The sequence below is a fragment of the Vipera berus genome (genome assembly GCF_964194415.1).
Source record: "Vipera berus genome assembly, chromosome: 2".
NCBI lineage: Eukaryota > Metazoa > Chordata > Lepidosauria > Squamata > Viperidae > Vipera > Vipera berus.
The window spans coordinates 57,958,438-58,184,385 of NC_138203.1; the positions used below are offsets into that span (position 1 = coordinate 57,958,438).

At 38.8% G+C, this 225,948-nt stretch overlaps 2 protein-coding genes across 2 annotated transcripts; both read left to right on the forward strand.

Moving 5' to 3' along the window:
* Positions 1-70,408: 70,408 nt before the first annotated feature.
* ADAMTS19 (ADAM metallopeptidase with thrombospondin type 1 motif 19) lies at positions 70,409-194,176 on the forward strand (the record flags this gene model as incomplete). The annotated part of the gene is made up of 23 exons (XM_081316933.1): positions 70,409-70,493; positions 72,508-73,100; positions 102,978-103,143; positions 107,713-107,885; positions 108,493-108,576; positions 110,155-110,312; positions 119,611-119,654; positions 144,068-144,173; positions 150,648-150,788; positions 151,736-151,886; positions 152,959-153,060; positions 157,100-157,230; positions 158,111-158,283; positions 160,051-160,178; positions 160,581-160,701; positions 165,242-165,322; positions 177,602-177,759; positions 179,272-179,425; positions 180,886-181,021; positions 182,105-182,309; positions 185,975-186,127; positions 192,143-192,320; positions 193,606-194,176. The coding sequence occupies 23 exons, from the start codon at positions 70,409-70,411 to the stop codon at positions 193,755-193,757; spliced, it is 3,573 nt and encodes a 1,190-aa protein (XP_081173059.1). The 3' UTR covers positions 193,758-194,176.
* Positions 194,177-199,009: 4,833 nt separating this feature from the next.
* MINAR2 (membrane integral NOTCH2 associated receptor 2) lies at positions 199,010-207,019 on the forward strand (the record flags this gene model as incomplete). Its single annotated transcript, XM_081318866.1, has 3 exons — positions 199,010-199,171; positions 203,453-203,695; positions 206,843-207,019. 3 exons carry the CDS (start codon positions 199,010-199,012, stop codon positions 207,017-207,019), a joined length of 582 nt encoding a protein of 193 aa, XP_081174992.1.
* Positions 207,020-225,948: the final 18,929 nt, after the last annotated feature.

The following is a 225,948-nucleotide window of genomic DNA, read 5'->3' on the forward strand; positions in this document are numbered from 1 at the left end:
ACTGAAGCTTCAGGTTTGGAGATTTACTGTACTAGCTCCTACTTAGCCATAGCCCTACTTTTTGCCACAGCATATTGAGAAGTATAGAGCTTATTTTATTTTATGAAGTGGTTCTCTTCTTTAAAATCTCTTCCTTACACTTTATGAAAGGAGTGCAGAACTTGCTTCACAAACTGAAAACTAAAGACACACATAATAGTTTCCACATGATATTGCATAAACGTCTTGCATATGTTTTCAATTTAAAGGATTATAAAACAGAAAACAAAACAAAAAAAACCTGTATATTTTCTTTTCAGAAACAGAAAATTTCAAAGGTTTTGGATGAAAATGATTTTGTGTTAATTAGATGTCCAAGTCTTGGAAGTGACTTTGATAAAGCAGCCTCTCATTCTTTTATCTTTCTGTCTTACCAGTTGTTTCCATTCTCTTGTCATCACTGTTTTTATTTCCCAGGACACTTTGGAAATATTATGTCAGCACTTCTTGACCTCATGGAGAGAAGCTGAAAAAATTTGAATTAAGAATGCTTTTCTACCAGGTAAGGCCCATGCATGGTGATAGACATTCTCGTGTTGCACCATCAACATAATTGGAAAATCTGTGATTTTCATAAGTTATTTACTTTTGCATTAAATGTAAACATTATATTTCATTGATTCTAAAAAAAACTGGCCAACCAACAAAGGGCAGTGGGTAAATGTACCTAAAATGTTGATCCTAAACATTTAACACAGTGATGTGCAACCTCAGTATAAGATCATAGGTAACTCTATTCTAGTGTAGTTTTATATCATTGTGTTGGTTAAATAACTGCCATTATTTCCACTCTTAAAGTTTTGTCTAATAGGATAGTTATTGTTCCAAGTAATTTTGACATTATGTTCCTGAATGCTGTCAGCTGTTGAGTACCTCAAAGTCACAAAGGTCCTGCTGTGTATAAAGGTAACCCTGGTGAAATTCTGTCTGTAAAACTGAACAATTACAATGGCACAGAATTGCTACAGTTTTTTTATTATTATTTTCATATAGAAAGCATTCTGTACTTCTATAGCAGTACAGAACCCTTTAGTGGGATTTTTTTTTCTTCAATAGCACTTTTTCTCTGGATCTGTTGTACAATATCACATAATAACATGGGAATTCCAGGCAGTGCTTTTTAGTCCTTTCCTTTCCTTTCCTGGAAATGAGAGAATTTTTTAAAAATATTCAAATTTCAAATTATCCTCTCTGTATTATATTTTTCAGAATGTTAAAAAAAATGCGTATGTTCTGCATTATGTGGCATTTGTAATTTTTGAAATGTATCAGTCATGACATTTGCAGTTTTTGTTTTCTTCTACTTATTATTTAGCTCAATTTTAGGTTATAAAGATAGCCAAAAGAATGTATAAAAAATCAGTATCAGGATATAATTCAATATCAGGCCCATTTTTTCTCCTTCAAAACTCAATTAAATAGAACATACTTAAGCATCCTCCCAGAAAAGAAGTGGCAACATATACTGGAGCCATCAAACAGTAAGAGTGCCATCACAAAGAGATCTAAAGTCTTGTTCTGTGAAAATAAGGAATTATCCCTTAACTGAATACATATAAGATATTAGGATAATATTAGATATTATCTAAACATGGATAATTATGTTTTATGTTAACAGCTTTGCTTTCAACTGATGGTGCAAACCCCCCCACACAACTAAAATTCCTTAAGTATAAATAGCATCTGGCTAAGCTGTTTCATGAATTTAACATTCTGATGTAGTTGAATTTTGTCCGTTGTTATTTTCAAAATCTTATACATTTAGATCACATTGCATTAATGACATGTGGAGTTATAAAATTGTCTATATTATTGTCTAAACAGGTGTAGAACTGGTTTACAGAAAAAAAGAATCTTTTTTTTCTATAGAAAAAAGAAAAAAGAGGGGGAAAATCAGACAAGGAAAACAGCAGAATGTATTCGAACTGGTTCACTGAGATTACAAGCTTTTAACAGTTGTGGAATTTAGGAAAGAAATGGATAAAAAGATTAAGAATGTATAAAAATAAGAAACTAGAACATAATGCCTAATAGGAAAATAAACCAAAGCAAGCAAATTTGTAACAAAAACAGTGTCCACTGTGAAATTAGTAAAATGGTACTAATTCACAGTTAGTAAAATGGTAGCCATTGGTGGGATAGATTTTATTGTGGAAAAAAGAACCAATTCTACTAAAATCATTTATCACCCTTTCACTTTGTTTTTTAAAAAAGTAGTGACCCAGGTTTAAATTGTGCCTAGGTGTGTTTAATGGAAGTTGGCTTGTTTTCTGTCTTTTACACATGTGAAAGTAGGTTTTGTGACAAAAGAGAAGTAATTTCTCAAGATACCACAGGTGAATGCATCTAAACTGAAACCAAAATGCTCAGATATTATAAGCTTGTAAGGCAATACAATAATCTTTAAATAATATCCATTTGAGTTGCAGCTTTAAAAAATTGTCATCTTAATTTTCATTTTTTTGTTAAACTATTTTCCTATAATCCATAATTTCCTACCTTATAAAGGTATTTCCATGATACTTGCAGCAGTTTCCATATATTATGTGAGTCTTTTACACTTAATTTTCATATTTATTCCATTGCTAATGAAAAACTAAAACAGTTACTCATAAGGTTGATGATTTTCAAATTCTGGGATTATAGTTGTTGTCTCAACTTGTTTTTGTCTTCATAAAATGAAGCACATGTCTTAGTATCTTTAACTATTGTAATCAATATTTTGCTTCCAAACATACGTTTTTACATTCAGTTCCCAGATATTGGTAGTACAACATTGATCAAGCTGAATTCCAGACTCTAACAAGTGTCAGTGGAAGGAAGATTTAGTTAAAGTATGCAATGTGCTAACGGAGCTGGTAGTAATAATGTATGAAGTATAATATATACATACTGCATGGCTTCCAGCTGTTTGTCTTCAGAGGCACTCTGTGTGCAATGAAAGGAGGAAAAGAGTGTTTGGATAACTAGCTAAAAGTGAAAGAATCCACTGGTCACTCTTTTGGAATTAGTGTGGAGAAATCACTTAAATGCAATCTGTCCTAAGTTCTGAAAACATAAATGAAGACGCTGTGAGTGAAGTTGAAAAACAATAAAATACTGTATCTTCATGCTCTGTGCTGGAAAAAAAAAGTTTCCCTAGCTGATATGAAAGAATGTCCAAGCATTTTTTTCAATTACAATGGCTTATTACCAAAAGCAATCAACAGCTACGCCAATAATGTTCTATTAGAATAAGAATTTACAAGGCTTCTAATGTTGATTTCAAAAATAATTATTTATATTACATTTTTTTGAGCAGAACAGTATTATATAATATACACAGAGGGGGTGGGGGGTGGGGGGAATAATTACATAATCTACATATAATTTCTTTACCAAGACCTTTTTTCAATCTGCTACCTGAATTTTTAACTTGAGACATCAAGGATTGATTATGAGATGTCTTTTGGGCACCTCTCCTGCCAATAGCAGCCAGAAGAAGGTGGCTTATTCCCCCACCCCATGTCATCTGGTCTGGATCCCATTGAAAAAATGCAGCATAAGTGTTTTAGGGTGCCCATTTATAATTCTATATTGGTTTTTTTAAAAAAAAGATTTTCAAAGCTGAAAACTCTTATTAGAGAAAGAGAGATCCAGGTGGCAACATCATGGGTACATAGATGGAGAAAGGAACTGACTTATGCAATTACAGTAAAATACAGCATCCCTTTAATCTCAATTCATTAAAACAGCTGTGTTTTGATCTTCAGGCTTAAATAGAAGCTTTAAAAAGATTATGATGATAATGATGATGATGACCGTGATAATTATGATAATCATTGTGATCATGATGATGATGATGATGCTTTAAAGAAATCCTGGGGTCACATTCCCACGTTTTCCAAATCTCTTACAAATCATTTTCAAAGTGTACACAGCCCAAACTGCTGATTGACCCTAGAAGGGAAAGAGACAGATAATATAAACCTGGTTGTTGTCTTTTCCTTGGTGTGAAGGAAATCCATGTATAGGGACAATAAAGGAAATTATTTATGTTAGAAGGCATTAGAATCAATAAAAAGGACAGGTTTGAAGCCTCCTTGGAAGAACCAAAATGTAGTGGTACTGCTAGGTCACCCCATAGTAAGGTGAACCAATGCTGTTATCAGATTCCACATTCCTTGTCTAAAGAAGAGTTATAATTTGCACTCTTTTGCAGTTCTTAGGTATCATTTCAGAAGGGATATAACCTGTAGCCTTGGGGACTTTGGGATCACTGAGGAATCCAGGGATCACTATAGCTGAGCATGCCAATAAAATGTACTTAGTTTCTTCTAACCCCAAACACATTGGTTCCTTACTTAAGTGGGCATTTTCCCCACAACAGTTCACTCAACAATAATCTGTGGCTGGCACATAAATATCACATTTTAAATGCCTCTAGAAAGTGTCAATGCGGCTTATGAAGAGAATTGGCTTAGCTGCTGTCATGGATGGGAAAAGACACCCTGAAGGCATAAGAAGCTGTCCTTGTATAATGTCTGAAACAGTAGCTTGAATTTTGAATACAAAGAAATAACAGGTTGTCTGTGGCCAGAGAAATATCTGAGAAGAATGCAAACAAATGCTGACATGACCAGTGGACAAAACAAAATGTTTGTATATCAAGACAAGAAGTTTACATTCTGGAATGTGGTTTAAATTGTCCTTGTTTCTCTTCTGAGAATTCATCAATGAAAAATGTAGTAATGTAAGTGGCAAAAATTAAATTCAAATTTAAATATGAAACAAGTCTTTGTGCTTTAAGACATGACTGTATCAAACAATTCACGACTTATTCAAAACAAGTGAAATCAAATTCCATTTCTGTCAAATAGATATACTACAGTTTTATAACCCAGATATGATGATAAAATTTAAAATTTAAATACAAATTTGATTCTGAAGTTTGAAGAGTAAATGCTAAATTCCAGTGTTGGCAAAAAAATAATAATTAGACTCCCCACCTACCCAAACTGAAAATCTTTTAAAATTCCATCTTTTTGGGGTGGGGGAATTAGCTATAAATACAACTAAGCAGGACTTTTTTTTGTCATAGAACGTTCAGAATGGAGTTCCGGCACCCTTTGTATGACATGTGTGAGTTCCGGCACCTTTTTCTTTTACAAAATAAGCACTGCATCTAAGAATGAAGTAGAAACTAGCTACATATGCCTGGAATCCATTTTATGATTTTCCTAGCTCTGTGGGACAAATGTGCTCTTCATTTTCAGGCTACACTGAATTCAAAATGGGAGGCTGCAAGATCTGGAACAGCCCTAAAGACATCATTCTGTAACAATAATTTATGTTTACCAAAGGAACTAAATAATGAAGCAATGAATTTTGTCTCTCTTTTCCCTCTTTTGTAAACGATGAAGCTAACTAGGCTTTTGTTGATTTGACAAGAGGACATTTATTTACTCTCTGTCTTAGAAAAAATCTTAAGTTTTATCTAAACTTGAATCTTGACTGAGAGGGAAAGAATGATGCATCAAAACAGGGTCAGCACATGTATGAACAACGGAGTAAAAACAGCTGTTCAGAAGGAAGCTCCATATGAACTTTTCTTGCTGGGGGAGTCAATTTAGGACCTGTGTTTCAACAGTTGGCTATACCTGTCTAAGAAAAATGCTTAGTGCAGTGGGAAAGAGTGTTTAATCAATTTGCAAATTGGTGGCTTAAATGTAGGTCCTTTGGCCGAAAAGAAGGTGAATGTCTGAAAAGATATTTGGCTCACCTACTTACAGAACTGACTGTATATTCCATTTCACTGATAATGCTTTGCTTACTTTTCTTTGTTCCTCATTTACAATGACTTGTTATCTTTTGAAATATTATTAGCAATGGGCCAAAGTATGCTGCTAAAACCTTGTTCTAAAGTGCTCCTGTTCCTCAGTATGTATAGTGGGAGGTACATTTCAAATGTAGTTGGTGTACAAGTATACAAATTACGTAGTTTTTTGGATTTTTTAAAAATTCCTGAACTATGCAATGTTTTGGTTAATGCATTAATAATGTTTGTTCCTTCTTTCACAGCAGCAGCAACTAGGTGCTTTAATTACTTCTTTACAAAAAAAGGTATTATAATGTTCTCCCTTGGTTTCAGTATGGATATACTATTTTCACACACAATTCTAATCAGCAGGAGTTCTTTTAGCATACTGAAAACATTCACTCGCTTTGCATTTAAAATGTCATGTTCTCCACATGATCACTGTTCTTAATGTTTTACTGTATATACCTTAATAACTTTTCATTACTTATACATACAGATAGCACTTTATATCATCTTATCTAAAGGACATACTAATACCTTACTGTATGCCACTGGGAGAAACCTGATGTGCAAGGCAATATTTATAAAATAAAGTAATACATATTCTTGCAGAGAACAGCAACAACAAAAAGAACAAAAATATGCTTCTCAGCTCCTTACTGTTTTAGTACAATCTCCTTAATTCCGTTCAATTCTGCCACAATGGCAACCATTTTGAGTTGGCATGTCTGGGCTAAATCTTCTCCACTTCACTATTTTGGAGTGTTCTGCAACAATTCCTATGTTCAAAAAAAGTATTTCAAAGAGCTTGATGAGTGCTTGTTGAGGATTTAGTATATATCTTCACTTGTATGCCATACTATTATAATAAATAATGGTCAGAAATCTGTTATGAAAGCAGCTCTAAATAGATAAATATTGTTAGGTTCTCTAAACAATAATATGAATAAGAACATGTGTCTGAAATAAGTGGTGTTTAAATACTTTTCTTTCCACAAAGCCCTATCAGTATGAAATATGTCACCAGTCATTTATAGTAACTGCAGATTTATCATTAAACTTGTTCCTTTTCACATTGTAGATTTATATTAAAAGTTCACAGAGACTTGACTTGAGAATAGAGATAACATTTGCAAATCATGTTCAGCTGTTAATTTACTACTGAAATTTTTGTATTCACAAACTTAATAACAGCTGGAGCTTGGCAACTAGTGGGCCTCAACCAAATGCCCTGGAAATTAATGGAATCTTTCTTTGATTTCACAAATAAAGCTTTCTGTGGAAGTTCAAACTAATGTGGTCAATTCATTTCATGGGAATACTGAGCGGGCTGTAGAAACTATGGAAATAAAGTGGAAATTTTGTGATTCAGATTGTCACATGGACTTCAGAAAAACACCATTTTTTAAATTCATCTTGAATAGCAAATGTGGGGGTACTGATGCTTTTAATTTCCATGGCATGTAATAAGTGGGAATGATATACAGTACTTTGTAAAATCTTTTCAGGATTTTGCTGCATAGTCTGCGTGGTTATTAAAAAAGACCTTTTTTTTCTCTTTATGGTGAAATTTTCTGAAACAATCTTCTACAACTTGCTCTGTTCTCACAGTTTTTATTCATACTCCCAAGACAATGAGGGATCTGGAAGTCAAACTGTGAGGAATAGTTAGCTTACAGCGCAGTTGCCTGTGGGATACATGATAGCAGTCTTCAAAATCAGATGGTCACAGAGGAGATGGAATTGACTTTTTTTTTATTGCCCCGGAAATCAGGACCAACCAATGGATTAGATATACAAAAGGATAGGTTCAGGTTACACAACAGAAGGGAATTCCTGATGGTAGAAGTGAACATGCCACCACATGAGACATTTGAGTTTTCCTTCAATTCTTCAAACAAAGATTGGATGATCATATGTCAGAGAAATAAAAGAAATACTGCATCATCAGCATACTCAAATATAAAAACCATAAAAAAATAATGTATTACATATAAAACTGGAATCTGAACATTCAAAACCAAAGCAATAACTCAGCATGAGAAGAATAAGCGCAACAACTCTGCTTCTAAGAGAAGGCTGGTGACTAGAAAAGTTCTCCAAAGGTGCTGAACCAAGTGATGGCTTTTTGAGTAGGAGGCATTCCACTCCCTCTATCAGATCTGGTTTTGTCACCCATTCTTTCAAGGATATATTTAATCACTGTCCTGACTGATCCTCTTGCTATCTCTTTGGAGGCTTTCACCAAGCAGGAAGGGCAAGGATCCAGATCACAAGTGGCAGGATTAAAAAGTGCAGAAAATTCTGTCCATTTTGGGAAGACTGACAACCTCATATTCATGCCAGATGACCTCATAAGTGAATAACCTATCAGTCATGTAAACAGGATCTCCCCTTATTTCAACCCTGAGCTACAAACAGGATCTGTGCAGCTGGCATCCAGTTCTGATTAGAACTGGGTGATTTTCTCTTCCAGGTCTTTTGCAAACTCATCACAGTGACCTTATAAAAAGAATGGGCGGTTTTAAAAAAGGCATGATAGTGATCTGCATGTACAATAATAGCTGAGAAATATTTTCATTTCACTACTCTTATTCCATAGTGCAGGATTGAACTACCTTTATCCTACCAGATCCACTGGCTATCTTTCACCAGCATCATTTAAAATCCTTTAATTTAATCTTTTGGAGCACCTTTATAAACCCAGGAGTTCCTCTGATAAGTATCTAAGACATAAGCGAGGGGATTAGGCCTCATCAGGAATGTTTCTCGGCGAAGGGAGGTTGAAGACACCAAGCACCATAGGCCTACCACCTTACCTCATCAATTAAATCCAGTGACTTGAAGGGGAATGCCACTATGAGAAAGGGATGGTACAGTAATTGCCACTTGTCCCTAGTACTCAACTTCAAGAACATATATACTGTATACACTTGATTATATATGAAATAGTATCATTAGTCACGTCCAGAGCTTTCCAGTTTCCCCTATTGTGGAGTCATGACTGAGGCTAACTTTGAAACACACAAGGGAACATTTTAGATCTGGTTCTCCAGTTCTTGATAATGTAAGTCTGGTTCATCTGCAATCAAATCATGGATGTGGAGATACTTATTACAGGCATAATGCTGTTTAGCAGGAGGAGGAGGCTAGGATCTCCAAGAATCTGACCTGTTTCCTGGAATAAGGACAGGTGGCCAGAATTGGTGAGGGAGTCTCAGGTACTATTGTCTCTCACCCCATCCCTCTGTCCATAAACAATCCAGATCTTCATCCCTTCCCCTCCCCTTTCCAAACTGCCCCGCCTATCATCACCTCTGAGGGAATCTTTTCTAACCATCTTCCCACCATACCTCCACAATTAGCCCACCAATCACAGACTGGAGCCCTGCACTTGCCCAAGCATTCAGCAACCGTCTTTCCACAGAACTGCAACTTCTTCCCGTACAGTTGCAACTTGAAAGACACAAGTAGTTAGTAATGGTAGTGAGATGGTTTCTATAAATTTAATAACAATCAGATGCAAATGGCTAGGCAAGACACCTTTGTCATAGACTGGTTTACAAAGATACTTATAAGAATCAATATTTTGGCCAGGGTTTCCTTCTGTTTTTTTTAAAAAAAACATTATGCTGTATTTGTTGTTGTTGTTTATATATTATTTCTTTATATAGAAAACTGTTAAAAAGTAAACATGCTGTACATTCTATCAGACCCATTGGATTCAAATGTAATTGCACAACTCTGCTTTGCAGCCATCCACAGTTCTCAAAGCACACTTTATTAATGTTTTTAGCAATTGTTTAGTGGGAATACTGGTCTGCCAATATTGGAAATGCTAATTACGAAGCAACATAATATTTTAAGAGATGTTAAGGAGAGGGTGGAACTTTGACACATTAGAAAGTTACATTCTGTTTTGGCTCATTTCATTTCATTTCAGTTTTGTGCAAAATGTTCAAGCCCATATTTCTTGCATGACATTTTCTCACATTAGTTTGTGAACTATCTGTCTGACTGGTCACCAGAAAGTTTAAGTGTCACCTTATGCTGTCCAACTGCTTATGTAATGTCTGAAATAAGACCAGTACATGGCCTTGGACAAATTAGTAGAACAGCTTTTGGCTTCAATTTCCATACAAGAACCTTTCAATCAGCTTTCTTTCATGAATCACCATTAAACATAGTGAATTTGTAGAACAAAGATTTTTTGCGTATGTGACCCCAATATGCTCAAGGAAAAGTAACCTACATTCCTCCAAAAACTTACCTTCAATTTCTAAGCAGCTTCAGCCTGCCACTTTGAAGTCTGGGAAGGTGTCATTAACATGCAGATTTTGAATGCAGATTTTGAATGACAGCATGTATTGGGGATTTGCATCCAGGTACAACTCAATATACTTTTTATGATCTGTAGAGCTCTAAATGGCACAGGATCTAAATATTTGAAGGATTGCCTATTTTATGTGATATTGGCCTTGCCAGTTCATTCTGATAAGATTGGAATTCTCTTGATTCCTTCAGTTGAACAATGCCATTTATTGGGGCCTTTAAAGTGGACTTTCTCTATCATGGTGCCTATCTTCGACAAAGTTCTCTCTGAGATCCAGGCAGCACCTACCCTGATGTCATTCTGAAAGACCTTAAAGATCTGGCTATTCTCCCAGGCTTGGGCTACAGTGGTTTTTTGTTTTTTTTAAAAAATCCCATTTATATCCCGCCCTTCTCCGAAGACTCAGGGCGGCTTACAATCTAAGCACAAATCAATGTGCTTAGCAATAGCCTTCATTCTATGTATATGCCTGCTTATTAGGGCTTTCACCCCCCCCCCCAAGCGGCATTATTACAAAGTCAGCTTATTGCCCCCAACAATCTGGGTCCTCATTTTACCTACCTCGGAAGGATGGAAGGCTGAGTCAACCTTGAGCCTGGTGGGATGTGAGCCTGCACTAATTGCAGGCAGCTGGTGTTACTTAAGGAGGCATGGTTGGAGCCTTTTGTCAAGTATGTGATATAATGTGTTAGATTAAATAGATATACCACTTGTTTATTGCCACATTATTAATCTTGGACTGTATAGTTGGTTTGGTTATTTAGTTTCTATGCAGGGAGCCATCCACAGTCGATTGGAGTTAAGCAGCATTTGACTCAAAATCAATCAATCAATCAATCAATCAATCAAATGATCGCTTGTTCTGCTGTTCTATATACAGCTCCTCTAAAAATCTGCAATGTTCTAAGAGAGAAAATTGCTGTGTTAGAATTAAAGGGATTAGCTGGATGAGAATAGAGGCAAAAGAAGAATTGCAGGGCGCCCTCTTCCCATGCTGTGATTCTTCAGTACTCTTTTGACAATTGCCTTGCAATGCAATTCAATTACTCAGATATACAGTAAGTGAACCATTTGGAGAATCAGTTCCTGATTCTATGAAAAACTATGAAGACATTTTAGGTTCTCTGCTTATCAGCAATGCGTACAGGAAGTCCTTGACTTACAACAGTTCGCTTAGCGATGGTTCAAAGTTACAATGGCACTGGAAAAAGTGTCTTATGACTGTTTTTCACACTTGCAACTATTGCACATTCCCATGGTCATAGGATCAAAATTCAGACACTTGGCAACTGACTCATATTTATGATGGTTGCAGTGTCCTGGAGTCATGTGATCAGCTTCTGAGACCTTCTGACAAGCAAAGTCAAAGGGGAAGCTAGATTCACTTAATGGCTGTGTTACTAACTTAACGGCAGTGATTCACTTAACAACTGAGGCAAGAAAAGTTGCAAAATGGGCAAAATTCACTTAACAACTGTCTCGCTTAGCAACAAAAATTTTGAGTTCAGTTGTGGTCTTAAGTCAAGGACTACATCAGAATTGTTTTGTTAATGGCACAAATGAAACAGAACCTTAAGTAATCAGAAGTTGATTCACTGTTTTTCTTTGTGGCTATTGCAAGCTGTTGGCAAATACTGCCTACTGTCAATTCGGTTTTTGAATAAGTATAATGATGGGGCTAGTGGTCATATACTATTGTATACACTTTTTCCAACCTAAGCCGAGTTAAGACTAAAAGAAAAGGAAAGAAACTCAAACTATTTCACAAATTTCTAGCTTTGCCAAAAATGTATCTTAAAATGTGTTAACCATTTGCCTATACTCTTTACAATGAATTGCTGTCTGGTTTTGGTTATGAACTATGTGAATACAGCCAGACATTTAAAGAACATGATTTATTATTTTGGTTTTATTGAATGAAATATCCACATTAACGAGAAAAAAAGAAAAGTTAAGAGAGAGTCTCCCTACAAGATGGTTTTGCGGAATGGATAGTGAATGCCCTCTAAAGAACGCCATACAATCAGGAAGTGACAAATATTACAGTAAGTTCAAAGGAGTCGTTTGGGCCTCAGGCGCTCCAAGAATGCTAGTACACATCCAGCTGGCATTTCAGGTAGTATGTCTGGCCACATCTGCCTGATGCATTTGGCTATGTGGCTTCTTTCTCCTGAACACTCCCAGCTTTCTCTCTCTTCATTAAAAATAAAAAAAAATCTAAATGTTAAGAAAAGTACCATTCATTTAGTTTAGCATTTCAAGGAATTAGTTGCTTACCACGTGGCAGTGAATTTTTGCCACCGAGCTGAGTCTGCTGTGCTTTACATAACTGCTCAATGCACACAGTTCTGTTTCTATTACAAGTCTATTATCTCTCCGTCGTCTAGAAAACTGGCAAGCAGCAGTATTTGCAAGCTGAGATTAAGAACTTTTCCTATAGGGTTCAGACACTCACTAACACTTTTATTCCAATGGTATCCTTAAGCTCCCCACTTCAGGTTGTGTGGCTGTAGGCTGAGGAAATGGGAATGGTGAGTTAGAAAAAGTAATGCATTGGAAGAACTATTCCCTACTTGGTTCACTTGAAAGGAACTTAGCCATCAATATACAGTAGTACAACTATATATTTTTTTTACTGGTCTGTTGTATTCATGGCTCCCCGCCCTTCAGCAGACACATGGGGCTAATGTAAATCAATATGCAGATCAAAGTGCAGGAGCAAAAAGGCTAAAGAGCAAGAGTGAAAGACTTCTGCTGTCAAACAATTGAAATTTCCAATGTTTCAGTTTTTTGTTTTTTGACATCACATTAGCATTTGTATACAATGTACTTTAGAAGTTTAGAGTTGAGGCAATTTTGTTCTGCAATATTATTATTGCTATTTACATGTACTCTATTATTTATAACCGGACTTGATACTTTTGTCTACCAGATCCCTCCCAAGGAACTAAGATAATTAGCAACACTGTCACAATATATCTGCTGTTCCAAGTAATACAACTCTTTGTAATTAATGAGCTGAGATTCTGACCATTTCTACTGGGTCAAAGTGCTTTTCTAGACCTTTTTGTATAGTGTCAAACACACCAACCACTACTGACACATTATATTGTCTTTCTCCACATTCACCCAATCTCTATTCAAAGATCTTTATATTTTCCTATTTTTTTTCTAGAAAAAAAATCTATTTTCAGTCACCTCATGCCAATTATCCATTTTTATTTCTTTGTAACTACATTACAGTCATATCTGGCTTATTACGGATCACATGTTTATTATTTTGTATTTGGAAGTCCTGGAAGATTGCAATGTCTTTGTTCTTGACCACTTTTTCAATATTGTGATTCCGATTCTTTGTTGCTGACAAGTTATAATTCTTTATTAAAATGCCTGTGAATCAAGGTGGCCACTTTATTGTGTCTTCTAAATGCTCAGCCTGAGCAATCCTCTTACATCTGCATACCAGGTGTTCAACAATCTGCTTCTGTTCCATACATTGCTGAAATTTACTACTAGGTGTTTTTTTTTTCTTTTTCAAATTTAGCTTTCACTACTATTGACTGTACTAACTGTTCTTAAGTCACTGAAACGAGCCCTCCCGTTCCTCTCTTTAATGTGTCTCTTTTAAATCATTTCTATGTTTTCTTTGTTATTAACCTTTTCCTAGATCTTGATAAAGAACTGGCTGTTAAATAGCCCTCCCCCCCAGTTTTGTTTCACATCATCAGCTGCTTGTTTTTAAATGCAATTGGTTTTTATTGCTTTTCAATACACTTTCCTTTATTACCTCATTTAGTATATCTTCTTGGCAAATCTTAGCATGTTTAGCCAAACTCTTTACTTCTTCAACTTTTTGTATTACTGTACTATTATTATCTTCATTCTGATCCTTATTAGTTTAATATTATAGATTTGAAAGTTGTAGAAAGATGGAACAGAATTTTTCTTTGGGTTACAACAGTGAAAGCAGAAAAGGGAACAAGGAGGCTGCAAGAAAAATATTACAGTATAACTAAGTTCCAGATAGGAAGGGATTAATTTTTATACCTGAGGTGAGTCCTTCTGTTTTACTTCTGAAGGTTGGCAGCACTTTGATTTTTAGTGTTTAATCGATTCATATTTATTGTGTGATTATATGAGTTTATTCTGTTCCCATAAAAATGTACATCCATAAAAATTCCAGAGGAGTCCTCAGCAGGCCCAAATGACTAACAGATTTTTCTTTCAAAAGAAGTGTGAAAAAAATCATCTGCAGAGAAGAGAAAAGGTGGAATTAGATTCCACCCTGCCCCAATCTTCAGAGGAGCTGCCTCTGTTGATTATTTTCTTCCAGATCTGTAAAAATCCACAGAGTCACAGATGAACCAAATTCTTCTTTGCCTTGCCTTAGTCTAAACCTAGAGTTTCTGAATATTGTTCAACTCCTGGTGCATTCATGTATACAAGTTTCATCTTTGATAACAAAATTATTACTTTCTTCTGGGATTTTTTCCCCAGCTTTCCAGTTTGTTCCACAGCTGTTGTTTTTCTTGAAGGTCTCCTTGCAAAGAACTAGCCCAGTCCAATTTGGGTTAGTCTTTTGAAATCTATCAAGGTCATCTCGGGCACAGCCACTTAGCTGACTTTGCTGTGGTATAATATTGAACTAAAGTGTGTTAAGGATTCAGGCCCTCTGAAATAACACACATTTTAAAAAAAAAGTTGAAGAAATATTTGTGAAACAACCAGTTTACACATAGGAAACTATAAAAAAAAATCTGATCAAGTTAAGTTTATGTACTTGTTTGTTACTTGAATAGCTGTAAAAAAGTGTACATTACTTTAAATCACTTCTCTGTGTTTTCCCAAGTGCCTGAAGAGCCTTACTGAGTGAAATATCTGGTTGTACAACAGCCAGACCTTCTGTGGAATTAGAGAGACTCCCTGAACATCTGCTTCTTTCTGGTCTTCCAGAACTTTGCTGTGCCTTTGTTTGTGCAGGGAGAGAGAGGGGGGGAGAGAGAAAGAGGGAGGAGAGAAAGAGAGAAAAAAAACAGAAAGAGAGAGAGAAAGAAAGAGAGAATGCTGGATAGTCAAGAGCTTTTGACCCACAGAACATGGTTCAATCAAGGTTTCCCATGTCTTTTAATCCAGCCCAACTACATATGTTGCATGAGATCACTTGGAGCGATATTGAGGTCTAAGGTATCAGTGAAAGGCTGCATAGGAACAGCGTGGGCTGCAAATGGGCATGTTGGAAAAACAGAGACAGCTTTGTTAGAGAAATATTTAAGACCAACTAAGGACAAGCAACTGTTGTTTAACAAGAAGACAAAGTAGATATGGGGGAAAAAGTTTGACTGGCAAAATATATAAAGTAAGAAGTAAGGCGGGTGGACATACAAACACATCTGATGCAATGGCTGCTTTTCTAAATGACGTGAACAAGAACAAGAATGTTATAAAGCTATAACTGTCTATCTTGAGGCCTGTGTAAGATCAAGAACACCACCAAATCTCAACAAAGAAATAACACACAAACACAACAGTGAGTGGAAGGAACAATCCCTCCAAAGAAAATCCAAGATAACAAAGCTTTTATTTTATGTACAAAGTGTACTAATGGAGAGCTATATTTCTTAAAACAGTATGAAATTAATTATGCAGCACATTGATCTAATCTTTGAAAGGATTAGATGAGATACTGCAGGATAATCTGCAGGACTGGAATGAGTCAAACGATGGTTCAAAGCAAATGAATGAACTAATGGTATCATCTCAATTTATTTGCTATTTTTTTAAAAAAAATACACCAAAATGATGGCTCCTAACCTAGCTCATTTAGGGCGGGTTCCAGTCTGTTCTGTGCAAACAACTTCGCTCTTGGGAAAATGTTTGAATATCCAATTAATATCTATTCCATTTATCTAAAACAGGTGCCTCAGAGAGAGGTCATAAAAGTCAGGATAGTGGCCAGGACAATGTGATTGAAGCCCCACCTCCCCTTTTTACATGAGCCTTGTGACAACACTTACCGTATTTTCCAGCGTATAAGACGACCCCCTACATTTCCTGTTAAATGATAGGGTTTGGGCTATACTCGCCGTATAAGACTACCCCTCTTCCAACGCACACCAAATAAAAATTAAAAAACATCAGATTTGATTTTAATATGGTAATTTTAATTCAAATGCTTATAACATGCAGGTACTTAGTAGGAAAACTGTCACTTATAAACATAAGGCTGTTTGTCATCAAACATGTAAACATAAAACAGTGCAAGTGGATTAAACTTAATAATAATAATAATAATAATAATAATAATAATAATAATAATAATAAGAAGAAGAAGAAGAAGAAGAAGAAGAAGAAGAAGAAGAAGAAGAAGAAGAAGAAGAAGAAGAAGAAGAAGAAGAAGAAGAAGAAGAAGAAGAAGTTGGAAGGGACCTTGGAGGTCATCTAGTCCAACCCCCTGCTAAGGCAGGAAACCCTATACCATTTCAGACAAATGGCTATCCAGTCTCTTCTTAAAAACTTCCAGTGTTGGAGCATTTACCACTTCTGGAGGCAGGTTGTTCCACTGGTTAATTGTTCTAACTGTCAGGAAGTTTCTCCTTAGTTCTAGGTTGCTTCTCTCCTTGACTAGTTTCCATCCGTTGCTTCTTGTCCTGCTTTCAGGTGCTTTGGAGAATAGCTTGGCTCCCTCTTCTTTGTGGCAGCCCCTGAGATATTGGATCACTGCTATCATGTCACCCCTCACCCTTCTCTTCGTTAAACTACACATACCCAATTCCAGCAACCATTTCCTATTTTCCTAATTCACTTTTTCACTTTTCCTAATTCACTCTAAAGCTTTCCCTGCGCAGATCCTTAAGTAACACCAGCTGCCTGCAATTAGTGCAGGTTCGCATCCCACCAGGCTCAAGGTTGACTCAGCCTTCCATCCTTCCAAGGTAGGTAAAATGAGGTAAAATGAGGACTCACAAGCATAATGCTGCTTGTGGTGGGGGGGTGAAAGCTCTAATAAGCAGGCATATACATAGAATGAAGGCTATTGCTAAGCACATTGATTTGTGCTTTAAATTGTAAGCCGCCCTGAGTCTTCGGAGAAGGGCGGGATATAAATGGGATTAAAAAAAAAAGACCAAATGGGAGATCCGCTCCAGGTTTTCCAGCCAGCCCGCCGAGTTCCTGAGTCAAATGTGTCCTTAGTCCTTAGACTGCTCTTCAACTTTAGAAGGAAAGATGCCCAGACCCCAGCCTGTAAAAAATCACAGACTGCAGCTTCTTCTCCAATTGGTCCCGCTTTCCCTGCGCAGACTAAATGGGAGATCCGCTCCAGGTTTTCCAGCCAGCCCTGTCCCTAAAGTTTCAGCACCCGGCATATAAGACGACCCCTGACTTTTGAGATTTTCATGGGTTAAAAAGTCGTCTTATACGCCGGAAACTACGGTATATCAAAGTCACTAGAGTTCAACCCGTGGTCGCAGCCGCCATGTTGACATTTTTAATCCCCTCCCATTCCCTCCTCCAGCAGATGCCCCTGGTCTGAAGGTTAGTTTTTTAAAAAAAATGGATTGTTTTTTAAATTGATGAACTAGTCCTACAAAGGATAAAGTTATATAGTAATATACTTAATTCTATGAGGATATTGTACAGGAGTGAATTTAGAAACTTTGTGCAGACAAAGGTTAATGCTATGTTTACAGTAAATTGTTTTCTATAATAATGATAGCTTTTTATCTTTATTCTTTTTTATTTCTATTTCTGTTTGTTGTTGTTTTTCCTTTTTTGGACCTGTTTCCTATTTATATTAAAGTACTTTTAAAAAAAATAGAAACAGGTTAAAGAATTCAAATTAATTCAGTTTAAAAATGCATGCTGCATTTTAAGTTAGGCTTTATAAAGTCTATGATGTATAATTTCACTGAACCCAATAAGATACATAACTGATAGTATCCCAATTGTTATCTGCAATTCTGGATCTTAATTTTGGTTCAGAAACAACAGACTTTCCACCATTTTTCATGATTAAAAATGCCTGAAGTTTTGGAAAGGACTCTTTGTAGTATACTGAAATATGAATGAATAACTTCCCATTGAATCATTAAAGCAGCTGCATCTTTTATGAAAGCACTATTGGAAGACCAGGTTAGGGACAGATTGCCATGGATAAAATCTCTCTGTATGGTTGATAAGAGATGACAACTTGATGGCAAATAATCCAATGCTCTTTTGCTCAGGAAAATGAAGTGATTGTGTATATGTATATAAATGAGAAGATAGCAAGAATATTTTTTTTAACTTCTGCATGTTTCAAAGTCCCACTTTTCAAATTATTTTCCCAACTTTCATTATTCACCTTAGGAACAATGTCGAAAGATCATTTAAATTCCCAAATACTGTGTTTGTCAACAATGTTTCTCCTACCAAATAAAAGTTGACAAAGTACATGTTCCTCATGCCTGGCTCTTATTTTTGTAAAATTAGCATAAACAGTTTTACTCAAAAGTAATTTTTTCTGATTTCAAGTAAACTAGTTTCTGAGGAAGATTCCTGGCAAAGGTTTAAGCCCAAAGGAAAGGATTTCAGAGGAATGATGGAAAAGGTCCCCATGGGCTGATTTCAGAAAATGAGCTTTTCAGGAGTTGGGAAGCCAACGGTGAACTCATTACATAGTTTGGCAAGCCCCTGTCACTTGTCTCTCTCCATTAGTTGGCTCTTTCTTCACTCTTTGGCAATGCAAAATTTCATTTGCTTGTAAGATAGTAGGAAAATAACAGAAGGACATGATTGATACTGAAAGTGAGTTACAGGCTTTGCCTTAATCTGGAGCGGCTTCATCCTGCCATCTGGATTCCTAACATCCTATCCTAATTACTGAACTCCACCTTCCCTTTGTCATCACAGCAATCCTTTAATCAGTCTATCCTTGCCTTTTGCCACTAGTGTGAAATGAAGCCAAGAATACATTGGTAGGTTTCACATATCACATTCAGCAATAGTTTGCTTAGCCACATTTTGGGGGAATAAATTAAATTGGCAGGATATATTTGTCATGCTAAACCATGGTTCACAAACTAGAATGGCCAAACTCGCAGGTTCCATTAAGTTAAAGTCAAACAAAATACATTATAGCTTAGCACGTTTTATGAACTCATCCTCTATTTTAACCAGAAAACTATTCATCAGAACTGAGTGTGATTCGTAGAGATTTGGTGGCTGTGAATGAAATTCGGTATTTTTTTTTTATTTTAATTCCATTTATATCCCGCCCTTCTCCGAAGACTCAGGGCGGCTTACAAGCTTAGCAGTAGCCTTCATTCTATGTATATGCCTGCTTATTAGGGCTTTCGCCCCCACCCCAAGTGGCATTATTACAAAGTCAGCTTAATTGCCCCCAACAATCTGGGTCCTCATTTTACCTACCTCGGAAGGATGGAAGGCTGAGTCAACCTTGAGCCTGGTGGGATGCGAACCTGCACTAATTGCAGGCAGCTGGTGTTACTTAAGGAGGCATTAGCCCACTGCTCCACCAAGGCTCTTGTATTGCAAAAGAGCGAAGCAAAAGCCAGCTAATGGATACAAGTGGTTACAGCCTTGCCAAATCGTGTAACGAGTTCACTGTTGGCTTTCCGTTCCTGAAAAGCTCACTTTCTGAAATTAATACTTGGGAAACTTATCCATCATTTCTCTGAAATTCTTTCCTTTTAGCTAAAAACTTTGCAATGAATCTTGCTCAGAAGCAAACCTATTTGAAATCATGAAGATTTACTTTTTAATAAGTGTGTTTATGCCACTTTCAGAGTCAGGCATTAGGAAAATGTCTTTTGTCTGGAATGAAAAGCCAGATAAAAGCAATACTTGGGGATTTATTATTCTAGTTCTCTCATCAATATTTTAAGATTATGTATTTGGCAGCATCTGGCAAAGTAGTATGCAACCAATCATTGAATATTTGAAATAAATTGGAAACCATATTTTGTTCTGAAATTTCCATCCCAAACCTCGTCCAGAGTAAATAACTAAAATGTAAAAATGGTGGTGTTGAATCAGACTCACAATCTCTTAAGAAAAAGATATCAGTTTTAGTGTCATGCTCATTCACAGCCTTCTCTGCAGCGTTCCAAAGTTTTTTCTTAATAAAGACAAGATGAAGTAATTCTGAAATTCCAAAATGGATTTGGTGGTTCCTCAAAGAATTATTTCAGTTGATTATCCACTTCAGCAAAACAATTTTCTGATCTGATTATTTTTTGTCCCTAAATATGTTTCTTTTTAAACAAATCTGGAAAAAGTTTTTTTCTGGCCAGATAACGAAAACAGGGTTTGGCCTTATCTTATTTAAAGGCCTGAGGTGGGCCTAGGGTAGGGTTTCCCAATCTTAGCAACTTTAAGACGTGTGGACCACAACTCCCAGAGTTTCCCAGCTGGAGAATTCTGAAAGTTGAAGTCCACACATCTTGAAGTTGCCGAGTTTGGGAATCCCTGGCCTAGAGGATTCCTCAAGCCTTGTTTAATCCTATAAAAGCCCAAGTTATTTGAAGCAGTACCAGGTTCTTTAGAGTTGGGACCAAATTACATACTAGAAGAAATGTACATGTTGAATTTCTACATGTTGCTAAACCAATTTGTTTATTTTAGCTTAGTAGAATATGTAAAACCAACTTTTATTGTTTAGCAAAGGTAAGCACACTTCAGAGAAAGAAATTATTCTTTCATTAAAGCAGTAAATGGTGTTTGGTGAAAATCTAATGTAGGTCTGGAAAATTTCAAAGCAAGATATCCTCACCTTTGCCATTTCACTTTTACTGTCATTTGGATCTAGGCTAAATTAGTTGCACTTAGGTTTCACTTAAATCAGTGGAGCAGATTAGTCATGACAATTCTTCAGTTGATTTAAGTGTAATCAAATTGGTTCCATCAAATCAATTGGTCATTATTAATTTGCCCCACTGATTTGTACAACTCTACAGCTATCTAATTTTCTTTCCATTGGGTTCAGTCCCAGAGGAGAAACTTTAATACTTCTATATGAATATATAAGACATATTTTTAAAGTTGCTATATTCAGGCAGTTCATGCTATACAGTATTAAAGAATATTAAGGCTGGTTCCAGTTTGAAAGTTCCAATTGTATTTGTAATTAGGAAAGTGTTGATTGAATGTCTGGAACAAAAAAAAACATTTGATACAAAATTATTTTTTTCCTTGTTGTATAAACATTGCTTTAACAGATTGGTCATAGCAGCAATTGGCTCCTTTTCTTACAAAGTACATTGCGTTTGTGTGTTTGGATGGAACTCTGCAATTTGTCCTGAAACAGAACAGAGATGGCTCCAAGTAATGAATTTCTCTTGATTTTTTTTGTTTTTGCATATTGTATCCTTTACAATGTTTAGCTGACAATTAATCCCACATACATTACGTGTAGCATTTATATTCTCAGCTTTTTCTGTACTTTTTTTTTACTGTAGATGAAATGACATGCTGTGGCTGAAAACCTCAAATGTTTATTATTAATTTTAATGATATCTGCTGATAATGAAATAAGAGCAAAAGCAAAGGAAGAATTGAAGCAGGATTATGCCTCTCTTCCCCCCCCAATAGTTGACTTATAGCATTAACCTTTGACAATTATTAAAGATTTTTGAATATGAAATTTATCCTGGTATAGACAGGTAGTGATGGGAAAGCCTCATTCACTTAATTCCTATCATGCAATTTATTCAATCGAGGAAAAGTGCCACAACCCCCCCCCCCCACAATTCTCAAAGGCTACTTTCAAAAAGACTTTTAAACAAATAAAGTGCAGCTTGAAGAGTATATCAGAGGCAGGAAACAACTGTTTTACTTAAGCATCATGGCATCTACAGTTTTATTTTATAAGAATTCTTTTAATGGCCTGTCGCTCCTTGCTCTTGTTCTAGTTTTTCTTCATAGTATCAGTAAAATGGAAATTTTTAAGTGGAGCAAAAGAATGCCTCTCTGATCTTGAGCCAAAAAAAAAAAAGCTTGCATGAACTTAAATGTGTTGTCAGACTTATCACATAACATGTATGACAAATCGGCTGATTGTGATTCTAGGTGGAAGTCAGCAGAAAAAGGCATGAAGAAGCATCAGCAATTTAAAAAAATATCTCAGGATTTCTCCATGAAGATTTGCACATATTTTATTCAGTAGAATATATTTTGGCTCCTTATTTATTTTTGTCCCTGTCGGGCTCGACACACCCGACACCCGGTGAGGCCGCGGAGGGACTCACCGGGCCCCGTGACCAGCTGCCGGCGTCTGTATGCAGCCCCCACGTTACTGCGGCCTTCCAGTGAGCCGGGGAAGAGCGCGGCCGCCGGGACGACCCAGCAGCCACCAGCGCCTCCCTCGATGGCTCAGCAGCCACCGGGGCCTTCCGGCAGGCCAGGGAACAGCCGTGGAAACGCGCAGCCGGCCGACATGACCTAGCGCCGACGCAGTGGGCCGAGGAAGAGCGCCAGGACGTCCCAGCGGCCAGCAGGGCCTACCGGCAGGACAAGTAGGAACCAGGGACGCGCACCAGCACAGCGTTCCCCTGGAAACCCTTCCTCGCAGACAGCTCGCTCTGAAGCCCTGCCGGCCTCTTTGCCTGCCGAGGAACTGCATGGCAGGCAACGACAGCGAATGGCCCAAGCAGCGCGGTTTGCAGTGGTCTGGGGACCTGTGGGGGGTGGCGAGGGTGTGCGGACCCGAGGGGAAAAGGGGGGTAGTCTGGGCTGGGGGGTGGCTTACTGGCTGCAATGGTGGTGGGATGGGGACGGGGAGGATACGTACCTGGGGGGCAGGTGCCAAAAGGCAGGGGCCAAGGGGGTGGTGGTTAAGTAGGGTGAGGGGTGATTAGGCAATTAAGGGCGTGGTGGTGGGTGTCGGCCTTGCCGGCTATTTAGCAGCGTTGATTGTGCTGTGAAATCAACGCTGACTTCATCCGTCTTCGAGTGACTGTTTATGAAGCAAATAAACGTGGCTCAGGAGAACCAGCTCTCATTCCGGGCTCATTCTTTCTTGTGATTCGACGAACGGGGGCTGAGAGTCCCTTTGAGTCAGTTTTGACTTCTAGCGACTGCTTGGACAAGGCCCTGCAGTTTTTTGGCAAGATTCCAGAAGTGGTTTGTCCTTGCCTCCTTCCTAGGGCTGAGAGAGAATGACTGGCCTAAGGCCACCCAGCTGGTTTTTATGCCTAAAGTGGGACCAGAACACATGGTCCCCTTGTTTTTAGCCTGGTGCCTTAACTGCTACAGCAAATTAGCTGTCTTATTTTGGGCCTTACCATCTGAATATTTAAAAAGTCATTGAGCAAACCATTCAATTCTAGATTAGGTGTAATTGTTTGAGATGCCAAATCCTGTTGCCATGTCCAGAGTGTGTTTGAGATCTGTTCCACAATCAGCAACTTTTTGTACCTTTCATTCTATTGACTATCTCAACAGCTGATAGTATCTGGTTTACCATTTCTGAATTTAGAAGCTAAGCAATGACAAACCTGGGTAGCAATCAGGTGGAATTTGACCTAAAAATTCCAGGACTGTAAGCTAGATTGGGAAATAGGAAAACATCCAGGAAATAAGCAATGGCAAACTATTTTCATGAAGTTGTTAAGAAAACTGCATGGGTGTGTAATAACCAGGGAGAAGCTTAGTCTGGAGAACATTTTTATCTTCACTTTCTTCTCAAGAACTTGAATAGAATCTAAATTTAGAAATATCAAGCAATGACCTTTTTTCCCCTCTTTTTCTGTCTCTGCTGTCTCTTTATTAAAAGATGGATATTTTTGGCTCTACTCTTCACTCTGTTTCTTACAGGAAGACACAGTACTTTCTCGTTTCCATTCTCCTGGATAGTAGGTTCAGAGATACAGGCTTTGTATTATAGTATGTCACATCTTTATTAATCCATGCTTGTTCCTTGGGACTTAAGCATCTGTCTCTAAATAGCTTTAATGCATTTGGTTCTACCACCATACTTATGCTCTGTTAAAAATACAGTAGACTATAGAGCTGTGTTTCTCAAACTTGACAACTGCAAGATGTGTAGACTTCAACTCCCAGAATTCCCTAGCCAGCATGGGGAATTAAAACCTTTCCATGCATAGTAGTGTCTTTTGAGACTATGATGAAGACTCTATGATGAAGAAAAAGATCCTATTTGCAAATAAGCAGCTGATTATATACCAAAGAGCCTATGACTATTCACTAATAGATAGGTATTCTCCACTGTAGAGATTTGTGCCAGAAACGTACACTGGAGCAAGCTCCACTTTTGATGAAGCCTTTGGCAGATCCAGTGTGTGAGTTCGCCGGAGGACAGCAGTGCAGAAGCTCCTTTCACAACTTGGAGAGCAAGAACAGAGATAGTGCTGTGCACTCTTCCTTCCCTTTATTGTGAGATGGAACTATAGCAAGAGCAATGAAGAAGCTGGACTAGTTGGCAAACACTACTGCCTTTGCTACCATTTTAATTCCCCACATTGCTCTGATGTTCATTACATGAGAATTAAAGGGGCAAGAGCAGTTCTCTGGGTTGTTAATAATAGCACTTAGCCCATAGAATTTGGTTTTGTTCTTCTGCTGTTGGAACATGCCTATCTTAAGATAAAAACAAGAGGGACAGAGTGAAAAGATGGAATCACAGAACATCATAACCATTTGTTGCAACCCCAGATGATGGGACCACACACACAGCAGCCTGACAATGGCTCAGTTACTGTGATTTCCTAGGCCTGATGAAATAACCTGGGGGAGAATTTATTTCACCTAATTGGAAGAAAGCAACAAGGAGAATATAAAATGCAGTGGAAAGTTATCATCTCACATGCCACCAATAGGATAAATTACAAATGCCTTTATCAGTTTGGAAAAAAAACATGTTTGCTGTTTACTTTAGAAGATAAAGTCTTGGCTTGAAAATAAAATGGAATATTTGGCATATGAGGTATTGTTATTGGCATGCTTGAACTTCCAAATGTACTCAGTTCAGAGTTGGTTGAGTGAAGCCCTAGATGTGTTCCTGGTGATGCAATCAGACTCTAGGCCAAACCAATGTACTTAGCTCTGACTTCCAAAACAGAGACGAGACAGCCTTTGGTTGAATCTGGCTCAGGAATGTCACTATGGTTACATAAGCAAGATTTTCAAAGATTACAAATGTTGATTTATTTTGTTATCAATTGTTCCTAGAATATAACGATGAAAGTATGGGTCACTACGATGCTGTCATAGTCAAACTATATTTTCATTGGATTGCAAAGCACACTTATGTATAAAATATGGTCTTAAATGTTATAAATGGATTCTAAATTATTGCTCACTTGTCCCTTAGCGCAGATGCTCTTCCTTTCCAGGGCCAATTCAAGCCATTTTACTGCAAAATGGAGCCTTCTTACCATGCTATATGCTACTTACTGAATCTTTTCGCTTCTCTTGTAACAGACTAGCTGGCAACATCTGCAACTCAACTTGAGACTGCAAGCACAGCAAGATGGGTGCTGAGGTGCATATCTCTGTTCAGATTTAATTGGAATAGCTGGGGAAGTAATTAGTATAGCAGGGAAAATGCTAACATCTGCTACCTGAGGCAGTTACCTCATTCTGTCTAATGGAGGTTGGCTAACCTGTATCTCCTGATCTAACATCAAAACTGAGTAACTGAAATGTAGTGGTAAATTCCCAAATTGTTTCATTTTAAAAAAATAAGTTAGTAAGGGTATTTAGTTTAGTTTAGTTTAGTTTATTAGACTTATATACCACCCTTCTCCCATAGGACTCAAGGCGGTTCACAAGGTTTTTTAAAAGAAAACAATACAATTACAAAAATTAAAACCAATTAAAATGATTACATTAACCTTGAATATAAAAATCCCAATTAAAATCCAATTAAAACCCCAATTAATGCCCTCAGTCCAGGCCAGAAAGCTCAAAGAGCCAGGTCTTCAGGTCCCGGCGGAATGAGCGGAGGTCAGGGGCAGTCCTAAGCTCTACAGGTAGCTGTTTCCAAAGGGCCGGCGCACCCACAGAGAAGGCCCTCCCCCTGGGTATTGTCCGCCGGCAATCTTTTACCGGCGGTACCCTGAGAAGACCCTCCCTGTGGGAGCGCACAGGATGAAGGGAGCTTGATGCCGGCAGCAGGTGCTCCCTCAAATATCCTGGACCCAAGCCATTTAGGGCTTTATAGGTCATCACCAGCACCTTGAATCTCACCCGGAGGGCAACTGGAAGCCAATGCAGCTCGCAGAGCAGAGGTGTTATGTGGGAGTATCGGGAAACCCCCATCACAACCCACGTGGCTGCATTCTGTGCCAGCTGAAGCCTCCGGGTGGTCCTCAAGGGCAGCCCCATGTAGAGAGCATTGCAGTAGTCCAATCGGGAGGTCACGAGCGCATGAGTGACTGTGCGTAGGGCATCTCGGTCCAGGTAGGGCCGCAACTGGCGCACCAGGCGAACTGCATTGGTTCCAATTTATAGCTGCTTTTGAAAATTAATTTGTCAATCACCCTTAACATTAAGACTATGTTTTTTTGTGTGGCTATAGCATGGAGTCATCATTTATATTGTTAAAATATCTATAATCTGATAACTGATGTATGTATAGTAGGAGAACAAATATTCCTGCTCAGGCAGGAAACCCTATACCATTTTAGGCAAATGGCTGTGCAGTCTCCTCTTAAAAACTTCCAGTGTTAGACCATTCACCACTTCTGGAGGCAGGTTGTTTCACTGGTTAATTGTTCTAACTGTCAGGAAGTTTCTCCTTAGTTCTAGGTTGCTTCTCTCCTTGAGTATGTAAAAAGAGTAACACCAGCTGCCTGCAATTAGTGCAGGTTCGAGTCCCACCAGGCTCAAGGTTGACTCAGCCTTCCATCCTTCCGAGGTAGGTAAAATGAGGACCCAGATTGTTGGGGGCAATAAGCTGACTTTGTAATAATGCCGTTTGGGGGGGGGGCGAAAGCCCTAATAAGCAGGCATATACATAGAATGAAGGCTATTGCTAAGCACATTGATTTGTGCTTTAGATTGTAAGCCGCCCTGAGTCTTCAGAGAAGGGCGGGATATAAATGGGATTAAAAAAAAAGAGTCCCCATAATTTCATTTATTCTTCTTTTGAATTCTGCATGCATCAGATATTGAAGTCTAATATAGAGAAAATTAACCAAAGTAGAGTTTTCATTGAGTTTATATAAGAACAGTCACTGACATTCACAATGAATATCATTCTTGACCCTGTATTGATTCTTCTGACAATATTCTCACAAATGCATCAATTATTCTTTTTTATTTACTCATCATATTTGGTAACATGACTTGGGACTGTTTACAGTAAAAAAAACCAAACTATAGAATAGGCAATATTACAAAACATTGTACAGTTAAAAACATTCACCAGCATTTACTATTAATAATTAGTAGAAATAATTTAATGTTATAGGTAATGCTGCCACCACACTAATTCATAATTACCTTGGGATAGACCATGTTTTGAGGGATTTCTAGAAGGATGTCAAGAATGGGACCAGTCTCACCTCATTGGGGGGGGGCTGAGATTCCACAGGGCAGATGCCATGGCAGAAAAAGCCTGTCTCCTGGGTCCTGCCAAATGTTAACTTCTTCACAGATGGGACTCACAAGAAACCCTTTCTGCTGGATCTGATGGGACAGGCATATATAATCAGGCAGAGGTGGTCCCTCAAATAACCTGGTCCTGTGCCATGAAGAGCTTTAAAAGTCAAAAACAGCAACTTGAATTGACTTGCAAGCAAACTGTGCATTAATTCTGCAGAGTAATTTGTAGTTATTTCATTTTTACTGTTCATAAAACCAACTTATCTTAATTTGATATATTCCAGAAAGCTGCACCCAAATGTTTTTCCCCATGTAAATATGGTCATATCAGCATGATCTTTCAGAACATTTTCTAGCTTCCCCCCCCCCCCTCTATTACACTTGAAATCCACTTCCAAATGGCCCTGCTGGCTTTAAAAATGTTCCATTAATTTAATCTAGTTCACTGCTTTGAACTTATTTTTAGTAATAATGTACCTGCTAGCTTGACTTTTATGACTTCCTCACATATGCAAAACCGTTATTTCTAGACAGTCTGTACTTCAGATTCTCCATTAAACTTACACCCACCAGATGAAATATTTTATCCTTAATTATACTACCTCCCATCTCTTCATATTAAGCAGAAAAAATGTTAGATAAACAGGGAAGTGTTGCATGGGTTTTAAGAAGTGAATGCAAAACATTTTGAGTGTCATTCAAGAACCTTATAGGCAGTTCATGTGTCAAAGCTGGCTTGAAAATTAAGGGGGATCAGGCTCAGTCAATTCTTAAGATAGGAAACCTACAGAGTGAACCAGGCCTGTATACTAGAATGGTAAAAAAAATCAGAAAAAAATCAATCCAAATAATACTGCCAAGAAAACTATAGAACATGTATGCATGTGAAGTTAGCAGGATTCAAGCTTGAACTGAAGAAGGTTTTCGTACCTTGCGATAATTTGAGATATGGTTATGTGGAGGCTAGTTTTGGGTTAAAACTGTTTGTCAGCAACTGATCTGCAGCAATTATTCTGAAGAAGGAAGCAAAGGGCAGGAAGGAGATACTGGCCGGGTCAGGCATCAGGAAGAAGCAATTGGCAGTGTTCTGTAAGTCTTGTTCTCTTTCTAACAGTGATTCTGTTTTATTCTGCTTGGTGGTTTTGATAGAGAGCCATGTACCATATTATTAAAGAAACTTAGTAATAAACATTATTATTATTAATAAAGGTAAAGGTAAAGGTTCCCCCGCACACGCGTGCTAGTCGTTTCCAACTCTAGGGGCCGGTGCTCATCTCCGTTTCAAAGCCGAAGAGCCAGCGCTTGTCCGAGGACGTCTCCGTGGTCATGTGGCCGGCATGACTAGACACCAAAGGCGCACGGAACGCTGTTACCTTCCCACCGTAGGGGTCCCTATTTTTCTACTTGCATTTTTATGTGCTTTTGAACTGCTAGGTTGTCAGAAGCTGGGACGAGTAACAGGCGCTCACTCTGTTACGTGGCACTCGGGATTCGACCCGCCAAACTGCCGACCTTCTGATCGACAGAATAATAAAGAATAATTAATAATAAAGAATATTAAATCTTTACCCAGGCACCATGGATATTATATACTGTATTTACTAAGCTGAATCTTCCTCTGCCACCTTCTTTTTGAACTTACTGTAGGCTAAGGGATTTCTTAACTTTGAGATGAACCATTTTTAGTGCATTTTTTAGCCCGAACGACCTGAGTATTTTGGCCAGCGGGGTCTAGGAGAAGGGCCTTCTCTGCCATTGCACTTGCCTTCTGGAACATCTTGCTCCCTGGAGTAAGGTGAGCTCCAACCTTCCTGACCTTTTGTAAGAACCTAAAGACCTGGCTCTGCCATTTAGTTTGTGCCTCCAATGGGGGAGCATCACCGTGGAAATGACTGACTGATTAACAATAGATTCAACCTCCACCCCATCCTGCTCCTGCCCTCTCCATCTTTAATTTGCTGGTGTATTAATTTATGTTTTTAGTTTATACAATTTTTATCTTTTATGATTGTAAGCTGTCCAGAGTTACCAATGTAAGATTATATATATGGCAGAAGCTTAAGAATTAAACAAACATGCATATAATCTCTCTCTCTCTCTCTCTCTCTCTCTCTCTCTCTCTCTCTCTCTCTCTCTCACACACACACACACACACACACACACACACACACACACACTAAAGGTCATGTTTTTCTAACCTGCCCCCTTTTTATAATTCATAATCAGGAAACTTTTTTAAGAAAATCATTTAACTTTAATCAGTTTAAGTTTTTAACCTACTTTTAAAATTAGTGAATGTTATGCAAACAAAAACAGTCAAGTCTGTAATTACAGATTCTTAAGCAGTAAGCAGGACCACCCAGTAAACCAATTTAATTAAAGCCTGCCTTTTTGTATGCAAACAAGTATTGGAGCAAAACATATGAGTTTGTATCTAAATGACACAACATAGTATTTTATAAATATACCCTGATTTATCCCTCAATTCAGTATAGTGCAAGATATACATAATGGTAAGAGAAATATATGTTACTGCCATTGCTGCAAAAATACTGTAACAAATTGTACAACCATTTGACAGTACAGGTAGGCAACTTCAGGCATATGGAATCTAGTCAGTTTTGGGCTGATCTCAAGAATGTTTTACAAGACCTTTGAGATCACCCACCTAGAGTCAGTTGCTGTGTAGTAATTGTGGGAGGAGGGATATAGCAGCAGTTTCTAGAAGGTAGCCATGTTTATTATTTGAATCAAAACCAAAGAATGTAACACATTTGTTATCACAGCAACATTTCCTATGTATTGTCCACATATTATCCTGAGAAATTAGCATTATACATTCCCACAGGTATTGTTGGAGAAGAAGGAAAAACGGTGAAAGGAAAGATGATTGACAGTAAGAATGACTCATTGAGACTTTTAATAGTTAGACTAACATGGACATTCCTGCACTGTTCAGTTATTTTGGTATGGTATGAAAACCCTTGATCTTTGTATAAATCCACAAGAAGTAGCATTGAATCTTGTGACTTCTAGCTCTGGTGTTTCAGACTGAGTTTGAGCTTTTTAGATATTGCCAGTGCAAAATTCCAAAACCAGCGAAGCTTCCTATGTAGCCAATTAAAGGTAAATTATTAATATGATATTCTACACAAGAAATGCACTGAGTTCTTCTATACGTTCTATAAGTCAGAGTGACATTTTCAGAATGTCAATCATGCCAAATATTTTTGCACCGTCAAATTTTTTGTGCTCTTCTTTTAATTATTAATAAATATCTGTTGCCAGTTTCTTAAAATTGCTCAGTGAATTCACTTGTAAATTGAGTTACATTTTCAAACTACCTTCTATTTATCTACACCAAGGTCTGAGTTACTGTATATATTTTCCTTATACATTACATTAAGAACTTGAAATAATAACAAACAGTAATTCGTTACTTTTAAATACAGTTTTTGGCCTATTCATTATGCTTATCCTTTAAAAAAAAGACTAGTTGGAAAGGATATTAGCATTTGAATATGAATTCTCATATTTAATTTAAAGAACCACACTGCAAAAAGCTAATTTATAGCATGCAAGATGCTATTGGTAGAAAATTCAGCTTATAAGCATCTAGGTTTTTCAGCAAGGTGTGAAGCATTATACTTTTTAAAAAGTTCTAGTAATGGAAAGGAGCCAAAACAGAAAACAGGGACAAGTCTGGAATATTTCAAAAAACTTAGCAAGTGACAGATGAATGCAGGAGGATGTATGTTTCTTCATTTCTTTTTCTTTTAAGAGAAAGAAAGTTTCTAGAGGACAAACTTCAAATCGATTCTGGATGACACTTTTAGCAATTGGCTGCACTCTTCCACATTGTTCAATCTCCTTTAAAATATAGCAAGGTCATCTTAACCCAGACCGCTCACATCAGACAACAGTATACCTAACACAGTTTCATGTTCTTTGATTGCTTGCTTCCAATTTATTCCTTCCTAAGGCCTGTTCTCTCCTAAAATATAATTAAGTACAGTAGACCTTCCTGGGGTGCTTCTATAAAGAGGCTTGCACATTATTTAGAACCGTTTCAATCTAAGTTTAGATCCAGTTTCGGCACACAGATAGCCTTGGTTGCTCTGATAGATGAATAGATATCTTGTTGATGTTTTGATTCTCTTAGTAGCTTTTGATTCTGGTGTCTTTTTGGATTGCTTGAATGGATTGACTATTGGAGGCACTTTGTGGAAGCTCTGCTCTTACTCTTTGGTACTGTAGGAGATGATATTGGGAAACACTGGGATCCACAAAGATCCATATTATCTTCCATCTTTATTTAACGTCTATATGAAATTGCTGGGAAGAGCATGTGAATTTGAAGCCATTTGCCACTCATATTCTAATGATACCCAGCTGTAGTTTTTCCCAAAGTACATCCAGAACTGGATGTTACTAAAGTCTTTGCACGTCTCCAGACTGTAAAGGCCTGGAGACGTGGGATATGGGAGAACAAACTGACGATGAACTTGGACAAGACAGAACTGTTGCTCATTTCAGGAACTGGAATTTAGGATTTTGGTGATAAATCTGTCCTGGATGAGCCTGCACTTCTGCAAAGGAACAGATTCACAGTTTAGGAGGCCTCCATAATCCATTACTGATGCTATATAACCATATAACAACTATGACAAGGTGAGCCCCTAACTGCAGAGAGAGATTATGGCATTGCTACCTTCCATATTGGAGAACTGAAATACCCTCTTCCTGGCAGGACTCTTGACGAATGCAGCAGCATGCGGAGTGAACAGCATCTTTGTCTCTCTCTTTTGCAGGCCAAGTTCCAAGCTCACTTTGGTACAGATGTTTCGTAACTTAAATCCAAGTTTCTAGTCAAACTGCTTCCTCCAATACAGTTTGCTCCACACTGTCAAGGATTCAACAGGGTGCCTTTTATTGGTTGAATCATGAATATATCAATATATCAATCGTATGTATCAATAGTAAAATTTGCTTTTTTGTATTATGAGGCTGTTATTGTAGAACACTGTGTGTGTAGGTGTGTATATGTAGAAATAATCAGAGGATACATTTATAAATAATGTATTGATTCAAACTTCAGTATCTATTAATATCTACTAATGTATTTATCATCTCAAAGCTATATAGAAATATGCATTTTGACAGAAAGTAAAATACAGTCCCAATTATCTGTATGGGTAGGCATTTTTAGAATGCAGGACTTCCTTTGGAACAGAGGTTTGCTAGTGCTAATATTTATGCTTATTTAAAACACAGATGGGCAATATACAAACTAAGCACAGGCATAAACATGAATTGTTCATTTCCCTACCCATCTGCCTATTTGAAATATTGACCTTGCCTTTCAGTCTATAGATTCAGATTTAGCATTAGATTTCAGTTTGATTCAAATATTTGAGGTGAGTTTGGCTGAATTTGAGACATAAGAGCCTGTTGCAATTGTCAAGATAGGATAAAAAGAAGCCAGCAATAACTATTGCCAGTCTATCCCAGAAAAGCCAGTTGGTACAAAAAAAAGAGGAAGATAATTTTCAAACACACTCTTTTTTTCTGGATTTAACTTCAATCTCTTTTCTCTTGTCTACCCTGTCACTGAACTTAGGCACATTACTGAACTTAATATCAGCTGCTTCCTTATACAATACAAATAAGAGCAACAACTGTACCTGAAAAGATGAGCAATAGAACTGGCTATCATCAACAAGCTGATGACATCTCACTGTAAAACTCCAGAAGTTTTAGTAAATGATAACCAAAATTAAGCACAACATAAAAGGACACATAGAAGGTGTTATAGGACAATCACTTAAATATGAGCCAGCAGTGTGCTGCAGCTGCCAAAAAAGCCAACACAGTGCTAGGTTGCATTAACAGAGGGATAGAATCAAGATCACATGAAGTATTAATACCACTTTACAATGCCTTGGTAAGGCCACACCTGGAATACTGCATTTAGTTTTGGTCACCACGATGTAAAAAAGATGTTGAGACTCTAGAAAGAGTACAGAGAAGAGCAATAAAGATGATTGGGGGACTGGAGGCTAAAACATATAGGGAACGGTTGCTGGAATTGGGTATGTGTACTTTAATGAAGAGAAGGGTGAGGGGTGACATGATAGCAGTGTTCCAATATCTCAGGGGCTGCCACAAAGAAGAGGGAGACAAGCTATTCTCCAAAGCACCTGAAAGCAGGATAAGACGCAACGGATGGAAACTAGTCAAGGAGAGAAGCAACCTAGAACTAAGGAGAAACTTCCTGACAGAACAATTAACCAGTGGAACAACCTGCCTTCTAGAAGCGGTGAATGCTCCAACACTGGAAATTTTTAAGAAGAGACTGGACAGCCATTTATCCAAAATAGTATAGGGTTTCCTGCCTGAGCAGGGGGTTGGACTAGATGACCTCCAAGGTCCCTTCCAACTTTATTATTATTATTATTAACATCAACCTTTGCTATTTATTTTATTTATTCATAACATTTACAGGGCTGCCCATCTTAAACCAAACTCTGGGGAGCTTATAACCCCAAACATGTCTGTGCCTATATACCGGTAACCTCCAATTTACAACTATTCAAAGATACAAGATACAATGGCGCTGAAAAAAAGTCTTACAACCAGTCCTCACCCTTATGACTGTTGCAGTGTCCCCATGGTCATCTGATGAATATTTGGTTGCTTTGCAACTGGCATATATTTATGATGATTGCAGCATCCCAAGGTCAAGTGATTGCCATTTATGACCTTCCCAGGGGGCTTCTGACAAGCAAAATCAATGGGGGAAACTGGACTCACTTTACAACCATGTGATTCACTCAATGACAATGGCAAAAAGCTCATAAAATTGGGTGTGACTCACTTAATGACTGCATTGCTAAGTGATAGAAGTTCCAGTTGTAATTGTAAGTTAAGGATCATCTGTGTATGTGTACACAGATGCATATAGATAATGAAATAAACAAAAACAAAAAAAAATACCTGACACCACTGCTAAATTTTCCTACGTTGTCCATAATGAGTTCATCCCATACCAATCTCACCTTCTCCCAGCATTTGGGGGGAAAGCCAGGTCTTCTGTGTTTTTTGTAAGGTTAAAAGACGATTTCTTGAAAGAAAGGACTGGGACCACTGTATAACAGTGACTCCAAGCTTCAATCTTGCTAGATAATCCAGAGTAATGTCATGATCCATGATATTAAAAGCTGGCAAGAGGTACAGCGTAAGTATCAGTGCCATGCTTTACCCATCCAGGATCTAACATAACTTATTTACCAAGAGCCAAAGCATTTCAGTATCATAGCCCTTCTAAACACTCAGTTCTACTGGATACAAAAGACTTGAATATTTTGTACTGGTTTATAATTGACCAGGTTCCCAGACCAAATCATTGGACAAGGGAAATATTTCTCAATCATAGAACAGTATATAATTTTCTCCACTGAGAGCAAATCCAAAGACAGGGGGGGAAAACATTTTTGCTTTGCAATATAAGTCAAAAAGGCCCAGTACTGGTGTATATTATGAATTAACCTATTTTCTTTATTTTTTGCAAAGAATATTTGGCAAATAAAAAGCAGTGGACAACAAAAACAGCAGAACAGATAAATATGAAAAGGCATTTGAAAACAAAATGTTCTGGAAGTCCATTCTGAAGCCATGGGAGCACCACAAAAGAAGCTGCATTTAACATTCAGTTGTAATTCTTGAAATAAAAGCAGAAGTAGGGAAAAGCAGGCTCAGCTTTAGATAATTAAATGTTCTTCTTTTGTAGATAAATCTGTATACTGACTAATACCATAAGAATGACTTCAGTTGGAAAGTGAAGTCCATTAGAAACAAATAAGACTTCTCAAAATGTCGGCTCAGAGTCTAAAAATTAAGTGCACAAACGAATTTGACTGCCAACATATCCAGACAGATTTGTAGACATTAATGCAGCTAATTTCTGCTGTTAAAATCCAACAAAGAAATTACATTTACTTTGCTTTCTGATATCATGAAAGATCTAACTTCTGGTTTAATTTTATGGTAATAGCTGTGGTAGGTTTCTGAAAGTTCATATCTTGGAGGGGTGAAAAATGTGCTTAGTCAACCACAAGAGAATGTTGTAAATTTTGAAGACATGGGCAGAAGGAAGCTAGAAAATGGCTAAAAATCAATCTCTTTGGAAATGTGGAGCTTCCTTTTTCATAAGGGAAAAATAGTGTCCAATATTTTTGCTTAGTAATATAACTTTTTACAGGTAGTCTTTGACTTACAACAATTTGTTTAGTGACTGTTCAAAGTTAAAAACTGCATTGAAAAAAGTGACTTAAGTTATGACCATTTTTCACACTTACAACTGTTGCAGTATCCCCTGGTCATGTGATCAAAATTCAGATGCTTGGCAACTAACTCATAGTTATGAGGGTTGCAGTGTCCCAGGATCATGTGATTACCTGTTGCAACCTTCTGACAAGCAAAGTCAATGGGGAAGCCAGATTCACTTAACTGTGCTACTAACTTAACAACTGCCGTGATTCACTTAACAAGTGTAGCAAGAAAGGTCATAAAATGGGGCAACATTTACTTAACAAATGTCTCGCTTACCAACAAAAAGTTCGGGCTCAATTGTGGTTGTAAGTCAAGCACTGCCTGTATTTTTGTTTTGGTTTATTGACTGCCCCATTTGGTTAATGTTAGTTTTTAGTCAGTCCAGTTTGATTCATGGCACAGCTATATCACAGTTAGCCTAAAAGTAATTTAACCCTTGAAAATTACCTTACTGGCCATTTTATTTTCTGTGTACAATAGATTTGACAAGTGCATCTGCTTTTGCAATGCTACAATTTTTCATAAATTGGTAAATAATAACAATCTACAAGTAAAAGATGATATTCTAACTGGCCTATTAACTTGGAGAATTCCAGGAAGCGGAAGTAATTTTAAGGATATGCAACATTTAAACGGGTTAAATAATTCTGGAAAATGCTTAAGACCTCTTTTTTATGGACCACACAGAGGTCCTGTTCCTAACAAAGTGAAGCTACTGTCAAATCTAATTTAATATTAATTTAATTTCCCTATTCACAGTCCTGCAAAGTAAAAACATGTGTATACACCACCTTAAATCAGACTACAATGAGCACTTGTTTGGCTTACTTAATTGTCTCCAATCCATAGATTAGAGAAAGTCTAGCTAATTTAAAGTATAGCATCATATGATGATAGCAAATGTTTTCCATTTGCTAGACTTCATGTTTGGTCTTCTCATGGTTATGGATACGAAATAGCTGCATTTGCTCATGATCTTTCCAATAGGAAAAGAGGGAGTTATTTCATTCTTAACTATTGTAAGTCTTTTCTTGCAATGTTCTAAGTTTCACTACTTGTGTACCTGCCAATCATCTACTTCTGTTAGCAACTACTGCCACTTTTTCCACAAAAATCCCAAATGAATGCAATTTCTGGAAAACTGTGGCAATTAAAACAAGGATAGTAAACCAGTTCCTCCCCTCCAAAAGGTAATTAGAAACTCTGAAACAAATTACATTGATACATAGAGTTATAAAAGAATTTAAAGGAGCAGGAGGAGGAAGAGGAAAAAGTGAGAAGAACTTTTCCCAATATAAAGCTGCTTTTCTAAATATCCACTGGAAAGTATAGAACAAAATAGGTGAAAATGAAGAAAAGCTGGAGAAATTGCAAAACCACATAACATACATGTCTTAGATCACAGTGATATAAATATAATGATATCTGTACTAATTCTTCACATTGAAAAACAAGAAAAGAATCCAAATAACAACTGGTTCTTCCATTTTGCTAAAAGAGAAAATTAGGTATTTGTAAGAGCAATTTCAACTGAATAGAATTAATGAAAAGCATTTGCAAGGACTAAGGCCCTGTAAATAGGAAAGATCAATATCTGGACATTGAAATGTTCAGGCTATTAGAAAGAAAATTTTGGTTGACAGAACAGTACTTTATCTAGATTTGTGTGGACTATCCAGGCTGAGTAAGCATGGAATATGGCGACTACCAACATAATAGCAATATATTCCTCTTTCCTTTTCTGGGCATAACCTGAGTATAAAATTACATGTTGCTATAGCTGTGGTTAAAATTAAGAAGCATGTTGGGGGGGAGAAGAAGGAGGGAGAGAAAATAGAGCAAGTTCTCTGCTGTCAAGCCTATTGAGTCCTTTGTTTATAATTGATCAAGTGGGTGTAATAGATTTGCTTGTACTAAATCACAAGAATGTTGTGGGTACGCATTTTGCTGCAGAAGACCAATGCATCGGCCTCTCTCATAACTGATATTAAATACATCTATCTACCTGCACCATCCTCATCCTCATTATGAAACAGATAAAATAACATTCATCAATTAAACTTACATAATAACTGTTGCAATTGAGCTATTAATTAGTGACTGCAATCAATCCACGTATTTCCAAAAAAAATCTCCCTATTTGCACTTGCTATAATCTCTGAGAGGAAATCTGTCCAAATTAAACTCTATGGACTCCACCCCCCCAATACAAGTTGTAGGACTGTAAGAAATATGCAAAGTCCTAATAGCTGCCTTATTTAAAAATTCTTTACATGTGAAAATCTACTATATCAGGTAAGAATCCTACTTTAGATGTTTTCACTCTGATATAACCATTGGTAATTGCACCTAAGGGACGCGGTGGCTCAGTGGGTTAGAACGCTGAGCTTGTCGATCAGAAGGTCGGCAGTTTGGCGGGTCGAATCCTGAGTGCTGCGTAGCAGAGTGAGCGCCTGTTACTTGTCCCAGCTTCTGCCAACCTAGCAGTTTGAAAGCACGTAAAAATGCAAGTAGAAAAATAGGGACCATTGCGGTGGGAAGGTAACAGCGTTCCGTGCGCCTTTGGCGTCTAGTCATGCCGGCCACATGACCACGGAGACGTCCTTGGACAAGTGCTGGCTCTTCGGCTTTGAAATGGAGATGAGCACCGGCCCCTAGAGTCGGAAACGACTAGCATGCATGTGCGGGGGAACCTTTACCTTTACCTTTTTTTAATTGCACCTAGTATTAATGTGTACATTTCAGACATATTCTGAATATATAGCTCTCTCAAATCATGATCATGCCTATATTCTGGATTGATAGTGTTTGGGTAATTAAGAATTTATATTGGCTTTGTGACAATAGCATTAGACCATTCTCTAAAGTAAATCTAGCTGTCTGATAGGACAGCCTATGGTTGAGATATGCATGATACAAGACAGACATGGTTTCATTTCAGTTTCTTATGTCTCTGGCACATATTACTTTTTGCCACAAATGCATGTTTTGTATCCAAAGTCCTCTACCATGTGCCCTAATCTTCTTGACAGTTTGCCCAACCTACTATGAACTGAAGCTATTATTTGAAAAAGCCAGTAATATAAATACACCAGACAATGAAAAGCACATCTTTTTCATCTGTATTATTAGTTGCCAGGTAGGAATTAAAAAAAGAGATTATCTATTTGAAGAGTACATTAGCTTCTTGGAAAAAAGAACATTAAAACAATACTAAAAAAACCCTTCAACTTTGAATGTCTTCTGAGATTTGAAAACAGCAATTTCATCTCATATTTTTGAGTGTTTCAAGTAATCTTGGCTATGAAAAAGACCCTGGGAGAGACTCTGCAACCCACAAGTTTAAGATGGTTACTGTTAATTTGAAGTATATATATTTGTATCCAAAGGGTGTTGGCTTGGAAAGCAAACTCATGAATTTCAGCTTGAGGAACTTATTAGATCATTCTTATCTCCTGTGCTTCCTTGCCATTTTAAATTGTGCATAAAGTTTGACAATTAAGAAACAATTTTAGCCAAGATGAATAACTTGCCTGCATTCCAAACTGAAAGTACAGTAAAAAGATGTTGTACATTGCTGCCAAAATGCTCTTCATTATAGATGCATAATCTGTAGTTCATAGGAGACTAGAGTTAAGGTTAGGGTGCTAGACCAGACCCATTATTGGAATCATTATCAATAATCAAAAGTCTGAATATTTTAAACAAACAATATAGAGGGGACAGGGAGATGATCTGATGCTTGGAAAAATAGAAAAGAATTGAAAAGGGGATCAACAAAAAATAAAATGGGTAGTTATTATAATTGATGATGTAGGCAAGAGCCTTGGTGGAGCAGTGGGCTAATGCCTCCTTAAGTAACACCAGCTGCCTGCAATTAGTGCAGGTTCGCATCCCACCAGGCTCAAGGTTGACTCAGCCTTCCATCCTTCTGAGGTAGGTAAAATGAGGACCCAGATTGTTGGGGGCAATAAGCTGACTTTGTAATAATGCCGCTTGGAGGGGGGGCGAAAGCCCTAATAAGCAGGCATATACATAGAATGAAGGCTATTGCTAAGCACATTGATTTGTGCTTAGATTGTAAGCCACCCTGAGTCTTCGGAGAAGTTGTTGTTGTTAGCTGCGAAGTTGTGTCCGACCCATCGCGACCCTATGGACAATGTTCCTCCAGGCCTTCCTGTCTTCTACCATCTTCTGGAGTCCATTTAAGCTCACGCCTACTGCTTCAGTGACTCCATCCAGCCACCTCATTCTCTGTCGTCCCCTTCTTCTCTTGCCCTCAATCTTTCCCAGCATTAGGCTCTTCTCCAGTGAGTCCTTCCTTCTCATTAGGTGGCCAAAGTATTTGAGTTTTAGCTTCAGGATCTGGCCTTCTAAAGAGAAGTCAGGGTTGATCTCCTCTAGGACTGACCGGTTTGATCGCCTTGCAGTCCAAGGGACTCGCAAGAGTCTTCTCCAGCACCATAGCTCAAAGGCCTCAATTCTTTGGCGCTCGGCCTTTCTTATGGTCCAACTTTCACTGCCATACATTGCAACTGGGAAGACCATAGCCTTGACTATACGCACTTTTGTTGACAGGGTGATGTCTCTGCTTTTTAGTGTGCTGTCTATATTTGTCATGGCTTTCCTCCCGAGGAGCAAGCGTCTTTTAATTTCTTGGCTACAGTCTCCATCTGCTGTGATCTTGGAGCCCAGGAAAATAAAATCTGTCACTACCTCCATTTCTTCCCCATCTATTTGCCAGGAATTGAGAGGGCCGGATGCCATGATCTTCGTTTTCTTAATGTTTAGTTTCAACCCAACTTTTGCACTCTCCTTCTTCACCCGCAACAAGAGGCTCTTTAGTTCTTCTTCACTTTCTGCCATTAGAGTGGTATCATCTGCATATCTTAGGTTGTTGATATTTCTTCCAGCAATCTTAATTCCAATTTTTGATTCATCTAGCCCTGCCTTTCTCATGATGTGCTCTGCATATAAGTTAAATAGGCAGGGCGACAGTATACAGCCTTGCCGGACTCCTTTCCCAATTTTGAACCAATCAGTGGTTCCGTGTCCAGTTCTCACTGTTGCTTCTTGGCCCACATATAGGTTTCTCAAGAGACAAATAAGATGGTCTGGTACGCCCATCTCTTTAAGAACTTGCCACAGTTTGTTATGATCCACACAATCAAAGGCTTTAGCATAATCAATGAAGCAGAAGTAGATGTTTTTCTGGAACTCTCTAGCTTTCTCCATGATCCAGCGTATGTTGGCAATTTGATCTCTGGTTCCTGTGCCTCTTCGAAATCCTCTTCGGAGAAGGGCGGGATATAAATGGGATTAAAAATAAAATAAACTTATAAGAAACTCAAAGAAACAGTAGCAGGCAAACCTGGCAAAATGATGTCCATCAAATCAGAACATTTTGGAAAGACTGAAGAACTGAAGAACAACAACATTGATCAATAGGGTAGTTGGGATGCATATAAAATTGAGCAGGGTTTTTGGAACGCTGACTTTTGGGATTCCTTGCAGATCCCCCTTAGGGCAGATCCTGTCCTCCCACAACAAACCTTTTGTTCTACTTTCCCCAGTGTGATATGAATCAAAAGAGGATTCTAAATATGTTCTCTCCTTGATGAAACTAATTCCTCCAACAACCATAAATATCATTTTTAAATATGGAACAACTATTGCAGTTGCAGTGTTTTTATTTTAGTTATGTGGCTTATATTGTTCAATAAAAAACTTGACTTGTTGATTTATGTATGTCATTTTACCACAATTAATTAGTAGTTGTCCCATTTGAAATGCTATACTAAAACAAAAATGATTTCAAAGCACATGAATAAAATATTAGAACTTATTTGTGTCTCTGTAGTCTCATGCTCTCTATAAATTACTGAATTTACACAGTGCATAATATTTGGGCAACAAAATGTACAACCTTAAAACTGCATTTCCAGGCAGGATTATTCCTCTTTTATTCAGTGGGCCTTACACCCTAGTTCTGTAACTATGGTTACAATTTACTCCCTAGTTTCTGATCTATAGGGAAGTCTGAGGGATAAATATTAAGCGAATTGAACTTGGAAACTGTTTAGGAACATTTAAGTTTATTTTGCTACATGAAAATAGTTTCTAGGGTTTTCAGCTATCTGTCACTGGTACTTAATTCTAATTAATCTTTTACATCATCTTCTTAAGGCAAAGAGTACTAAATAAATTTCTTTTCTTTTTACCTAAAAAAATGATTATCCATTCATAGGCAATGCTATGCTTTTTTAAGTTGCTAAAGCTTTTAAGAAATTAGGTGAGACATACTTAACTACCATCTCACTTTGCAATGGAAGTGCTGGTCCCAGTTGTGGTTTTAAGTTGAGGATTGCTTGTAATGCAGAATCTTCAATCTGTTTTTGATTTCTGGAGTTCATATGTTGTGATACTTTATTGATACTTCCAGTCTGCATTGTGCTGTATACACTTTTGTCTTCAATGCAGCCTTTCTCAACCAATTGGGAACTAAGGGGATAAGACCAACCTGACTTGAGGCAATCCTATTGGGAAAGTTTGTCCTCATGTAACGCTGTGTCACTTATAGTATGAGGAAAGAAACCACTAGTGCAAGAATATGGAATGGTTCCATTTTGCAAGCAATCAAGTTCCAACTTCTAGCTCTGTGATTTAGTTTTCCTTCAAATTTGACTTGGATACCTTTCTGAGGAATGCTTTGGAAAGAAATCAGGACTATCTGCAGATTTCAGGGAAGACCATACAAAATCTCCTTTGATGAGTCTGCTTCTATACCAGTGGACCTAAGAGGCTTATTTCACAGCAGAAGTGGGTAGCACCATTGATTCTCAGAACAGCATTCTGAGCAGAATTTAGATGTTTTTAAATTTAGTTTTAATGCTCCTGATTTGCCAACAATGCGAAAAACTAAAATGGTGACTTGGTTAAAGCAAATGAACAAAGGAAAAACAAAATAAAGAGAGAAGGAACTGTTGGTCTTAATGTTCAGTCCTCTTGGGGCTTTGGAGCTCTGAAAATTGCTCAAGGATGCTGATAGAGGTATTAACTGGATAATTTTCTGCTTTTTCTGAGAAGCAGCATTATTCTTAGTTTGTAAAGGAAACAATCTTATTTATGCAATGGGTATATAGCTTTATATAGCTGGCTGCTCTTCCTAGAGCAATTTCTTCTCATCTGTAACAAATTGCAGCAACTTGTCATCACTATAAGAAGATAGATACTATTTTTCCTCTTTTATTTGTTTTACAAAAATGAGCATTTGTTATCATAAGCATCAGGATTATTCAACAACCCTTTCCAGTACTGCCTATTTTGTTGGGCTTTTAAGAGCTTTTTCAAGTCTTCTGTAACTATAATAGTGTTTACTTCATTTACCAGAAACCAAAGTTTCTTCTGAGATACAATTTTGATTTACTTAAAACTTCCTGTTAGGTTATGTTCTTAACAAGTCTCTCTGAATCAATTCTTCCTAAGATTTTCACACAAAATAATCCAGCCTATAATTCCTGCTATTCAGGGCCTATGACAGACTAGCTCTTTTATTGCACGGTATTTTTACCTGTGTTTGTATTGTACCTGTAATACTACAATCATTACTTGTTCCAGGCAGGCCTATTAATTATGTTTGTAGTTCAGCAGAGGTCAGTTTGGGCCAAAGAAGCTGATATGAAATTCAAAGGATTGACTCGTGATCCCACCCAACATATTGGCTTTCTTCATCATTGTTTTTTTTTCTTTAATTTGGTTTTTCCGTGAGACCATTAAGCTGTGAATTATCTGGTTTTTTGCTCTAACCACCAATGGATGCAGAAAAAGAGGTTGTAGTTTAATGGTCAAGTTCCATCTGAAATTGACAGAACATGTAAGTATGATATGCTCCTTGGAGCCTGGAATGCCAAATGTGATCTGAAAACCTACTTATTTGAACAGGCCAGCCTGGTCTAAGGGTTTGGGGTATTTTTAACTATTTATTGTTAGGGCTTAATTAATTTAATCTTACTTTTAACTTTTATATGTAATGCTTTTATTGCCCTGTACACCGCCCCGAGTCCTTCGGGAGAAGGGCGGTATAGAAATTCAATTAAATAAATAAATAAAATAATTGGCCTAAGATAAATGTATGACTTGGAAAACAGAAATTAAGCAGGAGGATGACTTAATTTTTTTTGCCACTATAAAGTTTCTTGATTGCTAACACAGTTTTCACAGGAGTGAAATAGGAACTATGTACATGGGCATTGCCAGGTGTGAGAAATCAAATATTATATTATTATATTATACTATATTATTTGTACAAGGAAATAGAACATCTCAATTATAACATCCAAGAAATGGCAAAGGACTGATTGTGGAATAGATCACTGACTGTCCATGGATTTAAGATCCAAGACAAGCAGAAGCAGTAGAATAAGGCCATCTTGTATCCATATGTGATCTTAGGTGTATTCCATTCATGGTCAAAGAGAACATCAGGAATTGCTTTGAAGTCCTGAACCTCATTGATAGGGAACCAGAGGAACTGTGAAATGAAATCTAAGAAACTGTTAAGGATGAATGTGAAAAAAAACTACCAAAGTCCAAGAAACAGAACAAAGCAAACTAAGAAGTCAGAACAGACATGGAAATTGTCAAAGAAAGAAGTTAATGTCAAGGAATCCCATAAAGGAAATTAACAAAGAATTTTAGAGGGCCATCAGAAGAAGCAAGAATCAATTACATCTATAAAGACACTGAAGGCAGAAACAAGCCTGGAAAAACAAGGAAAGTTTTCCAAAAGATCTGTAGGCTCAGAAAAAAAGATTCCAACCTTGAATTAGTATGCTAATGAAAACAATAGTAACTGATTCCAAAAAGAATGAAAGGGGTATACTAAAATTCTAAACAGTAGAAAAGCCAAAATCCAAGGTGTCTTAAAAACTTACCAAAATACTTACCAAAGCTTCTAATGTTAGAGGATGAAATTAGATCAGCACTCCAATCATTAAAAGGTAAAGGTAAAGGTTCCCCCGCACATGCGTGCTAGTCGTTTCCGACTCTAGGGGCTGGTGCTCATCTCCGTTTCAAAGCCGAAGAGCCAGCGGTTGTCCGAGGACGTCTCTGTGGTCATGTGGCCGGCATGACTAGACGCCAAAAGCGCACGGAACGCTGTTACCTTCCCACCGTAGTGGTCCCTATTTTTCTACTTGCATTTTGACGTGCTTTCGAACTGCTAGGTTGGCAGAAGCTGGGACGAGTAACAGGCGCTCACTCTGTTACGCGGCACTCGGGATTCGACCCGCCAAACTGCCGACCTTCTGATTGACAAGCTCAGCGTCCTAACCCACTGAGCCACCACATCCCAATCATTACCAAACTCCAATCATTACCAAACTATAAAAAGCTATAGAAATTGATGGAATGTCTACAGAAATATGACAAGTAACAGAACAAGAATCTGTAAAAGTTCAACCAATATTTGCCAAAAAAATCTGGAGAACATAGTGGTCAGCAGTTTGAAACAGGTCAATTTGCATAAAATACCAAAAAAGGAGACCTAGTAGAACATGCAAACTATCATACAATATCCTTAATTTCATTTGCTAACAAAATCATTCTTAGGGTCACCCCAACACTGATTAGTGTCCTATATGAAAGGGGGGATAACAGATGAAGCTGGCTTTAGAAAAGGCTGAAGAACAAGAGAAACTATTGTTTATACACACCAGCTAATTAAGAGAGCCTTACCCTATACATGGATTAGGAAGTCATAGACTGGATTGAGCATATATTCATTGATAATGATCATTAATGGTTGGGTTCAGCTTCTCTTTGAAATATATTTGTATTTCTACTGGTTTACACAAACATATGTGTTAGTGCAGGAGTCCCCAAACTGTGGGCCATGGCCAACTACCGGGCTGTGGCTGCTTGGCCACCCAGCCATGTGAAGGGAGGGCAAGTGCATGTGAACACATGTGTGCACCACAACCCCCCCCATTTGTGCTAGGGGCGAGCATCCCGCCGGTGCTAGCACCACCCTGCCCCCAAGCATCCCGCCGGCGTTAGCGTCTCCCTGCCCCTGAGCAGGGCAGTACATGAAACCATGCCCCCTATGGTTCGCAGAAAAAATGCACTCCACAGAACCGGTCCCTGGTGCTCAAAAGGTTGGGGACCTCTGTGTTAGTGTAATTCCCTATTTCTATTCATTATTTTAAATTTCTAGCTTTTCAAAACAAAAGTGTTTCGTGAGTAGGAGGCAAAAGTTAGATGATCTAATGATCTACTATAGCTGTGTCCCCCAAACATTTGGGCACCAGGGACCGGTTTCTTGGGGAGAGGTTTTTCCTGCGTACCGGAGGGGATGTGGTTTTGCATGCTGCCTGCATCCCACAGATGGGGCTTTACTGGTTTGTGCTGCCTGGTTTATGGCATACTGCGGCCCAGGGGTTGGGGACCCCTGTACTATAGTCCTGACAAAAATAACCCTAAGTCAAGGAAATATTATGAAAATTCTGGTTTCAGAAGTATTTTTATTATGAAAAAAAAGCTTTAGAATTTTTTTTTTGTCAGAAACATTGTGTGCTGAGAGTATAAAGCCGAGAAAACTGAAACAACAACTGGAAATAAATCATGTCAAAAATGTGTGGGATTCTATTAGAGTTTTATGCGATGCCTAGACAAAAATGTAATTACTAAAAGAACGTGGCATATTTATTTCTTGAAACTATAATGCAAATGAGTTGATTAATTTTATTCATTAATAATTCTATAGAGCAACAGTATTTTTTGAAAGCTTCAGAATCCCTAGGAAAATCAGTGACAAAATTGTGTCATCCAAAAATGACTCTTCAACTGCCATTTTCATTTTCAGCTTCATTATAATTTAATTTTAATAAAATAACTAACATACATTTGTTTGTTAAGTCCATTCCCTCCTCATGTCATGGTTCATATATTATTTATTAAACAATTTACATTCTACATTTTAGGGCTTTTTTTAAAGAATGCTTTAATATTTCATTATGGCTCACTTGGTTGTTCTCAAAAAGTTAGGCATGGTCACACCCAGTTGGGAGCCCTTCAAGAAAGGCCATAAATATAGGCAAAATCATAAAGTCATGAAAACATACTAAAAGAAGGCAGTGGCAAACTAATTCTGCATTAATGCCAAGAAAATTGCACGGGTGTGTCTATGAACTCACCAGAAGTCAAGCTTGATTCAAAAGAAATGTTTAATTCCAATATGGATATGGCTGGCATATGTTTCGTTTATGAACCTTATTTTCAATTGCAGTTTTAATACATGAACAATTTAGACCTCCCATGTCTTCAGCTTGAATATTTCATTGTCCATATGATTGTTATAAAATCTCTCAATTATGCATACACCTAGTGTTTTCCAGGTTACTATCCTGTGGCCTTTTAGCAAACCACCTTTTATGGCTGAGCTCTTGGCATGGAATTGGTAATAAATGGGAGGTCATAACCTGCCTAACCATAATTTACAGTTGTTTTTAAATAACATTACAACTTATTTTAAAAGACACTGTACTATTGTTCTCAACAGTTATACATATATCTTAAGTACCGTAAAAAGAAGTTATTTCCAAAGAGACCATTTGCCTCAGAGCCTTATGTCTTACTGATTTTAGTCAGTTCATAAGCTGCCGTCATGTAAAAACTTGGCATTCTCTCTTTTTCTCCTTCTCCTAGGACTTCAGGAACACAACAAATTCTGGTCCTCTAAGGTTCAGTAGGAAGATGTCCAATAGAACAGATGAGTTTCTCCTCTACAAAACTTTATTACCTCTTTTTCCATCTTGATTATATAGCATCTAGGGATAAGATTATTCAATCAGAATGTTAAAACAAAATAAAATTCTAAATAAAAAAAATCAAGTGTACCCATTCCAGACAGAGAGGGAGAAAGAGAGAGAGAGAAAGTAAGTACTGGACACAATGAAGACTGCAGTCGTTCGTAATCTCCATTTACAACAGTTCTCAGTTCATCAGAAATAGAAAATACAAAAGCTATTGTGATGCAGACTCATATTTAAAGTGTGTATTCTTTATGAACGCCCCCCCCTTGAAACAAATCTCCACTCATATTCTCCATGGTCATTAATCATAACTCTGTGATCATGATGTGTATCCACAGGGAATATTATTCTTTCCTGGAAAACACAGCTTAATATCTCTCATATAAACAAAGCCAGATTGTGTTTGATTATTCCACTATGGCATATTTGCGTGTCTTGTTACAGTAACAAATTTGCATGAAAAATGGAGGATTGTAGTTATACTGTTAGTGCGAATAGATTGATGTTTTGACCATGTCTAAAAATAAAATAGATATATCAGTGATATAAATGGATGGATGGATGGATGGATGGATGGATGGATGGATAGATAGATAGATAGATAGATAGATAGATAGATAGATAGATAGATAGATAGATAGATAGATAGCCTTTCCTTTCTGTCGCTGAATAAACAAAGAAAGTCAGTTTACTGCTGTTTATATAGTAGTCTGCTGGTTTCATGTACTGTACACTGGATACTTAAAATTGAACACGCTTCAGACTTTACAAGTGCCTTCAGAAGTTTTTAATCTGAAAGGCAATTTCTCCTTACAATAAAGACCTGCAATAATAGTCTGATAGTCTCATTTAATTAAAATTAAAATGCTTGTTAAAAACAAAAACATTAGCATGGGATGGGATGGCTATGTCTACAGTCATTGTTGCTTCAAAGCAAGATATCCCTGGAGATTTGCCTGAAGATTATCCACAGTTTTTCAGGGGCTCATTGATTGGTGAACATACAGTCCATTCAGAAAGTATCCAGCCCCCGTTCACTTCTGTCAATTTTGTTTTTCTGCATCCTGATTCTACGGATATTGAAATTCCATCCTTCTGAGGTCAGTAAAATGAGGACCCAGATTGTTGGGGCAATATGTTTACTCTGTAAACTCCTTAGAGATGTATGCTGCCCTGCTCCCCCCTAACACACACATACAGAAAGGGTTCTACAGGTGTTTATTCAACCCCCCCCCCCATTGCTCAGGTCTGGATTCTGAGCTCAGCACAGCAAGAGTCACTGAGTCCTGAGTCCAACGGGCACACACAAAGTCAGCCCACAATTTGAATGGGTCAGGATACACAGCATGAAAACACAAGGCACAGAACTGGGCACATTGCTCCAGCAATACTCAAGTCCTCAGGGTGGGATTCAGTAGGCAATGCCAGTGCAGCCCTTCATGAGAGGCAAGGTTGCCTCCTCATGAGTAGTCTAGCTCAGGCCCTTTCAACCAGTGGTATGGATAGGACAGATGGTACTTTAGCACCTGGCAGGTGGTACGCAGCCCCAGGCTAAGTGTAGTGGGGGAGGGAACAAACTAAAGCAGCACCTCACACACCTGGAAGAGACCAGCTGGAGCTACAGGGCTCAGCAAAAGCCCCAGGATCTGTGTGCACAGCTGCATGCTGGTTGGAGCTTCTGGTGCACCTGGAAGAGAAAAGGAGGAGAAAGGCAGAGAGAGGAGAAGCTATAAAAGGAGCAGGTTTTGGTGGGAGAGGGAGAGAGAGAAAAAAACACAGAGAAGAGAAGAGAAGAGAAGAGAAGAGAAGAGAAGAGAAGAGAAGAGAAGAGAAGAGAAGAGAAGAGAAGAGAAGAGGCTTTTGTTAGTAAAAAATGGTGATGAGAGAGAGATGGGGTGGTCTTTACGAGTGAAGGGTGAGTGAGCAAGAGAGCGAGTGAATGAGGGGTGTTGCAAGCAACATGTGAGTGAGTGAAAGAGTGAGTGGGAGGCTTTGTGAGCAATGTGTGAGTGAGTGAAAGAGTGAGCGGGAGGCTTTGCAAGCAATGTGAATGAGTGGAAGAGTGAGAGAGAGGCTTTGCAAGCAACGTATGAGTGAGTGAAAGAGCGAGCAAGAGGCTTTTGTGAGCAAAGGGTAAGAGAAAAAGGGAAAAGTGAGGGGAAGAAGGGAAAAAGGGAAAAAGAAAAGGCATTGACTTCTGACCTCCCCTGTTGCAGTAGAAGGAAGCATTAACATTGAACCTCAACTATTTACTTTTCCATAATATTATAAACTAGCCATTTCTATAACAACAAATGAATCTAACCAGTAAAGCCCAAAATCCCCCCCTTTTTTTTAGTTTTTGACACCTTGCTAAGCACGGTACTCGAATATTGTCATGTCCTAAAACTGGTACAATCTGTGAAAAGGTTGAAAAGCCCTGATCTAGCTGACCAGCAATGTGCCTGTCTTCTCTCTGCTCTAAGTGTCCATGGATTAGAAGGAGGTGTGGACTCCACCTTCTCCTCATTGCTATTGCTAATTGGTGGCAACTGCTCCCAGTCCTCTCCTGGAGCCTCCTGGCCAACTTGCTGCAGCTGTGGCTTGCCTCCCTCAGCCTGAGCCTGAGCTTGTTGCTCCTCCAACTGACCCAGCTGAGGCTGCTCCATCAGGCTATCACTCTTTGAGCCCCAATCCTGACCAATACTCTGCTCCGCACTTTCCTCTGTAGATTCAAACTAACCCTCCTCCTCTGAACTTTCATCTGGAGAGGGGACAGGAGTGGGGGAATGCATGACAAGACTCTGTAAAGCACTGTGAAGTGGTGTATAAGTCTAAGTGCTATTGCTTTTTGCCTTTGTTTTGATTCTTTGTGATCTCATTCCATATTATTTGCTAGGGTCTTAAAAATAAAACCATTCAAATGTGATTGACTACAAATCCCATCAAATTCTGCCAAGACTAACTGAAATTGTTGTCTCATATACTTGAAAGATTCTATAAGAATGTTAATGCTGGCCTTCTGAATCCTAAATTCTTCCAAGGATGGGAACAAATTAAAACATACCGTATATACTTGAGTATAAGCCGACTCGAGTATAAGCCGAGACCCCCAATTTCACCCCCCAAAACTGAAAAAAGTTATTGACTCGAGTATAAGCCGATCCGCTGTTCTGCAAGCCTCCGCCGCCGGCGGAGGCTGGATCCGCGCTCTGCAAGCCTCTGCCGCCAGCAGAGGCTCGATCCGCCATTTTGCAAGCCTGAATACACAGGAATACCCTATGTGGCCGCGGCTCTCGGGGAAGCCCTGGCTGTCCGCTTCCTCGCTCCACGCTGCCATTCGGGGCCCGTGCGTTCCCCGGGCAAATCGCGGCGCCCAGCAGGCGAGGAAACACGCCCGCTCCAGTCGCCCCCCCTTCCCTCAGGAGACGCGAAGCAAGTGACCGCCCGGAGCTTACCGAGGACTTGCGCGCGGCCGAGGCTTTGGTGCTTCCAGGATCGCGCGCACCTCTCCCAAGCCGCCGCCGTCCGGAGACCTGCCGAAGTTTGGGGAGGTTTGGGGAGGTGCGCGCGCACCTCCCCAAACCTCCCCAAACTTCGGCAGGTCTCCAGACGGCGGTGGCTTGGGAGAGGTACGCGCGATCCTGGAAGCACCAAAGCCTCGGCCGCGCGCAAGTCCTCGGTAAGTTTTTTTGTTGACTGGAGTATAAGCCGAAGTGGAATTTTTCAGCCCAAAAAGTGGGCTGAAAAATTCGGCTTATACTCAAGTATATACGGTAATTTTTGAACTATCTTGGCATTCATTCCTTTGCACTACATATTTAAAAGTTATGCAGATTAAACAAGAACTACTCTTAATATGACAATGGGAGACCTTGTTGCAAACCATGGGTGTCGAACTCGCCACGTCACGTGACGTGCCGTGACGTATTGCAACTCTTTTTGCATTGCCAGCAATGGGGTAGACGTGGCTTCAGTATGATGAAACCGGCCCCTGGGCCGGCAGTTTAACACCCCTGTTGTAAAGCAAGTATTTGAAAACTGATTAATATTGTCAGCTGAAAATAGGTCTAACTTTGCTTTTCATTTTCAGCTAGTTTGGTGTTTTGTGATCATGATTCAAACTCTGAGTCAAGCACATTGACTTGTGCTTAGATTGTAAGCCGCCCTGAGTCTTCGGAGAAGGGCGGGATATAAATGGGATTAAAAAAAAAAAGCCAAGGACAGAGTCACATGATCAAATCACATCACCTGTCAAGGGAAAAAAAATAAATCTAAGACAGGACAGTGGGAAAAAAAGGCATCAGGATTATGAAGTGCTTCTATGTGATCATGGGCATATTTTGAAAACAACAAAAATAAGATTGATTAAAAAAATTAAAGTATATCTTCAGAAAGTATTCCTTCATATATGTTAGTAAAGTAGTATATATATTATGATATCATGGGTGGATGCAAACAACAATCTGTGTAAAGCAGTGTCTACAGGAACTTGACTTTTATCAGACTGATGGCAGTTGAATAGTGTCATCCCATAAGATCCACCTTGTGATTAGAATATTAATTTTGGAAAGCTATAAATAGACTAGGGGACCAGGAAGATTTGAAATAATATTTTGAAATTTTAAATTAATTATAAGAATCCTTCTTATGGGAAAATGTTGTAAATTCTTTTTTGGGGAAAAAACTTGATAGGATGGAATTTTGAAAGTTGGACATAGTGGGAACCAGAAGGAACTATAGATTACACTCAAAGGAGAATACTGACATTTGACTTACTAATATAGAATGGAGTAAAATACTTTAACATTGGGTGTATTCAAGGATGTTTTTGATCAATGGACCCAGAAGACTGATTTGAAAGTGGATTTTAAAATATGAGGCTGCAAGAATGAAATGGAAAAAGATGCTACCGTCAGGACCCACCCCAATCCACATCTTAGGAAAGAAAGAACTCTTGAACCAGGAATTGTCCAAAAGGAGATTTTACTAAAACATGATTGGTAATGGGAATACTAGACAGGATCTGAAACTGTGTTACAGTTTGGTACCTTTAAAAAGTCCCCGAGTCAAACCCCTCCTCTCAAACCATCTGGTCAGTCCCGGATCAATGAAACTTCAGGTGTCAAACCCTTCCATGGGAAAGAGGGATCTTCCCATGCCTTTATGACAATTACCTCCTTCCTTTCAGATTCTAATTGGAGATACAAACCAGATCTCTTCCCACCCTTCCTTTGTTGTTCTCAGTTCAAAGGTTCTTCCCCTGGTCTTTGAAGACAGCCTCCCGGCAGGCTGAATAAACAATCCTTGCTCTTATTAACATCTTCTCTTCTCCTCCTTGGAAAAATGGCAGAATCCAGGGAGAGGTATAAGATTTTAGAACATTCAGATAGAGTTTTATGAATGGGATATAAATGGATTCTGACAGCTACACTATATATATAAATAAAACCAGATGTCTTAATATATGGGTGTCAAACTTGACATATCGTGATGTATCGTGACTTTTTTGCCTTTGTGAAGTCAGGATGGGAATGACACATCCAGCCCGCTGGCTGCCATTTCACACCCGTCTTAATACTTACAAAGGATAGACAAATAACAAACCAAAAGAATGACTTGGATAATTTTTCTACATTGGAGTTACAAAAATAACCTATTAACTTTTTGAAGGATTTTATAAGAAGAGATAAAGAAAAAATGATAAGAAATGAAGTCTGAAGACATTATTTGAAAGGATTAAAAATCAAGATTGTTAAAAGTAAAAGGAAGAAATATAAAGTTGATTTATTTGATTAATGTTAAAATAGATATTTTATCTTTGATAATCCTTAATGGAATTTTGGTGATTTGAATGACAAGGCTTTCAAGATTTTCTAAAAGATAAGAAATGAGGTATGGATTGAAGAGTTCATATGTGTTATTTCAAGAGAAAATGTTGTCACTAACATTGTACATAGTGAAGAAGGGGGAAGTCATTTCTTTATATATTTTTTTCTTTTTCTTTACCAGATTATTTTTCCTTCTTTTTTATTTTTTCTTCTTTTCTGCCTTTCTATTTTTTCCTTTTTACTCTTCAATTTTTTTTAGTTTGTATTAGTTTTTATCTTTTTAATTGTAATCTTCAATAAAATTATTTTAAAGGCAGCTGGTTAGCTCTATTCTGTGTTACTGTTGCAATTCAAATCTGCAATCTTTCTTGTTATACCATAACAAACAAATCAATTAAATAGTATATAATCAATATATGCAACTGATTTTGTTATTATGGTTATGTTTCTGACATCAACATGATCATAATTGTTGTCATCAGTATTCTGATGGTATGAACTGCTCACTGCTTTAAGTGAAACTAGTGGGCCTTTTTTTAGTTCTCGGGAGACAGATGTTCACAGCCTAAAGCCACTAGTTCAGCTGGCAATGACTGAGATTCATATTGGCTGGCTCACTGCAGAAATATCAGAGAAAAACTGATGTTTCCCATATTTACTTCTTGATATGATTTTCTTTTTCTTTAGATCACTTGACATAAACTAATCTCTCTGCTTATGCTGTACCTGTTGTATAAGAAAAGCCCTAGATATTGATGGTTACAATGAAGTTGACTTCCTGATTCCTCCAGTCCTCAAATACCCTTCTAAGAACCAGGCACTGATACACTCAGTTGGAGAAAATTGAATTGCTATCATTTCAGCAAGAAAAAGCAATGCCAGCTGTCTTTTTCTTTCTCCCCCCCATCTGGGTTTGATCTAGGACAGGCTTCAAATGTAACAGTTCACAAAATCCAAAACAATGCTGCACGTTGAGTTTTTTGTCTTTCCTGGCATATATCCAGTAATTTGTTATGGTAATTGATTGAAAGGAAGAGCGGGCAGCTCTTTACAAACATCCATCTCCCCTTTAAAGCAGTGCAGCTGGATTGTTCTGGGTATCTTACAGCTGGAATTCTTTGCTCAAACTTTTAAATATGAAAAAGTAAACATCTGACTATAACTCAGTTTGGGAAACTACCAAATGCATTACATACACTTCTGCTGGGTATGCAATGTGTGGATATTCTTTCACCAATTTACCTAAATGTGAGTAATATCAGGTTTAACTACAATCAAAATTGAAAATAAAGCACCAGGGAAATATTTTTGAACAAGCAGGTTGGCCTTAATAGACAATAATATGAGAGAAAAGAGATAACATTTTTAATATACTGTAAGTGGTAGTTACAAAGGTTGTATTTTCTCTTTTCAGGCAATAGGATAGAAAGCTGTTTCCAGGGCATGGGAAATATTGGAAACTATCTTTAATTACTAACATAATATTGTGTAAAGACCAACTGGGTGTAAATTACAATTCCTTTCAGAATTCTCTTAATGAATGTTAATGTTTCAAAAACTAAGTGGGTTTATTGATTTCTGTCTTTTGCTTCATTCTGATGGCTGCTGTTCACATCTGTATCTGCCTTTCTTCTAAGGCTAAGCAATGAGGTGAAGAGAGAATCCATTCCTTCATAAAGTAAGATCACCTGCAACTCAGAATTATGCTCCAAGGGTATAGAGTTACAACTTAAACAAGCCCTACAGCTGACTTGGGATTTGGATCAGAGCTTTTCAAAATTAAAACCCTGCCATACAGCACTTGAGCAGTTGCAAGCAGACTTACCTTCTGGAAGCATGATAAATAATTTTATTAAGTCAGACTGCCTGAGGAAGAAGAGCAGTACTGCCACTTAACATGAATTAAAGGCTTTCAAATGTAAGTCTGAAAATACTTGATGTTCTTTCCCAGGTATATATTAAGTCTAAAATGAATACAGATAAGTGAGCTTCAAACTTCCTGAAACTGAACTGCTCACTTAGGTTATGTATCCTGAAATGCACAGATCAACATCAGCTATGCATTTATTTCATTTTGTAGCACGGTCTACATCTGCTGCATTTCAGCTGTTTATAGCTTAAAGCCTGAGCACTATTGCTAAGTGAGATACAACCAGGAACACATAACAACATAGCTACCCTAGAGAGTCCAAGCTAAATTCTTAAGAAGCATCTTCCAGCTTGCCTGCTGTGTCTCAAATGCTGTATTTTGGTGGGAAACAGGAGGCAGTAAACCTGAATCCAGTCCCTGGATAAATATTTATTTATTGCCTGAAATTGTTCCACAACCCTGCATGACTGGCAGTTAATTTCAAATCTTCCTGGGAAAAAGCAATCCAAGGAAAATTATGGATTTTCCAGTCTTGTTATTGTATAATTAGGGCCACATCAAGCTAAATTAGCCTTAATAAAGGGGATTTTAGAAACAGAAGGTTAAATAGAAACTGTTGCCCTCCCACAGGACATACTTATAAGCAATTAAACTTGAGCTCCCAAAACAGCTTCATATTTATACCAAATTTTGACTACTAAATTTAGGAGAGCTTTAATTTAATTATCCCATTTGAATGCGCTCCCCTCAGCTACTTTGGAAAGGAATAAAAGACATTCTTTTTGAAGCATGATATGGTCCCTAAGGTATGGTATAGTAGAAACCATGGCCATTGTCCTTCTTTATTGTCATTTGTCACTAGCTCAATAACCCTCTTATAACTAAATTTCCAGGACATTCTAATCATTTCTACTTACACTATTTGTTAACTTTCTCTTTAAAGCAGCAAAGAGAATGGGTGAAGAGTGCCAGTGGCGGTAGTAGCGCAATATTGGAAGAAGGAAGAACTGCCGACTATAGAAGAATGGACTTTAAAAGTCTCCAATCTGGCGGAAATGGCAAAGATCTCAGCGTACTTGAAAGACCAGTCGCAACAGAGATATATTGTGGAGTGGAGAAGATGGATTGATTATATCCAGAATAAATATGGGACTAAAAAGTTTCATCTAGCATTTGAATAAGTATTGATGTGATATTTAAATTGCTTGTAGTTATTTTATAAGAGTTAAAGTGCGATAGATTTAATATTTTATTGTTGTTTGCATAAGGTAGATTATGATTGTTTGTATTTTTATACCCTGTATTGAGCTCTGGGAAGTCGGGGAGGGGGGAGGGGGAGGGGAGGGAGGTGTTGGGGAGGGCTGGGGAGAGGGGAGGGGGTTGGGAGGGGTTTTGTCTTTTTAAAAAATGTATTGTAAAACTTTTCAATAAAAAAAAAGAGTGCCAGTGGCGGATGCCAAGAGTTTATATTCCCAGCAGGATCACCCAAGGCATGAAGGCAGCTCAGCTAAGCTGCTAAAGCAAGCGGGCACCTATACTGGACAACAGTGAAATAGCAAAATGCTAGAGGTTAGGGGTCATTTTAATGACAATGGTAAAGGCAATGATAAGCCACCTTCTGCTTGTCAAGAAAACCACATGCATCTATTTGTATCTTATATTAAGAAAAATACTTTTAATAATAGTATTTTTAATGTTATTATTCAAATGATTGATGATACAGTGTCAAATGATGAGCCAGCCCCTCAGGCTGGATGGCAGACTAGAAGACCTCCAGGGTCCCTTCCAACTCTGTTATTCTGTATTTTATAAAACTTCCCTTCCCCTTTTCTTTTCCTGGTTTGCAAGTGACACTTCCAGGAGTTTTTTTTCTTTCTTCCTATAGGTAGTAGGTAAATGGGCACAAGAAAATTCAGCAAGGCAGTTTTAACTTCTAAAATGTATGGCCTGCCTGGATCACAAGCCCTGCATTGCTTTTGTTATTTTAATTTTTAATAAATGCATTTTTTAACCCAGGCAAGAGAATTCAAATGCTTTATTTTTTTCCCCCAATTTGTTACTAGTTTTGTCTCCCTGAAACCACCACTTTGTATAACCAGATAATTCTTTGCGCAAGGGAGGAAGTGAGAGACAGAGTGAGGGGGACAAAAATTACCAATATCAAAGTCAGGGGGTGGTGTGGAATATTGACTGGCCCTTCACACAAACTTATAAAAGGGTAGTGGTGGTGGTCTCCTGATTCCTCCCAGCAGACTACAACATCTCAGTAAAAGGATTACTGTGGGGACATAAATTTTAAAAGTGACATACTTTCTTCTAATTTCAAGGGTGGAAAGAAAGACATCAATGAGGATGTGTGAATGAGCCCTCAGTCACCCAGTGAAGAAGAAGCCAACAAGAAATCATTCCCTTTTTTCCCCAGGTGAGAGGGCAGGGACGCAAAAGAATATGCTTCCTATCACCTTTCAGTCTATGATTCTGAGATCCTTTAGTCAAATTATTATTTTTCTCATAAATTGTACAGCTTAGTTCTTAACAACATCATCAACAGCAAATATCTTGTCAACACTGAAGTATCTTTTAGAAGTGTAATAGTTTAATGTGCATTATCTACTAAGATGTAAGATTCCTTTGATTTGTAATTTGAAGTGTACTGTTAATTATATTTATATATGCAGACTATTTTGCCCTCACTGGCTTTCATAGTCAGGATATAGGCATTGCAAATGATTTGAATATAACACATTACTATTTCAATTAAGATACTTAAAATAAAACATAGGAAAACTCTTGAGACTTTGGAAGAAAGCAAGTTAAGAAAAAAGTTGCTTAAAAACATGGCAAATATATTTACCGGTACTTCCTGAACTTCAACATCTTATTTCAATGTGATGCTCACTGGATTGGAATATTATTTCTCCCAAATCCTACCAAAACATGGAAATTGTATCAACATAGTATGACTATTCCAATCAATTGTGTCAATTGATGGCAAAATCTATACACTGGCAGATGTGCTTTGTCCAAGAAGAATAATTGTAATTGAACGGATTAGACCAGAACTGAGCTCACTCTGAAGTTAGCTTTATGTATACAAAAGAGTGGTCCACATTAAGAAAAACACAAACACAGACACATACAAAAATCAGTGGGAAGTATAAGGTGATTGCCTCCTAGCACAGCAGAAATTTCCTGCTAATTCTGAAGCCAATGATTATAGATGATGGTCAGGAAAAAATTATCACATTCATGAAGACTAGCCAGTGAATCCGTCTTCTCTTATTTCAGGACTCAAAACATTTAGTTTAGTAAGAACAATAATGGATTAAGAGTGCTTCAGCATCTGGCCAACCTACTCTGACCTAGGAAATTAAGCAGGGCTGGTCTTAGTATTTGAATGGAAAACCATCAGGAAAAAAATGCCTAGTCTGTAACACTGGAGAAGACGGCAATGCAATTTACCACCATAAAACAACCGAAAAATAATTTTGAATATCATAATAATCATCAGCATCGTAGCTAATGTACTTTCAGCATTTAGTTACAAAATTTTAGTGATGTAGCAGGGCAGGGCATTTTTTTCAGCCATTTTATTTTGCTTTGGTATAAGGAGGTTGGATAATATTCAAAGTGCAGAATATGAATGTTTAACTTGTTCTCTAGCTTTACAGAAAAAAACCCCTGTAGACAGAAAACTGTATTGCTGAAAACTGGCACTGAATACCACAATCTGGGATTGCTTTAAGGTATACAAAATTGACACTGACCTAGGCAAAGAGGTTATTCAGATTGGACCACTGGTATCAAACTTAGTTCATTTCTATAACTATCTTTTTTATTTAAAAACAAAAATGGAGTGAAGTCTTCTGTTTTCCCTCCCCTCTTCTCTCTTTTCCTCTAAAAGCAAGGGAAAGGAAGAAAGTGAAGAAGGATCAAGTGCCCAACTTGGCAGTTGTACAGGATTTCATGTAAGGATTGGATCAGACCAGATCACAACAGTCCAAAAGGCCACATTCCATAACAATCAGTGTCAAAACAGTCAGCAGGGCAGTATGGTGGAACACTGGAATTTGATTTCTAAAAACAGCAATTGGAGAAAGGGGCGAGCAGTTAAACACCAACTCAAAAGTTATAAAAATGGCAATGTAAACACTGGCTATAATGTTCATGAGCAAAACTTGAAGTAAAAACTTTTATATCATACTTTATAATTTTTTAAAAAATTTAAGCATTAATGCAAAATATTTTTTTATTATTCTGGGTATTATGTGTTTGTTCAGTATAGTTGTCAGGACCCACCCCAAACCACGTCTTAGGAAGACAAAACTCTTGGAGCCAAATCTAGTCCAAAAGGAATCTTTACTATGACATGCTTGGTTGTAGGAATACAAGACAGGACTTAATATTGTTCTACAAACTAAAACCTTATAAAGAGTTCCTGGTTCAACCCCCCCCTTAACCCCATTTGGTCAGTCCCCCATCATTTACCTTGTATCATCCCTCTCGTGGGAAAGAGGAACTTAGGACCTTTTATGTTTATTGCTCTCTTCCTTGACACAAGCCAGATGCTATCTACCCTAAACCCTCCCTTTTGTTCTCCCAGTTCAAAAGGCTTCTCTTTTCCTTTGAAATGCCTAATACAAGCTCAATACACATTCGTTCCCTCCTCCTCGGGAGATGGCAGAATCCAGGAACAACGTTTTAAACATTCATTTATGAATATGATATAAATGGATTCTGACAATAGTTATTGAAGTCTTGTTCTACTTGTTCAGTGTTCATGTTTTATGTATTAAATTTAAATCAAAAATTTATATTGAATTATATAAAATGTGTTATATTTTACAGGGGAAAAAAGATAATATAAAGTGGCCAGTTCTAACCTGAAGCAAACTACAACTTTTTACAGAAGCACTTTGAGACAACTAATACAAGTAGATTTTCCTTCAGGACAACCTTTTGAATTTTATATGATAATAATAATGGTACTTAGCATGTAAAATGTAATCTTCAAAAGCTCTTTGCTAACATTAACTAATTTATCTCGAGCACTAAATGCCTGTCATGAAGCTTTCAACTTACATTTCCTAGTTTTGGGATCTTGATAATTACAGAATACCTTCTCTATTTTAGGAGCCTGCAATTAAATGAAAGATCGTCCATCTCCTGTGTTTTCCCAGTAAAGCTGGAAGGCATGAATTTAAAGACAGAAGCAAAAACCTTCTAATGTACAGCCAGCAGATAAAATGGCTATTTTCATTTGCTTTAAATAAAGTAATAATGTCTCTTGGAGCAAATTAAGATAGATTTGCCTCTTCTTTTAGACATTTGAAAAATATTTTTTTTAAAAAAAAATTGATAGAAATGAAATTCTTCCAGGTTAGTGCTAGAGAATCCTGCAGAGGAGTCTGCTAATATGCAAAAAGCTTGTCTCATTAAATGTTGCAGGAAGCTGTTTTCTTTTTAAGATTCAATGTTTTCTTACTATCCCTTTTATATTTATGTGACTGATTTATGGATGTGAGCTTCATCTTATGGTGTCTTTTTTGTTTTGGGAGTGAGGAATTGTTAATTGTTTTGTGCTTTTATTTTTAATCACTGCCTAGAGTTCCTTTTGGTAGACAGGCAGTGACATAAATTTGTTTTTAAAAATTAAACAAAATATCCTTCTCCCTCCCCCCCACCTCCCAGAAAAGTGGAAGAAGGATGCCTTTGATGGATCTATCTGTATGAAAAGGCTTATTTACTCCCCTCCCCCCAGAAATAATTTACGGAAAAAGATGACCTATTCATCACCTTCATCAGACTATGTAACAGAGAGTATAAAACTAATGCTTAATAATCTTGTCCATGATGGTCACGGGTGTCAAACCCAATTTCATTACATGACGTATCGTGGTGTATCGTGATGGTTTTTGCCTTTGGCAGAGCCTGAGTGGGTGTGGCCTGCTTCCAGCCCAATGGTCGCCAGTTTCACACCCCTGAGGTGGTGAACACTTTCACTGTGATGTAAAAATCATGGTATAAAAACAGCATAATTGTTTCCATGTTCATTAGACATAAACTAGTTGCCATGCTATTTCCTTCTAGGAAAAGCAATTATTCAGAATGCACAACGAAGAAAACTAAAGACAGAAAATTAAAAAAAAGGACACTTGGATAAAATTAATTTACACCAACACCATTCCCTATGGTTCTCCAGTAGAGCATGCAGTATGGGGAAAATGTTTTGAATCTAGCATGGACATGTTTACTATATGTTGGCAGTATTTGAAAGAAGTCACTTCTATTAAAAAAAACAAAAAACAAAAGGTACAACGCACTCATCCCAGAATTTTTCTGAAAACTGTGTATCCCTATTTTTCCTCTCTTCTTACCTTTGCAAACCGTTCTTGCTTCTTCAGCATCTATATGAAACTTCATACTTAGCTTTATGTTTCTTCAAACATTTGATTACTGACTCTGCAGTCAGTGCACTGTACATTATTGGTCTATTAATTGATGGGCTGTAGACCTGTTAGGTAGAGTCTAAGCTCAATAGCCTGTTTTATTTGTCTATAACAGAATAGATTAAAATAGCAGAGTTGGGACCTTGGAAGTCTTCTAGTCCAACCACCTGCTCAGGCTGGAAACCCTATACCATTTCAGACAAATGGTTGTCCAATCTCGTCTTATGTGATGTGACTATGCTTAGGATAAAAGTGGCCTGTGGTTGCAACTGGCTAAAATCTGCCCCAATTCATTAGTACTCTTCTACTATAAGGAGGGTACCATAGATGTAATTAAGGCTGGGAATCTATTCTATATTTATCTTTTTAAAAAACAGTACACAGAAAGCCTCAATTACTGAAAGCCTTGATGGAAGGTAGATGTCAATGTTTATATTCCCATCTGGACCTTAAATAAGTATTTTACAGAACTAGACATTTGCTGTAATTAGCTAAAATATGCAGAAATATCTTAAAGACCAGCAAGAGGAACAGTCCAAAAGTCTGGCCAAGTTTAGCTAAGGAAGAGCTTTAAGGTTTTTAATATGAATAGCTTGGCTCATGGTATGAAGAGTCAAAAATCCATCACTCACAGATATTTGGCTATACAACAATTGGAACCTGAAAGTCTTCTAAAACAAAAAGTACACTGCATCTAAGTTCTACAGATATATTGTAAAAATGATGTACTTTTAGAACATGTGGGTTTTTGTAAAATGGGCATTTGCTACCCGCAAAGTCCTAGATTAACTTCACAGCATGACTTTCGTTATGTGTTATTTACAGTGTTATTTAAATTCTACTGCATAAGCCTTGAAGGCTTGTAAATAAGATCTCCAAGATTTTTAACACTACATATTTACTTATACAAGACTATCTAAGATTTGTATATGAAACATTATAACAGTTTTGATAGAAACTTTACTATTTCTGAATTTAGTTACTGTTTAGTAAACTTTAGGGACGCGGTGGCTCAGTGGGTTAGGACGCTGAGCTTGTCGATCAGAAGGTCGGCAGTTTGGCGGGTCGAATCCCGAGGGCCGCGTAGCAGAGTGAGCGCCTGCTACTCGTCCTAGCTTCTGCCAACCTAGCAGTTCGAAAGCACGTAAAAATGCAAGTAGAAAAATAGGCACCACTACGGTGGGAAGGTAACAGCGTTCCGTGCGCCTTTGGCGTCTAGTCATGCCGGCCACATGACCACGGAGACATCCTCGGATGAGCGCTGGCTCTTCGGCTTTGAAACGGAGATGAGCACCGGCCCCTAGAGTTGGAAATGAGTAGCACGCACGTGCGGGGGAACCTTTACCTTTACCTTAGTAAACTTTACTAAATAAAACATTCTGAAGCACAATTGAAAGATACATTTTGGATAAGTTCTTTGTTAGTACAGTAGAAGTGCAGCATTAGAGCCTTAAATGACGTAATTGATTATGATTTTTTCCTGAAGTAATATTTCTTTCAAAAGAGTAATGGATGTGCTCTATTTATGCAAGTTGAACTTCCTTAAAAAGTCCCACTTGAATTTTACATGGCCTATTTGTTTTCAAGGTTTTCTAGTAACTAGAAGTGCTTCTGTTTCTAATTTGAGTAGACATATGATATGCTTCCTAAAGTAGCAAGCAAAATTCAAGCAGACAAAATTTCTTTTGTTATTTTTCCATAAATCTTGATGTGTGATGTAAATGTACCTTAAATAGTAACTTGAAAGGTAAAGCTCAGCCTTTTATAGAACATTAGATAGAATAATTTTCTTCTGACCAACAGGAGAAAATATAAAATTATCTGTGCTTTTTAAAAGGAATCTTCTACACTCTGGCACTGTATTGCCACTGTTTAGAACCATGGATTGGTCCCTAGGAAATTATTGTTATTCATCATGCCTGGATTCACAATCATGCCAGGTTATAATCTGATCTAGTTTTGGCTTGGCCTGTGATATGTGAATTCAGTCACCATAGGTTGTCAAGCATGGTGTACGTGTATCAGGCAGACCAATGTAGCTTGTTCCATAAAACATGGTTAAAAGAAACCATAGTTTTGAGAGATATGGGAAACCATTGGCTGTGTGTGATTAATTCTCATGAATTTAGACATGAGGTATAGGTGAGACTAGTACATTTATAAGATCAAGTGTGCACCTCATCTTGCTTTCAACTTTATCTATGGGGAGATATATATTTACACAAATATGAGCTGTCACTACTGTGACCACTGCCTGTGGATGGCCTTGGGTTAGGCTGAAACAGGAAATAAGATTTGTCCCATGTTTGGGGCCTAGCAAGGTAATCTAAATAGTTAAGTATTTGATATATATATATATATTAGTAAAGGTAAAGGTTCCCCCGCACATGCGTGCTAGTCGTTTCCGACTCTAGGGGCCGGTGCTCATCTCCGTTTCAAAGCCGAAGAGCCAGCGCTTGTCCGAGGACATCTCCGTGGTCATGTGGCCGGCATGACTAGACGCCAAAGGCGCACGGAACGCTGTTACCTTCCCACCGGAGTGGTCCCTATTTTTCTACTTGCATTTTTACGTGCTTTCGAACTGCTAGGTTGGCAGAAGCTGGGACGAGTAACAGGCGCTCACTCTGTTACGCGGCACTCGGGATTCGACCCGCCAAACTGCCGACCTTCCGATCGACAAGCTCAGCGTCCTAACCCACTGAGCCACCGCGTCCATATATATATATATATATATATATATATATATATATACATACATACACACACACACACACACACACACATATATACCGTATATATATATATTTCTTTTGAATGTAAACAACCTGAAATGCTGTAAACTACCCAAACTGATACATATCCATTGGAAAAGGAACACAGGTATTGCTATACAGATAAAATAATTCCTACACCTGATTACTGTTTCACACTGTTTGTGACACTGGAGGGGGCTTGCTTGCAACTCAGTGTTGACTCCTGACAACTGTCTGGACGAGTCCCTGAAGTTTTCTTGGCAAGGATTTCAAAAGTGGTTTGTCATTACCTTCTTCCTATGGCTAAGAGAGAGTGACTGGGCCAAGATCACCCACCTGGCTTTGTGCTCAAGGCAGATCTTGAACTCACAGTGTCCACTCCCACTACTGCCTTTTTAAATGTTTTTTTTTCTTTTAGGATAATGATCAGAAATGGAAAACAAAAAGCCAAAACCCTAAAAAAAAGTATATACATTGTCAAAAACAAATCATGTAGAAAATTCTTTTAAAAAGTGTAAAAAGTACAATCAAGGAAAGAAAAAGATAAACTAATATATCGTTTTAGCAATTCTATATACAATTTGCACACACACCAATTCTACATAGTTATCTAATGCAATTATTATTCAAGTATGTATTGTAGAATAATAATAATACGAGTGTATTTTGTATAAATGAGTCCCATAGTTCATTAAACTTGTCCACATAAAATCTACACCTACTGTATAGGCATTATGCACATTGACAGCAAGTACAATCAGATCTTCAACCCCATGAATGAAAAGGGCCATACATTTATCATTCAATGTTGGAATAGAATATTATCATCTGAAAAATGTAGCTTTGGTTGCGTAATTATATTTATATAATCCAGTACTTTCTCTCAAAACTTACTAAGGCAAGATGTTTTCAAGTATCATTGTATAACCGAATGCCTTAACCACTATGCAAACTGGCTCTCTGTGCGTCACATTCAGTAGCTCATTAAAATTTTTGTGATCAAAATTTTGCTTGGTTTTCAAAGTTACCACAAATGTCACTGATTTGTAAATGCTTAAATGTGCAGCCAACAAAGTTTCTCTCTGCAAACCTATTTCACCCTAGCATCAGTGGTGGGATTCAAATATGTGAATAACCAGTTCTCTGTGTGGATGCCACTTCCAGAAGTCCATTCTGGGCCTGGGCCACAAAAAATTAGCTACCAGTTCTGCCAAAGTGATGCAAACTGGCTGAATCCCACCACTGCCTAGCATTCTATGGAAACAATCTGAGTTGAATATGGTATGAACATTTTACCTACCCTCCACAAGGGCCAACTGGACAATATTGCAATTATATTTAGACACAGTTTGTGATGTAAGGTGTATTTGGGGACAATACCGTGATCTGAAAGGTGGCTGCCAGAATTTCTTGAAGGAGCGCTGTGTGAAATCCATTTTCAATACCTTTAGTAGCTCTGGAAACAGCATGCAATAGTTTAAAATCACCAAAGAATAATTTCCTGTAGGACATGTATGAACCAGCCCAGATTCAAAGCTTGGCATTATCAACCACGCATTCTACCTTAGCTGCTTATTCAAAAGCACATTAAGGCACAGAAAGCAAGCAGCTTAGTTGATTAAACATCTAGCAAAGTTATGCATGATGTCATTATCATCTTTCAAAAGCTTTGAGCTGGAAATGTTGGAGCCAAGTCCCCTGCTCAGGTCACCCAAAGCGGGTAAAAAGCACTCCTGCTTTTGTTGTGAACTTCAGCTAGATTATCTCTCAGTGCAAGTTCTGTTTATATATGAAGCTTTTTAACAGAAGTGTTTGCAAGCTATGGTAAAAATGAAGATTGGGATCACAACCTTGGGACCATGTCTTATATCCATGCTTAAATATTGACAGAAGAGTGACTCTTTTTAATACAGGCTTATAGTGCAATTCTTCAGAAATATATTTACGGTAATTGATTTTAGTGGCTCTTAGTTTTTGGGAGGTAAAATCAGAACAAGAACTTTATGAAGATTAACAAAGGTGTCATATTCTTTCCAAATAGTTTTTTTTTACTTTTCTTTATCTCCATGCTCCCTGTTACTGTAAAACTTTAAAACTATTGCTCATCTTTTTCTAAAATTATGAACATGAGCATGCATTGAATTATCAGGTGTGATAACACAATTACTATTGTGTTACGGCTCTTAAGAAAGCAACATTCTTGTTTTAATCTCCCATGTTATTTGCAAAAGTATAGTTTGCTTGCTTTGGAAAGATCAGAGTTTGAATACTACCAGAGGAAATGTGTTATGGTAATTTGTCATTAATGATTGATTATTGTTAAGAATTGATGTACTTTGTATATTTTACGTGTTCACTGAAGTTAACTTTTAAGCAATATAGTTCCATACTGTGAATATACTTTTTAAATTAGAAAAAAAGTTCGCTTATTTAAACATTAACTTATTTATACTTATTGTTTTGATAACTATTAATTAACGAAATGCTTTTTTCTTTTAAATTTAATCACTTATGTTTGCTCGAGTTAGTTTTTTATATATTAAATTAACAAGAAAGAAGCTATTTCTTTCTTTCTTTCCTGATGTATAAAACTAATGGTTTCACTAAGGTCAAGTTTGGGCAAGAATTCAATATACCACCCAATTTTAATAATTAAGGGTTAATCTACGTGCCTCTGAGTTATCAAACTTTGCATGGGCAAAGCAAGACACCAAGGCCTAGAGTGAAGCTTGACAACAATCATGTTTTATCTATGCAAGCATTATTAGATTTGTAAAAAGAAAATGTTATGGCCTTCCACTTTTGTTTACAACCTCCCTTGCCCTGGTTCATGATCAATAATTTGAAAATCTGAATTGTTGGACTGAGGACATCCGGGTTATGATCTATCCAAAACCATGGGAATTCATGTGGTCCATTCACTCTCTCTCAACCTATTAGGCAGGTTTGTTTAAGGAAAAATATAGGAAGAAAGAGTGCAATGTATCTTGTTCTGGAAGAAAAAAATAAGATAGAAATTCACTCCAATAAAGAAACCTTAAATACTGTATTAAACCAGTGAGGACATGGTAAAAGCTTGCTTCTGAAATCTGACATTTTCCTGAATAAAACATCTTCAGTTGTTACAGTTTTGTTGCATTTCTAAATTTATATATTGAATGGTCGATGGGGTTTTATATTTCACTGAATCTAAATAGAGATGGTATAGGACTAGAGAAACTGGCCTAGTGAATAACATATGATATCTGAAAAGATATAAACTTATCAGACAAAAAAGGAGGGTCCATGTCCTGGCCAGCACAAAAACCTAATTATGTATTAGAACATGCATATTCACATGTACACTACAGTATTACAAATGTATCATTTTGTACAGGCCTAATGGGTTGGGATCTTACTGTTGTTTTTAATATATCTATTTATTGTTTTAGCTTGGGCATTGTGTTTAATTCTTTTTTAACTTTTGTATCTTTGTATTTTTATATGTTTGCCCTGTTCACCGCCCTGAGTCCTTCGGGAGAAGGGCGGTATATAAATAAAATTATTATTATTATTATTATTAATGGCAAATATATAAGATTTTCTGATATACATTTGTCAAAGGAACAAACGCATTCATGATATTATTAGAAGTTTAGTGCAGAGCAAGTTTGGTGTAGTAATTAAGGCACCAGGCTAGAAAGCAGGAGACTGGAAGTTCTAGTCCTTCCTTTGGCATGAAAGCCACCTGGGCCAGTCACGGTCTCTCAGCCCAACCAACTCACAGGATGTTTGTTGTAACGAAATAAGAGGAGGAAAAAAATATTAGGTATGTTTGCTGCCTTCAGTTATTTATAACATAAAGGTGGAAAAAAACACAAATATGTGTCAAGACCATGTACCAAAACACTAAGGAAGAATGATTGGGTTGAGATTACTCAGTTCTGTATGTTTAAAGTTTCTTTCATATTTATATTTATTCCACATTAACTTATGTAATCACGGGAAAATTTCATTTCTTGTAAGCAATATGTAATATAAACCTAACAACAATGCTGTTCTTTGCATATTGCCTATGTAAAGGAGTACACAGTTCAGAAGATATTGCTTATAGAAGACTCTGACTGGGCATCAACAGTTATGGTGAATTATTCTATTATTATATAAAAGGTATATGTTGCATTTATAAGTACAGGTAGTCCTCAACTTAGAACAGTTCACTTAGTGATCATTCAAAGTTACAACAGCACTGAAAAATTTGACTTATGACTATTTTTCACAGTTACAACCTTTGCAGCATCCGCAGGAAATTTAGATGGCAACTAACTTGGCAACTGGTTCATCTTTATGAGAATTATTGTGTTCCAAGGTCATGCGATCACCTTTTGCGACCTTCTGACAAGCCAAGTCAATGGAGAAGCCAGATTCACTTATCAACCAGGTTACTAACTAAACAACTGCAGTGGTTCACTTAACAAGTCTGGCAAGAAAGATCATAAAATGGGGCAAAAGTCAGGTAACAAAGGTCTCCCTTGACAGAAATTTTCGGCTCAGTCGTGGTTATTAAAAGTCAAGGACTACCTGCATCAGTCTGAGATGGAGAAAAAGATTCCCACCTTTCAAGAAAATTGAAAAAAATTGTGCAAACAAGTCAGGTAAAAGTAGGATGAGCAAGTATTTTTGCTTGATTCATCTTCCCTTCTTTCGGCCTCCTTGGATTTCTTGCGCTGGACCACCACCTCCCTCCCATTACTTACCTGCGCCTCAAGCCGGCTGACCGCCCCAGGGAAAGAGAAGCGGGGGGGGGGGGGGGAAGAGAGAGAGAGAGAGAGAGAGAGAGAGAGAGAGAGAGAGAGAAAAGAGAGGTATGCAAATAAGAAACGCCAGGGCAGCCAATCAGGAGCGAGCGGCAGGACTTTGGGGGAACCCGCTCGTTCTCTTTTAGTCCTCCTCCGCCCACTTCCCACCCAGGGAGAGCTCCTCGCCCTCGCCCACCGTCCACTGCCGGGATTGGGGGGGTGCGCGCGGGGTGCCACCACCTCTCCGTTGCTGCTGCTGCTGCCGCCGCTGCCGCTGCGCGTGGCCCTCCCTCCTCCTCCTCCTCCTCCTCCTCCTCTTCCTCCTCCTCTCTCTCTCTCTCACTCTCTCCGCTCCGCGCCCGGCTTTTCCACCAAAGCAAGTTGCGCCTTCTCTTGGCGCACGGTTCCTTGGGCTTCCTTCAGCCAGTCTGCCCTCTTCAGTTGACCTCTGCTGGCATGGCTGCCGCCTGACTCGGCCCCCTGAGGTGGCTTCCCTTGTCGGGGGCTTCAGCTTTCACTCTTCACCCGCGTCTCTCGGGTGCCGGAGCTAGAAGCTCGGGTTGGTGCCACTGCGGAGCTCTCTCTCTCTCTTGCTGCTGCTGCTAAGAGGCTACCGAGCCCGCTATTTGCTCTGCTCTCCTCCCACAAACGGAGGGAAAGGGGCGCCTTTGCAAGCTCGGCGTCTTGTGCGTGAGCAGCTTTTGCCTCGGTTTTGCAAAGTTCCTCGAGACATCATCGCCAGGAGAGAAGGGAGTGCTTTGCTCTCTCTCTCTCTCTCTCTCTCTCTCTCTCTCTCTCTCTCTCTCTCTCTCTCTCTCTCTCTCTCACACACACACACACACACACACAAACCCCACCTCCGCGGCGTGGATGGCGAAGAAAAGGGAAAGGCGGCTGAGCCACCTTTGCTGCATCTTCTATCAGTTGTGTTTCCTGTCAAATCGGATCACTTCAGGTAAGTCCAGTGCTTCGATTTGAATGATATTTGCTTAATAAAACAGAACCTCTTTCTGGCCCCTTTCTGATTGCCAGAGTCTTGCACAAGGTAAGGGACCACAGTGACACAAAGGGATTGTGTAGAGATGGATCGCGATTGGTAGATCGTAGGAATAGAGGGTCTTAAAGAAGCCTACGTTTCAGTTCAGTGCACTATTATTGAACGATGTCTACCTATCCATCTATCAAATACTTTTGGTGCCTGATGGTCCATAATTTTAAATACACACTGCTAGGTGAGGATATAATAGGACGCTCTGCAGACACTCAGAAATAATTTGCCAGCCACATTCAGAATGCTCCGATATTGAACAGTAAACTTATGTTTAACTTCTCCTCAAATGACTGCCAATGAATTCTCTAGGATCAAACAATATTCAGCAGCATCTTGGTAGGACATGCTTTACAAGGATATGTCTCCATTTCTCCAGAGTGTAATCAGGCTAAGTATTCCATTAGAATGAGCGACTTGTTTCACATCTGCATGAGAATGTCAGCAAGGAAATATTTTTTCTACTTCTGTATCGTCATGCAGTGTATATCTGTTTCATCAGATTTCAGAATGTTTTATTTCTTAGGCACTTCAAATAATTATGAAAATGCAAAGATTTTCATATAGAACAATTTTCTTTTTGTACACAAATCCACAATTTAGAGATGTTTTGGTTCACTATATTTTTGTTCAGAAGGTATAACAAATTAATGTTCTGAATTATACATTTATACCCTAATTTTATAACATAAAATTGCCATGTTCCACTGTATTTATTCCTATGATGCTTCAGAGTGTCTATTGTCATTTGTAGTCTTACTGAATTCTTATTGGATAGTCAGGGAAACACATTAATTTAGGAATGGGACATACAATAAAAGATTATAGTTTTTACCCAGTTTTTTTTTTACCTATAATCCTAATCTATGTAGGATGCTTGTTTTGGTAAAACAAATAAAAGTTTGAGTAAATCAATTTTCCCTTCCCTCTTACTCCTTTCCCTGCCATCAGGTGGCATCTTAACTTTTTATTAGCCCTAAAGCTCACATGGATGGTTTGCTAATATTTTTGTAGTCTCTGCCTTTTAATTTATAACTTTGTACAGCCCCTTGATAATGTAGAAACAATTCCTGGGAGTTCAGCCACTTAAAACGTATAACAACTATCCTTATGCTGGAGATGCTTAGAGTGAAAGAGAGGCTACTTATGATATTGCAGAGATTTGGACTGACTAGCTAGTTGGGACTTCTAACAGCCTTTCCCAGTCTAGCATGGATGGTGGCCTGTAAATCTCAGCCAGCAACATAGTTTAGGGGACATCACATTAGGAAAGGCACATTAGGCGACATCACATTATTAGACTAAAATTGTTCAAATGGGTAAGATGAGATGTCTACCTTTTAATTCAGTTAGAAGTTGTGGGTACTCTTCAAGCTGTATTTACAGATTTCTAAAAATATCCCTTTGTAGTGAAATAGGGACACATTGAATGAATGAATGAATAAATAAATAAATGCTTCAACACAATATTGAATTAAGGTATATATACATTTCATATATTTATATGGAAATAAACTAAGAGAAAAGTACATTACGTCTTCAGTAGGTATTTTGTACATATGTGTGCACACATATAGTTGTGTATCTATGCATCCATCCATGCATAACCGCTCATCTCACCAATTTGATTCTGGACAGCTAAAAAAACTAAAATATGAATACAACCTATATGTAAAAATAGCATTTCCAGCCAATTAGTACAAAGTGGCTCCCCAAAACACCAGATTATTTTTTTCTTGCAGTGAGTACATAGGAAAACTAATTTATACTAGTAATGGCAGTATGGATCAATGCTGTTATGTCATTTTGATGTATCAAAATTATGCTGATGGGTCCTAAATCTGGCAACTCATTTATGGCAACTCTTACAGTTGGGAACGATTTAGAGTGTGTAAATTTCAGTCTATGTGAATTTTTGCAGGTCTGCAGCCTCTGGAAGATTTTGAAGAGTGGGAGATTGTTTACCCAGCCCTGTGGAGTAGAAGCCAGCAGGAATCCACTGGAGGGAGTGGTGCAGGAGGCAGCTGCAGTCTTGATGGTAACTGTGGGAACAGCAGCAGCAGCAATATTAATGCTACCTCTGCATCCACTCAGGGAGTGGGCAGTTCCCGTGAGATCCGCTCAGTTTCCTCCTCATCTGACCACCAGCACCAGCAACCGCCAGTTCGGGAAACTTCAGAGGATGAATATGAATCTCAGGATTTCTATCACTGGTCTCCACTTCCTCAGGGATCTAATGGCACTTCTCAGCAACCATCTCATCCACCTGTGTCTCCTGCAGAAGATGAGGATGAGATGTTGCTGAGAATACCAGCTTTCGCTCAGGAGCTCTATCTGCTGCTTAAGAGGGACAGTCGCTTCTTAGCACCAGGTTTTGCAGTGGAAGAACGACTGTTGAATGAAAGGAGTGCCCCAAATTTGGTCCACACACGAACAGAGAGATCCTGTTACTATAGTGGGTCTGTGCTGCATTATCCTGGATCCTTTGCTTCCTTTAGCACTTGTGGTGGTTTGGTGAGTATTTTTCCCCCTTCACCTGTATTCTATCTGCTCTTTGCAGTAAAATTTACTTCCCATATTGTTATTGTTCTATCTCTGGTCATTTTCATAATACTTCCATGTTATCTCATTTATTATTTACTTTAATTTTTCTTTGCCATTTTCTTTTTCAGTGTTCAAACACTCTAACCACTAAAATAAGGAAATCACTTCCTCCTCATCTTAAATTTAAGACCTAGTTTGTAACTGTTAGTTTCATCTGAACTATTATGAGCATACAGAAGTTCTTGATTTGAGCCTCATCCATTTTAATGTTAAATCCATTTAATAAGTGATATTAAATAAATGTTTGTTTTGTGCCTTTGAGTTAATGTTGACTCCTGGTGACCACTTGGACAAGTTCCTGCAATTTTCTGGCCAATGTTTTCAGAAGTTGTTTGCCATTGCTAGCTTATTAGGGCTGAAAAAGAGTGACTGGCTCAAATTCACCCAGGTAGTTTTGTGCCTAAGGTGGGGCTAGAACCCATAATGTTCCAGTTTCTAGCCTTGTGCTTTAACTACTATACAAACTGCCTCTCATCAAGTAAACATAGATAGTAGTTATTCATATTAAACATCTGTAGGTGTTTATGTCCATATACTTTTTATGCTCAGGTTTGTCTGCACTTTAATGATATACATTAATCATTATTTAATGATATAATATGAATATCGTATTTGTTTTCCATTATTTCCATCACTGTGAAAGGGTTAAAGTGGACCTTTAGCCTGAACCTATGCTTAAGGATATTTTAAGTTTTCTGATCAAACTTTCTGGAACAACCTACTCCAATCTGCTTCTTTCCAGCTCTACAATTATCACAAACTGTATCACTCATAGGATGAGAAAGTCTATTCCAGCACATTACATTTCTAGGTTTCTTTTGAAGTACTCAATAAGGGCATAAAGCGGGATGAATAGTTCCTTTAGTTTGTATCTGGTATCTGATGTTCAAATACAGCCTCGTAGGTCTTCCAGTGACTTCCACAATATAGCATAGATTAGCATGTTTTCAACATGTTGGCATGGTTACAGTTGCTTAGAACTGTGTTGCAAGGAATTTACAAAAATGGCTTGCTGTCCTAGTAGTTGGATTTTAGGAAATTACATGCCCATTGTATTGCACTTCTAAAAGAGTTAGATCAATGCAGATATTATCTAAATGGATATAAATGTGCATATCAGAGTTCCCCAACTTGGTGCCTTTCGTTAAACTGCAGTAAAGCTATGGGGACTACAGGAGCTATGATTTAACACTTCTGGAGGACACTAGTCTTGGGGAAACTAATTTGTATGAATATGACTTGAAAACCCATTCTGAGAAATTATTTGCATGAGAACCAGTTAATATGGGTAATTCTGATTTTTTTCCCCTGAAGGCAGGGAAATACACTGCTTGAGCAATACACACATTAAGTTTCTTTTTATTTTTCCTTAGTTTTTAATTATATCCATTATTGAGAAGTGCTGACACTCTTTGTTTGTATAGCTCTTAAACTCAGCAGTCACAATGATCCAAGTGTTCTATTTCTCTTTGTCACTTTTCTTTAATTCCAGATTACCTTTTCAGTACATGTCATAAACTAATATAATGTAAAGACTCTGTATTGTATTAGGCAATTATTTATTAATATTCTTCTCCTTTAGATATAAATCCTGAATTAGATGTGATAACTAATGGGTACCATATTCTGCCAGCTCCTATTCTTTTAAGTCTAGGGATACTACATTTGAGGTTAGGAATACAGGCTGGGAATGTTTAACCTATCAGTGCCTGGTTTTCACATCTTATGTTATTAAGAAATTAAGGGGGGGATGGCTGAGAAGATAAGAGTTAACTGCTTTATTGAAACTTAAATTAAAAAGGATGGTTTTGATTCATTAACACTAAAGTTTCTGGTCTGGATATAATGAGAAACTGATATTAAAGCTTCCAGTATTATAATCAACTGGAATGGGAAGCTTATCAGTCTGAAGCTCTTGTACTTAACACCAAATTGTGGTTATATGTAAAGTAACTTACTGTGGGATTCTGTGACCATTTTCATGTGCTCCGGAGCTCTGGTTTTGTAAATCTTAAAAATAGACACTTTTAATATAATTTCAGCAAATTTAAAGGAAATCAGAATTAGATCCAAAGGCAATAGTACAGGTTCCTTGTTTGAATGAAGTGTAAAGGTAAGTAGATAGAATGGCTAAAATCTTAGGAACAGGACAGATGCAAAATTATGAATTGATTTAAAAGAAAGCAGTTACTGTTTCTATTTAAGCTTATTGATGTAAAGCCATATAGAATAAGGATGTTGCTGACAGTGGCTTTGAGCCTGAAGTGAGCCAATGGTATTTAAAATGAACATTTCCTGCTCCTTGTGGTTTGCTGGGTGTAATCTGTGGAATATAGCTACAGCTATGAAGACATCATTGGCTTGTATTTCAGAATTGGGTTTCTCCTGAAAGAACATTGAATATAGCTTGCCAATATTTTGTGGGAACTGAGTTATTTCAATTTATTCTTACTAAATCTTGTGGAATTGCCAGATTTGATAAAGTTTATAAAGAGAATCAGATAAAATGTAGACCTGTGGTTTAGTTTGGTTGTTTAGATTCATACTATTTAGTTTGGGGGAAAAGATATACTAATATCGTTTAAACCTGTGGAATGCAGTTTATAATTTGAATGCGTCTGAACATGGGCCCTTTTCTTGAGGTTTTCTACAGTATGGATACAGTGCTATACAAGACCAAAATACCTTATGCTTTGTTCTAGTTATGTACAAAAAATTATAAGTTTAAGTTTTCTCCCATTCAAATTGGATGAGCCCTTCTAGAATGGATAACAAATTCTTCATGGTCAGTTTCACTTGAGAAATTTTAAATGTAGGGAGGGTTGTGCTGGCTTCATAGAATCACTTCACTTACATTCCCCTTAAAAGTTTTCTTCAACATTAAGTGAAAATTACGCCATTGAGAAATTATCATTTTGTTGCTAAATTACATCAAGATGATTTTGAGTTGCTAAAGGAGCTGAAATTGAAATGCAAATGCACATGTCCCACAAATTGCAGTTTTCCAACATGTGTTAAAGAAGAAATAGATTGGAAGATTTTTATATGCTATTGTTTTTTTTGTTGTTGTTGCTTATGACAATAGAGATCCACATATGACGTTGGTGTATTTATAGAATGCTACAAAGTATTCCCTTATCTAATTTAATGTCTTGATTTTGCTTTTATCTGGATTTTTTTCTTCCTGCAATGAGATGGATAAATTCCAAGTTCTCTTAAATATGTTGAGGTATAGCACATGTTGTTAGATGGTGTCTATAGATGGTCTGAACATACCTTGACATTCTAATCTCACCTAGTTTATGAATACATTTTTTATTAAAATAAATAACATAAAATATAGTAAATTGATCAAAAGAACTGAACAAATACCATCTTTGGCTATAAAAGAGGATTACATAAACATGTAATATCCAGGGATTATTAAAAGATTATCCAGGGATAATCCATTAAAAGTATTATCCAGGGATTATAAAAAGATGAATTTGTTTCTTTGTCCAACGTTAGTAATTCTTTAAAGGAACTGCTTTTTCTTCGAATAGTAAATATTGACATATTAACTTTTATGAAAATGTTTGCAGTTGTAAAAATTCAAAGGCAAAACTTTGTTCATAAGGGCATGGAAATTGAATGAGCTATCTTTTTTACTGAAAGGCCACAGAGTTCAAAAGGCTTTTTCTTTGTTTAATTTATCACTTGTTTAAGCTCAGATAAATATGTTTAGACAGGCACTGCTAGATTTACCACAAGAAGGGTAGGTACATGGACTTCAATAGAAATATTAAATGGAAACAGAAATAGTTTTATCAAGCCTTTAAATTCGGGGAATAGCTTTGAGGATCTAAAGTGACAGAGATGTAAACTTTACTGCTTACTGAGAGTTGAATTGATTTAACATAACTGCTAGCATTATCATTAAATATATAAAACACACAAACTCACATTTCCATTTGTCATCATTAACTTCAGTTTATATACCAGTAATAATTGCATAGAACCAGTTTTTAAATACAGTGACTTAAGAAGTAGGCAATGATAAGTCAGTGATAACTGAAGGAGGAAAAGGAAAGACTTATCCAAAGCAAGATGTAAGGCAAGTAAAGCAAGAAGCAACATTCTAAATAGAAACAAGAGGTTGCACATTTGAACCATAAAAAATACAATAGAATAATTAAGATTAAATCTTATAGACAAACTAGGTGTTTGCAAGATGAGCAATGTTTTAAACAGTGTAGAAAAGGAATAAAAAGTTCACTTGGTGACTGTTTGAAGTTACAACAGCACTGAAAAAAGTGATATGACGGGTTTAACACAATCATTGCCGCATCTCCATGAACACGTGATCAAAATTTAGACACTTGGCAACTGACCCAAATTTATGAAGGTTGCTCTTCTGGAGTCATGTGATCACCTTTTCCCATCGTATGATAAGCAAAGTCAACGGGGAAGTCAGATTCGCTTAACAACCATGTTACTAGCTTAACAACTGCATTGATTCACTTAACTACTGTGGCAAAAAAGAACATAAGATGGACTGGAACTCATTTAACAACTGCCTCACTTAGCAGCAGAATTTTTGTGCTCAATTGTGTTTGTAAGCCAAGGACCACTTTGGTAGAACTGGTAGCTAATTTTTTGTTGCCCAGGCCCAGAATGGACTTCCAGAAGGGGCATCCACACAGAGAACTGGTTGTTCACATATTTGAATCCCACCACTGCCTATATTCCTAAGGTAAACTGTTAAATATGATTTGCATTTGAGGGAAATGTAAAATGGACAGGAACACATAATATATTTGGCTGAAGTTGGGTTTTTTTTTTGTATGGGTGTAGGGGTTTTTATTCACATTTATTTGTTAATTTAATTTCTTCTATTTAGTAGTAGTAGTAGCAGTAGTAGTAGTAGTAGTAGTAGACTTTATTGTCATTTCAACAATGTACAGTAGAGTACACAGTGAAACGAAACAACGTTTCCCCAGGACCAAGGTGCTACATCAAACGACACGAATAAAAAAAACAAACAGAACACAACTACACATAACTCTAAACTAAAAACTAAAAAAACCTTAGAAATACAACTATTTATAGTTCCAGTTTCTTCGTATTGAGAATTTTAATGGCTTGTAGGACGAAACTGTTACACAATCTGGATGTCCGAGCCCGAATGCTCCTGTACCTCTTTCCAGATGGCAAAAGAGTAAAAAGTGTGTATGAGGGGTGTGTGTAATCAGCCACAATGTTTCTGGCTTTACGGATGCAACATGTGATGTAAATATCCATGACCACAGGTCGGCAACCTGCGGCTCCGGAGCCGCATGCGGCTCTTTGAGCCGTCTCTTGCGGCTCCCAGCCGCCCGGTGCGCGCGCACCTCTTCCAACGGGCAGTGGTGCGCGCGCACCTCTCCAAATGGAGAGTGGCACCGCCCGTTTGGAGAGGTGCACGCGCACCTCCCCGAATGGGCGGAGGTGCGCGCGCACCTCACCAAACCTTTGGAGAGGTGCGCGCGTACCTCCGCGCGAATGGGCAGCGGTGCCGCTCTTTGAGGAAGCTGCTGCGGCCCGTCTACGAAGCTGCCGCGTTCGGCAGCTTCGCAGACGGGGCGCGGCAGCTTCCTCAAAGAGCGGCGCCCCTGCCCATTCCGAGAGGTGCGCGCGCACCTCTCCGAACGACCGGAGGTGCGCGCGTACCTCCGCGCGAATGGGCAGCGGTGCCGCTCTTTCAGGAAGCTGCCGCGGCCCGTCTGTGAAGCTGCCGAAAGCGGCACCTTAGCAGACGGGCCGCGGCAGCTTCCTCAAAGAGCGGCGCCCCTGCCCATTCCGAGAGGTGCGCGCGCACCTCTCCAAACGACCGGAGTTGCGCGCGCACCTCCCCAAACCTTTGGGGAGGTGCGCGCGTACCTCCGCGCGAACGGGCAGCGGTGCCGCTCTTTGAGGAAGCTGCCGCTTTCGGCAGCTTCCTCAAAGAGCGGCGCCGCTGCCCCTTCGCACGGAGGTACGCGCGCACCTCCCCAAAGGTTTGGGGAGGTGCGCGCGCACCTCCGTTCGTTCGGAGAGGTGCGCGCGCACCTCTCGGAATGGGCAGCGGTGCCGCTCTTTCAGGAAGCTGCCGCGGCCCGTCTGTGAAGCTGCCGAAAGCGGCAGCTTTGCAGACAGGCCGTCGCCGTCGGGCAACCGGGAACCGGTTCCATCTCATTTTTAAAAAAATGGCAGCCGCGTGCGTCCGCGCATGCGCAAAAAACCTTTTTGCGCATGCGCGTGCATGGACACACGCACGCGGCTCCCTCTTTTTTTAATTTGTGATGGAACCGGTTCCCAGTGGCTCTTTTTCTTTTTTAGGTTGCCGACCCCTGTCCATGACAGAGGGAAGAGCAACCCCGATGATCTTCTCTGCCATCCTCACTATTCGCTGTAGGGTTTTGCGATCCGAAACGGTGCAGTTTCCAAACCAGGCAGTAATGCAACTGCTCAGGGTGCAGATTGTGAGGATGTGTGGTGGAAGCTGTGACTTCCTCAGTTTCCTCAGACAGTAAAGACGCTGGTGGGCCTTCCTTGTTATGGAACAGGTGTTGAGGGACCAAGTGAGATTCTCCGCAAAGTGAACACCAAGAAATTTGGTGCTCCTTACAATCTCCATGAAGGAGCCATCGATGTTCAGCGGAGAGCGGTCATATTTTGTCCTCCTGAAGTCAACAACCATCTCTTTTGTTTTGTCTACATTCAGAGACAGGTTGTTGGCTTTGCACCAGTCTATTAGCTTCTCCACCTCCTCTCTATATGCTGAGTTCTTACTGATGAGACCCACCAACTTATGCTATACTTTTGTTGTGGCTCTTCAGGTTTTTGTCAATTATGTCATCAAATTTTGGCAATATAGAAAACAAGAGTTCCGGAGTTTATAAAAATGAGGTTTAGAAGCTTGTGATTGTTGACCATTATGAAAAGAGAGGCTTCTGTATTTGGGGGAAGAGAATCTTAACCTGCTTTTTCAAGATAATATAAATTATTCTATAAATTTTGCACTGTAGGACTAGATGACTCTGATTTCAGTATTAATTAACTTGTGTTGGACAAAATAACCAACAGTTAGAGATGATATATTTTTTATTCTAATATATTAAAATCATTTAGTACATTTGAAATAAATGCTACTCTACATTCTATATTATGTCTATTTTTCCACATTTATTTTAAAGTTTTATGAAGAAAATGCTATGCATTATTCCAACCACAATCATGTGGTGTGTGTAGAGGAGCAATAGGATATTGAATGTTTCCTACAGATGTCTGCATTTTAAGAAGATTAGTATGTATCTTCTATAGGTCCACTTCTATGTTCAAGCTGTATGTTGTTATTTGATATCTAATTTTTCAATATGCAGACTCTTTGTAGGAGAATAAATTGCCCTTTGATGCTGTAACTTGCTCCTGGATGTTCCTAGGAGGTATGAAGGAAGTCTGCTTTATCTGAGTCTGTCTGGATTTATTAAGATACCCTTAGTTTAGCAACACATTCTTCAAAGGAAGAGACCTCTATGGCAAATCTACCATGATTTCTTTTCTGCATAAATAGGTTGTGGCCTTATATTTATATTTTGGAGGAATGAAGATAATTAACTTGGCATAGTGCTTGTGAAAAAAAGGAATATGACGTTTAGAATTCATACTAATTTCTGGATTTTTTTATTTTAATTTTTTATATGTGTGCTCAGATGGTGGCAGCATTTCTCTAATATTTGGAAATGTTATTAAAATAGGTTAACATTTTATTTCTTTATATCATCGTATCCAAATTATACCTACATAAAGATGAAGTAATTTTTTATATAAATTGTTCTATTGTAATATTTTTTCTTTTTAAATAAATTATTGCCTGACTTATAAAAATCTAAGTCTTATTCCATAATTAATTTGTAAATCAAACTAATATTCAAGTTGTTAATCTAAGTGGTTTAAAATGTTTTGATAAATAAGAAAGCCATTTAATGAACAGAAGCACATTTTCAGAGATCTCAGAGTTGTATGTTGGGATTCGGCTCTTATAGCCCTACTTACCACCAAATTGCAATCAGTGAAGGATTGGTAAATTATTCCTTACATACCAGTATGTTATACAGTATATATCCATCTCATCCCAATGGGATAGGTCTTGTTAGTCAAGGATCTTGTCAGTCAAGGGATTTCAGTCCAGAAAATGTCCCTTTGGAACATCCCTCCCCAGGGTGAGATCTGCTGCCACCCCCCTGAACTTCTTTAAGGGCCTGAAAACCTGGCTCTGTCAGTTGGCTTGGGGGCCCTGTGGGGAACTGTCACGCTGGGTGTGTTGATGTACTAATCACAGATCTCACGCCCTGCACATCTTGTTCCTTCCTTTCCCCATCTTTTTGCTATAATTTATAATTTTATTACATGTGTGTGTGTGTGTGTGTGTGTACACATACACACACACACATACATATACATACACATATATACACATACATATTTGTATAGATTTATTATTTTTAGTCTTGTAAACTTCCCAGTCACCTTGTGGCTAGATGGATGGCAAATAAATTTAATAAACAAAATTTATATATATATATATATATATAAAAAGGGACGCGGTGGCTCAGTGGGTTAGGACGCTGAACTTGTCGATCGGAAGGTCGGCAGTTTGGCGGGTCGAATCCCGAGTGCCGCGTAGCAGAGTGAGCGCCTGTTACTTCTGCCAACCTAGCAGTTCGAAAGCATGTAAAAATGCAAGTAGAAAAATAGGGACCACTACGGTGGGAAGGTAACAGCGTTCCGTGTGCCTTTGGCATCTAGTCATGCCGGCCACATGACCACGGAGATGTCCTCGGACAAGCGCTGGCTCTTCGGCTTTGAAACGGAGATGAGCACCGGCCCCTAGAGTCGGAAACGACTAGCACGCATGTGCGGGGGAACCTTTACCTTATATATATATATATATATATATATATATATATATATATATATATATATATATATATATATATATATATATATATATATATATGTGTGTGTGTGTGTGTGTGTGTGTGTGTGTGTGTGTGTGTGTAAATTACTAACAAAGAATTTGAAGGGAAGATATGTTTCAAATGTTAACTATTTAGATGGCCTTCAAGATAGGCTGAAAACAGGAAATAAAGATTTGCTCCATGTTTCGGGCCTAGCAAGGTAATCTAAATAGTTAACATTTGAAACATATCTTCCCTTGCAGAAAAAAGCTAACAAAAGCGAGAGAGACCTTGTGGCTTAGAGGCAAATAACACTGCCTTGTATGCAATCAGCCCAGGTTCGAATCTCAGAAGGGTATAGCTGACTGATGAAGACTAAAGAGTCAGAAATGCATCTCAGTTTCCCTTCAAATTCTTTGTTAGTAATTTACACAAATATATGAACTGTCCAGTGTGACTACAGCCTGTTCGATGGCCTTCAAGATAGGCTGAAAACAGGAAATAAAGATTTGCTCCATGTTTGGGGCCTAGCAAGGTAATCTAAATAGTTAACATTTGAAACATATCTTCCCTTGCAGAAAAAAGCTAACAAAAGCGAGAGAGACCTTGTGGCTTAGAGGCAAATAACACTGCCTTGTATGCAATCAGCCCAGGTTCGAATCTCAGAAGGGTATAGCTGACTGATGAAGACTAAAGAGTCAGAAATGCATCTCAGTTTCCCTTCAAATTCTTTGTTAGTAATTTACACAAATATATGAACTGTCCAGTGTGACTACAGCCTGTTCGATGGCCTTCAAGATAGGCTGAAAACAGGAAATAAAGATTTGCTCCATGTTTGGGGCCTAGCAAGGTAATCTAAATAGTTAACATTTGAAACATATATATATATATATATATATATATATATATATATATATATATATATATATATATATATATATATATATATATATATATATATATATATATATATATATATATATATATATATATATATATATATATATATATATATATATATATATATATATATATATATATATATATATATATATATATAATTTAACTAAAATTAATTTTAAATTTAAATCAAGGTTTTGATTTAATTTTTATTAAGATTATCTTAATTTATCTCCCTGCTTTTTTTAAAATGTAGCCTGCAAGAGTCCACTCAAATACAAAATATATTACTCTGGAGGAAGTCTTGCATCTTTACATTTGATTATCTCACATTTTGCATGTCCACCTAGCAAATTCAGAGGTTGTTATGACTTTTCACTTCAAGTGTCTATAGCATGACACTTTTTATGTAGCATTTGTTCCGATGAAAACATATATAATATATATAATATATAATGATTAGCAACTAGGCCAGACATGTCAAACACAAGGCCCGCGGGCCAGATCCAGCCCGCGAAGTGGTTTCATGTGGCCCACGAAGCCATACTGGAAACAGTGAGGGAACGGCCCCTGCTGACTTGGCTCCGGCCCAGGCCCTCAGGAGCCAATCTACAATTTTGTGGTGGTCATCTATGCTGAAATACATTCGGTCTTAGCTCCACAAGGCCATCTGGAAACAGCGAGGGACCAGCCCCTGCCGCATTGGCCCCGCCCCCTGGGTGCACGCTAGGGAGATATCACCCTTTGTGAGGAATGAAGAAATGCACCATCGCCTGGAAGTGGCCAGCACATGGCCCTGCCTACTTCGGGCAGGCTAGGGGCTGGGCAGCATTGTGCTTCTCTTCAGATTTGTGCCACCCGGCTCAGCCTCTTGGTGCTTTGAGGAGAGGGCCATGTGCTGGCCACTTCCAGGCGATGGTGCATTTCTTCATTCCTCATGAAGGATGACACTTCCCCAGCTGCGTTTCTTGCCTGTTTTTCTCCCTCCCTCATCTCAAATATTTTCCCATCACTCTATTCTTAGGAAGGAAGGAAGGAAGGAAGGAAGGAAGGAAGGAAGGAAGGAAGGAAGGAAGGAAGGAAGGAAGGAGAGGGAGGGTCTGAGGAAAGTCCTGCCTTAGTCCTTCCCTGATGCCCTTTCACCATCCCCTTGCCCCCTCCTCCTGGCCTAACCTGGGTGGTCTCCCATCCTATTGCTAAGGAAGCTTTGGATACAAAGCCAGGTCTCCTCGCATGGAGAGGAAGTGGGCCTCCCTCTTGACGTTGCCCTTATACCCATCATGAGCAACCTGGCTAAGGAGAGCAAGCACAGCAGCTGGGCATCCCCTTGGGGAAGTGGGGGTGAGCTTAGTGCTGCAGGTGCTTGAGGGCTAGGCTGTGCATTTGACCTCCACACCACCGTGCAGCCTCCCCCCCGCATGGCCTGAGTGGAACAGTGAGGCTCCTCCATTGGACCATGCCTTGGCACTTGCCCCAGTCCCATCTCCTTCTTCCAGAGACCCTCAGATTTGTCCCACTCCTGCCCAGGCCCCCATAGGCATCATTGATGCGAACAATGTAGAGCTGGCCATGCCCACCCAGTAGGTCACACAGACTCCAGCCACGCCCACCCAGTAGGCCATGCCCACCCTGGCCACACCCACCCGACCCCTCAAGGGTAACCGCAATGCTGATGCGGCCCTCAATGAAATTGAGTTTGACACCCCTGAACTAGGCATTTCCAATTATAAAATAACTCTAGAAAATCAGTCTTTTTTTCACTTTACAAAATTGTTGGTTGAAGCTCTTTTCTGGAATAGCTATAGAATATATTTACGACACACATATTTCTTAGGCTTTAATTGGCTGATGCCTTGTCTCTAAATGTTGTTTGAAAGAAATAAATGTTTGGACACTTTTTGGGAGGTTCACCCAATCCTTAAATCACAATTTGTATTTTGAATGCATCTAATATTTAGAACATTAGATATGTGCCCTGAGCAACTTCAAAAGTGACTTCATGGTCTTCCAACAGTTTGCTTAATTACCTCAGCTGTGCTTCTTTGGATTCTTACCAGATCTTCAACCTAAAATTAGGTCAAGTCAGGCTAAGACTACTTGAGTGAAAGAAACCAAGAGCTGGACTACAGATAATCAGCAAATGGTTCTCTGTAAGTTTCAACAGAGGAACAAGTGTGCTTGTTTATAATGTTGAACATTCATTTGTTAATCATCCCTTGTTCTGCTTCTCATTTATTATTGCCATTGTTTGTGATAAGTTTATAATTTAACTGACTTTTGGAAAATTGGTGTAATCCCTACAGAACTGCCAGTTATCTGATTTTTTGCCTCAGGAAATTTTACAAGCAAGTGAAACAATTCCCTTGACAAAAACAATATATTCAGGCAGCTGTCTTCTTTATTTTGGTCTTGGCTTTTTGAGCTGTTTTCTGAACCTTTTTTTTTTGCTGTTCAGTCATGATATAGAATTTATTCCCACTAGTCAAAAGTTTGGATGGCTGTATATTCAGACCTGACAAATACATATTTTATCTCCTTTCCATTGAGGCAGAATTCTCTTCTTCTAAATGGGTTTTGGCTGAATTACTTTTAGTTCTGCTAGAATGCATCCCATTCATGTGAATGGAGCTGATCCCCAGTAGAACAATTATGTCGACATGTTGAGTTTGAAAATACATTATTTTATGAAAATACAGAGGCATATGTCAGAAAAATATTGTGTATACTAAAGATAACTTCCTTAGCCACATTTAGCTACCTCATCTCTTCTTTCTTTGCCAGTCTTGCTTTTGAGCAATTGGCATGAAAGGCAAGCAAAATTATTCTCTTATGAATTTTAAAGGCAAGAATGTCACTTTAAAGTTGCAAGTTGGTACGAGAAGTACTTGGCTGTATGGTAATTAATGTTATTACATGTTAATAATATATAATGCTTTAGAGGAAATTCATTGATTTTCATCAGTGTGTAAAAGTGAATTTGACCCCATTTGCATAGAGCAGAAGTCTATGGACTAGATCATTTTACAAGTAAGAAGTCATGTTTTTTTAAAAATAACAGTTTTTTAAAAAATCTGTGCTGGGTAATGGCTGCAGGAGGCAGGAATAATTAGAGACAGTTGTAATCCTTTGTTTCTTTTGTTTTGGGAGTACTTGTTTTTTGCCCCTGTAGTAAGAGTGAGAAATTCCACTATTGGGGGGGGGGAGATTCTGAAAGGGTTAAATTGGTAGTAGATAATTTTTTCTTGGAGTAAAGGGACTGGTAACATTATACTTGTTTCTCTCAAACCCCAAATGATCGTGAGAGGACAGTTTTGGAGACAACCTCATGGGAAGCTCATGGGGTAGTGGTAGAGGCAAAAACATTTCATCCCTTTTTCATATTTAATTTTATTAAATCATTTAAGTGAGGATAAAAGCTATCACAAATTAATAGAAAGTAAGAAAGAAAAAAAGAAAAAGTGCAAGAAAAGGAAAAATGTTAAGGAAAAATAGAAAAGAAAGGAAAAAAAAGTATAGAATATTGGCTTTTGATATTCACAGCAGTATAGTACAAATATATTTTAACTTCTGTTCCTAAAAGTAAAATATATTACTCTATTTTCTATAATCTATCCTGTACAGGTAGACCTCAACGTATGACCACAATTGAGCCCAAAATTTCTGTTGTTTAATGAGACATTTGTTAAGTGAATTTTGCCCCATTTTGTAACTTTATCACCAAGCGAACTGTTGTAAATTGAGGGCTACCTGTATAATCATCAAAATCATGTCACTAGTCCATTTTTTTCATTTTTACTCCAAAAGTTCATAAGAGGTTTCCAGTTGGCAATAAGTGTAAATATCTTTTCTCTAATCACAGAACTTAATTTATCCATTTCAGCAAAATTTGTCACCAGCCATTGCTCCATAGTGGTGAGTGTTAAATCTTTCCATCTCCATGCATACAGTAATCTCACTGTTGTTATCATATATTGAAATAATATTCCATGGCCTTTTTTTAACTGTTTATCCATTAATTCTAAGAGGAAATATTCTGGCTTCAGCTGAATATTAATCTTTAAGATTCTCTGTATCATGTATTTGGATCGAGAATTTTTGTTAGCTTTTTTACATATCCACCGAGGACAATTAAAGGTCCCTTCATGTTCAATATACATTTGAAGTTCTTTTATACATTCTAGATATTATGCTAGATTCTCTGGCATCATGTACCATGTACACATCATTGGATAAGCAAACCCACCTCAGCCTGTCTATTTGTGTGTTGTATAATGTTCCTCATTGCACATTATAAGGTTGCAATAAAGGTAAAGGTAAAGGTTCCCCCGCACATGCGTGCTAGTCGTTTCCGACTCTAGGGGCCGGTGCTCATCTCATTTCAAAGCCGAAGAGCCAGCGCTTGTCCGAGGACGTCTCCGTGGTCATGTGGCCGGCATGACTAGACACCAGAGGCGCACGGAACGCTGTTACCTTCCCACCGTAGTGGTCCCTATTTTTCTACTTGCATTTTTACGTGCTTTCGAACTGCTAGGTTGGCAGAAGCTGGGACGAGTAACAGGTGCTCACTCTGTTACGCGGCACTCGGGATTCGGCCCGCCAAACTGCCGACCTTCTGATCGACAGGCTCAGCGTCCTAACCCACTGAGCCACCGCGTCCCTAAGGTTGCAATAGTGGTTGAATTTTATTGTTGTGAGAAATAGGGATTTGGATATTAAAATGAAGCCCAAATGAATTATCGGGTCTTGTTGTTGTTTGCAGATTTCTTAGGTATTTGTTTACTTGAATCTGATCTTTGTGAAACTGATCTTTTTCCTTGCTTACCCCCAATTTAAAGGGAAGACAAAGGATCACAGATCTGTATCTCTTTAAAAAAATCTCTAACCCTCAAGAATGATGAAGAATCAGGGTAGAGCTAGGGCTATAAGAAATATAAATTGCTAAGTGGAAAGAAAATTACACAAAATTCCAACTCTACAGATGGGAACAGAGAGGTCAGAATGTTGCCTCCCATCCTCTGGTGGCAGTTGACTTCTCCCCTCCTCCCCCCCCCCCAGCTTCAGTTATAAATCTTTAATTGAAATAAAATGAAGTAACTTGCAAAAAACATTGGCATATGAGTTGAGTTTTCAAACCAAAAGATAATCACAAGTTCAGGAACATCTAAGAGTAGTCAGTTTCCACTCCAGTTCATTCAGAAAATCCAATATACTTACATAGTGATCAGACATGTTTTTTATAGCTCTGTCAGCACAACTCTATGCTGAGTCACACTTTTTTTTGAAGTTGACAGTTTGATTCATGTTGTTCTACTCTTCATAGTTTGTGATGCATAGAAATTCTCAGGGGCTTACTTAATTGAGTTTCTGGCTCAACTGATCCAGCTTGAACTTGTATTTACTCAAGTACCTTTTCTATCAAGGTATTTTCTTCTGTTCATTCCTCCAGGAGAGGTCTAAACTTTATTTGCCTGTGTGTTTAACTTCTGCATCTGAAACACTTAACTGAACTCTAAAACTTGCCAGGAAAAAGCACCAAGATCCACTTTCAATTACTGAGCAGATCGTAGTATAATAACTGACATGACATATACTCACCAAGACATAATTAGATAGTCCTTGACTTATGATTGTTCATTTAATGACCAGTCAGAGTTACAACTATGTTCACTCTTATAACCTGAGTGTCCTCATTGTGACTGTCACAGTGTCCCAAACAGTCATATGACCAACTGGTATCTATTTATGAGAGTTGTAATGTCCTGGGGTTGTGCAGTTGACATTTGCAAACTTCTGACAAAAAAAGGCAATCAAGGAAGCCGAATTTGTCTAATGATCATGTGATTTGCTTAATGACCCTAGAAAAAAGATTGTAAAATTGTGCATGACTCTCTTAATGACCACATTGCTTAGCAATAGAAAGTCCCTATTGTCATAAGTTGAGGAATACCTGTATACTTTAAAGGAGTTAATTAGTAACCAAGAGTTACTACTGAGACTCAATCATGGAATGATTTTTGTTTGGTCTTTCTGTTTTCTCCATTATTTCCATGATTTTGTAGCTGTTAAGGCTTGGGGCTACGGTGAGTCTTATTGAATGAAGTGGAGGTGTGATGGATTGTGCCCACAAAGGGAGAGATAGTATGATGTACTGTACTGAAGTGGCAATTTCCCAGGAAGACTGGTACACATGCCAAGAGGGGAACAAGACAAGAGACAATACAATCCAAAGCTTTATTAAAAACAGAAGAAAAATAGTTAGAATAGCCACTCCCTAGAAGCTCCCAGGTTATATGAATTGGGGTGAGAGTAGTATAGGTTTAATCTGGCAAGATTCTGTCTATTTGGTGTGAGCAAATAACTGAATTTTGATTGGACTGTCATTTTTTGTCGGCCTGGCAGGAAGTAAGCAAATGCTATCTCTCATTAGTCTTTTTAAAGGAAGACTAGAGTATTTCTTTCTCAAGGTAACAAATTTGTTCTTAAATAAATGGGTACTTACACCTTTATAAGAATCATGATGTAGTAGGAAGGAGTCAGCTTATTTTTGTTTTCCCTCCTTTATTTCTGCATTGTTGAACACTATATGAGGTATTCTTTTCTTTGGTAAGTCATTTCCCTCAGTAGCAAATTGCCTTGTTTAAAAAATAAGATTCACTGCAGTTTCTAGAAATTGCTTAATAGAACTAGAACCATGGTAAAGCTCTGCTTGCAGAAACTAATAGGATCTCCAGGTTTGTATCCTAATGCATTTCTGTAGAATTCAAATAAGGCTACCTGACCATTGAGGAAGGCCCTCCTTTGTGAAACAGGAAATCTCTAGAAAACACTCTATTGTTTCCATGACAAACCACCACACAACAGAGATGTGATTTTATTTTTTTGTGTTGCAATTATAATCTCATTTCTGAGCACCAAATAATTTTCTCCATCAAAAATGTCTCCCTACTACTGTATATGTCTGTACATTTATTCCTAGTATTATAGGCACAATTTGAGGAAGAACAAGGAATAACACTAAAATGCACACTAGAGTACATGGATATAATGTGAAGAAAGCTAAAAGTTCAATTTATTGAGAAGCAAATTATATTATAAATTATTTCACAAACAGTAAAAGTTTGATTCAGTGGATAGCCTTAGCCTCATACCCTAAACTTAATGAACAAAATTTTATATTGAACATTACCTGAAAAGAATAAACTTCATTGTTCCTGAAGTATTATGGACAATTAATTTTATGTATGTCATTTATGGCAATTTAGGTCATTTAAGTGATTGAATAATTTACTTTTTGGGTGATTTTCATCATTTATATAATTATAGAGCAGTAGCAATGACATAATTTGATATAGGCGATGTAATTTGATAGATGACATAAAAACATTAGTTGTGTAATTGCATGAATGACATAAATTAGGTAAATGAAATGCATTTGGATTAAATGGACATCCCTTTCTTCCAAATGGTTTTATGATCAATGTAATGTATAAGATTGAATAGCAGATATATCTGAATACTATTTTTTGATTAATTTTATCCATTTAGATTTCTGTTTCATGTGGAGTATAAAAGCCATCACTGAGCAAAAGCCAGCTTGAGAGAGAGAGAGAGAGAGAGAGAGAGAGAGAGGATACAACAGGAACAGGAAATGCATCATAAGAATAGAGATGAATCATAGAGTAGCAATGTGACACAGGAAACATACAATAGAGATAAATGATAGAGCTGCATATAAGGTAAACATAATACCCATAACATCTTTCCCCTTTTCATGTTAAGCAAAAAACTTTGTGAAATTTTGGATGAGAACTAGCAACACTTCCTATAGATTAAGTCTGTTGGGTGGTTGTGAACATCTGCCACTATGGGTGAAGACTGGCCCTCTTTGTACTAAGAGTTCCTCCAACCTCTCTGAGGTTGCTGGGCTCTTCTTACCACTTACTGGGACATTCTGTGTTTGACTGCTGTCAGGTATGCTGACTTGCTCAGGACTGTCATTAGCACTGGTCTGTGGCATCAAAACTCTGCATTCCCTATTGTCAGTGGGTAAGTGCAGCCCAGTAATACCAGGTGAGTCTGGCCTGTCCAATGGATATGGAGAATCAGGCTGCTCAGCCACACGCAGAGCCACATGATTGTGACAATTGTGAGTCCCATCAACATCTACTAGATCAGACATGTCAAACACAAGGCCCGGGGGCCGGATCCGGCCCGCGAAGTGGTTTCATGCGGCCCGCGAAGCCATCCTGGAAACAGTGAGGGAACAGCCCCCACTGCCTTGGCTCTGGCCCAGAGACCCTCCTTCTGACAGAGACCCTCAGATCTGTCCCACTCCTGCCCAGGCCCCCATAGGCACCCTTGATGCGTATGATGTAGAGTTGGCCACGCCCACCCAGTAGGCCATACGCAATCTGGCCACGCCCACCCAGTAGGCCACGCCCACCCTGGCCATACCCACCCAGCCCCCTGAGGGCAACGGCAATGCTGATGCGGCCCTCGATGAAATTGAGTTTGACACCCTTGTACTAGATAGTGTGGTGTCACCTGTTGTAAACAGATACCCATTTTCCAGTGACCTGTTCGATCTCCAGGCAGTGGCTTCAAATGGATTCATTCCCCAATATTCAATTCTGGCAAATCTCTGGCTGATTTGTCATATCTTGCCTTGAATACTTGTCTCTTAAGCTGTAACTTTTCTGGGCCACCTTGTATCACAGAGGGCTCAAGCAGATTATTTGCCACTGGTAAAGAGTTCTTTAGTCTTCTTGACATCAGTCTCTGCACGGGACTACTTTCCATGCCCTCGATTGGAGTATTTCTCCAATGTAGAATGGCCTTCCATAGGTCTTTATGATCATTTTGTGCTTTCTTGCATAAACTCCTAACAATCCTCACAGCTGATTCAGCTTTGCCATTAACTTGGGGATGATGTGGTGAGGAAGTCCCATGTTCAAACTCCCACTAACCAGCAAATTTCCTAAATTGTAGGCTTGCGAACTGAGGGCCATTATCAGAGAACACTTTATCTGGTTGGCCATGATGTGCAAACTGAGCTTTGCATCTCTTAAATGGTAGTTTCAGCAAACAAGTCAGGAAGAAGTTCAATTTCCTAAAAGTCCGAATAATGATCAACTAATATCAGGTATCTATCTGCATAGTTGAACAAATCTGTACTGACAATCTGCCAAGGACATGAGGGTGTCTCATGTGACATCATGGTTTCTTTTTGTTGCAAATGTACATACTCATTGCAGGTGGGACAATTGCTAACAAAGACCTTGATTTTGCCTTGCATATTAGATAGTAAAGAGTATCATGAGCTTGTCTATAGCATGTCTCACTCTCAATGTAGCTTGAGTATATGCGCAATAACATCTCTGCTCTCAGTGATTTTGGCACTATGACTCTTGGACCATTGTACAAGATAACATTTTGTATGTTGATCCCATCTCTGAAGGACCAATATTCCTTCACTTTTGCAGGAACTGCCTCCTTCTCATCTGCCACCCACTCAGAATGATAGCCTTCAGTGCCTGTAAAGCTGCATCAGCATCTGTGTGCTGCATGATCTGACGTAGCTGCTGACTTGTGATGTTAAGATAGTCTGCTTAACTTCAGCAAAGATGGTTTGTTCCTGTTGCAGCAAACCATATGATACTCGTGCTCTCCTCCAGGTGTCACCTGATCAGATGTAGCCCTGCTCAGGGTATCACTGATATACATTTCACTTCCTGGCTTGTAGACAATGTTGAGGTTGTAATGCTGCAACGTAAGCATCATGCTCTGCAAACTCTTGGGAGCACACAAAAGAGGCTTCTTGAATATGGCTATTAGCAGATTGTGATCAGTTTCAGCTGTGATTGTATCCCATCCATAAAGATAATGATGGAAACACTGGCAGGCAAATACAAGACTTAAATATTCCTTTTTGATTTGAGCGTAATTTAGCTCAGCAGATGAAAGAGCCCTGGATGCATATGCGACTGGCTGACCTTCATGCAATAAGCAACACCTAGGCCATTTTTACTTGAGTTATTTTGAATTGTAACAGGCTCTGACACATCATAGTATTTCAACATTGGGGCAGTGGTGACTAAGTGTTTTATCTCCTTTACTGCCTAGTCATGTTTGGGAAGCCAGTGCCAAACCGCATCTTTGTCCAGAAGACATCTCAATGGCTGACACACCTCAGACAGGTGTGGAAGGAATTTTGCTAAGTATGTGACAAAACCTATAAATCTCTGCACCAATTTGGCATTGGCAGGCAGTGTCCACAATGACTCTAATCTTTTCTGGGTCAGCTTTTAAGCCTTATGAGGGCAGGATATGTCTATGGAAATGGACTTCTTGCACATTGAACTGCAATTTCTTTGTGCTGAGCCTTAGCATCACCTGCCTACAATGGTCTAGTAGTGCTATTAGCTTCTCATCATGGTCATGCTCAGCTTCTTCATCTGTTTCACCACAGTTAACTATGAGAATGTTATCAACTATTGGCTCAGTTGTACCGAGCCCACTTAATTGTTCATGCTGCTTTTGTTGATACACCTCTGGTGCTATAAGAGGCTCCAAAGGGTAGTTTGAGCCATCTCTTTCTGCCTCAAGGGGTCTAGAATGTGGTCATGTAGCTACTCTTTTCATTCAGTTTGCACTGTAAAAAGGCATCTCTGGCATCACCAAACATAAAAACCTGTGGTTTGGGTGGTTTGTGCAAAACATCATCAAGTGTTGGCATTAGGTAGTATGACCATTGTGATGGGAGTGCCCACGATTTCTGGAGGCAAGCTGTTACACTGGTTAATTGTCCTCACTGTCAGGAAGTTTCTCCTTAATTCCAGATTTCGTCTCTCTTTGATCAGTTTCCAACCATTGTTTCTTGTCCTGCCCTCTCATGCTTTGGTGAATAACATGACCCCCTCTTCTTTGTGGCAGCCCCTCAAATACTGGAATACTGCTATCATGTCTCCCCTCTTTCTTCTTTTCTTTAGACTACCCAAACCCAAGTCACACAGCCATTCTTCATATGTTTTAGTCTCCAGGCCTTTGGTCATCTTAGTTGCTCTTTTCTGAATTTTACCCAAAGTCTCAACATCTTTTTCTGTAATACGGTGACCAAAATTGGCTGCAGTATTCCAAGTGTGTTATTGCTAGGGTTTTATAACGCAGTACTAATACCTTGCGTGATCTTGATTCTATGCCTGTGTTTATGCAACCCAGGATTGTATTAGCTTTTTTGGCTGCTGCTGCACACTGCTGCTCATAGTCAAGTGATCGTCCACTAGGACTCTAAGGTCCCTCTCACAGTTACTGTTTTTAAGCCAGGTCTTGCCCAGTCTGAACTCTAGAAGAACAGAAAAGGCACATTAAAAGCAAAAGTAAAATGGCTGTTGATTCTCAGTGGTCAGAGCATTGACATCCCCCCCTTTAACAGAAAGGAGTAGTCCTGCAATTTAAATAGAAGCAGGGCTTTTTTTCTAAAAAAAAAAAGGTGCCGGAACTCTCATCTTGGTGGGGACAGGAGGTGGGGGGCCGGGGGGATGGCGCTGCTGCAGTCACGGGTGCGAGGGGTGTTGGTGGTGGGCTTTCCCCCGGGGCCGGATACAGCGCGGCTGGTGCTGTGGGAGCAGCAGGGCCCGCTCTATATGGCGGGGCTGCGCGGGGTGTGCGCTGGAGGCAGTGCGGGCCAGACAATGCAGGGCGGCTACTTAGGCGTGCAGGGTGAGGCGATGGTGGCACAGGTCCAGCACTGGGTAAGCCACCAGCCTGGCTGTCAGGGGTGAGCACAAGGAAGGAGTGCACATGGACTCCACAGAATCCACTTCCCACTCCTTGTCCTCTCTTACCTAGTTGAGATGGTGTAGTTGGGCAGCAGGGAGGGATGCAAAGTTACTGCCAACTCGCCTTCGCTGCAGGCAACTTGCCGGTGCAACGTTTGCTGGCCAGATCTTTTGGCGTGCTCAGGAGCAATTCCTATTGGTTTTCGAAAGCCAATAGGCTTTCGAAAGCCAATAGAGGGAGTAGCATAGCTTGTGCAAAAGCTTTTTTGTGTGTGTGCAAAAAGGTGCTGGAACGCCATTCTGAGCGTTCTGTGAGAAAAAAAGCCCTGCTTTTATGTTTTAATCTTCTGATTTTAAAAATGCATTTTTTTCTATTGTAAGTTGCCCCAAACCTCACCATGCGGATTGCATACAAATATTATATAATCGGTAAATAAAGGTAGAACATATGTTAAATATACATCAAATGATAATATGCTTCCCTACAAAGTCAATTCTTGCTCAGTGACAGACCAAGGAGTTAACTCGGAAAGGCAAGAGGAAATTCTAGAAGAGATCTGTGCAACTTGTAGAAGGGAAAGGCCCACACTGATAAATTGCTGGTGCTGGTGCTGGTGATGACCTATAAAGCCCTAAATGGCTTGGGTCCGGACTATCTAAGGGAACACCTGCTGCCGGCATCAACTTCCCATCGTCCTGTGCGCTCCCATAGGGAGGGCCTCCTTAGGGTGCCGCCGGTCAGGGAATGCCGGTGGGTGATCCCCAGAGGGAGGGCATTCTCTGTGGGCGCGCCTGCCCTTTGGAATGATTTACCTGTGGAACTCCGGACTGCCCCCGACCTGCGCTCGTTTTGCCAGGACCTGAAAACCTGGCTTTTCGATTTATCCGGCCTGGACTGAGGGGGGGGGGTTAGTTTTAAATTTTAACATTGTTTTATTGTTGGGCTATTATTAATTTAATTCTTTTTAATTCTATTTTTATCTTAATTTATATTGTCTTTTAAATATTGCCCTGTAAACCGCCCTGAGTCCTTCGGGAATAGGGCGGTATAGAAAACTAATTAATTAAATAAATAAATAAATAAAATAAATTAAAAAGCTTTGTGGTCTGCAAAAGAATGCTGGTGGGCTAATCAATGATTTGGTGACTAGAGGAGCATCTACAGTGTTGGAGCTCGTGGTCATGGTAAGCTATGGAGGCACTAGGCAACATGACTTTCAGGGCAGTGGTGGTGATTTTATTATTATTATTTTTTTAAAAAAGTCTTTGCTCTGTCCAAGGATGCTTGGTAGGCTGCATGTACAGGCCTGGTCTAGAATTTATTTTGGAGCATTCAGCTATCTAGAGCAGGCATGTCAAACTCATTTTGTTTGAGGCAACTTCTTATAAAAGAATTGCCATTAATTTGTTTTAATAAAACAATTTAAATCAATTTTTCACTTGATTTCAAATTAAATGAATTATATTGGTTGACAATGAGATTTCTTTTTAGTACAATTGCCAAATGCAATAAACTGGTTTTAGGTATATGTTATTGGAAGGAAAAAGCAATCCCTGCTGCGTTACTGATCCCAGAGAAGCATTTGCATGTATGCAGGTATCCTTAGGGTGCCATAGTTATGGATAAGAAATATTGGTTGCAAAGTTGGCATTTCTGCATGTAATACAGATATTTTGGACTTATTTTTGTTTCTTTGCATGTTTGATATTTTTAAAAAGGCATATGCTACTGACCATGCTTATGCACATATGTAACATTTTTTGCTAGGATACATGACTACTGCTTGCCCAGAATGTGAAAAGTGAAAGATTGTGAATAAACAAAATTTTAATGTACAGATAATACCACCAGAAATTATTTTAGCCATTTTAATAAATGTTGTTATTGATGTTAAGCTCACCATGGAAAACATCATATATTGTTATGTATATACTAGGTTAATTATTTAAAGACTGAAGTGCAACATAACTAGATTCTACATAATCTATTTTTCAAAAGACACAACAGTCCAAACAGTAAAAGTAAAGTCCAAATTAAGAATATTTCATTCTTAAAAAATGTTTAATTTAAAGTAGTTTAGTTGTAATAGATGTTTATAGATTGAAAATAGTTTTCAAGAGTATTTATAAAAGATACTTTTTTTTCTAGCATCAGCTAAATTAGACATATTACATTGAGAAAAATGTTTCTCATTTCTTATTGATTTATTGATTTCATTGCAGAGATGTTAACATAGGAAATAGATTATTTTGTTATCTAATTTTACCTTCCAAAAGACAGAAGCAGATGAAAAATGTGAGGTTCTTTTCTGTTGGCTTTTTTGAATTAGCTGTTTTAGATTCTAAAAGTTTAGTTCCTAAAGAAGTAACCTTGTAAATAAGTTTAATGTCGTCTAGTGCAGGGTAGGCAAACTTGGCTCTTTTATGACTCAAGGACTTCAACTCCCAGAATTCCTGAGCCAGCATGGCTCAGCTTGGAAACCTCTCTCTTTCCCCTCAGCGTGGCTGGCTCAGGATTTCTGGGAGTTGAAGTCCATGAGTCATAAAAAAGAGCCAAGACTGCAATAGGCTTTCCAAAGCCAATAGAGGTAGCTTTTTTTTTTTTTTTTTGCAAAAAAAAGGTGCTGGAACGCCTTTCTGAGCGTTCTATGAGAAAAAAAGCCCTGAATAGAAGTATAGACTAAGGGCTGCCTCTCGGTTTGTTTGGGTGTTTGTTGTAAATTTATGGATGAGCCTATTAGCTTTCACATCATTAGATTTCATCCATGTGCCATCTGATAATGGATATCCCTTCCACTGTACTAAATACTGCATCTTTCCCTTGTAAAACCTAGAATCAAGCTTACATTTTACTTCATAATGTGTTTTTCCAGCTACCACTAGGGGACCAGGTGCTTTCTTGGGAGGAGGTCGTAAAGTGGATCCCCGGAATGGTTTTAATAAACTGCAATGAAATACAGGGTGAATCTTTCCTGGAAGTTGTAGGAGTTTCAACTCCACTGTAACTGGATTTATGATTCTGACAATGGGGCAGGGACCTAGGTATTTCGTTCCCAACTTCTTACTAGGCAATTTAAGTCGTAGATATTTTGTGGATAAATAAACTTTTTCCCCAACATGGAATGATCTCTGGGGAGACCTTTTTTATCAGCTTGCTTTTTATAAGTTTCCGAGGCTTTTTTCCGTGCGGTTTTAGTTTTGTCCCAAACTTCCCCCTATCCTGACATGGGAGGTAGAGGGCCCTTGAGGATACTCAGATATTGGGTTGAATTCTTTCCCTGTGAAAAAGGTGTGAAACTAGTGCTGCTATGAACGGTGTTGTTGTAAGCCACCTCAGCGAAAGGGAAGAAGTCAGTCCAATTCGTTTGTTGATAATCCACATAACACCTAAGGTACTGCTCCAGCTTCGAGTTCACTTTTTCAGCCGCCCCATTCGTAGACAGATGAAAAGCCGATGACAACCCCTGCAATGAGCCAATTATTTTCAGGAAACCCCTCCAAAACTTGGCTGTAAATTGCACCCCCCTGTCAGAGATTATTCATTTTGGCACACTGTGCAGACTGTAATGTGCTTAAGAAACATTTTGGTCAGTATCTGGGCTCGCGGGAGTCCCTTGCAGGTGAAGAAATGAGCCTGCTTTGAAAAAAGATCAATCATAGTCCATATTACCGTATTTCCTCTGCTTTCAGGTAACTCAACTATAAAATCCATAGCAATCTCTTCCCATGGCTGGGAAGGGTTTGCTACTGGCTGTAATAGTCCAGGGGGCTTCCCCGGAATTTTTTTCATGGTGGCACACATTGCACAGCTTTTGACATAGTTTTCCACATCCTTCTTCAAACCTGGCCACCAAAACTGCCAAAGTGTCCAGCTTGTTTCACATCATGGCTGTGTTGGAGTGCATGGAGGTGGGGGGTTTCAGGCAAATATAATTTTCCGCCCTTGTAAGCTAGTCCATCTCTACAGGTTAGGGTGGTTTGATGGTCTTTAAACCATTGATCATTGTTCAGATTTGTTGTAGACGGGGTCTTCTGCAATGTTAATTGAGAATCTGTGGCATAGGCATGATCAAATGATTGACTTGTTCATGCAGGCTTTTATACTGAGGCAATCTGGATAGAGCATCAGCCAAAATATTTTTTTCTCTTGGTATGTACTTTAGGGTGAAATTAAACCGGTTGAAGTATTGCACCCATTGTACATGTTTAGGGGAAAGTTTGCGAGGAGTTTTCAGTGCCTATAAGGTTTTGTGATCAGTTCATACTTTGAAAGGCACCTTGCTCCGTTCTAGGTAGTGCTGCCAGGTTAACAGAGCCCAACGAATTGTGAAGGCTTCATTCTCCCAAACTGCCTACCTCCTCTCGCAATCAGTGAACTTTTTTGAGGTGTAGGTGCAGGGTTGTAGGACCCCCTCATGATTCTTTTGCAAAAGTACTGCTCTGACTGCTACATCACTAGCATCAGCTTGAATCACAAATGGTTCCTCTGGGCAGAGGTGCTTTAAGATTGGCTCGACCGCAAAAAGTTTTTTTAAATTTTCAAAAGTGGTTTGACAGTTCATAGTCCATGTTAGCAGTTGACCCGGTTAAGGCTTTCTCCCATCTTTACCCATTTTTAATAAGTCTGTCAGAAGTAAAGCAATTTCAGCAAATGAAGGAATGAATTGATGGTAGAAGGTTGCAAACCCCAGAAAGCTTTGAAGCTGTTTTCGAGTCCTTGGAGGTTGCCATTCAGTTACTGCTTTCACTTTGCCAGGATCCATCTCAATGCCCTCACTGGAGATCCGGTAGCCCAAATAATCCAGTCAGGTTTGGTGGAACTCCCACTTCGATAATTTAATATACAATTTAGCATTCAGTAATTTCTTTAGCACCTCTCGCACTAAACTCACATGGTCAGCCATATTCTCACTATAGATTAAGATGTCATCAAGATAAACCAAAACCCCTTTGTATAGATGATCATGCAGCACCTAGTTAATCAGCTGCATGAAGACAGCTTGAGCTCCTTATAGTCCTAATGGCATAACTTTGAATTGATAGTTGCCCAAGGGACAGTTAAAAGCAGTTTTTCATTCATCTCCTTTTAATCTTACTCGGTAGTACACTTCTCGTAGATCTAATTTGGTGAAGATACAGCCTTTTGCTAGATAGGTTAGTAGGTCCTTCAGGAGGGAGAGGGGGTACTTATTCTCCACACTCACACAATTTAACCTCTTATAATCTACGCAGAGAACTCAGTGGGCCATCCTTTTTCTCTTTAAACAACACCGGAGCCCCCACTTGGGATTTTGCTGGTTCAATGAAGCCTCTGGCTAGATTTCTATTCACATACTGCTGTAGTTCCTCCATTTTGAGGGGGGACATAGCATACATTTTTGGTTTAGGAAGCTTGGCCCCTGGTAATATTTCAATGGCGCAGTCATTTGGCCGCGCAGTGGTAGGATGTCACATTCCTTCTCGCTAAACTCTTCCGCCCCTTGTCTATCAGGAGAGCATGCTCTTTGGGGAGCTGGCAGTGAGTATTCGGTCTTGGTTTCTTTCAAAGAATCCTTCTTTGGCTGGTTCGTTTCTGATCGCTTAGGGTCTCCACTAGGTAGGGTCCACTTGCTTTTGCCCCCGTCGCCGAAGCATCCAAGACCACGCTTTCAATCAGTGCAATGGCCTGTGCTTCATCCGTCGATGAAACAGCTGTGGCTGCGGTGCTGGTGACAGGTTTCTCCTTCTCCATCTTCCCTGAGTCTTTGTCAGCTTCCCTTCTACTTTGGGTAGGTGACTGGAGCTCAGGACCCCGTAATTTTAAAGAAAAAGTGAGTCGAGTTAATGTCATGGTTCTGATAGATGAAACCAATCAAAAGATCTTCAAGGTAAGGAATTCTTCCTTAAAGAACATTTTATTCAGGAAACAAAGTATCGGCACTTACATAGTTGAACCCAAGACTGAGATTCCCTCCCCCCAGATACAAAGTAACAAGTTGTATTTCCCACCCCACAAAAGCTGTCATAAATCACATCCCTCAATTAGCACAAAATGTGGCCTTTTCTCTCCGGCTCTTCAGCCTGCCAAAACTTTATCAGACAATGTCCTTGAGTTCCCACACTCCTGCATTTTTATGGCTAGCTAAACCCTCAAGCATTTACCCCATCCCCCCTTCTTCATCTGAACTCTAGAAGAACAGAAAAGGCACGTTAAAAGCAAAAGTAAAATGGCTGCTCATTCTCAGTGGTCAGAGCGTTGACATCCATTGTCACAGCAATGACAATTTGTTTTTAACAAACCTGTGCTGGCTACTAGTTATAACTTTGTTTGGTTCTAGTTGTTTGCAGATCTGTTTTTTTTAATTATTTTTTCTAGGATCTTCCCAGGTATTTATGTTAAACTGATTGGTCTGTAGTTTCCTGGGTCCGTTTTTTCCCCTTTCTTGAAGATGGGAACCCCATTTTCCCTTTTCCAATCCTCAGGAATATGGATGTTAAATGTGATTTTACTGGGTTTTTTTAAGAACATCTGCCATGGCTATACTAACACAATTAAATTTTACAGTTTAACTTTTTCTTTATTGATAGTTTGCCATGTGCAATGTTTCCTTAAGACAATAAAAGCATTTTTTCCCTTTAAGTAAAAAAAAGAAGACATCTTTTTCTCTATAACATGTATTATATCTTTGTTGTTTATAATGTTAAAGCATTCATTACTTTTCAGTGATTCCATCAGATACTGAGATCAAGTGATTTGTCAGAGGCCACCCAGTGAGTTTTGAGCAGGAATTTGAACCTGCTTGTGCAAACTCAGCTATATCAAATGCAATACCAGTTAGATTAGTAGACAGTGTCCAGATAAAAGAACTTAAAGCATTAATGGTCAGGAGAATCCTCCATAAATAGAAAGAGTGAAACATGCTAAGTTTCTTTTCATTTATAAAAAAATAAGACATAAACTATAACGTAGAGAAATGGATACAGAGCTTTATTTCCCCTTTTACATTGACTGAAAAGGGTCATCAAATAAATGATTAGTAGAAAATTCAAGACAAACAAAAGCATCTTCACATATGTAATTAACACATAGTATTTGTTACTACAAGAGTTGTTAATAGCGACTAGTTTACATAATTTTAAAAGAATTTTGTTTAAAATTCATAAAGTAGGTCTATACTCTGATCATCAAATATTGGGGAAGTGAAAAGGAAGTGACCTTACTGGGCCATTTGTCTGCTTGGTGTTGGTACTAAGGTACTAGAATGGGCTATATTTACATGTGATTCAGCAGTAAGGATTGCAATATTATAAGAATTATTAGTGGAATAGAATGGATCTCTCTCTCTTGTTAAGATTTCTGATTTTTATATAAAAATGTATTCTACAAGTGTAGAATGGAAATGGAATCTCTCTCTCTCTCTCTCTCTTAAAAACTAATAAGATACCCCCCACCATGATTTGGGTGGGTGGGTCAGTGCTATATTAGCAGAAACTTTATCAAATTCTATACACCATGAAATTATTTTGATATCAGGAGCTCAGTGTGTTTCAGTTACAAACTATGGTATTAGTACATTTTTACCATCAGTTTTCAAGTTTAGAACCCCATGTAAACAAATTAAAAGTAATTAAGGTTTCAAGAAACTTGCTTGCACTGATTTTCCTGATATAAAGATTATTTCTATATGGAAAATATCAACGGAAGCAGATTCTCTCTATCTCCCTCCATTCCTCTCTTCTTCCCTCCCTCCCCCGTGTGTGTGTGTGTGTGTGTGTGTGTGTGTGTGTGTATACACATGAATAGCTATGGACATCTAATCTAATCTAATCTAATCCAATCCAATCCAGAAATTTGAGGTGTGTTACTCTTTAGAAAAATGCTGGGCTGCTTTCTTAATTGATTTATTTATTAAACACGTTTAACACATAACACATTTCTTGAAAATAATTGAAACTCTTTAGTGATTTGAAATGAAGGAATTAATGTTTCCACATTTTCCTAAAGGCTATGGCACCTGATTTTTCTGGATCAGCTTGTAAAATAGAACAGTCGTAATAGTAGTGTCATTTGATAGTGTATTGCTACAATTCTTAAAACATACAATAATTTTAAATATTTTATTTTCTTTATAGCATGGTGAAATTTTAATCTGTTGCTTTTGTTTTCCCTGCAGATTGGTTTTTTGCAGATGAATGACGACTTCATATTTATTGAGCCATTCAATCATAGTTTGGCTGTGATAGGTCAAGCACATCGGGTGTGCAGACGTAAAAGATCTATACATGAAAGACCCCCTGAAAAATCCATCCCTCATAGTCAATACTGTGGTGTTTTTTCTGGTAATATAATTTCTATTAATATATTTTAATTTAATATGTACTTTATGTAAATCTTCATTTCTCACTGTTGTGTTTGTCTGATTCCTTTTACAGGGGTTTCCTATTACCTTCTCCTAAAATCAGTCTTCTCCAGCTTGGTGCTTTCCATAACTGATGGACTTCAACTTCCAAGTTTGCAAATAAGCATATTTATCATGAATTCTGGGAATATTTGATGAGTACCAGGCTGAGAATTCTGGTCTACTGGTAGAAAGTTAAATAAATCTTCATTTATTTCAGTAATTGTTATTTGGATCTGTTTTGTTAGGGTAAAATAAAGTTACCGAGATTTCCCCACTACAGTACATCATTTGCCTCCATTTATAAACAGCGGATTAAATACTTTTACTTGGAATTAAGGTTAACTGAAGATAGTAAGACAACCAAGCAGTGTTGTGCAAGGATTTTAATAGAACAGATAATCTATAACTCCCTTTTGGAATGGGACCACTCTCTTTTCTGATTTTACAACTTTCTTCTGCTCAAGATAATTTTTCTTGCGGTGTTCAAGTTGTATTTATCAGTTAAAATAAATATTCACAAACTGAATAAGAGTTGTGTTGTCTAATTCTAGTCCCCTTTGAAAGATAGCTTTACTAGTCTTATATTTTGCAATTTTTTTTAGAAATCAGTAATTTTTTTTTACAAATCAGCTATGATGATTACTTAACTCAGATATGTCCTGCAAGTAGGCTTTCTAAGTAGGTGGTTGTTTAGAATATACTGTAATTTGATATGAATGACTATTATATTAAATTTATGGTTTCTTTTTTTGTCATTATTTTCCTAACAGTTGGGATGTGAGGCAGGAAGGCAAGGTCTAAATTTTTATTTTATGGACACTCAGGGTGGGAGGGTAGAAATGATGAAATGAATATTGCAACAGCACAATGCTTGTTTTGTCATGCTGATGAAATTTTCAGGTCCTGTACAAGCCATTGATTTCTTATTTGGATTTTCCAAAGGGATAAATGTGGTCATAAACAAGTTACATTAACCTTTCTGTCAAGTAATTTATGTATCTTTTGTCATTATTTATAAAAAGTAATGGTAGCTTACTATTTTTGCCATCTTTTTAATTCATAATAGTATGTAGCAAAAGATATTTTTATTATTTTTAAGCTTCCGTTGTTCTTACCCCAACTAGTTTTTTCTTATATTTATGTGATCTATTGCACTTACTCCATATACATAGTTTGTATATGGAATACTACTGACAGACTAGTTTTAATCATAGAATATTGCCTGAGCCAGTAATACTTTGAAATTGAAAAAAAGGGTTTTAAATGTAACAATTGTATACAGGGGTATTGAATAGGTGTAATGAATTTTTTTACTAATATTTTATTCTGTTTTTATTATCTTTCTTAAATATTGGATTAAGGAAGAAAAAATGAAAACTATTTCATAATACCTTATTAACTTAATTTCTTCCTCTAGTAAACAATTTTGTTGTAAATCTGTACTTCCTTGGGAATAAGATTGCTTTAATATAATTACTCAAATGTTTGAATTATTATTTGTAAGACTGTAGTGTACTTCAAAGGGACGCGGTGGCTCAGTGGGTTAGGACGCTGAGCTTGTTGATCAGAAGGTCGGCAGTTTGGCGGGTCGAATCCCGAGTGCCGCGTAACAGAGTGAGCGCCTGTTACTCGTCCCAGCTTCTGCCAACCTAGCAGTTCGAAAGCACGTAAAAAGGCAAGTAGAAAAATAGGGACCACTACGGTGGGAAGGTAACAGCGTTCCGTGCGCCTTTGGCGTCTAGTCATGCCGGCCACATGACCACGGAGACGTCCTCGGACAAGCGCTGGCTCTTCGGCTTTGAAACGGAGATGAGCACCGGCCCCTAGAATCGGAAACGACTAGCACACATGTGCGGGGGAACCTTTACCTTTACCTTAGTGTACTTCAGTATATATAAATATTTGTTACTTGTTTTCAGGAACTAGCTTTCTACTACACTGTTTCATGATTAAAGGGGGAAAAATGAGCCTGGAATTATTTTTCTCATTGGATGTGGATTTGAGTTAGAATTTAGTACATGTTGATTCGCTATATATAGCTCAGCCATCCCGAACCAGATGACTTTCAAATATGCCATATTGTTACATTAATAATCTTCAACCAGTTATAAGACATTCTCTAATGCATACATGAGAACCATTGTTTTCTTCAATACATTTTGGGAAGCTGAAATTGCTATTAACTATTTTCATCATGTTTAGAAGGTAAAAGCACATAATGTTATATTTATCTGGATGAAGAATACCGAGAAATTAAGACTGTCTTCCTCCATCCAGTGAATATTTACAGAGCCTTGGTGGAGCAGTGGGCTGATGCCTCCTTAAGTAACACCAGCTGCCTGCAATTAGTGCAGGTTCGCATCCCACCAGGCTCAAGGTTGACTCAGCCTTCCATCCTTCCGAGGTAGGTAAAATGAGGACCCAGATTGTTGGGGGCAATTAAGCTGACTTTGTAATAATGCCGCTTGGGGTGTGTGTGAAAGCCCTAATAAGCAGGCATATACATAGAATGAAGGCTACTGCTAAGCTTGTAAGCCGCCCTGAGTCTTCGGAGAAGGGCGGGATATAAATGGAATAAAAATAAATAAAAATAAAATAAATAAAATAAATATTGAACAGATTCTCAGCTAATTTTAGATGATCTTTGCTGTTTTTAATGTAAATTACTTGGGTGAAGTCTAATCTTTTTTACAGTAAATACAATATTGACCATATTTTATATATATATATATATATATATATATATATATATATATATATATATATATATATATATATATATATATATATATATATATATATATATATATATATATATATGCATATACATATATATATATACATATATATACATATACATATATATATATATATATATACACACACACACACACACATATATATATATATATATATATATATTGCTTATAAATTATAAATCTGAATTGGATGATCAATTAATCCAAAAGTTCTTGTGGGCACCATCTAAATTTCCAGATGTTTGATACCAGTAGTCTTTTCAACTGCATTCTTTGACAGGAAGAAATGAAGACTGCACCACCTGTACTCTCAGTTCCTTCAACCTCTTACCAAATACTGATCAGTGTGCTTTCAGTATCCAAGATTATGAATAGCTATGCCATTTCTTCCCAGTGATACAATTGATCAATATCAAACTGACAGATTGCTACTTCGGTCTTTGTCAGCAGGAAGTCTTACGATTACCTCAACTTACGACCACAACTGAGCCTGAAATTTGTTAAGCGAGACATTTACTGAGTTTTGCCTCGTTTTCTTGCAGCAGTTGTTAAGTGAATCACTGCAGTTGATAAATTAGTAACCTGGTTGTTAAGTGAATCTGGCTTTCCCATTGACTTTGCTTGTCAGAAGGTCGCAAAAGGCAATCACATGACTTTGGGACACAACAATAGTCATAAGTATGAATCAGTTGTCAAGCATCTGAATTTTGATCAGATGCTGCTGCAAAGGTCGATAACTGTGAAAAAGGGTCATAAGTCACCTTTTTTCAGTGCCGTTGTAACTTTGAATGGTCACTAAATGAACTGTTAGTTGAAGATTACCCATATTGCCACTTATTGCTTCCTCCTCTTCAGGGCAGAAGCAGGAATTCTTTCTTTTGCAGACTTTCTTCCTTGTCCCTCAGACTTATAGCAGCGGCTCTTCATCCAGAGATGAACTCTCCTCAATGGAGAGACTCTGAAATCTATTCGAAAGCTTCCCCCCTTCCCCCCCCCAAAAAAAACTTGGTTCTTTGTAACAAATTCTTCCATCATTTTCCTGGTAGGCTTCTTCATATTTCTGTCCCACCATCTGATCCAATAATTCTTTCTTCCTCTGTAAGCTGGATAGATTTGTTTCTAGGCCCTTTACCTTCTCTTCCAGAAAGGCAGGCAGCTGCTTGCCTATTACTAGCTGATGGCTTCTATGAGGCTTTTCTTTTAAAAGCAAATTGACTGAAGTGAATTCACTTGCCAGTAACACAAAAGATTACATTTTTAAGTGTAGCAGGCTTAATGTACACACTGAGTTTAGCTCAGTGATACATCTTATGTTTGAATGCAAAAGGCTGTCGCTTCATTCCTACCACTACCAACAAAATGTCTGTAGAGATTCTCAGTCATCCAGCTCAGCTGAAGAAGCTTCTTGGATGAGAAGCCAAATATCTTGAAAGAATAACAAGAAAGTCCAAGTTGCCTCTTTAAAAAGTGCCTTTGGTACATTACCAGCAAAATTTGGGAAAACTTTTGATCCAAAATCGAGAAGAGTTATTACTAAATAATAAAGTAGTAATTAGCTCTATACTGCACTTTTCATTTGGAATTCAAGGTTGTTCCATTTTTAAAGCACTTTATTTGAGAATAATTGGTGCTAAGCTATAATAATTTAAAATAATATAATGTTCCATGCTTAAATGTAATTATAAATCAGGCCCTCCTTGAATTTTATACCACTATTCCAGCTACTACTTCTGTTGTTTCTATTGCAGAGAAAAGAAGAGTCAGGGGTCAAAAAGGCACAGAGACTGGACGAGGAAAGAGATATTCCTATAAATTACCTCAAGAATATAATGTGGAGACTGTAGTGATTGCAGATCCAGCAATGGTTTCCTATCATGGAGCAGATGCTGCTAGGAGATTTATTTTAACTATTTTAAATATGGTAAGAAAATATAGATCTTTTCAGCAATAGAATACATTAAAGTTAAATATAACTTACATAAAATAGAGAATATAGCCTTAATGAGCTAGTGGGATTGGAAAAGAAAAGGAATCATAGCTAGTACTTTTACACTGACACTAAGATATTGCCACCTCTCAAGATCCATCACAAAATTATCTCATAAAATCCACTATTAGCTTGGAATTTATAGAGCATTAAAAATAGCCAGTTTTTTTCTCCTACTATCCAGACTCATTATTATTGCCCTGTATATTGAGAAAAAATTGAGACTAGTATCTTGTTCTACTATTGCAAATATAAAATTCTATGTATTTGATAAGAATATAATGAAAGCAACAAAAACTGAACTGAAGGTGCAGATGATGTTAATGTCATTGCCAGCCAACTGAATACATGAAGAACCAATTACAAACATAAACATACATGTTTTGTGTAGAATCTACATCCTGAATAGATTGTCATACTGCAATTATTTGAGAAGACATTGAAAACACAGTATTCCACAGCATTTTGAGAAGATGCCTCAAATAATCCGTTATTTGTCCTATTATTAATTTTTCCATGACTATATTTCGTTTGTTTTCAGGTATTTAATCTTTTCCAGCACAAGAGCCTTGGAGTTCAAATGAACCTTCGGGTGACTAAGCTTGTTCTGCTTCATGAAACTCCGGTGAGAAAGTACTGCATTTATCTCTTACATGTACAGTAAAAAAAGGCAAACATTGATACAAGAACCTGCAATCGTCAGTGGCCTAAAATAAAAGTGAAGTCGAAGGGAACACCATAGATTGCTGACCTTTCTTAAAGAATAAAAACACTGCTTTGTCTTTAAGCAATTTGAGAGAGGGTCAAAAAGGGGGAAATTTCAGAGCACGGTTGCGTTTCCCGGTACCTGATATACAGTAGTATCGGTGTTGAACAGTAACCTTTACATCACTGTTTGACCCATCTTTCATTACAATAATTTAAACCAGTCAATTCTCATTTTGAGTTAGCTTTTTCTCATTGATGGAATAATATATCAATTGCAGTTGTGCAAAAACCATCCAATTTAGCTGAAACAGTCCATTCTTTCTTGGCTTGACGCCCTGCAGGGTTAGACTGTTATGATTTACTTGCAGCTCCAAAGTGTGATTTGAGAAAGGTGAATTCCATTCCTGTTGTCAATATATTTTTGTATATATATGTTTTAACATTTCCCTTCAGAGATATGGGCTTTTTTATTCTTGGGAGGCTTCCTTTTTATTTTCTGTATAGGGAAATTTTGTACAAGATAGGGTTAAGTGTAAGACTAATTCCCCTGCTTGACCATGCAGATGTGGTAGAGGTGGATGTAGGTGGGAAAGGTTTTTTGCATAAGGAGAAAAGAAGGAAATGATGGTCCTTTCTCAAAAACTTTATCTTGAGGCTTTGCAGGCCATCTTTTCAGGTGAAGCTGGATTGTGACCCTATTACGTTGCTAGGAGGAAAAATTAGAACTCATTAGAGTGAAAGCTCTGAAGAGATTTATTGCAGCTAGATTGAATAAAGTAAATGCAGAAAAAGAGGCTTGATTGTGAACCTTCGACCTTTTCAATCATTCAGAATGCCGTCAGAGCAATCTAATGCTTAAGTGTGTTCAACTGTTGTGTTTTATTTTTATATTACTAAATGGAAGTACTATTCCATTGGAAATGTATTTGAGCATTCTATTATGACATGACACGTTTATTTGGCTAGAGCATCCTCATAATTAGGGTGATATTATTACTTGCCTGTCTGCTGAAACAAACACAAATAACATTCTTTTGAACTTTGAACAAATGCACTTAAATCTTTAAAGTTGTTTGAAGTTATATAAAATATAATAATACAAAAGCCAGTTTGATATAGTGGTTAAGGTGCTCAACTAAAAATTAAGGTTAAACAGTCTTCTAAATAGCTTGATTCTGTTGATTAAGATATGCTCAGCAAATCAAAATATTTCAACAATAGAACATTTAGACATGTAGGATTTATATTTACCTAACTATATCAATAAATTCTTCAATCTTGGGTCTTCTTACTCCTGGAATTTTCTACCAGGATTCTGAGAATTCTCAGAACTCCCAAACATCTAAAGGACACTATGTAGTAAAAGACTACAGAAGAAAATAGTATTTTTGTAAATGTAATGCAGCAATATTCTTTCTGGAACTTTGTTCTAAAGCTTTTTGGAAGTTTTGTTGCAAAAAATATCTTCATTTAAAATATTTATTAAAATTTTCAGGCAGAGATGTATATTGGACATCATGGTGAAAAAATGCTAGAGAGCTTTTGCAAATGGCAACATGAAGAATTTGGTAAGAAAAATGACATACATTTAGAAATGTCAACAAGCTGGAGTGAAAATGTGTCACCAGTGGATGCAGCTGTATTAATCACCAGGTACATTTTCCTCTTGTATATTAGTGATTCTGAAGCTCATGCCGAGATTTTATGTACTCTGTTCCAATGAGCTCTTTCTGCAGACAAAACTGCTTCTGTCAATAGATTACAGAAGGATAATTCCTCCCTCTCTCCTCCTATAGTTTCACTGCATGGATTTGGTGAAAATCATTTTGGAGAGGAAATTTCATTACATCTAATTTGTCTGTTAGCCACTGTTTTCATTTACTTTTCCTGAGGAGGCAACTTTTTTTTGTCTGATTAACTGATTCCAGATGAGTATTCTGAATATCTTAGTTTGGTATACTTTATGTACTTTGCAGTACTTTCTTATTTACCTATTTTCTATTTATGTTATTTAATTATTTGCTTATTTATTTGCTTATTTATTTGCTCATTCATTCATTCATTCATTCATTCACGATGCTTATAACCTGCTCCTGTCTGGAGGACTCTAGGTATCATACAGCAAGACAGAAAATAGAAATACATAATAATAAACTCCAAAATTAATTATAGAGGGATGAACAGTCTCAGTCAGGAACACTGAGGTCCAAAGGCTTTCTGAAAACTATAACCTTGGCTTGCTTACAGAATATTAACCTGGGGGCTGAATCTACCTCAATGGGGAGAGAGTTCCATAAAATGTTAGAGTCTTGGCAGCTAACTCGATCAAAAATGATTCTGTCATGAAAAATTCACAGTCTTCCTTAAAATAATGTATTGAGATGAAAAGAATAGGATTACAAGAATTTCAGCAACTGAATTATTTCAGTTTAGAATTACCGTATATACTTGAGTATAAGCCGACTCGAGTATAAGCCGAGACCCCCAATTTCACCCCCAAAAACTGGAAAAAGTTGGTGACTTGAGTATAAGCCGATCCGCCGTTCTGCAAGCCTCCGCCGCCGGCTGCTTCGTTCCGCAGCGGAAAGAAGCAGGCAGGCTGCTTCGTTCCGCAGTGGAAAGAAGCAGCCTGCTTCGTTCAGGCTGCTTCGTTCCACAGCGGAAAGAAGCAGGCAGGCAGGGGGCGGAGGAACGGAGACCCGGCGACGTTTGGGGAGGTTTGGTCGCCTCTCCAAATATCCCCAAACGTCGCCGGGTCTCCGTTCCTCTGTGCCCTGCCTGCCTGCTTCTTTCCACAGCGGAAAGAAGCAGGCAGGCAGGGGGCGGAGGAACGGAGACCCGGCGACGTTTGGGGAGGTTTGGGCGCCTCTCCAAATATCCCCAAACGTCGCCGGGTCTCCGTTCCTCTGTGCCCTGCCTGCCTGCTTCTTTCCACAGCGGAAAGAAGCAGGCAGGCAGGGGGCGGAGGAACGGAGACCCGGCGACGTTTGGGGAGGTTTGGGCGCCTCTCCAAATATCCCCAAACGTCGCCGGGTCTCCGTTCCTCTGTGCCCTGCCTGCCTGCTTCTTTCCACAGCGGAAAGAAGCAGGCAGGCAGGGGGCGGAGGAACGGAGACCCGGCGACGTTTGGGGAGGTTTGGGTGCCTCTCCAAATATCCCCAAACGTCGCCGGGTCTCCGTTCCTCTGTGCCCTGCCTGCCTGCTTCTTTCCACAGCGGAAAGAAGCAGGCAGGCAGGGGGCGGAGGAACGGAGACCCGGCGACGTTTGGGGAGGTTTGGGCGCCTCTCCAAATATCCCCAAACGTCGCCGGGTCTCCGTTCCTCTGTGCCCTGCCTGCCTGCTTCTTTCCACAGCGGAAAGAAGCAGGCAGGCAGGGGGCGGAGGAACGGAGACCCGGCGACGTTTGGGGAGGTTTGGGCGCCTCTCCAAATATCCCCAAACGTCGCCGGGTCTCCGTTCCTCTGTGCCCTGCCTGCCTGCTTCTTTCCACAGCGGAAAGAAGCAGGCAGGCAGGGGGCGGAGGAACGGAGACCCGGCGACGTTTGGGGATATTTGGAGAGGCGCCCAAACCTCCCCAAACGTCGCCGGGTCTCCGTTCCTCCGCCCCCTGCCTGCCTGCTTCTTTCCGCTGTGGAAAGAAGCAGGCAGGCAGGGCACAGAGGAACGGAGACCCGGCGACGTTTGGGGATATTTGGAGAGGCGCCCAAACCTCCCCAAACGTCGCCGGGTCTCCGTTCCTCCGCCCCCTGCCTGCCTGCTTCTTTCCGCTGTGGAAAGAAGCAGGCAGGCAGGGCACAGAGGAACGGAGACCCGGCGACGTTTGGGGATATTTGGAGAGGCGCCCAAACCTCCCCAAACGTTGCCGGGTCTCCGTTCCTCCGCCCCCTGCCTGCCTGCTTCTTTCCGCTGTGGAAAGAAGCAGGCAGGCAGGGCACAGAGGAACGGAGACCCGGCGACGTTTGGGGATATTTGGAGAGGCGCCCAAACCTCCCCAAACGTCACCGGGTCTCCGTTCCTCCGCCCCCTGCCTGCCTGCTTCTTTCCGCTGTGGAAAGAAGCAGGCAGGCAGGGCACAGAGGAACGGAGACCCGGCGACGTTTGGGGATATTTGGAGAGGCGCCCAAACCTCCCCAAACGTCGCCGGGTCTCCGTTCCTCCGCCCCCTGCCTGCCTGCTTCTTTCCGCTGTGGAAAGAAGCAGGCAGGCAGGGCACAGAGGAACGGAGACCCGGCGACGTTTGGGGATATTTGGAGAGGCGCCCAAACCTCCCCAAACGTCGCCGGGTCTCCGTTCCTCCGCCCCCTGCCTGCCTGCTTCTTTCCGCTGTGGAAAGAAGCAGGCAGGCAGGGCACAGAGGAACGGAGACCCGGCGACGTTTGGGGATATTTGGAGAGGCGCCCAAACCTCCCCAAACGTCGCCGGGTCTCCGTTCCTCCGCCCCCTGCCTGCCTGCTTCTTTCTGCTGTGGAAAGAAGCAGGCAGGCAGGGCGCAGAGGAACGGAGACCCGGCTTCGTTTGGGGAGGTTTGGGGAGGTGCGCGCGCACCTCCCCAAACCTCCCCAAACTTCGGAAGGTCTCCGGACGGCGGTGGCTTGGGAGAGGTGAGCGCGATCCCGGAAGCTCCAAAGCCTCGGCCGCGCACAAGTCCTCGGTAATTTTTTTGTTGACTGGAGTATAAGCCGAAGTGGAATTTTTCAGCCCAAAAAGTGGGCTGAAAAATTCGGCTTATACTCAAGTATATACGGTAATGTATACCCCAATGTAGGGCATACTTTATTTCTTTGCAATATTTTTTTTCTGAACCAGCAGAAAGGCAGATTATTTTACACCAACTGCATTGACAAAATCACCATCAGTCAATTGGAAAAGGCAGCTTTCATCCTGAAACAATATCTTTAACACTCTCAAACAACATCTGCTTATCTCAAGTCCTTGAGGACACGATAGGTAGACAAAAATGCCAAATCCAATCTGAACATCTGGCTGTGTGACAAACGATAATATGCATAAATAAAAATATGCATGATGCCTGGATGATCATAAGTACAGTTTTAGTCATTGATAAATAATCTAACTGGCTCTAGGTCTCATAGACCTAAGGCTTTTACTAGTTAAGTTTAAATGTATTTACACATGCAAGCTTTTAAAATTTTCATTAAAGCATTATACCTGGCCTGATTTTAAGTTAGAAGGACAGATGATACTGGAATGTTTAAGACTAAGAATAACAGAGATTGATTTAAAAGTATTATTTTAAAGAATAATTAGTGTTTTAAATTTTATCTTAAATTGTAAATTTGTTATTTAATGACATGGTCTGCCCAGAATCCTTGTTAATTGGAGCAGGCTATAAATATAACAAATAAATGAGTAAATAAATACTAAAAATATTGTTATAAAAATAGAATTTAACCTTAATAACTAGCTGAGTTCAGTTTAACTGAAATTCATTGGAAAGTTTTCTTTTGCAATTTTCTTATGCTGTGTTATCTTGTCATAGGTTATGTATACCCCCATTCCCTTTTTATATATTTTTATGTATCTGATTGCCTTTTTACTTGTTTCTTTGAAGAGATTTTTATATAATTATAGGTTTTATCTTTAGGAGCTGAATATTCAGTTTTTGCATTGCCTAAAGGACCTCTTGAAGTGCTACATTTAATAAGTTTAAATCTTTATGAACAAGGTATAATTTATAGTAATGACTCAGTGTAGTTGCCCATTCTTGCCTGAAATACTTTTCTACCATTAGTTAAGCTTTAGAAATCTATCATAAATCTCTTAAAAGCTTTACTATATTCCCCTTGAATAAAGGTTTGTTCAATCTTTGGTAAGCTTGATAAACCACTTTCAAAAGAGACCAGCTTCTCTGATAGTATAAAAGATTTGAATAGTATTGTATCCTATGAGTGCTTCCAGATTTCATATATGAGATTATTCCACATATTAGTTATTTAATTTATACAATGGAGTACAATAATATGCAAATAGAATTGAAAGGTTTTTTTTAACCTTTTTTTATATTAAACTGACAGGATCAGAAAGAACTGGCTCAGAAGTTAGAAATTTAAGACAATCAGCCAGGAAACCCTATACCATTTCAGACAAATCGTTGCCAGTCTCTTCTTAAAAACTTCCAGTGTTGGAGCATTCACAACTTCTGGAGGAAGGTTGTTCCACTGGTTAATTGTTCTAACTGTCAGGAAGTTTCTCCTTAGTTCTAGGTTGCTTCTCTCTTTGATTAGTTTCCATCCATTGTTTCTTGTCCTGTCTTCAAGTGCATGATTCCCTCTTTGTGGCAGCCCCTGAGATATTGGAACACTGCTATCATGTCACCCCTTGTCCTTCTCTTAATTAAACCCAATTCCAGCAACCGTTCCTTATATGTTTTAGCCTCCAGTCCCCTAATCATCTTTGTTGCTCTTCTCTGTACTCTTTCTAGAGTCTCAACATCTTTTTTACATCATGGTGACCAAAACTGGATGCAATATTCCAAGTGTGGCCTTACCAAGGCATTGTAAAGTGGTATTAACACTTCATGTGATCTTTATTCTGTCCCCCTGCTAATGCAGCCTAGCACTGTGTTGGCTTTTTTGGCAGCTGCAGCACACTGCTGGCTCATATTTAAGTGATTGTCGACTAGGACTCTGAGATCCCTCTCACAGTTGCTACTATTGAGCAAGATACCACCTATACTGTACCTGTGCATTTGGTTTTTCTTGCCTAAATGGAGAACCTTACTTTATTCACCATTGAATTTCATTTTGTTAGATATGGTTCAGGTCTGTCAAGATCCTTCTGTATCCTAAGCCTATTTTCTGGAGTGTTGGCTATTCCTTCCAGCTTGGTGTCGTCTGCAGTTTTGATGAGTTCCCCATATATCCCCTCATCCAGATCATTGATGAAGACATGGAAGAACACTGGGCCCAGAACATAGCCCTGGAGCACCCCACTACACACTTCCCTCCATGTAGATGCAGTTCCATTGAGGCAACCTTCTGGTTGACAAGCCCAGTGTCTTAAACTGCTAAGCCACGACCCCTCTTAATAATGAGAAAAAGGGGTGGAGAATGTCTTGCTTCCAATTCTTGCACTCCGTTATTGAATTACTCTGTACATCATGTTGGCTTTACTGGGACAGCATGAAGGTGGTTCAGAATATTGGATAGTAGAAGTACCCTTCAGATGCTCTGAAGTGAAATACATTGTCTTAAACTAGAAGACATCCAAGGAACCTTCCAACTTCGGTGGAAAAGTAATAGCATTCATTGTACCTTGGCATATAGTCATGCTGCCCACATGATCACAGAAATATCTTCAAACAACGCTAGGAAACGAAGATGAGCACACCTCCTAGAGTCGGATATGACTGGACAGGGGAAATTTTTACCTTTTATGTTTCCTCATTGTTATATTGCTGCTCTATTTTGAGCAAAAGCAAAAAAATAAAGCAATATTGCAGAGGGCTTCAACAGAGATTCACAAGGAAATGGTAACAACACATAGCAAAACCCAAATCAGTGCATCCACAAGAATGGAGAAGTGCTCAATTAAGTTTGAACCTACAGTAATTAGAGGTGCATTTTTTGGTTACAAAGCCTAAAAGACAGGTTTTCCCAGATAATGTTTATTGTAGTCTAAAATTAAGAGTAGCATACCTAAATGTACAGTATTGCTATGGAAAAATTATTATTACAAAAAAAACTTAACAACAACAACTTTATTGTCACTTTGAATGTACACCAATCGGCATACATCAAAATGAAATTTCATTGCATACAGCTCTGAAAGGGTTACCACCTCCGATATATACTCCTTGTTTGTGGCCAGCTCAAGTTTCAGAACGTCCATTTTAGTCTCTAGGGAGTGAATGATGGCAAACAGGAGAGATGGAAATGGAGCTCCATGTGGATTAGCTTGTATTCCTGCACGACAACCTCGCCTCCTTTTCTTTTTCTGATCCTGTCTCTTCCACCTTTTCCTTAAAGGGGCCTCACTCCTTTTGGCCCCCGGAGCATGCTGCTGCCACCTCCAACTCCTCCAAAAGCCTCTCTCCATTCCTCTGGGCCTGCTGACAGCCTCATCCAGTTCCTTTGCTCCATAAGCCCCGGGACCTTTCCTCCTCTGCCTCCTATGGAAACAGTCCTAATTTGCAATAAAATCCATTGCTATGCCAGCAGTCAGATCTTGCTTCCAGCAGAACAATTTCAAACAGTGAAAACGGCCATCTTTGCTTAAAGATCTCATCAACAGTTCCGAAACAGCTAAAACCTCGCCATACTAGCAAAGATTGTCAGTCGTATCTTAGCTTAGTCCCACCACATTGCTCAAACACATTAAAACCTTCTCGATCATGTGGCCTATATTCCTTTTTTTGTGTAAATATTTTATTAGAATTTTTTAACATAACATAAATCATTATAAAACAGAATGTTGTCTGGGTGACATTTATAAAACAGTCCTTAACAATTAATTTCTATAATCTATATTCCATATGTTAATTGTTTGATTTCCCCTTTCCCCAACGTATCTTTCTTTGCAAAACATTACATTAAGACAGTTTTATTTGCTTAACAACAGTTCAATATATAGTTTCAATAATCCTGTATATCATTTTAGTTGCCTTATCATAAATCCTGTCACCATGTTTATTTCAGCTTATTTCTCCCCTTTTTAACACTTAACTATATTTACCTTGGTGGATTTCATTCTGTTTTTTCCGTACCCTCTCATATTTTTATATTTCCCAATCAATAAGTAAAAACAAAAAACAAAAAAGAAACAGAAAAAAGAAAGAAGAGCAGCTTATTTCTCCCTCCAAATTCTAAATGTTCTTACAAATAACAATCAGTTCAACATTTAACTATATTTACATTAGTGGATTTAAATACTAGACTACAAAAGATAACATATGAAAATATGTAATTCTCCTAATTTAATATATATTTATTCCCTCAATTTCTCATTCTTTTTAACCATAGCTAAGTATATTTCAAATTTTTCCCATTTCTTAGCCATATTCAAACGAATGTTTCTTTTTGAAGTATTCTTTCTGATATATTCCATCTTTTTCCTGATGTTTCATCATTTGTTTCCCTAAAGGGATTTTTTTCTCATTCTTTTCCTTATCTTCAAAGTTGTTTAGATGTATTAAAATATTTTCCAATTGAACTAAATCATAATTTTTTATTTTATATGATTCCATCTTCAAGTCTCTATCCTCAAAATTATATTTAATCATCTCTGCTATATTTTCCTGAGAGAGTTCTTGAAGTGAAATTAAGTTGAGAATAAGTTGATTCATACTCTCAAAGTTCTTCTACATTTCCTTGTAATTTAAGGTCATTGTCCTTTGAAATTTTTGCTGCTTATCATATACTTCCTTTTTTGAAATGAGCATTTTATAAGGTTCCTTCTTTGAGTCTCTGTCTTCAGAATCTTGTTCAGTCATTTCTACTGTATTTTCCTGAGGAATTTCTTCAAGTGAAATTAAGTTGAAAATGAGTTGATTCATACTCTCAAAGTTATTCTGGATTTCTATGTAGTTTAAAGCCATTGTCCTTTGAAATTGTTGTCACTCATCACATGTTTCCTTTTGTAAAGTATTCATTGCTTCAGCTGTGTTATCTTTGTTTAAAACAGGTGCATTTTCTGAAAGCTTAAAAGTTCAAAGGGGAAAAAAAAGGAAAAAAATCCTCATCCACCAGCAGGTGTCAGCATTTGCTCATTTTTCATGTCTTTCTAGTTTTCTTTCTCTAAAGGGTAAATGTCGCTGCCCAACTGAAAGGGATGGAGCGAAGTCCCCCTCCCCCTTTCCTTCTTCGGAGATCTCTTATTTTGGGGATTTTCTTCAGGAAAGTAGGTAGGATAGAGAAAATCAGTATTCTTACCCAGATTCAAGCATGCTGTTTATTATTTCGCCTAGTTTAATCGCTTATGACTTCCGTTGCTTCAGCTATGACTGGACATGGCGTTAGCCAGCCTTTTCTTCCGTTGGTTTCTGGGCGGCTTCTCCTGGACTGTTCGGAGAGACTGCAATCTCTCCTAAGTCCCTGGGATTTCCTTCCTTCATTCCACCCCTTCAGGGTGGATTCTGGCCCCTTAGGGTCCCCAACAAAAAGAAATTTCAGCCGGAGGATCCAACGTTTCGAATTCTCCAACTGCTCCGCTGAGAAACAGGAACCGGAAGTCCATGTGGCCTATATTCCTTATAGCCCTCCAAAAACTTTTCACCTTTGAGAGCCAATACAGCCCCAGCTGATCCAGGTGCCATCATCTTAATATAAAAACAAATGCTTATATTTATATAGAGTATTGTATATTGTATTGTGTTGTAGGATTGCAATCCTTTAACACTATTGGTGAAAAAATGTTATATAAATTTATTTATTTTTTATATCACATTTAGAAACTGTCCATCTCACTCACTGAGTAAATTAAAGTAATTGAATCAGCAAAGTGCTTACAATCCAGACTTTTATTATCATTTTATGATGCTATAAATTTTACTGTATATTATGTTTAATTGTTACAGTTGGAAATTTTTTTGCATCTACTGTATACTTTTATTTGGCTTTGATTTTTAATTACATATGTTGTTTACTCATCTTAATTAAATAATTGCATTTGAAACATTAAAAACAAACAACATGGCCAGTTCTATATTATAAGGTATATGGAGAGAAGAGTTTTTAAAAACAATGGATTTCCAAAGATGAGAGAAAGTAACAAATCTGACACTAAATACAATAGATTGGAAATTGCTTTTTATGTAATCCTAAGTAAAACTTTATGTTGTTAATATCATAATTACCATGAAAATGCTCTTTGCTTAGATATTTGCTATTCTAAAAATCATTTATTTAACTGTGCACAAATTAGTTAAACAATAATAAATGATCTGTCAGGAAAAAATAATAAGGGTTTGTCTCTTTTTTACCCCAATTTTAGGAAGGATTTCTGTGTGCATAAAGATGAGCCTTGTGATACTGTGGGTAAGTGAAATTTAAAAATAGCTCTTCAAAAGTGTCATTTTAAGACTTGGACATATAGTGAGGTAAAGAAATAAAGAATATTGCTTTGAACATGTGTGATTTAATGACACATTTAAAAACACAAACTGCTTCAATTCTTGAATTGAAAAAGATATTTTGAAAAAGATATATCTAGTGCTTGCTGACCAGGACCAACTACCCTGCTGGAAAGTCAAACATATACGAAATGTTTGGCTTTCCAGCAGGGTAGTTAGTATTGGTCAGCAAGCACTAGATATGGTCATTGAAATAATAATAATAATACTAAAGTCTTCTTATGGGAAACATCATTGTAAAAAGCATATATTTTATGAATTTACATTTACAGAAGACCTAAAATATATTCCCTATATTTGAAAATTGGTATAGCTGTCATTGTGAACCTTACTGCTCTAGAAGTAAAATTGTTTCTGCTTCTCCCAGAAAATAGTTTTTTTGAGGAGAGTTTTGAAATTGATTTCTAACAGTCAGTAAAATCTATTGTCATTTACCTCACTAGATTGCCCAAGTAAATAGATCTAGTCTATTAATGTGATCATATATATTGAGGCTTAGTCAAACAAACATTCAACAAACGTCAGACATTGTAAAGGATTTTTTTACTTTTCTTTTTGACCTTTTGACCAGAGGCCTTTTTAAAGGCAATGTTATGCATTCCACTAATAAACTCATCAAATATTAATAATCATGGTTTGTATCACATTCATTAATATTTATGACAGTTTTTCTTACTTGATGAATATGCATAATACTGTAAGTGTTCTACAGCAAGTGTTTTAAAAAGAACAGGGCAGCGTATGAATTTAACTTGTTAAAGATGTAATTATGTTAGAGTGCTTTCTTTTTCTTGTGATATAGTACCTGCATGTTGGGAAATTGCAGCTAGGCTGGAAGGAGGAGTCAAATGAAGACCTAGCTTGGAGTTGTTGCATAGCTATAAATACCTTAAGCATGACCTCCTCTGAAATCTGTCAAGCCTTATCTAGTCATTCCCAGGGGAAAGCAAGTAAACTGATGAGATTCTTGTAACATAGGTGATGAATGATAAAGTTACAACCTGAGGCTAATTCACAAATGATTCTCAATGCTTGAGCCTGACATTAATTTTATTAAACTCATTTCTCACACCCCTGGGTAAAAGAAAATACACCAGGATGGCTATTGACCCACAGGTAGCTGCTGGGTTGCCCCAGAAGATAATGGAAGCCTTGCTACAACATCAACAGAAGGCAGAGATGAGGAACTTGAAGGCAACAGTGCCAACAGCCAGTGACCCTACCTCCAGCAGTTCCAGTCATGCAGCCTACCTTGCTGCATTCCCATACAGGTTTGCCAAAGAACTTTGAGAGGTTATGCTTATGCTATGCACCAACTCCAAGCTAGTTCCTCGTTTGTCCCTTCCCCCTGGCTTAACTGGCAATTGCCCAACACTGCATGCTGCTAGTTTCTATACATCCAAAAATTATGGCCTACATCATTACATTATATCTAATGAAAATCTTAATGTAAAGTTGAATTTGATTTGGTTTAGCAAGCATTAGACAACAATTAAATACAAAGAAGATCAAACTAATGACAACTAATGAGCTGGAGTGCTGGCATATAATTAATTTAATTTTAGGGGTAATGATCATTTTATTCCTTTTTCCACTTTAATATTATTTATGGATTTGTCTGTCATATTGTAATTTTCTTTAATAATCTTTAACTGTAATCAAAACTTAGTTTCTTTGATTATTTTGGGGAACCTTTTTATGTGACAAGACTGCATGTAAGTATATGTGGGGAATTATATCTGTCTCAATAATGAGCACCTAGTAATTGTGAATTATCTTAGGGATACCTTATAAGGCCAAACAGCATTGTATGTGTGGGTGTTTGAGTGTATCAAACAATAAACAAAATCATAATGAATTATAAATTAGAGCCATGATTCTCAAGCTGATCACCATGGAGCCTTTGGGGCCCCACAGGATACTCACAGGTGTGTCACAGGATATTTAACTTTTTCAAGAGAAATACAGAAGGTTTTGACATCAGTTGAACATCACATGAACTAGGGGCACCATGAAAAAATTACTGAGACAATAAGGACACTGAACTGAGAAAATCTGAGAACTTCTGAAGTAGAGCATAACAAAGAAAAACTGAAATATTTACTGTAAGGTTTACTGTATTTAAGGTTTAACCACATAAGCATTATGTAGGAATAAACTTCATTACACAGCAAGAATTATTTCCAAGTATAAAATGTACAGGAGTATTCTAAGAAGCAAATGAAACATTGGATTTTTTTTTAAAACAACCCCACCGGATAGCAAAATTTTAGTATATAATGTATAGTATTTATACTTTTTAAGCAACAGATATGTAAAAAGATTTTATCCTCCCTTCTTTTTTCCCTAATGGAAAACATTTGGTATAAGGAAAGAAAATGAATATTAGTTCTTTTCAGAAAGAGAGCTGCAAGTCAAACTTAATTTTCCCCAAGTCATGCTTTGAAGTATGTATATCTGAGAAACACTTGTGTTTATTAAAAACAGAAAACACAACTCAGAAATATATGAGTATAATGTACATATTTGTATTTCAAATATGATATACATTATAATCATTTTTTATACATTATACTTAACTTTTACACACATTATACAACTTTTTCCAAATGCATTTGGGTGAAAATTATGAAAGTTAAAGACTTATAAATGTACCATTCAGATATGTTAGTATTTATTAGTGCTGCTTATCAGTTTTTTGCATGAACTCACAGTTCTAAAGAGTGATTGTTTGTATTTTAAATATGATAGGTATTTATCATTTAAACCGATTAATAAAAATATATGTCCAGATTGTATAAAATGCTGAATTTTGTATGGATTATTTCCAAAGTCTGTCATCTTTTTCTTTTTGCGCTGATATCTTGAGTTCAATTTCCCAAAGCTCAAGTCAGCATACTCAAAAGTCATGGATTATGAAAATCATAGTCCAAAGATTCTAGAGGTTGTATAACTTTGTACTTTAGTAGCCTTCTTTACTCTACCAAGTATCAGTTTCTGACCAGTAATTTTCATGACCAGTAAATATCTGCTTTTTCTTCATTCTTTTTACCTAGCATTGTCTATATCTTGTCTATTTTTTTTCTTTAATTGGTCCATAATATTAGCAGTAAGATGGCTGGCATATAAATTTAAAAAATAAATAACATTTTACTTTTGCTTGTGGCCCTTCATTTCTTCTTAAGGCTAGTTTCTTCTGATTCAGACAAAGGATCTCACTTTTTGGAACTGATTTCTTAGATATGGCCCACTGGATTTCATTTAAAACTGCCCCAGTGGATTTCATTTCTCCAGGACTGCGTATCAGTAATTGTATCTTTGTGTTGTTATAAGCTCATGTTGGAAGATCATATAGGAGCCGTGACCAGGGGGGCTTTTGCCCAGGTTCGCCTGGTGCACCAGTTGCGGCCCTATATGGACCAAGATGACCTCCCAGGTAGACTACTGCAATGCTCTCTACATGGGGCTGCCCTTGAGGGCCACTCGGAGGCTTCAGCTGGTGCAGAATGCGGCCGCGCGAGTTGTGATGGGATTGTCTCGATACTCCCATGTAACACCTCCGCGAGCTGCATTGGCTTCCGGTTGCCCTCCGGGTGAGATTCAAGGTGCTGGTAATGACCTATAAAGCCCTAAATGGCATGGGTCTGGGTTATCTTAGGGAGCACCTGATGCCAGCATCAATCTCCCATTGTCCTGTGCACTCCCACAGGGAGGGCTTCCTTAGGGTGCCGCTGGTCAGTGAGTGCCGGCGGGTGATCCCCAGGGGGAGGGTGTTCTTTGTGGGCGCACCTGCCCTGTGGAATGACCTGCCTGTGGAACTCCGGACCGCCCCCGACCTTCGTTCATTTCGCTGGGACCTAAAAACCTGGTTGTTTGATTTATCTAGCCTGGACTGAGGGGTTTTAAATTTTTAAATTTTTAAATTTTAAATTCAAATTTTAAATTTGGGCTATTTTTATTTAATCCTATTTTAATTTTAATGTTATCTTAATTTTTGTACTGTTTTAACTGTTTTTATTTTGCCCTGTAAACCGCCCTGAGTCCTTCGGGAATAGGGCGGTATAGAAATCTAATAAATAATAATAATAATAATGTTTGTAGCCAACAGTGATAGTATTTAGTCACCTTGCCTTTTCCTGCATCAGGATATTTTCCATTGATTTTTCCCTTAGCATTATGCATCCAAAACATTTAAGTTTTAGCTTCATTATGTGTAAGCTTGATTTTACTTTTCAAGGGCTATCGGCAATATGTTGTGATGGAAAGCAGTCAAAACCTTTAAGATACCAATAAAGCGAAAACAAACATATTTTGGAAGCTTACCTGTTTTATTACCTTTTAGATGTTAGCAGTGTGATCTCAGGTATCTGTGTATCTTTTGAATCTAGCTTGTACATTTGGCAGTTTTCATTTCATCTATGTGTAAAGTAGACAAAGAATGTTAGTTTTTGGATAACTGGACTCTTCTGTTTTTATGTAATCAAGAATTATTAAATGACATATGTACTATATTGTTGGAGAGAACTGTCCCAGTCGGGAGAAGGGCTCAAGCGAGGAATTATTTATTTATTTATTTATTTAGTTGCATTTGTATACCGCCCTTTCCCTGAGGACTCAGGGCGGTTTACAGGGAATTAAAAAATCCAACATACAAAAGTTAAAACCATATTAAAAAATATTAAATTGACCCTGTACACAATTAAAACCCCAATTAAAAATTTCTCCTCAGCCTGGGCCCGAGAGCTCAAAGAGCCAGGTCTTCAGGCCCCGGCGGAATGATCGAAGGTCGGGGGCAGTTCTCAGCTCCACCGGCAGCTGGTTCCAGAGGGCAGGCGCTCCCACTGAGAAGGCCCTATCCCTGGGTGTCACCCGCCGGCAATCTCTCACCGGCGGAACCCTGAGCAGACCCTCCCTGTGGGAGCGCACTGGGCGAAGGGCGTTTGATGCCGGCAGCAGGTGTTCCCTCAAATAACCCGGACCCAGGCCATGTAGGCCATGAATTAGTCTGGACTCCGTATGTAAATACAAGAGGACATGGACTGATTTCCTACTAAACCCTCACCCCCACCCCCTTGACTCTTATTTAGTCTTCCCAAGCAAAAGCTACCAGTCTGGGGAGATTCCTGTGAAATGGGTATAGAACTATAAAGTATCTAGTTTGAATTCTACACATGTGAGTTTCGGTTGTTCATGCCTGACATATATTGATCATGTGAAAAAGAATATATAAAAAAGACAAACAGTTATGAATTCCTAAATTTGTCTGTTTTATTGTTCTGTATATTTGTGCTTTTAAAAGTTTAATTGGGTGCAACTATCAACTATTTATTTTTGAAAATAGGATTCAACATGGAATTAGCAATTATGTGTACTTATTTGATCTTACTTGAATTTATTGGAATTCACTTTTGAATAGCTTTGTATGGGATCTTACATAACTCTTTTTTCATGTTCTGGCATGAAAATAGGTTCTTTAAACTTAATTGTTATAAAATTAGAATGTTCCTTCTGCTTTCAAGCAGTGATGCTTCAAAAGGAAAAGGTATCAATTTGCAGTTTTTAGGTAAGTTTTTAAACAATCCCTAAGATTGACTGGTAAAGACTTAACTATTACAGAAGATCAATTGTACTCTCTCTGTGGATTTTACCTTGGAACCATTCCAGCTGTGTTAATAAGAAGCGACAGGAAAAAGGAAAGAACTAACACTCTCTCTCTCTCTCTCTCTCTCTCTCTCTCTCTCTCTCTTACACACACACACACACACAAGTGGGGGGAGAGGGAGGGAGAGAGAGAGAGAGAAGGAGAGAGAAGGAAATCTTCCTTACCTAATGCTGTGATGGTTAAACAGGAGCAGCTGTTCCTTTCAATCTAGTTTTTGTTTTCTAATTAATAGCAAAAGGCAAGACCTGAAACTAGTTCGCAAAAAATAATTGATTTGAATTCAGTAGCTAATGTTTTATACAAGTTTCATGCTTAACTACAACATTGTCTAATAAGAAATAAAATGAATAAAATACTGATCTCGTTGCATCTAGATTCTAAAGTTAATTTATTTAAAAAAGCAAGGGCATTTTTACATTATCACAACTATTACAGGCATAGAATATTATCAGTCTTTGCAGTAGTGGGATTAAGGGGGAAAAAACTAACATGGGTAGTCCTCAACTTATGGCAATTGTTTAGTGACCACTTGAAGTTACAATGGTGCTGAAAAAATGGACCTGCCCCAGCAAGCGTCAGCAAGCATTCATTCACCCAGCTGCTTTATCTCCCGGTTTCCTGCACCAGCGTTGTCTCTTTTTCAGACCCAGCTTCTCCAGCAAATGTTTCCTACTTAACTGCTTTTTCCCTTCTTTCCGAAGATAGCACTTGAAACACTCTGCTGTCTTTCTAAAGTGGTTCTAAATTTGGAGCACCTTGTTCCAAAGACAGTGCAGCTTTCCAAGGAAAACTCGTCTTCTAAAAGGAATTCTAGACTGCTATATAATTTTAATGGGATGTAGAAAATGAATGGCAAAATAAAATTAAATGGGACAATTGTTTGGTGATATCTGTTTTGTCTGAAAAGAATGTTTTTCATCACTGCAATTTGTCAAAAATCAGAAAGCCACAATCACAAAATTCAGATAGGCTTATGACCACAATTGAGATTAGAAATTCGATTGCAAAGCAAGGCAGTTGTTAAGTGAATTGCATTCAATTTTGCAATCTTTTTTGTTATGGTTGTTAAGCCATTCATTGCAGTTAATTGAATTACACAGTTGTTAGGCTAATCCAGCTCTCCCTATTGATTTTACTAGTTAGAAGCCCAGTAGGAAAGTCACAGATGTGACCATGGTACATTGCAACTCTTGTAAATATATGTTATTTGCCAAGTGCCCAAATTTTGATCATGGGGGATTATGCGATGGTCATAAGCATGAGGTCATAGGTCACTTTTTCCAGTGCAATTGTAACTTCAATTGCACTGGAAACAACAGTCTTATAACCATAAACAAATAGTTATAAGTCAAATACTACTTAGAGTTTTTGGGGAAGAAATGGAGGTAGTGACAGATTTTATTTTCCTGGGCTCCAAGATCACCGCAGATGGGTACTGCAGCCAAGAAATTAAAAGATGCTTGCTCCTGGGGAGGAATGCTATGGCAAATCTGAACAGCACACTCAAAAGCAGAGACATCACCCTGCCAACAAAAGTGCATATAGTCAAGGCCATGGTTTTCCCAGTTGCAATGTATGGCTGTGAAAGTTGGACCATAAGAAAGGCTGAGCGTCAAAGAATTGAGGGGACGACAGAATGAGATGGCTGGATGGAGTCACTGAAGCAGTAGGTGTGAGCTTAAATGGACTCCAGAGGATGGTAGAGGACAGGAAGGCCTAGAGGAACATTGTCCATGGGGTCGCGATGGGTCAGACACGACTTCGCAACTAACAACAACAAACTTACAGTTTTAGCTTTTTTGCTCATGTCTATTGCTTTGTGTAAGATTTGAAAATCTCAGGATTTTTTTTTATCTCTACATGATTTATTATAATTCTGGTCACTGAAGTAGGTGCTCCACTCTTTTCTTTTTGATAGCTCTTTTAGTCAGCAGCACTGAAATGTTGTTATCCAATACTAGACACTAAAGTGCTATATGTAAAAGTATTCCAGGGAAAAAAAGTGCTGCTTGCATTTCCAATTCCTAATTTGTTTTGGCAGTAAGGAAAAATAGAGGCTCTCTGTTCACAAAAAGTAGAGAGAGGAGAGAAGCAGGGTAGGGAATATCTCCTTCGATACCAGTAAATGGCAGCAGAAGAACCATGGGTATTCTGCTTTCAATTTTTCAACCCTGTGAAATAATCGCCTCGATGCAATCGGAACCTGAATCAACCAATCTTTATTATGGTCACAGACCAGCACTCTACTGTTAAAAGAGATATTATCTGCTACTTCTCATACAGCAAGAGAAATTGGGATAGAGAAAAGACCTGGTCCCTCAATCTCTCTCCCTATTTCTTTTGCCAAGAAAGAAGGAGACAAACAGAGAAGGAATGGAAAATGGTTCTTCTGTTGATAGTTCTCCATCCTGGTTTCCCGGAAAACTGAAACCAGAGGTCATGGGCTTCGTTCTCCCACTCCCCCCAGTTTCTCTCCTCTCTACTTCTGCCACTAGAGGAGACAAATTGAAGTGACCCATTAGGTCCAATCTCTTTCCTTCTCTTGCCATGGATATCCTGCAGAGTAGGGAAAGAAGGAGGAAAAGTAGTTTATCTTCCCTTTATTGGGTTGCTGGCTGAAAAAAAGAAGAGAAAGCAAAGAAAGTGACTCTTCGGCTGCTGGTCAAGTGGAGAAGTAGGTCACTTTGCTAAGCTCCCCCTTCTGCTCTCCTACTTTGTCCTCCCAGTAGGAGGAGAACCCTGTCTCTCCCCTTGTTAAAAGACAAATAGTTGCCAAACACCAGGGGGAAGACCCATATCTAAAGCAACCTGGAGTAGTTAATAGAACTCTTATCTACTGTGAAAAGGAAAAAAAACCCACAAGTTCCAAAGGTATTGTAATGTAATGTATTGCACATCAATTTGCTGAGTTATCTTCAGTATACGATTAGCTTAGGCCAGGGGTAGGCTCGGCTCTTTTATGACTCATGGACTTCAACTCCCAGAATTCCTGAGTCATAGGTCACTTAGCTGACTCAGGAATTCTGGGAGTTGAAGTCCATGAGTCATAAAAGAGCTGAGGTTGCCTACCCCTGGCTTAGGCTGTGTAAAAAAGCTCTGAGTGATCAGGATAAAATAAGACGTCTGTTCATACACCACCCATTCTGCCACACAGTAATCTTATTTTCAGGAATCGGTCATAATAATATTGGGACTTATGCTGCTATCTTCCAACTTGGTGCATGGTAAGATTTCACCAGACAAACTGAGACTGTCCTGACATGAGTATTTCGCAATCTGTAAAAACAATGGATATCTGAGTTTGCTTATTCAATAAGGAACATTCTGGGTACAGTTATCTGCATGAAGTGAAATAACCATTTAGGAATGGAGAAGCTGATCCAATCTGGGTTTGTAACTGGGACCAGAAGTTTACTCTTCTGAGTTTTTGGATTCGTGCTGGAACCCATCTTCAGGGAACTGCTCTCTATTGTAATATGTGCTTTGGGCTATTCTTTGTTGAAGCTTTTTTGTTATTGGGATGGGATTATTTGTTGTAATTAAGATTTATTGGGATTAATCCTCTGCAGGGTAAGAAGACTAATTAAGATAGTCCACCATGCATTAGATGAACTGTTTCTTGGGAGGTGTTGGGAAATTTCCTGTTATCTTGGCAAATTCTCAGTTGCTTTCTGGTGTAAAGAAATCTTCTGTTACTTCCTCAAAATATTTCAGCACGGTAATGGGACTGACATTCGGAGCAACAGAATTTTGCTTTTTTTTGTGCGATACAGTTTACTTTAAAAAAAAAAAAGCCGACTTCCGGTGGCGGCGCGGCGCCGGAGACAGCCGTTTCGGGCTCCCCGCTGCTCAGCTGAGTTGTTTTCACCCGAAACAGCGCCGATCAGCTGTTCGGGTGGATTTGAAGCCCCCTCCTCAGGAGAAGAGGAGGGGGTGAGGCCCCAGGTAGGGGTTGAGTTCTCCGGGGCCGCCTGAGCTTAAAGCTTGGGCGGCTGAAGGATTGAACTCCCCCGTAGCCTGGGTTGCTCCCAGCTGTTCAGCGTCTCTGCTCCGGGATTTTTGGAGCAGAGCCAGGCGTTTGCGACCACCCCTGCCAGAAGGAAAGACCTTGGAATAAAAGGAGCAGGCAGAGCGGTACAGGAGGTCAAGGTGAAGAGGACTTTTATTTTTACTCTTTAGCTTAATGGACTTTATAAACTTAAAGTGAAAGTGCGCAACAAGTGAAAGTGAAAAGATGGCGGCTAAACCTCCCTCAAAAACTCTTCGGAGTGCGGGAACTTCCCCGGTGCAACAGACATCGTTGCAAGCTTTGCTTCCTCCTGCTGCACTGACATCGAAGGATTTAGAAGATGCTTTGGAAAAACAATCCCAGGTAATATCAGAAATGCTGGGTGACAAGCTGGCAAAGGTGGAGGAGAAATTGGAGAAATTGGAGGAGAGGATAGAAGAGAAGTTTAGTGCGATGAGGGTAGACATTTTGTCTATAGTGCAAAGCGTGGCTGAATGTGTGCAAAGTTTGGACGAAAAAGTGGAGGATCTGAGTCAAAAAAATGCTATATTAGAAGTAAAGGTACTGGAGAATGAAGATTTAAGGGATAGAATGGACGGAGAATTGAGTCTTATCCAGTATCACCAGATGCAGTATGCTATCAGAATCAGGGGCTTAAAAGAGAATCCTAAAGAAGACCTAAAGCAGCTGATTTCTGAGGCTTTGGAAGAAGTATTGGGTCAGCCAGCATCTGAAATAAAGGGATGCATGGATAAAGTCTTTCGTGTAAACTCATGGATTGCTAGACAGAGGAAGCTACCTAGAGATGTGGTGGTTTATTTTACTAAGAGAGAAACCAGAGATGAAGTTATTCAAGCCGCTTATGATACTAAAGTTGTGATTGCTGACCAAGAAGTTTTGGTTTTAAAAGAAGTTCCTCCAAAGATTTTAAGGAGAAGGAAGGATTTTGCATTTCTTGTGCAAGAACTTAAGCAACGTGAAATAAAGTTTAGATGGGAGATTCCTGTCGGATTGGTGGTGATGTATGAAGGAAAAAGATACCGTCTGGTTACTGTGACACAGGCACGTGACTTCTACAATGATGTTTTAAAAGCGACCCCACTATCACTTCTGGAAGCTGCAAAGGGATTTGGAGAAGGGAAATCCCAAGAGGCTGAAGGTGGACAGAAAGAGGAGAATGGTGCTGGAGGGGATCAAATTATAGCCTCGTTGGCTGTTGCTGGAGAGCAGAGGGTGACACGTGCCGCTATAAAACGAGCAAAACAAATAAAAGAGCAAGACCAACAGAAGTTTATGGAACTTTCAAAGCGTACTTACAGTGAAGCAGTGGGAGGAGCGCGGCCCAAAGAAGACAGAGGGGCTATTAAAGATGTGCTCCAACAGCTTCGGGATGCCACGCATGGCGACTAAATTTCTAACCTGGAATGTTAATGGACTAAATTCACCACAGAAGAGAAAGAAAGTTTTTCAATATTTAAAACAATTCAAGATTGATGTTATATGTTTGCAAGAAACGCATATTAGGGCTATGGACCAAAAGTATTTATCGAACTCAAGACTGGGCACGCAATTTGTTGCATCTGCGATGAATAAGAAAAATGGAGTGGTTGTTTATGTTAAAAGCGCTTTATAAGCGGAATTAATTGAAGCAGATAAGCATGGAAGATATGTTATGATAGATTTGCTGCTTGAAGGCAAAAAAACGCTTTTAGTTGGACTGTATGCTCCTAATCAACAGCAAGCTGATTTTTTTAGCTCACTTCATACAAAGCTTACTCAATTGGATTACAAATCGTTTATTTTTATGTGGGATTGGAATGGAGTTTTGGACGTACAGATGGATAAGGCTGGTTTTTTTAAGCGCTCTCCGAGTCATGCCAGATTGCCTAAATCTTTTTTTGAAATGAAGGATGATCTGGAACTGCGAGATATTTGGCGTGACACTCACCTGCATGAAAAGGATTATACTTTTTTTTCTGATAGACATCAATCTTTTTCCAGGATTGATTTTATTTTGCTGACTAATGATTTTTTTTCTAGGATTAAGAAGGTAAAGATCTGTGCAAGAGCTATTTCTGACCATAGTCCAGTTTGGTTAGAGATCAATAAGGACAATAGAGATAGGCGCTCGTGGCGCGTAAATGAGAACTTGTTTAGAAATCAGAGAAATGTGGAAGAATGTAAACAGCGGATGAAGGATTTTTTTGAAATTAATATGAATAAGGATACTTCTATGGATATGGTTTGGGATGCTAGCAAGGCCTATATGAGAGGGGTGTTGATATATATGAATAACAAGCACAGACGTACTTTGGAAGCCAGAAGGAAAGAATTGGAGAACGAAATTAGGGAAAAAGAAAAGGCCTTGATTTTGAACCCATTGGATGTGAAGGCTAAGGAGGTTATTAAGCTATTAAGAGGACAATTTGACAAATTAATGGCTGACCAAGTGGCAACCAATTTGCGGTTTGCTAGGCATAATACTTTTTGCAATGCTAATAAGCCAGGTAGATGGCTAGCTTATAGACTTAGGAAAAAGCAAAGGGCTTCTAATATAGACAAAATTGAACATAAGGGAAAGGTGGTGTTTCAACAGGATCTTATTAAGGAAGCCTTTCTGGACTTTTATTCTAAGTTATATGCTAAGGAGAAGATTAATGAAAAGGATATTGATGTATATTTGGAGAATGCTAGCATCCCGGTTCTTATACAAGCACAAAAAGAGGAGATTAACCAATTAATAACAGAAGAAGAAATTCTTACAGCAATTAAGGAATTGAAGTTGGATAAAGCACCAGGTACGGATGGTTTGACTGCGGTTTATTACAGAAATTTACAAATGGAGTTGATAAAGCCATTAAAGGAACTGTTTCAGATAATTCAGAGAGGGGGAAAGGTGCCTCCGTCTTGGAGAACTGCTTTTATTTCTTTGATACCGAAGGAAGATCAAGATGCTACTCAAGTAAAAAATTACAGACCGATATCACTTTTAAATACAGATTATAAGATATTTGCTAAGGTGTTGGCTAATAGACTGATGAGGGTTCTGCAACAGGTGATTCATGGGGATCAAACTGGGTTTATCAGTGGTAGGCAAATGAAAAATAATGTGAGGCATATAGTTGATGTGTTAGAGTTTTTGGAAAGGAATAACCAGATCCCTGCGGCGCTAATTTTTTTAGATGCGGAAAAAGCTTTTGATCAACTGAATTGGCAATTTTTGATGAAAGTTTTATATAAAATGAATTTTGGGGATAAATTTTTGCAACCAATTAGGGCATTATATCAAAAACAAACTGCCCGAATAATAGTTAACAATAGTTTGACTGAAGCTTGTAATATTGAGAAGGGCACAAGGCAAGGGTGTCCGTTATCACCTTTATTATTTGTTTTAACATTGGAGATATTATTGATAAAAATTCGGAACTCGGAAAAAATTAAGGGTATTCAAATTAGAGATCAGGATTATAGATTGAGGGCGTTCGCAGACGATCTGGTTGTTACAGTGACCCAGCCAGAGAACTCTGTTGTGGACCTGATGGAGATAATAATGCAATATGGGAAGGTTTCTGGATTTAAAGTTAATGCACAAAAAACTAAAATTCTGGCCAAAAATATGACAGTATCGCAAAAGGCTCTTTTAGAAGGACTAACTGGATTTGAGATTGTTAAAAGGGTCAAATATTTGGGGGTGTTTTTGTCACCCTCTAATACAAAGTTATATAAAAATAACTATGAAAGATTGTGGGGAAAAATCCAAAAAGAAATGGAGAGCTGGGAAAAATTGCAATTGTCTTTGTTGGGGCAAATCGCAGCAGTGAAAATGAATGTCCTGCCTAAATTTTTATTCTTATTTCAAATGATACCGGTTCTTAAGAAAGATTCTAATCTGGAGGAATGGCAGCGAGGTATCAATAAATTTGTTTGGGCAGGGAAAAAGCCACGAGTTAAACTTAAGATTATGCAGGATACTCGTGAAAGAGGTGGTCTTAAAATGCCCAATCTTAAATTATATTATGAAGCTGCTGCGTTAGCAGGAATAAGTGATTGGATTAATTTGACACAAGAGAGATTATTAAATCTTGAGGGCCATGACTTGTTGTTTGGCTGGCATGCATATTTGTTGTATGATAAAAAGGTAGATAATGTGTTTAAAGCGCATATTTTAAGACAAGCATTGTTGAGAGTTTGGAAGAAGTACAGACATAAGTTAGGTTGTAAGATACCATTGTGGGCAATCCCAAAACACGCAATAGAAAATATAAATGTTGGTTTCAAACATGATGTGACTACGTATAAGGAGATTTTAAGTTTGGAAAGAAATGTTTGGTGTCTGAAACCGTACAGTCTCTTGCGAGATGAGAAGATTGTTCAAACTTGGTTCCAATATATTCAGCTACGGGCCAGGTGGAAAGAAGATCAGAAAACTGGTTTTACAATGACTGATGAAAATCTGATAAAGCAAATTAGAAAGCAGGGTCCAGCACATATCAAACGGATATATCTTGCATTGATAGAAATTGACTCAGAAACAGAACTTGTTAAAGATTGTATGATAAAATGGGCCCAAAATATTCAAGAAGTTATTACAATGGACACGTGGGAAAAGATCTGGGTGAGGAACGTAAAATTTACACAAGCTCAAAATTTAAGAGAGAACTTTTATAAAATGTTTTATAGATGGCATCTAGATCCTAAAAAGCTTGCAAGTATGTATCCGAATTATCAGCCCAAGTGCTGGAGGTGTGGCGATGAAGATGCAACATATTTTCACATATGGTGGACTTGTAAAAAGGTTAAGGCCTTTTGGATAAAAATTTGGTGGAACATGCAGAAGATTTTCAAGCAAAGGATAAAGTTTTGCCCGCAATTTTTTTTTGTTAGGTATAATTACAGATGTTGCGGTTGTGGACATTAAGTTGATGTTGAATTTAACTACGGCAGCAAGACTCTTAATAGGTCAATATTGGAAGAAGGAGGAACTGCCGACTATAGAAGAATGGACTTTAAAGGTTTCTGACCTGGCAGAGATGGCAAAGATTTCGGCTTATTTGAAAGATCACTCGCAAGAACGTTACATTATGGAGTGGAGAAAATGGATTGAGTATATCCAGAACAAATATGGGACTAAAAAGTTTCATGTAGCATTTGAATAAGTCTTCCTTTCTTTTCTTTTTTCTTTTTTTATAGTTAATAGTAATAGTGTTTGTAGTTATCCTATATGAGCTAGAGAGTGATAGATTTTAGAGTTTATGGTTGTTAGCATTTGGATGTTTATGAGTGTTTTTTTTTATACCCTGTACTTAGCTCTGGGAAGTCGGGGGGGGGGGAGGGGGGGAGGGGTAGGGAGGGATGGGTGTGGGAGGGGGAGGGGGATTGTTAAAGATAAAATGTATGTTAAAACTTTTTAATAAAAAAAAATGCCCTGCTCACACATCTTATTCATATTAGTTTATTTTTCCCATCCGGGCTTGATTTTGAGACAGAATGCTTTGCTTGCCTATATAGGCTATCTCCATCAGAAAGAAGCAATATGATCCTTTCAGTTTTGCTGGTGGCTTTTGATACTAATGCATGATTTTTTTTCTTTTTTGAAGTTGTTTGTTGGATTTAGACTTGGAGGCACCATTTCATGCTGTTTTTCATCCTTCCTGGAGAGTGTTGCACATCCTATTGGCTCTTCATGTATTGCTTTTGAATAACATTAGCTGGTCCAAAATACCAAAACTAGGCTACTGACTTCAACCAGCATATAGCAAATAGGGTTGTGCAGCAGTTCTGATAAGTATGTTTCTGAAAAGTACCGTATATACTTGAGTATAAGCCGACTCGAGTATAAGCCGAGACCCCCAATTTCACCCCCAAAAACTGGAAAAAGTTATTGACTCGAGTATAAGCCGATCCGCCGTTCTGCAAGCCTCTGCCGCCAGCAGAGGCTCGATCCGCCATTTTGCAAGCCTGAATACACAGGAATACCCTGTGTGGCCGCGGCTCGTTGGCAGGTCTCCGTTCCTCCTGCCGACCTTTGGGGAGGTTTGGGCGCCTCCCCAAACCTCCCCAAACGTCGGCAGGTCTCCGTTCCTCCTGCCGACCTTTGGGGAGGTTTGGGCGCCTCCCCAAACCTCCCCAAACCTCGGCAGGTCTCCGTTCCTCCTGCCGACCTTTGGGGAGGTTTGGGCGCCTCCCCAAACCTCCCCAAACCTCGGCAGGTCTCCGTTCCTCCTGCCGACCTTTGGGGAGGTTTGGGCGCCTCCCCAAACCTCGGCAGGTCTCCGTTCCTCCTGCCGACCTTTGGGGAGGTTTGGGCGCCTCCCCAAACCTCCCCAAACCTCGGCAGGTCTCCGTTCCTCCTGCCGACCTTTGGGGAGGTTCGGGCGCCTCCCCAAACCTCGGCAGGTCTCCGTTCCTCCTGCCGACCTTTGGGGAGGTTTGGGCGCCTCCCCAAACCTCGGCAGGTCTCCGTTCCTCCTGCCGACCTTTGGGGAGGTTTGGGCGCCTCCCCAAACCTCGGCAGGTCTCCGTTCCTCCTGCCGACCTTTGGGGAGGTTTGGGCGCCTCCCCAAACCTCCCCAAACCTCGGCAGGTCTCCGTTCCTCCGCGCAGACCTGCCGACCTTTGGGGAGGTTTGGGCGCCTCCCCAAACCTCGGCAGGTCTCCGTTCCTCCTGCCGACCTTTGGGGAGGTTTGGGCGCCTCCCCAAACCTCCCCAAACCTCTGCAGGTCTCCGTTCCTCCGCGCAGACCTGCCGACCTTTGGGGAGGTTTGGGCGCCTCCCCAAACCTCCCCAAACCTCGGCAGGTCTCCGTTCCTCCTGCCGACCTTTGGGGAGGTTTGGGCGCCTCCCCAAACCTCCCCAAACCTCGGCAGGTCTCCGTTCCTCCTGCCGACCTTTGGGGAGGTTTGGGCGCCTCCCCAAACCTCCCCAAACCTCTGCAGGTCTCCGTTCCTCCGCGCAGACCTGCCGACCTTTGGGGAGGTTTGGGCGCCTCCCCAAACCTCCCCAAACCTCGGCAGGTCTCCGTTCCTCCTGCCGACCTTTGGGGAGGTTTGGGCGCCTCCCCAAACCTCCCCAAACCTCGGCAGGTCTCCGTTCCTCCTGCCGACCTTTGGGGAGGTTTGGGCGCCTCCCCAAACCTCCCCAAACCTCGGCAGGTCTCCGTTCCTCCTGCCGACCTTTGGGGAGGTTTGGGCGCCTCCCCAAACCTCGGCAGGTCTCCGTTCCTCCTGCCGACCTTTGGGGAGGTTTGGGCGCCTCCCCAAACCTCGGCAGGTCTCCGTTCCTCCTGCCGACCTTTGGGGAGGTTTGGGCGCCTCCCCAAACCTCCCCAAACCTCGGCAGGTCTCCGTTCCTCCTGCCGACCTTTGGGGAGGTTTGGGCGCCTCCCCAAACCTCCCCAAACCTCGGCAGGTCTCCGTTCCTCCGCGCAGACCTGCCGACCTTTGGGGAGGTTTGGGCGCCTCCCCAAACCTCGGCAGGTCTCCGTTCCTCCTGCCGACCTTTGGGGAGGTTTGGGCGCCTCCCCAAACCTCCCCAAACCTCGGCAGGTCTCCGTTCCTCCTGCCGACCTTTGGGGAGGTTTGGGCGCCTCCCCAAACCTCCCCAAACCTCTGCAGGTCTCCGTTCCTCCGCGCAGACCTGCCGACCTTTGGGGAGGTTTGGGCGCCTCCCCAAACCTCCCCAAACCTCGGCAGGTCTCCGTTCCTCCTGCCGACCTTTGGGGAGGTTTGGGCGCCTCCCCAAACCTCCCCAAACCTCGGCAGGTCTCCGTTCCTCCTGCCGACCTTTGGGGAGGTTTGGGCGCCTCCCCAAACCTCCCCAAACCTCGGCAGGTCTCCGTTCCTCCTGCCGACCTTTGGGGAGGTTTGGGCGCCTCCCCAAACCTCGGCAGGTCTCCGTTCCTCCTGCCGACCTTTGGGGAGGTTTGGGCGCCTCCCCAAACCTCCCCAAACCTCGGCAGGTCTCCGTTCCTCCGCTCAGACCTGCCGACGTTTGGGGAGGTTTGGGGAGGCGCCCAAACCTCCCCAAACGTCGGCAGGAAGAACGGAGACCTGCCGAGGTTTGGGGAGGCGCCCAAACCTCCCCAAAGGTCGGCAGGTCTGCGCGGAGGAACGGAGACCTGCCGAGGTTTGGGGAGGTTTGGGGAGGCGCCCAAACCTCCCCAAACAGGAACGGAGACCTGCCGAGGTTTGGGGAGGTTTGGGGAGGCGCCCAAACCTCCCCAAACGTTGGCAGGTCTGCGCGGAGGAACGGAGACCTGCCGAGGTTTGGGGAGGTTTGGGGAGGCGCCCAAACCTCCCCAAACAGGAACGGAGACCTGCCGAGGTTTGGGGACGTTTGGGGAGGCGCCCAAACCTCCCCAAAGGTCGGCAGGTCTGCGCGGAGGAACGGAGACCTGCCGAGGTTTGGGGAGGTTTGGGGAGGCGCCCAAACCTCCCCAAACAGGAACGGAGACCTGCCGAGGTTTGGGGACGTTTGGGGAGGCGCCCAAACCTCCCCAAAGGTCGGCAGGTCTGCGCGGAGGAACGGAGACCTGCCGAGGTTTGGGGAGGTTTGGGGAGGCGCCCAAACCTCCCCAAACAGGAACGGAGACCTGCCGAGGTTTGGGGACGTTTGGGGAGGCGCCCAAACCTCCCCAAAGGTCGGCAGGTCTGCGCGGAGGAACGGAGACCTGCCGAGGTTTGGGGAGGTTTGGGGAGGCGCCCAAACCTCCCCAAACAGGAACGGAGACCTGCCGAGGTTTGGGGAGGTTTGGGGAGGCGCCCAAACCTCCCCAAACGTCGGCAGGTCTGTGCGGAGGAACGGAGACCTGCCGAGGTTTGGGGAGGTTTGGGGAGGCGCCTAAACCTCCCCAAACAGGAACGGAGACCTGCCAAGGTTTGGGGACGTTTGGGGAGGCGCCCAAACCTCCCCAAAGGTCGGCAGGTCTGTGCGGAGGAACGGAGACCTGCCGAGGTTTGGGGAGGCGCCCAAACCTCCCCAAACAGGAACGGAGACCTGCCGAGGTTTGGGGAGGTTTGGGGAGGCGCCCAAACCTCCCCAAAGGTCGGCAGGTCTGCGCGGAGGAACGGAGACCTGCCGAGGTTTGGGGAGGTTTGGGGAGGCGCCCAAACCTCCCCAAACAGGAACGGAGACCTGCCGAGGTTTGGGGACGTTTGGGGAGGCGCCCAAACCTCCCCAAACAGGAACAGAGACCTGCCGAGGTTTGGGGAGGTTTGGGGAGGCGCCCAAACCTCCCCAAAGGTCGGCAGGAAGAACGGAGACCTGCCGAGGTTTGGGGAGGTTTGGGGAGGCGCCCAAACCTCCCCAAACAGGAACGGAGACCTGCCGAGGTTTGGGGAGGTTTGGGGAGGCGCCCAAACCTCCCCAAACGTCGGCAGGTCTGCGCGGAGGAACGGAGACCTGCCGAGGTTTGGGGAGGCGCCCAAACCTCCCCAAAGGTCGGCAGGAGGAACGGAGACCTGCCGAGGTTTGGGGATGTTTGGGGAGGCGCCCAAACCTCCCCAAAGGTCGGCAGGTCTGCGCGGAGGAACGGAGACCTGCCGAGGTTTGGGGAGGTTTGGGGAGGCGCCCAAACCTCCCCAAACAGGAACGGAGACCTGCCGAGGTTTGGGGAGGCGCCCAAACCTCCCCAAACAGGAACGGAGACCTGCCGAGGTTTGGGGAGGTTTGGGGAGGCGCCCAAACCTCCCCAAACGTCGGCAGGTCTGCGCGGAGGAACGGAGACCTGCTGAGGTTTGGGGAGGCGCCCAAACCTCCCCAAAGGTCGGCAGGAGGAACGGAGACCTGCCGAGGTTTGGGGACGTTTGGGGAGGCGCCCAAACCTCCCCAAAGGTCGGCAGGAGGAACGGAGACCTGCCGAGGTTTGGGGAGGTTTGGGGAGGCGCCCAAACCTCCCCAAAGGTCGGCAGGAGGAACGGAGACCTGCCGAGGTTTGGGGAGGTTTGGGGAGGCGCCCAAACCTCCCCAAACGTCGGCAGGTCTGCGCGGAGGAACGGAGACCTGCCGAGGTTTGGGGAGGCGCCCAAACCTCCCCAAACGTCGGCAAGTCTCCGTTCCTCCGCGCCCTGCCTGCCTGCTTCTTTCCGCTGCGGAAAGAAGCAGGCAGGCAAGGCGCGGAGTTTGGGGAGGTGCGCGCGCACCTCCCCAAACCTCCCCAAACTTCGGCAGGTCTCGGACGGCGGTGGCTTGGGAGAGGTGCGGGCGATCCCGGAAGCACCAAAGCCTCGGCCGCGCACAAGTCCTCGGTAAGTTTTTTTTTGTTGACTGGAGTATAAGCCGAAGTGGAATTTTTCAGCCCAAAAAGTGGGCTGAAAAATTCGGCTTATACTCAAGTATATACGGTATATTTCGGAATGCATGGGAAAACAAATGTAACATGTATTCTATATGTAACAAAGCAGTAATATTTCATGCAGTTGCCAGAAAAAGACATGGCTGCTTTGGCTTGACATAAACAAGTACTATAGTCCTATATACTCTGAAGTACCCTTTGGAAATGAAATCTGTACCACCTCACAGCTTCAACAGTGAACATTTGATAACTTTTAACATTTTTACACAGCCCAAATTCTGGTTGTTTTATTTATTTTTTACTTATTTCACTTATGACTTACCTTTCTACCCTATCAAGTATTCAAGGCAACTAATAAACTTTGGAAAACAAAAAACTGAATTTAAGAAGTTACTTAGCACTGAAGAAGTGCTGAAATTAATACAAAAGCTAATTCATTGTTAAACGTTTGGTGAAATATATCAATATTTATTTATATTTTCCTAAAATCTGAGAAAGCAGAGATCCAAAAGCAACTCTCAACTGGTATTTTACTGCTGGTGAAAATGAAGAGCCTTGACAGGAGTTACATCTTCAAAAAAAGTCTCACTTCCTGGTCTGTTTCATAGTGGGAAATGTAATTGTTAAGAAGTCAAGCCTTAAGCCGATTTGGGACTTTAAAGTTTATTATAAATGCTTTAAATTGTGGTCAGAAAGCAATTACTTACTAATGTTTTAATTAAGTAAAAATCACATAATTCCTGAATCTTGTGCCAATTAGTAGCCTACCTACAATATTTATACCTATTGCAACTTCTGGAAACTTTTCAAGGGTAATTAAAGGGTTTCCAAATCTGATCAGTTTATGAAGATTACCAGCTGGTGAATCTGATGCAATTGCGTTTATTGTGTATAAAGTCCTATCAGATCTGAGACAAGACTGTTTGAAAGATGGCATTCATTTTAGAATCTGTTTGTGTTTCCTTTAGAAACATTTTTTTGGCGTTACCACCATTTTAGGTATGTTTAGCAAGTAATATGAAAAATAGCCTTCTTGTAGCTGCTCTGAGACTAGAGATAGAATACTCAATCATTAAAAGGAAGAATATTTTTTTGAGGGAAGAAACTGTCTGAAAAAAATCCCTTTTCACACAGTTTTCGCTAATTGTAGATACTACAAACCAGAGAAATACCTTATCAAATTACTTCCCATCTTTTTCATCCATAATTCATTGTAAATTATTGAAAACATTTTACCTTCCTTATACTTCTATTTTTAGGTTTTGTATATGTCATATTAATTTATATTAAAGAAGCGATAGGGATTATTGATCTTTGACACAATAATTATTTTTAAGGTACGATTTAGCCTTGGCCCTCTGCCAATGATTTAAACTTGTTATAAAGCTTCTGAGGCATGCCAGCACAGGTCCCTGGAATGCATCACCCTCTGAAGGCTGATAATGTCTAAGGATTCATTTCACTTTGAACCAAGAATTTGAAGCCAATGTATACTGGATATTGCACAAGCACAGACACAAAGGGAGAAGAAGGGAAGTAGAGTTTTAGATATGGGTCAAGTAACAATAGAAATATGTTTGTCCAGAGAAATGTATATTTGCCTGTTCCAAACAGTATTACATTTCCTTCTGAATGAAAAATATTCAATTTATTCTGAGTGAAGGTGGGTTTGCTCCTAGATCTGACCTGCTTGCTGGGCTAAACCTGCCAGATTGTAATTGAAGTGGAGATATGTGTACTTTAAAGATTGCTTTAATAGTTTCTTCTCTTTTTCATTTATCCTCCCTCCCTCCTCCTGTTTCTTCTTTTGTAGATTTCATGTATAACTTGATAATCAAAGTTGCATTGAATCTAATAAATAAAAAAGCTGGCTTTTTATATATTTGAAATAAATCCTTTAGCATAGATGGAAAACCTAAAATAAAGTTCCTTTTTATTATTTATAGCTTGTGGGTTTTCTTATACAATTTATATGATTTTTCACTGAAAACCATGCTCAGTAAATTTATGCATATATCTACATTCAGTGGAATGTCAGCATTAAAAGGCAAGACCACTGTTAAGTAGCAAAATTTGAAGCACAAATGTAAACCAAATGTACATTCTTTTTGCCAATATATCATTTCATCCTGGTTGAGACAAACAATAGAGAATTTCTAGGAGAGACTTCAGTGAGTGCTGATCGACACACTAAAACATTTGGACCATATGGAGAGCTAAATGTTGCTATGTGTTCAGTCACCGAGTTGCTTACCTGAAATGATATGTGATATATTTTCTGCTTATCCATTGCAATCAAAGGAGGTAAGAAATAGTCAACCCAAACCTTTAATATCTGTTTGGTTACAGTTGGTCCTCACGTAACAACTCTAATTGGGACTGGTCTGCTAAGCAAAATGGTTATTAGATAAATTGTCATGTGACTGAACCACCTAGCAAAAACAGCTCCTGTAGTCGCAGTTGCAAGCCTTAGGCAAGGACAGTGCTGTCATTAGTCAAGGACTCCATGCTTCTCCTGCTCTGCCCTGCTGATCTCTTGCTTCACCTCCCTCCACGCGAGTAAGCAGTTGCCACATGTGCCTTGTCAGAGGAAGGAAGAAGACAACAAAGATCACCTGGGACAGTAAGGGTTGGCAGGTATAGCTGGGGGCACTGAGTGCAAGTGGGGGGCAAAGGGCAGAAATGGGGGGCAGATAGACTGGTGGGATAAACACACACTGTGGTCATAAATGTGGGAAGGTTGACCACCCAAATTTTGATCATGTGATCATAGGCTCTGCAATGTCCATAACTTTGAGGACCAACTGTAACTACCATTCATTCAGTGCCTTTGTAACTTCAAATAGTCACTGAATGAATGTTTGTTAAGAGAGGACTTCTTGCAGTGTTCTGGTGATAGCAGAAGTAGTTCATTGCTCTCTTTCAGAAATTGGGCTAATAGATTGATGATGCTCATTTCTTGTTTCAGGATATATATACGTGTCTTACAATCTCCTATAGTTTCCTCAGTATATTTACTCCCTATTTTATTTATCACCACTGTATCATTTTATTTTATTTTTCCATTGCCAGTCCATCTGTATATGTTTATGTTACTTCTCCAAGGTTGAGATTAATGCAGTGTGAAATGAATGTCTCAGGCTGTTGTGAAAGTTTTGCTCTCAGCTCTTAGATTAATTTCTAGTTACCTTTTATGATATTTCTACATTCCGTTGCATTGCTACTGTCTTGTTACTAAATAAATGTATAAGAAGCTCAGTTCAACAGGTTAGCTTAATTTTAGAATTTGTGTTAATGCCAAAACTAAGTCAGGGAATGCATTTGTAATAGAAAGTATGGTTTTACTAGTAAATTCTTGCCAGTCATAATATAGAAAGTATGGTCAGTTTGAAAAGGGTTTTCAAAATACATTTTGGGAACCTATGAAGTTATACATCACTATTGTATAATTGGATTGTTGATTAATAACACTCATTGCAAGTCCTCATTACTAACCCATTCCTTTTTAAAAGAATAATTTGTTCTGGATGAACTTATACTATGAGTGGGAAAAAGCCACTTTCTGCTAAGAATGCTCCATGATGTATTAATTTCAAAGTCACATTGAGATGAAATCCTTATTATTTCATCCAAAATAGCACATATCACAATTTGAATTTACATTGCGGCATGCATTAAAATCATGTTATTTTGTACACAGAGAAATTTGGCATGGAATATGTTAAAGATATGTTAAGACAGTATTTGTTAGACTGTTATTACACTAAATAGTAAACTAGGTCTAGGCTACTAGACTATTATTTTTATCCTTTTGTATTTTTTTTTCTTTGTATTTGATTCCTTCAGAGGAACTGCACTTGTTTGCCCTATGCCTATGGTATTACTAGAAAATGTCCACTGATTTAAAAAACATGGGTTGGGGAAAACAAAACCTTTTAGAAAGGACATAATCACAAACCAAAATATGCAATAAATCATTTAAATACTATCTAAATTTCTAGCACATATGTAGAAAAAAAAGCCAGTAGTAGCAAAGCATATATACCAACAGTATACTGATTTAGTCAATATGGGTAACTTCTTGTAACCTTGCATAATAAAACTCTTAATTAAACATCACACTTGAAATGTCCATTATTATGTATGTTTTTAGGGATGCATCCTAAGAAAGCAAGATATACTGTATCTATTTTAATTGTTATACTTTTTGTCAGAAATTAAAGAAACTTATCAGTATAATATTACTGGGGAGGGGTATTTTTGGTAAGCATATGCAAACATTAGTAATAACAGGAAATGAATTTACTCAGTTAATATCAAATATGGTAAATAATTATCATTCTTATATCTTTTAGGAATAGCATATTTGAATGGCATGTGTAGTGAAAAACGAAAATGTATAATTGCAGAGGACAACGGTCTGAATCTTGCATTTACTATTGCCCATGAAATGGGTCACAAGTAAGTAAATGAAATAAGCAATATCTATGTTTGCAATTATATACAGTGGCTTTTAGGGGAAAAAATAAGCCCCGAGTTGACACATTTGATATTTTTGCTTTTTGTATGCTGCTGGGTTTTTTAAATAGCATGTTTTATACATTCCACATATAAATAAAAATATTTCATATGATAGGTGATTTGGGAATATTGCAAATAATTAAATGATAGAAACAGAGACTCCAGGAGAAGAAGAGGCAGAGCCTAGGTGTGGAGTCAAGGGAAGACTCACTCTAGAATTGTTATGTGTCCACAAATGCTCCAAGTCCAGTTCTCCCTTGAATTCCTTTGACTCTTATCCAGTGCCAATTTAGTGCTGACTCTTAATTGAGCAGAGTCTTGTGTATAGGCTTGAGCAATAAATCTTCTTAATTGAACTTAATCGTCCTGATTCTTTGTGCTTGGCAAAGACTTATTTAGAAAGCAAGGAAAATTATTCTTTTTTTAAAAAAAAGGAATGAATTTTTGGATTTCCAGAAACTGGATGGAATATTTTCTGGATATGAAATTTCATATGAAAAAGAACAGAAAAATTCTGACATCAGAAGACATGAGATTAAAGAATTTTTTCCCAAGGCCATAGCCTACACCTGCTTTTACAATTGAGTCCAAGAGGATCTTTACACTGTGGTCCTCCTGTCCACAGGGAGGAAGTATCCTGCTGAAAGCCAAAATTAATGCAATCCCCACTCAATCAGCAGGTTTCTGGATAAATAAGCCATAAACTTGAGTCAGGTTTCCTCCAATTTATTTCCTGTTTAGCAGGACTGACTTCCTGTTTCAGAACTTGATTGAGAGACGTGGGAATCAAAATGTGGTTAGAAAAATATGCAGGTGAAACCTCAAAGATGGGAGAATTGAGCATCTTTTCTCATCATATGGCCTCAATATTTATATAGGTGCTGTGGGACAAACAAAGGAATAGGAATGGGAATATGTATTTGTCTATTTCTATCCTTTTATGCTCCGGTATTTATTACAGTGTTGTTTTGTTAGCTTCTCAGTTCAGATATGGAGTCTGTCAAGAGTATTGGCAGAATTATCTTATTCTTGTAACTGAAAGTAAAATTTACTTCTGAGAATTCTATTTTACAATTTAATAATAAGATTTGTTTGGAAAAAAAAACCCAAAACTTAAATAAAAACAGACTTGTAAAGTATTTATTCATAACATCAGTACATTATCAGAGGGATTTTTAAAGCCTGCCATTGTTTATGCAATCATACAAAAAATGTAGAAAAAATCATTTTCAGGTGGGATTTATAAGAAACACTTGCAATGGATAATTTATTTGAACCAAAACATATTTGGTAACATTTGATTTTTCAAAAAAGCAATTATAAATATGAAATTTAAATCCTGCAAGTTAGCTGGTGATTTGGATATATCAACTGCAGAAATTTTCAGCTCATTCTCAGGTTTTTTCTTAAGGGCTTATGGAACAGAAAGAAACAACTTACTGTCTCCCATTTTCAAATAAAATAAAGCTGTTAAAATGAACTTGTCTATGTCAATAAATGAAGCACAAGGAAATTTGGTATAAGGAATTGTTGTTCTTCAATTCATGTAGTCATTTCTGACTATTCATGACCCAGTGGACCTCATTTCACTAAGGGTCTTCCAGTAATTGCTTCTTTGAATTTTTCTGAGCATATACATGTCTCATCAATTAGAATTTTTTTTCCTAGTTTCTTTTTATTTATTTTTTTATGTATTTTAAAAAAAAATTTACAGTAACAATCTTTAGTATTTAATAAACAATACATTGTCTGGGTTTATATGTTTAACATTAATTGTAATACAATTTCCATCCCTACCCTTTATTCTGTTTTTCTAACCATTTATAAAAAATTTCCCATGTTTGAAAGTATTTTGAATCTTGCTTCTCCTTCATTTTCAATGTGAGCCTATCCATTTCTGCACAGTCCAAAATTTTCTTAATGATGTCTTCTTCAGATGGTATTTCTTCATTTTTCCAGTATTGAACAAATGTAATTCTCGCTGCTGTTAATGTATGTAATATTAAGTATACACATTTCTTATTATAATTTTCTGAAATTATGCCTAAAAGAAATAATTCTGGTTTATAGTCTACATGTGCTCCTATCATCTTTTCTAGTCACCTATGTATTTTTGACCAATAGTTCTTTGCTTTAGGGCATGTCCATCAAAGATGATAATATATGCCTGGATTTTCTCTGCATTTCCAACAATTGCTAGACATATTTTTAAACAGTCTTGCAGGTGGTAAATTCCATCAATAGAACATTTTATATAAATTTTCTTTATAAGTAGCTGCCCTTGTTATTTTGTAGTTTCTTTCCCATACGTTTTGCCATTTTTCTAACTCTACATTGTGCCCAAAGGTTTTTGCCCAAGTTATCATTGTTTCTTTAAGTTGTTCATCTTCCATCTTTAAATTTAACAGAAACCTGTACAGTTTCTTAATCAATTTGTCATCTGATGACAATAGCATCTGGTCTAATGTTGTGTGATCTTTGTAAAAACCATATATTTTTGCATCTTCCTCATATCTCATTTGAATTTGCAGATGTGGCCACCATGATAGCTCAATGCCCTGTTCTTCCAATTCTTGTTTAGTTTGTAGTTTCCCATCAGTATTCAAAATATCTTCATAAGTCACAAGTTTCTCATAATTAATTAAGTTTGGGTGTACGAACGCCTCCATTGTTGAAATCCATCTAATATTTTCATATAAGTTCTTGATTTTACCTTTTCCCATGTCAAAAGCAGAGCATTTCTTACATAGTGGTTTTGAAAGCATTTGTGAATTTTGCATGCCATCCAAGTTGTAGGTCATGCCCTTCTAGGCATAATAATCTTTTTTTCCTAAGAGTTATCCATTCTTTTAACCATGTTAGTGGGGTTGCTTGATAGTACAAGACCTAGTCTGGTAGCTCAAAGTCTCCATTTTCTTTTGCTTCTTGTAACATTTTCAGTTTGATTCTAGAGTAAAAAAATAAATGCATATCAGATATACTAGCTGGTTTAGAGGGGATGAATTGGCCTGATAAACCTAAGAAAAAGGCACTGGACCTTTTTATCAGTAGGTACCAAGCCTAACAGGAAGGTATTATCAGTGGTAATATAAAATTCCAAGTGGGCCTAATAAGACTGATGAGTCATCCTCTAAGGTCAAGGTAAAAGACAATATACCTAGGAATTCTTGGCCATTTAAGAGTGAAGCAAACAGAACTAACGCCCTGGAAAAGCTATTTATTTTACTTATTTGTTAAATTGATAATCTGCCCATTTCACTACTGTTACAGCTCTGGGCTGCAAAGTATAAACATTTCATTAAAAGTTACTCAAAAGCTTTAGAGACCATATACCAAGAAGCTGCTGAATTTGGTTTCCATTCCTCTCATTGCCTTTTCTCCTTCTGTGACCTTCAGGCTTCTGATTAAAGCCTGCAACAAATTGGTCCAATGTCTTTGTATTTACAAATACAAGAATAATTCCTGTGCAAAAGAATTTCTTAAGGATTTGCGCCTGGCTTCCTGTACACTTGGTTGCTTGTTGATTAATGAATAAAGCATTGGAGTCCATTTTGGATTTTTGTGGTTTTTCCCCTGCAGATCTCCAAAAGCCAGAGAAAAAGAATGTGCTGTAATGGGAGTATCTCTGAAACAAGCAGCTGCTAATTAAGGAAGTAAGTGAGAGTGTTTCTCAAAGATAGGAGAGTCATTAGTCTAGTCTACTCTACATATTAGTAAGAAGGGAGAGAGGAATGAGAATCCCAGCTCTGTCCTCCTCCTATTCTGTGAATGTTCGCAGGTTAAATACGGATCTCCTTTGCTTCTAGGGAAAGATGTAATTTTCCAACTCTCTCCCAGGACTTTGAATATAATTTATTTCTGGCCATTAGTTGTCATGGCTTGTTTTGTCTTGGCAGACTGAAAGGTGGTCCGATGATCTCTTTTCAATCCAAAATTTGTATTGGAAAGGAGTCCACATACGCAAACTGTTTTCAGTGTGTTAGCCCTCCCCTCAATACAATTGAAGAGAGCTTTCCTGCAGTGCACAACAAGGCATTCCCAGTAATGTACAGCTTCTTCATCCCTGTTTTGAAAGTGCAATAGGAAAAAAAGCTAGAAGCTTCTTTGAAGATTCACATTTAAAAGCAATTTGTAGTAATTATTTTTTTTTACTGTCAACTTTTTCCCCCTAATAAATCTCACTAATCAAATTGAGTTGTTTCTTGGTTTTCATTTCAGTCCTAATTGTTGCTGAAAGTTATGGACTGAAGTGTAGTATCTTCCTGGACTGATGAATTGGTTATTAATTATATTTTAATTTAGAAGAAGGAGCTTGTGATCTGAGTCACATTCAGCAACCGGTCTTGGTGTACTATAAATAGTGTAACATCTTTTTTCAAAATAAATATAGGGTTGGCAAGGTACTTCAGGTGGCTGTAGAACTGCTTCAAATATGTCAATAGTTGAAGCCTAAATTTGGGTTATGTTAATATTAATTGACTGACCTTGGACTCAAATTGAAATCATTCTGTCATTTTTGTGGTTGCATCTTCGTTAATGGCTGCTCCATTTCTCTGGTGATTTTTTTTTCTAGTCTCCAGTAGAAGATCTGATTCTTCTCTGATGTGAAGTGAATCATTTCAGTTCATGTCAATGTTCTGATTTCCAGAATATCAATGTTTAGCCTTGACTCTTCTGCTTGTCTTGGTTCTTCCTTATGATCACACCGGTGCTATAATATCATTTCAACATTGAATTTTCTTTTTGCCTCTTGACACACTGACAGGTAGACATCCTCTGAACATTAATACAGCTACTTCATAAGCTTCAGTGCTGTGATATTTTCCCCTGCTCTTTTTACCTTCCAATATTCAGGACTTGTCTTCCACTCTTGTGAATATCCTGCTAGTGAATGTCTGATTGGTTTGCTTGGTAGAATATTTGAATTGCTGCCATATCCTTTCAGTGGAGCTTATTTAGTCTAATCCTTCATCTATGAGTTGCCCATACCTTCTAAAAATATACATTGTCTGCTGTATGATATCATAACCTAAATGCACAAATTCCTTCACCACAAGACAGCCTACATCTTCACTATAAGATAATGATCCAGGACTGGAGACAGGAAAATAAGCTTCTTATAACATTTATTTTCCAGACTGGGCAGCTAAAAATATTTTATTATTAATTTGTTATTTATTGTGGTTATTTATTTGTTAATATTATTTCGGAGGTTATTTATTTTGCTTGTTTTAAATTTGTTTGCTTATACTGGGATAGTTAACTACTCATAGTTGGCCAACAATCAGAGTAGCATATAAAACAAATAAATTTACATATACCATAATTTTATTGATATATGACAGCCCTTAAAATATGTTGGATGTATAATTAGCTGAATATCACCTACTGAATTTCATGACTAAATGGAGATTTGAATCTGCATCTATTCCTACTTTTTAACCACTATACTGAGGGCTACATTTCTGTACCAAATGGATGATGGAAGTCTTTTATCTCTCTGTTTTGTTTTGTTGTGTTATAGTTATTTTCTTCTTCTTGCAAAGGAAATGGCAATACAGTACAGGGTAGTTCTCGACTTATAATAGTTTGTTTAGTGACCATTCAAAGTTACAACGGCACTGAAAAAAGTGACTTATGACTATTTTCCACACTTACAACTGTTGCAGCATCCCCGTGGTCTCGTGATCAGATGGTTGGCCACTGAGTCATATTTATGACAGTTGCAGTATCTCGGGGTCATTGGCCTTCTGACAAGCGAAATCAATGGGGAAACCGGATTCACTGTTAAGCGTATTACCAACTTAACAACTGCAGTGATTCACTTAACAACTGTGGCAAGAAAGGTTGTAAAATGGGACAAAGCTCACTTAACTGTCTCGTTTAGCAACAGAAATTTTGGGCTCAATTGTGGTCATAAGTTGAGGACTACCTGTAACCCAGGTTTTTTTTTCTGGTGGAAGCAAAACTTGTTGTAATGACAAACAACAATTATTAAGTACAAACCTAAGGCTGTTTATTTGAGTTATGATATACCTCAGATACTTTTCTGAAATAAGTCAGACCGCAACCAATAATGTATTATATTGCTTAGCAAAATGTAAACATATCTATCTAGTTAAACATGAATCTGAACCAAATGAATACATTCAAGTAATCATAGTCCTGTTTATCATGATTTGTTGAATAAGCCAATTTGGCTGGATTCATTGAATACACTAAGCCACAAATTAAGGATTATAAATAAGAATGGCTAAGAATATTGCAAGCATTTTAAGGTTCTGCTTTATATTGGAAATTTACATTCTTAATTCTATGTTGGAAATGTGAGTACAAACTTTTGGTTGAATATTTAAGATGCTGCTTTTATAGTGTTCTTCTCTTAAATTATACTGTTTTACAAACTTGTTTCAGCATGGGAATAAATCATGACAATGACCACCCATCTTGTGCAGATGGTCTTCACATCATGTCTGGAGAATGGATCAAAGGGCAAAACCTTGGGGATGTTTCATGGTCCCGCTGTAGCAGAGACGATCTAGAAAGATTTCTCAGGTAATTCATTCAAGAAGTGATGTAGTTACAATAACGCTTTTATTTTGTTCAGTTATTTTTTTCTGGTGATTATAAATTTCAGGTATGTCAAGCTTTCAGTACCTTATAACAGTTTCTATATCTGATTGAAAAGAACCATGTCTGAAAATTGCTTGCTATTCTTCAGAAATATTATTAGCCAGTGCTTACCCGAGGGAAAAGCCATTCTTACTAATGTATTTCTTTAGATTTAAGCATTATTGGAGTACTCAATAAACATTAGTATTGACTTAAAAATTAAAGCCCCATATCATGTACATAGTGGCAGTTGTAATATATATATATATATATATATATATATATATATATATATATATATATATATATATATATATATATATATATATGACTTTCAACAAAACAGAATTGTTTTAGTTAGATGGACACTGAGTTTAATTATTTAATAACATTCAATGTTACGAAGTAAGATGAATGTCCCAGATTGTGATAGAACTCTAGTTACTAATTTGCTTCCAGTCAATAATCTTTTGAATTTCTCATACTTTTGATATATACTTTTGGAGACAAAAAAGATGTTAGAATTCCTTAGCAAGGTGATAAAAGAGAGGAGAAGAGAAGCTATGAAATGCCATGATTGGAAGGACTATGCAGTGATTCCATCTGTATACCTACTTGTAAAAATGAGCACTTTAGTTCTTTCTTCTTTCCTTCCTTCTAGAGAGGCATATACTGTATCAGGAGAAAAGCAGATTACGAAGGAACTTGCCTTCCCAACTCCTTATCTATATACAACAGACCGAATCGAGGTTACAGCACTGGGTGTTTTCTTGTAATTAGAAAATCAAAATGGAAATCATTCTCAGTAGTTAGAAAGTTAGTATGTTTGAACTAAATATTAGTACAAAGTAGTCTCTGTTATTATTCACCAATCTCTTATGCATCGCCAGGTCAAAGGCCAGTAACTGCTTGCTGCATACAAATCCCCAGAGCCTCAATTTTGTGATTATTCCTTCAAAGCTCCCTGGGATAAAATACACTGCAGATGAACAATGTCAGATTCTTTTTGGACCATCTGCCTCTTTCTGCCAAGAAATGCAGGTATTTGGACAAGATGATCTCCAAGGTCCTTCCAACTAATTATTATTATTATTATTATTATTATTATTATTATTATTATTATTATTATTATTATTATTATTATTATTATTATTATTATTATTATTATTATTATTATTACTATTATCACTGGAAGTTTTTAAGAAGAGACTGGACAGCCATTTGTCTGAAATGGTATAGGGTTTCCTGCCTGAACAGGGGGTTGGACTAGATGACCAAATGAATTAGTCATCAAACAACAATTGTTGTTGTTGTTGTTGTTAATTCATTTTGTGTATTTTAGCAAACCAGTTTGGCCTAGTGGTTAAGGTGCTGGATTAGGAATTGGGAAAGCAGAGTTTCTAATTCTGCCTTAAGCTTGAAAGAGAACTGGGTGACTTTTGGGCCAGTTATTCTTTCTCAATCCTGAGATGAAGGCAGTGAGCAGTCACTTCCAAAACTGTTGCCTGAATAATTGCCTGGACTTGTCTATGTAGTTGCCAGGAATCAAGTTAGACATGAAAGGGTGGAAAAGGCAGTTTTACTTATAAACTATGTGAAGAATAAAATGGGATCACTGTCATTCTAGCCTTTTATTATTCTTTAAATTTAGTGTTTCTGTAATGTAGTGATTTTGAATTTATGTATTAAAAATATCCCAGTCAGATTCTTTTCCAGGGAATGTACAGACAGAAATTGTTTTCAGGAGACTCATTACAGTCCATTAAACTACATAAAGCTAAAACTTTACATTGGTTAAATAATTGCCTTTACAAAGTAAATTGAAGATGGAAGGAAAAATAGTACCAGAAAAGACAATCCCAATTTTGTATTTATGTAATAAATATATTTATGTAATCCCAATTTTATATTTATGTAATAAATATATTTATTTATATTTATATTTTTTATTTTGCAATCAGATTTGCAGTATTTCTGTTTTGAGTTCATGAAAAGAGAAGATATTCTATAGCAAAAGTAGAATTCATTTGCAGCTTCTTAAAATATATTTCTTGTGAAAGTTTTATAAACAACATTTATGTACTCTACTTTTCTATTGTTTATTTCTTTCCAGCATGTTATTTGCGCTGGGTTATGGTGTAAAGTTGAAGGTGAGAAAGAATGTAAAACTAAGTTGGATCCACCGATGGATGGAACAGATTGCGACATTGGAAAGGTGCATTATAACACCATTAATTTTTAATGTGAATTTGTTTACATGTGATCTTAAATCTATATTTCATTGAACCACTTTTATTTAAAAAGTGATTATTCCAAAGTGCCAACTAATTGATTTAAATATTATACCTCCATTAATATACAGAAGATATTTCCTCAGCAGTTGCTATTGTTTAATTGAAGGCACTTAATTATCCTATTTCTAGTGTTTTTTTAAATCTATGATTAGTTTCAAGTATTATTGCTAATTTATTATCCAGGATAATTTCAAATAATTTAGAATAATAATATCATACTAATTTAAAATCAAACTGGCACTTCATTTTCAATCCCAATAAAACTTGTGGATCTATCAGTAATAAGAGTTGAGACCCTTATTTTCAGAAGGGAAATATAGCTGAGTAAAATAAATAAGTCATTTAATTAAGTGAAATCCATAAATATTTAAATCAACGGAAGTCTCATACAATCAACCAACAACAGGAAAATCCTTATCCTAGATTATTGTAACTAATTCATAGCATTCTAGGCCCAAACCTCACCCAGACTATTAGGTTTCTGTCTAATGGATTTTGGACTTGTATGGATTTAATATAAAGATTGTAAAAATTTACAATAGTTAGTGAGTCTCAAGTGCATGTATCAAAACAACAGCTTATCCCAGGGAAATTAGTGACCTGGCTTATTTAAGGAAGCAAAATAACATTAAAAATAAATCTTTTAACAACAACAACAAAATCTTTTTGAGGGACCTAGTAATGCTTTTGGATCATGTGCAGTCATAAAATAATGGGGATGAAGATATAGGATGGGAAAACTAGAAACAGTTTCACTGAAAATAAAAGGGTCGGCAGGAAGCCATGTAACTCAAATTTGAAATAAACTTCTATTTTATCTGAATGCTTTTCTTTGCTAGAATAGATGCAATTGTTAAACCTCCATAAAAGGGAGACTAAGAGAATTTGGTAATTGAGATGGCTAAAAGTAACTATATAGTCAATGTAATTCTATTTCATTAGTTCCATGGATAATATGGTTGCTGCCAAAATTCTCAATTTTATAGCAGAAGCTTCAAATGATTATCATAAGATATCAGAGCAGGCAGAAAGCTTTTAGGATTTTTCTCTTCATAAGCCAAAATAAATTGGCCTTTCTTTTGTGTGGACATCAGTTGTTATTTGAGACATTATGCAAAGCTGAACCAGCTTTATTTGTGTGTGATAAGAGTTGATTCATGATGCACTGTGGTCTTTGTATGTCTCCCACAAATACTTTTGATTGCAGCTATATTGTCCTATACAATGTATTATGTGGATTGCAAATTCAAATTTTTATAGGCAGGCTAGATTATATGAAAATAATGTAATGAATATTGTCTCCTGTATGTAACTCCTTCCAAAATATTCTAGTTTTAAACAAAGACATGATTTGGAAGCTTCATTTCCAAAATCTAACTCTACAGTTTCAGGCATTTTGTGCCCTATCATTGATACAACAGGTAAAAAGACAAAATGTGCACTAGCGTAGACTACATAATTGTTTAGCAATAACTGTGCTTTAAGAACTAAGTAGTAACCATGTCTCTTTCATTCTAATTTTTCCCCTAAGTAGAGAAGTTATAATGTAAAAACTAACATTTCTCTGTTATGTACATATTGAATTTAATTAGAAATAGTTATACCTTTCAAGAAAATTTGTTTGAATAGCTAGAGCAATAGTGAATTTATCTGAAGGGAAGACTTTTCCCTCCAGCAAATAATCTCGCTTTTAAAAAAATGAGTTCTCCTGTATTTACCAAGAATGCATTAACTGAGGCAAAATTATACTTTTATTCTGTTGTTGTTGGAGATCCAGCCGGTCTGAGTCTGACCGATTGCGGTTAAGAACCTTTACGAGGTCTTATCTCGCAGCGATGAGGACAGCGAAGTCTAATTACTTCGCTGCCCTTATCGCGTCCGCAGATAATCACACGGCCGCCCTGTTTAGGGTGACTCGCTCCCTCCTTAATCAGGAGGTGAGGGAGGAGCCCTTGCAGGGGCAGGCCGAGGAGTTTAGCTATCATCTGACGGACAAAATCGCTCAGATTCAAGCTGGTTTGGATTCTGACTGGGCAGAGACTGACGGGGAGGAATCGAGCGGTCTAGAGAATGTTACCTGGAGTGAATTCGATCCTGTGACCCCAGATGAGGTGGACAGGATCATGAGGAGACTGAGTTCCGCCACGTGTTTATTGGACCTGTGCCCCTCCTGGCTGGTATATGCAGCCCAGGAGGAGACATGAGGCTGGTTCCAGGCAGTAATAACTGCTTCTTTGAGGGAGGGTACCTTCCCTGCCGCCTTGAAGGAGGCGGTGGTGAGGCCCCTCCTCAAGAAGCCACCCTGGACCCGGCTATTTTGAACAACTATCGTCCAGTCTCCAACCTTCGCTTTCTTGTGAAGGTGGTTGAGAGCGTGGTGGCACTTCAGCTCCCTCTGTTCCTGGAGGAAACTGATTATCTGGACCCGTACCAATCAGGTTTCAGGCCCGGGTACAGCACGGAGACGGCATTGGTTGCGCTGGTGAATGATCTTTGCCGGGCTCGGGACAGGGGTTGTTCCTCTGTCCTAGTCCTATTAGACCTCTCAGCAGCTTTTGATACCATCGACTATGGTATCCTACTGCGGCATCTCAGGGGGTTGGGAGTGGGGGGCACTGTTTTACAGTGGTTCTCCTCCTACCTCCTGAGCCGCTCGCAGTCGGTGTTGACGGGAGGGCAGAGGTCCGCCCCGAGGCCTCTCGTTTGTGGAGTTCCTCAGGGGTCGGTCCTCTCTCCCCTCTTGTTCAACATCTATATGAAGCCGCTGGGTGAGCTCATTCGTGGTTTCGGGGTGGGGTATCATCAGTATGCTGATGATACCCAGCTTTTTCTTTCCACCCCAAACCAACCCAGTGATGCCCTCGACGTGATGTCCCATTGTTTGGAGGCGGTCCGGGTTTGGATGGGGAGAAACAGGCTTCGTCTCAATCCTGCCAAGACTGAGTGGCTGTGCATACCGGCATCTCAGACTAACCAATCTTTTCCATCGTTAACTATGGGAGGGTGAGGTGTTACCCCCCATTGATAGGGCCCGCAACTTGGGCGTCCTCCTGGATTCACAGCTCAGTTTGGAAGATCATATAGGAGCCGTGGCCAGGGGGGCTTTTGTCCAGGTTCACCTGGTGCGCCAGTTACGGCCCTATCTGGACCGAGATGCCCTATGCACAATCACCCATGCGCTCGTGACCTCCCGGCTAGACTACTGCAATGCTCTCTACATCGGGCTGCCCCTGAGGACCACTCGGAGGCTTCAGCTGGTGCAGAATGCAGCCGCGCGAGTTGTGATGGGAGTCTCCCGATATTCCCATGTAACACCTCTTCTCCGTGAGCTGCATTGGCTTCCAGTTGCCCTCCGGGTGAGATTCAAGGTGCTGGTGATGACCTATAAAGCCCTAAATGGCATGGGCCTGGATTATCTGAGGGAGCACCTGCTGCCAGCGTCAATTTCCCATCGTCCTGTGCACTCCCACAGGGAGGGCCTCCTCAGGGTACCGCCAGTCAAGGATTGCCGACGAGCGATCCCCAGGGGGAGGGCATTCTCTGTGGGCGCGCCTGCCCTATGGAATCAACTGCCAACGGAACTCCGGACTGCCCCCGACCTTCGTTCATTTCGCCGGGACCTAAAAACCTGGCTCTTTGAGCTATCTGGTCTGGACTGAGGGGTTTAATGTTTTTAAATTGTGTTTTTAATTTTTTGCGGCTAGACTTAATTTAATTTTATTTTAATTTTATATTGTATTGTTTTTAAATTTTGCCTTGTAAACCGCCCTGAGTCCTTTGGGAGTAGGACGGTATATAAACCGAATTAATAAATAAATAATAAATAATAAATTCCTCTCTGCTTTGCCATTTTATCAGTTATTGTAGCATGTTCAGTGTGGACTTCCTCTTGAATTTATATAGTAAAATATTTTGAGTGTACTTCATATATTTTAAAATAAAAGCTGACTTTTGTAATAGTGGTGTAAAGTTGGAGAATGTACCAGTAAAACATCTTTCGCTGGACACATGGAAGCAGAATGGAGTACCTGGGGCTCTTGTAGCAGAACTTGTAACACTGGAATCAGCAGTCGACAACGTAGATGTGCTAGGTAAGCAACAGCTTATTTGTGTTCTGCTTGTTACATTATTTAATAAATTCCAAATTAGTTACGGACAGATGCACTGTCTACTAAATCAACAATGTAAAGAGGATATTACACAACTAGGTTTGTGATATTACATAAAATTGTACATTATCAATAAACTCAAATATTTCGAGCTGTGATAGGCACTCTCAAATATATTTCTTTATATACAATTCATTTTAAGAACAGAAAACTAAGTAAGTAGTATTTGGTTTGTATTTCAGGTTTTTAAATAAATGGTAGAATTGGGATCTTTATACAGATCATTACTCAACTCTGTGTATTTTGGGAGTATGGCGAAGAATTCACATACATTAAGGACAATTCATTTCAACCTTTCCTTTCCTGTTTTGTTATTTATCAAATATATTAGGATGCACCTTTTAGAATATCTGATCATGGTGGCCCCCAATCTATCAAAATTAGAAAAGGCTGAGGAAGGGAGAGTCAAATAATCATCATGGTTTAGCCTAATTCTAGTTTGGTACCATAATATTCATAGAGAAATTTTTTGTAACAGTTGCTGTTAGTTGAATACAATAGGTTCCAAATATTAAATTCTCTTTACCATTTAAAGACAGGCTGTACATAGGAAATCACTATTATTTTAATTGTTTGTAAATAGTATAGTGCTTATATATTGGACTGGGATTATGCATCCCAGTGTGTGATTTTGAAATGAAAGTGTTCTAGCTAAGGATAAAGTGATGTGATGTGATGTGAAACCACATACTCCTCCTTAATTCCACAGATACAAATGTGATGGCACTAATAACAGTGTAAACCATGCAAGCCATGTGCACACAACTAAATTTAATTTAATAATTATTTTTATTTTTCCTAGTCCAGGTCATGAAGAAGCAGAATGCCAGGGATCAAGAATTCAATACAAAATATGTGAGAATCCCTCTTGTACTCCTGGACTGCCTGCATTCAGGGATTGGCAGTGTCAGGTCTTCAGCATTAGGCTAGCGTATCAGAAACATGTACACCAATGGCAGGCTGTTGTAGATGAAGGTAAGAACAGCCTTATATTTAATCGCCACAAGCTTACTGTCAAAAGTACATTTGTGCAATACACATATACCCACACAAAGTACACATGCATATACCCACACAAAAATCTGCACATATGTATTAAAATAGATTTAACAGTTCATTGTACCCGATAATTATACTAGTTCAATAAACTAGTAGGAACCATATCAGTGACATTAACTAATCTAGTGAAAACAATGATAGAGTAATGCAGTTTTAAAACTTTATAGTAGATTACTTAAGAAATACTTTTGTGTGCTTTTTTAAAAAGGAAGAATGGTTTCTTGCATTTAAATAAATAATATAGCATGCAATGGATTTTGGCAGATATAAAATAAATACTAGAATTATATATTTTAATTAATCATGAAGCATTTTTTTAAATGTAATTTTATCCATACTACAGATTGGCAACAAAATCAAAGAAGTATGTTATGAACCTTATGACTAGTCATGTAATGCTGATATTGGCTTTTGTGCACTTCATCACATAAATATAGTGATAAAAGCTTGTGTTGGAATACATGTTTTAGCATTTAGAATACCACAGAATTGTTCAGTTTGAAATACAAAATGCAAACAATTCATAAAGTAAGAATTGTATGATCAAATTCCTAAAGGTTGATCACTAAAAAAGTGCAGATTTAGTCCTAAAATGTCTCAAAAAGTAAAATAATTTATCAGCATTTAATTCTCATATTACCTTGTTTCTTTCAAATATAATCAGAATGATGCCATTTACTATAAAGATAATGAAGTCATTCTTTGCAGTTTAGCGAGAAGCTGAGTACAAATAAATATATTTTCCTTGGCCATAATTACTGGAAAAAGTCAAGGTATTTATCATATTGTGTCTATTTTCAAATAACATTTTAAGTTAATACCAGTCTGCTTTGCTACTTCAATGAAGAAACAAACAAGTAAAGATGGATTTGAGCCTCATTTTTTTAGCCACATTTTTTGTTATTGTGAAAGGGGAGGAAAATTGCTCAGGAGTGCTATATTACATGTAGAATAATTCCATGACTGGATGTCTATGATTTGTAAACATTGATTTTTAAAAAATGGATTGTTACAAGAATTGTGTATTACTATTATATTTTTATAATATAACATATTGTTTATTTATAATGCAGTATATATAATAATAGAGGTGGAAGCTGGAACTGAAGTGGAGGAGGAGTTAAAAGAGTGGCTAGCCTGGAATCCTGGAAGGAGAGGAAACAAGGGAGATTAGGCCCCGCTCCTCAACCCTGAAATGTTTATCTGGTTGTTCTGTAGTGTGTACAGTTAGTCTGGTGAAATTATTGTAAATAGGGGAGTAGCAATACACTAACTGCTCTGATCAGTCTCTCAGTGTCATTTCTTGCACCTGACAATGATATAGCAAACCGAGAGCATGGCTGGCTCAGGAATTCTGGGAGTTGAAGTCCATGAGTCATAAAAGAGCCAAGATTGCCTACCCCTGGTCTAGGGATTAAGGCATCAGGCTAGAAACCAGGAGACTGCCAATCATTGTCTCTTAACCCAACCCATCGCACAGGATTGTTTTGGGAAAAATAGGAGGAGATTTTGGGCTGTCAATTAATAAATCAACACTATTCAACCATGAAAATCTTTAACGTTTTCCAATAATGTACTCATTAAGTCTCTTAAAATATATATATTATAACCAGTACTGGATTATTTGAATAGTTTAAAACTATTTTCAAATCACATTTTTTAAAAATGTATTTATTCACATAGAAAAACCATGTGCATTATTTTGTTCTCCAAATGGAAAAGAACAGCCAATACTGGTAACAGAGAAAGTGATGGATGGAACTTCCTGTGGCCCTCAAGATCTAGATGTATGTGCAAATGGAAAATGTCAGGTAAATCTTCCAAAACTAACTATTATGGTTTAATTATTTTGAAGTACTTTTCCCTTAATTCTTTTAGATTATGGATGTCATCTTTAAACCTAAATTAATCTGCAATTTAAATTTAGAGCACTGTAGAAGAAATTAATAATAATGCTATATTTTTGTATGTATGAAGTGGGAATTTTGAAGGAGGGTTTCTTAAAACCAATCTTTTAAGGAAAAAGTGATAAAATTTCTGATGTGAAAGAATAATTTTTTTAATTCCGTTTGCTGTCCAGATACCTCAAAATAGTTCAAAATAGGTTATCACATTTTATTATTAGTAAATAATATATTTCTTACTAATTATAGTCTAAATTGATCCTTTGGCCTGGAGTGGACAATGTGCTATTCTTTCTTTTTTTACTTCAGAAATTTGGCTGTGATGGCATATTGGGTTCTTTGGCATGGGAAGATCACTGTGGTGTCTGCAATGGAGATGGAAAATCATGTAGAGTTGTTAAAGGAGATTTTAATCATACTCGAGGAGCAGGTAAACATCTTTTAAAATGTATTAATTAAATTCTGCAAAATTTGTAAATGCGATGAGTATTCTGCAGGCTATAAATTGTGTAGTATCATCCTATTTTTATGTTATATAAATTAAAGCACATCATTTAGGAAAAGTGTTTTAGCTTAATTTTACCCAGTTTCAACCTTGTTGCTGAGGAAATTATGAACACATACAGTAAGAATAAGTGTGTTGTAAATCCAACTCCATTCTTTTGGATACACGATCTTATCTGGGATTATTTTGTGTACCTGAACAGTAAATATTGTTCTGGATTAGAATGTTATCAACACTAGAATTTTAAACAAAGGACAGAAACAAGATCATTTGCCCCCCCCAAAATTATTTCATTTATAGAAAAAATGAATAGGTTTTTTAATATTAAATTAACAAAATACAAATAAACTCATACAGCTACATTAAAGAATCAATCCAACCTCAAAGCTAACCAACATAGGAATAAGAAAGGGAAGAAAGGGCCTAGAAATGATGCTAGAAACACAATGACTCCTCAAACTTTATAATCATATTACTTAAAAGTCTTGTTCCTTTGTCAAAAAAAAGCTAATTCAAATATTAAAAAGATGCCAGCTGCAGATATCAAACTTCTTCTATTGTTCTATATAATTCTTGAGGGAAGGTATGCTCACATATCAAACAAATACAAAAATATCATCACAATGTTTATATCGGTTGCATAATTAAGTAATTACACAAATGATATAAATAGTAGCAGAAATTGTAAAAAAATAAATTTAATTGTGCCATCTGGAGTACATTGCATCCAGTGGCCTTGTCTGTTATTTTGGGTGGAAGTTGGGACAGAAATGTTATCCATTGCACCTGAAGTCCACTAAAGCAGAGGTCCCCAACCTTTTGGGTACCAGGGACCGGTTCCATGGGGAAAGGTTTTTCTGCGGACCAGAGAGTGTGTGGGTTTGTGTGCTGCCTGCATCCCGGTACCGGTCCATGGACCAGGGGTTGGTGACCCCTGCAATAAAAGGGAACTGAGGTTTCACTTTAATCGGAAGCAGAAAATATATTAATAATCAATTAACACATCAAATCAAACAATGTTTCACATTGAAAATTAGATTTAAATTGATGGAGTTAAATGAAAATTAGATGTTTTCATTGTTTGGGTGTTTCTATGTCCTGTAAAGAAATTGCATATAGGATAAAGAGTGCAAAAATATGAACTAGATGTTTGAAGTTTTTATAACTTGAATCTGTGCTTAAAATTGATGGAAAAACCTATATGCAACTTCACAGCTTCTGGACCAGCATTTAATGAAACATTAAAGTTTCCTTTTAATGATAAAATGAATGCTGCAATATCACAACATGAGCTCTGTCGCTCACATATGTGGATTCTACATCACAATGCAGATAAAAAAAGGTGGTGCTTGCATAACAACATTGTAATGCTTGTATCATAATTTTTCAGTCTGGGCCCCCAAGTAAGCCTACTCATGCCTAAACTTGAAGAGTCTAGATACTGAAATTATATTATTGAATATATTATTATATTGTATTAATTATATTACTTATATTATTGTTGTATTTTATATATTATATTATTGTATATTTATTGTAGTATATTATATTAATTATTTTAAGAGCTTAAATATTCTAAAATAGGGCAGAGGTAAAAAGAAATATTAAATAATTACTTAATAATATTACTTAATACATTTAAATTGAACAAATAAAAAATAAATTTAAGGTTCCTGTTCTTCATTTGTCAGTCTTGTAATTCTATAGAAATCTATTTAACCTTTTCAGAAATGCCAGGTAAGGTACACCATACCTTTTCTAGCAAGCTTATATATTTCTACAAAAAATGATTGCTTTACAATACAGGAACATTTTAGTATAGGTGAACTACTTATGAAATCGTCCCTTGTTTCTGATTTGTAGAAATAATTTGTTAAACATAATCATTTTCCTATCAGTCAATAAATTAAATTTAAAGGACTATAAAACATAGGCTATATTTCATGTCTAGTTATATGGATATAAATCCTGTTCATTTCTTCAAGAATTATGCATGTGAAGCTTTCTGGAGTTTGCAACCACAGTGCTTATCTGTGGTCTTAATGATTAAGTAGTATTTGTTTTTATTGAATCTGTATTGCTGCTGTGGTTTTTCCCATTCAAGTGTTTGAATGAATGTCTAGCTTTGTTATGATCAGAGTAACCGTAGACACTGTATTTGCGGATAGTACACATTTCTGTATATTTATTTTGGATATAGCTATTTAGAATTTGCCAAGTAATTTTTGCTGAGTTGGGAAGGAAATCTAGAAGTCCCATTTCCTTACCCCCTGCCCACAGTGGAGCAATGTAAATATGTTAAATTTACTTCTGATATTTTTTTATTAATTTAGGAATGTTAATATAAATATTTTACCTGATCCTATGGAACCAGCCCAAGTGAAAATTATAAAATTTGTGAATGAAATCAGTGAAAATGCCAGTAGTGAATCTCTTTGATATTAGCCATTCACATGGTAAATGTAAGAAATGTAAACAAATAAATGCAGTGATTATTCAGTATATATCCAGTTCAGTATCAGCAGATGATGATGCTATGCTGTTGCTGCTTCTTTGTTTTGTAGTGTCTTTTGGCTGTAACAAAAATGTTTGCTGACTAACAGAATTAATAGAGTAAAAGAGTTGAAAGAGAGCTTGCAGGTCTTCTAGTTCAACCCCCTGCTCAGGCAGGAGATCCTATACAATTTCAGAGAAATGGTTGTCCAATCTCTTCTACTATTCCCTTTCAGATTGCTGAAAGGGAATAATAAATTGAATTATATTAGGAATGATCTGACAAAACCTGCTAGGAATTTGGTAATTAATGATCTTTCAAAAAACACTTAGAAAGTTCAATTAAACTATTTCAGCTTTAAAACAACTAATTAAAGTAGTATTTCCAACAGAATTTCAATCATGGATATCTGAAGAGGAAGTTAAAATCTGCAAAATCTTAATATAAATGTTCAGCGATGCATGTATCAAGTGGTAGGGCTTTGTGCATAGCACAAGTGCTATCATCTTGTAGATTTGGAACATTGACCCCCCCCCATGCATATTACTTCTCATAATAAATGTTTGTACTGTGAGGGGGATTATAAGAACACATACAAGACTGGAATGGAATAGGGTCTCCTGCCTGAGCAAGGGGGTGGATTAGAACAGAGGTCCCCAATCCCTGGTCCGTGGACTGGCACCAGGCCGCAGCGTGCCAGAAACCTGGCTGTGCAAACAAGTGAAGCTCCATCTGTGGGATACAGGCAGCACATGAAACCATGTCCCCTCCAGTCTGCAGAAAAATCTTTCTCCATGGAACTGGTCCCTGGTGCCCAAAAGGTTGGGGGCTGCGGAAGAGATCTCTTCCAACTCTGTTATTCTGCATTCTGTGTTAAAACAGAGCAGGATTTTCTTTCTAGCTTTCAACATTCATGAACTTATTTAGAGGTGGCTAGCAATCCCATCCTAATATTGCTGACTAGTGGCAGCTGCTGAATGATCCAGTGAAGCATGGTTTAACAAAGCATTAGCACAAGAGATGGTTTGACCTGTTCAGCTGCCCACCGCCACTAGTTTAAGAATACTAGTCAGTGGATAATAGAGTATGTGAAATTTCTTATATCCCCATTTTTTTAATGCAGAGATCTCAAACTCGCGACGTCACGTGCCGGCAATGGTGTGGGCACAGCTTCCGCATGACACGTCCGGCCCATGGGCTGGCAGTTTGACACCCCTGGTTTAATGCTTCCAACAGAGTCTTACATATTAAGAAAAGACTAGAAGTTTATGTTTGACCCACCCTGGCTATCTTTTTGGTCCTAAGTAGGATGGTCGGAAAATAAAGTGCTTTGGTTAATAGCTGATCCATAGAACACTCCCCAAGTAGTTGACAGGACAGCTGACTTAACAGTTTAGCACTTCTTTATGTACTGTAGCTCAGAGATAAAAAATAGGGAGGACGTAGATTCATGACAAACCTTTTGGAAAATAAATAGCTTCTTTGAATAAAGAATAGTATAGGTCAGGGGTAGGCAACCTCGGCTGTTTTATGACTCATGGACTTCAACTCCCAGAATTCCTGAGTCAGAATAGCTGACTCAGGAATTCTGGGAGTTGAAGTCCACGAGTCATAAAAGAGCCGAGGTTGCCTACCCCTGGTATAGGTTCATTGATATTTTTCAGAAAAGATAAAAACTTTTCCTCCCTTTTATTGTCCATGGAATCTATAAAGGGGACAGGTTTGTAATCAACTCAGAATTGTTCAAGTGAGATACAGTAATACTTGATAATCGGGGTAGGGGGGGAGAGAACAAGAATTTGATGCACAAAATCAAAAATCTAGATTCCACAAATTTGACACAAAGAAAATAGGGCATCAAGAGCAAATATAATTTTAAAGATTTTTCAATAGATGGAAACAAATTCAATATAAATATTATTTTAATTTAAATAAACAGATAACAATATAAATGTCGGTATATATGCTCAGGTTATGTGGAAGCCTTAGTGATACCTGCAGGAGCAAGAAGAATCAAAGTTGTGGAAGAAAAACCAGCTCACAGCTACTTGGGTAAGTTGTGATCAAATCAAATCAAACATTGTGACTGTCAGGTTGGAGGGTCTGTCTAACCTGGATGAAACCAAAGCAATTAGATTCTTCCCTTTTTTATTATTTTATTTATTTATTTATTATTGGGACTTATATGCTGCCCTATCTCCCGAAGGACTCAGGGCGGCTAACAACAATAACATATAATAAATACAGAAGTTAAGATAAAATTAAAATTAAAGGCCTCTGTACAATAAATTAAAATTAAAATTAAAAGAAATTAAAATTAGAGTTAAAAATTAAAAACATAATTAAAATCCCTGTCAGTCCAGGTCAGCCAGGTGGAAAAGGAGTGTTTTGAGGCCACGGCGAAAGGACTGGAGATCTTGGGCCATCCGAAGCTCATGGGGGAGCTGGTTCCACAGGGCTGGTGCTCCCACAGAGAAGGCCCTCCTCCTGGGGGGTCGCCAGCCGACATTGTCTAGCCGACGGTACCCTGAGGAGGCCTTCTCTGTGTGAGCGTACTGGGCGATGGGAATTCGTTCCTGGCAGCAGATGGTCCTGCAAGTATCCCGGTCCTAAGCCATGTAGGGCTTTAAAGGTAAGTACCAGCATCTTAAATCTTAAATTTTAAGTAGCACAATGGAAGCATTCTAGTTCAGAATTTCAGAAAAAAAGTAATAAGGTTGTTATTGATCAGATTAAAACTGACCAACTGGAATGCTAGCAATTTATTAATATAGCCTACTGTTTCAAATAGTTTCTGTATGTATTGCATAGCTTTACTGTTTATATCAATTTTTTTCTTATTACCATAACCAATGCAGTAGAATTAGTTAATAGAATATAAACTGTTGTGAACCCTTTTGTGGTAGCTGTAGCTAACTGTAACATATTTTGAATGCAGTTCCCTAAAAAGTGAAAACAGTAAATTGATCAAAAATTTCAGTGATTTTTTTTTAACGAACTAGCTGATTTGGTGTTTTGCCAAGTGTTAGCACTTAGTTTGGCTGTTTTAGAACGATTGATTCAAAAGTTGCAAAATTCACAAATCTTTTCATGACTAGAGGTCTGTAAATAGTTTTTGTAAAACACAGAAACAAAGAAGTCTCTGTGGGACTTGCTGTCTCTTATAATTTACCACAGAATCAACTAAATACTGAAAGAGAAAAACTGGCAGAGCTAAGTTTCTAAGCACTCACAAAAAAAAGATAAAACTGACAGCAACCGAAAGCTCATTTTGGAAAATATCCAGAATTATGATTTCTAATGTTTGTCAGACTCAACTGATACTGCTTTTGCCTTGTGGAAATATTTAAAAGAATCTAAGTTTGCCAAAGCAGTAGATTGAAAAGTGAAAGGTGATATAAAGTAGTTACACACATATTAGTCCAGGAGTGGAAAACTATAGCAAGTTTACAACCTGCTGGCTCAGGAATTCTTTCCCTGATGTTGAAATCCAAAGGTTATAAAATTGTCATAATTGCGCACCCCTGTATTAGTTACAGTGTTACAATTTGTGGAAGGCTGTAGGGGGCTAACTCTTCTTGAAGTGGATGGGAATTACCTCTGAATATAAATACAAGTCTAAAAAATGATATCATATAATCTTACTGTGTAGTTAGCAGTATTGCCAAAGAAGGTACATGCAAGGTCCATTTTGAAAAAGAATGAATCAATGTATCCAAGAGCCTAATTAGATAGCTGTAATTCTTAGAATACATTTGTCTTCCCTCCCCCACCACCTTCCAATGCTAAGTGACTTGGGAGTAAGTTAGAGAGTGAGAACTGAATACTAATTTGAGTATGATTTGTAGTCTGTATTTAATTTTTAATACAGCAAAAATTAGTTTTCCAACACGTCATTTTTTCCAATGTTCACAAGCCATCAATAAATATTGCAAATATCACTATAAATGTCCTAATTAAAAATGAATAAAATGTAGCTGATACTTGACATGTCAGAGTTGGTTATAGTGAGGCATGCTTGTGTTACCTTTTTAATGGAGGGCCTTGCCAGGAAAGTGGAGGCTGAACAAACGCGCGAGTGAGGCAGAAGTGCTGCTCGGGGCTGGAGGGGAGGCCGGTCAGATTTCCTCCGCCTTGCTAGGCAAGCGGAGGCTGAACAAACGTGCAGGCGAGGCAGAAGTGCTGCTCGGGGCCGGAGGAGAGGCCGGGCAGATTGCCTCCACCTTGCCAGGCAAGCGGAGGCTGAACAAACACGCGGGCGAGGCAGAGATGCTGCTCGGGGCCGGAGGGGAAGCCAAGCAGATTTCCTCCACCTTGCCAGGCAAGTGGAGGCTGAACAAATGCACAGGCGAGGCAGAGATGCTGCTCGGGGCCGGAGGGGAGGACGAGCAGATTTCCTCTGCCTTGCCAGGAAAGTGGAGGCTGAACAAATGTGTGGGCAAGGCAGAAGTGCTGCTCGGGGCCGGAGGGGAGGCCAGGCAGATTTTTTCCACTTGCCAGACATGCGGGGAGGCTGGGCAGATTGCCCCCGCCCTGCCAGATTGCCCCCGCCCTGCCAGGCAAGCGGAGCCGCGACGTTCTTCAGCAGGCACAAGCAGCTCCGATCTCAGCACAGCCCCTCCCCATACTCCTCCCCTCAGAAGAGCTGCGGGGCTCAGGAGCCTCCCCCAATGGCCACCCCACCCGTGAGGGAAGAGATGCAGCAACCAGATTGACGGTGCCTCCTCCTCCTCCAAAGGGGCACCTCCTGGCTCCAAGGGACAGAGGCAAGCCGAGAAACTGAGCTCCGCTTTGCCTGATGCTTACTTTTGCTTTCCAAAGCAGCCTTGGCATCACCGGGCCAGCGTGCTTGCTCGCAAGGAGCTCAGCCTGGATCAGCTGGTGGACAGGTCGTGTGTCCTCCAGGCCTGGTCGCTCTCCTCGCTCCCATTCTTCTCCGGCCCAACCCGCTGCCCCAGTTGGTATGCTTGCAGATTCCCCCCCAATAAATAAATAATAATAAATAAATAAATAAATAAATAGAAAAGGCCAATTTTACAGGTTGTCCAGCTAAAAGGGAGGAAAGAAGCTGGGCTGGAGCGCCCTGGAAAGGCGAGAAGGCAGTGCTTCTGCACGGGCTAGTTGGGCTTTCGGCAGGTTTCACCTGCAATTAAGTCAGGGTGAGGTTTTTGGCTTAGGGGAGGCTGAGGGGGGGAGCTTCTTGTGGGGGCACATGTCTGCTCACATAAGTGCAAATATGTTTCTTTTGCATGGAAGCTGCTTTGCTGAAGGTTATATTTTCCTTCCTTTTCTTCCTGTTTTCTTTCTTTCTCTTTCTTCGGTGGCTTCCAAAATTCCAAGAGCCCTCCACATTCTTCACCGCTCTGCTTTGTTCCGCCTCTGGGGGTGGAGGGAGAAAGACGCATTCTCCAACCGGCTCTTCCTTCCCCTTCTCTGGGCTGGGCTGCAATCTTGCCCCTGCTTCTCTGCTTCCTCCTCTCCCCCCTTGCAGAAAAAAAGGAGAAGGCAGGCAGTGGGGCAGGGGGTTTCCCTTCCTTGCCCAATCCCAGTGTTTGCAAGAGAGGCAGAAGTGATCGCCCTTTTGCAAGCAGGAAATCTTGTATGGGAATTGCAGCCAGGGATTCCCACCACCACCAAATATATACACAGACATACTTTCCCTGGCTTGCCCCGTATCTGGGGTTTCCTTCCTCGTGAGGAGACCCACAAGATTTCCTGCTTGCAAAAGGGCAATCACTTCTGCCTCTCTTGCAAACACTAGGATTGGGCAAGGAAGGGAAACCCCCTGCCTTCTCCTTTTTTTCTGCAAGGGAGGGGAGGAGGAAGGAGGAGGCGGAGAAGCAGCGGGCGATATTGCAGCCCAGCCCAGAGGAGGGAAAGGAAGAGCGGTTGGAGAATGCATCTTTCTCCCTGCACCCCCAGAGGCCCACGGAAAGCTGCCAGCCAGACAACACACCCGGCTGCAGCGAGTCAAGCAGCAACCGTTTTCTTTCTTTTTCTTTATTTTTTCCTTCCTTCCTTCCCATATTCTTCCTTCCTTCTTCCTTTCTTGTCTTTCTTCCTTCCCTCCTTCCCTCCTTCTTTCTCTCTCTCTCTCTCTCTCTCTCTCTCTCTCTCAATAAGCAAACAATCTGGGCTCTGACTGGCTGCTCTGCACTTCCTCCTCTTCCTCCCCCGCCAAGTAAACTGCATGCAAAAATCCCACAACCCCCCCCAATCCCGCAGCAGGCTGAGATAGGCGAGCCCGAGTAGCAGCCTCGAAAGATTTGCCACAGCAGCTCCTTCTCCCCGTCGGCCTCCTCCTCTGCTCCCTTGAAGCAGTCTTTTCCGAGGAGAGGAGAAGTCAGCACGGCACAGCCATCCATACCAGAGCTGGACAGGGGGCAGGGCTGGTGCATATCTCGCCTTAGGTAGGCTCCACTCTTTAATCAAGCCCTGTTCTGCACATGTGCACATGCGCGCGCATGCACATGTACATTTTGCGGCTCCCAATTTTTTTTTTTTTGTGAGGGAACCGGTTCCAAGTGGCTCTTTCACCAAATCAGGTTGCCGACCCTGGCTTAGAATAATAATCAGTGTTGGGAACTATAGCACACAAAAGAAGTTCCCATGCTACCAAAGGGCTTTTTTGTGTAAAGTATATCATACATATAAACGCCGCTTGATTTTAATCTTGCAGTGTAGTCGTGCTTTAAAAATTCTCTCTCTCTCTCTCATTCTCTCTCTCTCTCTCTCTCTCTCTCTCTCTGTGTGTGTGTGTGGTGTGTGTGTGTGGTGTGTGTTTGGTATGTGTGTGAATGCATCTTGAGTGAACTAAAATTCTCAAGAGTATATGCAATGTGCCAGGTATAAAGTATTGCTTCTGGATTGGGTGAGTTTGTCACAGACAAGATCAGGAATGTTTTTTTTTAATGCACATAATATTTAATTATCTTTTGATGATATGCAAAACATTCAGAAGAGAAGAACAAGATTCCTGTTTAAATCTAGAGTTCTTTTCCTGACTTTGCAAATGGAATGCATTTTTTTAAACTCATTTTTCTCCAAAGCATATTTAATTATGTTTTTACAAGCTGAAGGGCCCAGGAAAGCTTCAAAAACATATTGCCCATTTTCCTCAAATGAAATTGTTTGCATGCATGTTGCATCTGTACAGATCAAAGGGGAAGACCTGAAAAATCATATCAATCCACATCTGGATCTGTTTATGTGAAGATAGTATTGATATGTTTTCTAAGAGGAAATATGAGAATGGCAATAACAGGAATGGAAGTGTTGCCACATTTAGAAGCATAAAAGGAGAAATGGATATGCCATATATGAAGAATATGTAATATAAAAAAGAGAAAACAGATACAATAATTAAAACATATAAGCTCAGGAATCTGCAGTATTCACACAATATCGCCACAATGTCATGCCAATCACAGAGGTGTCACCAGTAGCCAAATAATTTCTTCTCATATAATATATAATTCTAATATATATAATTTCATATGCCTGTAGTTTTCCAAACACATTTCCCTACAGTTATTTCCCTTGTACTTTTATATTCTAAATCACTTGCCACACAAGGCTGGTGATCTCTCTTATTTAACTACTATTTTCCTTTTCTCAGCTGGGTGCATTTTCTAGAATTTTTTGTTTTTGCATCTGTGGGGAGATGCACCACTCTTTGGCTTCTTCCAATCAAAAGGTAGCTATGTGGATTTCCTCTTTAGATTCATAACGGTGATAAATTTTACATCCATGCAATATCAGCTAGTTGAACTGTTCTGAGCAGTGTTTTTTTTTCTAAAAAAAAAAGGTACCGGAACTCTCATCTTGGTGGCCACAGGAGGCGGGGGGGCGGGGGGAGCATTGCTGCGGTCACGGGTGTGAGGGGTGTTGGTGGCGGGCTGCCCCCCAGGGCTGGAGCTGATGTGGCTGCCGCTGTGGGAGCAGCGGGGCCTGCTCTATATGGCGGGGCTGCGCGGGGCGGGCGGCGGAGGCGGTGCGGGCCACTTAGGCACACAGGGTGAGGCGACAGTGGCACAGGTCCAGCACCAGGTAGGCCACCAGCCTGGCTGACACAGGGGAGCACAAGGAAGGAGTGCACATGGACTCCGCAGAACCCACCTCCCACTCCTTGTCCTCTCTTACTTACCTAGTTGAGATAGTGTAGTTGGGCAGCAGGGAGGGATGCAAAGTTCCTGCCAAATCGCCTTCGCTGCAGACAACTTGCCGGTGCAACATTTGCCGGCCAGGTCTTTTGGCACACTCAGCAGCAATTCCTATTGGCTTTCAAAAGCCAATAGGCTTTTGAAAGCCAATAGAGGGAGTAGCATAGCTTGTGCAAAAGCTTTCTTCTTTTTGTGCAAAAAAGGGTGCCGGAACGCCATTCTGAGTGTTCTATGAGAAAAAAAGCCCTGCTTTTATGTTTTAATCTTATGATTTTAAAAATATTGTAAGTTGCCCCAAACTTCGCCAGGTGCATACAAATTGCATACAAATATTATATAATCGGTAAATAAAGGTAGAACATATGTTAAATATACATCAAACGATAATATGCTTCCCTACAAAGTCAATTCTTGCTCAATGACAGACCAAGAAAGGCAAGAGGAAAATCTAGAAGAGGTCTGTGCAACTTGTAGAAGGGAAAGGCCCACATTGATAAATTAAAAATCTTTGTGGTCTGCAAAGGAATGCTGGTGGGCTAATCAATGATTTGGTGACTAGAGGAACATCTACAGTGTTGGAGCTCATGGTCATGGTAAGCCGTGGAGGCACTAGGCAACATGACTTTCAGGGCAGTGGTGGTGATTTTATTACTTTTTTTAAAAAAAAAGTCTGTGCTCTGTCCAAGGGTACTTGGTAGGCTGCATGTACAGGCCTGGTCTAGAATTTATTTTGGAGCATTCAACTATCTAGAGCAGGCATGTCAAACTCATTTTGTTTGAGGCAACTTCTTATAAAAGAATTGCCATTAATTTGTTTTAATAAAATAATTTAAATCAATTTTTCACTTGATTTCAAGTTAAATGAATGATATTGTTTGACAACGAGATTTTTTTTAGTACAATTGCCAAATGCAATAAACTGGTTTTAGGTATATGTGTGCACTAATTATTTTAACACCAATACATTTTAACAACATATTCCATTTGTAAATGAATGCAAATGCAAATTATACAATTTTTGTGCAAAAATAAAACAAAATAACAGATTTAAGAGCTGTTATCATTAGTTATCCTTAGATAAAAAATAATTCCATCATCCAAAACTTTGTTATACTGTATTTAACGAACAGATGCATTGGGATTAAAAAAAAAGACTGACTACATTTGATTGTGTATCACCATGGCATTAAAACAAAATTCGAACAGTGTATGAAAAATAAAGGTTCCCTAAACGTCTGCTGGCTATATCTATACATTTTCCTTGATAGCATATCACATATAATTGAAGATTATAATTAGTTGCGTGTGCATGTTCAGCAAGTGTGATGTATTTGTGCTGGCATTTCTAGGCCTCTTTCCAACCACGTCCAGAAAATTTTGTAACAAACATTGGAATTCTTAAGGCCATGTTTTGTATTTCCCAGCAATCTGTTACTGGAAGGAAAAAGCAATCCCTGCTGTGTTACTGATCCCAGAGAAGCATTTGCATGTATGCAGGTATCCTTAGGGTGCCATAGTTATGGATGAGAAATATTGGTTGCAAAGTTGGCATTTCTGGATGTAATACAGATATTTTGGACTTATTTTTCTTTCTTTGCATGTCTGATACTTTTAAAATGGCATATGCTACTGACTACACTTATGCACATATGTAACATCTTTTGCTAGGATACATGACCACCACTTTCCAGAATGTGAAAAGTGAAAGATTGTGACTAAACAAAATTTTAATGTACAGATAATACTACCAGAAATTATTTTAGCCTTTTTAATAAATGTTGTTATTGATGTTAACCTCACCATGGAAAACATCATATGTTATGTATATACTAGATTAATTATTTAAAGACTGAAGTGCAACATAACTAGATTCTAAATAATCTATTTTTCAAAACACACAACAGTCCAAACAGTAAAAGTAAAGTCCAAATTAAGAACATTTGATTCTTAAGAATTGTTAAATTTAAAGTGGTTTAGTTGTAACAGAAGGTTAGATTCAAAATAGTTTTCAAGAGTCTGTACAAAAGATACTATTTTTTTTCTAAAAGGTAAAGGTAAAGGTTCCCCCGCACATGCGTGCTAGTCGTTTCCGACTCTAGGGGCCGGTGCTCATCTCCGTTTCAAAGCCGAAGAGCCAGCGCTTGTCCGAGGACGTCTCCGTGGTCATGTGGCCGGCATGACTAGATGCCAAAGGCGCACGGAACGCTGTTACCTTCCCACCGTAGTGGTCCCTATTTTTCTACTTGCACTTTTACGTGCTTTCGAACTGCTAGGTTGGCAGAAGCTGGGACGAGTAACAGGCGCTCACTCTGCTATGCGGCACTCGGGATTCGACCCGCCAAACTGCCGACCTTCAGATCGACAAGCTCAGCGTCAGCTAAATTAGACATATTACATTGAGAAAAATGTTTGAATTCATTGCAGAGATGTTAACAGAGGAAATAATTATTTTGTTATCTAATTTTACCTTCCAAAAGACAGAAGCAGATGAAAAATGTGAGGTTCTTTCCTGTTGGCTTTTTTTAATTAGCTGTTTTAGATTCTAAAAGTTTAGTTCCAAAAGAAGTAACCCTGTAAATAACTTTAATGTCCTCCTGTAGGGCAGGCTCTTTTATGACTCAAGGACTTCAACTCCCAGAATTCCTGAGCCAGCATGGCTCAGCTTGAAAACCTCTCCCTTTCCCCTCAGCATGGCTGGCTCAAGATTTCTGGGAGTTGAAGTCCATGAGTCATAAAAAAGGGCCAAGATTGCCTAGCCCTGCAATAGGCTTTTAGACGGAGCTTTTTTTTTTTTGCAAAAAAAAAGGTGCCGGAACACCGTTCTGAGCATTCTATGAGAAAAAAAGCCCTGGTTCTGAGTATTAACTATTCTGAGTAGTAATTGGCTATCATAAAGGCTATCTTAACTTGGGCCATGTCATACAAGATGACTCACTCAAAAAGTCAGTCATGCTGGGAGGGATCAGCAGAAAATGGAGAAAGGATCACCCTAGTACCTGTTGGCTGGATGCGGATAACATCAGGATGACCATGGCGGATCTGAAGGAAGTGGTACAAGACAGAGGGTCATGAAGAATGCTGATACATAGAGTGGCTGAGGGTTGGACATGATTGAATGATTAACAATGTGTTAATTGGACTTCTACAGACTTGTCCCAAGTAAACGTTTTACTAAGACTTATCCAGGAAGCGTTTTGTGGCTAAGACATTCATACTCCTGGACTTGAATTCTTCTTTGTTAGGGAGCTCTATATTAAAAAGGCCAATGTAAAAATCCAAATAGTCACTTGAATACAAATATTATTTAGTTCAGCTTTTGAATGAGTTGTGTAAATGAGATACATAGGCCTGGTGGATAATTTTTAACTAGAAAAGGATAAAGCACTTCAACTTATTTATTATTTATTTACAAAATGTCCTGACACTCCAATGCAGGATTCTGTACATACTGTAAATCGTATAATATGAAATTCCACAATTATTAAGACATTATGTAGAAATTACCATAAAAATTTCTAAAAGAATCTAACACTGGATGTAAGAACAAGAGCACCCTCAAACAGGAAACCATATGTTATGTAGAACATTATTATATCATAAATAGTAATGGGGTGGAGGCATCTTAATTTGGGAGAGACAAGATATTATTATAACATAGGGATAGCCACTGAGAAGTCCTGCTTTCATACTCTACCCTCTTCCCCCTCATTGGTGAGAATTTCACCATGCCTGCTCAACCTACGTGCACAGGGTAGGCAGATTCCAGTTAGAAAGGACTCATGCCATAAAGGGCTTTATAAGTCGTAATCAGAATTTTTAATTTTACACAGAAAGTTATTGGTTGCTCACAGTGTAAGTTTTGCCCACCGTAAAAAAACAAGCTGTCACCCTCCAACAATTGGACCGCAGCCTTTGGAATCGACTGCAGTTTCCAATTAGGCTTTAAGACAGCCTAAATAGAATATATTGCAGTAGTCAAACATGACTCAATGAAGGCATTATTAACTGTACAAAGGCACGTTGCTTCAAAGAAAGCTGCAACTGACATACCAACAGACTGTTTTGACTCATAACCTCCACATGAGGTTACTAGTTCTTACATACTTTTTTAAAAAAGAGTGTTTTTCTCAGCATGACATGTTGCAACTGTAATCCTTGTCTGGGAATGGCAGTTGCAATACATCTAGGCAGCAAAAAGCAGATGGCATGTAGAGGTTTTCTTATCCTGTGCTTTGGCTTCCATCACATAGTTTGGGGAAGATAGCTCCTTTGTCTTCTCTGGTGCAGTAGGCTTTCTTTTACCTTCATTTGTTGTGTGTGTGTGTGTGTGTGTGTGTGTGTGTGTGTGTGTGTGTTTGTAGTTGCTGCATGCGGTGGTACTTGAGATAACAGCCATAAATTAGGAAGGCAATATTGTGTACTGTGTATTGAGTACATATTGTGGATAGCTTAAACAAGCAGAAATCAGATTAAGATAATAACTAGAAATAGAATGATGGTATAGCATATTGTGGAAAAGTTCACATTTTCTTGAGAGATCATATTCACACCTTTAGGTAGTATCTGATTTTCCAATTATGTTTCTTTGAAAATAGCAGAATATTACATGATAAATGTATTACTTAAATGTGTTCTGTCTTGGGCAGAGGGTATTTCTCCACTAACAATTGTACTAGAAGTCATCAACAAGTTTGATGATATTATGGTTTCCACTGTATTCCAGTGTGGGCCTTTTCACTTTTATTTTATTAAATAAAATGTCATGACAGTAAAAGAGAAAAGCTTTTTAGCACTGCTGCATTATTGAATACTGCAAATATTACAGAACATTTCACACTATTTGTATTTTTTTCCTGTCCTTTGGTGGCCAAAATGATTCTTGGATAATTTAATTGTATTTTTGATGGTGTTATTGCCATTGTTTCCTATAGAAACAATACAAAACAGTCCAAATATGGATGGGAATTGATTGCCAGGAGTGACTCACACAAAGATAAAACTATGAAGAATTTGGGGGCAAGAGTTGAGTAACTGAATCACTTTCACATAATTAATGACAAATATGGAACTTCAGTGAGAAAGTACACATTAGAGCCACCATTTCTAGAGGACGTCAAGCCTATTTAATTCTGTATTTCTGAGTCTGAACTATCAAAATTCACATTACAGGAAGAACAGTGAAAGACTATGAATCAGTACTGACAGTTCCTAGTAATCTATATAAGTTGACATTAAATGTGTGGCTTGATTAAGCTGTAGAAAGGAAATAGCCAAAAAGCATTATTTCTGGCAGGATAGATCAAAGACAGGATAGGTTTCATTTCAAAAGTCAGTTACAAATATCCAGAATATATGCAAATCTATAGGAAGTTTAAGTCGAGAGTTTGCTTTATGTTATGTATTTGCAAACAATTGTCATCAATAGATTACATAGTCAAAGTAAAGTAAAATTAGTCAAAGTAAATTATTAATTTCTTTTATAAGCACTCAGATCCCACAAGCCATTCATCAAAGTGTTTGTGTGTTGTGTGTATGTGTGTGTGTGTGTGTGTGTGTGTGTGTGAGTGTGAGGGAGAGAGAGAGAGAGAGAGAGAGAGAGAGAGAGAGAGAGAGAGAGAGAGAGAAGGACGAAAAGAAGAAAGGAAGTTCAAGTTAGTAAATAGAAAACTACTTTGACTCTCATATCCCAGCAGTCTAAACCAGCATGGTCAGTAGTAAGATTATGGGATTTCTAATTCTAGAAAATTTGGAACCAACTTTCTTATCGCAGTTCTGTTCCATCCATAGAATTTTTAAGCTGTAAGAACAATGGTACAGTATGAATATCATATTTAAAGTACTATAATGTTACATATATATTCTTCTATTGTATCACTGTGTTTTAAAGTAAATGATTTCCAATTAATAATTTGGAGTATCCATATTATAGTGGTAGATTAATTATTATAGGCTTTTCATATAGTGATATCTGTATTGAATGTTAAGAGAATTCCGAAAGTACATATAACTTGTTATTCAGCAGAAGTACAGCTGTTTTCTTACTGGAATTTTATTATTATGTTTATTAATCTTAACTTGTTTTAATTTTTTATAAGATGGCTCTTTTAGCATAATAATCAGGTCTGACATGAAACACACTCTTTTGTACTGTTTTCTAATGTGTCCTCAGCACTTCGAGATGCCAGCAAACAGTCTATTAATAGTGATTGGAAGATAGAACATTCTGGAACATTCAACATTGCTGGTACCACTGTCCATTATGTTAGGAGAGGTCTGTGGGAAAAAATTTCTGCCAAAGGTCCAACTACATCACCTTTACATTTATTGGTATAGTAGCATGGATAATTATTTAAATGTATTCTACGCTACAGGGTGAAATGTTTATGTTTATATATAGTTATTGTTTTGCAAGCAGTATGGTAACCAACTTAGAATAACATAAGAACACAAAACAAGTTATGCCAGATCAGACAACAGGCTCATTTAGTCCAACACATTATGGTTCATATCAAGAAAGTGGCCAGCTATTTCCGAATGGGAATCTGCAACATAACACGATCCCATTAGTAACACATATCAGTATTAGAAGACCTACATTCTTCAGGACTGAAGATAGGGTTTGGCATCATTCTCTGTGAAAAGTATTTCCTTGATTAGGTAATATCTCAAGAATGTATATATTCTAAAAATCTAGGAGAAAAGGGGATGTATACATAATACAAACAATATGCTAAAGATAAATTAAACTATACTTAAAATTATTAAAATACTGGATCTTTAATTTCTCCATAATCTCAAATATGCTCAAACTCTTGAAGTGCTAACTCTGATTACTATTCAGAATATATGGGAAAGTTGTAGTTGTGCTCGGAGCATGGATATGTGAAAGTGCAGAACATCAAATTTTTAATTCATTTCAGTGGAAAGAACCAGTATAAACAAATAAGCTTTTATAAGTGAATGCAAATCAACACACCGAGATAGTTTTGTATTTGTACTTATGTATACATACATGAAGTATATGGAACAATCATGAATAGGATAATGGAGACAACAAAAATAAAGTCTGGCTTTGTTGAGTAGACTAATTATAGATCTACAATTGCAGGTAATCCTTAATTTACAACCACAATTGAGCCCAAAATTTCCATTGCTAAGCAAGACAGTGATTAAGTGACCATTGGCCCATTTTACAACTATATTTACCATAGTTAAGTGAATCACTGCAGTTGTTAAATTAGTAAAATAGTTGTTAAGTGAACCTGGCTTTCCCATTGACTTTGCTTGTCAGAAAGTCACAAAAGGTGATCACATGACCCCGGGACATTGAAACTTTCATAAATATAAGTCAGTTGCCAAGCATCTGAGTTTTGATCATCTGACCATAGGAATGCTGCAACAATTGTGTGAAAAATGGTCACAAGTCACTTTTTTCAGTGCTATTGTAACTTCATTCAGAAAACGAATACCGGTAGTTGTAAGTCAAGGATTACTTGTACCAGAATTCCTAGCTAACACAATTGTTGGATGGCTGGCAGAATTCTCAGGGTATGCTGACAGATTTTTCCTTCCTTCCTTCCTTCCTTCCTTCCTTCCTTCCTTCCTTCCTTCCTTCCTTCCTTCCTTCCTTCCTTCCTTCCTTCCTTCCTATAAATGAAGTCTCTTATATTGATTGAGACCAGACTTATTTTGCCTGCTGGAAGATAGTTTTAACTCTGAATGTTGGGCATTTATTATGGAATTTCTGTATGATTTTCTGTAGACTGATGTTTCTTTTTTATCATGTCTGCATTTTTGTCATATCTAGTCATACAAATATTAATTACTTATGTGTTACAGGTCCTGCTTTTTCAAGATCAGAATTATGGACTACATTATGAATATACTATTCCTTTAGATCCAGTTAACGAGAATCAGAGCACAAAGGTATCGGAGCCTCTATTTATGTGGACCCACTCAGGTTGGGAAGACTGTAATGCTGTATGTGGAGGAGGTAATGATTATACATTTGTGGGTATAGCTACATATGTATTGATGTAATTTGATGCTGCTTCCATTATATTAATTTTGTCATTAGGGCTACTAAGTCAGCCCAATTGCAGTGAAAAAGCAGAATTGTTCAAAATATTTATATAAGTGGGGTAAGATACAAAGACTAATACTTTTAACATAGAAAAAGTCAAACTTGGTTTTGTTTTGTTCTGGTAAACCTCTGGCAAAATGAAAAGGGATTCCAATTGGCCCTTCAATGTATGTTCATAAATGTTATTCACATAGAACATGAAATGATCTGTCTGATAGGACAATGAGTAAAAAACACCCCGTTCCTTTCCAGGTAATATAGGGAACGGTTGCTGGAATTGGGTATGTGTAGTTTAATGAAGAGAAGGGTGAGGGGTGACATGATAGCAGTGTTCCAATATCTCAGGGGCTGCCACAAAGAAGAGGGAGTCAAGCTATTCTCCAAAGCACCTGAAAGCAGGACAAGAAGCAACGGATGGAAACTAGTCAAGGAGAGAAGCAACCTAGAACTAAGGAGAAACTTCCTGACAGTTAGAACAATTAACCAGTGGAACAACTTCCCTCCAGAAGCTGTGAATGCTCCAACACTGGAGGTTTTTAAGAAGAGACTGGACAGCCATTTGCCTGAAATGGTATAGGGTTTCCTGCCTGAGCAGGGGGTTGGACTAGATGACCTCCAAGGTCCCTTCCAACTTCTTCTTCTTCTTCTTCTTCTTCTTCTTCTTCTTCTTCTTCTTATTATTATTATTATTATTATTATTATTATTATTATTATTATTATTATTATTATTATTATTATTATTATATCAGCTGATCACAGTGATTCTGTTTTAGTGTGATCACAATGCTGTGAAGTTTTCTTGCCATAATTATTTTGCTTTTTTCAGAACAACGTAACTGCTTTCAATCATTTTGGCAAACTACTGTTTGTCAAAAGATTTTAAAATTTCCATTGCCGCATTGAATGTGCTATTCTAGACTTATTCTAGGTGTTTCTAATATCTGCAATAGAACCCTTAACACTTTCTTTAATAAACTACATTGTTGCACAGATAAATATTTAGGAAAAGTATTCCTTTAGATTTAAAATTTTGACTAATATAAAACTTGTTGTTCCTATCTGTTAGAAAACTAGATTTTTTTCATTTCTGGGTTTGTTTGTTTTTTTTACAAAGTTTTAATGTAATATTTTTAAAACTATCTTAAAACTTTTATCTAAAAATATGACATCCTCGCTAATTTATTTTATCAGTTTCAGGATGGAGTTTGATATTTATCCCCAAGTGAAAATAAGAGTGAAAACATTAGATTTTTTTCCAAGTATAAATGGCTATCATATTTATTAATATTTCAGTAATTTTGAATAATTTTATTCAATGATAAAAACTGTTGTCATCAAATCTCTGCAAACTTTGTTTCCCTTTTTACCAGGTGAAAGAAAGACAACAGTATCCTGCACAAAAATTATGAATAAGCATATTAGTTTTGTGGATAGCAAGAAATGCAAACATTTAACAAAACCTGAACCACAAATTCGAAAGTGCAATGAGCAGCCATGCCATACAAGGTGAGTCTGAGACCCAAAATTCAGATTCATATAATGGACACTGAAATGGAATGAGAGGCTGTCCCTTGGGAAGTAACTCATAGTTGTGGGATATTCTCTTTGACATTGAATGGATAATGGATGCCTCTGTCTAAAAAATTAAGCAAGGAAGTGATACATAGGAAGCGAAAATGGGGAGGGGCTACTTGTAACATGTAAATTTCCAACCATAATTATCAGATCTTGACTATTAATTCTTCTTTCTGTGATTTTATGGAACAAAAAGTACTAGATATTATATATATATTATATATTATATATTTAGTTATGTATATTAGAACCTCAAGAATGATCATCTTATTTCCAAAAGGATGCAGTTAATCAGTTAAACTATATATTTATAATAGTGATAATTAACAAAATAGATACACTAAGATTTTTAAAGCAATTTGTTTCAGCTTTCAACTTCTCCATAAAAACATAATGTAGATTGTGAGAAATATAATTAGATAATTCAAATTATCTGCATCAGGAGAACAAAAAGATTAATAGTAATCAGTGATGGTTAACAATTGTGTCATTTCATATGTTAAAGGACTGTTATATTAGTGGTGCTCAACAAGGATCTACAAAAAAATGAATTAACCAAGATCAATTAGAATGCATTTTAAAATCAGGCAGAACTAGAAAATATTTTGAAGATTATTTTGGCTTGAAAATCTAGTTCAGGGGTGTCAAACTCAATTTCATTGAGGGCCTCATCAGCATTGCGATTGCCCTCGAGGGGCAGGGTGGGTATGGCCAGGGTGGGCGTGGCTAGAGTAGGTGTGGCCTACTGGGTGGGCGTGGCTAGCTCTACATCGTTCACATCAAGGGTGCCTATGGGGCCTGGGCAGGAGTGGGACAGATCTGAGTGTCTCTGACAGAAGGAGGGTCTCTGGGCTAGGGCCAAGGCAGTGGGGGCCATTCCCTCACTGTTTCCAGGATGGCTTCGTGGGCCACATGAAACCACTTTGTGGGCCGGATCCGGCCCCCGGGCCTTGTGTTTGACATGTCTGATCTAGTTAAATGCCAATTCATGATTCCCCCCCTTTTTTTCTTTAGGTGGATGATGACTGAGTGGACTTCATGCTCAAGGACATGTGGGAAAGGGACACAGAATAGGCAGGTAGCCTGTACTCAGCAACTGAGAAATGGAACCCTGATCAGAGCCCGAGAGAGAGACTGTCTTGGCCCTAAGCCTACTTCAACACAGCGCTGTGAAGGCCAGGATTGCATGACAGTGTGGGAAGCTGGCGTGTGGTCAGAGGTGCAGTATAAGGACGGATTATTTATTTACGTATGGTATTTCTAAGCTATCGCTCATAGACAGTTGTCATAAACTTAAGAAATCATTTATTAGTGAATTTTTTAGGGGGTTAGGGAGAGGGGTGGGGGGTAATGGTTGTCTGACTATGGGGGGTGGCCATACAACCGTGGTGCAGGCCAGGCCTGGGTCCGACTGCGTTCGGGGGGAGCGGGGTGTGGTTACATCTGGGGCTCGGGAATGGGTTGTGGGACTACCGATTCCCACGACACTGGGATATGGCAGCAGGCGTATGGACAGAGGGCCGTATCGTTACCGGGAGGGCCGTCTCCGCTGTCTACAAGCGGTGAGGCGCTCCGACCCTCTGTTTCTTCCCCGAGGTGCCAGGAGCGAGGATGTGCAGCCTCCTGAGCTCCGGCTGGTTTACCTGAATGCCAGGTCCGTGGTTAACAAGGCTCCCCTTGTGCGGGATTTGGTGGAGGGTGAGCAGGCGGACCTGGCTTGTGTCACCGAAACCTGGTTGGGTCCAGAGGGTGGGGTCCCTTTGGTTGATCTTTGCCCACCAGGTTTCTGAGTGTTACACCGGCCTCGGGCTCAAGGTAGGGGTGGGGGAGTGGCGGTAGTTATCAGGGAGACCTTATGTCCGCGGGAGACCACCATTCCTCAGATAGTCGGGTGTGAGTCTCTCTTTTTGAGGTTTGGTCCGGGGGCGCAGTTGGGCTTGCTGCTGGTGTACGTTTCGCCTAGTCACACAGCGGCAGCCCTGCCTGAGCTACTCGATGTCCTCTCCGGTTTGGTGATTGAGTTCCCCAAACTTTTAGTTTTGGGTGACTTCAATCTACCATCCCTGGGAGGGTCATCTGAGTTAGCTCGGGAGTTCATGGCTTCCATGACGGCCATGGACCTGACGCAGGTAATTTCTGAACCAACTCATGAGGGAGGCCACACCCTTGACCTGGTTTTTTTTATCTGGACGGTGGTTGGATGATCTTGGTGGGGGCTCTCCATTTATTATGCCCCTGTCATGGACCGATCATCACCTCCTGCGGCTGGTCTTCCGTCTTGCCACCCCCCGCCGTGGGGATACGGAACCAACTAGATGGTACCGCCCCAGGCGCTTAATGGACCCTGACGGGTTCCAGGCAGCGCTGGGATCCCCACCTGCCTCCGTCGCTCACAACTCGGCGGATGCCTTGGTGGAAGCCTGGGAAAGGGCAGCCACTGAGGCACTGGACCGAGTTGTACCCTTGCGGCCCCTTATCCGGTGCAGATCCCAACGAGCTCCATGGTTTTCCGCGGAGCTCCGGGAGATGAAGCGTTGGAAACGGGGCCTAGAGAGCTGCTGGAGGTCCAGCCAATCCGAATCCGACCGGTTGCGGTTAAGAACCTATATTAGGTCTTATCTCGCAGCGATGAGGGCGGCGAGGTGTAATTACTTCTCTGCCCTCATCGCGTCCGCAGATAATCGCCCAGCCGCCCTGTTCAGGGTGACTCGCTCCCTCCTTAATCAGGAGGTGAGGGAGGATCCCTTGCAGGGACGCGCCGAGGAGTTTGGTCAACATCTGTCGGATAAAATCGCTCGGATTCGGACCGGTTTGGACTCCAGCTGGGCAGAGTCTGACGATCAGGACACGGGCGGTCTTGTCAATGTTATCTGGGAGGAGTTTGATTCTGTGACCCCTGATGAAGTGGACAGGATTATGGGGAGGTTGAGCTCCACCACATGTTTATTGGATCCGTGCCCTTCCTGGCTGGTTTATGCAGCTAGGGAGAGGACACGAGGCTGGTTCCAGGCGGTGATGCCCTCGCTGTGATGTCCCGTTGCCTGGAGGCGGTTCGGGTCTGGATGGGGAGGAACAGACTTCAACTCAACCCTGACAAGACTGAGTGGCTGTACATTCCGGCATCCCGGGACATTCAAAATGTTCCATCGCTTTCTATGGGGGGTGAGTCTTTACCCCCCGTGGATAGGGCTCGCAACTTGGGAGTCCTCCTAGATTCACGGCTTACCTTAGAAGATCATATAGTAGCCGTGACTAGGGGGGCTTTCGCTCAGGTTCGCCTGGTGCGTCAGTTGCGGCCCTATCTAGACCGGGATGCCCTGTGTACGGTCACTCATGCGCTCGTGACCTCTCGTCTTGACTATTGCAATGCTCTCTACATGGGGCTTCCCTTGAAGACCACTCGGAGGCTCCAACTGGTACAGAATGCGGCCGCGAGAGTTGTCTTGGGAGTTTCCCGGTACTCCCATGCTACACCTTTGCTCCGCGAGCTGCATTGGTTACCAGTTGTCTTCCGGGTGAGGTTCAAGGTCTTAGTGATGGTTTTTAAGTCCTTACATGGCATGGGTCCGGAATACCTCGGGGACCACCTGCTGCCGGTGTCAACTCCCCTCCGCCCTGTGCGTTCCCACAGAGAGGGCCTCCTCAGGGTGCCTCCGGTCAGAGAATGCCGGCTGGTGGCCCCCAGGGGGAGGGCCTTCTCTGTGGGCGCCCCGGCTCTGTGGAATCAACTGCCGGTTGAGCTCCGGATGGCACCGGATCTCCGCTCCTTCCGGCGCGGGTTAAAGACCCACTTATTCGAACAAGCTGGCCTGGCCTGATGGGAAGTCAACTTAGGGTTTTAATTATTTGTATATTCTTACTGTTTTATTTTGGGTATTAATTTAATTCTTTTTTAACTTTTGTACTTTTGTATTTTTATTATATGCCCTGTTCACCGCCCTGAGTCCTTCGGGAGAAGGGCGGTATAAAAATTTAATAAAACTTAAACTTAAACTATTTCTATTGGTTCTAGTGTATTGGAATAAAACAGTGTTCTATACCAAGATAAAATATAACAAAATAATTAAAATGTCAGGGCAGGAGACCCCTCCAGATTTTGATCCTGCTGTCTCTGACGTGCACAATGCCATTTGGGAATCAAGAATGGGACAGTCCTGGAGGCAGAGGGCTTTTGAATTAATCAATACTCTGACCTATTTGGGTTGCATCAAATCCAGACATTGAAAACCACCAGTCATTCCATCAATGGGCCCAGGCTTGATGATCTACAACTGGGTTTCATCAGCCTATTGATCATACCATATCTAAATTTATGGTTTATTTATCCCAGAGTTTTTGTGTAAATGTTATTAAGAATAGATATCAGGCCCAGCCCAAGAATCACAGAACAATCCTGTCAAAGTTCAGCTCTTTATTTGTCCACACCATGTAGACCGAATCATTCTAGATTAAAAACTAACCTTAGCAGGTACAGTTTACTCTAGAAGATTCTAGAGAATGGCCATCCTAAATCCCTTTCTCACCAGAATCTATTCTGCTTGTGTAGGATTAGAATAACTGTAATGAAGATTGGGAATATTCCCAGCTCCTAACCTTTGCAAGAGGCTCCAAAGGATACAGTGGTCAGCTAAGAAGCATGAGATATTTACTCCCTCGTTCACATATTTATTTATTTGCTTTATTTAAGTGCCTGAAACCAGCCAATGTCTAGGTGACTTACAGAAACTTTTGTCAGAAACTATGTGCTAAGAACAGGATAGAAATCAGGGCTGTGTGTCAGTTTTACAATGCTGGTTTTGGGTGATATAAAACTCTGGGAGTTGCAGCTCCAACAGGTTGGGGATGCTGGTGAAAGCTCTGAAACATGTTTCCATCTTCCTACAGTGCTCTGTAAAATGTGGCAAAGGCATACGGCATCGGACTGTAAGGTGCACCAACCCTCGGAAGAAATGTGTTTTGTCCACAAGGCCCAGAGAATCAGAAGATTGTGAAGATTATTCCAAATGTTATGTCTGGAGAATGGGAGACTGGTCAAAGGTACAATATGTTTTTTTATGAAATTATCAGTACTAGACTTTGCCAAATACTGTGCAATGTATTTTTAGTGAAGGAGAAAGCCTGAATAAAGAAAATGAGAAAAAAACATAAGATTATAATACTGATGTATTCTGATTTAGCCATGAAAACAAATTTAAATGTACTGTATACAGTATATTAGAGTTATGAATGTCCTTCAGAAGGCGTTTGAAAACATGGAAGAACTATTAAATTAGCTTTTTTCAAATAGTTAAATCAGCTGCATCTTTTTTCCAACCTTGTGTAGCTGCTTCAGGAACCCGACATACGAAGGATTTGCACAGGCCTTGCATAGATTCATTCTTTACTGATTACTGTTGGTATAAACTTTCTGTTATTTCGCCATTGTGTTTTTCAACTCCTTAGTTGTCAGCTTGTTTGTTCATACCTTGTGTGTCTATGATTTCAGTGGACTGGGACAGGATAGTCACAGAATCACAATTACAGAATTAGAAAAAAACCTGAGTGTGGCAAAACATTATGGCGAATATGTTTTTATGTTGCCAGACCTTGGAGAAAAATTACTAAAGAAATAAACTAATCTTTGTGTGTTCAGATGGGGAAACACCAACCCTTAGAACATACAACACAGACCAATATGAGTCTTATATATAGAAAAGCATAGAATAATATGAATTTTACACAGTCAAAATATGTGGTGGAGTCATGGAGAACCTATAAAACAATTCTGAGTGGCAGGAGACTATAAACACTACTCCCTGTTCTCTGTCAGTGCTGACAGAAAATTTACCAGTCCCTACGACTTTAGTTGAATAGAAATGACAATTACACAGCTCTTCTCTAGATCTGATAGTTAATTCTTTAACATACACATAGTCTTGTACAGCTACCGTAAATGGGACAAGCAACTCGGTCATTAAGTAAATCTGTTGCTAAATGAAACCACGACTGTGGTTATGATCTTACTTCCCTCCTTTACAAACCTGTGAAGGTGGTAGATGCAAGGATTGATCTACTGTTGTAACTAATCGCTAAATGAGGCAGTCATTAAATGAGGGCTACCTGTATGGGTACAAGCATATAACTCAGACCTCAAGTTCATTTCACGGTACGTTGCAAACCACAAAAAGAAAACAACCACGGTGATTTTATTGTTAAGTTCTAATATTTGCAGTTGTTCTGGACACAATTGCAAAAGATTTAAAAAATTAATTTCAGCACTGTTCTGGCTACCCCTGAATGTTAAAAATGCTTTCTAGATTCATATCCCTGAAATAGGTTCCAAATACCCAAAGGTCATCTTGGAACAGCTTTTATATTTAGTAATATTTTATAGCTGTATAAGTACATCTGGTTGTATAATAGGTTTCAAGTCCTGGTTTGTATCCCAGGCTCTCTAAAGGCTAGCCAATATTGCATGTGTTTCATTTTACAAAGTATTCTGTGATATTTTTTTCCCCAAAAAAGACAATGACTGATGGTAATAATTGTATTCTGGCATAACGATCTAAGTGGAAATTATATTGTATGTAATTAGTGTAGACTTGTTTTCAGTCTTACAGAAAATCTTATTAATAAATGCTGTTCATGTCAATTGGGAAACAAGTATAAAAGCAGCTTCTTGCCTATAAAAATCAGATTTTCATTGCCTCAGTTGTATTTAGTTTCCTTTTGCAAAATAAGCCTCAAATTATATGTAAAATAGTATTTTTTACTTTGAAAAATAAAAAAAAAGTTTTAGTTAAATTTCCAAGTTGTGGACTTGGAAATTTAAATACTTATCAAAAGTATTGGTAGAGATTCAGAAAAATGATAATGGGGATTCAGAAAGCGCATGTGGCAGAGACTAGATGAGAGTGGGGTTTGTTAGCTTCCTGTTAGAAGAAAGAAACAGTGTTAACGAGTCGTATGTATTATGCATTCATGTAATGTAGAAAAATCCTTCTCCCTAGTCTGATTTGCAGTGAATAATAACAGTTGGTTATCCTGCTTGATAAGTTTTAGAAGCCTGGACAAACTAAGTGTGCTTTTAAAATCTATTCTGCTGCATAAAGCAGGTTCTTTTCTTGTTTATGTTTAAGATATATCAATAATCTATAACTTTTAAGGTCCTGATCTAGTTGAGTTCAGGAGATTGCTGGTGGTCTCCAACATGCCTTCCCCCCCCCCATGTTCTCTGTGTTTTGGAATAGGGGATTTGTAGTTTTTAACTAAAGCAATCATTTGTTCTTGGAACAAATTGTTCAAACCTCTGTTGTTAACAGTGGTACAGATTTTCACTCTCAATTGAAGCTTTTTGTGAAGATCAGTTGAAGCAGTAGGTGTGAGCTTAAATGGACTCCAGAAGATGGTAGAGGACAGGAAGGCCTGGAGGAACATTGTCCATGGGGTCGCGATGGGTCGGACACGACTTCACAGCTAACAACAACAACAACAATGAAGATCAGCAGTGATTGTAGCTGAAGAAGACAGTTTAAATGCTATTCTTTGGCAGGGAAAGCTGCTTCCCTAATTTTTCCAGAGACCTGCTGGAAGAAACTATGACATTACATAATGTCCTCAGCTTTTAATCCAAGCCAGGAGTGTCAAACTGCTGGCCTGTGCCCACCCCGAAGCCACGCCCACCCCATTGCCGGCAATGCAAAAACAGTCACAATATGTCATGACAAGTCACGTGACGTGGAAAGTTTGACACCCATTATCTAAGCATTTTGTACTTGTTTCAAAATATAGTCTTTGGAAAATTCAGCAAAGAAGGAATCTCAAGTAACATTTCATATTATCTCCATGTGATTAGTAGTAAATAAAAACTGAAATAGGTTATATTGCTTTTGCAAGAACACACCAAAACCTGCATGTTTTTCTATCATCACCTTCTTTGTGGAATATTCTTTTTTGTATTCTTTGACAAAAATACTCTGCTTGGATTGTTGCTTAGATAGGTTTTTAAAACATTTAATGCTGCATGTAGAGGTGCAGAGTAAAAATGTTTGTGGTTATTAGTGACTTCCGGTTTGCCATTGTGGCCACTGTGGCCGCTGGAAGGCGAGCTCCATCTTCCGCGTTCAGTTTCACTCCTCTGGGGGACCCTGGAAAGGGTCGAGAGTTGCCCTGTAGGGGTGATAAGCAAGGAGGGAACCCCCACTTGATCGCGGGAGGGAGGCAGCCCTTCCACTTGATCAAGGGCAGCCCTCCAAACCAGCGGGTGAAAGACTGTCCTTAGAAATATGGCTCATCAGTAGACTGCAGATAGCCAAAGTCAAACTTACCACCAGGCACTTCTAAAGCAGCGCAGATGAGACTGGCTGAAATCTGAACCTCTCTTCAATCCTAAGAATTTTTTTTCCTGTAAAAGCTGCCCAAAGTATCTTCCCCCCTATGAGAAGAGAGGGAAGGGAGCTTCTATCCCACCCTCTAAGAACAGTGGCGACTGACTATCCAGGGGAGTTAAAACACTGAAAGAATAACCTGGATTTATATGCTTCTAAAATTTGGGGACCAAAAGATTTCTTATCTTTACTGAAGTCTTTGGTTTTTATTTATGAAAAAGAAATAAAATTGGAGAAAGGATTATTAAAAAATTTGGACTTAAAAAACTTTAAACGGCATTGATGACATCTTGTGGCCAAGTTTGATATTACAACTTGTTATTGTCTAAAAGGAGACTTGGCTTGAAGCCCAGACCATAGATAAGACTTTTTCAGCTTTGACAAATATAAGCTGTGAGAAGCTCAGCTGTGTTCTATACTCAGTTATAAAATTATTTTCATTCTCTGACTTTAAAGCCCTCAATTTAATACACCATTAAGAGAATATGGATGAAGACCAGGAACAGATTCTTTTTACGTTGAAAGCAATACATGAAACCATTCTTTCAGCTTGTTATGAAATAAGAAAAAAGAACAAGATGTCAGCCTAGATATATGAACCCAAATTTTGGCTACAATTAAAGAATCAACTATGCAGAAGATAACAGAAGAAGTGGAAAAATTGAATACTATGACAGAAGATTCAACTGACCAACAAATATAGTCAATGGAAAATCCAGAAAAGGGACTGACAACACTGAAAATGGAAAAGACTTTCTATATAAACCAAAAGAAACTTGAGGAGCAAGAAGAAGAACAGACCAAAGGGAAGACAAACATATCAGGACAACTATGGGGATTTGGAATAATAGAGAGACTATTCGCTAGTCCTTCCAAAAAAATGGCGACTGGATGGTCTCTTTTATTTCAAATAATATATAAAACAACAGAGGGAGATCAATTTGATGACTTAAAAGCACTGACATGACAGGCGAACTAGCAAAGGAAGAAACTCAGAATAAGGCTGAAGAAAATTGGGGTTTTGATTTATTAGAGAGGATTTTATATTACTAATTAAAATAGAATATACTCAAATAGATAAGATGTGTATTTTGAATACTAGATTTTGTTATGAATTGAGATAAAGAAAACTTTGGTCACTTAAAACTTGGAAGTATAAATATTAAAAGTTAAATTTGAATATTGATGGGAAATTAAAAATTGGAGAAAACAAAAAAATAAAATATTGATTGTCTAAAGATTGAATGTAAAAGTAATTAAGATATGTATAAGCTAAAAAATATTGATAAATGTAATAATGTTTTTACTTAGTTGATATAAGAATTGTATTGGCTTAAATATGAGACAGTAGATATTAAGGGTAAAAGAGAGGAAATATTTGATGTTGAAATAAGGGAAATTTTGGTCATTAAATTTAAGATTTGGAAATTAGTTGAAAATAAGGATGTTATACTGTATTATTAACTAGATAGTGTAAGATGGTGGGAAATGGAATATATTCAAATAGATAAGATGTGTATCTTGAATATTAGACTGTTAAAAGCAATTCACATTATGAGGTATATGGTTTTTATATGTGACAATGTATTCAGAGGGCAAACAGAATTTAAAATGATTTAATGAAACCACATGTGACCTACTTAAAATGTACTGCAAAGAAAGGTATGTTTAGGCGCAAGGCATGTTTACACATTACAAAAATGTACTTCTTTGTACCAAATTCTTTTAAGTTGGCAACTTGTCTTGCTGTTGACACCAACTGAAAAGGCTTGATATTTACAAGAGAGAAGAAAATTGATGAAAAGCCACACAGAATTCTCCTGAGGATTCTATATAAGCAATAAACCTGCAGATTGCCACCATATTATATGGACCAGAGTGGCTGATACAGTTTTTCATAAAATAATTTAATTTAGTCTGTTTGTGTAATGTACAATGATGATTTTCTATCTGGATTTTATGGTGTAATAATGCCATAGTGTCAAAGTTCACACTGGATTTAGTAAGGTTTTGTTCCATTAAATCTTGCTTTCCCAATCTAAAATTGGTCCTCTGTAAATTTTTAGGGGATCCCACTTGCTGATCAGTCCTTCTTCCTTGATAGTGAGCCTTTGGAATATGAAGGTTTTGGCACTGAAAAATTTATTTTGACATTGAAGTGACTTGCAACTGAGTGAATAAATGTCAACTGCAATTCTGTGGGTGCTCTTCCAGAATTTGTACTTCTGTCACCAAAGAAAAAATGTGAATTGATATGCCATTTTTTAATGTACATCATGCCAGCAATGGGGAAAAAGCTCCGATACATCACACGACATCACGTGACATCGCGAGTTTGACATGTCTGATGTACACCTTCGCATAAAATTGTGTTAGGGGAAATACATCTATGACTTCCAAAGTGATAAAACAGGATCATTCCTGTTTCAAATTGTTAAGCCACAACTTCATTCAACTTAGGTGTTCCACATTCCACTTTATATTTACTTATTCCATCCACGATGAAATAGCAACCATGATACTGTGCCCGATATAATAGAGATCATGTTATTTTTCTGATTGTTTTATATCTGTTCTTAATAATATAATTGTCATTTCTTAATATCTAGATTGAGGTAGATTTAGTTTTTTGGGCAAAAAACCCACACATTTTTCCTTACGTAAGTGTATATTATATTCTTTGAAGTGTTCTATCACCTGTGGAAAAGGAATGCAGTCACGGGTCATCCAGTGTATGCACAAGATCACAGGAAGGCATGGCAGTGAATGTTTCTCCTCTGAAAAGCCTGCAGCCTACAGACCTTGCCACCTGCAGCCCTGCAATGAAAAAATTAATGTGAACACAATTACATCACCTAGATTGGGTAAGTGACTGCAAAGGTCATATGAAGATGCTTATTCTGGTCTTGTCCTGCCATTTTCAAGTTATGTTTATCCAGTTCCTAAGATCAAAATTCTGGCTTCTTTTTACCTCAATTGTGAAAGCAGCATTAGGTCTATGTTCCAGATAACCCATCTGACTATATTGATCTCCAATATAGTCTCTGTGTCGTAAGCATACTATATGCGAACTATTTGAGAATTATAAATGTACCATATATGGAATCATCCTTATAACAGTCTAGATTTAAGAGGCTCCTATATTGCTCTCTCCTCAATCTAGTAGGTGATAGGTACTTTTGGATTCAGAAGCAAAACCCACATACAGTAAGTAAGAGTGTTAAGGAATATTTATTTATACTGGGTGGCAATGAGACCATCACAAGGTTTTTAGTTGAAAATAAGAACTATTCATCCTCCTCTATACATATGTCTCATGCAAAAGACAAGACAAAAGAGAGTATAAGCTTTTACTAACATAAATACTTGCTTAATTTTGTATTCTGTACTCAACAGTTACATGGAAATGTAAATTCTGCGTACTGTGCACCTAAGGGAAAGAGATATATACCACTATCCAATTCTTCTTTGCCAATCTTATGGTGAAACCAGTATCATTTCAGTTCCTTAGATGGGTGATAATATACAAAGATTCTAATAGAGACTTCTCAAAAATGGTCATCTGTTTTTTGCAGCAAACGTTTAGAAGCTAGTCTAGATGGTGTTAAGTGATACTGAAGCCTAATAATTTGCTTAAAAGTTTAGCCTTTGTTTCTACATTTCTAAAACTGTTTTTATATTTTAGTTGTATTTCATTCTTAGCTTCTTGTTTCATAACATCTTATCAAGTACATTTAAAAAAGATAAATAAATGGCATTTTTGTCCAGTTTGTAAGGGCTACCTACTTTGCATATGACAGATCTCTTGGGATCTTGCATGCTATGAAACAAAGCAATAATTTCCCATCTCAGTTCTGGAACTAGATATTTTTGGAAAATAAAAAACAGCTATAGCCCAATGTTGTGTTCAGAAATGTGCCCACCTGCCCAGGAAAACAAGGCTAATAACTAAGGCAGCTAAAACATCAGAGAGCAGGATGTTATGAACACATCCTTATCTATTTTATTTAAATGATTTTATTGATCTATATGTTTTTTGTAATTAGGCATGCTTACCATAACAGCTATTTTCTGAAAATGCTCATAATATTCTCTTAAAATTTCAAATGAGAGCCATAGTGATATCTGTGGTTCTGTTTTATTTCTCAGCTGCCTTAACATTCAAGTGTCTTGGAGACCAATGGACTGTATATTGCAGAGTGATACGAGAGAAGAACCTGTGTCAGGACATGAGATGGTATCAACGTTGCTGTGAAACATGCAGGGACTTTTATGCACAGAAGATGCAGCAGAGGAGTTGACCCGTAGCAGGCAGGCTCGTGGGCTCTCAGCTTTTCACAATCACATTATTTATAAATTCACACACATTTCCTCAAACCAAATATATCAGATTACATATAATTTAATCAAAGTAATTTATTTTTTGCCTGCGCAGACATTTAAAAAAATGGTTAAATAGCTTTTGTTTGGGTTTTATGATCAGAGTTTCCATAATTAAATTTTATATGAATTATTTTGGATACATTTATGAGACTTTTTCTAAAAAATACTATTTTAAATGTTTATATTCAACAAGGTAAGCAACTATTTTGGCATCCTTGCTATTCAAAAGAGAAGTAGTGCAGTACTACAGATAGATGAGTTTGCTAGTCTTGTTCACTTGAAATCAAAGGCACTTAAGCCTACTAAACTGCTTACTGCATTGGATAATAAACTATCATACTACCCTGAATTTATTTTCTATTTAGATGAATAGTTTTTTCTGTACTGTATATGGAAATGAAGTCATCTTTATTTTTATTTTGTTTATATTTTGGTGCTCAGAGTCAGATTGACTCCAGAAATTTTGCAGCAGGTTTTGGAACTCCATTCATACTTTGTAAAGGGCCTTATATAACATAAACTGTTCTTGGAAATGTATTTATGTAGCAAGTGTAACACTTGACTCAGCACATCCATGAATATAGCCAGTTTCCTAGGCTACATTTTCATTGTTGTTCCATCAAAATAATCACAAGAGTCAATTCTAGGAAGTTGTGGGTAATTTTCATCAACCCTCTGTATCATTTTATATATTTTCTGTATGGAATGTACTCTGGAAATTGTTGGAACACCTTAAGTTGGCAAGAGCTGTGTGTGCCCTTAGAAACGTACTACAGGAAATTATCTACTGTAATTTATAAATCTTTATATCAAAATTAGACAAACATGGCAAAGTAGGCATTTTAATCATGTGAACATATACTTGAACACAAGTATTGAAGCAGTTAAACACTGTAAAGATTTACACTGAATCTCTGTTGCACTCCTTTATGTAATGTAGAAAAACACCTTTATGAACCTTGGAACATCTTTTGAAAGAAGTCTGTGCTGTTTTAACATGTCATTTGCTTTTAAGTATACCAAGCAAAAGGCCGGTGACTAACTTGCAAAGTTCACATGTAATTTTTGGGAAATTTCTTTTACCAATGGGAGGATCCGAATGCTTACGATGAATCAGGCTACATTTTCAGGTTTTTTTTATAAAAACTTATAAGATACTTCTGTGATAAATTGTTTCATTAAAAAAAAGTTATTAAAAATATACTTTTACAATTTTGTGAAATGTGAAGAAAACACTTTCCTTATGAAATTTTGTACATGAATCACTTGATTTTTATATTTTCAATAAATATAATTAGAGATGTATAAATATATATATATTTATAAATTCCATTTATATACCTTTTCTTATTCCTTAACATCTGTTTTCTATTCATAATAAAATCAGGACAGGGAGGGGGGAAAAAGCAGACACTAAACAGCAGAAGCTGCCTTACTTTGAGTTATACTAGTGGTTCAGACACAGAATTAATTCCAAAATTCACTGGAAATAATTACCGAAGAACTATAGATAATTTTACTTTCCAACCATGTGTATGTAAGGTCTTTCTCTATTATTGTGTTAAAGTGCTATCCACTGATCTTTAAATGAACTAAAAACTAAGCAGCATGAAATTTGCTGCCTCCGTTGCCGATAAATACCCTGCCTATATTGCATCTCTCATGAGTCAAACCCAGCAGTGCTGTCCTGATTATGGGTGTGCAGCACCTGATACACAAATCAATTGTTGATTCTTCTAGTTACCCTTTTTCTCCCTCTTAGCCATGTCACTACCTGATAAGAAAATCAAAATTTCCAAATCACAACACTGCCACAAAAATGGGGCAGATCTGATTGTAGGACTTTGATATCTTTAGATTCTTTCCCTTCTTCTTGCACCCCATTCTGTAATAGACCAAACTGAATAAAACAAACACAAAGCTATCCAAGTCATGAAAGGAGCTGAGTTACACGATCCACTTTCTTTCATATACTGTAGGTAACATATGGCAACTTCTAGATTCCTTCATGTTCTGTTTAGGGCTTCATTTTGGAACAACCGAGGTTGGTCTCTTCATTTCAGTATTGTACTGCTTCAGGCTATTATGCAATTTCATGCCCTCCCCCCTACCATTCCCAAGTAATTTTCTTCATGTTTCATGCACTGCTATGTATGGTTCTAGGAAAACAGTGTCAGGATGGTAGCTGCAACACTGCCTGGGGACCAGAGGCAAAAAAATTGTATGCCCACATCAGTCTGAACTTGGTAATAAATGCATCGAGCCCATCTCCCGACTTCAATTCTGACTTATTGGATGGCCAAAATCTAGCAAATTTTGTTCACATTGCAGTTATTATTGGATGCTGTCATCTTAGTAGAGAAAGCTCAGGTATAGGATGAGGGTGAAGGTTTGTTCTCTGAGCTTGTGGGTTAGGTCAATGACATCTCCTAAATTCCACTGAAGATGTTACCTAGCCTGATAACGAAATGTTCGGAAACCAACCCACATGAGAAAATATTATGTATTGTGAGTACAGTTAATGTTGTCTTGATCCTTTCTTGTTCATGACATGGAATGAAATGAAGGCATTGTGTGGCAGAAAAATGTCACAGAGACATGTTGGTTACCATGGTTGGTGCAGTTGGCAAAAGGATTATAGATGATTCTACAAGCAAAATTTATCCTAAACTACATTTGTCTCATTCCATATAAAACTTTAATGTCTAATTATTTTATTTATGTATATGGTACCACTCAACTCCAATGACTCTGAATGGTTTAGAAAAAACCCCACTGTAAAACAAGATAGCAACCTTGAAAGAGGCTGGACCTATCCTTACCAAAGCCATAAACAAAGATCCAGGTCTTCAAAGCCCTCTAAACAGCAGCAGGGTGGAAGCCACCTGGATCTCAGAGGGAAGCTCATTCTATAGGTCAGGTGCTGCAACAGAGAAGGTGTGTTTCCTGGGTCTTTGTAAATGGCAATGTTTAATCAAAGAAATCTGTAGTACAACTAGAGATAACTGTCTCTCAGGTAGCCAGGATTTACGTCATTTTGATTTATTTTTTTCAGTGTGAGAACGGGTCAGTGATATCAAAATAACGGGCATTTTTATATGTGTGCAAGATGATCCATGATAGAAGGGAGTGGCCCTTAGACCATCAAATCATCCCCAAAACTAGTTTATTTGTCCTAAGACAGTGTGGTGAACCTATGGCACGCATGCCAGAGGGGGCACTCGGAGCCCTCTCTGTGGGCACGTGCGCCTTGCTCTTTGGCTAAGTTTTCACAGGAAAAAGCCATTTGTCAAGCCCCTTCCTAGCCAAAACAAGCCTCTGGAGTGAGCGCACTGTTTTTAGCTTTGAATTATATCAAATCTGACACCATAAACAGACTAACAGATGACCTGAGTGCTGCATGTGTTGCTCTCAAACTTACAAAGCGTAAGCCAAGGTTAGACAAATTATCAGCATGCATAGAGCAGCAAAAATCACATTAATTGTTCAAAAGCATGCCGAATGCAAACTTTTACCTTTCAGTAAAAAGTTGTATCATTCAAAGCTTTGTTATTGTGGTTTTTTTTTAAAACAAAAGATGTTAATGTATGAGTTGTTTTTTTCTAAACTAAAACCTCAGTATTCAGTTTAAATTGCCTTGTTGGCACTTTGCGATAAATAAGTGGGTTTTGGGTTGCAGTTTGGGCACTCGGTTTCTAAAAGGTTCACCATCACTGCCCTAAGACAAACTTTTAATCTCTACCAAAAGGAAGCATTAATTACTGGTTTCCTTTTGGGGGCCAGAGCAAACATTGAGTTGCTTGTTAATTTATTAAATTCTAATGAAGATTTCTTCTGGCTTCAAGAAGAACTCAGCAACCAAGCATTCACAACCACTAAAAGGAATATTCAGCACATTTGTACTCGTAACATAACAACAGGTTTTTTTAAAAAAAATGCATGAATAAGCCTATAATTTTGCTAACTATTGAATACAGTTTACTGTATGTCAGACATGTCAAACACAAGGCCTGGGGGCCGGATCCGGCCCACAAAGTGGTTTCATGTGGCCCACGAAGCCATCCTGGAAACAGTGAGGGAATGGCCCCCACTGCCTTGGCCCTGGCCCAGAGACCCTCCTTCTGTCAGAGACCCTCAGATCTGTCCCACTCCTGCCCAGGCCCCAGGCACCCTTGATGTGAACGATGTAGAGCTAGCCATGCCCACCCAGTAGGCCACACCTACTCTAGCCACGCCCACCCTGGCCATACCCACCCAGCCCCTTGAGGGCAACCGCAATGCTGATGAGGCCCTCAATGAAATTGAGTTTGACACCCCTGCTGTATGTGCTCTCGTCTGTGGGAAGAAGCATGCTTATTTATATTATGTGAAATTATTTTAATTCTGCTCCTGGTTGTGAAAAAGCAGTTAGCCACACAAAAGTTAGCTCCATATAAAAGAGAAGCCTAAAATAAGGAATATAAATATATAAAAAATTAATCTATTTTGTTTCTCACTGCAGCTGTCCTATGTTGCAACCCAATGAGCAGAATAGTCCGATGCTTAGGAAAAGGTGACTGGCCATCTTCAAGCATATGTTGAAAGCAACATGAAAAAGGTCACCAAATGCCTGTTATATAATTTAATCATACAAATATTAAAACTGTGTTTTTTTTCCTAGTAGAGTCTGGCAATGTGTTGTTGCATTTAATTAGATGGTGCAGTGCATTTGTTCTATGACTCCTCCTCCCCTCCCAAAGCTATAATAGTCCTAATAAGGAACTCTCTTTTGAGAGCTATTTAGTTTCCATCTTATAGAAAGGTTATATGCCATGTCAGCTTGCAATCTGGATTACATCAAAACCATGCTGCAAATCAAGGCTTGCATCTTTTCTACTTAAATTGACTGAGTTTACTTGCCTTAAATTTTTAAACCCTAAAATGCTACATAAGAATACTGTTGCTGTAGATTCAAATCATGCACACAAGTACAGATAGCCACATTTGATGGACCCCTTCATAGCTTTCCCTGCAATTTGTGCAGGCATTAGGAAATGAGTTTGCTTGGCATCCAAGACAGCCAGTTACAATTTCAAGAAAAGCCCTATCTTTGTTCACTTAATTAATTATTGAAAGCAAAACTAGCTGCTGAGAAGAGTAACTCGGTTACACTAAAAGGTAAAGGAGAAAGATGGATTTCTCTGCATTGCCAAATAACAACAACCCTGATAAATTCCTTCAGCTCGAAGTGAAGTCCTTAGCAAAAACATCAGCCTTTTTCCAAACCTGGTTGGCAAATTTTCCAGAACCTTTTCCTGAAGAACAGAAGTGGCACAATCGAGTCTATTCACAGGTAAGTAGCTTAAGTTCCAGACTTGGTTCTAATTTGACATAATGAGGCACTGTATTCAAGGAAGAAGAATTTCCAAACTTTTGGCAATTATTGTGCACACTTCTTTTGCCCAGCATTACTTTTGTGCTTTGTCAAGAGAATATATCCAAGGAAATAGTGTCACACAATATTTTATATTTAACCTAAGGGAAACAACTAAAAGTGAGGAACTGTTTTGTTCCTCAGTTGCTACAAAATAATAATCATCTCTTTCTTCTTTTCCCCCTCTGTTTTCACCATGACAGGAGTATTATTTTGGGAGAAGAAGTATTTTAAATTAGTAGCAGAAAGAAAAGTTGTGCCAAAGTAGAGGCTTTGGTGGTTAAGGTATTGTTTAGCTGTCTTACTTGAATTGGATGAGCCCCGAATCCTGCTTTTAAAAACTTCTGTGTATGTCCTGAACCCATAATGCTCAGGTTTGCAGCCACCATTGTGATCTTTTGTTGTTCCAATACTTGGCTCACTGCTGAATCCAGCACATAAAGCAGAGGAACAAGATCTGTTATGTGTTAAGGGCCATCAAAAACAACTTAAGCATCTACAATGCTTACAATGAAAGATCCTCTAGAGTACATATAAAGTGAAACTTTCCACTTACAGTAAGTATGTTGGCATCTTGTCTTTGCCTGTCATATTTTCATGGATCTTGTCCAACAGCAGGGCACCGGTTCTACTCCTTTGACTTAACTTTTTAAAAAAGATCTGAACAAATAGCTGGATGTTATTTTTATGAAATTTTAAATACAAAGGAACTCAAGAGTTATTTGCTTGCTTTGTTTTTTACTCCAGCAATCTTGCCTACAGTCTGAAAACTTTGCAGTATCCTATAATGTCTAATGCTGTAACTGTAACTTGTTTCTATGTTTTATCACAAGATACAGACTTAATTATTTCTTTTTTGTCTATTTTTCCTCTCATAATACCTCCCATCTACCTTTTGTAATGTCTTGTCTGAAGGTTTGCATATTGTTCAGGAGCTTAAGTTAGCCTATTAAAGGTATTATCCTAATCATTAAAAAAGAAATGGAAAAAACACTACTAAGCATTTAAACTATATAAATATCAGCCCAATAAAATAGACCGGATTTAAAAGAAATCAATGCTATTTAGGTTACTACTTTTATTGTAACAGCTATAGTTAGTGAGTCTTGTAAGTCTGAGGGTACTTCCACCACTCTCACTTTATAGAATAGAATAGAATTGTTTATTAGCCAAGTGTGGTTGGACACACAAGGAATTTGTCTCTGGTGCATAAGCTCTCAGTGTACATGCAGTAATAGTGATAACCATGATCATAAACAACATGAAATACATTCATCAACAATCATAAAATACAACACTTCATCATAAATCATAAGATGCAACACTTAGTGATAATCATAGAATACTAGCTAAGCAAACAACATAAGTCATACTAGGATACTAAAAACAATATAAATTGTAAGATTCCAACAAAGCTATAGTCATAGGAAGATGATAGGTAGGAAAGATGAGGAGTATCAAAGTAATCAGCTTTACTCAGTAGTTTGACAGTGTTGTAGGAATTAGTTCTTAAGCATGGCATGGGGAAAAAAACCCTTGTCTAGTTTGCAATGCCCCATAGCGTCGTCTTAAGGGAAGAACTTGAAATAGTTTTATGCCCAGGATGTGAGGGGTCTGTTGATATTTTCACAGCCCTCTTTCTTGTTTGTGCAGTATACAGGTCCTCAATGGAAGGCAGGCTTCATGTGAACCAGGGATGGCTTATCTAAGATACTTTTTCAAGTTATTTTCTTGGCCTGTACTCAAGCCTCATTTATCTGGCCATTGGTTTGGTAGTGGCTCTTCCTCTTTTCCTTCAAGGCCATTCCCATTCCCTCTACTTTAAATAGAAAAATGTCCCAAAATGGATAGTCAAAATTATACATATATTTCAGTAATGGGATTCATTCAGAAGGATTTACTTCTAAATAAATAAGCATGGAATTTTAGCCTAGATTATTTAAAATCTTTTTTTTTACTATTTAAAAATAAAAATAATAACATTGCAAGTTCTGGTATTAAACATGATGTATACCATATGTAGGACAAATGATCAAGGATTAACAATGTGCTGGTTTTAGGACAAATGAGGTTAAGGATTTATTAGTATCAGTGTGTTTTGTATAGAAAAGGATGTGAATAATGACCTAGGTCCTGGGGCTCATTAAATCTTGAGGGTAAGCTAGAAGTTTTGCCTATGAATTTGTTTTTGAAAAAAGAGTTGTTTCTTAGAACTCAGTTCCTCACATAAATTGCATAAATGAGGCTATAGGGATGTCACAAACACTTCATTACAGTTTAATATATCCATGTGTGCTTATTTGTTCTTCATCTAGAGGTTTAGTCTATTCACTATAGAAGTGGAAATAAAGTATTTATCAACCTGTTACTTCTATTTCAAACCAAAATGTTTTTACCCAATGCTTTATTATCTTACTATGCCAGATATCAGAGAGTAAAATAAAATAATCCAGAAATAATACTAAAGTTAGCTGAGTTTTCTTCAAATGCTATGCAAAACCATATGTACACAAGTATTTCATCTTATCCAACTATTCTTACATAAATAGCACTTGGAAGTTGAAGCTCTAATAATACAAAAACATTGTTAATATTATACTAAGATGTGATTAGTTTGGAACAAGTTTATTCTTAATTATAGAGTTTCCAAAGACCTTCAAATGTTTGGGCCAAATCAATTTCCCACATTTTAAATGTAAGTATGCCAACAAAAGAGTTATTTTTTATAACCTCGGGCCTTGAACCATAGTTGAAATTACTCCAATGCACATTTACATGTAAAAATAATTAAAGATTTCTCAGAACAAATGCTGAGCAGATGTTTGAGATAAAAAATGGCAAAGTTCTCCAAGAAGTAATAACATCCTAGTTTTACTGGGCAAAATGGTGTTATTGCATTGACTTTATACACATGCATGGTGCAGCTGTATTTGAAATACCATACCAAATATGGGCGACTGCACCTCAACAAAAGAGATGAAACTAGGAACAGGGAACCACAAGTTCCAGTCCAGTCTCAGCCAGTCAAACTATTTGTCAGCATGGCCAGCCTCGTGGGTTTCTTAATGCGGCAAAAAAATAAAGAGAGACAACACTTTGTACGCTGTTCTGAGTTCCTGAAAAAAGGCAAATCCAATCCAATGAATGAATAAAAGAATGACAAGGCAGGTCAATATTATTAGTGAGGCTGCGAGTGTTGTGAACCAGAGCTTTTGGATGAATGGCAGTATATAAATGATAAGAAAATTCTGATAATTTATCTGAATACTGTTAAATTTTCCTATAAACACATTATTTTAAAATTATGCACAGAGACAAAGTGTTTCTAGAAGATTGTCTCTTGAGTCACCTTCTTACAGTACAACTCTTAGTGAGGGGATGCAAAGTAGATCTCTCTAGGCCAGGGGTAGGCAACCTTGGCTTGTGAACTTCAACTCCCAGAATTCCTGAGCCAGAATTCCTGGCTGGCTCAGGAATTCTGAGAGTTGAAGTCCACGAGTCATAAAAGAGCCAAGGTTGCCTAGCCCTGCCCTAGGCTGAGTTCACTTTGGAATGAGAGGATATACAGAAAGAATTGCAGAAAGAGCTACTAAAATACCTGGGGACTTTGAATAGGTCCATTGTGGAATGGTGCTTAGGGCTTTTTTGTTTAGAAAAATGACCAGTTCAGAGATACATCATCATCATGGAGATATGATGTATAATACACTATTGATAGTGTATTATGTATCAAAGTATGCATGACATAGATAAATATTGGTGAACCCAGGAAGTTCCTAAAACCATTTGGGCAGCCATATTGAGTTCACTGGAAAGGTGACTGCAAAATGATGGGAACTCTGTTCCTGCTAATATGCTTTGTGGAGTACCTCTTAAAATATCTACTTCAGGCACAGCTATTAATTGGTGCTTTGAAGTATTCGTTCTGCATCATATCTTCATACCAATTTTAATTTGAATACCCTGAGGGATTGTTTGATCGTACACAAAGCTTCCCTCTTATTAAAGATTCATTCATATTTGTCCAATGGTTTGACCCAATTACAAGGAGAAAACTGTGGTATTGTTTTCCTCTACAGTACCTTTTGAGTGCCACCGACTGATCATTTCTCTGAAGTAATTTCTCTCAGACTACATCCTGAGCATAAGGTTGGTCTTTAAGGAGCTGAATAATAACCCTCTTTTGTGTGTGTTTTATAGAGAGAAAAGAAAAACATCCAGGAACAGCCTGTTTGGCATCTGGCCCCGCTTCACCCAGCAATGATTGACAAAGCTCTTGGAAAGCATGTTACTTCTGTCACTTTGAAATCAACCATCAAAAATAACCCTCTCTATGATGGGGTCCTTGCGGATGATTGTTGGGAGAAAAGGAGAAATAAGCCATCATGGACAGTTCAAGATTATGATAGGCATTCCAACTCTAGCCTGCCTTACTATATAAAGGTACAATTCTTACTACTACAGAAACAATAATATGGGATTTTATGCAACTGAGAATTGACAATAAAAATGCACAATACTTAACGAATAAAAGATAAGAACAAAGCAAAAAGATAGGCTTGGGAATAGGATATACTATCCATTTATCCTTCTGGAGGTCAAAAGGTTAGACAAGACGGCCTATCTTTCACATCAAAGGATCTGTCAAAGGAAATGGATAGTGTTTCTCAACATGGCTTTGTAAGATGTCAGGAAGCAAAGGTCTGTTGACACGACACTGCTCTTCATCATTAGCAACCTGAAAGTATAGCATTACTACAAACTCCTTGATGGTTTATTTAGTATTTAGTTATAACAGTACTTAAAGTATATGTTTAAGAGCAGAAAGCAGTGTTTGTGGTTTCTTTTCCATTTACTTACATTTAGAGCCAGTTTGGTGTAGTGGTTAAGACATCAGGCTAGAAACTGGGAGATTGTAAGTTCTAGTCCCACCTTAGGCACAAAGCCAGCAGCTGGGTGACCTTGGGTCAGTCATTTTCTCAGTCCTAGGATGGAGACAATGACAAACCATTCCTGAAAAACCTTGTCAGGAAACCTGCAGGGACTTTTTCAGGAGACTCCAAGAATCAGACATGATTGAACAGAAAAAAATAAATAAATATCAATTTATTTAATTTTGATATTGATTAAAAATGGAAATGAAACCACACATAATGCTTTGTGTCCTTGAATATATTTTTGTCTACTGTTGTATGATATTTTCCCCTTCTATTGTCTTACACATTATAAGCTAACAAAAATGATCTGCTTTAAGAATGCAATGTTTGCATGTAAGACTGTGGAAGGAAAAATAGATTGAATCACTATTGTAATATTTCCCCCAGTTTTGGCAAATGCTACCAAAATCGATGCAATTTTTGAAATCATGATGGGAGTCCAGTCAAATCACCAGATTTCTTGCAATAGACTCAACAGACATGTAGCTTTTTTCTACACTGATGTCATCAAGCAGGAAAGGAAGTTGTATATTTCTCTAGGTACAAATAGGTTCTTATGCTTAGAACAGTTTGTTTTATTTGTCTTTAAAATGTTTTGACCCTTGGGAAAAAAAAGCCTTATCATCAGCCAGACCATTTACATTTTTTTCCCCAAGATTTCAAATTTCCTTAGATCTTAATTTCTTATACCATTAAAAAAGAAAAACAAGAGAAAGAATTCCATAAAGCAGAAACAAAGAAACCCAATGCATTGTGTTTAATTCTTTTGTTTTAATTGTTGTAACTCATGTGGGAGCACCTAAGCTAAGACTAGGTGTTTCAATGTTTCAGTATTTTGCAGATCAATAAGAAATTAACACACTATCAGCCATTTACCTCTTTTGGATGGATAAAATATTCCAATAGAAGAGAATATGCATAGCACGGGATTGAACTACGCTTTGTCCTCTCTTGAGCTGGTTCTTTGTTTTCAGATAATTCATTAGCCAACTAAATAATATCATCAGTACATCTGATAAATATATTTGTTCATCTAACCCAGGATTAGCCATCCATGTCTGATTAATTCCCTACGCTTGCTCAGCTCTTCTATCATTTTTGTAGTCTTCCCATATGCATCCAGTAGAAGCCATGATCATATAATTAAGTTATGATGGTATTGTGCAAAGGATACAAATTCTTCTTCCATGTCAGTTGCATCATGATGTGCATGTGCATACGATGTACATGTGATATACAAATGATATCAGTTGACCCTTTTCCCCCTGTGGAAGCCCATTCTCTCAAGGCAACACCATCAAAATTCAGTGTGATTTTTTCCCCCATTCTTTTTTTTTTAAACAAAAACCAGTTTAATAGCCGCATTAACCTATTTACTGAAGGCAGAAATTAAAAGAGATGTGAAAAAAGAGGGTCACCACGGAAAGCATTGCAACATGGGCTATGTTGTTCATGGATATGAAAAGTCAAACATAGGTTATCCAAAAAGGGCAGGATATAAATTCCAAAAGGCTGCTGCCGGCATCAACTTCCCTCTGCCCTGTGCGTTCCCACAGAGAGGGCCTCCTCAGGGTGCCACCGATCAGAGAATGTCGATTGGTGGCCCCCAGGGGGAGGTCCTTCTCTGTGGGCGCCCCGGAGCTATGGAATCGGTTGCCGGTTGAGCTCTGGATGGCGCCCGATCTTCGCTCCTTCTGTCGCGATCTGAAGACATTCTTATTTGAACAAGCCGGCCTGGCCTGATGGGGGATGGTTTGGGTTTTTTATTCTCATTTTATTATATGTATTTATTGTTTTTAGCTGGGCACATGTTTAATTCTTTTTTAACTTTTGTATTTTTGTATTTTTATATATCTGCCCTGTTCACCGCCCTGAGTCCTTCGGGAGAAGGGCGGTATATAAATAAAATTATTATTATTATTATTATTATTATTATTATTATTATTATTATTATTATTATTATTATTATTATTATTATCATTATCATTATTATTATTATTATTATTATTATTATTATTATTATTATTATTATTATTATTATTATTATTATTATTATTATTATTATTATTATTATTATTATCCACCCCTCCATCTGAAACCTGAGGCGGGGAGACAGTCTGATTTTATGCTCATGGCTAAATTTGGCTACTAGTATGCAATATGTATTGGAAAGAGAGATGTGATTTATTACAGGTAGTCCTCGACTTACAACAGTTCATTTAGTGACCATTCAAAGTTACAACAGCACTGAAAAAAGTGACTTATGATCTGTTTTCACCCTTACGACCATTGCAGGATCTTCATCAAAATTCAGACGCTTGGCAACTGACTCATATTTATGATGGTTGCAATTTCCCGAGGTCATGGGATCCACCTTTTTGCAGCCTTCTGTCAAGCAAAGACAAAGGGGAACCAGATTCACTTAATAACCATACTGCAAACTTAACAATTGCAGTGATTCACTTAACATCGGTGGCAAGAAAAGTCGTCAAATGGGCAAAATTCACTTAACAAATGTCTTGCTTAGCAACATAAATTTTGGGGTCAATTGTGGTCGTAAGTCAAGGACTGCCTGCATTAAGTATGCAGTGATACCTCAATTATGTCCAGTCATGGTCCATGCATAAGAAAACTCAAATTAATTTTCTTGTAGGAAAATCCAAATGATTTACGGTACTGGATGGAAGATGTTTACACTCCAGGATATGATACTTTGTTGAAAAAGAAGGAGAGAGAAATAAAACGGTCTAGAAACTGTCTTATCATGCTCCTTGTATTGCTAGCTGGTATCATGATGGCTACTGTAGCAGCCTGTATCATGTTGATCTGATGAGCCAAATCCAGCTATTAAAGTTTATTGCACAATACTTTCCTTTTTCTTTTATGTTTGTTTGACTCAAATGTTACTACTGTTAAGATCAATTAAATAAATCAGCCTTGCTTTAATTTAATGCTCATGATTTCAGAAGGAACTAAATGCAACAAACTTGATCTGGGTCCAGTTTTCTAATTTGCTTTTAACCAATGATCTACAAAATCTCCTACAGCAGAGCAATCTAAAATCAACAGGTGATGGTGGCTTTACGTTTACATTTGAGGAAAAACATTGGCTAATGAATCAATGTAACATATATTACAAACTTTCTTTAGAAGTAGTTTGGAATCGAAACTATACTGCAAATATAAAATGCCCACCTGTCATCTGACTCTCAGGGTATTGATCTGATTCACCCATTTTTAAAATAAATCATGAATTAAAGCTCACTGTATTATGTGAATCCAACTACTTGTAGTAAACTCAGTCGTTGCTTTTTATTTATTTATTATCAGGTATATATAGCTGTCCATCTCACAAATGTGGCTCTGGACAGCACAGTCAGCGAGCAGTCAACTGAAACAATTAAAATTCTGATATTGATTTTCAACTATTACAAATAAAAATAGAATACAAAATAAATAAAAAGCTGCAGGGGAATGGACCAGCATTCTTTGTACAATAAAATCATCTTGCTGGTTCTGAATTTCTCTGAGATTCTCAAGCCTGCTTAAAAAAAACGAGGAGGTTTGTAAATGCTAATTAGTTTGGGACCAACTTTACTTCAGGGGAAAAGATGTTCCACAGAGCAGGTACCACAGTAGAAAAGGTCTGCCTTTTTGGTCTCATCAGATGAAGCACTTTAGCACACAGGATCTGTAACATATCCCTCCCGCTGGACCTGATTGGAGGGGTTGATCCAACTAAAGAGAGGGGATCCCTCAATTAACTCAGCCCTATGACATGTGGGCTTTAAAGGTCAAAACCAGCACCTTCAAGTGAATCTGGAAGCAAACCAGCAGCTCACAGAACAGAGGTGTAACATTTTTTTAATTTTTTTATTTTATTTATTTTAATCCCATTTATATCCCGCCCTTCTCCGAAGACTCAGGGCGGCTTACAATTTAAGCACAAACCAATGTGCTTAGCAATGTGCTTAACAATAGCCTTCATTCTATGTATATGCCTGCTTATTAGGGCTTTCGCCCCCCCCAAGCGGCATTATTACAAAGTCAGCTTAATTGCCCCCAACAATCTGGGTCCTCACTTTACCTACCTCGGAAGGATGGAAGGCTGAGTCAACCTTGAGCCTGGTGGGATGCGAACCTGCACTAATTGCAGGCAGCTGGTGTTACTTAAGGAGGCATTAGCCCACTGCTCCACCAAGGCTCCATTCTAGGAGCACCCAAAATTACCCGCACCTCTGAATTGTGCACTAGAATGCTTTTCTAGGGCAACTCCATGTAGAATTTAATAAATCTCCTCCCCCTGTCATATATGTGTATGTGTGTGTGTATACACATACCCACACACACATAAACACACACACATATAATCACATATTGTGTGTGTGTGTGTGTGTGTGCGCGTGCACACACACGCATATGTGTGTCCTAAAATATATTTTCAAATTTAGTAAAGGGCAGACAGGGCCCATTTGGTTTCATGCACAAAACAAGAAGCCTATTACTTTCCCTCTGCAACTGATAGATTTCTTTTGTTGACATTCGTAAATTTCTATATTATCTTGGCTGATAGTTGTTGAAAGAACTATGATTTTTTTCCTCCAACTCAATTGGAGCCAACTAGGTTGCGTCTATCGGTATATCTTGTCATCCATGAATCCTAAAACTATTTACTGTATATACTAAACACAGAAAGACTTTCTTTTTATCTGTTTTATCTGCCCAGTAATTTCATTTGGCATCAAAATTAGTATTAGGAAAGACAGATGCATATTCAGAAACTCAATATATGCCACTTTGCTTGTTTAAATTTTAAGCAAACCATTCTAATAACTTTATTTTTTCTGTATCACGAAAATTTTGCAGCGCTTTGGAAATTCTGACTAAATTGTCTATATTTTCAATGATATTAACTTTGATGAGATCAGCAAAGGAAGACAAGCTTTATGTCTCATAGGCTTGGTTCACTTCTACTTTAAAATATCTTAATATACTACATAAGTGGATTTTTATCAGAGCTGCATCTGAAAATTGGAAACTAAAAATACAAAAAACAACAACACATAATTGCAACAAGATAGTGTTAGAAGTTATGGAATTGTACTTTTAGAAAGCAAAAGGTCCTCTGACCCAGGTACAAAGTTATAAAACCACTTAAAATCTTTTCATCCTACATAGGCTAAAATTGACAGTGTGTGTCTTCTCAAGAAGCCAGAAGATACTGGCAAATCAATCACAAAGCAAAATCCCTTCAAAGATATGGAAATCTCTTAATTGCAGTACTGTTCCCTGATGCCAGGTTTCCAATGCCAGACCCCTCATAAAATTCAATACCTAGAAAAGATCAACATATCTTGTAGGATGAGACTTCACACATCCCCCAGGGCAAAACCGCCTCAATTAACACATCTACATAATCAATGCCCACTACAAGTATTACTACTCTTAGCATTTTGATTGTGTATCCTCTTAGCATTTTGATTGTGTATCCTAGCTATTTTGCAATTATGCTGTTAAGTAAACTCTGCCTCTGCTCCATGCGACTTGTCCTGTGTATTCTTTATTTGGCCTGGGCTGGATTCGAACCCAGAACTTTCTTCTAACAATATAAATCATGTAAAAAAATAAAAATAAATATAGACTAATTTGCGTGTATTTTGGAGCCACTAATACAACTCTAAATGATTATGTTCAAATGTAAGATGTGGATTTTGAGACGCAATTGTTTCATCTAATGTATTTTGGTGAGCATATGAATACATGGAAATGAGCCCAGGACAGCAGCAATGTTTCCACCTATAAAAATTTCTGTTCTTCTGTGTTTCCACTGAGTTGGGCCAGGATTTTAGAACATAAAACCACTTTGGCTTTAAGCATTTCTTGTGGTTCTAACCTCTGACAGATTTTGTGTTGTGTGAGAACACTAAAGGTTAGGTTTACAAGGACACATTTTTTAAAGGAAAATGTTGACAAAGTCTCAAAATCATCAAGCCCTCCTGAACCATTTATTTACTTGTTTGCTACTAGCATCTGATAAATTAGAAGCAACATAGATGGAATAGAATCAGAATTTCACAGCAGAATTTGGAATCGATTTGAACGCAAAGAAAGTAAAAATAATTTATAGTTAATTAATAGAATAAAGAATGAGGGCAATAATTTGCATAATGGTGTAGAAACTGGATTGCAGTCCATAATAACTGAACTCTGTGTAACATTAACTTGCACTCCTACAAAAGCTAAGCATACTCTTCACTATTCTTCTGCTCCTTGCTACATTTGTTTTAAAGTGGACAACAGAAAATACTAAAAAGAAATCTATTTATGTACATAACTAAAGTTGATGGGTGGAGACGTAAAACAAAAATATTGTACTTTCCAGGAAGGCAGCCAATAACAAGCTTTTCTTAACCAAATTTTGTGTATGTGAGGGGAGGAAGAGGGGGGAGGAGACGTAGGTTGTGTTTGTGTTGGGATAGTCTTTTTCACCTTTAAACCTCTAACTAAAAGTAATTTGCATTGCTGCCATCTAGTGAAAACTGACTTTCTGGAATTAGTTCTCCATGATTTGCTGCCACCTGGTGACATTATTATATTGCAATCCCAAGTAGTCTTTCCAAAAACGTGTGTGTTTTAACAGAATAACAAGAGTTGGAAGGTACCTTGGAGGACATGTAGTCCAGCCCCCTGCTCAGGCAGGAAACCCTATAACATTTCAGACAAATGGCTATCCAATCTCTTCTTAAAAACCTCCAGTGTTGGAGCATTCACAACTTTTGGAGGCAAGTCCTTCCACTGATGACTTGTTCTAATTGTCAGGAAATTTCTCCTTATAGTTGTAGGTTGCTTCTCTCTTTGATTAGTTTCCACCCATTGCTTCTTGTTCTGCCTTCAGGTGCTATGGAGAATAGCTTGACCCCCTCTTCTTTGTGGTAGATATAGGAATATTGCCATCATGTAACCCCTAGTCCAGTGATGGAGAACCTTTTAGAGACTGAGTGCCCAAACTGCAACCTCAAACCCACTTACTTATTGCCGGGTGCTGGGTGGCTGTGGCCCACTGGGTGGGCATGGCTGTGGTGGTCATGGTAGATTGGGTGGGTGTGGCCAAGGTGGGCATGGTCGCCTCAATGTTGCTTGTGGGGATTGACGCCCGTGACGGGTGGGCAGGGATGGAGGAGATCCAAGGGGTCTCTGGCAGGCCAGATGGTAGGCAGGAGGCTTGTCCTGCTGGGTGAGGCGAGGCAGGGTGGGGGTGCCATTGCCATGGGGCAAGGCAAGCGCCGGGGTGGCTGCTGCCTGACACCATCAGCCCCCACACACAGAGGCCAGCGAGCGCATCGGGGCTGATGGTGTCCATCAGCAGCCACAGCCTGCCAGCCCCTTGACCAGCGCACTCTGGGGCTCCGCAGCCCACCGCCAGCAGTTCAAAGAAGCCGCCTCTGAGTTGGATGGATGGCTGACAGATGAGGAGGCAATGCAATGGGTCGTGCCCAGGAAAAGGAGAGCATGCAAGGCCAGGAGGGATGGGACGGGGGGGGGGGAAACCAGCCATGCCGGGATGCATCTGGCCATGTGGGACCTTGACGAGTTAGCGGGCGGTTGCTTGAAGAGGGACGGTTGCCATCTCTGGGGCATGGTGAGTGTGCCCACTGAGAGGGCTCTGAGTGCCGCCTCTGGCACTCGTGCCATAGGTTCGCCACCGCTGCCCTAGTCCTTTTCATTAAACTAGACATACCTAATTCATGGAAAAATGTTTTCTATTGCTTGCTTTACTGACACTATCAGAAAGGCTAACTCCAGTGAATTACATATGTTGGTTTTACGGCTAGTCCTCGATTTATGACCGTTTAACAACTGTTCAAAGTTACAACAGCACTGAAAAAGTGACTTACAACTGGTCCTTGCACTGATCGTGATCTGGACATTGACTTCCAGTTTGGACTTATGACAGTAGTAGTATCTTGCAGTCACACAATCACCATTTGCAACCTTCTTCGCTGGCTTTCGACAAGTAAAGACAATGGGGAAGCCGGCAGGGAAGGTCACAAGTCACAGTCACATGAAGTCTCACTTTATGACCATGATGATTAGCATAATGACCATGATAAAAAAACACAAAATCAGGTGTGATCATGTGATGCTTCACTTAATAACCCCATTACTTAACAACGAATTTTCTGGTCCTGATTGTGGTTGTAAATCAAGGATTACTGACAACCACAGATAATCGAAGTGCATGATGCTGATGATTGGCTTAGATAAAACAATTAGCACACAAAATACAAAGCTATATCCAAATCTAGGTTTTATTTGTGGGTTTTTAAAAATATAAATGGCACAACATCTATCATCAGGAACAGGAATGTTTCATGTATCTGACTACACTTGTGACTGTGAAGCAACCACCGAGATGAGTGTTTTCTTTGGATGAAAATGCTACCATAAATTAGGAATTACTATTGTGACTACAATCATATTGGATGCAACTTCTTTCTGTGCCCTAGTTAGTAAATGTGTCATTTTTTAGCATGAGAAGATTACTCAATGGGTTTTAGCTGTTTGTCCTGAACATTGCTTCTCATTGCTTCAAAGTTACACCTACAAATAACATTGCTGGTGTTCAGTTTTTGTGTGTGTACCTTTTTAATATAAATTAAGCATCTGCAAGCTTTTTATTCAATGTAACGTTTTCTCCAAATAGTGGAGAACATCCTAAAATCTGAACAAAACATTCAGCCAATTCATTTGCAGATGTATCATATGGCACTGTTGTAGTCACAAATACCCCTGGGCATTCTGATCCTGTATCTACCACAGTTAAAAAAAGTTGTAGCCACAAGTAGTTTTGCAAAGGCTACAATGACTTCTTTTCCACAACAATGCTGCCATCCCCATAGGTTAAGCGGTAGGCTTTTTGGATTCATTTGGACATTCTAGCAAGTTGAACAACAGAAAACTGTTTAATTTATTGCCCAGCAAGCAACACAGCAAGCTAATGCTATCACCTTTACCAACACCCTCAACTTGGATAGCATGATGACTTCCAATCTGCAGGTAATTCAATTCTGCCAAGTTTAAATTTAATATGGTGATGGTAGAACTCCATATACTGATTCTTTTTCCAATATATTCTCATGATCTCTGGGTTGCTATGTAGACTTGAAATAGCATCAGGTCACGTAGAGTTTCTCCTTAAATTATCTCAGTTTCACCCAACATGAAATTTTCAGGTTACTCATGAGGCAATCAGTCCACATTTGCATGATTATGTGTCCTTTTAAGTCTTGTTTGTATTGTGTCCTCTAGAGAATAAATCCCAATGCTGTATTCAAGATTAGTACTAGAGGCTTATGAGTAAATGGTGAGGATCAATACCTTCCCTATAAGTACTGATTGAAATGTTTAACTCCCCCAAAGCAAGCACAGAATGTTTATTTGTGCATAATTCTTCATTGCAGCAGAGAAGGACAGTGATGCAGAGATTATTAGGTATTCACTGCTGTCCTTCATAATGTGTGATGCCATTTGTGGTGCTGATGCCACATTTTGAGGCATTATATACCATTTTCACTGGTGTACATCATGTGAGCAGTATGTTTGATATTACCTTTTTGACTGTCTGAAAGCTTATTCACAGTTTTATCCACTGCCATGGTCTCCCCACTTCTAGAAAGTGTCCAAGGTGATGATGTGATTAATAAAGTTGGCAGAAATCTGCTATAATAATAAATGAATTCTAAAAATGATTGTGGGTGTCATACAATTGGTAGACTTGGGAAATTCACAACTGCTTGATTTTTCTTTTTTGGTTGGTTAGCTTGTAATAGTAATTAGAAAAAAGTGTGTTTCATTGTTTGTATCTACTGAAACATAGCTGTAATCTATGAACTTCAATAAACATTTGAGATAATGCATTCAGGTTCTATTTAACCAGTTTCTGCCCCTTAGTATATGCTGTATGGCAGGGCTTTTCAACCAGTGGTATGGGTACCACCTGTGGTACATTGGCACCTGGCAGGTGGTACATGACCATCCTAGAAAAGTGGTAGCAGGGGAGGGGAATGAGCTGAACCAGTGGCAGCACCGCACAAGCCTGAGCGAGAGATGGCTGGAGCTGCAGGGCTGTCAGGGCTCAGTAGAAGTGCCAGGATCAGGGCTTCTTCGGGGCTGTCAGGGCTCAGCGGAAGTGCCAGGATCAGTGCCAGGCTCCAGCTGGAGCTCGGCACTGATCCTGGTGCTTCTGAGCACAGAAGAAGCGCCGATCAGCTGGACTGTTGCAGCATCTCCAGGGTCTTGTGATTTACATTCAGATGCTTGGCAACTGATTCATATTTATGACGGTCACAGTGTCCCAGGGTCATGTGAAGTGACCAAAACCTTCTGTAACCACCCATCAGAAGGGGGAATTAAAACCAAACACCCTCCCACCCCACCCCCACTGCTAATCCTCAACAGAAATGCTCACAACAATGAAAACCTCAGACAGGAGGAAGAGCGCCGCCAGGCAGGCAGGTAGGTGTCTTGCTTGGCTGTGGCTTGAGGGGCAGTTTTTTCAGTGCCATTGTAACTTCGAACAGCCACTAAGCAAAATGTTATAAGTCGAGGACTACCTGTACTTCATCACTTTTTTCCTTTTTTTTTGGTCATCAAGTTTTTGATACCTTGCTAGGCGACTGGTGATACTTGGATGTTGCCATATCCTAAAAGTGGTACAATGGGTGAAAAGGTTGAAAAGCCCTGCTGTATGGAACTTGCTGAGTTTTGCAAAACTTTGGGGTCACATTTTCCTGTTACATTATTTCATCTTTTATTTTTTTATTTTTATTTTAATCCCATTTATATCCCGCCCTTCTCCGAAGACTCAGGGCGGCGTACAATTTAAGCACAAACCAAGGTGCTTAGCAATAGCCTTCATTCTATGTATATGCCTGCTTATTAGGGCTTTCGCCCCCCCCCCAAGCGGCATTATTACAAAGTCAGCTTATTGCCCCCAACAATCTGGGTCCTCACTTTACCTACCTCGGAAGGATGGAAGGCTGAGTCAACCTTGAGCCTGGTGGGACCTGAACCTGCACTAATTGCAGGCAGCTGGTGTTACTTAAGGAGGCATTAGCCCACTGCTCCACCAAGGAGATGTGTTTCAATATACTGAAATATACTACTAAGCAAAATGTCATTCCAATATCATTTCAGCTTACACTTACCGTGTTGCCCTGAAAATAAGACCTGGTCTTATTTTTATTTATTGTTTTTGCCTCCAAAAGAGGCACTAGAACTTTTTTTTTGGGGGGGGGTCTTTTCCACTCACCTCCAGCACTGACAGCTCCCACCCAGCCGGCCTACTTCTGCGACCGAAGGATCAGCTTCATTATCCTGCTGAGAATGGAGTTCCGGCCAGCATTTCTCAGTCAAAGGCCTTTCCGGAAGGCCTCTGCAGCCGAGAATTGAGGTACAGATTGAATCCACAGCTCAGTTCTCGCCTGCAGTGGCCTTCCAGAAAGGCCTTTGACTGTGAAATGCAGGCCTGGGGATGCTGCAGAAGAAGAGGGCCAACAAGGAGAGGCCTGGCTGCAAGGTAAGTGGGTGCGGGGCATGTGGGGAAGCTCTATACCCCCCTAGCTTGATTTTTAAGTGTGTGCCTTGCTCCAAAACTAGAGCTTATTTTTGAGGTAAGGCTTATATTAGGCCCATTCTCCAAAATCAAGCTAGGTCTAATTTTCAGGATAGGTCTTACTTTCGGGGAAAAACAGTAGTAGTTTTAGGAATAAGAAATATAGCATGCAGGCATTTGATGAAATTTAAATCCAATTGAAGCTTCTTCATTTAATTATGATCTGAATCATGAACTGTTTCACAGCAAAGCTCAGTAATTATTATATTTTACAGTAAAGCTATTATTCCAATAGGATTGTTTTCTTCTATGGTATATTTGAATTGTATTTGTGACGGTTTTTGTACCTTCATAGCTCACACGAAGATCGCCTTTCCCAAGGAGAAGTACCTGATCCATCGTGAATCCGAGAACTGCATCCATTCCCCAAATATGGCACTACATGTGGCTTCTGTGTAGGAAGATTGCATAGTACATTGGCTGCTTTCCCTTGGGAAAGGTGGTCTTCGGAAGTGTATGTGGAGTGATGAGGCAAGAGAAGCCCAGTAGGGTAGGATGCAAGCCAAGGCCTGTGGGTACTCAGCTGGGGGGAAAGCTGGCCAGAGGATGGGGGGGGAGGATAAAAAGCATGTGAGAGCAACTGCGACATCTCTGTGGTTGGGCATAAGGGCAGGTGGGTTTTGCCAAGCACTCAGGTTTTTTTCCAAGTGACAACAGGGGTGCTGCAGAGGCCCTAACTTTGTATACAGGTCATAAGTCTCTTCCTTCAGCACTGTCATACTTTCAAATGCTCATTAAATCAATGGTCATAAGCTGAGGACTATTTGTTCATGGGCATGACTATGTTCACTCTAGTTGGGCGATCAGTTTAAATCTTCATTTCAGACTATTCAAACATTTTAAAGTAACATTTACTTGCTGATCTTAGCAAATAGCTTGCTTGCTTATTGAATATATGTTGTATTTTCTGGAGGTTTCCCTCCCCCCATCCCCCACAAACCTAAATTAACCTGCTGGATATGAAGTGCTACCATGATGAAAGCACAGTTAATTTTAACTTACTAGAAGGGTTTTTTTTGTTTTCATTATATTGTAAGTCTATTCACATTTCCTTTTAATTAGTAGTGATAATAGCATCTCTAGTAGCAGTTTCTTTGGAGATAGAAATTGCAGATCCTTTCTATAAATGTAACATCTCTCCCCTTTTAAATGATTTTCAGAATTCCAGGTTAGACAATACCTTAAAGCATTATTTAATTATTATCAAATTTGTAATATTTTGTTCCTTTTTTCATCAGTTACAATCAGGGCTGTGTCTTCTTGATTAACAAACAAAATATACTAGTCAGTGGAATCTCTAACATTATATCATATAAGGGTAGCCCAAGATAACTAAGTAAAAATTCTAGCATGCTTAATCCATCAATAACAATTATCCAATACACTACATGCCCTACCTGTTATACAACCATCCACAGGGGGAAAAGGAACATGCTATAAAAATCTCCTATCTTTCGATTCAAAAGTAAATTTCATCAATAAATATGGATGAAGCTTTGCACAATGAGTTGCGCTTTATTTTTAATCTACTATGAATTAGTAGTAATAGGATTTTAAAACTTATTTTTAATACTTCCTTATACACACTGCAGTAGTTCAAATGGATTGCCTTTAAATCAGGTTGCATGCAAGAGGTTGTTAAAAGAAATCAAGAAAACTCTTTCATGCCATCTAGTGGTTAGATTTTTGAAGCCCAGATTTGATAATCTAGACCTGAAAGTACTGTAGAAGATGAAGAAAGAAAGAAAGAAAGAAAGAAAGAAAGAAAGAAAGAAAGAAAGAAACTGATCAATTTTAGAGTCATATTTTTTCTGAAACAAAATAGCTTATGCTACAGTGCAAAACAAAGAGATCAGGAAAATATTAACATTTTCTGAAAATTAAATATTTGAATAGTCTGAAATGAAGATTTAAACTGATCGCCCATCTAGAGTGAACATAGTCATGCCCATGAACAAATAGTCCTCAGCTTATGACCATTGATTTAATGAGCATTTGAAAGTATGACAGTGCTGAAGGAAGAGACTTATGACCTGTACACAAAGTTAGGGCCTCTGCAGCACCCCGGTGGTCACTTGAAAAAAAACTGAGTGCTTGGCAAAACTCACCTGCCCTTATGCCCAACCACAGAGATGTTGCAGTTGCTCTTGCATGCCTTTTCTCCTCCCCCCCCATCCTTGGTCCAGCTTTCCCCCCAGCTGAGTACCCACAGGCCTTGGCTTGCATCCTACCCTACTGGGCTTCCCCTGCCTCATCACTCCACATACACTTCCGAAGACCACCTTTCCCAAGGGAAAGCAGCCAATGTACTATGCAATCTTCCTACACAGAAGCCACATGTAGTGCCATTCCAGAAGTGGATGCCATATTTGGGAAGTGGATGCAATTCTCGGATTCAGGATGGATCAGGTACTTCTCCTTGGGAAAGGCGATCTTCGTGTGAGCTGTGAAGGTGCTGCATTATAGGCCTGCACCTGGCCTTCTAGGGCCTCCCCAATCTCAAGACATCAATGATCCGCATGGCTTCATGACTGCAACAGGGAGTCATTAAATGGTTATTAAATGAGATGATCACACAGGTACTTTTGCTTAACAACTGCTATGACATACAACCATAATTCTGAAATCATCTGTGACTGTAAGTCAAGGACTACCAATATTTAATTACCATAATTTCGCTCTTATTGGGAAATCTTTCCGATAATGCATACATCCATTGTATAAATAGTTTTTTTTTTTTATTGAAAAGTTTTAAAATACAGTTTTCCTTTAAAAAACCCCCCTCCCCCTCCCTCCTCCCCTCCCTACCTCCCCCCTATCCCCCCCCTCCCCCTCTCCCTCCTCCCTCCCCTGCCTCCCCCCCCTACTTCCCCTCCTCCCCCCCTCCCCCCCCCCGACTTCCCAGAGCAAAATACAAGGTATATATCTAAAAAGCAATCATAAACAATCATATACTAACAATTATAAACTCTAAAATCCATCACTCTCTAGCTTATATAGAGTAAACCAATCCTTAATAATACTAAATATGTATAAAGAACTAAAATAAAAGAAAACTAGCGTCATTCCCATCTATGTTCTTCCACAATTCACTATTTCCTAAACATATTCTCATTTACACATCACAAGCACCTATCCCTATTAACCTCTCTAGCCAAAATAGGCTATAATAGATAGTTCTTACACAAATTAACCCACATTAACCCACAAAACTTTCTTCCTCTTCCTCTGTAGTAAATTGTCCATTAATTCCAAATTTGACTATCAGTATGTTGTGGAAGTTCCATAGATTTCTACTGGTCCTATTTTCTTATCTTTTTTGAGCGTTTTAAGGCAGCACGCGTCACCCTCTGTTCTCTAGGATCATCCAAAAGAGTTGCAGCTTGATCTCCTCCTGTACCATTCTCGTCTATCTGTCCATCTTCATCCTCTTGATGTTCTCCTTCTCCAGATCCCTCTGCAGCTTCCAAAAGTGTTGATGGGGTTGCTTTTAAAACATTGTTGTAAAAATCATGCGCTTGCTTCACAGTACCCAAACAGTACCTTTTGCCTTCATACATGAAGCTCAGCCCAGCTGGGATCTCCCATCTGAACCTTATATCTCTTTGCTTGAGCTCTTGCACAAGAAATATAAAGTCCTTCCTTCTCTTTAAAATCTTTGGAGGAATTTCTTTTAGAACCAAAACTTCTTGACCAGCAATCACAACTTTAGTATCATAGGCAGCTTGTATAACTTCATCTCTAATTTCCCTTTTTACAAAATAAACCACCACATCTCTAGGCAACTTTCTCTGTTTAGCAATCCACGAGTTCACACGAAACACTTTGTCCATGCCTTGTTTTATTTCAGATGCTGGATGGTTCAATACCACCTCAAAAGCCTCAGAAACCAGCTGCTTTAAATCTTCCTTAATATTCTCTTTTAGGCCTCTAATTCTAACAGCAAACTGCATCTGGTAAAATTGAGCCAGACTCAGTTCGCTATCCATTTTGTCTTTTAAATCTTCAATTTCCAATACTTTTGCTTCTAATATAGCATTTTTTTGAGTCAGTTCTTCCACTTTGTCATCCAGCACCTCCACACATTTAGCTACTTTATGCACTGAGGACAAAATGTCTACCTTCATCTCTCTGAGTTTCTGTTCCATCCTTTCTTCCATTCTCTGCTCCAATTTCTCCAATTTCTCCTCCATCTGTGCAAATTTAACACCCATTGACTCCAAAATTAACTGGGTATGTTTTTCAAGATCCTTCGATGTCAATACATCTGGAGAATGCAACGCCTGCAGTAATGATTGTTGTTGCACCGGAGAATTTCCAGCACTCCGAAAAGTTCTAGGGGGAGGTTTAGACGCCATCTTTTACTTACAATTGTGACGCACTTTCACTTTAAGTTTTAAGCAAAGTCCATCAAGCTCGAGAGTAAAATAAAATAATCCTCTTCATCTCTTCATCTTTCCCTCTTGTACTGCTCTGCCTGCTCTTTTCCTTTCATAGTCTCTCCTTCAAGCAGGGATGGTCGCAGACGCCTGGCTCTGCTCCATGAAGTCCGGAGCAGAGACGCTAGCCAGCTGGGAGCAGCCCAGGCTGCGGGGGAGTTCAATCCTTCAGCCGCCCAAGCTCCAAGCTCAGGCGGCCCCGGAGAACTCAACCCCTACCTGGGGGCTCACCCCCTCCTCTTCTCCCGAGGAGGGGGCTTCAAATTCGCCCGAACAGCTGATCGGCGCTGTTTCGGGCGAAAAATCACACAGCTGAGCCGCGGGCAGCCCGGGAAGGCTGCCTCCGTCGCCGCGGAGCCACCGGAAGTTCCTGTATAAATAGTTTTTAGTAGAGGCCTTTTTATATTACTATTTGCTCATATTACAGAAACCACAAAATAATTTGATCAGGTGTTAAGCTTGGTTGGCTCCACAACATTAACAATACCTGAGGTTGGGTAGTCGCTCTTCTTTTCAATGTGCATCCAGTTATTCCTCTGTGATGTTCCTCTGCCACTTCTCCTGGAGAAAATTCTAAGAGAACACCTTGTATTTCTAGGGAGCATCAGAAGATAAACATTTTATTCTCAGAAAATATCTTCTGGAAAATGTCTCAAATCAAATGTAGGTACTATGTACTAATTAACTTCATGAAACATAGCATGGCTTCATTAATGGTTTTCCATAACTATCTTCAATTGGAGAAACAATAGTAGTTGGTAAATCCACCTTCCATCCTAGAGTTCTTCTGATTTTTTAAAAAATTCTCTTTACCACATATATAATATAGAACTGAACTGGTACCGAAAATATAATTTCGTAATACCTTGTCTGAAATTAATCCATGACTTAAGCATTCATCAAAAAATAAATCTGTATGTTGCTAATGGTCAAGGTTAGAAGGTAGTGCAATATAATTTGAGGCAGAGAAAGTAGAGAAGATTGAATCCTTTTGCCTGTAACATTGACTGAGTCCTGATGCAAGATGAAGATGAAGAGTTTAAATTTTATTAATAATAATAATAAGTAATAATAATAAGTTGGAAGGGACCTTGGAGGTCATCTAGTCCAACCCCCTACTCAGGCAGGAAACCCTATACAATTTCAGACAAATGGCTGGCCAGTCTCTTCTTAAAAACTTCCAGTGTTGGAGCATTCACCACTTCTGGAGGCAGGTTGTTCCACCGGTTAATTGTTCTAACTGTCAGGAAGTTTCTCCTTAGTTCTAGGTTGCCTCTCTCCTTGACTAGTTTCCATCTGTTGCTTCTTGTCCTGCTTTCAGGTGCTTTGGAGAATAGCTTGGCTCCAAATGGAAAATCAGAAAAAAAAACCAGGCAAAAATTTGAAGATATGAAGAAGTGTACAAAAGTGTATTACAATAGGTGCATAAAGACAGGAAGCTGCTTTCGTCAAGCCTGTTTGTTTGTTTCCAAAAAATTCCATTTGCATGGAGTGCTTGATTCATTTCAGATATCTTTGCCAAGGAATCTCCCAACAAGAGTTTTTATATTATGCCAGAGAGAGATCTGTTGGAAGAAATCCCATTCCTAATAGCTTGTTAATGTTTTCCTTAATCCGTGCTGGCTAATTTACTGTACCATTTTTGCAAGGAAATAACAAATACCAATTAATGTCTTCAGGCATTCTAATTTATATTTCATGCCTAATTTCATAAAACATAGTAATACAAGTGCTTGAAAAGCCTTTTTTCTATTAAACTGGTTTCTGGCCTTTCTAAACAATAGAGACTGGTTTATAGCACACTGGCCCATCTGCATCCAGAAAACATCTCTTGCAAACACAATGTTATTTCACAAGGTGGTGCCATTACTCTTGATCTGTCCATTACTGTTCTGAGAATCTAAAGTACTTGGAAATACGAAAGGAAAAATCAAGTTGCAACAAGCTTCCTGGCAGGGCTTATTGTGGTTCTTAAAGACTACCTAAGTACCCTGCCTTTATCTTAAAATATGCTTTAGCTTTACTTCTTTTAATTGATACAAAGCTAATTTAGATAGTTGGCTTGTACAAAATAAAGCATTTATCAGAAGGCACAGCTACATCTATTCAAGTAGAGTTGTATTTCTGTTCTAATATCCAAGGTAAGCTCTTAGACCACGGGTCGGCAACCCGCGGCTCCGGAGCCGCATGCGGCTCTTTGAGCAGTCTCCTGCGGCTCCCAGCCGCCCGGTGCGCGCACACCTCTTTGAACGGGCAGTGGTGCGCTCGCACCTCTCCAAATGGAGAGTTGCACCGCCCGTTCCGAGAGGTGCGCGCGCACCTTTCCGAAGGGTGGAGGTGCGCGCGCACCTCTCCAAGCCGCCGCCGTCCCGTCCGGAGACCTGCCGCGTTCGTCAGCTTTCGGCAGCTTTGCAGACGGGCCGCGGCAGCTTTCCCAAGAAGTGGGGCCGCTGCCCGTTCGCACGGAGGTACGGAGACCTGATGGAACCGGTTCAATCACACATTAAAAAAAAGGCAACCTCGTGCGTCCGCGCATGCGCAAGAAAAACCCGTTTTGCGCATGGGCAAAACGTTTTTTGCGCATGCATGGATGCACGCATGCGGCTCCCACTTTTTTTATGTGTGATGGAACCGGTTCCCAGTGGCTCTTTTCCTTTTTCAGGTTGCCGACCCCTGTCTTAGACTATGTGCTATAATCCAAATTCAAATGACATTGTTTTATGCTAGGTAAACATAAACATTGTACTGCTAGATCATGTGACACAAGTACTTAATTGTGGCATCTGTATGATAATGTCATCAAATAAATACTATGATTTTAATATTATTACTTGCTCTGGAAGTTGCTACCCCTTCATTCTGTGTATTTTGTGATTACTTTAAAAAAGTTATAACCAAAGGCATTATGTTAAAGTTATGTTTCAGAACTGACTCAGGGCCACAAAACCAGTTCCCTAATCTCCTGTTTGATTCAAATTAAGTTATGACAATGTACTAGTAGCCCTAAGAGCATATCAACACTAGAATTTGTTTACAACTCCTCTATTTTCAATGAATCCTGATAATTAGCCTTCTGCATTGAATATTGTAGTAATTGTGATTATATCCAACCAGTACACTGAGAGTTCAAGGTAGAATAATACATGGGAACTCAATAGCACAAACATATTCCAGCAACCTCTTTTTTTAAGGCTGCCCAACGTATCACCAAGTCATGATATTGTCTCATCTCTAATTCATATTGAGGGCAGCTATAAGTAAGCCTTAGCAGCTTCTCCAGTTTTCAAATATTGATTTTCCTTTTAAGCAGGCAATAGGTCTTGACAGCTTTTCTATAGATACAATCTGATATACTTCATTGATCCTTCTGTTGATGATCCTAGGAAGGGGATCATTGTGACATTACTGAACAGTGTAGGCCAATGGGCCTCAACTTTGGCAACTTTAAGATTCCTGAACTTTAATGCCCAGAATTCTACTTTTACAAAAAACACTAAAACCAGGTTTTAGTATAGGACTCTGCAGTCAAGTAGGAAGGAGGTGTTCTGCTGCCATGAAACTTTGCTTTCTTTGAATTTTTCCACCCAACCTGCACAATTCCAGAGGCTAATTTTCAGGCTGGACAAGAGGACAGATGAAAATACTGAAACAATTTCTTCAAACCTTTAGTTTCCTGGCAGGTAAAGAAAGACCATTCTCTTTCTGGGCCTGACACTTCTCCATAACTGGGAAGGGCTGGGAGAGGTGGCAAGTGTCATTAGAGAGGTGGCTTTTTAAAAGGCCCCCAAGTCTCCAGAGCTGTGAAGAGCCCTCTGCCATCTTTCCTAATCTGTCAGAGTGAATTCTGACAAAAGGCTAAGCCTGCAGTACTGTTATTGGCAAATAGTTTTCCCATAGCATGGGTGAAATTGAAAGCTGGGGACGCCAGCCTTCCCAGTACGAGAAATGAAAATATTAACCTTTGGCTACAAATGTGAATAAAGACAGTTGGGCTTTGCAAAACAGATTGCTTTATTGGCTTCAGGAGGGAAAAACATTTTTAGTGAAACTTGAGGAAGCCACAGAAAAGCCCTTACTACAGAATTCCTATATTCTGAAGCGGATCTGAAAATCAAATGGGCAGAAGTCTCCCTTAAGCCTTTGGAAAAGAGAGAGTGCTAGGAAGAAGCTTAGCCTGATTCCTCCCTAACAAACTGGGGTGTAAGAGGGGGAGGAATAAAAACCAATAAAACTTGCCAGATTCTGTTTGCCCATTTTGCTTTTCTTTTTCTGGAGCCAGTTTTCTGGTCTAGACAATTTTCTGGTCTAGACAACCTCAAAGGGCTATGGGGAGGAGGGAAATAACTGTCCTGTACTCCTGTTACTGAGAAGGAAAATGCCTCACGATTTAAGCAAGTATTTTTTTCCTACTTCCCACCAGACTTGTCTCAACATGCCTACAATTTTGCATCCTGTGCACCACCACTTTGGAAGGGGACTTAAAAACCTTTCCACACCCTAAAGTGGGTTTCGAGGAACCAAAACACAGGGCATAGAATAACTTTGGAAGGGGACTTAGAAACCTTTCCACACCCCAAAGTGTGTTTCGAGGAACCAAAACACAAGGGCATAGAATAACAGTTGGAAGGGACCCTGGAGGTCTTCTGATCTGACCCCCTGCATCATTCCAGAAAAAGTTGCCCAATCTCTTCTTGAAAATCTCCAGTGATGGAGCACCCACAACTTCTGGAGGCAAGCCATTCCACTGATCGTTTGTGCTGTCAGGAAATTTCTCCTTAATTCTAGATTGGATCTCTTTTTAATAATCTTCCATCCCTTACTTCTTGTCCTGTGCTCAGGTGCTTTAGAAAATTGGTTGGCCCCTTTTTTCTCTGTGACAGTCTCTCAAGTGTCAGAAGAGTGCTCTCACATCACCCCTAGTCCTCTTCCTTAGACTAGGCCAGGGGTAGGCAACCTCGGCTCTTTTATGACTCATGGACTTCAACTCCCAGAATTCCTGAGCCAGCCAAGCTGGCTCAGGAATTCTGGGAGTTGAAGTCCATGAGTCATAAAAGAGCCGAGGTTGCCTACCCCTGGACTAGGCATACCCAGTTCCCACAACCCACCATTGAATACTTTAGCCTCCAGCCCCATAATCATCTTTGTTGCTCTTTAACGTCTCAACATCTTTTTTTTTTTGTATCTGGTGGGGGCCAGAATTGGACGCAGGTACCAAGTGAAGAGAAAAGTGTGAGAAAAAGTCATAATGGAGGCGCGTCCACCAAACTCGGACAAACTCTGGGGAGGTCCTGAGTGGAACGGGAGGGGGAGAGAGGGAAAAATCTTCCTTCTGGAGGCCTTTTAGCCGGAGTCGGCTATTTGCCATCCTCCCATCGACGGTGGTGTTAGTGCAGCTCTCTCCGGAGCGCGGCGCTAGGAAGCCGCGCTGGCGGCCCTGAAGGAGCGGGATGAGGGCCGAGCGGAGCCTCGTTTAAGAGCTGCGACGGCCGCGGCCGCTCGTTCGCTCTGCCGCTCTTGCGTGGAGGAGGCCGAGTGGTGGGAGGGGCGCGAAGGAACCAGCGCGGCAAGCGGCGCCGACAAGGTGCTGCCCGCCGACTCCTTTCCGCTAATCCGGCTGCCCGTGGAGAGAACTTCCACTCGGCGCAA